At 43.5% G+C, this 288358-nt stretch overlaps 1 protein-coding gene across 2 annotated transcripts; it reads left to right on the top strand.

The window, feature by feature from the left end:
* Positions 1-84753: 84753 nt before the first annotated feature.
* NPFFR2 (neuropeptide FF receptor 2) lies at positions 84754-245988 on the top strand. 2 transcript variants are annotated; one of them, XM_056568046.1, is made up of 5 exons: positions 84754-85106; positions 230130-230352; positions 231560-231888; positions 236711-236810; positions 244830-245988. In XM_056568046.1, exons 3-5 carry the CDS (start codon positions 231567-231569, stop codon positions 245686-245688), a joined length of 1281 nt encoding a protein of 426 aa, XP_056424021.1. In that variant the 5' UTR covers positions 84754-85106; positions 230130-230352; positions 231560-231566; the 3' UTR covers positions 245689-245988. The 2 variants fall into 2 exon arrangements, with proteins under 2 accessions (XP_056424021.1, XP_056424018.1); XM_056568043.1 differs by lacking the exon at positions 230130-230352 and having other exon boundaries at positions 84757-85106.
* The last annotated feature ends 42370 nt before the right edge of the window (positions 245989-288358 follow it).

The raw sequence follows: 288358 nt of genomic DNA, 5'->3' as shown, positions 1-288358 counted from the left end.
TTTCCACAAGCATAATACATTTTATTCTGTACCACAGTGCAGTCCTGACCTGTGTGTCCCTCTCTGCCACATTTACTGCAGGTTACATGCAGGGTCCTCTTTGGAAAACTCTCTTTTCTCTCCTGATGTTCCTATTATCATAGGTAATTTGGAGACTGCATTGACAGATACAGTGTCTTTGATTTCAATATGCAGAGCCTGGAGCTCAGACAGTTCAATGACTCTTGCAATCTCCTGCAGACTAGCAAGTGTGAGACTGGGTTCTCTTATTAATCTCATCCTGAGGTGCATAGATGTGCATTTCTCTATGACCTGATCTTTGATTATCTCCTCAGTTACAGTTCCAAAATCACAAGACTTTGCCAGATATTTAAGCCTAGTCACATAACTGTCTGTGGTTTCTCCCATTTCTTGTACAGCCTGTCTAAACTTATATCTTTCATACGGAATATTTTTCTTTGGCTCAAAGTACTCACTCAGCCTATTCATGGCTGTGTCATAGTCTGAATCTTCCCCTGTTGCTCCCAGGGTTTCAAAAATGTCCTGGACTTGTGGTCCAGCTCAGTCTTCTGAGCAGGTGCAGTTACTCCTGTGGCTGTAACATAGAGCTGAAATCCCTTTTTCCACTTGCCCCAGCGTTGTGAGAGACTAGTGTGGTCTCCAGACAAATCAAATGGTCCAATAGCCGGTAAATCCAGAAATCTAGCCATCCTCGTCGCCAAAATGTAATGTATTAACACAAGCCAGGCTGTATAGGTTGCTTCTTTATTCCATGAATTTCACACAGACCCTACCCCAGCCACTCCCAGCACCCAGACATAAACATAATTGTAACATTTTGCAGCCAGCAACTTAACCCATTGTTTACCATACTACAGGGGTAAAAGAAGAAAACGCCACAAAAAAATTGTAGCGCAATTTCTACCGAGTACGGAGATACCCTATGTGTGGCCCTAAACTGTTGCCTTGAAATACGACAAGGCTCTGAAGTGAGAGAGCGCCATGCGCATTTGAGGCCTAAATTAGGGATTTTCATAGGGGTGTACCCGGATGCAAGCGTTACACTTGCCTCATCCACCAAAAATACTGTACGTCAATTTTCCCCAAACAGAGTGCCTCCAGCTGTTGCAAAACTCCCAACATGCCTGGACAGTCAATGGCTGCCCGGCAATACTGGGAGTTGTTATTTTGCAATGGCTGGAGGCTCCGTTTTGGAAAAACTGACGTACAAGATGTTTTTGTTTTTTTATTGGGGGGGGGGGGGGCGACAGTGTAAGGGTGTAAATTCACACAGGCGGGGGTTTACAGTGAGTTTCCCGCTGCAGCTGAAAATTTGCCGCATCCCAAACTTGAAGCAGGAAACTTGCTGTAAACCCCCGCCCACGTTCACATTGGGGGGGGGGGAACTGCAACTCCCAGCATGTACTGACAGATCGTGCATGCTGGGAGTTGTAGTTATGCAACAGCTAGAGGCACACTGGTTGGGATTGGGAAACACTGAGTTAGGTAACAGACTACCACAGTGTTTCCTTACCACTGTCTGTTTCCTAACTCAGTGTTTACCAACCCATGTGCCTCCAGCTGTTGCAATACTACAACTCCCAGCATGCCCAGACAGCCGAAGGGCATGTTGGGAGTTGTAGTTATGCAACAACTGGAGGAGAACAGTTTGGAGACCACTGTGCAGTGGTCTCCAAACTATAGCCCTCCAGATGTTGCAAAACTTCAACTCCAAGCATGCCCAGACTGCCCAGGCATGCTGGGAGTTGTAGTTCGCCAACATCTGAAGGGCCAGATGTTGCTGAACTACAACTTCCAGTATGCCTGGACAGTCTTGGCATGCTTTGAATTGACATCTGGAGCGTTACAGTTTGGAGACCACTGTATAGTGGTCTCCAAACAGTGCCCTTGCAGATGTTGCAAAACCACAACTCCCTGCATGCTGAGACTGTCCAGGCATGCTGGGAATTGTAGTTCTGCAACATCTGAATGGCCAGATGTTACAGAACAACAACTACCAGCCTGCTTGGACTGTGGGGCATGCTGAGAGTTGTAGTTTTGCAACATCTGGAAGGACAGTGGTCTCCAAACTGTGGCCCTCCAGATGTTTCAAAACTACAAACTCCCAGCATGCCGAGCCAGCCAAAAGCGGTCTGCGCATACTGGGAGTTGTAGTTTTGAAACTCCTAGAAGCAGCAGTGAAGATCACTTTACAGCAATCTTCACTGATGCAGCTGACACTGCCGCCATTGCCTCCCCTTGCCTGCCACCTCCGGTCAGCTGTCTGTCCCTGGTTCCCGCACCGTGATGAAGGTAACTGCCGCCGGTCCTCACTGCATCCACGGTCCCCGCACCATCGCCACCATCGCCATCTTTCCCCCGCTCTGCCACAACATCCAGTCAGTTCTGATCGGCCAATTGCAGGGGATAGGAGGAGGTAGCACCCCTGCCACCTCACTCCTATCCTTTAGGATGATTGGGGCTGTCTCTGACAGCTCTGATCATCCCTATTTTCTGAGCTATCAGGTCATCAGAGACCCGATCAGACTGGAATCGCCGCAAATCGCCGATTTCAGCAGGCATCCCGGTCCGATAACCGTTCAGCTAGTGGCGGGGAGCGAAATTCCCACGGGCGTACAGGTACACACCTAGTCCTTAAAGGGTAGCTCCCACCATCCACTTTTTTTTTCTGTCCCTGCCTATTGCCCATCTCTCCCTAACCCCGTCCCTGCCTTTACATTTTTTTTTTTACTATATTAAAATCCCATTTTGTCTGGCTGGTAGTGTGCTCACTACCAGGCAGAATTCCCCAGCAGGCACCACGTCACTGATGCTGGGGCCGGCACTTCCGCCCTTAGCTCACTATACAGGGTGCCTCCAGCTGTTTCACCACTACAACTCCCAGCTTTCCCTGACATCTACTGGCTGTCAGGGCATTCTGGGAGTTGTAGTGGTGAAACAGCTGGAGGCACCCTGTGGTGAAAACAATATCTTTGTTTAACCAGCGCAGCAGTGCTACTTCGGGAGCAGCAGTGGCGGCGGCGGCGGCGCTCTCCCGAACCCCGCTCACCATGCCCCCACCCCCATGCCTCTAGTGCTGAGCGGCGGCGCTCCCCCGAACCCTGCTTCCCCCACCCCATTCCTCCAGTGGTGAAGACTTACCGGAGGATCAATGAGCTGCCTCCGGACAGGGTAACGGCCTCCGGACAGGGTAACGGGGGCGGGCGGGGCCGCGCGCGAGGCCAGTGGAGCTGGCCAATGCGTGCAGCCCCAGCTATCAGCGTGCTCGCTCTCGCCTGTTTGATTGACAGGCGGGAGCGAGCACCGCAGTGACTGGATTTCGACTCATTGCCAGGCTTAAATGAGTCGAAATCCAGTAGTGACGTCACTGCAGAATGTATTCGGCCACTAGGAGGGCGACCCCTAGTGGCCGAATTTAAAAGTAATTTTAAACTTGTTTAAAATCACTTTTTTTAATTAAAGTATATTAGAGATATGTTGTAGTACCTAAGTACTACAACATATCAATTTTTAGATTTCATGACAGTGCCCATTTAAGTTCCAGGGCACAAGGGCATACCCATACGCCCGTGGTCCCCAACAGATTAAGTGATTATAGATTTTATACAAATGATTCTTAATGAACCAAAATTAAGATCATAATACAGTTCTTTACACTAGTGTTAGTTTTTACATAGTGCACTTTAGCTAAGATGGACGTATGATTTTTATTCTGTTGGTCGATATAATGAAAATGATACCTATGTTTACATGCTTGTCTATTATTGTATTGCTTTTATAAACTTTTTTGACAAAAAAGTACAGTATATTAAAATTGTCATATTCTGAGTCGTATAACTTTTTTTTATTAGGGCTCATTTTTGCGCTGTGATCTAGAGTTTTTACCAATACCATTTTTGTTTTAGTGGAACTTTTTTTCTGACATGTGATGTGACCAAAACGCAGCAATTCTGATGTTTGGTATTTTTTACATTTATGCTGTTCCCCGTGTAGAATAATAAACATTTTATGTAGTGTTTTTTTTATTTTTATTACATTTTATCTTTAACATTTTTAGGGTGCGTTCACACGCTATTTGTTTTTGCGGGTTTTCCGCTGCGTATTTGAAAGTGGGCGGGCTCTCCTCGGCTGTCCATAGCAGATTTTCTGCGGCGGAATTTACGCTGCAGAAAATCTGCCGCAGTCCCTACTGACTTCAATGGGGTTTGCAGCGGATTTTTGCTGCGGACAGCCGAGAAGAGCCCGTCCCCTTTTAAATACGCAGCGGAAAACCCGCAAAAACAAATAGCATGTGAATGCACCCTTAAATGGGAAAAGGAAATTTATATTTTTAATGGGGGGTGGGCTCTTTTTCCATCCGCTGGGATCCCCCCCCGCACATGATCTCCGGCACGGCACCTCAGTCATCCGGTGCATGCAGTGAACTCAGCTGGATGACAGGCGACCACAGCCGTTATGGCTTCGCTATTCATATCTATGGGAGGAGGCGTGACGGCTAAGATCCATGTTTTTAGTTTTAATCCATGTTTTTAGCCGAAACCAGGAGTAAAACTGATATAGAGAAAACTATAATAGAAAGATTTGCAAATTTTTCTTTCCTGGATACACCAAAATACTTGCCAAAATAGTATGTTTAAACATAGCCTAATTATGTAATAATATGTGATCTATTTTATCTATTCAATTTGTATTTTATATGAAGCACTTCTTTGTTGTCTTTTGCATGTACTGTATGTATTCTGTAACCTTTTAAATCTACATGTCTTGTGCATGTTTAAAATATTAATACAACTTGAATGTTAAAATAACTTAACAAGACTATTAAAACTATTTTAGTATACAACTAAAAAAATAACCATAAATTTAACTTTTAGTATGACTAGCAGCTTATTTGTGAATTTCATATTTCAAATGACATTTCTGAGAGTTTTCCTATTATCACTCAGAGGTTGCCATGGTATTTCTCTAATGGCTGAACAAGTGTAAAATACAGTAAGCAGTGAATCCTCCTAGCTTGGCATCTAATATGGTGATTTCATAGGGGAACTAAAAATGTGTAATATTATAAAATACAAAAGCCACGCAAGGATTAACTGGGACATGTCAGGTTTGAAATCATAATGCTTATAATAACAAATCACAAAAAAAGATTAACATGAAAACATATCAGTAGCAATTATTAAGAAATAATAAAACATTATACATACACAAATATACACCAAAAGGCCATAAAATTATCTCTGCATACCTAATATTGTATAGGCCTTGTGCTTCTCTGTGTCTGACCTGTCAAGGCAGCAGATTCTTAAAGGGGTAGTCTGGTTAACCATCATAGCTGTTACTTTTCTAGCAAACAAAAATGTATAATAGTCTTCAATAGGATTGTTTTACCTACTCCCAAGCGTATTCTTGTACTCCTAATGTGAACTTGTAGACGGATGTCTGGTTGCCATAACTGTCAGTGATGACTGCAGGGTCCCGCTGCTGGAAGCAATTTTGGGCCTAGTACGTCAATATTCCCTCCCTCTGTACCCGCATTTGTGCCCGCCCACCAGTGATTGACAGAACACGTTTCATGCCCACCTTCCTGTCTATGCTGGGGCGCCCACAGTGAAGGAAAAATAGAGGCCCTCATTTACTAAGCTAAAACCGACTCGTTTTTGTCTGGTTATTTTGGCTGGTTAGTCTGCTTCATGTCTGCGTCAGTCTGTGCCAGGAAAATCTGACAAACCCAACATTGTATTGTGAAAAGCTAAAAAGAGGTGTGGTCTATCACAATGGGGGTTTACCCATCCCAGAAAGGGGCGTGGTTTCACAACCCAACCTATTTGCTATTGAATTAACTGAAAATCCTGTGAATAAATGGCTGGAAATTTCCACCTAAAATAGCTGGTCAGAAAATGTTCCAAAGTTGTAAATCTGTGATCCCCATAGTAAATAGAGTGGAATCCTGAAAGTCTGAAACAACATTTCCTACTAGAAAAAACCCTACACTCTTAGTAAATAAGGACCAGAATGTGTCAGTAGATACTGGATACTACTAATAGACTTAGGAGAGATCAGCAAGGACTCATTGGATTTTTAGTCTTTGACCCCTGCGCAGGGGGAAAACAGGAAATGATGCATAAACGGAGCTATTCCGGGGCCTATGGACCACGGGAATTTCGCTGCATAAACTTCGGAGGAAAAAGTAAGCCTAATAAAGCTAAAAGGTGATAATTTTTTTTTGTTTTGTTTTTTGAACACTTTGGTACGTGTACAACCTGGAGCATTAAGTGACTTTGAAGAGAGTGCAGGAGCTGCGTTCCCTTCAGAGCAGAGCAGTGAGTGTCGGCTACTGTCAGTAGCCAGACACCCACTGGTAATGACAATTCCGCCACTGCCTGTCATTTAATCTCTAGATGCCGTGATCAATGCTGATTAAGGCATCTAAAGTGAAACTTAAACATGCCGCTTAGCTCACTTCTTCCGGCCTCTTGCTTACGTCACTGCAACCCGTGATTTTTTATGAGATCTGCATCCACGTGATCAAGTGCACATAGAAAAATAAGATCGTGAAAAAATAATCAAAACGGTGTACTAACGATACAATACTTCCAATATATTAAAAACAAACCTCTCAACAAAGGACATTTTACAATAATGGGGATAGATTAACTCTGTCATTCAGGTCAATAGGGCCTTGTGCTGATAAGCGAATTTGAGATTTTCATTGTTCCCATTGTGTTGCTCCTGCATATGCGCTATGAACCTTGGTAATCCATGGCCTGTTTTAATAGAATGGAGGTGCTCCCGGATTCTCACATAAAGCTGACATTTTGTCTTTCCTATGTAAAATCTGCCTCAGCCACACTCCATGTAATAAACAATGTACGTAGTTCTACAGGTAATCAAGTCTTTGATAGTATGTTTATATCCACCTAAGTTGCATATGTTGGAAGAAGAGTTGTAGTTACAAAAAGTTCTCTTGTTTAGTATTAATAATCTGTTTATTCTTTTGTTTAATATAGTCCCCTTTGGTATAATTTTTTTTTTTTTGAAGGTAACAGTAGGATTATTTTTTGCTATCTCAGAGATATCAGAGTCATTTTCAAGAATGAACCAAGTTTTTCTAATCGCTTTATTTATATATTTATAATTTATATATATAAGTATTCATTTGACTATTTGCACAGGAAAAAAAAGATTCAGATTTTTCATCATTTTTAGGTGTATAGTAGGTCTTCTCTGCTGCGGTACTCAATTTTTTTTTACTAGCTTGTCTCATGATCTGAAGAGGATAACCTCTTTTTCTTAATCTGTCTGATAATTCTATGCCTTGCTCCTTGAACCTTTTATTGTCGCTATTAATCTATTTTAATCTTACCATTTGACTATAAGGAATGGCATTTTTTATGTGCTAAGGGTGTGAGCTTTCACAGTGCAAAACCACATTCATAGCAACTGTTTTCCAAAAACTTTCTGTGTAAAGATCATGGATCAACAAGGTTCATAGCGCATATGCAGGAGCAACACAATGGGAACATTAAAAATCTCAAATTTGGTGGTCTAGAAAGGGTCAACTTACCCAAAGAAGGTGGAGACAGAGACCGCACACTACTATGTACAGAAGCCCTGAATGACAGAGTTGATCTATCCCCTTTTTTGTAAAATGTCTTTTGTTGAGAGGTTTCTTTTTAATACATCGGAAGAATGGTATCGTTAGTACACCGTTTTGATTATTTTTTTCATGGTCTTATTTTTCTATGTGCACTTGATCACGTGGATGCAGATCTCCTACAAGATCACGGGTTGCAGTGACATAAGCAAGAGGCCAGAAGAAGTGCATTTGCACGAAACCTAACGATTCGTAGCCTCTGAGCCTCCTGTTCCACTTCGGTCATCCATGGCGGCCTGACACACTTTCCAGCGGTGAGTTGCAGGTTTTTTTTTTTTTTTCTATTGTTTATTTCTAATTCTTATATTATCCTTGCACCACCATAACATGCAGCTTTATAATTGAACTGGCATCTACTATGGGACTATTAACGTGCTCGTGGTTCTGATTGCATTTGTGGTGTTCATGTCAGGTGCCTCCGTTTAATGTTTCTTCTTTTACTTGAGCTGTTCATTAATTTCCTACATCGGAGTCAAGCACTTTCTAGTCACCTATTGCTACCACTGGTTACTACTTTGCATTATGGATTTAGAAGAAACTATGGACAACTTGGTTCTATCCATGGATGCTGGCAGATTAGATGCAGGAGTTTTTTTTATGTTATGCAACATTCAGGATGAATTGCAAATTTTAGGTGTGAAATGACTTGAATATAGGATTATTAATGTTATGGATAGAGAAACCGTACCATCTGGACTATAAATTCACTTAAAGCTTATAAGGAATGTGTCCCAGTTCCGCGAGGGCTTCGATCTTTTAAAGCGCCATCACAATTTTAAAATGGCCCAGTGTTTATAGAAATATGGAAAACCGCACATTTATCACACACTATGAATTTGCTTACTAAAATTTTGGATAAGAATGAACAGGAGTACTTTAAAAAAAGTAGGATCTTTGTAAATCAAAAAAGAGTATAGAACCAGAATTTCCAATAATCAAGTCACAGTTTTCTTTAAAAATCTTTAACGTAAAGCCACTGTGTTACAAGCAGAACTAATGGAACACAAAAGGGATAAATTTTTACAAGGCACGAAAGATTATTATACGAAAAAGGAATTTTCTTGGAAAACACAAAGTAATCCCCGGAGAAATAACAAAGGACAAAGAAAAAACACTAATAGAGATGTTGCGAATTGTTCGCCGGCGAACAGTTCCCGGCAAATTTCGCATGTTCGCGTTCGCATCGCCTGGCGAACATATGTGAAGTTCCATCCGCCCCCTATACTTTAACATTGCAGTAAACTTTGACCCTGTGAGTCAGAGTCAGCAGACACATTACAGCCAATCATCCCTCCCTTCCAGACCCTCCTACCTCTTGCACAGACGCCATTTTAGCCTCATTCAGCATGCTGCAGGCTTAGGAAGTGGAGGGTTAGAGAAGCTGCTCCTGCTGTATAGGGAAAGCTATAGCTAGGTTGCTGCTAGGTGGTGTATTCAGGGTCCAGTTTACTCCTAAAGCACTAGTGTAACATCTGCTTTAAAGACAGCACCCAAAAAAGCCTTTTTTTTAGGGCTGAAAGATATCATTCCTGGTTGGGAGGGAACCGCTGGTTAAAAGGGGTACTCCAGAATCAAACTTAAGTTCCTTCAAGCAACTATCTACTACAGTATTCAAAGGGCTGAAAGATATCAGTCCGTTAGTCTTGCAACAGCTGGAGGCACCCTGGTTGGGAGGGAACCGCTGGTTAAAAGGGGTACTCCAGAATCAAACTTAAGTTCCTTCAAGCAACTAACTACTACAGTATTCAAAGGGCTGAAAGATATCAGTCCGTTAGTCTTGCAACAGCTGGAGGCACCCTGGTTGGGAGGGAACCGCAGGTTAAAAGGGGTACTCCAGAATCAAACTTAAGTTCCTTCAAGCAACTATCTACTACAGTATTCAAAGGGCTGAAAGATATCAGTCCGTGTGTTTTGCAACAGCTGTAGGCACCCTGGTTGGGGACCACTGCATAAAAGGGGAACTCCGCTGGCAAGTTTTTTTGCTCATTGTCACCCTATTGCAAATCACATTAGGTGTGACAGTTGTGCAAATTAAATAAAATTACCTTTTTTGGCTGTTAAATAAAATCAGCCGTCACTGTTAGTTCACGTCACAGTTGCCATTTTTCCTGCCTGCAGGGCAAATTGTGTCACCCTAGTGCAAATCACATTAGGTGTGACAGTTGTGCAAATTAAAAAAAAATACCTTTTTTTGGCTGTTAAATAAAATCAGCAGTCACTGTTAGTTCACGTCACAGTTGCCATTTTTCTTGCCTGCAGGGCAAATTGAGTCACCCTAGTGCAAATCACATTAGGTGTGACACTTGTGCAAATTTACCCCAAAAAATGACAGGCAGAGGAAGGCCACCCCGCAGGGCCATCGTGGTGCTGCGATTCCCTTTGGCCCTAGAATGGCCAGTGTTCAGAGGCCACGTACCCTGATCCCCCAAAGTTCTGAGGACTTAGTTGACTGGCTATCACAAGACACCCAATCTACTACTGAAGCTTCCGCTCGGAACATTGACGCACCGTCCTTCTCCTCCTCTAGCTTAGCTTTGGGCACCTCTCATGCTACCACTTGCCCGCCTGCCGCCACCACCAACACTAGCACCACAGCAGCTTTACTTGATCCGTCAGAGGAGTTAGTTACACATCAGTTTGAAGACATGAGTGATGCACAACCATTATTCGCAGAGGATGTAGTTAACAGGGATATGTCTCAGTCAGGCAGCATTATACACATGGACGTACGGTGTGATGATGATGTTGTACCCGCTGCTGCTTCCTTTCTTGAGGTGTCAGATAGCGGTGAAGGTGTTGATGATGACGATGTGTCCGCGGATGCCACGTGGGTGCCCGCTAGAAGAGGGGAAAGTTCAGATGGGGAGACAAAGAGGAGGAGGAGATGAGTTGGAAGCAGGGGGAGGTCGTCGCAAGGAGCTAGTGGCACAGTCAGACAGCATGCATCGGCACCCGGGGTCAGCCAGATGGGACACCAATCAACGCATGCTGTTGCCACCACCAGAATGCCGCTCAGCAGTGTGGCATTTTTTGTGTGTGTCTACCTCTGACAACAGCGAGGCCTGTGCCAGAAGAAACTGTGCCAGAAGAAACTGAGTCGTGGGAAGTCCAACACCCACCTAGGCACAACTGCTTTGCGAAGGCACATAATGTTACATCACAAACGCCTATGGGATCAACAAGTCAGTACAAGCAGCACACAAAGTCAAAGCCGCCATCCTCCTCCTGGTCCAGCATCTTCAGCCAGGTCAACCACTGCTGCCCTCCTTGCCCCCTCTCAACCATCCGCCTCTCCGTCTCTCGCCTTGAGCAGTTCCTACTCATCTGCCCACAGTCAAGTGTCTGTCAAGGAGATGTTTGAGCGCAAGAAGACAATGTCTCAAAGTCACCCCCTAGCCCGGCGTCTGACAGCTGGCTTGTCGGAACTGCTAGCCCGCCAGCTTTTACCGTACAAGCTGGTGGAGTCTGAGGCCTTTAAAAAAAATTGTAGCCATTGGGACACCGCAGTGGAAGGTACCCGGCCGGAATTTTTTTTTTGCACAAAAGGCAATCCCCAACCTTTACTCCATTGTGCAAAAGGAAATTATGGCATATCTGGCACACAGTGTAGGGGCAAGGGTCCATCTGACCACTGATACTTGGTCTGCAAAGCATGGTCAGGGCAGGTATATCACCTACACTGCGCATTGGGTAAACCTGGTGACGGCTGCCAAGCATGGAATGTGTGGCTATGCAGAGGAGTTGGTGACACCGCCACGACTTGCAGGCAGGCCTGCTGCCACCTCCTCTACTCCTCCTACTCCATCCTCTTCCATAACCTCCTCGGCCGAGTCCTCTTCCACTGCTGCGTCTGCATCACCGGCACCCCCCATTTCCCCAGGTGCTATTCCACATCCCGGATACGGCAGTGTCACACCATCTTGGGGTTGACTTGCCTCAAAGCGTAGAGTCACATTGCACCACCATCCTGCATTATAGAGTCTTCTGGACTTTATGATAATTTAAACTTGAATTTTCAAGTACTAACCATTACACAAAGGAACGCTTGTTGCGTGTGATTTTTTAACTTAAATTTTCAAAAGTAAAATACAGAGAGGGAAGAACTCTATTTCTTTATTTGATGAAAAATTTTATTTAGAAAATAATTTCTTTGTTTCTCCATCCTGCATTATAGAGTCTTCTGGACTCTTGGATATGCGCTTGTTCTTATATTTCAGCAATGTGTACATGCCTAATTTTCCTGGCCTCTGGTGTTGCACTTTTTCTACTGCTGCAATTTTTCTGGCCGCTGCTTTCATCTTGATTTGATGAAAAATTTTATTTTGAAAAGGATTTCTCTGTGATTTCCACCGTCCTGCATCATAGAGTCTTCTGGACTTTCTGAAAATTTAAACTTGAATTTTCCAGAGTACTAACCATTACACCAAGGAACGCTTGTTGCGTGTGATTTTTAAACTTACATTTTCAAAAATATAATACAGAGAGGGATGAACTCTGTTTCTTTATTTGATGAAAAATTTTATTTAGAAAATAATTTCTTTGTCTGTTTCTCCATCCTGCATTATAGAGTCCTCTGGACTCTTGCATATGCGCTTGTTCTTATTTTTCAGCCATGTGTACATGTCTAATTATTCTGGCCTCTGGTGCTGCACTTTTTATGCTGCCGCAATTTTTTTGGGCGCTGCTACAGCTGCGTCTGCAACAATACCAAATTTTTGAGCCATGTGTACATGTCTAATTTTTCTGGTACTCTCTGCTGACATCTCTGTCCATTTTAGCAACCGTGCATATTAGATGTATGGGAAGGGTAGCATGGTGGCTCAGAGGTTAGCACTGCTGACTTGCAGTCCTGGGGCCTTGGGTTCAAATCCCACTATGTGCTGCCTAAAGGGGGGGATCTAAATATGTGCTGTCTAAAGGGGGGAATCTCACTATGTGAATCCTAAAGGGGGCTAATGCACATTATTCCAAACCATTAGGAACAATAGGTGATTTATGCCCTAAAATCAGACTCTGCATCAACTAAGTAATTTTCCAGGGGAGTTCCCACACCGGCACGCCACATTCCAGGTGTAAGTCCCATTGAAAAAACTTTTAAATCACTATTGTGGCCAGAAACCCTGTGGGTTTTAAAATTTGCCTGCCCATTGAAGTGAATGGCAGTTCGCCCGGTTCGCCCGGTTCGCAAACTTTTGCGGAAGGTCGCGTTCGCGGTTCGTGAACCGAAAATTTTATGTTCGCGACATCACTACTGTTAATCTGTCAAGGGCCTACATACTGTGAAAGTCCAGGCAAAAGTAATCACCAGCTGGTGTTTTACTAAAATACGTTTTTTTAAGCATACTGTACCACATTTTTGTGCCCTCATAAGTGCATACCACATAACTACATCTAAGTGGTTAACTATTTTGTGCCTGTTAATCTGTCAAGGGACTGCTTACTGTGAAAGGACAGCCAAAAGTAATCATCGGCTGGTGTTTTACTCAAATAATTTTTGAAGCGTACAGTAGCGCATTTTTCTGCCCTCATAAGTGCATACCACATACCTACATCTAAGTAGTGTACTATTTTGTATCTGTTAATCTGTCAAGGGCCTACATGCTGTGAAAGGATGCCAAAAGTATTCACTGGCTGGTATTTTACTCCAATACATTTATTAAGCGTACTGTAGCGCATTTTCTGCCCTCATAAGTGCATCCCACATACATACCTCTAAGTAGTGCACTATTTTTAACCTGTTAATCTGTCAAGGGCCTAGATACTGTGAAAGTCCAGCCAAAACTACTCACCGGCTTGTGTTTACTCAGATACTTTATTAAATGGGCACTGTCATGAAAACAAAAAATTGATATGTTGTAGTATCTCTAATATAGTTTAATAAAAAAAAAGTGATTTTAAAACAGTTTAAAATCACTTTTAAATTTGGCCACTAGGGGTCGCCCTCCTAGTGGCCGAATGCATTCAGCAGTGATGTCACCACTGAATTTTGACTCGCTGAAGCCTGGCAACGAGTCGAAATTCAATCACTTCCTTCAATCAGCGCTTTGAAGGAAGAAGACGCGCGCAGGCTCGGGGACAAGGTAAAGTATTATGTTCACTGTATTATGTATACTGTTCACCTATGCAGTATGCCTCCAGTTTCCCCACTACAACTCCCAGCATGCCCTGGGAGTTGTAGTGGGGAAGCCTGGAGGGACACTGAATAGGTGAACTGAGGAGGAGTGGGTTGAGCGGAGCGGCGGGGCCGGGGGGGGGGGGGTTTGCGGGCTGCGCGGCGGGGAGGGGGTATTTTTGGAGGAACTAAGGGGGAGGGGGAGTGAGGTGAGTTGAGCGGCGCGACGGGGGCGGGGTGTGTTGCGGGCTGTGCGGCGAGGAGCGGTATGTGCTCCAGTGTTCACCTATACAGGGTGCCTCCAGTTATTTCCCCACTACAATTCCCAGCATGCCCTGACAGGGCAAGCTGGGAGTTGCAGTGGGGAAACAGCTGGAGGCACCCTGTATAGGTGAACTACGGGCGGAAGTGCCGGCCCCAGCAGGCATCAGTGACGTGGTGCCTGCTGGGGAAGTCTGCCTGGTAGTGAGCACGCTACCAGGCAGACAAAAAAGCATTTTTAATATGTAAAAAAAAAATTTAAAGGCAGGGAGGGGGTTAGGGATAGATGGGTAAGGGACAGAAAAAAAAAAGTGATGTTGGGAGCTACCCTTTAAGTGTACTGTAGCGCATTTTTCTGCCCTCATAAGTACATACCACATACCCACATCTAAGTAGTGTACTATTTTGTACCTGCTAATCTGTCAAGGGCCTAGATACTGTGGAAGTCCAGGCAAAAGTACACACCTGCTGCTGTTCTAGACAAGTACTGTTTTAAGCGTAGTGATGCGAATTGTACTCCCTTCATATAAGCACTAAGTATCTCAAGCAGAGAAGTGCCAGGACTTGGACAGAGGATTGTCAGAGGCCTAAATTCATCAGGCAGTGGTCACAGCAGACTAGTGGCGAGTGGCAGCAGGAATCGCAGCAAAAGGTCTGAGCTCCCAGTATCAGCTAGCGGTTGTGTCTCAACCAGCAGCCCATCTGCCATCATCGATTGGTTAACACGTTTATCCACTTAATCACAAGTGACATCTGATACCCACAGTCGGTGGGTTCCTCAGACACAACCCCCAGTTGGCATGGCACGGGTGCAGTCCCTGTCCTCCCATTGCCTCTGTCCTATGCTGTTCCCTCCCCTACTGAAGTATCTTATGCTGTGTGTTCAGCTCCACTACTCACTGAGGATGATCTAATAGAGGACAGTCAGCAGCTACTGCCCAGCCAACAAGTGGAGGAGACATCCGCAGCTTCCTCCACTAGGCGGGCAAGTTGTGATGAGGAGACTGACGTGGGAGGCGTTGTTGCCAGGGTTCAGGGTCCTGAAGCAGAAACTGTTGAGGAACCTGAGGAGGACATCAGTGACATGCAGACACTTGTTGATGATGATGATGATGATGATGAAGCCAATTGCAACTGGGAGCCGGGTGCAGAAGGGGCTTCATCATCATCAGGAGAAGCGAGTTGCAGGTAGCCTGTGAGGCAGCAAGGTGTTAGTATGTTTGGCAGTCAGCATGGTGGCAGAAGTGGAGATTCTGGAGCCAAACGTGCCCGGGGGAGACCACCTGCTTCGTGGCAGCCTACCTTCCCGGGAGGTAGTGGAACAGGGGTTGCTGGAGATGGCGTTAGTAGCAGTCAATTAGTGCAGACTGTTGGTGGGAAAATAAGCTACTTGGCGGTGTGGCAGATTTTCTTCACGCATCTGGAGGAGGTTCACATAGCCACATGCAAGATATGTCGGCAGAAGGTGAAGCATGGCCAGGGTCCCAATGTTAGCACCATGGCCCTGCGTCAACATATGCTTTGCCACCATAAAGCAGCCTGGAAGAACCGTGGCTCTGATGTAGAGGTCCAGCCTGCAGCATTACCCAGTGGCACGCCGCTCCCTCTTTCAGTCAGCCAAGGCTCCACCACCTCAGCCGAAGGTAGCTGTGTGTCATACCCTCCTTCTGTCGCTCCAGATGCTCCTGCTCCGCCTACTTTTAGTCAGCCATTTCACCAACAATCCATCGGCAAAGCCATGTCCAAGAGACAACAGTATGCACCTACTCATCCAATGGCAAAGAAGCTGAATGTTCTCCAGTTAAAGTTGCTGGTGCTGAAGTCCCTCCCTTTTCAAGTGATGGACTCTGCACCTTTCAAAGAACTGATGGCCTGTGCCTAGCCAAGGTGGAGAGTGCCTAGCCATCCTTTCTTTGCGAAGAAGGCAGTTCCAGCCCTGCACAATTTTGTGGAAGAGAAGGTGGGCCAGTCCTTGAGCCTCTCAGTATGTACCAAAGTGCACGGCAGCGCTAACGTCTGGAGCTGTAACTATGGTCAGGGACAATACATGTCCTTTACGGCTCACTGGGTGAATGTGGTTCCTGCACAGCCACAACACCAACTTGGACAGGTAACACTGCTTCCTCCCCCACGCTCTCAGGCCGTTGGTCCTGTGATAGTGTGCGACTCCGCCTCCCCCTCCTCCACCGTATCCTCAGCCTCCACTGCCCAAACAAGTCTCATTGGTCCTTCAGTGTACCAAGTGTGCAGGGTACGGCGGTGTCACGCTGTTCTTCACATGGTTTGCCTTGGCGAAAAGAGTCACACAGGGGAGGAATTGCTAAAAGTCATTCGTAATAAAATCGGAGTATGGCTTACTCCACAAAAACTGGAAATGGGAACCATGGTGACTGACAATAGGAAGAACATCTTGCATGTGCTTAGACTGGGAAGGATGAGCCATGCGCCCTGCATGGCACTCGTGTTCAATCTGAATGTGAATCAGTTCCTGAAGTGTTCCCCCCATTTGCAAGACATCTGTTATGATTCGGCAGGCTGGAGGTGGATCCTCTGTGTCAGAGAGGGATTGGCGTGGACCGTACCGGTGGACCGGTTCTAAGTTGCTACTGGTATACACCAGAGCCCGCCGCAAAGCGGGATGGTCTTGCTGCGGCGGTAGCAACCAGGTCGTATCCACCAGTAACGGCTCAACCTCTCTGACTGCTGAGACAGGCGCAGTACAATAGGACAAGGCAAGAGCAAGGTCGGACGTAGCAGAAGGTCAGGGCAGGCAGCAAGGGTCGTAGTCAGGGGCAACAGCAGAAGGTCTGGAACACAGGCTTTGGACAACACTAAACGCTTTCTCTGGCACAAGGCAACAAGATCCGGCAAGGAAGGGAAGGGGAAGTGAGGTTATATAGACAGGGAGCAGGTGGAAGCTAGTTAGACTGATTGGGCCAGGCACCAATCATTGGTGCACTGGCCCTTTAAATCTTAGAGAGCTGGCGCACGCGCGCCCTAGAGAGCGGAGCCGCGCGCGCCAGAACGTGACAGCCGGGGACCGGGATGGGTAAGTGGCTTGGGATGCGATTCGCGAGCGGGCGCGTCCCGCTATGCAAATCGCATCCCCGTCGTCAATGTCAGTGCAGCGCTCCCGGTCAGCGGGTCTGACCGGGGCGCTGCAGAGAGGAGAACGCAGCGAGCGCTCCGGGGAGGAGCAGGGACCTGGAGCGCTCGGCGTAACAACATCCTAACAATGGGAAGGAAACTTTGCATGCACTTCAGCCACTCGAACACCACAAAGCACACCCTCCTTGAGCTGCAGCATCAGAACGGTATCCCCCAACATAGTTTGTGACGTTGCAACACATTGGAATTCCACCCTCCATATGTTGGACCGATTTTACGAACAGAGAAAAGTCATCACTGATTTCTTGATGATCCAAGTAGATAGGGGGACTCCCCTTTGTAACTTCAATGTGAACCAGTGGCAGCTCATACTTGACACCTGGCGTTTGTTCAGGCCCTTTGAGGAAGCTACATTATTAGTAAGTCGCCAGAATTACAGGATGAACGACTTCATTCCACTGCTTCATTTCTTACAACACGTGTTGGAAATGATGGCTGGTCAGGGCACTGGAGACATGGCGCCTACATCTCACGGCCACAAGTCCTGTGGGGGCTGAACTGGAGGAGGAGAAGGGGGAGGGGCACAGTGGAGCACAGTTTAGGTGTCGCCAAATGGGCGGTTTTTCTAGTAATCTGACAGGAGAGGAGGTGCAGGAGCAGCCAGAGGAGTTAGAGGGTTATGAGGAAGGCAAGACAGAGGACCCAAACACACCGTGGCAGTATGCAGTGGAGATGGAGGCAGGAAGTCATTCCGAGTCACGTGCACAAATGGCACGGCGCATGCTCACTTGCTTGCGTAGTGACAGCCAAATTGTCACCATTCGGCAATGTAATGACTTCTGAATCTCTACCTTGTGGACCCTCGCTACCGCCACAAAATAGGGGCCTTTTTTACACCCACTGAGAAAGGGGACAAAGTGACCTACTACAGAGGCATCCTATGCAGTCAATTGGCATATCGGCACCATCGTCCATCCTCACGCAGGTCTGAATCGGGGGGCACCCTGCGCTCACCTTCCACTGACATGGCTACTTGGAAGAGGTGGGGGTGGCAGGAACACTACCAGCTCCATCAACAGCAAGTCTGCAGTCGCTGATGAGTAGTTTTCTTCACCCGCATAGTGAAGCAACTCAGCAGCAGCAGGTACACCTGGAGAAGACCTGAACCAGCAGATGGTGGCATACCTTGACATGCCCATGCCAACACACCTTGAAGATCCACTGGACTTCTGGGCAGCCAAACTTGTTTTGTGACTGCAACTAGCAGAGTTTGCCCTAGAAAAGCTGTCCTGCCCGGCCAGTAGTGTGCCATCAGAGGGGTGTTTAGTGTGTCGGGGGCCATAATCACCCAAAGGAGAACTCGTCTGTCCACGAAAAATGTGGAGAAACTCACCTTTGTGAAGATGAATCATGCATGGATCAGCCAGGATTTCCAACCACCAATGCCCGATGCATGAGAGTAGATTGACAATGGTGCCACACCAACACTTCACAAATATGGATACTGCCAAACAGATTTAAGGCGCTGCTCCACAGTTACTAACATTCCTCCGCATCGTACCTTTTTTCACCCACCTTCGTCACCGGGTACTGGTATTGCCACCCACCGCACCACTCTGTCACTGGGTCACTTGCAAGACACCTGATGCTGCTGCTGCCCCCTCCAGGCTGTCTCATTCAGTCACTATATCGTCTCCTCTCATGCTTCAGCCACCTCCAGGCTGTGTCATTCATCATATATATGGTTTACTGATGCTTCAGCCAGCTCCAGTCTGTGTCATTCAGCAACTACATGGTTTAGTGATGCTGCTGGGCCTAGGACATTACCTATATATGTTTATGGTAGCACTAGGTACAATACATCTTCAATGGAAATTTCAAAATTCATCTTTTATTCTTAGAGATTAAAAATCTTACATTTCTATTTAAAAATCTTAAATTTCAATGGTCTCCTCGTGTTTCTGCCAATTCCAGGCTGTGCCATTCATACACTATATGGTCTCCTCATGCTTTAGCCACCTCCAGGCTGTGTCATTCAGCCAATATGTGGTCTACATATATTGACTGTATATTGTAGGAAACATGTGGGTATCCTTGAGTTACTCTCCCAGCATTATTGCCATGTTGATACCAGTAATAAAAGGAATATTGCCAAGGACTAGCAGAAACAGGGAACTGTGGATACTGAACACTGGCTGTTGGTATTGACTGACTATCCCAGGTGGTATATTTACCATTTTGAAGTTCTTCAGTTCCAATAGGCTTTAAGTCGTTCATTCTTTGTTGTGGTTCTTCAGTTGCAGAATTAAGTTATATCATGTTTTCCTGTTTCTCCGATGAGCTAATGTCACTGGAACACACAATACTCATATTGTCATCTAATGAAGGATCCTTTTCTTCAGAAAACGTATGTATCATTTTCTTATTTTGAATGTCAGGTGGTATTCTGACATTTTATGATTATAAAGGAATTTTGGAATCTGGGACACAGGTAAAAATAAGTATTTTTAAGCGTACTGTATGTAGCACATTTTTCTGCCCTCATAAGTGCATACCACATGCCCACATCTAAGTAGAGGACTATTTTGTACCTGTTAATCTTTCAAGGGTCTATATACTTTGAAAGGACAGCCAATAGTACACACCTACTGCTGTTCTAGACAAATACTGTTTTAAGCGTAGTGAAGCGTATTGCACTCCCCTCATATACGCAATAAGCATGTCAGGCAGAGTTGTGAAATTTCAGTTTCAAAATCCTTAATTTAAATTTAAAAATCTTAAATTTAAATTAAAAAATCTTAAATTTCAAAGGTCTCCTGATGCTTCTGCCAACTCCAGGCTGTTAGGAGTCACGGCAGGTGGTGGATCATCTTGGCCTGTGTGGATGAAGACATGAGCTGTGCCAGGGAGCGGAGTCACCTCCAGGCTGTGTCATTCACCTAAAATATAGGGTTTACTGATGCTGCTGGGCCTGGGCCTAAACATTTTTTAGGTTAGCACTAGCTACCCTAAATCTTCAATTTAAATTTCAAAATTCGGCTTTATGAAGCCCTTGTGTCTACACATGCTGCTGCCAACTCCAGGCTGTGCCATTCAGACACTATATGGTCTCCTCATGCTTCAGCCAACTCCAGGCTGTGTCATTCAGCCAAGATATGGTTTACTGATGCTGCTGGGCCCCTCATGCTGCCAACACCTCCACACTGTGTCATTCAGCCACTATATGGTCTCCTCATGCTGCCAACACCTCCACACTGTGTCATTCAGCCACTATATGGTCTCCTCATGCTTCAGCCACATCCATGCTGTGTCATTCAGCCACTATATGGTCTCCTCATGCTGCCAACACCTCCAAGCTGTGTAATTTAGCCACCGTATGGTCTTGACATGCTGCCAACACCTCCACGCTGTGTCCTTCAGCCACTATGTGGTCTCCTCATGCTGCCAACACCTCCACGCTGTGTCATTCAGCCACTATATGGTCTCCTCATACTGATGCCACCTCCAGGCTCTGTCATTGTGCTGCTCTGGAGCAGTGATTCTAAAAGTGATGCCGGTACTCTGCATGCCATTCTGAATAATAGTTTTATTTCACTACCCCACCACACTCCATATGATTGTTAGAACAAATCAAAGTGTTCTACACCCCTATTGAGCTCACTGTAGTCCAGAAATAACCGTTAATAATATAGATTCACCGCAAACAAATTTGCATCAAACCAAATTTTTTAGAAAAATTTGGTGAAGCGGCTGAATCAAACTTTTCAAAAGTTCGCTCATCTCCAGTAGACATCACAGAGCTGGTGGATGTTAAAGGGGTACTCAGGTGGAAAACAAATGTTTTCAAATCAACAAAGTTAAACATATTTGTAAATGACTACTAAAAAATCTTAATCCCTCCAGCATTTATCAGCTGCTGTATGCTCCAGAGGAAGTTTTGTAGTTTTTCCAGTCTGACCACAGTGCTCTCTGCTGACACCTCTGTCTGTGTCAGGAACTGTCCAGAGTAGAAGCAAACCCCATAGCAAACCTCTCCTGCCCTAAACATTTCTTGACATGGACAGGGGTGGCAGGAGCACTGTGGTCAGACTGTGAAGAACTATACAACTTCCTTTGTAGTATACCGTAGCTGATGAGTACTGAAAGGCTTAGGATTTTTTATAGAATGAATTTACAAATCTGTTTAACTTTCTGGCACCAGTTGATTTTAAAACATTTGCTTTCCACTGGAGTACCCTTAAAGGGATTATCTAGCAATATAAAAACAGAGCAAATTTCTTTAAAAAACGGTATCACATTTGTCTGCAGGATTTTGCAGCTCAGTTCCATTGAAGTGAATGTAGTTAAATTGTAAAACCACACAAAACCTTAGCAATGGAGTGGTTCTGTTTTTGGAAGAAATTAGCTTTGTTTTTAAATTTTTTGAACTGTCAGGAACTGTTCAGTGAAGGAGCAAATCCCTATGGCAAACTTCTCCTGCTCTAGACAGTTCCTGACATGGACCGAGGTGTCAGCAGAGAGCATTGTGGTCAGACAGAAAAGAACTTTACAACTTCCTCTGTAGTATAGAGCATCTGATAAGTACTGGAAGGATTAAGATGTTTAAATAGAAGTAATTTACAAATCTGTTTGACTTTCTGACACCTGTTGATTAGAAAAAAAAATTCTACCGGTGTACTCCTTTAAGGACCCATGTAATGATAATAATGCATCTGTTGTCTACATCAGGGCATTACTGAAAAATGCACAATTACATATGTGTCTATCCTTATATTTTCTTAACTCATTAAGGACACAGAGCATACATGTACACCCTGCGCCTGCCCCCTTCTAAGACGCAGGGTCAGGAGCAGACCCCACCTTATAGCGAGGTGGTCATAGCATCGGCTCCGTGTCTAATGCCAGACATCAACCATCCACCTATCCCATTAACCCCTTAGATGCCTCAATCAAAGTTGATTGTGAAAGGTGCACAAACATTTTAGGATTGGCATGTGCTTCCAGGTACAATTTGACATTATATAAAGCTCTCTGTTAGGTTGCCCGGCTGATTCACTGTGGCCCTCATTTCTGTCCAGATTTCGAGGCCGCTGTCTTCATGTTTTATTATCTAAGCGGTATCTTGTGAACTTGTTTTCTTCATGTATTGTATCCAATGTTTGGGTTTTACCGCTTTTGTTTATGATTTAGATAGACACCATGGAGCTATGATTGCCATATACAAATATTGGTGTCAGCTGGTATTATTTTTGTTTCTTTTTGTTTATTAATATATAATATAGGATATATTCTAGCAAAACCATCAACTAGCTACAGTTCACATTAAACCACTGTGGGGCCATGCATAGAGAAAAAAAATGAATACATCTAACAAATCAAGTTTTTTTTGTTTTGTTTTGTTTGTGCGACCTGACAAACTAAAAGATTTATGGTGTGCTGTTTAGTCATACAAATCCTGGCATGAGACTGAAGAAAAGAAAATTGACTTTGTGTAATGTAACTGTTCATCTGTTCCACCAAGCATATTGTACCGCTTAAAGAAACTGTTCTGAACGCGGCAGCCGGCGCCGGGAGATTTTGATGTCATAGCCGGTTGAGCTGAGCAGCGGAGTACCCCTTTAAAGTGACTATAACTCCTATGCTCCTGTTCTTTGATGTGAGAAATAAAAATATATTCTTGCTTGCACCAAAAAGAGTCTGCAATGTAGCCATGGGCTCTAATGCTGTTACATGTAATGAGTCCTTTAAAAACAATCATAAGATAATGCTTCATTGGTCATGGAAGCAGGAAACATATAATTACAACCTTAAACTGAGAAAGTATAATTAATAGGTGTTTAATAGTGTGTTAGTGTCACTCCGATACATATATAATGAAAAGCTATAGTAATTGATAAGATCAGTATTCAAAATATCCTCAGCTGCACTCAGATCTTTAAATAAATTCAATGTGACACACTGTTCATTCTAATTATTCTTATAATCTTCTACACCTTTGAGGATTACTAAGTGTAATTTATATCACAGCTTGCCTTTTCATATCTATTACTTGCCTTGTGAGGTTTCTTGCTTTCTATGATTCCCTTGCATCCTTGGTTATATTGTGTTAGGGATGAGCGAATCAAATCGTCCGAATCCGAATTCGTTACGAATTTCAGGAACAATTTGTTTTGCAACGAATGCGAATATCGACGTGATTCGATCGCAGGCTCCAGAGCATCTAAAATGGCGGATCCACATGTGAGGACATGGGGCAAGGAATCCTGGGACAGCAGGAACAAGGGTCAGTGGGATGACCCTGAATCACATTCAGCATGCAGCCTATCAGCAGCCAGACACACCTGTGATGTAACAGCCCTATATAATCCGCAGCCATCTTGTGGCCAGTCACTTCAGCCTTTTATTGCAGAGAGAGAGGGATAAACAGCAGTGTGTGTTGCACAGAAAAGCATTTTTACAGCAGTGAATCACCTCCCAGTCACATCAGCATTCTATTGAAGAGAGGGACAAAGAGCAGTGTGTTGCACAGAAAAGCTTTAATACAGCAGCGATTCACCTCAAGCCAAATCCAGCCTAGGGAGAGGAGTGAGATTGAGATAGAGAGTGCAATTTTGGGTGCAGTACACAGTGACTGTGTGCTGCAGCACCTGTGTGTACAACAACTGAAAATCTAATAGTAGCCAGCCAGTTAGGGTGAGCAGAGCACTAAAAGCATATAGTCCTCTATTAAGTGTAACCTGTGCATACATCTAAGTGGTGTACCATTTTGTTCCTGTTAAAGTTTTAAGGGCTGAGATGCTGTGAAAGGACAAAGTTCACACCTGCTGGTGTTGTAGACAAATACTGTTTTAAGCGTACTGTTGTAAGCATACTGGAGCACATTGTCCTCCCCTCATAAGTGCATACTACATACTATTTTAACCCCTTAATGACCAGGCCATTTTACACCTTAAAGACCAGTGCGTTTTTTGCAAATCTGACCACTGACACTTTAAACATTAATAACTCTGGAATGCTTTACTAATCATTCTGATTCCGAGATTGTTTTTTCGTGACATATTCTACTTTAACATAGTAGTAAAATTTTATGGTAACTTGCATCCTTTCTTGGTGAAAAATCCCAAAATTTGATGAAAAAAATGAAAATGTTGCATTTTTCTAACTTTGAAGCACTCTGCTTGTAAGGAAAATGTATATTCAAAATAAATGTATTTTTGGTTCACATATACAATATGTCTACTTTATGTTTGCATCATAACATTTATGAGTTTTCACTTTTGGAAGACACCAGAGGGCTTCAAAGTTCAGCAGTAATTTTGACATTTTTCACAAAATTTTCAAACTCACTATTTTTCAGTGATTTTTCAGTTTTGAAGTGGATTTGAAGGGTCTTCATCTTAGAAATACCCCACAAATGACCCCATTATAAAAACTGCACCCCCCCAAAGTATTCAAAATGACATTCAGTAAGTCTTTTAACCCTTTAGGTGTTTCACAGGAATAGCAGCAAAGTGAAGGAGAAAATTCAAAATCTTCATTTTTTACACTCGCATGTTGTTGTAGACCAAATTTTTTAATTTTTGCAAGGGTAATAAGGAGAAAATTTTTACTTGTATTTGAAACCCAATTTCTCTCGAGTAAGGACATACCTCATATGTCTATGTTAATTGTTCGGCGGGCGCAGTAGAGGGCTCAGAAGGGAAGGAGCGACAAATGGTTTTTGGGGGGCATGTCACCTTTAGGAAGCCCCTATAATGCCAGAACAGCAAAAAAAAAAAAACACATGGCATACCATTTTGGAAACTAGACCCCTCGGGGAACATAACAAGGGGTAATGTGAACCTTAATACCCTACAGGTGTTTCACGACTTTTGCATATGTAAAAAAAAAAATATTTTTTTTTACCTAAAATGCTTGGTTTCCAAAAATTTTACATTTTAAAAAGGGTAATAGCAGAAAATACCCTACAAAATTTGAAGCCCAATTTCTCCCAATTCAGAAAACACCCCATATGGGGGTGAAAAGTGCTCTGCTGGCGCACTACAGGTCTCAGAAGAGAGTCACATTTGGCTTTTTGAAAGCAAATTTTGCTCTGGGGGCATGCCACATTTAGGAAGCCCCTATGGTGCCAGAACAGAAAAAAAAAACACATGGCATACCATTTTGGAAACTAGACCACTCGGGGAACGTAACAAGGGGTAAAGTGAACCTTAATACCCCACAGGTGTTTCACGACTTTTGCATATGTAAAAAAAAAATGTTTTTACCTAAAATGCTTGGTTTCCCAAAAATTTTACATTTTTAAAAAGGGTAATAGCAGAAAATACCCCCCAAAATTTGTAACACAATTTCTCCCGAGTACGGTGATACCCCATATGTGGCCCTAAACTGTTGCCTTGAAATGCTAAGTTCATCAGGCAGAGGTTGCAGCAGTCTAGGGGCGACTGGTAGCAGGAGTCACAGTGAGAGGCCTGAGCTCCCGTTATCAGCCAACAGTCTTGTCTCAACCAGCAAACCATCTGCTGTCATCGATTAGTTAACACGGTCATCCAAGTGATATCTGACACCCCCAGTCAACAGTTGGTTCCTCAGACACAACCCTCAGTTTGCAATGCCTGGGAGCAGTCCCTGTCCTCCCAATGCCCTATGCTGTTCCCTCCCCCACAGAAGTATCTTATGCTGTGTGTTCAGCTCCATCTATTTAATGAGGACGATCTACTAGAAGACAGTCAGCAGCTACTACCCAGCCAAGAAGTGGAGGAGACATCCGCCGCTTCCTTCGTTAGGCGGGCAAGTAATGATGAGGAGAGTGGCGTTGGAGGTGGTGTTGTGAGCGTTCAGGCTCCTGAAGCAGACACTGTTGAGGAACCTTGGGAGGACATTGGTGAAGTGCAAACATAACTCGATGATTAGAGATGAGCAAATCGAAGCTGAATTTGTTGCGAATTTCCTGAAATATTCGATTCACAATGAATGCAATTATTGCCGCGATTCTATTGCGCAAATCGCTTCATTAAACGCCATGTAGTGCGGTCCAGGCTCCAGGGCATCTAAAATGGCGGATCAGTACATGGGGCAAGGGACGCTGGGAAGGTGGAAAGGCAAGGCGTGAAGGGAAGTAGGCGGGAAGACCCTGAATCACATGCAGGATGTAGACTCAGCAGCCAGTCACCCCTGTGATGTCACCGCCTTATATATTCGGCAGCCATTTTGCGGCTCGTCAAGTCATACATTACACTGCAGAGGGATAGGACGGACATCGCTCTGTGTGTGTGTTAGACAGAAAATCTCATTCCAGCAGTGTTTCACATCCTAGTCACATCAGCGTTCTGGTGGACAGAGAGCAGTGTTTTTTTCACTGAAAATTATTTTTACTGCAGCCATTAACCTCCCAGTCACCTTCTTCTGCATTATATGACAGAGTGGGGCAGAAAGCTGTGTGTTGCCTCATACATTTCAACAAGCTGCCTACCTTAGCAGAGGAGGCAGGAATAATTTCGCAATTATGTGTCTTTGTTCCACAACAAATCATCTGCTTTTAATACCAGTCTGTAGAATGTATAATACCCAGCAGTCCATTCCTGATAATCTTTGACAGAGTGAAATGTTGTGTTTAGTACACAGCTTTTTTGTGCTGCAGCACTGTTGTGTACTGCTGGTGTTGTGCAAAAATTAACTTTTTTTAAGTGTACTGTACCGCATTTCTCTGCCCTCTTAAGTGCATACCACATACGTACATCTAAGTAGTGTACTATTTTGTACCTGTTAATCTGCCAAGGGCCTGCATACTGTGAAAGTCCAGGAAAAAGTAATCATCAGCTGGTGTTTTACAAAAATACTGAGTTTTTTGGCGTACTGTAGCGTATTTTTCTGCCCTCATAAGTGCATACCACACACATACTTCTAAGTAGTGTACTATTTTGTACCTGTTAATCTGTAAAGGGCCTAGATACTGTGAAAGTCGAGGCTAAAGTACTCACCGGCTGGTGCTTTTACTCAGATACCTTTTTAAGTGTACTGTATCGCATTTGTATGCCCTCATAAATGCAAACCACATACCTACATCTAAGTACTGTACTATTGTGTACCTATTAATCTGTCAAGGGCCTAGATACTGTGAAAGTCCAGGCAAAAGTACTCACCGTCTGGTGATTTTACTCAGATACTTTTTTTAAGTGTACTGTATCACATTTTTCTGTCCTCATAAGTGCATACCACATACGAACATCTAAGTAGTGTACTTGTGGTAGCTTGGGGGGTGCAGGGTGAATAGGGTGTAGCTGTGCAGTGATGAAAGGGTGTAGCAATAACCCTTAACTGTCCTAATGCCAGGGTGTGGGTTCCTCTGCATATATATATATCCTACCACCACCCGTCCCAGGATCGATAGGGAGGCTTAAGGGATTGTCCACAACCGGAATCGCAATAAACGGGAAATAACTTTACTGCAGATTTTATGAGGATGCAATCAGCAAACAGTCTTTTCAAGAGGACCGGACTTTAGGCTCCTCACAGGTTGGTTGGGACTTTGTAGGGAATAAGTGTCACGATGCCGGCTGGCAGGTGGTGGATCCTCTGTGCCAGAGAGGGATTGGCGTGGACCGTGCTAGAGGATCGGTTCTAAGTCACTACTGGTTTTCACCAGAGCCCGCCGCAAAGCGGGATGGTCTTGCTGCGGCGGTAGTGACCAGGTCGTATCCCCTAGCAACGGCTCAACCTCTCTGGCTGCTGAAGATAGGCGCGGTACAAGGGAGTAGACAGAAGCAAGGTCGGACGTAGCAGAAGGTCGGGGCAGGCAGCAAGGATCGTAGTCAGGGGCAACGGCAGAAGGTCTGGAATCACAGGCAAGGAACACACAAGGAACGCTTTCACTGGCACTAGGGCAACAAGATCCGGCGAGGGAGTGAAGGGGAAGTGAGGTGATATAGGGAAGTGCACAGGTGTAAACACTAATTGGAACCACTGCACCAATCAGCGGTGCAGTGGCCCTTTAAATCGCAAAGACCCGGCGCGCGCGCGCCCTAGGGAGCGGGGCCGCGCGCGCCGGGACAGAACTGACGGGGAGCGAGTCAGGTACGGGAGCCGGGGTGCGCATCGCGAGCGGGCGCTACCCGCATCGCGAATCGCATCCCGGCCGGAGGTGGTAACGCAGCGCCCCGGGTCCGTGGAACCGACCGGGGCGCTGCAGTGAGGGAAGTGTAGCGAGCGCTCCGGGGAGGAGCGGGGACCCGGAGCGCTCGGCGTAACAGTACCCCCCCCCTTGGGTCTCCCCCTCTTCTTGGGGCCTGAGAACCTGAGGATCAGACTTTTGTCCAGGATATTGTCCTCAGGTTCCCAGGACCTCTCTTCTGGACCACAACCCTCCCAATCCACTAAAAAAAAGTTTTTCCTCTGACTTTTTTAGAGGCCAAGATTTCTTTGACAGAGAAGATGTCCGAGGAGCCGGAAACAGGAGTGGGAGGAACAGATTTAGGAGAAAAACGGTTGAGGATGAGAGGTTTAAGAAGAGAGACGTGAAAGGCATTAGGGATACGAAGAGAAGGAGGAAGAAGAAGTTTGTAAGAGACAGGATTAATTTGAGACAAAACTTTAAAAGGACCAAGATAGCGTGGTCCCAACTTATAGCTCGGGACACGGAAACGGACATATTTAGCGGAGAGCCATACCTTGTCTCCAGGGGAAAAAATGGGAGGAGCTCTTCTTTTCTTATCTGCGAATCTCTTCATGCGAGAAGAAGCCTGTAAGAGAGAATTTTGGGTCTCTTTCCATATGGTGGAAAGATCACGAGAAATTTCATCCACAGCGGGCAGACCAGAGGGCAAGGGGGTAGGGAGGGGGGGAAGAGGGTGACGGCCGTACACCACGAAAAACGGAGATTTGGAGGAAGATTCAGAGATTCTGAAATTATACGAGAATTCGGCCCAAGGTAGAAGATCTGCCCAGTCATCCTGGCGGGAGGAAACAAAATGTCGTAAATAGTCACCCAAGATCTGGTTAATTCTCTCTACTTGTCCATTGGATTGAGGATGGTATGCAGAAGAAAAATTTAATTTAATCTTGAGTTGTTTACAGAGAGCCCTCCAGAATTTAGACACAAATTGGACGCCTCTATCCGAGACGATCTGTGTAGGCAACCCGTGAAGACGAAAAATGTGTACAAAAAATTGTTTAGCCAACTGAGGCGCTGAAGGAAGACCAGGAAGAGGGATGAAATGTGCCATTTTGGAGAATCGATCAACGACCACCCAAATAACAGTGTTGCCATGGGATGGGGGTAAGTCAGTAATAAAATCCATACCAATCAGAGACCAAGGTTGTTCGGGGACAGGTAGAGGATGAAGAAAACCAGCGGGCTTCTGGCGAGGAGTCTTATCCCGGGCACAGATAGTGCAGGCTCGCACAAAGTCCACCACATCAGTCTCTAGAGTCGGCCACCAATAGAAGCGAGAGATGAGTTGCACAGATTTCTTAATGCCCGCATGACCTGCGAGATGGGAGGAGTGACCCCATTTGAGGATCCCAAGGCGTTGGCGTGGAGAAACAAAGGTCTTTCCTGGAGGAGTTTGTCTGATGGAGGCTGGAGAAGTGGAAATCAGGCAGTCAGGAGGAATGATGTGTTGAGGAGAGAGTTCAATTTCAGAGGCATCTGAGGAACGAGAGAGAGCATCGGCCCTAATGTTCTTATCAGCAGGCCGAAAGTGAATTTCAAAATTAAATCGGGCAAAGAACAGAGACCACCTGGCCTGACGAGGATTCAGCCGTTGGGCAGACTGGAGGTAGGAGAGGTTCTTGTGATCGGTGTAAATAATAACTGGAAATCTTGATCCCTCCAGCAGATGCCTCCATTCCTCAAGTGCTAATTTAATGGCTAGAAGCTCTCGATCCCCGATGGAGTAGTTCCTCTCCGCCGGAGAGAAGGTCCTGGAAAAAAAACCACAAGTAACAGCATGCCCGGAAGAGTTTTTTTGTAGAAGGACAGCTCCAGCTCCCACTGAGGAGGCATCAACCTCCAATAGGAAGGGTTTAGATGGGTCAGGTCTGGAGAGCACGGGAGCCGAAGAAAAGGCAGACTTGAGTCGTTTAAAGGCGTCTTCCGCTTGAGGAGGCCAAGACTTGGGATCGGCATTTTTTTTTGTTAAAGCCACAATAGGAGCCACAATGGTAGAAAAATGTGGAATAAATTGCCTGTAATAATTGGCGAACCCCAAAAAACGTTGGATGGCACGGAGTCCGGAGGGGCGTGGCCAATCTAAGACGGCAGAGAGTTTATCTGGGTCCATTTGTAGTCCCTGGCCAGAGACCAAATATCCTAGAAAAGGAAGAGATTGGCATTCAAACAGACATTTCTCTATTTTGGCATAGAGTTGATTATCACGAAGTCTCTGAAGAACCATACGGACATGCTGGCGGTGTTCTTCAAGATTGGCAGAAAAAATCAGGATATCGTCCAGATATACAACAACACAGGAGTATAGGAGATCACGAAAAATTTCATTAACAAAGTCTTGGAAGACGGCAGGGGCGTTGCATAGACCAAAGGGCATGACCAGATACTCAAAGTGTCCATCTCTGGTGTTAAATGCCGTTTTCCATTCATCCCCCTCTCTGATGCGGATGAGATTATAAGCACCTCTTAAGTCCAGTTTGGTAAAAATATGGGCACCTTGGAGACGATCAAAGAGTTCAGAGATGAGGGGTAGGGGGTAGCGGTTCTTAACCGTGATTTTATTAAGACCGCGGTAGTCAATGCAAGGACGTAGAGAGCCATCTTTTTTGGACACAAAGAAAAATCCGGCTCCGGCAGGAGAGGAGGATTTACGGATAAAGCCCTTTTTTAAATTTTCTTGGACGTATTCAGACATGGCAAGAGTCTCTGGGACGGACAGAGGATAGATTCTGCCCCGGGGTGGAGTAGTGCCCGGGAGGAGGTCAATGGGACAATCATAAGGCCTGTGAGGAGGTAGAGTCTCAGCTTGTTTTTTGCAAAAAACGTCCGCAAAGTCCATATAGGCCTTAGGGAGACCGGTTACATGAGGAAGCACAGGGACACGGCAAGGTTTACTGGGAACCGGTTTTAAGCAGTCCTTGGAACAAGAGGGCCCCCAACTCTTGATCTCCCCAGTGGACCAATCCAGGATTGGGGAATGGAGTTGAAGCCAGGGAAGTCCAAGAAGGATTTCAGAAGTGCAATTGGGGAGGACCAACAGTTCAATCCTCTCGTGATGAGATCCGATGCGCATTAGAAGGGGCTCCGTGCGGAAACGTATAGTACAGTCCAATCTTTCATTGTTTACACAATTGATGTAGAGGGGTCTGGCGAGACTGGTCACCGGGATGTTGAACCTGTTGACGAGAGAGGCCAAGATAAAATTTCCTGCAGATCCAGAGTCCAAGAAGGCCACAGCAGAGAAGGAGAAGGCAGAGGCAGACATCCGCACAGGCACAGTAAGACGTGGAGAAGCAGAGTAGACATCAAGGACTGTCTCACCTTTGTGCGGAGTCAGCGGACGTCTTTCCAGGCGGGGAGGACGGATAGGACAATCCTTCAGGAAGTGTTCGGTACTAGCACAGTACAGGCAGAGATTCTCCATGCGGCGTCGTGTCCTCTCTTGGGGTGTCAGGCGAGACCGGTCGACCTGCATAGCCTCCACGGCGGGAGGCACAGGAACAGGTTGCAGGGGACCAGAGGAGAGAGGAGCCGGGGAGAAGAAACGCCTCGTGCGAACAGAGTCCATATCCTGGCGGAGCTCCTGACGCCGTTCGGAAAAACGCATGTCAATGCGAGTGGCAAGATGGATGAGTTCATGTAGGTTAGCAGGGATTTCTCGTGCGGCCAGAACATCTTTAATGTTGCTGGATAGGCCTTTTTTAAAGGTCGCGCAGAGTGCCTCATTATTCCAGGATAATTCTGAAGCAAGGGTACGGAACTGTACGGCATACTCGCCAACGGAAGAATTACCCTGGACCAGGTTCAACAGGGCAGTCTCAGCAGAAGAGGCTCGGGCAGGTTCCTCAAAGACACTTCGAATTTCCGAGAAGAAGGAGTGTACAGAGGCAGTGACGGGGTCATTGCGGTCCCAGAGCGGTGTGGCCCAAGCCAGGGCTTTTCCAGACAGCAGGCTGACTACGAAAGCCACCTTAGACCTTTCAGTGGGGAACTGGTCCGACATCATCTCCAAGTGTAATGAACATTGGGAAAGAAAGCCACGGCAAAACTTAGAGTCCCCATCAAATTTATCCGGCAAGGATAGTCGTATTCCAGAAGCGGCCACTCGCTGCGGAGGAGGTACAGGAGCTGGCGGAGGAGATGATTGCTGGAGCTGTGGTAGTAACTGTTGTAGCATAACAGTCAGTTGAGACAGCTGTTGGCCTTGTTGCGCAATCTGTTGTGACTGCTGGGCGACCACCGTGGTGAGGTCAGCGACAACTGGCAGAGGAACTTCAGCGGGATCCATGGCCGGATCTACTGTCACGATGCCGGCTGGCAGGTGGTGGATCCTCTGTGCCAGAGAGGGATTGGCGTGGACCGTGCTAGAGGATCGGTTCTAAGTCACTACTGGTTTTCACCAGAGCCCGCCGCAAAGCGGGATGGTCTTGCTGCGGCGGTAGTGACCAGGTCGTATCCCCTAGCAACGGCTCAACCTCTCTGGCTGCTGAAGATAGGCGCGGTACAAGGGAGTAGACAGAAGCAAGGTCGGACGTAGCAGAAGGTCGGGGCAGGCAGCAAGGATCGTAGTCAGGGGCAACGGCAGAAGGTCTGGAATCACAGGCAAGGAACACACAAGGAACGCTTTCACTGGCACTAGGGCAACAAGATCCGGCGAGGGAGTGAAGGGGAAGTGAGGTGATATAGGGAAGTGCACAGGTGTAAACACTAATTGGAACCACTGCACCAATCAGCGGTGCAGTGGCCCTTTAAATCGCAAAGACCCGGCGCGCGCGCGCCCTAGGGAGCGGGGCCGCGCGCGCCGGGACAGAACTGACGGGGAGCGAGTCAGGTACGGGAGCCGGGGTGCGCATCGCGAGCGGGCGCTACCCGCATCGCGAATCGCATCCCGGCCGGAGGTGGTAACGCAGCGCCCCGGGTCCGTGGAACCGACCGGGGCGCTGCAGTGAGGGAAGTGTAGCGAGCGCTCCGGGGAGGAGCGGGGACCCGGAGCGCTCGGCGTAACAATAAGCTTTGAGGCTTGCTTTACGCTGTTCCACTGAATTTAGGGGTTTGATTTAGGTTCAGTATTCACGTAGAATTAGCTGAATTGGAGTTAGGTAGACTCACGGTTATCAAGAAGTTGAAGAGAAAGGCTTCAGGCCTAATTAGTCTTGTAGATTTGTACAGAGCTCCGCTCACTGTTATATCCCGTGGTAATAAGAGAGAGAGGAAAGAGAGCGATGACTGGACACAGCGCCCTTATATCTGAAGGGGCAGGCTCAAAGCTTATTGGTTCCCCAAACCTGTCAGTCCTATCACAAAGGATCGTGGTACATCACATGACTAAACCACATGACCTGAAAGGTCCTTAACTTTAGCATAACACATTTACTTTAGATCACATGACCTAAGGTCCTGTAAGTAACCTTTATATTATTAAATATTCTAAATATATACAATGAATTACATTTTGATGAGGTGACTGAGGGTTATCCCACTAAGAGAATCCTAACAGAACAGAGGAACTCTGACTATGGGGACTTATGACACAAGGTACAGGACCATGTCCAGTATGGGACACCACATATTATTTTGTACCTGTTAATCTGTCAAGGGCCTGGATACTGTCAAAGTCTAGGTAAAAGTACTCACCAGCTGGTGTTTTACTAAAATATGTGTTTTTAAGTGTACTGTCCCGCATTTTTCTGCCCTCATAAGTGCATACCACATACCTACATCTAATTGTGTACTATTTTCTACCTGTTAATCTGTCAAGGGCACCGGCTGGTGTTTTACTCCAATAAGTTTTTTAAGCGTACTTTAGTGCATCTTTCTGCCCGCTTTGTTCCACAACAAATGGTCTGTTGGTTATACTAGTCTGTATTTCCAGTAGAACTATAAGAGTATGGATTTGGCACTGGATTCTAATTTGAAAAAAAGGAAGGATCTGAATAATTGTATGGTAAATTGGCACCAAAGGGGCCAGAAATTGAATGCATCTGTGCTTGAATCTGTCCATTGAAATCAGAGAAAGGCTGGATTGTATTATAGGAATTTGGCACTGAAAATGCAGATGACTGATTATAAGGATTGGTTTACTGTGTATTGTAGGAAACATGTAAATATCCTTGAGTTACTCTCCCAGCATTATTTCCATGTTGATACCAGTAATAAAAGTAATATTGTCAAGGACTAGCAGAAAAAGGTAACTGTGGATACTGACCACCGGCTGTTGGAATTGACTGACTACTGATTTACCATTTTGAAGTTCCTCAGTTCCAGTAGGCTTTAAGTCATTCATTCTTTGTTGTGGTTCTTCTGTTGCAGAATTATATATATTTTTCTGCCCTCATAAGTGCATACTACATACCTACATCTAAGTAGTGTACTATTTTGTATCCTTTTAATCTGTCAAGGGTCTATAAACTGTGAAAGGACAGCCAATAGTACACACCTTCTGCTGTTCTAGACAAATACTGTTTTAAGCGTAGTGAAGCATAATGTACTCCCCTCATATACGCAATAAGTATGTCAGGCAGACTAGTGCCAGGACGTGCAAAGTGGAGTAGCAGAGGCCTAAATTCATCAGGCGCAGGCAGAGGTCGCAGCTGAGTAGGGGCGTGTGGCAGCCGGAGTCGCAGCGAGAGGTCTGAGCTCCCTGCGTCAGCTAGCAGTCGTGTCTCGACCAGCAACCCAGCAGCCGCGATTGATCGGTTCACTCAGTCATCCACTTCATCCCAAGTGACATCCGACACCCCCAGTCAACAGTCGGTGGGTTCCTCAGACTCAACCCTCAGTTGGCATGGCCCTCATGCTGCTGCCACCTCAAGGCTCTCTCATTGTGCTGCCATGTGACATGTGATTCCTTGTTAACCCCTTAAGGACCAAACCCATTTTAACCTTAAAGGAAAACTGTCAGCTTTCTCCCCCCGCACTAACCAGCAGTACTGGATGGCAGAGCGGGGGACGCTGATCAGTTTGGTCCTTACCGTGCCCGGATCCGCCGAGCCGTTCGGCCATAATCTTATTTTTTTGGGAATATGCAAATGAGGAGCTAACTGGCACCGGCTGGGCTAATTGGCATTCTGAAGTCAGTAAAGCTGTCCGCAGCGTCGCCCAACTCATCAATATTCCTTTCCTCCCTCCGCCTCTCCTTCTTCTCCCTGCTCTGTAATGAAGAGAGAGGGGAGGAATATTGATGTGCTGAGCGGTGCTGCGGCCAGCAGCACTGACGTCAGAGTGCCACTTAGCCCGGACGGTGCAAATTAGAACCTCATTTGCATATTCTGAAAATAGAAGATTACGGCGGAACGGCGTGGCGGATCCAGGCACGATAAGGACCAAACTGATCAGTGTCCCCCGCACTACCAGTCAGTTCCGCTGGTTAGTGCAGGGGGAGAAAGCTGACAGTTTTCCTTTCAGGACCAGGCTAATTTTATTTTTGCATTTTTATTTTTTCCTCCTCGCCTTTTAAAATCCATAACTCTTTTACATTTCCATCTATAGACCCATACAAGGGCTTGTCTTTTGCGTGACCAATTGTACTTTGTTATGAAAAGCACAATTTTGCACATTTTGGAGGGTTTTGTTTTTACACTGTTAACTTTATGGTTAAAATGACATGTTCTTTATTCTGTGGGTCAATACGATTAAAATGATACCCATGGCTAGATACTTTTATATTTTTGTACCGCTTTAAAAAAATCTAAACCTTTTTGTACAAAATCATTAATCTAAAATCGCCCTATTTTGACCATATATAACATACATTTTTCCACATATAGGGCAGTATGAGGGCTTATATTTTGTGCCATCATCTGTACTTTTTATCCATACAACATTTGCATATATAAAACTTTTATATATTTTTTTATACATTTTTTTGGGGAATAAAATGTGACAAAAAAAGCAGCATTTTTGGACTTTTTTTTATTTTTTACGTTTATGCCGTTAACCGTATGGGATCATTAGCATTATATTTTGAGAGTTCGGACATTTACGCACGCGGCAACACCAAATATGTTATTGGGGCAGGTGATTTTTCGCTTTTTTTTTACTTTTTATTTTTACATTTTTCAACTTTTTTTGACATTTTTTTTTTGTATTCAAAATGCTTTTATTGAATCCAAACAGGTCATAACATACCACATATACAACATAGCCGATGCACTCAAGAAACTCTAAATCGGCAGACAAAATTCAGAATGGCAAGGGACTTGGGCACGAGTCCGATACAGCTGACATATATGTAAATTGCATGTTCAGAGCATCAAATCACTATTTGGCATTAAGTGGTACACATTACCAAATAATATAGATAAAGAAAACTGCGGTAATGGTCAGGTCAAAAAAAGCAAGACAATCAGAAACATCTAACCGTAATAGGGGGAAAAAGGAGAGGTAGAACAACATAAAATGAGGGAGGGAATAGACGGAGCAAGAGAGAGAAAGAGTAGGGAAGGAGGAGCTATCGTACCTTCAACTAACCTGTCCATCGGCGGCCGCCTCCAGGCCACCACGCCCACATAAGGAACATCAGGGGACACTGCAAAGGAACACATCAGGTCAAAATCGTACATGTTAAGGTGAGGGCCGGAGAAGAGGTGCCACATTCAAATACCTAAACTATTGCAAGAGGAAGGACGGGGAGGCTACATAGGATAGCCACGGCAACCAGATCGCTGTATATTTAGCCTGTCGGCCATACGAGTCCGCCATCAATTCCTCCATTCTGCAGATGAACAGGACCTCTTTGTACCAGTCCAAGACAGTGGGTGGAAGCGTGTCTTTCCAATGCCTGGGAATTACTGTTCTCGCTGCCAATAGTAGAAAGTGGGCCAGAATTTTAGAGGGAATGTTCCTGGACATCGGCAGAACGGACAACAAGAGGACTTTAGCTTCATTAGGGTAAGTCACACCAGCAATCGATTGTACGTCAGAAATCACTCGGGTCCAGAAGGGGGCCAGTGACGGGCACGACCACCAGATATGCAGCATGGTGCCCCGAGCCCCCCCCCCCCCAACATCGCCAGCAGGCCTCAGATACTGTGGGGTAGATTCTATGCAAAACCGAGGGCACTCTGTACCACCAGGATAAGATTTTATAATTGGTCTCTCGGGCTCGGCAAGAGACGGACATCTGATGGAGCAAACGTAGTGCATAGTTCCGACTCCCAAGCCCCCATGAATGCCGGGAGATGCTGTTCTGCCTCTTCCAGGAGTAATCCATATATCTAAGAAACAGTTTGTGTGGGCGGGGAGGCGGAAGCACACAACACCTCAAATGGGAGAAGGGGTCTATCCAGTTGAAGTTGCCGGCTCGTAGTGTCTACGAAATGTTTAAGCTGGAGGTACTGCATGTACAGTGCCGGCGTGCAGAGGTGCTCGGGCACCAAAGCTGTGTAGGGACGAAGCATAGAACCCTCAAGAAATCCCCTAATCGGCTGAGTAGGAGGTTCCGAAATGCCCAAAAAAGAGGAGCGGGCAAGACCAGGAGGAAAGCGAGGGTTACCTAGGAGGGGGGTAAGGGGTCCGTCTTGGGAAAAAAATAGACCTATGAGACAGACTTCATTGGAAAAGCGTGAGCAGTTCCCCTATGACCCAAGGAAGAGTAGACCGCCTAACACCCATCAGAGCATGTGGGGGCAACCATGGTAGGGCTCGGAGAGCCCTGGACTCGTCGGTGAGCTCCACCTCCGTCCATCTCCTGGCAGGGGAGCCGTACAGGAAGTCCATGAATCCGGTCAGAGATGCAGCCATATAGTAGGCCCTGCAGTCAGGGACCGCCAGCCCCCCCCCCCCCCCCTCGACTACTTCCGCCTGAGCAAAACCGCCCTAGAAATCCTGGACGGCCTCCCCGCCCAGACAAACAAGCAAAACAGTTTGTCCAGCCTGCGAAAGAAAGCGGATGGGACACATACCGGTACTGTTTGGAAAAGGTAAAGAAGTCTAGGTAACACATTAATTTTCAGTATTCCTATCCTGCCCATCCATGAAAACAACCCAGTCGACCATTTTGTTAAGTCCTCTTCTAAAATACGTATCAGAGGCTGGTAGTTCAGACTGTACCCCTCTTGAGGATCCACTGGAACCTGTATGCCCAAATACTTGATTGAGCCCGTGGCCCAGCGAAACGTATATTCCCTTTTAAGTCGTGACACTTCAGAGGCAGAGAGGGTGAGATTTAGAGAGACACTTTTGGACATGTTAATCCTATGGTTACTGAAGTGCGAGAAACGGTCCAAGACACTCATGACCGCGGGCAAAGAGGTGTGGGGAGAGGAGAGATAGAGGAGCAGGTCATCCGCAAAGGCCGAGCAGAGGTGCACACTACCATCCCGGGAGAACCCCTGGATCAGGGGGTCAGATCTGAGTGCGATCAGTAGATGCTCCATACAAATAACTTATAAAAGCGGGGAGAGCGGACACCCCTGTCTCGTTCCGGTGCGGATGGTGATCGGGGAGGAGAGAGAACCATTTACTCTGATTCTAGCCTGCGGGTCCCTGTATAAGGCCAGTATTCTATCCAACATGTTCGGGCCCATTCCTATCTGTCTCAATGACGCCTCCATGAACCTCCAGTGCCTTCTCGGCATCAAGGGACAAGAGCATCAGTGGTTGTTTGGTTGTCACCGCTCGATGCACAATAGAGTAGGCCCGCACAGTGTTATCCCGTGCATCTCTAGTTCTGATGAAACCTGACTGATCGGGGTGGACCAGAGGGCCAAGGATGGACGCCATACGGTCCGCCAATATCTTTGCGAACAACTTCGTGTCCACATTAAGGAGGGATATAGGCCTATAACTCGAGCAAGAATTAGGGTCCCGCCCTTCCTTGGGGATGACAGTGATAATCGCACCCAAGGACGCCACCGGGAAACCGACCTCGGGGGAGAGGGAATTAAAGGTTCTACATAAGAAAAGGGAGGAGTACATCTTTCAGGGACTTAAAGAAATAGCCATTCGGGCCTGGACTCTTACCCGACTTCAGCTGTGAGATGGCATGAGATATTTCCTCCTCTGTAAAGGGGGCGTCCAAAAAGTCTACATCTCCCTCTGGGAGTCGGGGGAGAGCGGTTTGCTGAATATAGTCAACAAGGGCATCATTCGGGGAGGGTGCAGAGGTACCCTGGGACTGGGTAGGGAGATTATATAACTCAGAGTAATATGTCTCAAAAGCCGTCAGAATCTCATCAGTGAGATGAGTCTTCCTACCATCTCGGGCGGTGAGAGACGGGACGTACAATGACTCCGCTCTCTGAGAGCTCGGGCCAGGTATTTCCCGGGCTTGTTGCCCCACTCATAAAATGCCCTCGAACAGCACTGGCAAAACCGTTTATAGGAATCGTTCAACAAGGGGGAAGAAGGGGGGGAAGAGAAAGGAGCGTGGTTGAAAACGGGAAAAGGGGAAGGAAGGGGCAGGAAAAAGGAAGGAGAGGGAGGGAAGAGGAGGAAAGGGGAGGGTACAGGAGCAAGGGAGGGGGAGAAGAAGAGTGGGGGGAAGAAGAGGAGGGGAAAAAGTTAAGGGGAGAGGAGGGAGGGAGGACGAAGGAAGGGGAAGAGGAAAAGAGGAAGGAGGGGAAGGGGGGGGAGAGGAGGAGGGGGGGGGACTGTTCCCACGAACCACCAATAGACAATGGAAAGGCTTCAGGAAGCAGTAATATACTGTAGTAAGGCACTCTAGTCAACGTCACAATATGTATCAGGGTTCCATTGAGGGTTCGGCGGAGCCACGTCTCAGTCGTCTCTGGCGTTGCGGCCAGGGCGTCTGGCTGTGGTGCGCTGGGAGGCCCTGTGCACAGGTGGGGGCGCAGAAGGGTCCTTCAAGAAATCAGCCCATTCCGGCAGCTGCATAGGTGGGATACCCAGTTCAGCAAGAAAGTGCGGCAGTTCCTCTGGGACATGGAGTGAGGCGGTCAAGTCTCCATTGGTAACATGCAATGCGAAGGGAAAACCCCAGCGATATGGGACATTTCTCTCCTGAAGGACACGGAGCAGGGGTCGGAGCAAAGCACGTTGGCAGAGGGTCCTTCTTGATAGGTCTGGGTACAGGTGCAGGACAGCCCCATCAAAGTCTATTTCACCCCTCTGTCTCGCTTTATGCATAATCTGTTCCTTCAGCACGTATCTATGGACCCTACAGATCACATCGCGTGGTCGGGTCGGGTCAGAACTGGGAGCCCTCAGGGCACGGTGTACTCTGTCCAATTCAATTGAGGTCTCAGGTGGGCGACCAAGCAACATATTAAAGATGCCTGTGACAGTAGGCTGGAGGTCCTGAGGATGGGTTGCTTCAGGCAAGCTGCTAATACATATGTTATTTCTACGGCTGCGGTTCTCAATATCATCAAGATGATCCGCAAGAGCATGGTTAGTCGTTGACTGGGCCGCCGCGGCCATCTAAAGGTCTCTCAGAGAATCCAGGACAGTAGTTTGAAAGTCCTCCAGAGCCCTAACTTTACCCTGCAGCTCAGCAACATCATTTTTCACAGGTTGAAGATCCTGACGCCAAGCATGCTTTAAATCAAGGGCCATCGCAGACATGTCAGACTTGGTTGGCAGAAGTGATAACAGGGCCTGCAATTCGGGGTGACCTTTTAGCAGCGCCACCGCCTGGGCTGGGGGAGGGAGAGATGAGGCGAGAGGGTCACCCTCCATCATCGCCAGGTGGGCTCGGCCGGAGACTGGAATGAGAGCTGCCTTATGCATTGCAGGAGAGGGACTCATAGCAACAGCAGGATTCAGCAGGGCTGTAATGTCACCGTGCAGTCCCAGGGCTGGTCGTTCAGGTGTGTGTGGGGGGTACCATGCGGTATCCGTGGTCAGTCCCGACCCCAACCAGCCCACCACCTACTGCAGAATGTGTACTCTCCTCAGCACTCCTCTCTCCCCACTCCGCGGGCAGTGCTGGAGAAGGGGGCTTGCAGCAGTGATCTCGGTTGGTGCGGCCAGGCGCAGGTAAGGAGCTGCACAGCGGCCTTCCGTGTGAGGGAGCCGCCTCCTCCTCCCGCCTGGCAGCTGTCCGCGGCGGTTCTCTGGCCTCCGGAGTCCGGGTCGGGAGATCCAGAAGGGCCTGTAGCTGCAATCCACGGCCCGAGGTCCCAGACACAGCAGTGCTCCTGCTCATAAATTTAAATGTAAACATCTTAAATTTAAATTGTCTCCTCAAGCTTATGCCAACTCCAGGCTGTGCCATTCAGACACTATATGGTCTCCTCATGCTTCAACCACCTCCAGGCTGTGTCATTCAGCCAATATATGGTTTACTAATGCTGCTGGGCCTGGGCCTAAATTTTTTTTTAATGATAGCACTAGCTACCATAAATCTTCAATTTCAAAATTCATCTTTTAATCTTAGGGATTGGGAAACCCTAGTGTCTACTCCTGCTGCGGCCAGCTCAAGGCTGTGCCATTCAGACACTTTATGGTCCCCTTATGCTTCAGCCAACTCCAGGCAGTGCCATTCAGACACTATATGGTTTCATACTGATACCACCTCCGGGCTCTGTCATTGTGCTGCCATGTGACATGTGACTCCTTGTTAGATTTAGTCCTTTGTACCCACATGCTGGGGACAAGGACACTAAAACTTGGAAGTTAAAATTTCAATTTCAAAATCCTCAATTTCAATTTCAAAATCTTAAATTTCTGTAAAAAAAAATCTTACATTTCAATGGTCTCCTCATGCTTCTGCCAACTCCAGGCTCTGCCATTCAGACACTATATGATCTTCTCATGCTTCTGCCAACTCCAGGCTGTGTCATTCAGCCACTATATGGTCTCCTCATGCTTCAGCCAACTCCAGGCTGTGTCATTCAACCAATATATGGTTTACTGATGCTGCTTAGGGATTGTGAAGCCCTAGTGTCTACTCATGCTGCTGCTAGCTCCAGGCTGTGTCATTCAGCAACTATATGGTCTCTTCATGCTTCAGCCAACACCTCCACGCTGTGTCATTCAGCCACTATATAGTCTCCTCATGCTGCCAACACCTCCACGTTGTGTCATTCAGCCACAATATGATTTCCTCATACTGCGAACACCTCACACTGTCTCATTCAGCAACTATATGGTCTCCTCATGTTGCCTACACCTCCATGCAGTGTCATTCAGCCACTATATGGTCTCATAATACTGATGCCACCTCCAGGCTGTGTCATTCAGCTACTATATGGTCTCCTCATGCTTCAGCCAACTCCATGCTGTGTCATTCAGCCACTATGTGGTCTCCTCATGCTGCCAACACCTCCACGCTGTGTCATTCAGCCACTATATGGTCTTCTCATACTGATGCCACCTTCAGGCTCTCTAATTGTGTCCCTCTGCGGCAGTGAATCCAAAAGCAATGCCTGTAATCTGCATGTCATTCTGAATAACAGTATTATTTCATTAACCCAGCACACTCTATATGGATGTTAGAACAAAGCATAGTGTTCTACACCCCTATTGAGGCTCTCTGTAGTCCAGAAATAACTGTTTTTAATATAGATTTGTCGCAAATAAATTAGAATCAAACCAATTTTTTTTTTTTTTCAAAAGTTCTCTCATCTCAATCAATGATAATGAAGCCGATCTCACTTGAGTGCCGGGTGCCGAAGGGGCTTAATCAGAATCAGGAGAAGAGGGTTGCAGGTTGCCCTTGAGGCAGCAGCTGAGCCAGCAAGGTGGTAGCATGGTTGGCAGTCAGCATGGTGGCAGAAGTGGAAGGTCTGGAGCAAAACGTACCCGGGGTAGACCACCTGCTTTGCGGCAGCCTACCTTACCGGGAGGTAGTGGAACAGGGGTTCCTGCAGTCGGCAGCAATAGCAGTCAATCAATGTGGACTGTTGGTGGGAAAATCAGCTACTCAGCGGGGTGGCAGTTTTTCATCAAGCATCCAGAGGATGTTAACCTACCCAAATGCAAGATGTGTTGACAGAAGGTGAAGCGTGGCCAGGGTTTCAATGTTGGTACCACGGCCCTGCGTCAACATATGCAGCATCATCATGAAGTGGCCTGGGAGAACCGTGGCTCTGATGTGGTGGTCCAGCCTGCAGCATCACCCAGTGGCACATCACTCCCTGTTTCAGTCAGCCAAGGCTCCACCACCTCAGCCGAAGGGAGCTGTGTGTCATACCCATCTTCTTTCGCTCCAGATGCTCCTGCTCCTGATACTTCGAGTCAGTCATTCCGCAAGCAATCCATCGGCAAAGCCATGTCCAAGAGACAACAGAATGCACCCTCTCATCCAACGGCGCAGAAGCTGAATGTGCTCCTGTCCAATTTGCTGTTGCTGCAGTCCCTCCCTTTTCAAGTGGTGGACGCTGCACCTTTCAGAGAACTGATGGCTTGTGCCGAGTCGAGGTGGAGAGTCTCAAACCACTTTTCACATTTCTTTGCGAAGAAGGCAGTACCAGCCCTGCACAATTTTGTGAAATAGAAGGTGGGCCAGTCCTTGAGCCTGTCAGTGTGTACCAAAGTGCACGGCAGCGCCGACGTGTGGAGCTGTAACTACGGTCAGCGACAATTCATGTCCTTTATGGCCCACTGGGTGAATGTGGTTATTGCACAGCCACAACAGCAACTTGGACAGGTCATGCCGCTTTCGCCTCCTCATCCTCCATCGTGTCCTCAGCCTCCACTGCATGGGCAAGTCTCAGTGCCCTTCCAGCATACCATGTGTACAGGGCAAAGCGGTGTCAAGCTGTTCTTCACATGGTTTGCCTTGGCGAACAGAGTCACACAGGGGAAAAACTGCTAAAAGGCATTCACCAAGAAATTGACGAAAACTTACTCCATGTAAAACTGGAACTGACAACGGGAAGAACATCTTTTCTGCGCTGCGACAAGGAAGCATGAGACATGTGCCTGCATGACACACATGTCCCCACATTCCACCCTTCATATGTTGGACCGACTATACGAACAGAGAAAAGCCATCACCAATTTCTTGATGATCCAAGCGGATAGGGGGACTTCCCTGTGTATCTTCAATGTCCACCAGTGGCAGCTCATACGTGACACCTGCCGTTTGCTCAGGCCCTTTGAGGAAGCCACATTATTAGTCAGTCAACAGGATTACAGGATGAACAACGTCATTCCACTGCTTCATCTACTGCAACACGTGTTGGAAACAATGCCTGGTCAGGGCACTGGAGACATGGCGCCTACATCACACGGGCACATGAGCCCTGTGGCGGCTGAACTGGAGGAGGAGGGGAGGAGCACAGTGGAGCACAGTTTAGGTTTTGTGAGATGGGTGGTTTTTCTAGTCATCTGACAGGAGAGGAGGAGCAGGAGCAGCTAGAGGGTTATGAGGAAGGTAAGACAGAGCACTCAGACGTTGCAGTACACAGTGGAGATGGAGGCAGGGAGTCCTTCCGAGTCACTTGCACAAATGGCACAATGCATGCTCACTTGCTTGCATAGTGACTGCCGAATTGTCAGGATTCGGAAGCGGGATTACTTCTAGCTCTCCACTTTATTGGACCCTTGCTACCGGCACAAAATGGGGGCCCTTTTTTACACCCACTGAGAGGGAGGACAAACTGACCCTACAGTGCCATCCTACGTAGTCAGTTGGTCGATGCCTTTCGGTGCCATCGTCCATCCTCTCGCAGGTCTGACTCGTGGGGCCCTCTACGCTCACCTTCCACTGCTATGGCTGCTGGGGAGAGGTGGGGTGGCAGGAGCAGTACCAGCTCCATCAGCAGCCTGAATCTACAGTCGCTGATGAGTAGCTTTCTTCACCTGCATAGTGAAGTAACTCATCACCAGCAGGTAGATCTGGATCAGGACTTGAACCAGCAGGTGGTGGCATACCTTGACATGACCATGCCAACACACCTTGAAGATCCACTGGACTTCTGGGCAGCCAGCACTGTGCCATCAGAGCGGGTGTTTAGTGCGGAGGGGGCCATAGTAACCCAAGGACAACGTGTCTGTCGACGAAAAATGTGGAGAGACTAACCTTTGTGAAGATGAATCAGGCATTGATCAGCGAGGATTTCCACTTATCAATGCCTGATGAATCAGAGTAGTTTGACCATGGTGCCACACCAACAATTCACAAATATGGATAGTGTTTTAAATAGAAGTAATTTACAAATCTTTCTGGCACCAGTTGATTAGAAAAAACTTTGTTTTTAAGCATGCAGACTTTTACCCCAGAAGGTATCATGATTAAAGGCGTGTTTACACCAGAAACATGTTGAGGTCACTGCCCCGAGTGTGTAATGGTCTTAGCATTGTTGGAACAAAATCACCTTGCATTTGACTCTACTATCGGCTGGTTCTTCTCTACTTGTATTGACTTCAGGAGTATTGAATACAGATCCTGTTACATGCCGTCCGGGAGAACAAGTAAAACGGGTGAGCTGGATAAACTTCTTTATACAGGGACATTTATCTGTATCTTTCTCAGCCTCTTTCTCACTCTGCAACTAACTCCTTCTTCGCTTCCCTTTTCCTTAGACCTCCATGGCAGAAGGTAAACAGATTCCTCAGTTTATCTCACATCTATCTTGTCTCTCAAGATAGAAGTTAAAAGGGTACTCCACTGCCTCAGCATTCGGAACATTTTGAAAAAAAAATTTCATCAATTACAAATTACAATATTCTATAAATTATTGCACCAGTATTCATATTTTACAACTATATATCCCCAACCTCTCCCCTCTAAAAAAAAATAAAAAATAAACCTCAATTAAACAACCATTAAAATTTTTGCTCTATTCTCTCCCATATTCGTACTTAATTTTCTAGCACAAAATAGCAGTTTATGAAATCTATCACCCATATCGCTAATTAACTCGGTCCCCACATCATCCACAATATTTCAACCGTTGGAGAGGGAGCAATCTTAATTTTCCATTTTTTCTCAATTGCTAGGTAAACTTGAGTCGAAAATTTTTGTATTTTATCACAAACCCACAGCATGTGAAAGAACTCCACCTCTTCTTGTCCACATTTTGGACAGTTACTGTCCTGTCTCTTACCTATTTTATAGAGGAAAAGTGGTGTATAATATAATCTATAAACTATATTAACCCCTTAAAGGACAACTGCAGCGGTATGACACTTATCCCTATCCACAGGATAGGAGATAAGTGTTTGATGGCGGGGGGTCCGACCGCTGGCACCCTCCGCGATCTCCCTAACGGGACGCCGCCATTAGCGCTCACGGTGAGCGCTAAGGTGCGTAGCGTCGACCTAGAGGTCGATGGTGACGCCCCGTCTCCTCCCCGTCCCCATACAGTTCTATGGGGGAGATGGGGAGGCACGAATGCTGCCTCCCCGCCTCTCCCATAGAGATGTATGGAGGAGGCGTGCCGGCCGCAACATCATGCTGCGGCCCCGTACAGGAGATCACAGGGGGTCCCAGCGGTCGGACCCCCCGCAATCAAACACTTATCCCCTATCCTGTGGATAGGGAATAAGGGTTAATCATGCTGCAGATGTCCTTTAAGGACCAAGCCCATTTTGACCTCAAGGACCAGGCCAATTTTATTTTTGAGTTTTCGTTTTTCCCTCCTCGCTTTCTAAAATCCATAACTCTTTTATATTTTCATGCCCAGACCCATATGAGGGCTTGATTTTTGTGTGACCAATTGTACTTTGTAATGGCACCTCTCATTTTACCATAAAATGTACAGCGAACCCAAACATTTTTTGTTTAGTGATAAAATTTCAATGTAAACCACAATTTTGCAAATTTTGGAGGGTTTCGTTTTTACACTCTACACGTTACACTGTACATGTAAAAATGTTTTCTTTATTCTGTGGGTCAATAAGAGTAAAATTATACCCATCTTTACATACTTTTCTATTGTTGTACTGCTTTTAAAAAAATATTAAACTTTTTTTCTATTTTTCTATTGATATTAAAATCAGTATGTTTAACACCTTTCTGCAAAATGACTTATATAAACGTCATGATGTGCAGGTTGCTCGCGCATCATGATGTTTACATAAGTCATTCAGTTAACCAGGCGATGCGCGGCATCGCATGGGTTAGCTGGCAGAAGTCCCGCTGGTACCAGCGGGGGACAACTTCTGCAGCCCCCCAGGACCATCTGTGGATGGTCCTGGTCAGCGATTAGTGTGATTGGTCCCTGTGGACCAATCACAGTGATCGCTGACTGAGGGGGTTAAACTCCAGATCCCCCGCTCTGCCCACCCCTAGAAGTCGGGCGGGGGGGGGAAGAGGATCCCGGGAGCTGCGGGGGGCCACAGCACATGCCTGTGGGGGGACCGGCAGGGACGGTGCGGGGACCGGCGGCAGGAGCACATGGAGGCGGCAGGCAAGTCTAGAAGGCAGCAGGCAAGTGGAGTTTCAAAACTACAACTCCCAGCATGCCCAAACAGCCTTTGGCTGTCTGGGTATGCTGGGATTTGTACTTTTGCAACATCTGGAAGGCCGCAGTTTTGAGACCACTGTGCAGTGGTCTCCAATCTGTGCTCTTCCAGATGTTGCAAAACTACAACTCTCAGCATGCCCAGACAGTCCAGGCATGCTGGGAGTAGTAGTTCTGTAGCATCTGGCCCTTCAGATGTTGCTGAACTACAACTCCCAGCATGCCTGGGCCTGGGCCTGAGTTGAAGTTTTACAACAGATGGAGGCACGCAGGTTGGGAAACACTGAATTAGGAAACAATGTTTCCCAAAGCAGAAGATACACTGGGAGTTGTAGTTTTGCAACAACTGGAGGAGAACAGTTGGGAGACCGCTAAGTAGTGGTGTCCAAACTGTAGCTCTCCAGATGTTGCAAAACTTCAACTCCAAGCATGCTCAGACTGCCCAGGCATGCTGGGAGTTGTAGTTCGGCAACATCTGAAGGGCGAGATGTTACAGAACTGCAACTCCCAGCATGCCTGGACTGTCTGGGCATGCTGGGAGTTGTAGTTTTGCAACATCTGGAAGATCACAGATTGAAGACCACTGCACAGTGGTCCCCAAACTGCGGCCCTCCAGATGTTGCGTTGCAAAACTACAACTCCCAGCATGCACGGACATCCAAAGGGCATGCTGGGAGTTGTAGTTTTGCAACAGCTCGAGGTTTGCCCCCCCCCCACCGTGAATGTACAGGGTATTACAGGTAGCGAGTTTCACACTGCAAGTTTTAGATGCAGCAAATTTTCTGCTGCAGCTCAAACTCCCAGCGGGAAACTCGCTGTGAACCCGCCCGTGTGAGTGTACCCTAAAAACACTACACTACACAAAATAAAAAATAAAATACTACATATACACACCCCTACACAGTCCCCCCCAAAATAAAAATGAAAAACATAAGGTACGGCACTGTTTCCAAAATGAAGCCTCCAGCTGTTGCAAAACAACAACTCCCAGTATTGCCGGACAGCCATTGACAGCTGGAGGCACCCTGTTTGGGAATCACTGGCGTAGAATACCCCTATATCCATTCCTATGCAAATCCCTAATTTAGGCCTCAAATGTGCATGATGCTCTCACTTCGGAGCCCTGTCGTATTTCAAGGCAACATATGGGGTATTTCCGTACTCAGGAGAAATCGGCTAATACATTTTGGGCGGCTTTTTCTCCTTTTACCTCTTATGAAAAGGTAAAGTTGGGGTCTACTCCAGCATGTTATTGTAAATTTTTTTTATTTTTTACAGTAACTGGCTGGTGTTGCAATTTCTCCTGTGTATGGAAATACCCCATATGTGGATGTAAAATGCTCTGCAAATGCACAACAAAGCTCAGGATTGAGAGAGCGCCATGTACATTTGAGGTAATTTGCACAGAGGTGGCTGATCGTTACGCAAAAAAAAAAAACACCCACATGTGACCCCATTTTGGAAACTACACCCCTCAGGGAATGTAACAAGGGGTATAGTGAGCCTTAACCAGCCACAGGTGTTTAAAGAATTTTTGTTGAAAATGAATTTTTTTTATTTTTTCACTAAAATGCTGGTGTTATCCCAAATTTTTCATTTTCACAAGGGGTAATAGGACAAACGCCCCCCAAAATGTGTAACCTCATTTCTTCTTAGCATATTAATACCCCACATGTGGATGTAAAGTGCTCAGCAGCGCACTACAATGCTCAAAAGAGAAGGTACGCCATTTGGCTTTTGGAGAAAGAATTTGGCTGGAATTGAAGGCCATGTGCATTTAACAAAGCCCCATGGGTCATTTTCTCCTATAACCGCTTGTAAAAATAGTTAATTTGGGAAAAACACAGCATTTTTGTGAATTTTTTATTTTTTTTTTATTTACACATCCGACTTTAACCAAAAGTCGTCAAACACCTGTGGGGTGTTAAGGCTCACTGTACCCCTTGTTACGTGCCTTGAGGGGTGTAGTTTCCAAAATAGTATGCCATGTGGGAATGTTATGCTGTTATGGCACCCCAAGGGCTTCCTAAATACGACATGCCCCCCAGAAACCATTTCAGCAAAATTTACTTTCAAAAAGCCAAATGTGGCTCCTTCTCTTCTAAACATTGTAGTGTGCCAGCAGAGCACTTGACATCCGCATATGGGGTATATCCATACTCAGAGAAAATGGGGTTACAAATTTTTGGGGGCATTTTCTCCTATTACCTCCTGTAAAAAAAAATTGTGAAAAAATGTATTTCATTTACACATCTGAATTTAACAAAAAGTTGTCAAACACCTGTGGGGTGTTAAGGCTAACTGTACTCCTTCTTAGGTGCTTTGGGGGGTGTAGATTCCAAAATAGTATGCCATGTGTATTTTTGCTGTTATGGCACCATAGGGGCTTCCTAAATGCAGCAAACCATTTCAGCAAAATTCACTCTCCAAAATCCCATTGTCGCTCCTTCGCTTCTGAGCCCTCTAGTGCACCCACAGAGCACTTTATGTTCACATATGAGGTACTTCTTTGCTCGAGAGAAATTGGGTTACACATTTTTGGGGGGATTTTCTCCTTTTACCCCTTGTAAAAATTCAAAAACTGGGTCTACAAGAACATGTTAGTGTAAAAAATTTAGATTTTGAAATTTCTCCTTCAATGTGCTGTTATTCCTGTGAAACACCTAAAGGGTTAACAAACATTCTGAATATAATTTTGTATACTTTGATGGGTGCAGTTTTTGATTCTGATTTTTCCTGAACTTGAACTTTGAAGCCCTTTGATGTCTTCCAAAAGTAAAAACATGTCAACTTTATGATGCAAACATAAAGTAGACATATTGTATATGGGATTCAATATATCATTTATTTGGTATGTCTATTTTCCTCACAAGCAGAGAGCTTCAAACTTATGAGAGGAGGAGAATACGCTCTATCAAGTTGATAAAGATGATTCTGACTGCCAATCAATATATATATATATATATATATATATATATATATATATATATATATATCTTAATACTGATTTATTTATATGTAATTTCTAATGCTGAAGGAAAAAGATATTTGTTGAACTATGCACCACTTTCCTGAGCTTGCAATCTAACCGTGACTAAATAACCTTGGAACAACGCCAGACGGCCCAAGATGGAAGTCAAAACATTTGATGAAGATGCAGATTGTAGAAAAAGGGCAAAGAACTGGAATTTTTCCAGTATTAGAGTGAGAGGGCTGCATAAATGAACTTTGGCCAAGAAAGAAATTATTAGACACTAGATATGCTAATATATACGGATACAATATTTAAACAACCAATCAGAATGTAATATGCTAATTGTGATGTCATAATTCACCCTCCTTCTTTGTACAATCTTAAAACCAAATTTACTTCCTGTAATAAACAGAACTCCCTGGGGTACCGAGGAGGGAACTCATACCAACCTGGCCTGGTGTGAATTTTCTTACGTCGGAAATTAGTATAGCGGTAGTCACTCACAGATTAACCCCTTAACCCCTTAAGGACGCAGGATGTACTCAAACGGCCCCTTTTCCGAGTCCTTAAGGACTCAGGACGTTTGAGTATGTCCTGTCAAATCCCGGCCCCCCACCGCTAGCTGGAGGGGAGCCGGTGCCCGATGCCTGCTGAAATCGTTCAGCAGGCATCGGGGCATATCGCCCAGGGGGGTCATTATGCCCCCCCCATGTCGGCGATGGCCGCAGATTCCGGGTCAATCGCGTCTCCAGTGACCCGGTGACCCGGAATTACAGGCTGTTCGGGGCCGTCTCCGACGGCCCCGAACAGCCAGAGCCTGCAGGGGTGAGGTGGCACTGGTGCCACCTCACGATCGCCCTGATTCGTCGGCCGGTTTCCCGGCCGACCAATCAGGGCGCCTGCTGCGGGTGTCACTCCCACAACCCGCTCCGCCCCTCTTCCGGAGGACGTGAGCGGGTGCGGAACGTGCGTCAATGTTGGGATCGGGGCCCCAGGAGCGACGGCCGCGGCGTCGACGACGAGGGACTGACCTGATGTGGCTGGATCGTTGGAGGTGAGTGACAGCCTCCTGCTGTTGCTTAGCAACAGCTCCCAGCATGCAAAAAGGCATGCTGGGAGCTGTAGTTATGCAACAGCAGGAGGCAAACCACCACAACTCCCAGCATGCCCTTATGGGCATGCTGGGACTTGTAGTTTTGCAACAGCTGGAGGCACATTTTTTCTATGTAAAAGTGTACCTTCAGCTGTTGTGTAACTACAACTCGCAGCTTGCACAAACAGCTAAAGTTCATGCTGGGAGTTGTAGTAGTGCATCTGCTGGTTGCATAACTACAACTCCCAGCATGCCCATTGGCTGTCGGTGACTGCTGGGAGTTGTAGTTTTGCAACAGCTGAAGGCACACTGAGTTATGTAGCAAACCAGTGTGTCTCCAGCTGTTGCATAACTACAGTCCCCAGCATCCCCAGCCAAAGTAGTATGCCTCCAGCTGTTGCATAACTACAAGACCCAGCATGCCCTTCCGCTGTCCGTACATGCTGGGGGTTGCAGCTTTTGCAACAGCTGAAGGCACACTGGTTGCAAAACACTGAGTTTGTTACCAAACTCGGTGTTTCACAACCAGTGTGCCTCCAGCTGTTGCAAAACTACAACTCCCAGCATGCACTGATAGACCGTACATGCTGGTAGTTGTAGTTTTGCAACAGCTGGATGTTTCTTCCCCCCCCCCCCAATGTGAACGTACAGGGTACACTCACATGGGCGGAAGATTACAGTAAGTATCCGGCTGTAAGTTTGAGCTGCGGCAAATTTTCTGCCACAGCTCAAACTGCCAGCGAGAAACTACTGTGAACCCCCCGCCCGTGCGACTGTACCCTAAAAACACTACAGTAACACACAATAAAAAGTAAAAAACACTACGTATACACATACCCCTATACAACCCCACTCCCCTCCCCAATAAAAATGAAAAACATCTGGTACGTCACTGTTTCCAAAACGGAGCCTCCAGCGGTTGCAAAACTACAACTCCCAGCATGCACTGATAGACCGTACATGCTGGGAGTTGTAGTTTTGCAACAGCTGGATGTCCCCCCCCCCCCCCCCCAATGTGAACGTACAGGGTACACTCACATGGGCGGAGGATTACAGTAAGTATCCGGCTGCAAGTTTGAGCTGTGGCAAATTGTGGACTTTTTTGCGCGTACGCCATTGACCGAGCGGTTTAATTAACGATATATTTTTATAATTTTCAGACATTTCCGCGATACCATATATGTTTATTTTTAATTTTATTTACACTGTGTTTTTTTTTTTTTTTTATGGGAAAAGGGGGGTGATTCAAACTTTTAATAGGGGAGGGGTTAAATGATCTTTATTCACTTTTTTTTCCACTTTTTTTTTGCAGTGTTATAGCTCCCATAGGGACCTATAACACTGCACACACTGATCTTTATCATTGATCACTGGTTTCTCATAGGAAACCAGTGATCGACGATTCTGCCGCTTGGCTGCTCATGCCTGGATCTCAGCTTACAGGACAGCCAGGAGGCAGGTAGGGACCCTCCCGCCGTCCTGTAAGCTGTTCGGGATGCCGCAATTTCGCCGCGGCTATCCCGAACAGCCCACTGAGCTAACCGGCAGTTTTTACTTTCACTTTTAGCCGCGTGGCTCAGCTCTGAGCGTGCGGCTAAAGGGTTAATAGCGATCGGCGCTGCGAGCTATTAGCGGTGGGTCCCGGCTTCACTATGACGCCGGGCCCGCCGTGATATGATGCAGGGTTACTATGGACCAGTACGTCCTTGGTCCTTAAGGGGTTAAGGCCGCACATTAACAAATCCTTAACAGCTCCACTACGCTTAAAACTGTATTTGGCTACAAAAGCAGGTGTGTGGTTTTGGCTGGCCTTTCAGAGTAACTAGGCCTATATGACTTTAACATGAAGAAAATTGTACACCACTTAGATGTACATTCAGTATACACTTATGAGAGGAGGACAATATGCTCCGCTTAAAACTTTACTAGACTACAGAAACAAGTGTGTAGCTTTGGCTGGCTTTCATAGTAACTAGGCCATAATTAGGATTGCAGTAACACGTTTTGCTATACACATGTTTATTCACTTTGTGTGTATTTGAAGTAAACCAAAAAAAGGAAGGGGAAAAAAGCAAATTGTACATAATGTCACACCAAACTCCAAAAATGGTCTGGACAAAATTATTGGCGCCCTTTCAAAATTGTGGAAAAATAAGATTGTTTCAAGCATGTGATGCTCCTTTAAACTCACCTGGGGCAAGTAACAGGTGTGGGCAATATAAAAATCACACCTGAAAGCAGAACAAAAAGGAGAGAAGTTCACTTAGTCTTTGCATTGTGTGTCTGTGTGCCACACTAAGCATGGACAACAGAAAGAGGAAAAGAGAACAGTCTGAGGACTTAAGAACCAACATTGTGGAAAAATATCAACAATCTCAAGGTTACAAGTCCATCTCCAGAGATCTTTATTTGTCTATGTCTACAGTGCACAACATTATCAAGAAGTTTGCAACCCATGGCACTGTAGCTAATCTCCCTGGGCATAGACGGAAGAGAAAAATTGATGAAAGGTGTCAATGCAGGATAGTCCTGATGGTGGATTAGCAGCCCCAAACAAAGTTCCAAAGATATTCAAGCTGTCCTGCAGGCTCAGGGAGCATCAGTGTCAGCGCAAACTATCTGTCAACATTTAAATGAAATGAAACGCTATGGCAGGAGACCCAAGAGGACCCCACTGCTGACAGAGAGACATAAAAAAGCAAGACTACATTTTTCCAAAATGAACTTGAGTAAGCCAAAATCCTTCTGGGAAAACATCTTGTGGACAGATGAGACCAAGATAGAGCTTTTTGGTAAAGCACATCATTCTACTGTTTACCAAAAATGGAATGAGGGCTACAAAGAAAAAAACACGGTACCTACAGTGAAATATGATGGGGGGTTCAATCATGTTTTGGGGTTGTTTTGCTGCCTCTGGCACTGGGTGCCTTGAATATGTGCAAGGCATCATGAAATCTGAGGATTACCAATGGATTTTGTGTCGCACTGTACAGCCCTATGTTAGAAAGCTGGGTTTGCGTCCGAGATCTTGGGTCTTGCAGGAGGGCAATGATCCTAAACATACGTCAAGAAGCACCCAGAAATGGGTGGCAATAAAACGCTGGAGAGTTCTGAAGTGGCCAGCAATAAGTGCTGATCTAAATCCAATTGAACACTAGTGTTGCTCGCGAATATTCGCAATGCAAATTTTATTCGCGAATATCGCATATTTGCGAATTCGCGAATATTCGCGGATATAGCACTATATATTCGCAATTACGAATATTCTTTTTTATTTAGTTTTTTTTTCACAGTACACATCACAGTGATCATCCCTCTCTGCTTCCATCTTGTGTGGTGTAAAGAAGGCTCTAATACTACTGTGTGAGACTGGCGTACGAATTTTCGCATATGTGAAAATTTGCATATGCTAATTTTCGCACATGCAAATTTTCACTTATGCTAATTTTCGCATATGCGAAAATATAACGCGGATATTACGAATATGCGAATTTAGCGAATATATGATGAATATTCGTCCATATATTCGCGAAATATCGCAAATTCGAATATGGCCTATGCTGCTCAACACTATTGAACACCTGTGGAGAGATCTTAAAATTTCTGTTCCAATAAGAGAGACCTGGTGCAGTTTGCAAAGGAAGAGTGGTCCACCCTTCAGGCTGAGAGGTGTAAGAAGCTTATTGATGCTTATAGGAAGCGACTGATTTCAGTTTTTCTTTCCAAAGGGCGTGCAACCAAATATTAAGTTAAGAGTGCTCACAGTTTTGTCCAACCTATTTTTGGAGTTTGGTGTGAAATTATGTCCAATTTGCTTTTTTCCTCAATTTTTTTGGTTTAGCCAATACGCACAAAGGGAATAAACATGTGTATAGCAAAACATGTGTTACTGCAATCCTTTTTAGTTAGAAAAACATAATTTTCTTTAAAAATTTCACGGGTGCCAACGTTTACGGCCATGACTGTAAATACTTTTTTAAGTGTACTGTAGCACATTTTCTGCCCTCATAAGTGATACCACATACCTACATCTAATTTGTGTACCATTTTGTACCTGTTTAACTCTCACATGCCTAGATACTATGAAAGGCTAGCCAAAAGTACACACCTTCTGCTGTTTTACACAAATACTTTTGCAAGCATAGTGAAGCTTATTGTTCTCCCCTCATATATGCATATGTTAGGCAGAGAAGTGCCAGGACATGCACAGAGGAGTGGCAGAGGTCTAAATTCATCAGGCGCAAGCAGAGATCGCAGCAGAGGCCTAAATTCATCAGGCGCAGGCATGGGTCGCAGCAGAACAGGGTCGTGTGGCAGCAGGAGTCGCAGTGTGAGGTCTAAGATCCCGGTGTCAGCTAGCAGTTGTGTCTCGACCAGCAACCCAGCAGCCGTGATTGATTGGTTCACTCGGTCATTCACTTCATCCCAAGTGACATCCGACAACCCCAGTCAACAGTCGGTGGGTTCTTCAGACTCAACCCTCAGTTGACATGGCCCTCATGCTGCTGCTGCCACTTCCAGGCTCTCTCATTGTGCTGCTCTATGGTCTCCTCATGCTGATGTTACCACTTCCAGGCTCTGTCATTGTGCCGCCATATGGTCTCTTCATGCTGATGCTGCCATCTCCAGGCTCTCTTTGTGCTGCTCTATGGTCTCCTCATGCTGATGTTGTCACCTCCAGGCTCTCTCATTGTGCTGCCATGGATACTGCAAAACATAATTAAGGTGCTGGTCCCCAGTTACAGAAATTAATCTGCATTAGACCTCAAGGAAGTATTGAGAATATGCATTAGCTAAAACTTAACTTTTCTTGGGATAAAATATATGGACCCACATTTTTTTTGAAACCTAACAAAAGCAAAGCTGTGCAAAAAAAAAAAAACATGTGCCACCTACACCACGAAGTATTGATGCAATGCAAAGACCTCTAAAAGGTGGAAGGGAACAACGTATGGTCCATTGTAACAGGTGGGGGTAAAAACTTCCCCCATAGGGCCCTACTCTCGCACTATTATTTCCCTTCTTGGCAAGTGTTACTCATCCTAAAAATGGCAGCCCCACACAGGAACCTCTACCTATTTCCAACTTAAAACCCTGGGAAATGGCAGTGTTTTTAGGTGGAAATAGGGAGAAGTTCCTGTGTGGGGCCGCCCTTTAAAGGACGAGTAATTCTTGCCAATAAGGGAATTAATAGTGCAAGAGTAGGGCCTAACAGGGGAAGCTTTTACCCCCATCGGTTACAATGGACATTACACGGTTCCCTTCCACCTTTTAGAGGTCTTTGCATCGCATCAATACTTGGTGGTGTAGGTGGCACATGGTGTTTTTTGCACAACTTTCCTTTTGTTAGATTTAAAAAAAAATTTGGCTCCATATATTTTATCCTAAGAATAATGTTAAAATTTAAGTTTCACGTAATGCATATCCTCATTACTTACTTGTGCACACCAACACAAAAGACCGTTTTCTTCTGCCTACCTGCCTCAGCTACTATTCTGTTCCTGCCACCCGCCTGATGCCACACATCTGATGCCAAGTTCTCCTTCTTTCACCCAACTTTGTCACCAGGCACTGGTATTAACACCCACCACCCCACTCTACCAAAGTGTACCAAAGTGCATGGCAGCACCGATGTGTGGAGCTGTAACTATGGTCAGGGACAATGCATGTCCTCTACGGCCCACTGGGTTAATGTGGTTACTGCACAGCCACAACAGCAACTTGGACAGGTCACTCATCCTCCATCGTGTCCCATAGTCACCCCAAGGAGAACTCCTCTGTCCATGAAAAATGTGGAGAGACTGACCATTGTGAAGATGAATCAGGCATGGATCAGTCAGGATTCCCACCCTCCAATGACTGATGCATCAGAGTAGATTGATCATGGCTCCACACCAACACTTCACAAATATGGATAGTGCCAAACAGATTTAAGGCACTGCTCCCCAGCTACAAACGTTCCTCCACATGAGACATTTTTTCACCCACCTTCATCACCGGGTACTGGTATTGCCACCCACCACACCACTCTGTCGCTGGGTAACTTTCAGGACTCCTAATGCTGCTGCTGCCACCTCCAGGCTGTCTCATTCAGCCACCATATGTTCTCCTCATGCTGACGCCACCTCCACGCTGTGCCATTCAGCCACTATATGTTCTCCTCATGCTGCCGCCAACTCCAGGCTGTGCAATTCAGCCACTATACAGTCTCCTCATGCTTCTGCCACCTCCAGGCTGTGTCATTCAGCCAATATATGGTTTACTCATGCTACTGGGCCTGGGACATTACCTAAAAAATTTTATGGTAGCACACGCTAACATAAATCTTCAATTTAAATTTGAAAATTCATTTTTTTAATCTTAGGGATTGTGAAGCCCTATTGTCTCCTCATGCTGTCGCCAGCCCCAGGCAGTGTCATTCAGCCACTATATGGTTTACTGATGTTGCTGGGCCTAGGATATTACCTAAAAAATATTTTATGGTAGCACTAGCTATCATAAATCTTCAATTTAAAAAATTAGAAAATTCTTTGTAACGCACCTGGGTGGAGGCTGTCACGGAGCTGGAAGTGGATCCTCCACCTGTGTGGCTGATGACTCGGACCATATCGGGGAGCGGAGTCTAAGGTGCCGCTAGTTTTCACCAGAGCTCGTCGCAGGGCAGGATGGGCTTGCTGCGGCAGGCGACACCCAGGTCGCTACCCCTGACACGACTCGACCACACAGGTAACTGGGCAAGGTGAGGTTCAGAAGGATGAGGCTGTAGCGCAGTCAAATGTAGCAGAAGAGGTCAGGGCAGGCGGCAAAGGTTCATAGTAAAAAAACATAGAAGGAAGGTCTGGATACACGGGAATGGCAAACAGGCAATAGGAATGCTTCCTCTCAGGCTAATGGCACTGAAGATCCGGCAGGGAAGTGTGGGAGGTGCAGGGACTTTATAAGGTAGTGTCAGGTGCAAACAGTAAATATGGGCATAATGGCCCTTTAAATCTCAGAGCTCCGTCGCACGCGAGACACAGGTGCCAAAGCGGCAGCAGTACAGGGTGAGTGATGGGCCGGGATTTGCATGCAGGTGTGTCCCGCAATGCGCATCCCGGCCCCGCTGGGAATAGAGACAATGCGCTCACGGCCGACATGTGCGGCCGGGGCGCAGGCTGTAACATTCATCTTTTAATCTTAGGGATTGTGAAGCCCTGTTGTCTCCTCATGCTGCCACCAGCTCCAGGCTGTGTCATTGAACCACTATATGTTTTACTGATGCAGCTGGGTCTGGGACATTACCAAAAACCTTTTATGGTAGCACTAGCTACCATAAATCTTCAAATTAAATTTTAATCTTAGGGATTGTGAAGCCTTATTGTCTCCTTTTGCCGCCGCCAATTCCAGGCTGTGTCATTCTGCCAGATCATGGTCTCCTCATGCTGCTGCCACCTCTAGGCTCTGTCATTGTGCAGCCATGTGATTCCTTGTTAGATTGGGTTTTGGGGTCATACGGTATTAGTTCAAAGTAAACACCAGGACATTAATTTTGGGAATCTAATGTAAATCTTAAATTAAATTTAAAAAAATCTATGTAATCTTTTCAAGACTGAGGCCCTATGGTTGTAAACGTCTTATTAACTTTGGAATTACCACAAGAATCCAATGAAACAGCTTGGAGCGATAACAATGAACCATAACTGATTAAATGAAACGTTCGCTGAGAGGCAGGGGCTGTAACAGGTGGTATCTCGCCTGGCGGAGGACCGCCAGCTCGATGCTCACCAGAATGGGTGATCAAAAAATAAAATAAATTCAAATTAAATTAAATAAAAATTGCATAAAAAATGTGCCACATCCAGATGCTCTGTGGCAGTGATTCTAATAGCAAACCACATTTTTGGAAAAATTGACGAATCGGACTAATCAAATTTTTCTGAAATTCGCTCATCTCTAGTGAAAATGATTCATGTGTTTAGCATGAACACTCCTGATTGGTTACTAATTTTAACAATTTTTTTTTTTTTTAATCTTTTTTGCTCAAATATTAAATCTTGCAAAATATTACTGCTCATCTATGGAAAAATCCAGTCAAGATTCAGCTATTCTCTGTGCTGTTGAAGAAATTTATTGTAGTCTTTGTAGGTGATCGCTGTGGCCATCAATGACATTTTTTACAGCGCAGTACATTAGTACATGAGGCTCAGTGGGTTGCTTTCTTTGTAACAAATGTCACAGAGCCTGAATGCAAGTAGCTCTATATGCACAAGGTCTCTGCATATATGTGATTGACACACTATATAAGTCAACTTATATGAACAAGAATAATTCTATAGGCAAATATCACACATATACAAAAGGCATTATTTCAACCATTTATCCTGTAATTACTACAAAGAGAATAATATGGTTTTAGCTTGGAGCACATTAGAAAAATTTGAACTATAACCTTCACTCATGTAGACATAGAAACATGTTTCAAAGTACCTTAACCCCTTTCCGACAATAAAAGCATTTTTTTATTATTCTCAATAAAGGCTGTTTTTACATTTCTGAGGTGTTTGGGTTCAGTTGTCATTTTCTTCTTTCTTATGTGATATGCACACACAAATTACTGTATTTATCGGCGTATAACACGCACCCCCATTTTAATAGAGAAATTTCGGTAAAAAATAAATACATATAAGATAAATGACAGACTAAATGCCATATCATCCCTCTAACTTTGATTTTGCCTGAACTTCATTTTGGTCCCCCCTTCCAGTGCCACACCATTCCTCCCCTTTTATCAGCCCCTGTGCCTCATTTACACCCACCCACCCCCTTACCCTCTCATCATTCCTCCACTGTCTTATCATTCCCCCACTGTCTCATCATTCTCCCACTGTCTCATCATGCCCCCCTGTTCATCATGCCCCCCTGCTCATCATGCCCTCCTACTCATCATGCCCCCCTGCTCATCATGCCCCCCTGCTCATCATGCCCCCTGCTCATCATGCCCCCTGCTCATTATGCCCCCCTGCTCATCATGCCCCCTGCTCATCATGCCCCGCTGCTCATCATGCCCCCCCGCTCATCATGCCCCCTGCTCATTATGCCCCCCTGCTCATCATGCCCCCTGCTCATCATGCCCCGCTGCTCATCATGCCCCCTGCTTATCATGCCCCCTGCTCATCATGCCCCCTGCTCATCATGCCCCCTGCTCATCATGCCCCGCTGCTCATCATGCCTCCTGCTCATCATGCCCCCGCTCATCATGCCCCCTGCTCATCATGCCCCCTGATCATCATGTCCCCCTGCTCATCATGCCCCCTGCTCATCATGCCCCCTGCTCATCATGCCCCCCTGCTCATCATGCCCCCGGATCTTCCGGGCTGCAGTCAGTGAAGCAGGATGAGTGACGTCCTCTGCCGGCTGCACAGCATCAGGGACGTCACTCATCATTCGCTGCAGCCGCCACTGGTCAGTGTAGCCGCAGCAACCGCAGCCATTAGAATAGTCACAGCGGCAGCAGCATTGAATGAATGACGTCCCTGATTGTGCAGCGGAGCTAGCAGAGCACTCATCCTGCTTCACTGACCGCAGCCGACACCGGACTTGGCCTGCTGAGCACGGCTAGGTAAGGAAGATAAAAAAAAAGCAGGGGGGAAAGGGAGGAAAAAAACAAAACAAAGTGGGAGCCGTGTGCTGGTCACTGATTTAAAGGGGTATTGCAGGATTTTTTTTTTTTTTTTTGACTATGCTACAGGGGCTGTAAAGTTAGTATAGTTCATAATATAGTGTCTTTACCTGTGTGTGTCGGTTTTCTAACAATTCTTATGTGATTTTCATCCCAATATTTATTTTTATCAGCATACAATATGACTGCTGTCTTGGATTTTTCCCAGCTTGCAATGTGGTCGAGACCTTACTCACTAGTCACCTGATGACAGGGAGCCTGTCTGCTTCAATGGGGGGAGAGAGCAATCTGCAAGTAATGCAACAGCTGGAGGCACTCATTTATGTTTCAATGGGTGGGATGGCTGATGTGTGGGAAGGAGGGAGATGGAATCATGGGATTTGTAGACAAACAAGAAAACTGAAAATAGAAATACAAGTACACAGAAAGCTAGCCACAGTGTTCTGGTAATCTCATAGCATAGCCATTTAGCCCAAGACAAGCGCAGATCCTTCCTAAGCATGTCCGTTACTGTCTGCCAGGTACGTACTAAAATTGCCTTATGCTGGATAACCCCTTTAAAGTGGCCGCGGCCAGGATGCTAATCCTTAACAAGCAGACGCTGCTGTGGCCACTTTAAATCACTGACAAAAAGATTTATCTGCGTATAAAACGCAGGCAGACTTTTTGCCTTGAATTTAAGTTTTAAAAGTGGGTGTTATATGCCAATAAATACGGTATTTATTGTTTTATCATGGCAAGTAGAGTTTTCTTAAAATACCACTATTTTGATTACATCATATAATTTTTTATTAAACAAAATCTAAAAAATTAAGAACAAAAATATATTTTCTGACTTTATGCTGTCTTAATTAAAAAAAAAAAGGCAAATATCTACAGGAACAGGAAAGTTCATCACTGCTTACTTCTGCTCACTAAGGATACACTGTACAGAGTGTTATATATTAGGAAACTGTCTCTTTGTTTCAAGGCGGTGCTCTGAGTGGTGAGTGGCCGACGTTTTCCTTTACCTTTGTTCTACGTTGAGCTACATGTGTACAACAACATCTCCCGAGTATAGTAATACCACCCATGTACATATTTTTTGGATAATTTGCAAGCTAAAAAAAAACTTATTTGGGAGGTGCACAAATCAGTTTTCCAACTTTTTGAAATCTAATCATTATGCATCTATATCCTATTTGGGTCATTTTTTAAATCTGGTCAATGTTATTTATCTCTATCAAACCATATATATATATAAAAAAAAAACACTAGCTACTACACCCACCAGTCAGCTACCCTTGCTGCCATAGCTTCTACCAACCAGGCCTAAACATATACAACCGCTGATCCTCAAAAGAAGAGATAATTTTTTCTACTTTTCATACAAAAGATATTTCGCAAACCAATCTTATTTTAACTCCCAATAACTGATAAATTCATTGCATCTTCTTCATTTGCCAGACTCAAAACCTGTTCCAAAAAAATGGCAAATTTTTGGAACACTTGGAAAAGGTCATTGCATCTTCTGATAGGACTTGAGTCTCCCTTCAGAATGGGGATGCAGGATGCAAAGGCCCGTTGCAGCTTCATTCATTCCTTATGGGGAATGTCACAGATCGTTGAGTACAGTGTTTGGCTACCTCCACGGCTCCCATAGAAAATAAATGGTAAGGTAATATGTATGCATGTCCTACCATTCCATTCCAATGGGAAACTTGGGTTCCTGTTTTCAGGATTGTAGAGAATGCCAGCAGTTGGACCCCCTGCAGTCAGATAGGTATCTCCTATCCTAAGGATAGAGAATAACTATTTATCAAGGAAAAATCCCTTTAAAAGGGTATTTCGGCCCTAAGACATCTCATCCCCTATCCAAAGGATAAGGGATAAGATGCCTGATCGCAGGGGTCCCGCCTCATGCAGCAACCCGCTATCATCAGCCTCCGGATCGAACATCTCACGGGTCTGATGGATCACGGGGCCGGAGTATCGTGATGTCACGGCTCTGTCTCCGTGTGACATCACGCTCTGCCCCCCAAATGCAAGCCTATGGGAGGGGGCATGACAAAGCTGAATTGCCAGTTATGGAGACAGCACATTTCAGAGCAGTCCTAGCGCTGGTGTTGAGTAGCAAACTTTAGATGCCATTCTATGGTGGTAAGCTTTGGCTGGCCTAATATGAAGGGAATAATATGAATAAAACTCTACGCAGATGTGACTGGTACAATATAGCAAGGACCACTGTAAGTGGCACTACTTATTTTGAAGGAGCAGATTGTTGTTACGCCGAGCGCTCCGGGTCCCCGCTCCTCCCCGGAGCGCTCGCTACACTTCCCTCACTGCAGCGCCCCGGTCGGTTCCACGGACCCGGGGCGCTGCGTTACTACCTCCGGCCGGGATGCGATTCGCGATGCGGGTAGCGCCCGCTCGCGATGCGCACCCCGGCTCCCGTACCTTACTCGCTCCCCGTCAGTTCTGTCCCGGCGCGCGCGGCCCCGCTCCCTAGGGCGCGCGCGCGCCGGGTCTTTGCGATTTAAAGGGCCACTGCACCGCTGATTGGTGCAGTGGTTCCAATTAGTGTTTACACCTGTGCACTTCCCTATATCACCTCACTTCCCCTTCACTCCCTCGCCGGATCTTGTTGCCCTAGTGCCAGTGAAAGCGTTCCTTGTGTGTTCCTTGCCTGTGATTCCAGACCTTCTGCCGTTGCCCCTGACTACGATCCTTGCTGCCTGCCCCGACCTTCTGCTACGTCCGACCTTGCTTCTGTCTACTCCCTTGTACCGCGCCTATCTTCAGCAGCCAGAGAGGTTGAGCCGTTGCTAGGGGATACGACCTGGTCACTACCGCCGCAGCAAGACCATCCCGCTTTGCGGCGGGCTCTGGTGAAAACCAGTAGTGACTTAGAACCGATCCTCTAGCACGGTCCACGCCAATCCCTCTCTGGCACAGAGGATCCACTACCTGCCAGCCGGCATCGTGACAGTAGATCCGGCCATGGATCCCGCTGAAGTTCCTCTGCCAGTTGTCGCTGACCTCACCACGGTGGTCGCCCAGCAGTCACAACAGATTGCGCAACAAGGCCAACAGCTGTCTCAACTGACTGTTATGCTACAACAGTTACTACCACAGCTCCAGCAATCATCTCCTCCGCCAGCTCCTGTACCTCCTCCGCAGCGAGTGGCCGCTTCTGGAATACGACTATCCTTGCCGGATAAATTTGATGGGGACTCTAAGTTTTGCCGTGGCTTTCTTTCCCAATGTTCATTACACTTGGAGATGATGTCGGACCAGTTCCCCACTGAAAGGTCTAAGGTGGCTTTCGTAGTCAGCCTGCTGTCTGGAAAAGCCCTGGCTTGGGCCACACCGCTCTGGGACCGCAATGACCCCGTCACTGCCTCTGTACACTCCTTCTTCTCGGAAATTCGAAGTGTCTTTGAGGAACCTGCCCGAGCCTCTTCTGCTGAGACTGCCCTGTTGAACCTGGTCCAGGGTAATTCTTCCGTTGGCGAGTATGCCGTACAGTTCCGTACCCTTGCTTCAGAATTATCCTGGAATAATGAGGCACTCTGCGCGACCTTTAAAAAAGGCCTATCCAGCAACATTAAAGATGTTCTGGCCGCACGAGAAATCCCTGCTAACCTACATGAACTCATCCATCTTGCCACTCGCATTGACATGCGTTTTTCCGAACGGCGTCAGGAGCTCCGCCAGGATATGGACTCTGTTCGCACGAGGCGTTTCTTCTCCCCGGCTCCTCTCTCCTCTGGTCCCCTGCAATCTGTTCCTGTGCCTCCCGCCGTGGAGGCTATGCAGGTCGACCGGTCTCGCCTGACACCCCAAGAGAGGACACGACGCCGCATGGAGAATCTCTGCCTGTACTGTGCTAGTACCGAACACTTCCTGAAGGATTGTCCTATCCGTCCTCCCCGCCTGGAAAGACGTCCGCTGACTCCGCACAAAGGTGAGACAGTCCTTGATGTCTACTCTGCTTCTCCACGTCTTACTGTGCCTGTGCGGATGTCTGCCTCTGCCTTCTCCTTCTCTGCTGTGGCCTTCCTGGACTCTGGATCTGCAGGAAATTTCATCTTAGCCTCTCTCGTCAACAGGTTCAACATCCCGGTGACCAGTCTCGCCAGACCCCTCTACATCAATTGTGTAAACAATGAAAGATTGGACTGTACTATACGTTTCCGCACGGAGCCCCTTCTAATGTGCATCGGATCTCATCACGAGAGGATTGAACTGTTGGTCCTCTCCAATTGCACTTCTGAAATCCTTCTTGGACTTCCCTGGCTTCAACTCCATTCCCCAATCCTGGATTGGTCCACTGGGGAGATCAAGAGTTGGGGGCCCTCTTGTTCCAAGGACTGCTTAAAACCGGTTCCCAGTAAACCTTGCCGTGTCCCTGTGCTTCCTCATGTAACCGGTCTCCCTAAGGCCTATATGGACTTTGCGGACGTTTTTTGCAAAAAACAAGCTGAGACTCTACCTCCTCACAGGCCTTATGATTGTCCCATTGACCTCCTCCCGGGCACTACTCCACCCCGGGGCAGAATCTATCCTCTGTCCGTCCCAGAGACTCTTGCCATGTCTGAATACGTCCAAGAAAATTTAAAAAAGGGCTTTATCCGTAAATCCTCCTCTCCTGCCGGAGCCGGATTTTTCTTTGTGTCCAAAAAAGATGGCTCTCTACGTCCTTGCATTGACTACCGCGGTCTTAATAAAATCACGGTTAAGAACCGCTACCCCCTACCCCTCATCTCTGAACTCTTTGATCGTCTCCAAGGTGCCCATATTTTTACCAAACTGGACTTAAGAGGTGCTTATAATCTCATCCGCATCAGAGAGGGGGATGAATGGAAAACGGCATTTAACACCAGAGATGGACACTTTGAGTATCTGGTCATGCCCTTTGGTCTATGCAACGCCCCTGCCGTCTTCCAAGACTTTGTTAATGAAATTTTTCGTGATCTACTATACTCCTGTGTTGTTGTATATCTGGACGATATCCTGATTTTTTCTGCCAATCTTGAAGAACACCGCCAGCATGTCCGTATGGTTCTTCAGAGACTTCGTGATAATCAACTCTATGCCAAAATAGAGAAATGTCTGTTTGAATGCCAATCTCTTCCGTTTCTAGGATACTTGGTCTCTGGCCAGGGACTACAAATGGACCCAGATAAACTCTCTGCCGTCTTAGATTGGCCACGCCCCTCCGGACTCCGTGCCATCCAACGTTTTTTGGGGTTCGCCAATTATTACAGGCAATTTATTCCACATTTTTCTACCATTGTGGCTCCTATTGTGGCTTTAACAAAAAAAAATGCCGATCCCAAGTCTTGGCCTCCTCAAGCGGAAGACGCCTTTAAACGACTCAAGTCTGCCTTTTCTTCGGCTCCCGTGCTCTCCAGACCTGACCCATCTAAACCCTTCCTATTGGAGGTTGATGCCTCCTCAGTGGGAGCTGGAGCTGTCCTTCTACAAAAAAACTCTTCCGGGCATGCTGTTACTTGTGGTTTTTTTTCCAGGACCTTCTCTCCGGCGGAGAGGAACTACTCCATCGGGGATCGAGAGCTTCTAGCCATTAAATTAGCACTTGAGGAATGGAGGCATCTGCTGGAGGGATCAAGATTTCCAGTTATTATTTACACCGATCACAAGAACCTCTCCTACCTCCAGTCTGCCCAACGGCTGAATCCTCGTCAGGCCAGGTGGTCTCTGTTCTTTGCCCGATTTAATTTTGAAATTCACTTTCGGCCTGCTGATAAAAACATTAGGGCCGATGCTCTCTCTCGTTCCTCAGATGCCTCTGAAATTGAACTCTCTCCTCAACACATCATTCCTCCTGACTGCCTGATTTCCACTTCTCCAGCCTCCATCAGGCAAACTCCTCCAGGAAAGACCTTTGTTTCTCCACGCCAACGCCTTGGGATCCTCAAATGGGGTCACTCCTCCCATCTCGCAGGTCATGCGGGCATCAAGAAATCTGTGCAACTCATCTCTCGCTTCTATTGGTGGCCGACTCTAGAGACTGATGTGGTGGACTTTGTGCGAGCCTGCACTATCTGTGCCCGGGATAAGACTCCTCGCCAGAAGCCCGCTGGTTTTCTTCATCCTCTACCTGTCCCCGAACAACCTTGGTCTCTGATTGGTATGGATTTTATTACTGACTTACCCCCATCCCATGGCAACACTGTTATTTGGGTGGTCGTTGATCGATTCTCCAAAATGGCACATTTCATCCCTCTTCCTGGTCTTCCTTCAGCGCCTCAGTTGGCTAAACAATTTTTTGTACACATTTTTCGTCTTCACGGGTTGCCTACACAGATCGTCTCGGATAGAGGCGTCCAATTTGTGTCTAAATTCTGGAGGGCTCTCTGTAAACAACTCAAGATTAAATTAAATTTTTCTTCTGCATACCATCCTCAATCCAATGGACAAGTAGAGAGAATTAACCAGATCTTGGGTGACTATTTACGACATTTTGTTTCCTCCCGCCAGGATGACTGGGCAGATCTTCTACCTTGGGCCGAATTCTCGTATAATTTCAGAATCTCTGAATCTTCCTCCAAATCTCCGTTTTTCGTGGTGTACGGCCGTCACCCTCTTCCCCCCCTCCCTACCCCCTTGCCCTCTGGTCTGCCCGCTGTGGATGAAATTTCTCGTGATCTTTCCACCATATGGAAAGAGACCCAAAATTCTCTCTTACAGGCTTCTTCTCGCATGAAGAGATTCGCAGATAAGAAAAGAAGAGCTCCTCCCATTTTTTCCCCTGGAGACAAGGTATGGCTCTCCGCTAAATATGTCCGTTTCCGTGTCCCGAGCTATAAGTTGGGACCACGCTATCTTGGTCCTTTTAAAGTTTTGTGTCAAATTAATCCTGTCTCTTACAAACTTCTTCTTCCTCCTTCTCTTCGTATCCCTAATGCCTTTCACGTCTCTCTTCTTAAACCTCTCATCCTCAACCGTTTTTCTCCTAAATCTGTTCCTCCCACTCCTGTTTCCGGCTCCTCGGACATCTTCTCTGTCAAAGAGATTTTGGCCTCTAAAAAGGTCAGGGGAAGAACTTTTTTTTTAGTGGATTGGGAGGGTTGTGGTCCAGAAGAGAGGTCCTGGGAACCTGAGGACAATATCCTGGACAAAAGTCTGATCCTCAGGTTCTCAGGCCCCAAGAAGAGGGGGAGACCCAAGGGGGGGGGGTACTGTTACGCCGAGCGCTCCGGGTCCCCGCTCCTCCCCGGAGCGCTCGCTACACTTCCCTCACTGCAGCGCCCCGGTCGGTTCCACGGACCCGGGGCGCTGCGTTACTACCTCCGGCCGGGATGCGATTCGCGATGCGGGTAGCGCCCGCTCGCGATGCGCACCCCGGCTCCCGTACCTTACTCGCTCCCCGTCAGTTCTGTCCCGGCGCGCGCGGCCCCGCTCCCTAGGGCGCGCGCGCGCCGGGTCTTTGCGATTTAAAGGGCCACTGCACCGCTGATTGGTGCAGTGGTTCCAATTAGTGTTTACACCTGTGCACTTCCCTATATCACCTCACTTCCCCTTCACTCCCTCGCCGGATCTTGTTGCCCTAGTGCCAGTGAAAGCGTTCCTTGTGTGTTCCTTGCCTGTGATTCCAGACCTTCTGCCGTTGCCCCTGACTACGATCCTTGCTGCCTGCCCCGACCTTCTGCTACGTCCGACCTTGCTTCTGTCTACTCCCTTGTACCGCGCCTATCTTCAGCAGCCAGAGAGGTTGAGCCGTTGCTAGGGGATACGACCTGGTCACTACCGCCGCAGCAAGACCATCCCGCTTTGCGGCGGGCTCTGGTGAAAACCAGTAGTGACTTAGAACCGATCCTCTAGCACGGTCCACGCCAATCCCTCTCTGGCACAGAGGATCCACTACCTGCCAGCCGGCATCGTGACAATTGTATTATTTAATCTATGTTGCGGATTATAAAGGATTATAGTTCCCCATCCACCTTTAAGAATATTAGCACTATTTTTGGAGTTCCTTATGAAAGAAAGTACAGCTTTACGATTCTTATAATATATGGTAACAATAAAATAACACATAATAAACCATTGCAGCACATGTCAGCAATATAAATCACTGATATCTTTGTGACATTATAATTATTTATTCTCAATAGTACTACAAAATAAAATAAAAAAACATCCATAGCTTATAGGTATTAACAGGCCAACGGTGATTAATGAAACCACAGGTATAACTTGACATTTCTAGATTGAGAGCTCTGTACCTCATACAGATCCTTACTAACCCCTGAGGATGCCAAAATACAGCAGATTTTGCAATAAAATGTTCTTACCTCAGTACAACTATTTCTGCTTGTACCACTAGAGCAAATTAAACCAAAAACGGTGTGCCCAGAATACCCAAAGCACTACATATAACCATTAAAAAAAAAAAAAACCTGCTGTGCTTCCCTCAGATGTATTCACACATTCAGTGTTTGAATTAAATTCATTTAAAACAAAACCAGAAAAGGATTTGAAAGGATTTGAAGGAGGAGGAGAAGACATAGGGGGGTGATTCATGGAGCCTATTCTACTGCTTTTTTAGGCATAGAAAATAGCAAATTTTTTTAACAAGCTTTTGTTTGCGCAAAATGTGCAATTTTTGATAATTTTTTTTCACCGCTTGCATGTTTTGGGGTTATTGTGGGTGAAGCCTATGGTGAAAGGGGTCATGACCTAAATCTGCATCTAGTTTATCACAATATATGCCAACAAGCTTGAGTATATTGTGGTGGAAATCTACTTGGAGCTGGTGTAGATTTCTGCACACGGTGTGCCGGAAAGGTGCAGTAGCGCCTGATTCATTTAGGAGGCCTTAGCCTCTTAATGAATTGGCCTAATGCTATGGCCGCTGGGACTTTACTTAAACTGGGGTGTTAAACTGTAAATTACCCCATCTCCATTTATGATCTACTCCTGTTTTTTATACAATAATTGTATTTAAGAACCTGACCATGTGGACACAGACTTAACCAAACAATAATGACTAAAATGATGTACATCAATCCTGGTAATTCTACTTGTATTTGGGTTTAAGATGAGATGAATCTAACTTTTATGTATGCCACTACGGTACAGAGTATGTAGAGTATCTACAGCTTACACAATTTTTTATTTATTTTTCTTGCCCGGTGAAGGTGCAATAAATAAAACAAATGTTACTGAGATATATGGACTTCCTGATTAGTCGTATAGACTGAAAAGTAATCCCATATTTGAAGTAGTAAGTAGAAAATAGGTTTATGGTGCAGAACTCAGCATGAAAGGATTTGGAGCCTGAAGTAATCTCTGATAGGTCAGGAAGGGGTCCTATGACCTTAAGTGATAAGAACGATGGATGTGAAATGATCATGCTGTGCTGTTAATATTATAAAATCTCAGTTACTCTGTTACTAGATGTTATGTGTTGTTACATGAATTATGAGAGAAATAACTAAAGGGTCAACATGTCCTAATGTTTCTCTATCCCAAATATTGATTAGGTATTTTAACATTTGTTTTACTATATGTTTGTTAAATGACTTTGTAATGGAATTATGGATGTAAGAACCACTTTATTAAGATATACCGTATTTATCGGCGTATAACACGCACTTTTTAGGCTAAAATTTTTAGCCTAAAGTCTGTGTGCGTGTTATATGCCGATACACCCCCAGGAAAGGCAGGGGGAGAGAGGCCGTCGCTGCCCGCTTCTCTCCCCCTGCCTTTCCTGGGGTCTAGAGCGCTGCTGGGAAACCCCCTGGGAAAGGGAGAGAGAAGCAGCGCCGACAGCCAGGGGGAGAGAAGGGGCAGCAGCACCCATTGCCAGCGCCGCTGCCCCGTTGCCTCCCCCCATCCCCGGTGGCATAATTACCTGAGTCGGGTCCGTGCTGCTCCAGGCCTCCGTCGTGCGTCCCCGGCGTCATTGCTATGCGCTGAACGGCGCGGCGCATGACGTCAGAGCGCCGCGCCGTGCATAGCAACGACGCTGGGGACGCACGACGGAGGCCTGGAGCAGCGCGGACCCGACTCAGGTAATTATGCCACCGGGGATGGGGGGAGGCAACGGGGCAGTGGCGCCGGCAATGGGTGCCGCTGCCCCTTCTCTCCCCCTGGCTCTCGGCGCCGCTTCTCTCTCCCTGGCTATCGGCGCCGGCACCGATAGTCAGGGGGACAGAACGGGCAGCGGCGCCGATAACCAGGGGGTGAAAAGGGCCGGCAGCAGCGCTCTAGACCCCAGGAAAGGCAGGGGGAGAGAAGCGGGCAGCGACAGCCTCTCTCCCCCTGCCTTTCCTGGGGGTATATCAGGGTATACACGCGCACACACACACCCTCATTTTATCATGGATATTTGGGTAAAAAACTTTTTTTACCCAAATATCCTTGGTAAAATGAGGGTGCGTGTTATAGGCCGGTGCGTGGTATACCCCGATAAATACGGTAATAGTATGGTGCATGTCATCTTGCACCCGAAGAACAACAAGGTCAGGCGGTAATAGTATGTGAGATGTCTTGATTAGTGTTCTATAACTTTAAGCTTCACATTTACTGTTCTCCAGTGAGTGTGTTCTTAACTGGAAAGATACTACTGTACTATGTCAAGTCAGTTTGGTTCACAGCAAAACAGATTGAGGAGACACACTAAATTGGTGCTGGTGAGCTGTGGAGATCTGGATGCTGGACTCCTCAAGACACTACAATTCCATGAGGACAGTGTGAACACAAACTGATAAGGGACTTTTCGTGTCTAAATGAAATGGAGTGATAAAATTCTCAAAATGACATGTATTGTTAAAGGGCTATTCCAGGATTTTTTTTTTATTTGCCTATGCTACAGGGGCTGTAAAGTTAGTGTAGTTCATAATTTAGTGTCTGTACCTGTGTGTGATGGTTTTCTCACAATTCTTCTGTGATTTTCACCCCACTATTTATTTTTTACAGCATACATAATGACTGTTGTCTCAGATTTTTCCCAGGTTGCAATGTGGCCGAGACTTGACTCACTAGTCAGCTGATGACAGGGAGCCTGTCAGCTTCAATGGGTGGAGGGATTGCTTGGTGGGAGAGAGATCAATCTGCAACTAATGCAACAGCTGTAGGCACCCTGATTGAAAACCACAGGTCTTTTCAATGGATGCAGCTCATTCCTGTTTCAATGCATGGGGTGGCTGATGTGTGGGAGGGAGGAAAATGGAATTGTGGGATTTGTAGTAAAAAAAAAGTCAAACAGGAAATACCAGTTCACAAAAAGCTAGCCACAGTGTTATGGTAATCTCACAACATAGCCATTTGGCCCAAAGACAAGTGCAGATCCTTCCTAAGCATGTCCATTACTGTCTGCCAGGGACGTACTAAAATCACCTAATGGTGGATAACCCCTTTAATATACTAGTAAGGCACATCTCAATATTCCATGCCTAAGTGCATGCAATGTGCTGCTGCAACTTGTTTTGCATTTGCATAGCAGCCATGACAGTGTGCACCTGTTTATTTATTTTATCTTATAAATGGAGGTGCTGACTTTCTTAGCTTTTTTTTGCATTGCAACAATGTGTAAATACAGTTATGTCCCAGTACATAGATAATAGGTTTGGTGATATCATAAAACAGGAATATTAGGCACAGTGAGGTGATGACAATGCACCTGAATAAGAAAAACACATTTATGGTCTATTCACGCGTACAGTATTCTGTGCAGATTTGATGCGCAGGATTTTCTGCTGCAGATTTCAATGTAAACTGAATGACTGAACACAGCTGGAAATCCTGCGCATAAAATCTGCGCATAAAATCTGTGCAGAATACTGTACGTGTGAATAGACCCTTAAAGGGGTACTCCGCCTGAAAACATTTTCTTTTTAAATCAACTGGTGCCAGAAAGTTAAACAGAGTTGTAAATTACTTCTATTAAAAAAGCTTAATCCTTCCAGTACTTATCAGCTGCTGTATGCTCCACAGGAAGTTCTTTTCTTTTTGAATTTCCTTTCTGTCTGACCACAGTGCTCTCTGCTGACACCTCTGTCCATTTTAGGAAATGTTCACAGTAGAAGCAAATCCCCATAGCAAACCTCCCCTGCTCTGGACAGTTCCTGACATGGACAGAGGTGTCAGCAGAGAGCACTGTGGTCAGACAGAAAGGAAATTAAAAAAGAAAAGAACTGGAACATATAGCAGCTGATTAGGATTACTGGAAGGATTATGATTTTTTAAATAGAAGTAATTTACAAATCTGTTTAACTTTCTGGCACCAGTTGATTTAAAAAAAAAAATTCCAGTGGAATACCCCTTTAAGGGGGTATCTAGGATTGGAAAAACATAGCTACATCAAAGTTTTATTTAGGTTTTTAACACAAAGGAGGGGGTGGATACAAAAATGTTAAGTGTGAAAGAGAAGGGGGGGGGGATATTAAGGGAATATAACAATGAACAAGTGAAATAGAAACACAAACATCTCGGTAACAGCATCATAAGCGAAAAATAAACGTTCATAAAAATGTAGATCTCCTGCAGTAAAGAAAGCATAGAAACAATGGCCCAATAAAAAAAGAATGTCAGCTGTGATCTATATGAGAATAGAGGCATAGGTAGTACAAGGGAGAATAGAGGCAAAGGTAGTATAAGGGATGAGAAGTAAAGAAAGGTTAACATTAGGGAGAGAGAGAAAGAGAACTAGAAAGATGGGACTATCAGGAGGAATCAGTGGCATTATGACTAGAGATGAGCAAATCGAAATTTCAGGATTTATTCGATTTGCAACGAATGTGAATATCGCTGCGATTCTATCACGCAAATTGCTTCATTAAACTCCATTTTACAGAATTTGAGGCTCCAGGACACCTAAGATGGTGGATCCACATGTCGGTACATGGGGCAGGGGATGCTGGGAAGGGGGGAAGGCAAGGTGGGAAGGGAGGTAGGCAGGATGAGCCTGCAGGATGAAGCCTATCATAATTCATTGACCCCTGTGATGTCACAGCCCTATATAATTGGCAGCCATTTTGCAGCTGCTCATTTCCTGCCATACACTGCAGAGGGATAGGACGGACTGCGTGTCTCTGTGTGTTACACAGACACGCTGAATTGATCATACCGCAGTGTTCCATTTCCAACTGCTAGTCACATCAGCGTTGTGGACAGAGAGCAGTGCAGTGCTTTGCTTGTTCTCACTGAGGATTTTTACGCTAGCCATTAACCTCCCAGTCACTTTATTCAGCATGTTATCAGAGAGGGGCAGATAGCTTTTCGTTGCCTCATACATATCAACAAGCTGCTTTAACGTCATGAACCGTATCACAGGAGGCAGGAATGATTTTTCAGTGCAATTCTGTGTATTTTTTCCAGAAGAAATCATCAGCTGCTTATACTAGTCTGCAGACAGTATAATAACCAGCAGTTCACACCATTCTTAATACTCTGTGACAGAGTGCAATAAAAAAAAAATGTTTGTGGTGCTACTGGTGCTGTGCAAAAATAAGTTTTTTCAGCGGACTGTAGGGCATTTTTCTGCCCTCATATGTGCATACCACCTACCTACATCAAATCAGTCTATTATTTTGTATCTGTAAATCTGTAACAAGTCTAGATACTGGGAAAGTCCAGGCAAAAGTAATCACTGGCTGGTGTTTTACGAAAATACGTTTTCCAAGTGTACTGTAGCACATTTTTCTGCCCTCATCAGTGCATACCGCAAACATATATCTAAGTAGTGTACCATTTTGTACCTGTTAATCTGTCAAGGGTCTACATACTGAGAAAGTCCAAGCAAAAGTAATCACCGGCTGGTGTTTAAAGAAAATACGTTTTCCAAGTGTACAGTAGCGCATTTTTTTTGCCCTCATACGTGCATATCACATACCTACATCTAAGTAGTGCACTTTTTTTTACCTGTTAATCTGTAACAAGCCTACATACAGTCAAAGGCTAGGGAAAACTAATCACTGGCTGTTGTTTCATGAAAATACGTTTTCCAAGTGTATCGCATTATTTTGCCGTCATACGTGCATACCACATACCTACATATAAGTAGTGTACCATATTGTACCTGTTAATCTGTCAAGGGCCTACATACTGTGAAAGTCCAAGCAAAAGTACTCACCGGCTGGTGTTTTACAAAAATACAGAGTTTTTAGGCGTATTGTAGCGCATTTTTCTGCCCTCATCAGTGTATACCGCATACATACATCTAAGTAGTGCACCATTTTGTACCCGTTAATTTGTCAAGGGCCTACATACTGTGAAAGTCCAAGCAATAGTACTCACCGGCTGGTGTTTTACAAAAATACAGAGTTTTTAGGCATATTGTAGCGCATTGTGTACTATTTTCTACTTGTTAATCTGTCAAGGACCTAGATACTGTGAAAGGACAGCCAATAATACACACCTGCTGCTGTTCTAGACAAATACTGTTTTAAGTGTAGTGAAGCATATTGTACTCCCCTCATATACTCAATAAGTATGTTAGGAAGAGTTTTGCCAGGTCGTGGACAGAAGAGTGGCAGAGGCCTAAATTCATTAGGCGCAGGCAGAGGTCGCAGCAGAGTGGGGGTGTGTGGCAACCGGCGTTGCAACGAGAGGTCTGAGCTCCCAGTGTAAGCTAGCAGTTGTGTGGCGACCAGCAACCCAGCAGCCATGATTGATTGGTTCACTCGGTCATCCACTTCATCTCAAGTGACATCCGACACCCCCAATCAACATTCCTCACACTCAACCCTCAATTGGAATGGTCATCATGCTGCTGCTGCCACCTCCAGGCTCTATCATTGTGTTGCTCTATGGTCTCCTCATACTAATGCTACCACCTTCACGCTCTGTCATTGTGCCACCATATAGTCTTCTCATGCTGATGCTGCCACCTCCAGGCTCTCTTATTGTGCTGCTTTATGGTCTCCTCATGCTGATGCTGCCACCTCCAGGCTCTATAATTGTGCTGCTCTATGGTCTCCTCATGCTGATGCTACCAGCTCCAGGCTCTCTCATTGTGCTTTCATGAATACTGCAAAACATAATTAAGTTGCTGGTCCCCAGTTTCAGAAATTCCTTGCATTAGGGTAACTTCCAGGACTCCTGATGCCACCTCCAGGCTGTGCCATTCACACAGTATATGGGCTCCTTATTCTTTCCCCACCTCCAGGCTGTGTCATTCAGACAATATATTATTGTCTGTTAGTACTGGGACTGGTATATTAACTCCAAATATGTTCTGGTAGCACTAACTAACATAAATGCTTAATTGAGATTTCAACCTTGATCTTTCAATGTAAGGGGTTATGAAACCCTGTTGGGTACTACTGATGCCTGCTCCTGACTGCTCCTGTGTCTTTCAAGAATTACTTGACTTATTGATGTTTCTGGGCTTGGGCCTTAAATTTTGGATGTTTAGCACGAGCTAAATACATGCTTAATATAAACTTCAACATTGATCTTTTAGTATAAGGGGTTATGAAACCCTCTGGTGTACTGCTGATGCCTGCTCCTGACTGCTTCTGTGTCTTTTAGGAACTATTTGGTTCACTGATGCTTCTGGGCTTGGGCCTTACATTTTTGGATGTTTAGTGTGACGGACTGACTCCGCCAAAAGTGACTTCTCCTTCCGGATAACAAGCCTCAGCATATCACAGGCAAGATCCCCACGCAGAACTAGAGATTATTGTATCCTTGTACCCAAAGAACCAGGCAACACCAGTCTTCAGGTATAAAATCAGAACTGTTTATTGTTGAACAAGTGCCTTGAGGGCAAAAGGTGTATTGTGCACAGAAAGTGTATGAAAACAGTAAATAAAAGTATTTTAACTCTGAGCTTTATGTCACTGGACAACATAAACTGAGGGGTACAAATAGTGATGTCCTTAAGTCCATCCAAGTAGGTAGGGTGACTCTAGGATCCGTCACATTTAGCACAAGCTAAATACATGCTTAATAAAAATTACAACATTGATCTTTCATTGTAAGGGGTTATGAAACCCTCTGGTGTACTGCTGACTGCTCCTGTGTCTTTCAGAAATTACTTGGCCTACTGATGCTTCTGGGCTTGGGCCTTACATTTTTGGATGTTTAGCACTAGCTAAATACATGCTTGATAGAAATTTCATCATTGATCTTTCAATGTAAGGGGTTATGAAACCCTCTGGTGTACTGCTGATGACTTCTCCTGACTGTGTGTTTCAGGAACTACTTGGCTTATTGATGCTTCTGGGCTTGGGCCTTACATTTTAGGATGTGTAGCACGAGCTAAACACATGCTCAATAGAAATTTCAACATTGATCTTCCAGTGTAAGGGGTTATGAAACCCTCTGGTATACTGCTGATGCCTGCTCCTGAATGTATGTTTCAGGAAGTACTTACTTATTGATGCTTTTGGGCTTGGGCCTTACATTTTTTGATGTTTAGCATGAGCTAAATGCATGCTTAATAGAAATGTCAACATTGATCTTTCATTGTAAGGGATTATGAAACCCTCAGGTGTACCGCTGATGCCTGTCCTGTGTCTTTCAAGAACTGCTTGGCTTACTAATGCTTCTTGGCTTGGGCCTTACATTTTTGCATGTTTAGCACTAGCTAAATACAGGCTTAATAGAAATGTCCACATTGATCTTTCAATGTAAGGGGTTATGAAACCCTCTGGTGTACTGCTGATGCTTGCTTCTGACTGTGTGTTTCAGGAACTACTTGGCTTATTGATGCTTCTGGGCTTGGCCTTATATATTTGGATGTTTAGCATGAGCTAAATACAGGCTTAATAGAAATTTCAACATTGATCTTTCCGTGTAAGGGGTTATGAAACCCTCTGGTGTACTGCTGATGCCTGCTCCTGACTGTGTGTTTCAGCAACTACTTGCTTATTGATGCTTCTGTGCTTGGGCCTTACATTTTTGAATGTTTAGCACAACCTAAATACATGCTTAATAGAAATTTCAACATTGATATTTCAATTTAAGGGGTTATGAAACCCTCTGGTGTACTGCTGATGCCTGCTCTTGACTGTGTGTTTAGGGAACTACTTGGCTTACTGATGCTGCTGGGCTTGGGCCTTACATTTTTGGATGGTAGCACTAGCTAACATGCATCTTCAATAGAGATGTCAACATTCACCTTTTAATGTTAGGTGTTGTTAATCCCTCTTGTGTACTCATGCTTCTGCCTGCTCCTGTATGTGTCATAGCAACTACATGGTTTAGTGATGCTGCTAAGTCTAGGACATTACCTATATATGTTTATGGTAGCACTAGGTACCATACATCTTCAATTGAAATTTCAAAATTCATCTTTTATTATAAGAGATTGTGAGGCCCTATTGTCTTCTCATCTGCCGCCAACTCCAGGCTGTGCCATTCAGACACTATGTGGTTTACAGATGCTGCTGGGACTGGGTCTGGGAATAAAAATGTTGTTATGGTAGTACTAGCTACCTAAATTTCAGAATTCATCTTGTAATCTTAGGGATTGTGAAGGCCTAGTGTCTACTCGTCTTGCTGCCAACTCCTGGATGTGCCATTCAGAAACAATATGGTCTCCTCATGCTGCCAACACCTCCCCACTGTGTCATTCAGCCACTATTTGGTCTCCTTGTGCTGCCAACACTTCCACACTGTGTCATTCAGCCACTATATGGTCTCTTCATGCTGCCAACACCTCCACGCTTTGTCATTCAGCCACTATCTGGTCTCCTCATGCTTCAGCCTCATCTAAGCTGTGTCATCCAGCCACTATATGGTCTCCTCATGCTGCCACCACCTCCACACTGCGTCATTCAGCCACTATATGGTCTCCTCTTTCTGTTAACACCTCCACACTGTGTCATTCAGCCACTATATGGTCTCCTCATGCTGCCAACACTTCCACGCTGTGTCATTCCGCCACTATAAGGTCCCCTCATGCTGCCAACACCTCCACACTGTGTCATTCAGCCACTATATGGTCTCCTCATGCTGTCAACACCTCCACGCTTTGTCATTCAGCCACTATCTGGTCTCCTCATGCTTCAGCTTCATCTAAGCTGTGTCATCCAGCCACTATATGGTCTCCTCATGCTGCCACCACCTCCACGCTGTGTCGTTCAGCCACTATATGGTCTCCTCTTTCTGTTAACACCTCCACACTGTGTTAGTCAGCCACTATACAGTCTCCTCTTTCTGTTAACACCTCCACACTGTGTCATTCAGCCACTATATGGTCTCCTCATGCTGCCAACACCTCCACAATGTGTCATTCAGCCACTATATTGTCTCCTCATGCTGCCAACACCTCCACGCTGTGTCATTCAGCCACTATATGGTCTCCTCATGCTGCCAAAACCTCCACGCTGTGTCATTAAGCCACTATATGATCTCCTCATACTGATGCCACCTCCAGGCTCTGTCATTGTGCCGCTAGTGATTCTAAAAGTGATGCCGGTAATCTGAATGTTATTCTGAATAATAGTATTATTTTACTACCACAGCACACTCCATATGCGTGATAGAAGACAGCAAAGTGTTCTACACCCCTATTGAGGCTCTCTGTAGGCCATAAATAGCCATTTTTAATATAGATTCACCACAAATAAATTCTGATCGAAACTATTTTTTTAGAAAAATTCAGCAAATCGGCACCCCGTTTGTAATCAGTCCCCGGAGCGTGTTCACTCCGGGACTGATTACCGGCGACTACAGAGCAGGCGGCGTGTGATGTCACGCCCCCGTGTGATGTCACGCTCCGCCCCTCAATGCAAGCCTACGGGAGGGGGCGTGATAGCTGTGGATAGGGGATAAGATGTCTAAGCACCGGAGTACCCCTTTTATAAAACATCTACTTTTATCTAGAAACTGCTCCACTGTTGTCTTCTGATTGTATGTGGTATTGCAACTTATTTCCAAAGAAGTGAAAAGAGCTGAAATATAATACCACACACAACCTAAGCACAGGTTTGGTGCTATTTTTTTGGGAAGAAAGTAGCTGTTTTACTAATCCTAGATAACTACTTTAATTCTCTGTACATGAGTGCATGAGATGCCACAAAACAGCACTAATAAACAGTAATTGTGAATCATGTAGGTAAAAGTGTCACATCACAAGTATCATAAATATACTGCTGTCACAACACATAGGTAATGAAAACAGTAAAGCAAGGCTGGGTTCACATAGGTCCAGCATTGAAATCTCGCCGCAATTGATGCCGCAACTGATGACAATGTGCATCAGTTGTCATCAGTTGTATGGCATCCGGGGTCCATTGTTTCTGGCACCAGACAAGGGAACACGGAAAGCTGCATTCCCCATTTCACGCGAGTGCCGGAGCTCTTACATTTAAAGGGCTAGTACTCATTTAATTAAGTGCTTACAGCTGCACCCTGTTTATTTAGTATCAGCTCCTCCCTTTGTTTCCTGACGGATCTATATTGACTTTGTGCCCTAGAGAAAGCATACTGTGTTTATGTGTTCCTGATATCTGTGTACCAGATCCCTGTTCCGTTACTTGACCCTGCAACTGTGCCGCCTGCCCTGACCTACTGCCACCTTGACCACGTCTTGCCAGTTTCCTTTTGTGCCATGGCACATCCCAGCAACCATTGTGGACAAGTCGTGCCAGGGGTAGCGACCTGGGTGCCGCCTGCTGCAGCAAGACTATCCCGCTTTGTGGCAGGCTCTGGTGAACCAGCAGCACCTTAGACTCTGCTCCCAGACACGGCTCACATCATCATCCACACAGACCCAGAGTATCCACCACCTACCGTGACCCGTTACAGAAGGATCCGGCCATGGATCCCGCTAGGGTGCCTTTGCCAGATGTCTCGGATCTTTCCACTGTCGTGGCTCAACAGTCGCAGCAGTTAACCTGCCAGGCGCAACAATTGAATCAACTCTCAGCCATAGTGCAACAGCTTTTGGCGCTCAGCAGCAACAACAGCAACAGCAGCAGCCACCTGTTCATGAGCCTCCTCCTGTATCTGCAGCTTCTCATGGGACTAAGCTTAGTTTGTCCTTGCCTTCTTAGTATGACGGAGATCCCAAGCTGTGTAGAGGCTTTGTGACACAGTGTTCTATCCATCTAGAACTCATGGCGGATCTGTTCCCGACAGAGCGTGCTAAAGTGGTGTTTGTGGTCAGCCTACTGTCTGGAAAAGCTTTAGCCTGGGCTACTCCTCTCTGGGATCATAGAGATCTGGTCTCCTTGAACCTGTCAGCCATCCTTGCAGAATTCCACAATGCACTTGAAGAACTCGCATGAGCCTCCTCTTCTGAACCTCTGCCAAGGGAACTCTTCCGTTGGCGACTAAGCGGTTCAGTTCCTTACACTTGCCTCTGAACTTGCCTGGAATGACGAGGCCTTGTGTGCTACCTTTAAAATAGGACTTTCCTCTAGAATCAAGGATGCTCTGCATGAGATTCTCCGACTAATCTGAGCGAACTTATCCATTTAGCCACTCGAATTGATGTGCGTTTTGCCGAGAGGCAGGAAGAACTTCCTTTGGAAAAAGAACTTGCCCGGACACGGCGATTACCTTGTCTGGCACTCATGCTCCAACATCCACCTCTATTGTTTACTTTGCCTCCTGCCGAAGAAGCTATGGAAGTGGACAATTTTCGCTTAATGATCTCGTCGACGCAAAGAGAATGTGTGCCTATACTGTGCCAGCCAGAGCACTTTCTCAAAGACTGTTCTGTACGTCCTCCGCATTTCGGTAGAATGCTCTCATCTTGGACGAGTAGGAGCGGCAACCCTTGATGTGAATATTACCCCTCCTCGCTTGACCACCCCGGTTCAAGTATTTACCTCTGCCAAGACTTCTTTCATCTCTTCTCCTTTTTTTAACTCCTGTTCCGCTGGCAACTTCATTGGTGCCTCCCAGTCCATAAACACTGTCTTCCTGTGAAGCATCTTATTAAGCCCTTCTACATTTCTTCTGTTAATTCACAAAATCTGAACTGTAAGGTGCAATTCTGCACTGAACCCCTACTCATGCAAGTAGGTGATTTGAACAAAGGGAAAAATTGAGTTTTATGTGCTACTACATTGTACTTCGGAGCTTCTTCTTGGTCTTCCTTGGCTTCAACATAATTCTCCACAACTGGACTGGAAATCACATGCGGCGGACAATATTGCCAAGATCACTGTCTTGTGCCTCCTCTTACGCCTTCTAATAAAAGCTTCAGAGCCAATGTTCTTTCCAGATCCTCTGAGGATTCGACTCCACGACAAGGAATAATGTTCCTCCTGTGATATCATCTGTGCCTGTTAAACTCGGACGTAAAGTCTTAAATTGGGGACATACTTCTTTGCCAATTGGTCACCTTAAAAGACAGAAGACTCCACGACAGATGTAAGTCCCATACAGCCTTTGCCCGTTCCAGAAACCCCTTGGTCTCATGTAGTGGGGAACTTTTTTAGTTCCAAAGAAGAGGGGGAGACCAAAGGGAGGGGGTACTGTAACATCTGCGCTCCGGCCAGACACGCTGGCCGTGAGCTCTCTATTGTCATGTCCCCGCTGCCGGTGGGGCTAAGATTCGCATTGCGGGACACGCCCAAATGCGAGTCCCAGCCTGTCACTCACCTCCCTGGTGTTCCTGTCCTCACAGCCTCGGCGCGTGTGCCCCCACCTCCTAGGGCGCGCGTGCGCTGGAGCTCTTACAGTACTCATTTTATTAAGTGTTCACACCTGCACCCTGTCTTTAAGTATCAGTTCCTCCCTTTGTTCCCTGCCGGATCTTTGTTGACTTTGTGCGCTAGAGAAAGCATACTGTGTTTCTGTGTTCCTGATATCTGTATACCAAATCCTTCTTCCGTTACCTGATCCTGCACCTGTTCCACCTGCCCTGAGCTACTGTTACCTTGACCACGTCTTGCCAGTTTCCTTTTGTGCCACGCCACATCCCAGCAACCTGTGTGGATGAGTCGTGCCAGGGGTAGCGACCTGGGTGCCGCCTGCCGCAGCAAGACCATCCCGCTTTGTGGCGGGTTCTGGTGAAAATCAGCGGCACCTTAGACTCCGCTACCTGGCATGGCTCACTTCATCATCAACACAGGCCCAGAGGATCCACCACCTGCCGTGACCGGTTACAATGTCATTAATTATTTCAGACTTTTTTTGATTGTGTTATTATAATACCAATTGAATAACTGCAGAAATGCAGCGGAATTTCTGTTTTCTTAGAACACAGAATTCTGCAAAAAATTCAAGCCCTATTGGTTTCAATGGGATTCTACCATGGAATTCCACATAGTGTAAAATGTGCGGCATGTCTGCCTAAAGAACAGAGAGGACATTCTGCACATTTGCCTGATCCAAGGGATGGTAGGACCACTCAGAAATGTGCTGTGTCATAGACAGCAATGCAGTTTCAAGTGGAATCCGCAGAAAGATTAGACATGTCTATTCCTTCTGTGGATGTCTGACTCAGGATTTTTGCGACTGAAACATCTGCCACTAAAATTGCACCCTTTGAACAGTGCAATAGAATCTCATTGAAAACAATGGGACTCTGTTGCAGCGTAATCTCCATGTGGAATATTCTGGTGAAATTCTGCATGGACATTCTGCGATATGAACATACCCTTAGAGCCTTTACTTGCAGAATTCTTCAGCATAGTCCATTTGAGGTCAACCGGACTCTGAATGTCAGAATCTGTGTGTTGAGTGCAGGAAATTCTGCATAAATTTTACACAAATTCCACATGGAATCTGCAAAACTGCAAAAACATCCACTGTCAGTTTGGCAAAAAAGGAATCTGAGCAGTGGCACAGAAATTCTAGCATGTGAACATAGCCTTAGAAAATACAAGACACTCAATGTTATACCAAAATCTGATAACTGTATGCATAGATTAGTCTTGCCTCCAGTTAATAATGCAGAGACTAAGTAATTTCACTATTAAATCAATGAATTAGATATTGCTATTATTATAAATAAGTTATAAAAGCTGCAGAGATATAAATATAAAAATAGTTGTTTATGTAGCACATATAAAATAATAGCATGTGTATAGAATACATGAGAACACTACTGTCAACCCTATCACCTGCTACTGCACTTATACCTCTTCATACTTCTTTTCATAGCTAGTTATTAGACCGAACTATGGTGTTTGTGGATGTTAGCCTGTGAATGATTAACTCCTTGTGTTTATGTCTTTAGAGTGAACATTTGTGTTGTATAATAAGAACTAATGAAGGGAAGCACAATCCAGTGTTCACTTTAGAGAAAGCAGGCAGTAAAGTAATGTGGCATGATGTGAAGAAAACAGTAGGTGACATTCAGGTGCCTAATGCATCAGTAACCTCATTGCTCCCCATTCACTCTTTGTTATTGTCTTTATCTAAATGAATCTCTTAATTACAAATAATTCTGTGCTGTGATCTAAACAAGCACCCTGGAAGCTGTGACAAATGGAGCTGTCACCGCCTTCACATCCAGGATGCTGGAGCTCTCTGCATCCCACTATTAATGGGAGGTGCAGGGGATAATCACACCCAGCATCCTCACATCTATTCACAAATCTGTGACGTGTACCAGACTCCACTCCCAACAACAATAAGAAGGGAGGTGGAAACATGCTGCTGTGCTTCTTCTGTACTGCCTGCTCATATCTGGGAAAGGCTGACTGCTTTCTTAGAGCAGCTCCTGCACTGGACATAACAGCTATTCCCTCTGCAGTCTGGAGCTGGAAAGTAGCTTCATCCAGGTATCTTCCCAAGAGACATATCAGTAACAGTGTAGGAGACAAGCTTGCTGCTGAAGACCATCTCATACCCCTGAAGCCAGGTCTCTGACTACAGGTATGTGCATGCACCTATTCTGCCATCCTATGGGAGAATACTCTAACAAGTCCAGCTCTAGACAGCGGTTCTTGGGGAAGAGATTTTAAGTACTTGAAGCAATAAATCATCTCCACTTCTTCCCAGGATGTTATTGCTGTACTATCAAGCTTACAGTTAATATATAGAAGGATTTTTTTTTATCATAGTGTATCCATGGTTCAGAATTATGCTGAACTTGGCTGTGCTGGCATTGACTATTCACTTCAGGCTCAAGGGTACAGACGATTCATCTGAAAATCGAACTATAGTTTATAGTGCGGGTAAATGGGCACTTTAGTATATGGACCTGGGGTCATTGGCTGTGTACAATGTTTCATTGGCTTTTGATGTCATAACTGGGTAGAATTCCAATTTCAATAGGAAATAATGCAAAGTGTTATGTTGCAATGGGTTAAGCATCCTTTCTGGGGTGACCTACTATTGTAATAGGTAACTAGATGAAAATATTGTCAGGTATGAATCCAACATGCTGTTAAGTTTATCTAAACCACACAATATAAAACAATGGAGAAGAACTACACCAAAGTTACAGTGTGAAACTGAGAGGTCATGAAACTGTAGACGTTCTTGTACAAGATTTTGGCTGCTAAAAGAAGATTATGTAACACATTTGTAGATGCCTGACAACCTGAGCTAAAGAAGTGTCACCCACTGAACATTTATCTAGCACTTGACACACATAGCTACTCTTATTGAATGAGTCATTTTCTTAGATCTCTAAATTAGAAAATTCTAAGAAAATGTAAGACTATGTTTGAAAATACATGTAGTGTTCACAAAATGGGTCTGAGAGAGATCAAAGTCAACAAACTTTAAATAAACATCTTTCTTTGAAAAAAGGTAACATATATTATAAGATATTTATATTTGCTTAATGGATATGTATATCATTATATATCGATACCCATCTCTCTCACCATTTTCTATCTATAACTCCATATATAAGTCGGTTTCCCATTAACAAGATTCATCACCTATCCACACTTCCCATATATCATGTGATAAAAGCATTATTGATGAAAGTCTGAGCACTGGAACCCCCAACAATCATGAAAACAGTGGTCCTAAATCCTCTTTCTGATTGGAGCTGCAGTCACATGTGCAAACTCCATTCACTGTCTATGGGACTGAGAAAGACAGCAGAGCCTACACTTAAAGGGACTGTGTCATTGTTTAAATCAAATTTTTATGTTAACTATGTTTAAAAAATATATATACTTTATGATAATCCTAAAATAGCTGAGAACCTTTCTTCTCAGGAGAAGAATGAAAGGTGACACTTTAATATAGATAACACCGGATCCACCACCATTCACAACAATGATCAGCATGCCCCTCTCCCTGTAGAATGATCCCTGAAAAGGTCACAGAAAATGCCCAGTAGCATCTCCAATTTATGTGAATGGGACAGCTCCTGTCTATTGTTATCTATGGTCCATTGGTACTGCAGTAAACATATATCTAAATGCTGTTGAAAACAACTCTTATGGCTTCCCCATAATAATGTACAAAAAAGGAAAATAGAAACAGTTCAGGAAAAAAGAACAAGTTTCCGTCTCTAATCCCAAAAATTTTGGATGATACACCCTTTAATCTCTCTCTCTCTTTCCTACCTGTGTATCCATCTACAGAACCCCTATTGTGGTAAAATATAGATCAATCTCCAATACAGATCCTGGTGCACAAAGAATACCAAGTGTATTTGGTCCTCCTGGTCCTCTCTTAAGCTGAACTTGAACAATTCATCACAAATACTAAAAAGCATCATAAATGATAGGTTCCTTCTGAAAGACATGTTGTTCCTAAGCAACAGACTACCAACTGTCACATTGTCAGTAAACATTGTTAAAAAATAATATCTTTAGCCTGTTGCTTAGGAGCAATTGACAGAATTTTAAGTGGTGTGTGGTGAAGCTGAACAAGACTAAATTCATGCCTTAAGCCATCTTTCCATTTAACTTTTATACAGTTCCTTGCTGTTCGTTTTGTTGCATGTTCCATCTATAGTGACACCACCATCGCCGGACATGACTGGTCGTTGAAATCATGTGATGTTGCATTGAACTAAACACACTTTTTATAACGTAGAGTTGCATGGATCACTGGGTGGTACAGGGACCATTGACAAGGAAATCCATTAAAATTTTAAACATCAATAGTTATATATTCCAAATGTCCATATATACTGTAGTTTGAAATATATAGCGTATATCTGGTTAATACCCTTAGTAAATCAGAAATCAATAATTATGTTTCCAAGGTATCTACTGTAAATCACATAGACCGCTGGTTTCTTAGTTGTTAAAATGCGACTAAGTCAGTATAAGCCACATGCAAGTCTTTACAAGGCTTTAAAATCAATATGATTTACCAGCCAAACACACAGAAAATAGCAACAGAGAAATAAATTGTTCTTAGCCAAGGTTGCCACTTGTCTTAATGCACTCAATAAACTCGGAGTACTACCTGTATTACGCTTTACTAGAGTAAGAATAATACATAGGCTGACCCAGTCATTTCTATTTAGTTTTATTGATTTCCTTTTTTTTTTCTTTGCATTTTAGCTTTTGTGCGTGAATTTTATTTCAGCGGTTATTCCAAACTTTTCCAAAGATTTTTTTTTTTTTTTATATATTACATATTCTGCTTATGTAATAGCTTAATAAAGCTAGTATTGGTAATTTATTTTTAGAACTAGCTGAATACCCAGCAGTGCCTAGTTTTGCTGCCACTCAGCTTTCTCAGTCTCCTGAAGCTCCAGCAGTGATAGGCTGCTCATCTTCCCTGTACTCCTCACTGTAGCAATGCTGCCCTGCCCTCTCCCTGTCCCCACACTAATATCTTCCCCCACCCCTTCATTTTTATCTCATCCTGCGATAAATCTTCTCTCCACCACCTGCCCCATCCCCTCTCCCAGCCCCCTCATTAACTATTCTCTGCACCTCCTGCCAGAGAGTTAACACATACTTTACCATGACGTTGGACCAATGTCATGGTAAAGTATGATTTAACTGTCTGGACACTGCTGTTTTACTCTCAGCCTGCAGAGATTGTTGGTATCAGAACATCCCAAAAATGTTCTATTATTTAATTCCACCAATAGGAAACATGTAACAAGTTTAATCAAAATATCTCCTGCTGTTCATAAGTAATGCTGGAACATACATATACACATACATACTGACACACGCTGATACATTACTGGGTAGCATGTCCTTTAGATGTATTTTCTAAGGGTTGCACTGTTGAATGCATTGAAAAACTGGAGCAGGGGAATCATAAATATGATATATACTCCAAATCTCAAAATATGGGCAATGAGCACTTGTCAGTTTGGTGGAGTCAGAGTGGTAGCTCATAAGGGTTTTTATCACTGCTACTGAATGGCGGAAGCATGGTGCTGTATTGTAATCTACAAAAAATGAGTGTACTTCAGGATATAAATAATGTTTTTCCACATTGGAATGCTTTCACCTCATTGTTAGAATCATGTTTTAATGTATTTTAAAATAATGACATCACTAGACTCATAAATTCATCACTTCTTACACCTGTTGACCTTCCAAGAAGAGGGCAATAATGAGCCACAGTATTCCTCTAGGCTTAACACTTTAGTGTTGTTTAATGAGGATGGTAGGTGCTTTCACACCATGTTTTCAGCCTACGGCTGCCGGATCCAGCGCAGAAATCCATTGACTTTAATGAGCCGACCACAGTCGCTACGGTTTTAGGTCCGGTCAGAAAACTGGATACGGGTCGAAAATGAGCCAATCGGAGTCAAACGGTGACTCCGGTGGGCTCATTAAAGTCAATGGATTTAAGCGCTGGTCCGGCTGTGGTACGGGAGTGCACGGTTTTCCCCTTCCCCAGCTGGACCCAGAAGCCATAGGCTGAAAATGTGGTGTGAAAGCACCCTAAAAGTAGCAGAAAGGGCTGTCTATGAGGTCTGAGCCAACTTTTCTGTCATAGCTTAAAATATATTCCTATAGAGAAATGTATTTTTATTTTTAGATCGTTATGTGACTAGCTACAGGTATACTTTAGTTTACCAATAAATCACGTTTGACTGTATTTCCCCCAGTTTCCCAGCCTGTAAAAATGTATTGAGATCTATTGCAAAGTCCGCAGGTATTTCTACACCTATTCACACCGTCAATAATTTGACAATGTATTTTCCTTAAAACGTAATATTTCTGCAAGGTCAATAAAAAAAAAATCTATTTTTGACTCCTTGACCTTGTAGATTCACCAATTACTTAGTCAAGGGTATTCATCCATGATGAACTCACAAAGGGACAGCAAAAGCAGTTCTCAAGTATATGGACTGGAAAATAGTACCAAACAGCTCAGCTTACATGACTTTGACAAGGGTGAAAATGATGAACTACACAATAAGGTCCTGCAGACTTATATTTTATTATGTACTTTAACAGATCAATCTAATATATTTGGCCAGTTTATTAGTAATTCTGGTGTAACAAAATGGTGATACTTTGATCATTACCTGACGGTTAAATGTCATTTTTTTTTAAAGAATAGAACTCTAATTTCATTTCCCACAACTTAAAAAATATTCATTGTGTTATGATGTATTGATATGCTATTTTACAGCAACTGTCCAGTCAGGGATTCATAAATGATATGTAAGAAAGAAAAAACAGTAAAGAAAAGAAAAAAATGAATATAAAGCTAGGATTCATTAAATAAATAAATATTTGCAAAAAGAGTTGTGTCTTGCCTTTTGCTGGTGCAATGTGGTCCCCCTGATTGCTAAAATAATGCTCCCTTTCTCATCACAGCTTTATTTTGATTAAATACCAGCTGAACATTATTAAATAACACCTAAAAGTTGTGGGAGAGGAAAAAGCAACATGAAATATAAATAACACGATCTTGGGGGAGTACTTTGAACCTTGCACTGAGTATTGCTTGCCACCCAGCTTTCCCAGTCTTGTGAAGAAAATATTTGGTAAAGCAGCCATATTGGAACTTTTTTGGAAAAGCTTGGTTGCTCATCCTTCCTGCATTCCTCACTGCAACAGTAAAATAATACCTAACTATGATGTTGTTCAGGCAGCTGGATGTTTAAAAGTCCAGGGCAATCTCTGCAGCCTGAGAGTTACATGATGAGGATACGTAAAAGAAGTCCATAAACTTTGATAGGACTTTTATTACATTTTCTAAATGTGTTATTTTTGGGCTGCAGAAACCTAATTAACTATGTGTGACAAGTCTTCATTTTTTGCATAAAAAGTCACATATGCCTTAAATGGTAAAACATTAACCAAAATTAAACAAGTTAACCAAATTAACCAAGTATACATGGTTCACAAAAAAGGCATACTCCACCAGCAGGATAGTATCGCATTGCTGGATATTGTCCTTGCTTTTAATCGGGCTGAGCTGTACCCACAGTATATAAAGTAAAGTGAATTTAAACATGACACATGTTTTAAATTTTTTATTACAAAAAAACACTCCCCCACAAGCCTTCTTTAACCATTTTATGTAATCCTCTGCATTCTGAAACGAGAAGAAAAATAAATTAAAAAAACACAAAAATGAGTTAGTACATTACGGGCTCTCTTCCATAGAGAAAGATCCCATAAAGTGCATAAAGCAGTGTGTTCCCAAACAGGGAGTCTACAGCTGTTACTTAACTACAACCATCATTCCCAGACAGCCTTTAGCAACAGCTGGAACACACTGCCAGAAAGTGTCTGTTCATATTGTACAAGTCTTTTTCATTAGCCATTTTACAAATTTTTACTATTAAGCACAAATTTTTACAGATTTCTTTCCTGTCCCAAGTGCATAACCTTACATTTATCTGCATTAAAGGGGTACTCCCCTGGAAAAAAACATTTAATCAACTAGTGCCAGAAAGTAAAACAGATTTGTAAATTACTTCTGTTTAAAAATTGTAATCCTTCCAGTACTTATCAGCTGCTATATGCTCCACAGGAAGTTCTTTTCTATTTAAATTTCTTTTCTGTCTGACCATAGTGCTCTCTGCTGACACCTCTGTCCACTTTAATAACTGTCCATAGCAGGAGTAAATCCCCATAGAAAACCTATCCGGCTCCGGACAGTTCCTAAAATGGACAGAGGTGTCAGCAGAGAGCACTGTGGTCAGACAGAAAGGAAATTCAAAAAGAAAAGAACCCCCTTTGCAGTAAACAGCAGCTAATAAGTGCTGGAAGGACTAAGATTTTTAAATAGAAGTAATTTACAAATCTGTTTTACTTTCTGGCACCAGTTGATAAAAAAAAAAAACAAAAAAAAAAACAGTTTTCCAGTGGAGTACCCCTTTAAACTTAATTTGCCATGTCTGTGCTCAAGCGTCTAGCTTCCCCAGATCCCTCTGTATTATTATGTTAATCTACTCATTTGCAAAATAGTAATTCGACACTGTAATCCCTCTACAAGGTCTTTAACCCCTTAAGGACCAGACCCATTTTGGCCTTACGGACCAGAGCGTTTTTTGCAAATCTAACCACTGTCACTTTAAGCATTAATAACTCTGGGATGCTTTTACTTTCATTTTAAATCCAAGAATATTTTTTCGTGACATATTCTACTTTATGTTAGTGGTAAAATTTTGTCAATACTTGCATCAGTTCTTGGTGAAAAATTCCAAAATTTGATGAAAAAATTGAAATTTAGCATTTTTCTAATTTGAAGCTCTCTGGTTGTAAGGGAAATAGACATTCCAAATAAATTATATTTTGATTCACAAATACAATGTGCCTACTTTATTTTTGCACCATAAAGTTTACATGTTTTTACTTTTGGAAGACATTAGAGGGCTTAAAGGGGTTGTGCGCTGCCCTGACTTTCGGAGCTCCGCTCACAGCGTCCGGAAGTTCATTAGACTTCCCATAGACTTTCGTTGATGGGGTGGGCGAGACGACACAAGGGGGCGGACACGACATGAGACACGACATGAGACATGCCCCCCAAAAAACATTTCAGCAAAATTTGCTTTCCAAAAGCCAAATGTGTACATGAAAAAAAAATCTTTACTAAAATGTTGGTTTTTCCCCAAATTTTAAATTTTTACATGGGGTAATAGGAGAAAATGACCCCTAAAATGTATTCTGAGTATGGAAATACCCCATCTGTGGAGGTCAAGTGCTCTTCTGGCACAGTACAATGCTCAGAAGAGGAGGAGCGCCATTGAGCTTTTGGAAAGAGAATTTGTTTGGAATGGAAGTCCGGGGCCATGTGCATTTACAAAGCCCCCCGCAGTGCCAGAACAGTGAACCCCCCACATGTGACCTCATTTTGGAAACTACACCCCTCACAGAATTTAATAAGGGGTGCAGTGTGTATTTACACCCCACTTGTGTTTGACAGATCTTTGGAACAGTGGGCTGTGCAAATGAAAAATTAAATTTTTCATTTTTACAGACCACTGTTCCAAAAATCTGTCAGACACCTGTGGGGCGTAAATGCTCACTGTACCCCTTATTACATTCTGTGAGGGGTGTAGTTTCCAAAATGGGGTCACATGTGGGGGGGTCCATTGTTCTGGCACTATGGGGGCTTTGTAAACACACATGACCTTCAATTCCGAAAAATTTGCCGCAGCTCAAACTTGAACCAGGAAACTCACTGTAAACCTGCCCTTGTGAATGTACCCTGTACATTGACATGTGGGGGTAAACCTCTAGCAGTTGCAAAACTACAACTTCCAGCATGTACTGACAGGCCGTGCATGCAGGGAGTTGTACTTTTGCAACAGCTGGGGGCACACTGGTTGGAAAACCTTCAGTTAGGTTCTGTTACCTAACTCAGTATTTTCCAACCAGTGTGCTTCCAGCTGTTGCAAAACTACAACTCCCAGCATGTACGGTCTATCAGTGCATGCTGGGAGTTGTAGTTTGCCACAGCTGGAGGCACACTGGTTGCAAAACACTGAGTTAGGTAACAAACTTCGCAGTAGTGACAAGCATGCTGGGACTTGTAGTTATGCAACAGCTGGAGGCATACTACCAACACTCCCAGCATGCCCTTTGGCTGCCCGTGCATGCTGGGGGTTGTAGTTATGCAACAGCTGGAGGCACACTGGTTGCAAAACACTGAGAGTTTGTTACTTAACTCAGTGTTTCCCAACCAGTGCGCTTCCAGCTGTTGCAAAGCTACAACTCCCAGCATGCCCACATAGCCGAAGGACATGTTGGGAGTTGTGGTTTTGCACATCTGGAGAGCCACAGTTTGGAGACCACTGTGCAGTGGTGTCCAAACTGTAGCCCTACAGAGGTTGTAAAACTTCAACTCCAAGCATGCCCAGACTGTCCAGGCATGCTGGGAGTTGTAGTTTTGCAACATCTGGAGGGCTACAGCTTGGGCACCACTGTATAGTGGTCTCCAAACTGTGGCCCTCCAGATGTGCAAAACTACAACTCCCAGCATGCCCAGACAGCCTTTGGATGTATGGGCATGCTGGGAGGTGTAGTTTGGCATCCCCTAGAAGGCAGCAGTAATGATCGCTTTACGGTGATCTTTACTGCTACCTTCACAGCCAACATCGCTTACTTACCGCTGATCCCGCCACCGCTGATCCCGCCCATGGTTGCAGGTCCCCGCCGACGGTCCCCAGGTACCAGCCGCCATCTTCTCCACCCGTTCTGCATGACATCCAGGGGCGGGCAGAGTAGGGATTTCCATGGAAATCCCCCCCGCCCCCAAATGCCATTGGTCAGTTGTCATAACTGACTGATGGCAAGGCATAGGAGCGAGGTGGCAACTGCCACCTCGCTCCTATCCCTTAAAATGATCGGGGCTGTCTCTGACAGCTCCAATTATCCCTATTTTCCGGGCACCAGGTCACCAGAGACCCAATCAGGACGGAACCCTGCAAGTCCATGTCATTAGTCAGTCACTAACTGACTGACTAATGACAATGATCAGCAGCAGGGGACCATTCTGATTGGTCCCCAGCTACATAGTGTCATTGGTCAGCTGTTCAGAACAGCTGCGATGACGTTTCTATCACCATGCCACCCGGCATGGTGATAGAAAATGTATTGGACGTTTATGAATGTCCATTTGCGTTAAGTCACAGGAAAAATGGATGTTCATAAACGTCCATTTGCGGGAAGGGGTTAATAAACATATTGAAAAATGTGAACCTAGTACTGACCCCTGCCCTACTAACTGCCACACAACCAGAGTAAGTTCCATTGATTCCCACCCTCTGCTTCCTATCACTGAGCCAGTTGCAAACCCCTTTACATATGTTCTCCCCTAGTTCTAGTATCCTCATTTTATGTGCTAACCTTTAGTGTGGCAAAGTATCAAATGCCTTAGAAAAGTCAAGATATGCAACATCCACAGCTTCACCCTGGTCCAATCTATTACCGATCTCTTCATAGAAGCTTATCAGATTAGTCTGACATTACCGATCCCGCATAAACCCATTTTGGTGCTGTGTAAGAAGGTTATACTCCAGAATAACATCTTTTAGAAAACCCTCAAAACTATTACCCAGGCCTATAGGGGGAATCTTTTGAAGGGTGGTGTAGGTGAACAATTTTTCAACACCTTTGTTTACCAAATTTATTAAATGGCTGTGTGGCATGTGATAAATATAGTGCCGGTACACATTTTTGGAAATTACACTTCAGTGCACCACTTTGTACTCCTCTGCAACTTTTTTTTTGCAATTTTTTAACCCGTTAGGCCAGCATGTGCCACTTTTTTAAAAATGCCGTTGACAACCAGTTTTGTAAGCCTGGTCTGGGTTGGTGTAGATTTGCGACAAAGTGAGAGCTTTGCAAGAAATTGTGCAAGAAATTGTGCATGATAAATTCATGAGCACTGCAAAAAATTTGTTAGATAGCATAGCTGCACAGTTTTAGAAAAAGCTTCAAAAGCAATAAAAAGTCTCTAAACAGAAACTTAGACAAATCATGTGGCAAATCAACACCACAAAAATAGGTTAATGGGGTATTCCGGGGCTTAGACATCTTATCCCCTATCCAAAGGATAGGGGATAAGAAGCCTGATCGCGGGAGTCTCGCCGCTGGGGACCCCCGGGATCATGCACGTGGCACCCCGTTTGTAATCAGTCCCAGGAGCGTGTTCGCTCCGGGTCTGATTACCGGCGACCACAGGGCTGACGGCGTGTGACGTCACGCTTCCGCCCCCGTGTGACGTCACGCTCAGCCCCTCAATGCAAGCCTACGGGAGGGGGCGTGATAGCTGTCATGCCCCCTCCCATAGACTTGCATTGAGGGGTGGAGCGTGAGGTCACACGGGGGCGGAGGTGTGACGCCGCCGTCCCCGTGATCGACAGTAATCAGACCCGGAGCGAACACGCTCCAGGGAATGGTTACAAATGGGGTGCCGCGTGCAAGATCACGGGGGTCCCCAGCGGCGGGACTCCCGTGATCAGGCATCTTATCCCCTAAAATCAATGACAGTTTCCCCCATAGTTTCCAAGAAAAGCAAAGTTGGAAATCTCTTGAAGCTTTATTGTATTGCAATTAAACTTACAAGACACCACACCACAGTGTCTAATTCACTGTTCAATTCACTTTTTTTTTTTTTATTATTTATTTATTTACTTTTTTTTTTATATTGGCACTACATTTTCTATGCAAATCCTGGAACAAATCCTGTTAGGCTTGGTTACCACACAAGTTTTTTTTTTTCTCTTTTCTTTTTTTGGAAAACTGCCACTTCAGTTTTCAAGCCATAGCCAGAAGTGTATTCAAATGAAATAGAAAATAAATAAAGAAATTATACTTCTCCTTCCTGCCAGGTCTACTTCTGGCTTTGTCTCAAAAACTACAGTGGCAGCTTTCCAAAAAATGACAGAAAAAATCTGTGTGGAAACCTAGCCTTACCTCTGATGGTCTGAACAATAGGATATCTGTTTAAAATTTCCAACAAGATTCATAGCCGGAAACTTGCACTAAGATTAAAGGGGTACTCCGGCGCTAAGACATCTTATCCCCTTTCCATTGGAGAGGGGATAAGATGCCTGATCGTGGGGGTACCGCCACTGGGGACCCCCATGATCTTTCACCCAGCACCACAGTACGATCAGTCCCCAGAGCATGTTCGCTCCGGGTCTGATTACTGGTGATCATGGGGCCGGAGCATTGTGACATCATGCTCTGCTCCCTCAATGCAAGCCTATGGGAGGGGGCAGCTGACATTTGGGATGTCCATTTTTCTTATAAGCAGAGATTTTAAAAATAAAAAAAAATGCTACATTTTTCATAAAATTTTGGAATTTTTCACCAAGAAACGATGAAAGTATCGACAAAATTTAACCATTAACATAAAGTAGAATATGTCACAAAAAAACAATCTCAGAATCAGAATGAAAAGTAAAAGCATCTAAGAGTTATCAATGCTTAAAGTGACAGTGGTCAGATGTGCAAAAAATGGCCGAATCCTTAAGGAGAAAATGGGCTGGGTCCTTAAGGGGTAAATACTCAAATACATTTTTTTCATCCGCACCATTATGAGGGCTTGTTTTTTGTGGGACCAACTGCACTTTCTTATGACTTCCTTTATTTTCCCATAACATATGCTCCAAAACCAGAAAGAAAAATATCTGTAAGGTGAAATAAAAAAAAAAAAAAGCAATTTTGCTAATTGGGGGGGGGGGGGGTTGTCTTCTTTTGTTATGCTGTTCACCAAACTAACTTGTTATCTTGATACTTTAGGTCGGTGTGATTACAACAATGCTCACTTTCTTTAGTTTCCGTCATGTATTACTAATCTTCAAAAATTGTAGACTTTTTAGAATTTTTTTTAAAATTGCCATTTTTTTACCCCTATAACTTCTTTTATTTTTTCCAAATATTGGCCCATATGAGAGCTCATTTTTTGTGCCATGATCTGTAGCTTTATCGATACCATTGTGGTATTGCTCTGACTTCTTGATCACTTTTTCTACATTGTGATAAAGAAAACATAATTCTGGGGTTTGGTATTTTTTACATTTACCCAATTCACTGTACAGGATAAATAATGTTATAATTTAAAAGTTTGGACAATGCACAGGGCAATACAAAATATGTTTATAAATATTTTTGTTACATATTTTTTAGATGGAAAATTGCAAAAGGGGTGATTTAAACTGTTATTGAGTAAGAGGAGAATGTATGCATGTTAAACCTTCATAATTTTTTTTTCACAATTTATTTGTCTTCATAGACATCATTAGATTCCTCATTCGGATCAATGCAGTTCTATTTGCCAACACGGAGGGCTACCTGTGCTCCCTTATTTTAGTGTTACAAAAGCATACAAAATTCACTAGTGTAGTGTGGTTCTAACTTTGACATTAATCTTGCCTTAAAAGCACTTTAAAGCTACTGATATACATTCCTATGTTACCCTAGCAGACATATACAAGGCTTTAGAGTGCATAGGCAGTGTTATACATCAGTTTTGACTCATTTTTCATTGCCGATTCACAGAGAACCTGTTAACCACAAACCAATTTTTTCGGACAGTTTGTCAAGCCCACCGAACCGAACTTTACATTTTCGCTCAACTCTACTTAAGAACAATGACCACAGCAGTCGCAAACTTCTTAAAGTGGTTATCCAGTGGGAGGGGGGATAAAACTTTTCCCATTGTACATTATACAGGGTGGGCCATTTATCTGGATACACCTTAATAAAATGGGAATGGTTGGTGATATTAACTTCCTGTTTGTGGCACATTAGTATATGTGAGGGGGGAAACTTTTCAAGATGGGTGGTGACCATGGTGGCCATTTTGAATTTGGCCATTTTGAATCCAATTTTTGTTTTTTCAATAGGAAGAGGGTCATGTGACACATCAAACTTATTGGGAATTTCACAAGAAAAACAATTATGTGCTTGGTTTTAACATAACTTTATTCTTTCATGAGTTATTTACCAGTTTCTGACCACTTATAAAATGTGTTCAATGTGCTGCCCATTGTGTTGGATTGTCAATGCAACCCTCTTCTCCCACTCTTCACACACTGATTGCAACACCGCAGGAGAAATGCTAGCACAGGCTTCCAGTATCCATAGTTTCATGTGCTGCAGAATGGGCAAAACAAAAATTGGAACAGGACCCTCAGTTTATGCAGAAAATTTTGTTCAGTGATGAGGCAAACGTTTATGTGAATGGTGAAGTTAACAAACAAAACCACCGCTATTGGTCTGACACTAACCCACATTGGATAGATTCCTCCAAGAGTTTTGGAACACAAAAATTGATGGTATGGTGTGATATATGGGGTACAAGGATAGTGGGGCCATTCTTCATCAATGGAAACCTCAAGGCCACTGGATATGCGAAATTGCTACATGATTATGTGTTTCCCTCTTTATGCACTGAAGCTGGCACGTTCCCTGAGTTTTTCCAGCAAGATGGTGCACGACCACATTATGAGTGTCCGGTCCAAGCATTCCTAGATGAACAGTTTCCTAGAAAGTGGATTGGTCGTCGTGGGTCAGTTGAATGGCCCCCAAGGTCTCCCGATCTGACCACCGTAGACTTTTATCTTTGGGGTCATCTGAAGGCAATTGTCTATGCTGTGAAGATACGGATACTGGAAGCCCGTACTAGCATTTCTCCTGCGATGTTGCTATCAGTGTGTGAAGAGTGGGAGAAGAGGGTTCCATTGACAATCCAACACAATGGGCAGCACATTGAACACATTTTATAAGTGGTCAGAAACTTGTAAATAACTCATGAAAGAATAAAGATACGTTAAAACCAAGCACATCATTGTTTTTCTTGTGAAATTCCCAATAAGTTTGATGTGTCACATGACCCTCTTCCTATTGAAAAAACTAAAGATGGATTTCAAAATGGCCGACTTCAAAATTGCTGCTATGGCCACCACTCATCTTGAAAAGTTTCCCCCCTCACATATACTAATGTGCCAAAAACAGGAAGTTGATATCACCAACCATTCCCATTTCATTAAGGTGTATCCATATAAATGGCCCACCCTGTATTAAAAAAAAGAACCTTTATTTACCTACAGTGCTTCCGCGGTGCCTGCTCTAGTCCCCAGTTGCAATCCTTTTTTTGTCCAAAATCGTGATGCTTGGGTCTGGAGTTATGTCGGGGCCCAGAGTGTAGTATGACACAATCATTGGCTGCGACAATATCCTGCCTTTTGTCAGTGATAGCTTAGTGGCAGCATGACACTAACAGTGTCATGGTTTTTGTCAGAGAAAGGATCACAGCCGTGGACTAGAGCAGGACAATCAAGGTACCACGGCAGCACTGTAGGTAAGTAAAGGTTCATTTTTTATATATATAATGGGCAATTTTCTAACAACACCCCCTTCTTCTGCCTCTCCTTCTGTTCCATACTGTTTACCATACTAAGAGATAGGTCTCTTCTTTGAAACTATGGAGAGGATAATGGGTGAGAAGTCTAGCAGTATTGGTTGCTGTTTTATTTTATTTTTTTCCTTTTTAAGAAGATAGAAAAAAGTGAACACAGTAAGATGTATTAGTTAAGGAGGCCATGCACATCACACAGGAATAGCTTGATGGCTGAACATTGAATGAATTATTGAATGACGCGTTTTAGTCCATATTGGCCATTACAGTCAAATTGTCCATCAGCCAGAGAATGAATGCTCTTTCACTGTGAAATTCTTTTTGTTCATGAAATGGCCAACTGCACAATATTCTGATGAGTACTAGCATTTATCGAAAGAAGAATTTGTACAGAGAAAACTTCCAGACAATGACTGTTTTTATTGATCGGTTAAAATGATTGTTCATTGATAAATTTTACCTGACAAACAACCCTTTTGCTTGAAATCGTTCCAAACGTATGTGTATCAATGAACTGCTCATAAAACGCATGGCCCAGATTCATCAAACTGTGTGAAAGAAAACATTTTATGATTTACACACAGCAACCAATCACAGCTCAGCTTTCACTTTGCCAGAACTTTGCCATTAGCTGAGCTGTGATTGGTTGCTGTGGGAAAATCACTCCATTTTTTTCTCTCACACAGTTTGATAAATCTTGGCCATTCTGTTTTGGTCTCCACTCTGAGTAATACAGAAAGGTCCTTATTTTATTTTATCTTCCTTAAAGCTGGAAATCTCTCAATCTCTTGTGGTTTCTTAACCAGACAACCCCTTTATCATCATATACATTTCAGATATAGAGATACTGAGATATAGAGAGCATAATATAAAAAATGTAGCATTCTCTTGTGTGTCTTGGTTATTTACTAAAAATAATTGTAATACTAATGGTGTTGCGGTTCTATGGCGATAATCCTGTCTGCAGCTCCACTTATTGTGGAAAATCCTGCATAATACACCAATTGTGATTTTAGAATTAGAGTAAAACAAACATTCCCCTCCCCCGACGATGTGCTTTCTTTGTTAGTCCCCAACATGGCCACCAACTATATGAAAACGGAAGCAGGAAGTTCAGGCTAAAACTATAGGTCGCAAATATGTTTGTACATGCACCCAGAAACACTGATTAAGTTTTGTACAACTATGAAATAATTTCACAAGGTATTTTGGCAGAAATGTCTTGTACCAGCAGTGTATCTGGCCAAATTAACAATCACTCAGTAACCATCAAAGTTGATAACATTTAACAAAAACATTAATTAGCTATACCAAATAAAACATACATACAAGCTTTAATACAATGGTTCGTGCTCTATGTTTAGCAAACTAGCATGAATCTACCCGAGTGATATATGAATATTTAGTGTAGAAATGATACAATCAATATACTTATCCATCCCAGGCTAAGGAGCAGAAGATTGCTCCCCTCTTCAACGAAAATTCCAAAAGCCAAGAGACCGAGGGCCATATGGTTTCCTGTGAAACCCCTTAATGCCCCACCCCTTTGGCCTAAGGTCTGCCTGCTCTCCTCACATAACCTGGAAAAACAGGTTCTTTTGCCCCGTCTATTGTGGCTGTATGTGACTAAGCTTTAGACCGTGGGGGCAGGAAAATTTATTCTAAATGATGAATGTAAAAACACATAATTTTAATGTCCATAACAAATGGTTATCTATTAAAAGGAGGTATTATAGGAATAAACTGGAAAATTATCATTGGCTAGACATTACTTCCATACAGAATTTAAAGGGGTTATCCAGGAAAAAACTTTTTTATATATATCAACTGTCTCCAGAAAGTTAAACTGATTTGTAAATTACTTCTATTAAAAAAATATTAATCCTTTCAGTACTTATGAGCTTCTGAAGTTAAGGTTGTTCTTTTCTGTCTAAATGCTCTCTGATGACACGTTGTCTCGGGAACCGCCCAGTTTAGAAGAGGTTTGCTATGGGGATTTGCTTCTAAACTGGGCGGTTCCCGAGACACGTGTCATCAGAGAGCACTTAGACAGAAAAGAACAACCTTAACTTCAGAAGCTCATAAATACTGAAAGGATTAAGATTTTTTAATAGAAGTAATTTACAAATCTGTTTAACTTTCTGGAGCCAGTTGATATATAAAAAAGATTTTTTTTCCTGGATAACCCCTTTAAAGGGGCTGTCTCATTAAGTCGACCCTTTTTAAAGGTGTATTCCAGGATTATTCTAGGGGCTGTAAAGTTAGGGTAGCTTATTATTTAGTGTCTGTACCTGTGTCTTGCAATTAGTGTGTAATCTTTGCCCCAATGTTTATTTTAAACAGCATACAAAATGAGTGTCGTCTCCCAGGTTTTCACAGGCTGCAGTGCAGCACGAGACATTACATCACTAGTCAAATGTTTAAAGGGAGCCTGTCTGCTTTAAAGGGTAGAGCGACTGCTGGGTGGGAGGGAGATCTTTCTGCAGGGAATTGTAGTTTTGCAATATCTGGAGGCACCCTGGGTAAAAAAAACACTGTTCTATTGTTTACAGCATGGAAGGCAGCTCAGTTAGCCATTTCATAAAAAGAAAGTCACAACATTATAGTGGCTCCAACCCAAGCACCGATCTTTCCTAAGCATGTCAATTACTGTCTCCCAGATAAGTATTAAAATCCCTTTATGGTGGATAACCCCTTTAAGAATAAGCCATTGAAGCATTATGCTGCCCTAGAGATTTCCTGTTTTCCTGTTAGGAGGCTGCATCTAGGTACAGTATATACTTCTTCTATCAAAATAGTCACTTCATGTAATATATGGACAGCCTGTGTCCCTCAGAACCACTTTCTTATCTTGCACTTGGAAATCTATATGCCCCCATAATGTACTGTGATGTAAAATTCATCAGTAATGGTACTTATTGTGCTTGTGAAAAAGGAGTTAGAAGATAATACATACAGTAAATGTATAAAGCACTCTTCACATGTACAATAGTGTGTTTTATTTAAAAAAAACAAACAAACTTTAAGTTCTAATAAAATGTTGTGTCTTTAGGAGCACAACGATATATCCCATCATATTTTATATTGTGCACCTTCAGTTAGAGTTGAGTTTCTTATACATGTGCACACTTGAAACTTTACAAAAACCAAAAATAAATGTATTGACAAACATAAGCCCTTTACACAGTGGACACATCTTTTTTTTATTTTTTTATTTTTGTTTTTCCTTTTTACTCTTCACCTTTTTAATAGCCATAAGTCTTTCGGTATTTCACCTACAGTGCCATCTTTAATGATTTCTTTGTAATGACATCACTCATTTTACCACAAAAGCTACGGTGAAGGCAGAAAAAAATCATTTGTGTGGTAAAATAGAAAAAAAAATACATTGATAAGTGTTATCAGTGCTCTGCTTTTTTAGCCTGCAGAAGAAGCCTGGAAAAACAGATTGACGAGTGGACGGCAGAGAGGCAGGTAGAGGCCTTCTGGCTGCCAAGCAGGCTGATCAGGGCACTACTTATTTTTCCTATTTTAGGTGCCGCAATCAATTTTATTTGCAGCATGTAAAGGGTTAATTCCGGACATCAATGAGTTCACCGAAGCTCTGCATTAGCAGTATGTCCTGGCTGTGAGCTACTGGGTATGAAGCGTGCTCAGCTTGTTAGTGAACTTTATACACTCAGACTGCATCCAGGGCCTACATGTACGGCCTGTGTCATCTAAATAGGCACTGTTATTTCAACAAAATTTACATAGATCAATAGTAAAAAGGATTATGCAAAACTTTGTATTATATACTATATAACATTTTTTTTTTATCAACTGCATTCCCTCCCCCTACACAGGAATCAAATTACAAGCAATACAGGTCTATGGAGGGGAAGGAAGTAGATAAGAGACTGAACATACACAAGATGTAGAGAAGCAGGGAGAGACAGCAAAAAAAAAAAAAAAAAAAAAAAAAACAGGGCAAAGTTTAGATTGCTCACAGCTTCTTTATCATGTCTTCTATGCTCCCCCTGGTGCTGTTTATCCTCTGATTCCCTAACATTCCCCCAAGTTGTCACACTATATAACGAATTATACTCTTTGGTGCTCCTGCAGTCACTGCTTTCACCTTGCTGTGAATTTCCCCTCGGTCAATTCACCTGTCTCTACCATTACAGTCACTCACCATACAATAGAATTCTACTTCTTGTGATCCTCCCCATCAGTAAACATCCCTTTTCACCCACAGTCATTTCGCTTCCTGTGCTCACCCTTTTCCTTTCAACTTAGAATTGGGCAGAGTGGCCTAGAGTTGTGGTTCTCAACCAGTGGTACACGTACCCCTAGGAGTACGCCAAGGGTTAAGCGGGGGTACAGCATTTTGCTGAAAAACACTGATTGGTTGCTATATTGTACTGCGGCCAGAGCTGCGGCCATGGCCACTATAGGTGAGCTACGATGGCTGCCGGGCCTGACATGTGATTTCCCTGATGTTGTGCGGAGGTGCCACACAGCGCAGGAGGGCGTCACCAGTCAGTGCGAACGGGATTGCACCTACCTGGGCCTGAGCCTGCTCAAGACACAGGCCGGGTAATCAGGTTAAAGTTAAAGTGTAACACCACAGTATGGGATGGAGGGTGTTATTGTATCTCATATTTTGGCCCAGGGGGATAGGAGGTGGGGGGCTATAATGGCACTAGGGGATTAAGATGGAGGGGGAGAGGGATTATGGTAAAAGGGGATTAAGATGTGGGGGGGGGGGGAAATGGCAAAAGGGGATCAGAGGGAGGGAGAATAATGGCACATGGGGATTAAGATGGAGGGGGGTGATAATGATTATCCCCCGCCTCCATATTAATCCGTTTGTGCCATTATACCCTCTCCCTTGTGATAAAATAAAATAAAAACAGTTTTCCCCTATAATCCTGAACTCAATATCCCATAATGGACATTTTTATAATTTAGATTTTCTAGCTTTTATCAGGTGATGCAATGAAAGCTGATCTTCTTCCATCCCCACACAGGATCTTTGATGCTCAGAGTGACTATTGGCTTCTTGACCACCTCTCTTAGGAAGGCCCTTCTCTCCCAATTACTTAGTTTGGTGGGGTGGCCAGCTCTAGGAAGAGTCCTGGTTGCCCCAAACTTCTCACGGGAGCTTTCAGCACGGTAGAATTTTTTATGTACCCTTCTCCAGGACTGTCCCTCCACATAATCCATAATCCTTAGCTCTGCAGGCAGTTCTTTCCACCTTATCGCTTGGTTGTGCACTGATATACATTGTTAGCAGTGGGACCTTTTATAGACTGGACTGTCTCTTCCCAAATCCTGTACAATCATCTGATTTCACCCCATGTGACTTCAATCAAGGTGAAGGAACATCTCAGAGATGATCTAAAGAAATGGAAATTAGATTTTTGTATTTTAGCACACAAGACGCCAATATAATGTAAAAATTAAATAAAAGGGTCTGAAGACTTTTGGAATGTATTATATATGAGTATGTTTGACAAAGAAAAAATACTGACACATCACAACTGAACTTTATGTAAATTATTGAACTATGAATTTGCTATATGGTGTCAGCTATATTGCCACAAAAAAGTACCATATTTTTTGGCGTGTAAGACGCACTTTTTCTTCCCCAAAACTGGGGGGAAAAAGTCGGTGCGTCTTATACGGCGAATTCACCCCTATCGTGGTGATGCCCTGTATTAACCCTTCAGACGCGGCAATCAAAGCTGACCGCCGCGTCTGAAGGAAAAGTGACACTAACCCGGCTGTTCAGTCGGGCTGTTCGGGACCGCCGCGATTTCACCGCGGCGGTCCCGAACAGCCCGACTGAATAGCCGGGTTAGTGCTTACAGGACACCTGGAGGGACCTTACCTGCCTCCTCGGTGTCTTCTCCGTTCAGGGATCCCCTCTATGGCCGGCGCTCTCCTTCCTCGTCATCACGTCGTCACGTACGTGCGTCGGCGTGCGTAACGACGTGATGGCGGCGACGGAGAGCGAGGATACCCGGCCGGCAGCAGAGACGTTCCAGGGAGCGACATCCAGGGCAGCGGTGAGGGGTCCAGAGCGGCGGGGACACGTGAGTATTACCTCCTATGTAGTGGTCTTCAATCTGCGGACCTCCAGATGTTGCAAAACTACAACTCCCAGCATGCCCGGACAGCCAACGGCTGTCCGGGCATGCTGGGAGTTGTAGTTTTGCAACATCTGGAGGTCTGCAGGTTGAAGACCACTATTGGGTTCAAAATCTTTATTTTTTTAGATTTTGCACCTATAAATTGGGTGCGTCTTATACGCCGGTGCGTCCTATAGGGCGAAAAATATGGTATATGCCATAATACCTTTCATGATAGTCATTACTGATAAAAAGCTCTGAAAGAATAACAAAAAAATTTTTTATGAGACTTACAGATACAATCCAGCATACAGGATCTGCTACAATGATTATCCTTTATTGCAAACTTCAATGTCTGTCAACAAAATATCCAAACTCTTCTTCAATAGAGAAGGTTACATTTCAAATCGTTCAACAGCAAACTGTGATGTGTTGTTTAGAAAGCATTTTGAAAGCAAATCAAAACTTTTTCAATTAGCAAAATTTGTGAAATTTTGTAATAGTATGTAAGATTATAGAATGTAGATGCATCAAACTTCCAGTAGATATGGTTGGTAAATGCACATTAAGACAATATAAGCATGTCTGGAATAAACATATGTCTATGCTAAGATAAAAATAAAAAAATAAATCACATAAGAGCAGACTTGATGGATCAGTGGTCTTTTTTATTGTCAATATTATGTTTCTATTTTGTATTTCACAAATGAGTGTAGGTTGTCTTGTTGACACAGTTGTTGGATATTGAAGTTAAAAGTCTAAGGCTATGTGCACACATAGGATTGTGGCCCTCATTTTGGTCACATTGGTCAGTATTTTTTTTACCAAAACCAGAGGAAAGGATGAAGGGGCTGGACAGACACACAAAAAACTCTAAAATGAAAATATTTGCAATTTTTTCTGTATTTTTAACCCACTTCTGTATTGGGCAAAACTACTGACTAAATAAGGGCCAAAATACTGTGTGCACATAGCCAAAAGGTTTTGACCATGGATGGCCACTGAGGCTATTGCAACTAGCTTTGAAAGAACATACCCTCAAGCAGTATCGTGCCAAGGCGCATGCTCACTATGCACTGCACCCAGGCAGCAGACATCTGAAGAGTAAAGGAATGCCAACCATGAGCTTTAGTAGTTGTTTACGGTCTGCAACCTGGTATGGAGCCCAGTTTATACACTACAAACTAAGTAAACAGCGTTGCACCGTTTTTCCTTCCTAATCCTTGTTGGTGGAGGAAAATCAACAAAGGAGGAAGTTTTTGATTTCATATCCCAACCCCATATCCTGTCCCCATATACCGTCCTCATATCTCAACCTCACATCCCATCCTCATATCCCGACCTCATATCCCATTCTTCTATCCCATCCTCATATCTAGACCTCATATCCCAACCTCCTATCCCGTCCTCATATCTCGACCTCCTATCCCGTCCTCCTATCTTATCCTCATATCCCGTCCTCATATCCCATCCTCATACCCCGTCCTCATATCCCGTCCTCATATACCGACCTCATATCCCGATCTCATAGCCCGTCCTCATAGCCCGACCCCATATCCTGTCCCCATATCCCGACCCCATATCCCGTCCTCATATCCCGTCCTCATATCTCGACCTCATATACCGTCCTCATATCCCGACCTCCTATCCCGTCCTCCTATCCCGTCCTCCTATCCCGTCCTCATATCCCGTCCTAATATCCCATCCTCATATCCCGACCTCATATCACGACCTAATATCCCAACCTCATGTCCCGTCCTCATGTCCCGACCTCATGTCCCAACCTCATGTCCCGTCCTCATGTCCCGACCTCATGTCCCGACCTCATATGCCATCCTCATGTCCCATCCTCATGTCCTGTACTCATATCCCAACCTCATATGCCGTCCCTATGTCCCATCCTCATATCCTGTCCTCAGGTGGGACTGATTTGTGATGAAGATATTGTAAGCTGAAAATAGAAGAGGACATGGCTTTGTGGGACTGGGCGTGATTTGCAAGCCAGACCGATCCACAAAAAAGAGTAGAGAATAAAATGGTTAGGGCTTAAGCAATGGTCATATCTTTGTGAGATGGGGTGGGGCTTGCAAGCTGGACTGAGATATTCACCAGGAGATGCAGAGCGGAGCTTGTGGAGTAAGGTACTGGAAGTCCCATACGCTTGCATGAGACTTGAAACAAAAACCCATCTTTTATATAAGGGTGTAGGTAAGGGTTAATTTAACTATCATATATTTTAATTTGACATATAAGTAATATGTGTACCAGGTATTACTGAAATATCTGTAGCCGTACGGAAGTTATGTGTGAACATGCATTTCCCATAGATTTGCATGGAACTTTAAACAAAAAACCCGACCCTCACAAATGGAGGTAGTTAAGGGTTAAATTAATTATGCTATATTTTAAGTGGACATATAAGTAACATGTGACCAAGTATTATTCAAATATCTCCAGCCGTTTGGAAGTTATGCAGTAACATATATTTCCCATAGACTTGTATAGGACTTTAAACTAAAACCCTGACCCTGGCAAATGGGGGTGAGCAAGGGTTAAATTACCAATCCAATGTTTGTTGTTAACATATAAGTAACATGTGTGCCAAGTTTCATGTTAATATCTTTAGCCGTTTTGACGTGATGCTGGAACATACACGCACACACACACACACATTGGGGGAGATTTATCATTAGGTGTCTATTGTAGACACAGATCTACCCCTTTACACTGCTTGTCTATTTTACACTCTTGCTCAAGATTTACTAAAGTTGTGCACTCCTTTGATAACTTTTGTGCAAATATAGAAACGCCCCCCCCCCCCTCGCTCTAATGTGCACTGCTTCTCTTCCTCACACTTCACAGAGCTGTGGCATTTTCCCGCTGTACACTGCTCACATAGCTAGAAGTGCCAGAGCAGCAGTGTGTGCTGCACAAAACTCTGCACAATAGTAAAATCATAAATCTTTATGAAGTACACAGAGGGGGAGATTGTCAAAGAATTTTGTGCCCCCAAAAAAATCAATTTTGGCGCAAAAAGTATTGAACACATTTTCATAGAGCTGTGTGCCACGGTTTACACTGTTCACGTCAGTTTTGTAAAAGTGGGCGTGTCCATGTATATTGTCTGCTTTACATGATACTCTCAAAGGGGTGAGAGTCCAGTTTGCATCAAACATTTCATACCAGCTTTGTGTAGAAATCACAGAAATGGTTGTAGTTTTATTGTTTTTGTTTTCTTCTCATTTTAGGTATGTGAATGCGGAGGACCACGTCAGATTCGGTGGATTGCGATGATGAACAGGGTTTTGCTTAAATGTCAATAAAAGGGTTAACGAGGGCTGTGGGGGAGTGTTTTTTTTTTCATAACATTTTTTTTAAAGTATTATGTTTTTTATAATTGAATTTTAAAGCTTAGTAGTGGAAGCCGTCTTGTAGTGGAATCCATTACTAAGCCAGGGCTTAGCGTTAGCCCAAAAATCAGCTAGCGCTAACCCCCAATTATTGCTCCCCGATACCCACCGCCACCGGGGTGCTGGGAAGAGCCGGTACCAACAGGCTTGGAGCGTAAAAAATGGCGCTCCTGGGCCTAGGCGGCAACAGGCTGGCATTATTTAGGCTGGGGAGGGCCAGTAACAATGGTCCTCTCCCACCCTGGTAACGTCAGACTGTTGCTGCTTGGTTGGTATCTAGCTGATAATGAAAAAATGGGGGGACCACACAAGATTTTTAAATTTTTTTATTTAAAGTAATAATAAAAAAAAGCATAGGGTTCCCCCTATTTTCAGCATCAGGCAGATACCAACCAAGCAGCAACTGCCTGACTTTACCAGGGTGGTCGAGGACCATTGTTACTGGCCCTTCCCAGCCTAAATAACACCAGCCTGTTACCACCTAAGTCCAGGAGCGCCATTTTTGATGCTCTGGGCCTGTTGGTACTGGTTTTTCCTGGCACCCCTGTGGCGGTGGGTACCGGGGTAATAATTGCAGGTTAGCATTGGCTGATTTTGGGGCTAACGCTAAGCTCTGGCATAGTAATGGATTCCATCTATAAGATGGCTTCCACTACTAAGCCTAAAAATTTTATTTAAAAAAACACAACACATTGAAAAAAAAATGTATTAAAAAAAAACACTCCCCCACAGCCCTCAGTAACCATTTTATTGAAATTAAAAAAAACTCTGATCATCGTCGCAGTCCGCCGAATCTGACGTAGTCCTCCACATTCAGGTATCTGAAATGAGAAGAAAAGAAAAACAAGAAATATGGATTAGTACATTTTTTGCACTCTCCCCTGGGGAGAGTGCACATAATGCAGCGTGTTCATAAACAGGGAGCCTCCAATTGTTGCTAAACTACAACTCCCATCATAGAGGCTGTAGTTAAGCAACAGCTGGAGTCTCTATGTTTGGGAATACACTGACAGAAAGTATGTCCCATGAGCGGAGTAGTTGTAGTATCGCAGCACTGAGGGATGGCACTTGCACATCCCCCGGCTGCAGGACTTTTATGACTACTACTCCCATCATGGACAGACTCCGTCCATGATGGGAGTTATAGTCAAGTGGCTGAGGTGCAGATCGTAGCAGGTCCTTCTCCAGAGACCTGCGGCGATCTGCATTTATTAAGTTAACAAGTCAGCGGCACATGCGACTACACTGCGCACCCCGCCAGCTCCAGGCTCCTTTATACATATCTCATAAATTCATTTGCATTCGCCGCCACCAGGAGATGGGAGCTCTGATTGGTGAATAGCTTTTTTGGTGAAAAGCGATTGTGAATTGTGAGACATGTATAGAGGAGCCTGGAGCTGGCAGGGAGCCCAGTGTAGCCGCATGTGCTGACGGATTTTACATGTGCAGCGGGTCCTGTATACACTGCTCATAATTCATAATCGCCGCCGTTGGAAGACAGGAGCTCTGATGGGTGAAAAGCTATTCACCAATCAGAGCTCCCTTCTCCCGGTGATAATGAATTATGAGAGATGTATACAAGAGCCTGGAGCAGGCAGGCTGCGCAGTGTAGCCGCATGTGCCGCCGGCTTGTTAACTTAATAAATGCGGATCGCAGTGGGTCTCCAGAGAATGACCTTCTGCGATCTGCACTTCAGCCCCTGGACTATAACTCCCATCATGGACGGAGTCTGTCCATGATGGGAGTAGTAGTCCGAAAAGTCCCACAGCCGAGGGATGTGCAAGTGCCATCCCTCAGCCCTGCAGTACTACAACTACTCCCATCATGGGACAGACTCTGCCCATGATGGGAGTTATAGTCCAGGGGCTGAGGTGCAGATCGCACCGGGTCATTCTCCATGGACCTGCTGCGATTCGCATTTATTAACTGTAAAAGCCGGTGGCACATGCGGCTTCACATCGCTGCCCGACGGCTCCTGTATACACCGCTCATAATTCATAATCGCCGTCGCCGGGAGACAGGAGCTCTCCCGAGCGGGGATTATGAAATGTGGCAGCTGTATACAGGAGCCGGTGGGCAGCGCAGTGTAGCCACATGTGCCGCCAGCTTTTACAGATAATAAATGCGGATCACAGCGGGTCTCTGAAGAATGACCTGGTGCGATCTGCACCTCAGCCCCTGGACTACAACTCCCATCATGGACAGAGTCTGTCCATGATGGGAGTAGTAGTCCTAACTGTCCCAAAATAGTTTATATAATTCTCAGATGCTTTAGAACATTTTAGTAGGTGTCCTCCGAGGTGGTGTATATTTGCGCAAGAAAAGTGCATTTGCAAATTTTTTTGTGTTTAAAAAAAACACCCAGTTAATTAATTTGATTCTACAGTAGGAAGTGCTCTATGGTAAACTTAACCTTAGACATGGCTATGAAGAATTCTATCAGATTTTGTGCAAAAAAAACTAAAAAATAAACTGTTGCGTAATTTTTTGCGTAAAAAATAGACAAAAAAAAAAGCTCTATATTCAATGATAAATTCCCCCCATTGAGTTTTATTTATATAGATTGATGGCCACAGGATGAATATACTTGTCCTGTGCCATCATCAGGTTAACTGTTTATATGTTGCTGCCAAAACTGTCAGTGGAATATTTTTAGCAGTTATATTCCCCATCACTGCTGTTCAGTGGAACTTATTGGCTCCCTGCAATGAGATTGCAGGGGGCTGATCCGTTGTTATGACAGTCTGAGGCCTTCTGAAGGCCTTAACCCAGTTTTGCTTCTACAGCTTGTATATATATATATATATATATATATATATATATATATATGTGTGTGTGTGTATATATATATATATATATATAGAGGGAGAGAGAAAGAGAGAGAGAGAGAGAGAGAGAGAGAGAGAGAGAGAGAGAGAAATCAGTCTCAGTGCTGTTAAATTTATTTAGTTCATTTTAATGCAACATTTCAGTTTTACTATGGAACAATTGTCGTGCATGCCATTTTACGCAAGCAGCGATACCAAATATGTGTATTAATAATTTTTTTATGTTTTTTTGAGGATAAAATAGGAAAAACAGACATTTAGCTTTTTTTATTGGGGGGGGGAATTTTTCAAATTTTTTTACTTTTTTATTTTACATTTCTTTACCTTTTTTTTTTTTTTTTTACACTTTAATAGTCCCCATAGGGGACTATTTATAGCAATCATTTGATTGCTAATACTGTTCAGTGTTATGCATGGGGCATAGCACTGATCAGTATTATTGGCGACCTTCTGCGGTCCTGCTTTAGGGGTCAGATAAGCACCACAAAACTACTGGCACTGGTATTTTTTTCTTTTAGACATCATAATCAGCATTGATCCTGTTGTCTTAAAGGTACATGATGGGGAGCAGCGGGATTTCTGCTGCCGGTCACTAGCAGTGAGGCTCATAGTAGCCCTCAGTCACTGCCTATGAATCCAGCGCCGCTCTCATGCTCACTTCATAAACACTTTACACTCCAGGTTACAGGTACAGACATTAAGTCTCAGACAGCAAGGGCATACATGTTTACCCTACGTCATCTAGTAATTAAATAATAACCCCCCTCCAAAACTGAAACACTAGTTTGGCCCTCCCTAATGGTGGTTTGGGCACTGACGGAAATATTAGTGCTGTGCTGACTACTACATTACAGCATGCTTTGATCATACATTTAGCACTGGCAGAGACTTCATTCGGTGCCTGGTTTCAGTACATGCTGAATCCTGATTGGATTATTAGGGTGGGCTTCTGCATTTGGGCCTGGGCACCAGAGACAGGTTTATTTTCCTCACCCAACATCCCTAATTATGTAACCCTTACTTAAGTATATCCTGCCCTCCATGTTTAACCTTTGAATAAAGTTTGTTCTGCAAAGTCACCATTTTTCCTCATTGATGATTTGTTTGCTTTAAGGACTGCACCTTTTTTATTAGTCTCTTCCTTTACAACATGTGGGTTCCTGCTAAGGTTCCCTTTTTTATTTTTATTTTTTTTACATTTATGAAAGGGGAGAAGGTTATTCGACATTCACACCCACCGGGATATCCAAAGGAAACTGCACCAGGCATCCATGACCCCAGGCTTGGCCCTGCCCTCTAGAATAACAGCTGATTATGAAGTCTTTCAGTAGCATCCCCCCATAAAGATTAGCTTTACTGTGAGACCTAAATACCAAGATGGGTTATTGCAATGTTAAAAAAAAAAAAAAAATTAAATAAAATGAAACTTCTATAGCTGAACAAAAAGCATGCAAATGAGTAAATGTAATTTCTCTACAAGCATGCCAACTAACACACTAACGCTGTTATAGAGCTGATTTAGTAGGTAACAGCTTACACATGGCCAAGAAAGAAAAAAAGTGAAATGCAGAATTATAAGCTTAACTGACATATGTTAAACCAAATCTGAAACAGATGTTTTCTTGACAGTCATATGTAGATCTTAACACCTTAGATTATGAATGTAATGTTTTTTGTATACACTATGTAATTGTATTGTTGTCTGGGGAAACTATCTTTCCAATTTCATTTTCTCTCTGTTTTTGCTGTAAACATGGTCTACAATATACATAAACATTTTCATTAAAGAGTATCTGTCATTAAATAAACTTTTCTAAACTAACTCAGACTATGTTCCCTAGCTGCTCCTCACACCCCTCCCACCCTTAGAAAAAATTTCAGAGCTTAAAAAAAGCTGTGTATCATATCTTTATTCTTGCTCACGTAGTAAAATCTTTCAGCAGAAGAAAGTGGGTGTTTCCCAGCAGGCATGACATCACTGAAGCCTGCTGGTGGACCACTTCCACCCTCACATCGTTGAAGTGCCTTTATGAATAGAAGATCTCAAGCTCTGTGCAGCAGCTTTCAGTCTGTGCTTCTTTCAGTGAGGTTCTGTACAGCTTTTAGTCTGCACAGTTTTGTGTCTGAAGCAGCTTTCAGTCTGTGCCTCTTTCAATGAGGCTCTGTTCAGCTTTTAGTCTGTGCAGCTTAGTCTGTGCAATTGCTTTCAGTGAGGCTCTGTGCAGCTGTCAATCAAGCTCAGTGCAGAGAAACACTTCCTGAGTTTGGTCTCCTTCCATTAAAAGCAGGAGACCAAAATCTCAGATTTTGACCAGACAGAATGTGTTTTGGCCAATAATAGGAGACTCCTGGTGGCCAGAAGTACACAGTCGAAAAACTAACATAAAATGTTTATTTTTATTTTTATGGAAGCCAATCAATTGCAAAAGTTATTTATCTGGCATAAGAAATCAAATATTAAAAATCGTGTTTAATGACAGAGCCACTTTAAGTATCCATATATTTAAAGGAGTAGTATGATATTAGAAAAAAAAATTCTTCCAGAATTAGTGGCACTGTTGTCTTTGGACTTTGTCTGGTTTCTCTGTCCACTCACTTGAATAAAGCTGCTCTGCAATATAAGACAAAGCCTGGGGGCATAAGAAAAAGGTTATCTTTCTGGAAAGAAACAGCTTATCTGTAACCCCAGTAAATTAAACCTATGCTGATAATGCAAAGGACAAAAACAAACTATCTCAGTTTAGGATCCAAGAGTAGATGTAGGGCTGTGTGATGTATCGCATGTCTAAAAGTGTAATATCAACTCAAAGGAAATTAAAGGTCACAAAATAAAATAAAAAAACAACTGCTAACAGCTAATGTATGGTATACGTTTCCATCTGCACTAGTATGTCATACTTTTTCCAGAATTATGTTATTTGGCAGTAGGACAAAGTCTACCTTTACAAATTTTGGAAGGTTGGGGAGTTATGAATTGACCTCTGGTTGAAAGGATGCATCAAAGTAACCTTCTCTAAAAAGAAAAAATTTTCATAACAGATGCATGTAAGAAATAGTTATAGATTCATTTGCATCATATACATAAGCACATATTGCAACCTTTGTTCTGTGAATATGTAACTTGTCGATCTCTTACTTAACCCTTTAACGACAATGGACGTAAATGTACGTCATGGTGTCGTGGTACTTAACGCACCATGATGTATATTTATGCGCCGCCATGATCACGAGCACCGGAGCGGTGCTCGCATCCTGCGCGGAAGGTCCCGGCTGCTATCAGCAACCAGGGACCCGCCGGTAATGGCGGACATCCGCGATCGCGCGCATGTCCGCCATTAACCCCTCAGATAACGTGATCAATACAGATCACGGCATCTGCGGCATTGCGGTACTTTGAATGGGTGATCGGATTGCCCGCAGCGCTGCCACGGGGATTCGATCATCCAGCATGGCAGCCAGAGGTCCCCTCACCTGGCTACGGCGGTCTCCCGGGGTCTTCTGCAGAAGGTCGCCGATAATACTGATCAGTGCTATGCCCTATGCATAGCACTGAACAGTATTAGCAATCAAATGATTGCTATAAGTAGTCCCCTATGGGGACTATTAAAGTGTAAAATAAAAAGTAAAGAAATGTAAAATAAAAAAGGAAAAATTTTGAAAATTTCCCTCCCCCAATAAAAAAAGTTAAATGTCTGTTTTTCCTATTTTACCCCCAAAAAAGCATTAAAAAAAAATGAATACACATATTTGGTATCGCTGCATGCGTAAAAGTCTGAACTATTAAAATATATTGTTAATTATCCAGTATGGGGAATGGCGTAAATGTAAAAAAAAAAAAAAAGTCCAAAATTGCAGTTTTTTTTGTCACATTTTATTCCAAAAAAATTTATAAAAAATAAAACCTAAGCAAAAGTGGTACTGATAAAAACTACAGATCATGGTGCAAAAAAACATATAACATGGGTATCATTTTAATCATATTGGCCCACAGATTAAAGAAAACATGTCATTTTTACCGGAAAGTGTACAGCGTGAACACAAAACCTTCCAAATTTTGCTAAATTGCGGTTTTCTTTTCAATTTTCCCACATAAATAATATTTGTTTGGTTGCACCATACATTTTATGGTAAAATAAGTGATGTAATTATGAAGTACAATTGGTGACGCAAAAAACAAGCCCTCATATGGGTCTGTGGATGGAATGTTATGATTTTTAGAAGGCGAGGAGGAAAAAACGAAAAGGCAAAAATAAAATTGGTCTGGTCCTTAAGGCCAAAATGGGCCTGGTCCTTAAGGGGTTAAAGGATATGTTTCACACAAAAAAGTTATTTTCACTTGAAAGCCACTGCATATCTAGCTTATTGCACAACTGATTTTGTGGGCTGAACGTTCAATTAGTTCAACATTGCCCTTCTTGGGGAGTGTATTATATAGTGGCTATCCAAACAACACTGCGCCCTGACCTATAGAACAGGTTTAGCAAGGGCCTCCCAATATGATGTCAAAAGATAGGTTCATACTGCAATAAGGGCTTCAGCATGGGTACCCGTCAGCATCCCTCCAAATAAGGCATGGTGACATATATTGTGGCAGAGAGCAGTGGATGCTGTATAGTTTGAGCTGTATACACTATTTTAACCAGATCAGACAACACAGAAGCCCACACTTTTAAATCTGCCTAAAATAGCGTATACGGCTTGAACAGAGTAACTAGGTGACTCCGTTTAGACCATTCAAATGAATGGCATCTGCTGCTCTCCGCTACAGTATACATTGGCAGGATGCTGATGGACACCGGTGATGGAGAGGCAAAACACAGTATGAACCTGGCCTTATTAAGGCATATTGGCAAGTGTTCTCTTTAAAAGGGTATACCAGTGGAAAACTTTTTTTTTTTTTTTTTATTAACTGGTGCCAGAAAGTTAAACAGATTTGTAAATTACTTTGATTTAAAAACCTTAACACTTCCAGTACTTATCAGCTGCTGTATGTTCCTGAGGAAGTTCTTTTCTTTTTAGAATTTCTTTTCTGTCTGACCACAGTGCTCTCTACTGACACCTCTGAACTGTCCTGAGCAGGATAGGTTTGCAATGGAGAATTTCTCCTGCTTGGGACAGTTCCTGAAATGGACAGAGGTGTCAGCAGAGAGCACTGTGGTCAGACAGAAAAGAAATTCAAAAAGAAAAGAACTTCCTGATAAATACTGAAAGGATTAAGATTTTTAAATTGAAGTAATTTACAAATCTGTTTAACTTTCTGGCACCAGTCGATTAAAAAAAAAAAAAATTCCACTGGAGTACTCCTTCAAGCGCAATAGTCATCAGGATTTAGCCCCTAAAGCTATATACACTGTGTAAAAGCTGTTTAGCACAGTAGTGCAGCCATACCTTTGTAAACTTTTATCAAAAGCCACAAACCCCTCTCTTGAACAAGGTTAGGCTATGTTCACACGACGGAAGTTCGCATGGAGCATCTCCGTGAGGGCATTGCAGACACTGTGGGGCGTCGGCATATTATGCTAGCGCCAGGACTGCTAGACGGCTATGCATTCCGTGTGGACTCTGCACAAATAATGAACGTGCTCATTCTTTGTGCAGACAGGGAAAATGGAATTCCCGTGTTGGAAACATCTGGCATCGAAATTCCACCATGTACACAGAGCAGCAAAATCATGTTTAATTCAACTGGACTCTGCTGCAGTGGAATCTCTGTGCCGGATTCCAAAACGGAATCCGATATGGAAATTCTGAGGTGTGAACATGGCCTTTAGAGATGTCGCGAATTGTTCGCCGGCGAACAGTTGCCGGCGAATTTAGCATGTTCACGTTCGCATCGCCAGGCGAACATATGTGAAGTTCGATCCGCCCCCTATACTTTAACATTGCAGTAAACTTTGACCCTCTGAGTCAGAGTTAGCAGACACATTACAGCCAATCAGCAGCAGTCCCTCCCTTCCAGACCCTCCTACCTCCTGCTCGGACGCCATTTTAGCCTCATTCAGCATGCTGCAGGCTTAGGAAGTGGAGGGTCAGAGAAGCTGTTCCTGCTGTAGAGGGAAAGCTATAGCTAGGTTGCTGCTAGGTGGTGTATTCAGGGTCCAGTTTACTTCTAAAGCACTAGTGTAACATCTGCTTTAAGGACAGCACCCAAAAAAGCCCTTTTTAGGGCTGAAAGATATCAGTCCTGGTTAAAAGGGGTACTCCAGAATCAAACTTAAGTTCCTTCAAGCAACTAACTACTACAGTATTCAAAGGGCTGAAAGATATCAGTCCGTCAGTCTTGCAACAGCTGGAGGCACTCTGGTTGGGAGTAAACCGCTGGTTAAAAGGGGTACTCCAGTATAAAACTTAAGTTCCTTCAAGCAACTAACTACTACAGTATTCAAAGGGCTGAAATATATCAGTCTGTGTGTTTTGCAACAGCTGGAGGCGACCACTGCATAAAAGGGGAACTCCGCTGGTAAGTTTTTTTCGTTAAAGCAGCTAACTACTACAGTATTCAAAGGGCTGAAATATATCAGTCCGTGTGTTTTGCAACAGCTGGAGGCACCCTAGTTGGGGACCTCTGCTTAAAAGGGGAACTCCGCTGGCAAGCTTCTTTGCTCATTGTCACACTAGTGCAAATCACATTTGGTGTCATAGTTGTGCAAATTTTTTAAAAAATACCTTTTTTGGCTGTTAAATAAAATCAATCGTCACTGTCAGTTCACGTCACAGTTGCCAGTTTCTTTGCCTACAGGGCAAATTGTGTCACCCTAGTGGAAATCACATTATGTGTGTTGTGCAAATAAAAAAAAAATACCTTTTTTGGCTGTTAAATAAAATCAGTCGTCACTGTCAGTTCACGTCACAGTTGCCATTTTTTTTTGCCTGCAGGGCAAATTTTGTCACCCTAGTGCAAATCACATTAGGTGTGACAGTTGTGCAAATGTAAAAAAAAATACCTTTTTTGGCTGTTAAATAAAACCAGTCATCACTGTCAGTTCACGTCACAGTTGCCAGTTTTTTGCCTGCAGGGCAAATTGCGTCACCCTAGTGCAAATCACATTTGGTGTGACACTTGTGCAAATTTAACCAAAAAAATGACAGGCAGAGGAAGGCCACCCCGCAGGGGCCGTCGTGGTACTGGGATTCCTTTGGCCCTAGAATGGCCAGTGTTCAGAGGCCACGTGCCCTGAACCCTCAAAGTTCTGAGGACTTAGTTGACTGGCTATCACAAGACACCTAATCTACTACAGCTTCCGCTCGGAACCTTTACGCACCGTCCTTCTCCTCCTCTAGCTTAGCTTCGGGCACCTCTCATGCTACCACTTGCCCGCCTGTCGCCACCACCAACACTAGCACCACAGCAGCTTTACTTGATCCGTCAGAGGAGTTATTTACACATCAGTTTGAAGAAATGAGTGATGCGCAACCATTATTGCCAGGGATATGTCTCAGTCAGACAGCATTACACACATGGACGTATGGTGTGATGATGATGTTGTACCCGCTGCTGATTCCTTTCTTGAGGTGTCAGATAGCGGTGAAGGTGTTGATGATGACGATGTGTCCGTGGATGCTACGTGGGTGCCCGTTAGAAGAGAAGAAGAGGGGGAAAGTTCAGATGGGGAAACAGAGAGGAGGAGGAGACAAGTTGGAAGCAGGGGGAGGTTGTCGCAAGGAGCTAGTGGCACAGTCAGATAGCATGCATCGGCACCCGGGGTCAGCCAGACGGGACGCCAATCAACGCATGCTGTCTCCACCACCAGAATGCCGTCATCGCAGAGCTCAGCAGTGTGCCATTTGCAACCTGTGCCAGAAGAAACTGAGTCGTGGGAAGTCCAACACCAACCTAGGCACAACTGCTTTGCGAAGGCACATGATGTCACAACACAAACGCCTATGGGATCAACACGTCAGTACAAGCAGCACACAAAGTCAAAGCCGCCATCCTCCTCCTGGTCCAGCATCTTCAGCCAGGTCAACCACTGCTGCCCTCCTTGCCCCCTCTCAACCATCCGCCTCTCCGTCTCTCGCCTTCAGCAGTTCCTGCTCATCTTCCCACAGTCAGGTGTCTGTCAAGGAGATGTTTGAGCGCAAGAAGACAATGTCTCAAAGTCACCCCCTAGCCTGGCATCTGACTGCTGGCTTGTCGGAAATGCTAGCCCGCCAGCTTTTACCATACAAGCTGGTGGAGTCCGAGGCCTTTAAAAAATTTGTAACCATTGGGACATCACAGTGGAAGGTGCCCGGACGAAATTTTTTTTGCACAAATGGCTATCCCCAACCTTTACTCCATTGTGCAAAAGGAAATTATGGCATGACTTAGATTAGAAAAAGCTGGCCGGCACTGCCAAGCTTCCCGTGACTCCTATGTGAACCAGGTCAGTCCCAAAACAGTTAGTGGTGCTCAATTCCTTATGAAAATGAAGAGTATCCAGAATCCCATATACAAAGAAAGGAGGAATGGCACTCACCGCTTACTGTAATTTCTTTCTTTTATTCTCCATAAAGTGCAGGTGCTTTAAAAAGGCATTTCACCCAGCCGGGTGTGGACGCCAGTGCGCGTGCTACAGGTAACAATTGTTTCGCTCTGGCTTGAGCTTCAACAGACCTTCCCTTTCCCATGCTCCTTCATTCCTTATAACACGTCATGAAGGATCCACGGGGCGGGGATTACAAGCACAATAGGTTTAAAAAACAGTGTAAAGTGCAAAAAACACATACAGTTAAAACCAAAAACTAAGTAACTACAAAAATAATCCTAAATCAATCCTGTCATTTAATCCTCCTAATTCTTGTGCACCAGTTTTCAAAATCCACTTTGCTTCGATCTCGCGGAGGATTTTTTCATTATCTTTACCTTGAGTACAAATTAACCTTTTAATGCCCATAAATTTCAGGACGCTTGCATCTCCATTGTGTGCCGAATTAATATGTTCTATTAATCTTGGGGAACCTTTTCCTGATTTTATTGACCAGGTGTGTTCCCGAAAACGTGTATTTAGTGCACGAATAGTGCTTCCTATATAAAATCTCCCGCAGGTGCAAATTAATGCATACACTGCAAAGGAAGTTTTACAACAAATGAATTCGGTAATATTTTTTGTTTGGCCACCAATGGAGATGCATTTTCCTGGTTGGAAATATGCGCACCAATTGCATCGTCCACACTTATGATTCCCGACTACTGCGTTTTTTTCTAGCCATGTTTTGTTACTTTCCTTTTCTTTATATTTGCTACGTACTAATTCATCTTTTAGATTTTTTGTACGTTTAAAAGTAACTATTGGTTTATTTTTTCTAACATTCCCCATAAGCGGGTCTCTCTCAATTAAATGCCAATTAGAAAAAATAGCACTTTTTATTATTTCTGCCACTGGACTATATTTAAAGGAGAAACAAAACCTGTCATTTTCGGGATTTTTAATTTTTCGTTTGTTAGTTTTTTTATGGAGTAGAGTTTTTCTATCTAATTTTCTAGCTCTAATTAATGCTTCAGTTAACACGGTCTGAGGGTATCCCCTTAACAAAAAGCGCTTCGTTAGGGTCTCGGCTTGTTGCTCAAATGTTTCATCCGAGCTGTTAATCCTCCTTAATCGTAAATATTGGCTATATGGGATTGCGTTCCTGGTATGGGATGGGTGATAGCTCTGGTAATGTAAATATGAATTTGACGCTGTTTCCTTTCTATAACCTTCTGTTTCCAGGGTACCATTTTTTGCTATCACACGTACATCCAGGAACTCCAATTCCTCTTTACTCCATTTACATGTGAAGAACATGTTCATGTCATTGTTATTTAACAAGGACATGAACCCTTTGAAATCCTCCACAGACCCGTTCCAAAGTAGGAAAACATCATCTACAAAACGAAAATAACAACGTATAAATTTAAGAAATGGGTTTCTCAAACAAAAAACATATTTTTCCTCAAAATAGGCAAGAAAAAGGTTAGCCAGGGTACATGCTACCGGGGTCCCCATCGCGGTCCCCCGGTTTTGGCTGTACCACTGGCTACCGAACTTAAATACATTATTACCTAAGATGAATGAAAGAGATTCTCCGACAAATTTAATATAGGCTTCACTTTTTCCTGCTTTTCCCAAGATTTCCTCAATGCACTGGACGGCCAGCCCCTGGGGGATCCTGGTGTAGAGACTCTCCACGTCTATGGATACTATTAGGAAATCATCCTGCCAGGGGATGCCATCCAGAGCAGTGAGGAAATCATTGGTGTCTTTTACGAGGGAGGGAACATTCTGTAATAAAGGTCTAAGTAACCAATCCATATATTTCGATAGAGATTCCGTTAGAGACCCCACCCCGGAGACAATCGGTCTCCCGGGTGGGTTCTCCAGTGTTTTATGTATTTTCGGCAAAAAATACCAATTGGCCTCTTTTGGTGTTTCGGGAAATAATCGTTTTGCCAAATTCTCTGAGAGAATTCCCATTTCTACCTGTTTTCGTAAAAAAGACTGTAATTTAGATGTCAGTATTTTCATGGGATTTTTTTCTAATTTTGTATAGGTGATCGGATCATTTAATTGGCGCAATGCCTCTTTTTCATAATAATCTCTAGATAATATCACCGCGTTACCCCCCTTATCTGCCTTCTTTATAATAATTTCGTCATGATTCTTTAGCCATTTCAAGGCATCTAATTCTTCTTTGGCAAGATTAGGGGGGACGCGGGGATAAATTAGAGCTCGTACTTCAGCTAATACTTTTTGTTGGAAAATATCAATGTTCCCTCCAGGAGTCAACTGGGGTGAGAACCTTGACTTATTTCCGCCTCTAAATTCTGCAATCTCAATAGTATCGATCTCTTCTTTATCTAGAATATTTGATTCTTCACCCATTAAATCTAGAAGTGCTCTAAGACCTTCCTTTTCTATATCATTTATCTCTCCCATAATACTAAAGCCCAAAGGGCCTATCACAGTTGGTACCTCTCCCTCCCTCCTTTTTTCCTCTTTTTCTACTTTATTTTTATCTGAAAAAAATCTCTTTAAGTTTAATTTTCGTATACTTCGGAACAGGTCAATTTCAAAATCTTCAAAATCAAATTTTTCTGTCAAACAAAAATTTAAGCCTTTTTTAAGTAGCGATTCAACTCCGGATTTCAATGCAATACCAGACAGATTTATTACGCTTGCAGCGTCCCTTGAGGTAGAATCAGAGTTCTTGTCCATAAGTCCGGGACTTGGATCTCCGTATTCTAATCCTGCTGCCAAGAGACCCACTTCCTTTTGTGTTTCAAGGAGCTTTTTCTTTTTCCTTCCTCCTCTCCGTATCCTTCTTTTTTCTTTTCTATATTTTTCTCTGCTTCCCCGTTTTTTGATGAACCTTGGGGTTTATTCACATTATCTTCTCTCTGTATCCTTTTATTTTCCAAATCTTCTGAGCTACTCGAGTCAGATTCGGTAGTCCAGGTATCAGAGAATTTTTTATTTTTATTTTTATTTCCTTTCTTTTTGTAGAAATTTCTACCTCCTTTTTTTACATTTTCATTTCTTTTTTGAAAAATATTGCCACTTTCGTAATCTTCGCGATCGCGCATAAATTTATCCCTTTTTGTATCCTTTAATATCTTTTGTAGATTTATTAATCTTTTTTCCAATTTTTTCATAAAATCGTTATAGGTTTGTTCAGACACACGTTTCTTGAGTTCCAACTTGGCTGCTTTTAATTCAGCTGTTACTCGATTATATTCTTCAGTGTTTCTTTCTAACACTAGATTTAATATGCCAAGGGAATAAGATTTATGCAGTTCTGTCCATTTCAACATAAAAGTGGGATCATTTGCAAATTGGGACGCTTCCTTATAACCTCTAAGTCCTCTTGGGACCCTTTCGCAAAATACTGACATCTAAATTACAGTCTTTTTTACGAAAACAGGTAGAAATGGGAATTCTCTCAGAGAATTTGGCAAAACGATTATTTCCCGAAACACCAAAAGAGGCCAATTGGTATTTTTTGCCGAAAATACATAAAACACTGGAGAACCCACCCGGGAGACCGATTGTCTCCGGGGTGGGGTCTCTAACGGAATCTCTATCGAAATATATGGATTGGTTACTTAGACCTTTATTACAGAATGTTCCCTCCCTCGTAAAAGACACCAATGATTTCCTCACTGCTCTGGATGGCATCCCCTGGCAGGATGATTTCCTAATAGTATCCATAGACGTGGAGAGTCTCTACACCAGGATCCCCCAGGGGCTGGCCGTCCAGTGCATTGAGGAAATCTTGGGAAAAGCAGGAAAAAGTGAAGCCTATATTAAATTTGTCGGAGAATCTCTTTCATTCATCTTAGGTAATAATGTATTTAAGTTCGGTAGCCAGTGGTACAGCCAAAACCGGGGGACCGCGATGGGGACCCCGGTAGCATGTACCCTGGCTAACCTTTTTCTTGCCTATTTTGAGGAAAAATATGTTTTTTGTTTGAGAAACCCATTTCTTAAATTTATACGTTGTTATTTTCGTTTTGTAGATGATGTTTTCCTACTTTGGAACGGGTCTGTGGAGGATTTCAAAGGGTTCATGTCCTTGTTAAATAACAATGACATGAACATGTTCTTCACATGTAAATGGAGTAAAGAGGAATTGGAGTTCCTGGATGTACGTGTGATAGCAAAAAATGGTACCCTGGAAACAGAAGGTTATAGAAAGGAAACAGCGTCAAATTCATATTTACATTACCAGAGCTATCACCCATCCCATACCAGGAACGCAATCCCATATAGCCAATATTTACGATTAAGGAGGATTAACAGCTCGGATGAAACATTTGAGCAACAAGCCGAGACCCTAACGAAGCGCTTTTTGTTAAGGGGATACCCTCAGACCGTGTTAACTGAAGCATTAATTAGAGCTAGAAAATTAGATAGAAAAACTCTACTCCATAAAAAAACTAACAAACGAAAAATTAAAAATCCCGAAAATGACAGGTTTTGTTTCTCCTTTAAATATAGTCCAGTGGCAGAAATAATAAAAAGTGCTATTTTTTCTAATTGGCATTTAATTGAGAGAGACCCGCTTATGGGGAATGTTAGAAAAAATAAACCAATAGTTACTTTTAAACGTACAAAAAATCTAAAAGATGAATTAGTACGTAGCAAATATAAAGAAAAGGAAAGTAACAAAACATGGCTAGAAAAAAACGCAGTAGTCGGGAATCATAAGTGTGGACGATGCAATTGGTGCGCATATTTCCAACCAGGAAAATGCATCTCCATTGGTGGCCAAACAAAAAATATTACCGAATTCATTTGTTGTAAAACTTCCTTTGCAGTGTATGCATTAATTTGCACCTGCGGGAGATTTTATATAGGAAGCACTATTCGTGCACTAAATACACGTTTTCGGGAACACACCTGGTCAATAAAATCAGGAAAAGGTTCCCCAAGATTAATAGAACATATTAATTCGGCACACAATGGAGATGCAAGCGTCCTGAAATTTATGGGCATTAAAAGGTTAATTTGTACTCAAGGTAAAGATAATGAAAAAATCCTCCGCGAGATCGAAGCAAAGTGGATTTTGAAAACTGGTGCACAAGAATTAGGAGGATTAAATGACAGGATTGATTTAGGATTATTTTTGTAGTTACTTAGTTTTTGGTTTTAACTGTATGTGTTTTTTGCACTTTACACTGTTTTTTAAACCTATTGTGCTTGTAATCCCCGCCCCGTGGATCCTTCATGACGTGTTATAAGGAATGAAGGAGCATGGGAAAGGGAAGGTCTGTTGAAGCTCAAGCCAGAGCGAAACAATTGTTACCTGTAGCACGCGCACTGGCGTCCACACCCGGCTGGGTGAAATGCCTTTTTAAAGCACCTGCACTTTATGGAGAATAAAAGAAAGAAATTACAGTAAGCGGTGAGTGCCATTCCTCCTTTCTTTGTATATGGGAAATTATGGCATGTCTGGCACACAGTGTAGGGGCAAGGGTCCATCTGACCACTGATACCTGGTCTGCAAAGCATGGTCAGGGCAGGTATATCACCTACACTGCGCATTGGGTAAGCCTGGTGACAGCTGCCAAGCATGGAATGCGTGGCTCTGCAGAGGAGTTGGTGACACCGCCATGACTTGCAGGCAGGCCTGATGCCACCTCCTCTACTCCTCCTACTTCATCCTCTTCCATAACATCCTCGGCCGAGTCCTCTTCCACTGCTGCGTCTTGCTTCACATCACCGGCACCCCCCCCAGCTCCCCAGGTGCTATTCCACATCCCGGATACGGCAGTGTCACGCCATCTTGGGGTTGACTTGCCTCAAAGCGGAGAATCACACCGCACCAGCGCTCCTGTCGGCCCTGAACGCACAGATGGACCAGTAGCTGACTCCGCACCAACTGGAGATCGGCAAGGTGGTTTGTGACAACTGAACAAATTTGTTGGCGGCATTGAGGTTGAGCAAGTTGACACATGTGCCGTGCATGGCACATGTGTGTAATCTGATTGTACAACACTTTGTGCTCAAGTACCCAGGCTTACAGAATGTCCTGAAGCAGTCCAGGAAGGCCATTTCAGGCGTTCCTACACGGCCATGGCGCACTTGTCAGATATCCAGCGGCGAAACAACTTGCCAGTGAGGCGCTTGATTTGCGACAGCCCGACACGTTGGATTTCAACACTTCTAATGTTCGACCGCCTGCTCCAACAAGAAAAAGCCGTCAACGAATATTTGCATGACCGGGGTGCTAGAACATCATCTGCGGAGCTGGGAATTTTTTTTGCCACGTTACTGGAGGCTCTTGCGCAATGCCTGTAGGCTCATGCGTCCTTTTGAGGAGGTGACATACCTGGTCAGTCGCACCGAAGGCACCATCAGCGATATCATACCGTTTGTTTTCTTCCTGGAGCATGCCCTGCGAAGAGTGCTGGATCAGGCAGTAGATGAGCGTGAAGAGGAAGAGTTGTGGACACCATCACCACCAGAAATAGCCTTATCAGCATCGCTTGCTGGACCTGCGGCAACGCTGGCAGAGGATTGTGAGGAAGAGGAGTCAGAGGAGGAATGTGGCTTTGAAGAGGAGGAGGAAGACCAACCACAGCAGGCATCCCACGGTGCTCCTTGTCACCCATCTGGTTCCCGTGGTGTTGTACAGGGCTGGGTGGAAGAAGATTAGACCTTCCCTGACATCACTGAGGATGAGGAACGGGACATGAGTAGCTCGGCATCCGTACTTGTGCAAATGGGGTCTTTCATGCTGTCGTGCCTGTTGAGGGACCCTCGTATAAAAAGGATAAAGGAGAACGACCTGTACTGGGGGTCCACGCTACTAGACCCCCGGTATAAACATAAAGTGCCTGACATGTTACTGCATTACAGCAAGGCGGAAAGGATTCAGCAGGTCCAAAATAAATTAAGAAATATGCTGTACACAGCGTATAAGGGTCATGTCCCAGCACAACAGGGATCTAACAGGGGAAAAGGTGAAAGTAATCCTCCTCCTCCTCCCACCAACACGCCGGCAAGGACAGGATGCTGTACAGACATGCTGTTGATGGAGGACATGCAGAGCTTTTTAAGTCCTATGCATCGCCACAGCCCTTCGGGGTCCACCATCAGAGTACGACTTCACCGACAGGTAGCAGACTACATTGCCTTAACCGCAGATATCGACACTCTGAGGAGCGATGAACCCCTTGACTACTGGGTGTGCCGGCTTGACCTGTGGCCTGAGCTATCACAATTTGCGCTCGAAGTTCTGGCCTGTCCTGCTTCAAGTGTCCTGTCAGAAAGGACCTTCAGTGCAGCAGGAGGTATTGTCACTGAGATTAGGAGTCGCCTTGGTCAAAAAAGTCTGGATTACCTCACCTTTCTTAAGATGAATGAGGGATGGATCCCGAAGGGACTGACACTGGGCGATACATTTGACTGAACAAGGTCTGATCAGATGAGCTGCCTTGGGCTAAAAATGGTCCACACGCTGCTGTATTTGAACTCTGAATGCCGGATGACTTGCGTGACTTGTCCGCCACCAACTAGGGTTAAAGCCGCAATGTTTTAGGGCACTTTCTGCCTGGCGAAACAAACAGAAATTTTTCTGGCCGCTGCTACAGCAGTGGCTGCGACAATACCAAATTTTTCATCCATTTGTACATGCCTAATTTTTCGGGCCTCTGCTGCTGCACTTGTTATGGTGCTGCAATTTTTCTGGTCGCTGCTACAGCTGCGGCTGCGACAATACCCAATTTTTCATCCTTGTCTACATGCCTAATTTTTCTGGCCTCTGCTGCTGCACTTGTTATGGTGTTGCAATTTTTCTGGCCGCTGCTACAGAAGCGGCTGCAACAATACCAAATTTTTCAGGCATGTGTACATGCCTAATTTTTCTGGTACTCTCTGCTGACATCTCTGTCCATTTTTGCAACCGTGGATTTTAGATATATGCTAAGGGTAGCATGGTGGCTCAGAGGTTAGCACTGCTGCCTTGCCTTGGGTTCAAATATCACTATGTGCTGCCTCAAGGGGGGCTCTAACTATGTGCTGCCTAATATGGGGGAATCTTATGTGCTGCCTAATATGGGGGAATCTAACTATGTGATGCCTAAATGGGGGCTCTATGTGGGGGCTAAAGCATGTTATTCCAAACCATTTAGGAATAATAGGTGATTTATGCCCTTTATGTATTAAAACCAGACTCTGCATCAACTATGTAATTTTCCATGGGAGTTTTGCCATGGAGCCCACTCCGGCACGCCACAGTCCAGGTGTTAGTCCCCTTGAAACAACTTTTAAATCACTATTGTGGCCAGAAAGAGTCCCTGTGGGTTTTAAAATTCGCCTGCCCATTGAAGTCAATGGCGGTTCGCCCGGTTCGCAGGTTCGCAAACCGAAAATGTTATGTTCGCGGCATCACCAGCCCTGTGAGTGTGACATACAGCTCCTCCGCACATGTAGTCTCCTAGCTTACTACACTCACTGAGAAGTCCTCACTAGAGGCAGGGAGGGAGAGGGCTCTCTGCCTCTATTGGTCAGAGATGGCGCATGTACAGAGGAGCTGTATGTCGCTCGCACAGGGCTGGTGCTTTAACATTGTTCATTAGAGACAAGGCGGCCCTGGGGGAATTCCAGACCCCTGGCCCTGCCTCCGCTGCCGTGCCTTTTGATAAAAGTGTTTATCATCCTAAAACCACCGGATAGAATTAGAAAGGTATGGCTGCATTACTGTGCTAAACAGCTTTTATATACTGCATGTAGCTTTAAGGGTTAAATTCTGTTGACAGTTGCACTTTAATTGTTACATAGGGGGTAATCTATCAAGCTGTCATATAGTGAGGTTCTCTTTGTTGTCCATAGCAACCAATCAGAGCTTTCGTTTTACCAGAGCAATAAAGAGAATCTTACTATAAGATAGTTTGATAAGTCCCCCCTATAGTCTGTAAATGTATAGGGATATAGATATATTTAGAATTGAAGTAATGATATGTGTATAGGTCCTGTGCTTCATAGATAAAAATGTGATATCAAAGTGTGCCTGTTTTTGATTCATCCTGGCATATTGTTATCATATTTCCAGGCTCTTCCTTACACTGAGTAGACTACAATGACTTGACACTTATAAACTCTTAGCAACTGGCATTATGAGGACCCAGTGCCAGGCTCTGTTGGTACATCCTACTGTTTTCATTCTGACTTGCTGCAGCTATCTGGCAAATTCACAAAGCAAACTCATTAACCTTTACAGTGCAAACAAGGTCACTCTCTGATCAACAAACTGCCCGGTGTCTAATGGTACACAAGTATATTATTCTAGTGTATAATGTTCACAAAACCTATTTTAAGGTCTGACAGTAGGCAAACACAAATTGTACTCATAGGGGTCCAAAAAGCAGAGATACTGGCTGTCCACAGTCCTTGAATTGAAGCTCTAGTTCAGTTGTCCTCGTGCCTGGCATTGATGATTTGGTACAACAAAAAAGTATTCAACAATACAAAGCCATTACAATTAGATCAGAATATGCGCTAATAACCCTACGCAGTAAACAATAAATATTGTAATGCAATGTTAAACCAATTATTTGTATCAATCTATATATATATATATATATATATATATATATATATATATATATATATATATAAAACTCAATGGAGATTTATTAAAACCTGTGCAGAGAAAATTTGCCCAGTTGCCCATGGCAACCAGATTTCTACTTTTATTTTTAAAGAAGACCTCTGAAAAATGAAAGAAGCGATCTGATTGGTGGCTATGGGTTACTTTTCCTCTGCACAAATTGTGATCAATCTCCCAATGTGTGTGTGTGTGTGTATGTGTGTGTGTATATTCCAGCAACACTTCCAAACAACTGAAGATATTACCATGAAACTTGGCACACATGTTACTTACATGTCAACAACAAACATAGGATAGGTAATTTAACCCTTACCCACCCCCATTTGCGAGAGTCAAGGTTTTTGTTTAAAGTCTCATACAAGTCTATGGGAAATACGTGTACAGTGGTCCCTCAACACACAATGGTAATCCATTCCAAATGTAACATCGTTTGTTGAAACCATCGTATGTTGAGGGATCCGTGCAATGTAAAGTATAGGACAGTGGTCTACAACCTGCGGACCTCCAGATGTTGCAAAACTGCAACACCCAGCATGCCCGGACAGCCAACAGCTGTCTGGGCATGCTGGGAGTTGTAGTTTTGCAACATCTGGAGGTCCGCAGGTTAAAGACCACTGGTATTGGAGGTTGTACTCATGTGTCCCCGCCGCTCCGGACCATCACCGCTCGTCACCACTGCCCTGGATGTCCCCTTCCATTGCTGTCGCCGCGTCCCTGGTGTGTCCCCGATACTCCGGCAAGGCCTCTGCTTCCCGGGCATCCTCGCTCTCCGTCGCGTCATCACGCCGCTCCTCTTGGATGACGAGAGGGCGTGCCCAGCGATGTTATGATGACGATGGAGAGCCCCAATGATGCAGGGGATCCCGAAGAGGACACCCCGGAGCCCCGAGGACAGGTAAGTGATCGTCAGTGGAATACATGGGGCACCGTAAACGGCTATCTGGTGGCAGCTGAAGCACTCTGCGCTGCCAGATAGACGTTTATGCGATGGCCCCGACATACAAAAGCATTGTATGTTGATGCTGCCTTCAACATGCGATGGCCTCTGAGAGGCCATCGTATGTAGAAATTATCATATGTCGGGGCCATCGTAGGTCAGGAGTCACTGTATATGTTACTGCATAACTTCCTGGAGATAATTCGATAATACTCAGTCACATGTTACTTATATGTCCACAAAAAATATAGGATAGTTAAGTTAACCCTAACCTACCCTTATTTGAGAGGGTCAGGGATTTTGTTTAAAGTCCAGTGCAAATCTATGGGAAATGTATGTTCCAGCATAACTTCCGTATGGCTGGAGATATTTCAATAATACTTGGTCACGTGTTACTTATATGTCAAATAAAAATATATGTAATGGTTAAATTAACCCTAACCTAATCCCTTATGAGAAGGATGGAGTTTTTGTTTTAAGTCCCATGCAAGTATATGGGACTCCTGGCAGAGCCAGATTAAGGCTGCCTGGAAGATGGAGCACTTCAGTATTATTGGACCGCCAAACAATCCCCCCAAGACAGTCCCCCCTCCCCTCTCACTGAGACTTGTTGCTGGCTAGCAGGGATGGACTGACAACCCATGGGGCCCCCCATGTACCCACACCCATATAGATGCCTGCCCACATACAATAAATACATTTTTCAATTCCTAAAGAAAATATAGGAAAATAACACAATTTTTGGGGGTGTGGGTTTGTTTCTACGAAATATATTTTAGTGTTACAATTACACATTATCTTTATCTGTAGGTCCATATGATTAAACGATACCCAATAAATGTAGTTTTTTTTTATATTCTTCTACTTTATGTGAGAAAATTAACATGCACAAAATGTTCCCATTCTGAACCCTATAACACTATTATTGTGCCATGATCTGTAGTTTTTATCAGTATCGTTTTTATTTGGATGGGGATTTTTGATCGCTTTTTATACATTTTTTATGGTATATGATGTGACCAAAAAGCAGCAATTCTAGACTTTGGTATTTTTTATACGTTTACCCCATTCACGGTCGTCTCCTAATCTCACCACTGAGTGCTGCCTGACATTACCCCCCCCCCCCCCCCAACATCCTCACTGAATGCTGCCTGACATCACCCCTTGATATCATCACTGAGTGCTGACTGACATCACTACCTGACTTCACCAGTGACATCACCTCTGATATCACCTTATCATTAGTGTCTTCCAACCAGGGTGCCTCTAGCATGCTGGGAGTTGTAGTTTTGCAACAGCTGAAGGCACCCTGGTTAGGAAACACTGCTGTATACAGTGATTTCACACCAACAGATTGCAGGAACAACTTACTACATACACTCTGCTCTGGGAACTTTAGCTCCGCCCCCACGTCACATGATCATGACATCACCACAGGTCCTAAAGCAATCATCCCCTCCAGCATTCAGAAGGTACAAAGCAGGTTCTGATTGGGCAGTCACTGCCATCATGCTCTGTGTGGAGATCCCTGTTTTTAAGTGACTGCCGACCAGGATCTGCATGATGCAGAAGGAGCGGGCCCCCTTTCTTTCCTGGCCATGTGGGGCCTGGAGCATGAGCTCCAAAAGCTCCAATGATAATCCGGCCCTGACTCCTGGTGCCTTACTCCACAAGCTCCGCTCTGCATCTCCTGGTGAGTGTGTTAGTCCAGCTGGCAAGCCACACTCTCCCTGCATTTCATGCCCCATCTTGCAAAGACACGCCCATCATCGGAACATGACCACTGCAGCCAATCACCAGAATTGACAGTGAGGCTAGCATCAGGTAAAATTTTTTGTTTTTATTTTATAACTTTGCCGCAGCTGGGTTTACTGTACTTTAAAATGTTCTAGAAATCAGTTAGGCCACTTTCACATTGTGTATCTAACTATACCACAGTGGATTACTGACTAGAGCCTGGGTGGTTCCCCTGCATTCAGACTAGGGGCTCCCTATTCCCCAGTAGAAGTCCAGCAATTAACATCATGAATGAAAGCACAACAGACGAGGATTGCATATATCCAATTCTTTTATCCAAAGTTTTCTTCAACTGTTACATAAACAGAAATGAATGAATACAAAAAAGATAACCACCCAGTGATAAAGTAGCAGTAACTGATCGATCAGGCACTTGTATGATTCATCAGCCTCACTGAGGCCTCCTGCTCCTGGCTGCGATCTGTTGCATCTCCAGTGGGCTGGAAGTCTGACTGCTCAGTGGATCCAAGCACCAACCATTGGATTGGCGACGTATCAGGAGATAGAACTTTTTCTCAAACCAGAAAGAGAAAGGCTTGAGAAAGACTCTCATGAAGCGTCACCAATCCAATGGTTGGTGCTTGGATCCATTCGACTTCCAGCCCACTGGAGATGCAACAGATCACGGACAGGATCAGGAGGCCTCAGTGAGGCTGATGAATCCTACAAGTGCCTGATCGATCAGTTACTGCTACTTTATCACTGGGTGATTATCCTTTTTGGTATCCATTAATTTCTATTTCTCTAACAGTTGAAGTAAACTTTGGATAAAAGAATTGGATATATGCAATCCTCGTCTGTTGTGCTTTCATTCATGATGTTAATTGCTGCACTTTCACATTGCAGCATTTTTGATACTATCATTATGTCTAAGTGAAAACCAGTAGAGGATCCTAAGCGTGGGAGTAAAACCTTTCCTTTAAACTTATTTTCTGTGCAGACTCCTCTGTTAGTTTTGCAGAGATACTAGAGGAAAGGAAACAAAGGAGACTCTTCATGTGTAAAAAAAGAAAAAAAAAGATTAGATTATCAGTACTGCTGAGCAAGCTGGATCTGTCGAAAAGTTCATCGCAATGGCGAACTATGATTGATTTGCCTTAAAGGGGTACTCCGGTGGAAAACTTTATTTTTTTTATGAACTGGTGCCAGAAAGTTAAACAGATTTGTAAATTACTTCTATTAAAAAATCTTAATTCTTTCAGTACTTTTTAGCAGCTGTTTGCTACAGAGGAAAATCTTAATTTTTTTTTTTTTTTTTTTTTGTGTTGTCCACAGTGCTCTCTGCTGACATATCTGTCCGTGTCAGGAACTGTCCAGAGCAGGAGAAAATCCCCATAGCAAACCTATGCTACTCTGGACAGTTCCTGACATGGACAGAGGTGTCAGCAGAGAGCACTGTGGACAGCACAAAACAAGAAATGCAAAAAGTAAAGAATTTCCTCTGTAGCATACAGCTGCTAAAAAGTACTAAAAAGATTAAGATTTTTTAATAGAAGTAATTTACAAACCTGTTTTACTTTCTGGCACCAGTTCATTTAATAAAAAAGTTTTCCACCGGAGTACCCCTTTAACTAAACTTAGTACATTAATGTCAGTGCTATGTGAGAATGGAAGGAAAGAGGATCACATGACCATATTCCAAAATACCTTGCAAGTAGGAGGAAGGGTCCGATGATATCAGGTTAACCAATTACATTTCAAGAAGAATGAAGTACCACCTGACCTTAATAACACATTACATACAGATTCCAGCCAATCAAGAAACAGAGACTACATTTTTGGTAAAATTTGGTGACGCCATAGAACCTTACTTCGACAGTTAGATCACTAAGAGTTTCCCAACTACCTTTGAGCTGTTTTGAAGGCTAGGTGTGATGTCCGTATATTTGTGTTTCGTTTTTTCTGCTTTGGGTTCTGTTTAGACTTTAGGTTTGTTTCTGAACAGTTTCTGTGTTAATTCTCCCTGGGATGGGAAGAGTTAACCTTCCTGACTTCAGCACTGGGAGGATATTTAAGGCCTCTTCAGATGCTGTTCTTTGGGGGTTAAAATATTGCACAGTAATAACACAGTCATTTCTTGGAAGGGGTAGGTCTCGCAAAAAGGAAATGCAAGGCTTTTAGAACTCAGTACAGCACCAACATGCAGTGAGGGGAGGGAAGCTAAATTTGCGGGGCTGCTTATCCCCATTACTCATTGGCATGTTTTGGCCTTAAAGGGGTACTCCGGTGGAAAACTTTTTTTTTTTTTTTAAAGAACTGGTGCCAGAAGTTTAAACATATTTGTAAATTACTTCTATTAAAAAAAATCTTAATCCTTTTAGTACTTATCAGCTGCTGTAGTATACTACAGAGGAAATTCTTTATTTTTTTAATTAAATTTTTGTGTTGTCCACAGTGCTCTCTGCTGATATCTCTATCCATGTCAGGAACTGTACAGAACAGCATAGGTTTGCTATGGGGATTTTCTCCTGCTCTGGACAGTTCCTGATTCGGACATCAGGTGTCAGCAGAAAGCACTGTGGACAACACAAAAAAGAAATAAAAAAAATAAACAGTTTCTTCTGTAGCAAACAGCTACTAAAATGTACTGAAATGATTAAGATTTTTTTATTAGAAGTAATTTACAAATCTCTTTGGAGGTGGTGCGGCACTGCGTTAGTGTGTGTACTGGAGTATGGATGGCGAGTGGGAACAGGTGTAGCCGTGTTGCCTTAGGCAGTGCTCAGATACAGTAGACAATATTCATCAAGTCCATGCAGAAGAAAGAAGAAATATCGGCACTCACGGTAGGCGTGTGAAACAGGAGCTCGGTCGCCACCACTTGTCCCCCCACCACCCCTCTCTTCTGTATCCCTACCGTGAGTATGTCTCAATAAAGAAGACTTTACAGCCACACTGGTGAGTGCCGATATTTCTTCTTTCTTCTGCATGGACTTAATTTACAAATCTGTTTAACTTTCTGGCACCAGTTCTTTTAACCCCTTAAGGACTCAGGGTTTTTCCGTTTTTGCACTTTCGTTTTTTCCTCCTTACATTTTAAAAATCATAACCCTTTCAATTTTCCACCTAAAAATCCATATTATGGCTTATTTTTTGCCTCACCAATTCTACTTTGCAGTGACATCAGTCATTTTACCCAAAAATTCACGAAGAAACGGAAAAAAAATCATTGTGCGACAAAATCGAAGAAAAAAACGCTAGTTTGTAAATTTTGGGGTCTTCCGTTTCTACGCAGTGCATATTTCGGTAAAAATTACACCTTGTCATTATTCTGTAGGTCCATACAGTTAAAATGATACCCTACTTATATAGGTTTGATTTTGTCGTACTTCTGTAAAAAATCATAACTACATGCTGGAAAATGTATACGTTTAAAAATGTCCTCTTCTGACCCCTATAACTTTTGTATTTTTCCACATACAGGGCGATATGAGGGCTCATTTTTTGCCGTGATCTAAAGTTTTTTATCGGTATGATTTTTGTTTTGATCGGACTTTTTGATCACTTTTTATTCATTTTTTAATGGTATAAAAAGTGACCAAAATACGCTTTTTTGGACTTTGAAATTTTTTTGCGCATACGCCATTGAATGTGCGGTTTAATTAACAATATATTTTTATAGTTCGGACATTTACCCACGCGGTGATACCACATATGTTTATTTTTATTTTTATTTACACTGTTTTATTTTTTTTATGGGAAAAGGGGGGTGATTCAAACTTTTATTAGGGAAGGGGTTAAATGACCTTTATTAACACTTTTTTTTAACTTTTTTTTGCAGTGTTATAGGTCCCATAGGGACCTATAATACTGCACACACTGATCTCCTATGCTGATTACTGGCATGTATTAACACGCCTGTGATCAGCGTTATCGGCGCTTGACTGCTCCTGCCTGAGTCTCAGGCATGGAGCAGTCATTCGTCGATCGGACACCGAGGAGGCAGGTAAGGGCCCTCCCGGGGTCCTGCAAGCTGTTCGGGACGCCGCGATTTCACCGCGGCGGTCCCGAACAGCCCGACTGACTAGCCGGGATACTTTCACTTTCGCTTTAGAAGCGGCGGTCAGCTTTGACCGCCGCTTCTAAAGGGTTAATACCGCACATTGCTGCGATCGGGGATTTGTGGTATTAGCCGCGGGTCCCGCGGTAAATATAAGTCCTGCGTCGTTAAGGGGTTAAAAAAAAGTTTTCCACTGGAGTACCTCTTTAATGAACAAGCCCCATTTTTCAAATATGACCTGTGTTTCTTTATGAGGTAATAACTTTTAAATGGTTTTACTGACCAAAGTGATTCTCATATTTTTATATTGTACTTTATATTAGTGGCAAATTTTGGTTGATGTATTCAGTGGTTTCTGTGAAAAACTTCAACATTTTGTAAAATAATTTAAAAAATTGCTAAGTTGAAAATTTCTGCAAAAATAGTCATGCTACACTCAATTAATTATTGATTCACATATACAATGGGGGATATTTATCAATGGATTTAGACAGTTTTTTTTCCTGTCTAAATTTTTCACACAAAAAGTTGCAATCTAAATATATGTGACTTTTCTGCTTTAGAGGATTTTTAGAACATGAAGCATTCTAGTCTATTGTATACAGAAAAATACGTATGTGCTGAATTTATCAAAAGCGACTTTTCAGCACCAAGTCGCATCGGCTGAAAGTATGCCGAAACGTCAGACCATACTGAAGCAGGCTTAAATACAGTCTAAAGCATAGATCCCGAAGTCTGTGCGCAGAATTTATCAAGAGCCGTGTGCCTTTTGATAAATTAGGCATATAATAGACCAGCCGAACCCTCTTTAGTTTGGTCTATATTGATGTTGAAATAGACAACTTTGATAAATCTCCCCCAATATGTCTACTTTATGTTCCCATTATTTGGTAAGCACCATTTAACAAGAACATTTGTGATTTTTACAGTTCAGTACTGAAGTGGATTTGAGGGGCTTGTACAGTGATCCCTCAAATTACAAATTACCTCAACATACAATATTTTCAACATACAATGGTCTTTTCTTGAAACCATACTCAACATACAATGCTACTGACAGTCCAGATCTGAAAAAACATGTCTATGGCTGGAAGAACCAACCAATCAAAATGGACATTTTACTGGTATTCCTAAAGTGCATGCACTGACTGTCTGTCTGTTAGCACCCCCTACAATACAGGGAGGTATTACATGTTCTGTACTACTCTTTAACTGTGCCAGAGATAGCTGCTCCAGGTGGGGGCAGCTCCATTTAACTTTTTCTAGGACACTGTGTCTGCTGCACAGGACCCTAAAGAAGCTCCTGTCCTTTTTTTAATTTATTTTTAGCATTGTTTTTCATGCAGTATAAATGGCATGTTAACTTTACTTGTCATGTACAAATACTGTTATACCAAATTTATATCATTTTTTTTAAATTATTATTACAATTATACAATAAGAACCATTTTTGGGAAAAAAAATTGTTTTTTGCAAGTTGCCATATTTTTAGAGCTGTAACTTTTTTTCACTGATGGAGGGGTATGAGGCCTTATTTTTGTGGGATGAGTTGTTGTTGTATACAGTCCCATTTTGGGGTACATATATTTTGATCAATTTTAATTTTATATTTATTGAAGCAGTATTTTGTTTTCACTCGTTATCATTTTTTTCATGGTATTCACTGTGCGGTACATCAAGTTGTCTTCTGTTTTGATCAGAAGACCACTGCATTTAGAGTGCTATTCTTCCTATAAGGTCTGACAGAATTTGTGCAAATGTGAAGAGAGCATAATAATTTAATCATTAGAACTTGCCATCGTGTGATACACGAAATAAAAAAATTTCAGTTCTTAAAACTCACAATATATTGTGTGAGATAAAAGTGAAAGTCTATTTTTAATTAAAAATTGTAAGGATAAATTTTAATAAAAACTCAAATCCTTATTCAATGTGCTACAGTAAGTGATTGAAAAAAAATAATGTGGGAGATTTACCAAAACAAGTGCAGAGGAAATGACCAGTTGCCCATAGCAACCAATCAGATTGCTTCTTTCATTTCTAACAAGACCTCTGAAAAATAAAAGAAGCAGTCTAATTGGTTGCTATGGGCAACAGGTCAACTTTTTTATGCACAGGTTTTGATAAATCTCCCCAATAGATGTCAATATTACATAAGTATTAAAAATATTACATTTTCAACTTATAAAATGTGAAACATTCAATTATATTTGTCTATGGTGAAATGTTTCATGCCTGGTGGTGTTTTTCACAATAAAGTAAGGAAAATCTCTTTTGCCCACAATCTTGATTGCCAATGTATGTTTGCCTTGGAGTCAATTAGAGTCAATTAAAATGAATTAAATACTTTATAAAGCTTATCCATAGATAAAGGAAATATATAACTAAATGTATGTGCAGTAAGTTTTAAGACTTGAAAAAATAAATATTTAATGTCATTTTCATGGTTTGTCTCTGGAAATGACCTTGTTTTCTTTACGCATTTTAAAGCAATTCGTAATAAAGTGAGAAAAAAGTTGCCAAATGCTAAACTTTTATTGTTGGTTCATGGTAAAAATGCACAAAAAAATATGCATTGTCCTTCTAGAACTAGGAAAACAAAAATAACAGTAGCTTGCTGGTTTTGTAGGAAACGAGGTGTCAAATTGGCCAGGGATATATGTAACCATGCGCTGACTTACACTCTTTGTCCCTGCCTTTTGGGGTGACAAACTCCTTAATGGGGTGGCCACAAAGGTGCAGGTTGTAATGATATAACAAACAACACAATACAGAGATCAGGGAATTGGTTAGGACACAAATGGTAAACCAAGAAAGGGCCCTTACCTGCCTCCTTGCCTTTCGATCAATGCTCTGATGCTACAGGAGGCCTCAGCAGCCTGGAGCAATTGAGCACCGATAACACCGATCAATGCTATGCTATGGCATAGCATTGAATAGTTTATGCACTCAAGAATTGCATGCAATAGTCCCCTATGGGGACTATAAAATGGTGTACAAAAAGTAAAAAAAAAAAGTTAATAAATGTAAATTAACCTCTTCACTAATGAAAGTTTGAATCACCCCCTTTTCCAATTTAAAAAAATATGTAAACAAAAATAAACATAATCATATGTGGGATCACTGTGTCTGTAAATGTCCGAACTATAAAAATATAACATTAGTTAGACAGCATGGTCAATGGCGTATACGTAAAAATATACCAAATTCCAAAATTGCTTATTTTTGGTCATTTGGTATACCCTAAAAAAAGTCAAAAAGTCCCATTGAAGAAAAATGATGCCGATAAAAACTTAAGATCACACCACAAAAAAATTTCCCCCTTACACCTCCCCGTATACATAAAAATAAATAAGTTACAGGAGTCAGAAGAGGACAATTTTAACCTCTTAAGGACGTAGGGCGCACCTGTACACCCTACTCCCGGTCCCGGTATTTAAAACGGGGTCACCCCATGACCCCGCATCATACCGGCTCGGTCCCGGCAGCTAATGATAGCCGGGACCCTGGGCTAATAGTGTGCGTCACCGATCGTTGTGCCGCACTCTATTAACCCTTTAGACACGGCGATCAAAGTTGATCGCCGTGTCTAAAATGAAAGTAAAAGCTTCCCGGCAGCTTAGTCGAGCTGATCGGGACTATCGCGATAAAATCGCGATGTCCCCATCAGCTAGAACGGGAGCGGAGGTCCCCTTACCTTGCTCTGTCGCATCCGATCAGCGTTTGATTGCTCCAAGCTTGAGATACAGACTTGAATGCTTATAACACTGATCCATGCAAAGCTATGGCTTTGCAGGGATCATTGTAAAAGGTCAGTGTGTGCAGTGTTATAGCCTCCTATGGGAGCTATAACACTGCAAAAAAAAAGTGAAAAAAAAAGTTAAGAAAGTTCATTTAACCCCTTCCCTAATAAAAGAAAGAAGATGGGACGGCTCACCTCCGCTGCGTCTCCCACACCTCGCATGGACTGGCCGGCAGCGCCACCGGCCTGAGACTTGGAGCAAGAAGCTTCCTGCTTCCCCTTCCCTAATAAAAGTTTGAATCACCCCCCTTTTCCCATAAAAAAACTGTGTAGAAAAAGAAAAATAATCATATGTGGTATCGCCACGTGTGGAAATGTCTGAAATACAAAAATATATTGTTAATTAAACCGCACGGTCAATGGCGTACGAGCAAACAAATTCCAAAGTTCAAAATATTGTATTTTTGTTCACTTTTTATATCATGAAAAAATTTATAAAAAGCGATCAAAAAGTTCGATCAATACAAACATGGTACCAATAAAAACTTCAGATTACGGCACAAAAATGAGCCCAGATCGTATGCGGAAAAATAAAAAAGTTATAGGGGTCACAAGATGAAAATGTTTTACGTATAAATTTTCCTGCATGTAGTTATGACTTTTTTCAGAAGTACGACAAAATCAAACCTTTATAAGTAGGGTATCCTTTTAACCATATGGACCTACAGAATAAAGATAAGGTGTCATTTATACTGAAAAATAAACTGGGTAGAAACAGAAGCCCCCAAAATTTACAAAATGGCATTTTTTTCTTCAATTTTGTCGCACAATTAATTTTTTTTCCGTTTCGCCGTGGATTTTTGGTAAAATGACTAATGTCACTGCAAAGTAGAATTGGTGACACAAAAAATAAGCCATCATATAAAATTTTATGTGCAAAATTGAAAGCGTTATGATTTTTAGAAGGTGATGAGGAAAAAATGAAAATGTAAAAACGGAACAACCCTGTGTCCTTAAGAGGTTAAATGTACAAATTTTTACACACAAAGTTATAATTTTATAACAGAAGTAAAAAAAAAAAATCAAACCTATATAAGTTGGGTATCATTGTAATCGTACTTAACTACAGAATAAAGATAAGGTGTCATTTTTACCGAAGAGTGCACTGCGTGCAAACGGAAGCTGCTTACAATAACAAAATGGCAGTTTTTTTCAATTCTTTCTCAAATAATTTATTGTTTTTTTAGCTGTAGATTTTGGGGTGAAACTACTGATGTCATTACAAAGTGAAATTGGTAGTGCATAAAAGAAGCCCTCATAAAGGTCTGTTGGTAGAAAACTGAAAGCGTTATGATTTTTAAAAGGGGAGGAGGAAAAAACAAAAGCGCAAAAATGGAAAAGCCAAGTCAGAGAATGACGAACAACTCTATGACTTCAAGGGACTCCCTACCTGAGATTGCCACCCAGCTAAGGCACAGAAGACAATGCTGGAGGCCGGACAGGTGAATTTGTTACTTTCGCTTCTGTCCCCACAAAAAATGTTTAAAGGGATATTCCAATTTTTTTATTTGAATATGCTACAGGGGCTGTAAAGTTAGTGTAGTTCATAATATAGTGTCTGTACCTGTGTGTGACGGTTTTCTTACAATTATTCTGTTATTTTCACCCCCATATTTATTTTTACCAGCATACAAAATGACTGTTGTCTCGGATTTTTCCCAGCTTGCAATGTGGCTGAGACCTGACTCACTAGTCAGCTGATGACAGGGAGCCTGTCTGCTTCAATGGGTGGAGGGATCAATCTGCAACTAATGCAACAGCTGTAGGCACCCTGATTGAAAACCACAGGTCTTTTGTTTCAATGGGTGGGGTGGCTGATGTGGGAGAGGGAGGAAAATGGCATTGTGGGATTTGTAGTCAAAAAAACATAAGTCAAACACGAAATACAAGTTCACAAAAAGCTAGCCACAGTGTGATGGTAATCTCATATTTAGCCCCAAAACAAGCGCAGATCCTTCTTAAGCATGTCCATTACTGTCTGCCAGGTACGTACTAAAATCACCTTATGGTGGATAACCCCTTTAATACTTTATGGTCTAATTCAAAAGCAGTGTCTGTTCTCTGGAACCTGTCATACTTGCTGGTTTCATCACAATCTAGCCCAAAGACCAATCTTCATAATGCTATAGTTTTCTAACCACTTGCCCTGTTCTAGAGTATACAGTGGGGAAAAAAGTATTTAGTCAGCCACCAATTGTGCAAGTTCTCCCAATTAAAAAGATGAGAGAGACCTGTAATTTTCATCATAGGTATACCTCAACTATGAGAGACATACTGAGAAAAAAAATCCATAAAATCACAGTCTGATTTTTAAATAATTTATTTGTAAATGATGGTGGAAAATAAGTATTTGGTCAATAACAAAAGTTAATCTCAATACTTTGTCATATCCCCTTTGTTGGCAATGACAGAAGTCAAATATTTTCTGTAAGTCTTCGCAAGGTTTTAACACACTGTTCACACACCACAGTATTTTGGCCCATTCCTCATTGTCATGCTGAAAGACCCAGCCACGTTTCATCTTCAATGCCCTTGCTGAGGGAAGGAGGTTTTCACTCAAAATCTCATGATAAATGGCCCCATTCATTCTTTCCTTTACACTGAGCAGTCGTCCTGGTCCCTTTGCAGAAAAACAGTCCCAACGAATGATGTTTCCACCCCCATGCTTCACAGTAGGTATGGTATTCTTTGGATGCAACTCAGCATTCTTTCTCCTCCAAACATGACGAGTTGAGTTTTTACCAAAAAGTTCTACTTTGGTTTCATCTGACTATATGACATTCTCTCAATCCTCTTCTGGGTCATCCAAATGCTCTCTAGCAAACTTCAGATGGGCCCGGACATGTACTGGCTTAAGCAGGGGGACACGTCTGGCACTGCATGATTTGAGTCCCTGGCGGCGTAGTGTGTTACTGATGGTAGCCTTTGTTACTTCAGTCCCAGCTCTCTGCAGGTCATTCACTTGGTCACCCCATGTGGTTCTGGTATTTTTGCTCACCGTTCTTGTGATCATTTTGACACCACGGGGTGAGATTTTGTGTGGAGCCCCAGATCAAGGAAGATTATCAGTGGTCTTGTATGTCTTCCATTTTCTAATAATTGCTCCCACAGTTGATTTCTTCACACCAAGCTGCTTGTCTATTGCAGATTCAGTCTCTCCAGCCTTTTGCAGGTCTACAGTATTGTTTCTGATGTCCATCGACAGCTCTTTGGTCTTGGTCATAGAGGGGTTTGGAGTGTGACTGTTTGAGGTTGTGGATAGGTGTATTTTATACTGATAACAAGTTCAAACAGGTGCCATTAATACAGGTAACGAGAGGAGGACAGAGGACACTTTTAAAGAAGAAGGTACAGGTCTGTGAGAATCAGAAATCTTGCATGTTTGTAAGTGACCAAATACTTATTTTCCACCATAATTTGCAAACAAATTCTTTAAAAATCAGACAATATGATTTTATGGATTTTTTTTATGTCTCTCATAGTTGAGGTATGCCTATGATGAAAATTACAGGCCTCTCTCATCTTTTTAAGTGGAAGAACTTGCACAATTGGTGTTACAACTAGCGCTCCGGACAGAGTGCTCTCCTGCCCCGTCCTCCTCTTCCGGCAGTGCCACAGTTCGTATAGTTGGATGCGCCTGCATGTGATATCTGGGCCGTTACTCACCTCCTGTTTCCTCCGCTGTCCCAGGTCGCCAGTATTTGTGTACCCGCCCGCTAAGGTGCACACATGCCGGCTTTCTGTGATTTAAAGGGCAAGTACTCCCTTAGTTGGTTACTGTAAGTGTCAGCACTTCCTGTTTCCCCTTGCTGGATCTCTGTGCTCATTAGCCAAGAGAAAGCGTTCCTGTTCTGTATTGCCTTGCTGTGTTCTGACCCCCTTGCTTTGTTCCTGACTATGCTCCTGTGCCGCATGCCCTGCTTTTCCTGACTATGAGTCATGCCAGGGGTGGAGACCTGCTCCCTGGTACGGCCCACGCCATCATCCACACAGGTTTAGCACCATCATCCACACTTCTTCAGTGCCACTTACAATTGGTGGCTGACTAAATACTTTTTTGCCCCACTGTATATAGCACACTTCTGCAGCCAAGTCAATGTGTACAAAAATAAAAATTGTGGAAAATGACTGTATGACTAAGGCCACAGATTGTGGCTGAAATGCGTCACCTATTTGTCATCATGTTGTGTTACCGCTGAAGAAATATTTTCGTATTGCTTGGAACCTGCGCTGGACATCTATTCATTTTCCACATTATTGTATGAGTCATGGTCTGGTCTCGTCCGAGACACAGGAAGAGTGTTCGAGTGAGCTGTGCCTCATATTTGGACTTTGTAAAAATAAAAATTATCTAACTGTAAAAGAAGAACTTAATTTGTAAATAGACACCTTGAATGATTTTAAGAAGAAAAAAATGTGAAAAACTGCTTCCACATAACAAGTTGTCATCATTGTTTGTTCTCCTATAAGGATTATATAAGGATTCTGCTGTCACTTTGACATGGCAATAATTATTTGATAACTACTTAAAGAACAACATCTGACAATTTTCGAGTTTAGCCTGACAATAAAATTACCACTTGTCACAAATATAACACCTTTAAATTTAGCTTGCTTCCCAAATAGTACTGACCAATTAAAAGAAATAGTTGTGGGATTATTTGATTTAAATTTTCTGTCTTCATGTGATTGTGTACATGATAGCTTCTGCTTGGGTTTTCCACCAGCAATACGATTAATATGAAGTTACAATAAACTAAAAAAATTTAAATAATGTTAGGATAATTTTATTTACATTTAGTAAGATATTTACATTTTTAATTACTTGGATTTTTCTTTCTTAATTTAAAATGTGTAATTATATGAGATAGAATTGACTGGGAGACAAAATAAGTAATACATATGAACAGATTTATCAAACTGTGTATAAGAAGAACTATTTTTGTTTCCCATAAAAAGCAATCATAGCACAATGGTCATTTTACTGGAGCAGTTGAAAATAAATATAAGCAGTGAATGGTTGCTAAAAGTATCAAAAAGTCTTCTTTGATATGGTTTTGATCAGCCGGCCTCTTCCTGTTTTGGTGCTGATATTGAAGATAAGATTCCATAGCCCATCCTTTCCCTCTCAATAACCCATTTAATTGTCTAAATATATTTTCTTAGCTACATAGAGCAGTTTCCCCTTTTTGGTTCTCACTTACGTGCATGAAGTAAGGGAATGACACCATCCAGCTATCCACTCTGTCTCTGTCCAAATCCATCTCTGAAAGCAGCCCCCACCCTCCTGAGAGACACAGACCATATGGTTTCTGCCCTGCACTAATGAGTCATGCTCTCTTTAGTGCTGAGAGCTAGGAGGTTTGTGCAGCCTCAGCCAATCAGACACTGAATCTCTCTGCTGCTCAGAGCAGGAGGATGGGGGCTGGCAGAGCAGAGCTGCAATGATTGCTGGGATATGTAGGCAAGGGGAGAGAAGGATGGCAAAGTATATCAAGCAGGCAGAAAAGACAGAGGCCACAGGAGCTATGCATATCAAGCAGGATGGTTTACAGGGAACATTTCCAGGTAGTGTGGTGACTTTGGAGCTTTTTTTATGTATACTTTCCAGGAGTTCCCCTTTAGGGTCTATGCACATGTACAGTATTCTGCGCAGATTTAATGCGCAGATTTGATATTAGAAGTCATTTTCTGGGGTCCACTGTCTGTTAAAAGACTCTAATCTCATTAAGGTCACAGTATATTTTAGGTCTCTTGTACTCCAATTGTATACAATCCTAAACCTTTAGAATGGAGGATTGTTGGGCTACAAACTGCATACTTTATACAAAAAAATACCAGGCTTGTAACCACTTCTTGCCACAACTAATTTTCATGACAGCATTTTCATTTTTTCTCCTACCCTTCTAAGAGCCATGACCTTTTTCTTCTGTCAGAGTCGTACAATTAATTTATTTCCTTTCCATTATTTGTTCTATTTATTGGCACGGTTTATTTTTCCATATAATATATTGCAATAAAAAAAAAAAAACTCTGTGGATATATATATATATATATATATATATATATATATATATATATATATTTATTTATAGATGTGGTCTGGCCTTGTGATGCTGAGGAGCCCGGGGTGTCGTTGTGGGGTGCACATAGAAGATGCTGGGCAACTGGCCTGATCGAATATGCGTCACTAATATCTTGTAAGCCAGCATGGTGCACTACACGCTCTCATGTCACTACCATCCTAGAATGTGCCTTATCTGTGTATAATGTTTAATACTAGGCAACTACCCCCACATGATTAGAAGGCGTGTGTGGTTGTTCATCTGTATTTTGCACCTGTGCTACCTCCCCTTATATAACATTGTGGCTGATCTGCATCAAAATGGGTATAGAGGCCTAGCTTGCCCTTGTATGAGTAATCTTTAACCAGTAAGTGTGGCATTTTTTTTACATTTTTTTTTAATGATTTATGTCTCTTTATTTGTGTTTTTATACTTGTAGTTCCCCAAATGTAATGGGATGTAAACATTCCATTAGTACGCCCTAACTTAAGCAAATCTGAGAAAGGTAATTCAGTGACCTGCTGTCTATCTCTCTTGAAGACACAGTTGCTATTGTGAAATGTATGTGAAATGTTGGTATGAGTTTGAATAAATATTTTAAGACATTTATAGTTAAGACTGCATCAATCTTATGATAAATATGTTGTGTTTTAAAACCTAGAAAAATACAGGAATTGGAGAGGCTCTTCAGCTAATAACCAATAAAGACTGAGCTGACCAAACTGTCACCTATACCCACGGTGACTAAAAATAGGATTTTTGGAGCTCATAGTCATGTATATGGAACGTAGAAGTATATTAATAATCCATTTATTATACAAATACAATAGAATGAAAATCTGCATTGAATTACTGTAATGCTAAAAACATAGAATATGCCATGTGGTCCTGTGTGTCGCTACGGTGAAAATTATAAAACAATCAATGCATACAGTAAAAAATAGTAGAATAATAGTGGTCTGGATAGACATCCACTTACAGGTCACCTGTGGGGGTCCAAATTAAGATGAGCAGTATAAGGGTGCGTTCACACGTCGGAATTCTCGCGAATGAATTCCGCGAGCGGAGCTTCCGCCTGGCGGCCGCCGCCGAAAGTACTTCGGCGCTAGGGCCAAGGAGCACTGAGCCGTCACCATTGATGGCTATTCAGTGCTCGCGGAATCCGCGCAAAGAATGAACATGTTCTTTCTTTGCGCGGAACACTTTCAGCGGCGGAAATTTCCGCCGCTTAAATTCCGCAGTGTGAACGGGTCTCGCACAAACCCGTTCACACTAATGTTAAAGTTCACACTGCGGAATTCCGCCCGCCAAATGAGAAAAGCTACATTGATATATAAACACAGACAAGCTGGTATGAAGACAATAATGCAATAATGTGCTGATCTGTTTATTGAAAATGGCTACCCTCCTTTTATACACTAGATATTTGCATATATTATATTGTTTTAAAACACATACACAGCATTTTCTCACACGATCACAAGAAAACATCCCCATAATCATTGGAGACCATCCCAGATTCAAAAGAAACTAATTGTCTCCTCTTTCAAGGTTGGTTAACCTCTCCTCCCACATGCAACCATATATCATGGTTCTGTTTATTAGGCCGAGTTACTCACTTCTTATACACTGGGTATATACTAAGTGTATGCCACAGGTCATACAATTATACATAGCAATTAACCAGAGGACACCTGATTGCTATCTCAACCCTTGGCTAATCTTTAAGATACTCCTCAGCTACTGTTATCAGATTGGTTATTCCTTCCTGAGAACTCATACAAAAACAAACTAAAACAACTTCTCAGCCTTTCTCAAATTCAGCTTATTTTCTAACAAATTCTGTACTTTAAGAATATTAACTGTTTAGTTTCCATAACAATAATAAAATGAGTGACCACCTAAAAATAAAAATAATATAAAATCTCAATTAAAATGCAGTCCAATGGTAGGAGCAATGATAATTGGAGACGTGGTGTGATCTCATTTGAAGTTATAATGAATCGCAAATATTGATAGAATATATTCCAAATCAGGCCATAAACCTATCCTGTAAAGTTTCACTGTATGGTTCAATACTTAGACAGTCAATAATTTAGTATAGTTCGTTGCGGAGCACCACTCACCAGTCCAGGCGTAGTAGAGATGTTGTCTCCTGTAAGGGAATATTGGTGTAAACACCACTCACCCTTGTTGTCAGTAGTGTTGAGCAGCATAGGCCATGTTCAAATTTGCGATATTTAGCAAATATATGAAAGAATATTGTTCATATATTTGCAAAATTCGCATATTTGCAATATTTGCCGCTTTTTTTTACCATGCGCCATAAAATTTGCATGCGCATTCGACATAAAATTCACATGCACATGCGCAAAATCACGTGAAAAAAGAGCTAAAAGAAGGGAGGGGTCAATATGCGTGAAAATTTGCATATAATTTGCAATTTTCGGACTCCCGCCAATCTGACACAGTAACTAGTATTGGAGCCTTGTTTACACCACAAACTGGAAGCAGGGAGGGATGATCACTGTGATGTGTACTGTGAAAAAAAAGCAAATATTCATAATTGCGAATATATAGTGCTATATTCGCAATATTCGCAAATTCGCGAATATTCGCCCCCCAACACTAGTTGTCAGCACCAGGAATGAAGATCTTACTTCACCTATAAGTGCACTCAGTAGTGGGGAGAGATCGCTGTGGGGGGACACAGCCGTCTCCTCCATTCTGTGCAGTGTATGTTAGAGATCAAGCCGGCTGTAGTGTATTAAAGAAGTACTCCGGTGGAAAACTTTTTTTTTTAAATGAACTGGTGCCAGAAAGTAGTTGAAGCTAAAAGTAATTTACAAATCTGTTTAACTTTCTCGCACCAGTTCATTTAAAAAAAAAAGTTTTCCACTGGAGTATCCCTTTAAAACCTATTAGAAGAAGAAAATAACAGCTAGTACTCTAGTGTGTCAAGTATTAGCTAAAGCGAATATAAATATTTACCATTACTGCCATTAGCAAATGTGTATCTAACCATATACCTGTCATGTATTTACATGGGTTGCAGTTATTATGCTCTGATTATGTTATGTTCATTATTGCCATTAAAAGGAAACAAGAGTGGGTAAAGGAAAAGGGATGTCTATGAGACATGTCATAAACATATAAGCATTGGGAGTTCAACATCTGGTTGAACATGAGAGCAAGCTCTTTATTAAAATGAATAGGACTTTATTGAAAATAACAGATGTTTCATAATACTTTTGTGTATTCTATAGTTTAGTTCAAACAGATTTTCTCATTTGTAAGAGTGAGTGCTTTGGCTTCTTTAAAAGAGAAAAATGTTAATATAAATCTGTCATTGTAACATTTACTGTGTTTCTCTATTTTTACTTTTCTATGCCTCCAATATTAAAAGCAATAAGTCCCAGCTGTGTGCCCCAACTCTTATCACAAATGTCACTGACATCATGCTACACTTCAAACATTCAATATTAAAACACACACATGCATATACTTTAACAGATCTAAGTAGTCTTCAAATATGCATGAAAAGTAGATAAAGAAAATGTTTATCATGAGACTAGATAAGACCTGGTAACAGGTAATAATTTTGCAAGGCTTGGTTGATAAATAGGACTGGGAAATATCGCCAAGTATTAAAACATTACTTTAACTAGTCACTTCAAACAACCAGCATCAGCTTCATTAATGTGGATTTGTAGGTGCAGCATAGTATGGGGACAGGTGAGCTCTTCTATTAATACCCCACTATATTATTGTGCGGTTTGGCTTACAGGTGCATGCAGAAACTGCATTTGACTCATAAGTGTATTCATTAGGTCAATTAAGAATGAGGGGAAAAAACTGGGAATTCAAACTGATTACAATATTGCAGTGAATGACTGAAGGACTGAATATACTATCTTATTTTATGACCCATTACATTAAGACTTGAGATGAGTGAACCTTTGAAAAGTTTGGTTTGCCAGCATGCAGCAGTAGATGACAGACTGGTAGGAGTTGTAGTAACCAGAGTACATTAGAAAGTGTTGAACTGGTGGGTGTTGTAGTATCTAGCATACAACAGAAGGTGGCGGACTGATGGGATTTTTAGCAACCAGAATACATCAGGAGGTGGCAGACTGGTGGGAGTTGTAGTAGTCAGCAGACAACAGGAGATGATGGACTAGTAGGAGTTGAAATAGCCAACAGATAGCAAGAGATGATGGACTGGTAGGAATTGTAGTAGCCAGAGTGCAGTAGGAAATGGCAGACTGGTGGGATTACTAGTATCCAGGGTACAGCAAGAGATGGTGGACGGGTGGGAGTTGTAGTTGCCAGGGTACAGCAGAAGGTGAGAAACTGGTGGGAGTTTTAGTAACTGGAGTAAAGCAGAAGGTGGTGGACTGGTGGGAAAAATAGTAGCTAGCATACAGCAAGAGATGGCAGAACAGTGGGAGTAGTAGTATCCAGCATACAGCAGAAGGTAGTGGAATGGTGGGTGTTGTCCTAGCCAGCAGGCAGGAGGGATGGTGGTTGTACTGTTTAATAAGTGGTATCTGGCATAGGAGGTTTAATTTCCACACTGATCTATACTTGACTCATTTTAACAAATGTGTGTTTTTCCATGTTGCTGGCAGACAATCTTGTTCGCATGGACATAGAAACTAAGGGGGACGGAGAGGACACATCGCCCCAGGAAATCAGGTGGGGGGAGCAATAATGACAGAAATTCCCCCCGTTGTGCCCGCAGTCCCAACTTAAAAAGTGGGGCTGCAGGCAAAGTTTGGATTGCAGGCGCAGTTTAGAATGCGTCTAGTGCCCGACGCTTTGTTTCACTGACTTCTTCATGTAAGTTTATTCTCCATTGCGGGTGACATGTGTAGGGCCACAGAATCATAATTTGAGGATTTGGAGCTCCAGCTCCAGTCCCCGCTCTTCTCTTTTTTTCAGAGGGGCCCTATATACAGTGTGATTGCAGGCTGTCCCTTGCGCTTCACCTGTTACACTAGTTAAGACTGGAGGATGCGCAGGATGTGGATTACCTGCTGTGTGTCTGTCTGGCAAATGGACACAGTGTCCCCTCCCCCCCCCCCTTGAATCAGTCTACAAACCTGCTGGTGTTGTAGACAAATATTGTTTTAAGCATACTGGAGCATATTGTACTCCCTTCATAAGTGCAGAACATGTACGTACATCTAAGTGTTGTACCATTTTGTTCCTGTTAAAGTCTTAAGGGCCTAGATACTGTGAAAGCCAGCCAAAAGTACACACCTGCTGGTGTTGTAGACAAATACTGTTTTAAGCGTGGTGGAGCATATTGTACTCCCCTCATAAGTGCATACCACATACGTACATTTACATGGTGTACCCATTTGTTCCGGTTAAAGTCTTAAGGGCCTAGTAATTGTGAAAGGCCAGTCAAAAGTACACACCTGCTGCTGTTGTAGACAAATACTGTTTTAAGCATAGTGGAACGTATTATACTCCCCTCATATACCCACTAAGTATGTCAGGCAGAGAAGTGGCAGGACGTGCACAGAGGAGTGGCAGAGGACTAAATTCATCAGGTGCAGGCAGAGGCCAAAGCAGACTAGGGGCGAGTGGCAGCAGGAGTTGCAGTGTGAGGCCTGAGCTCCCGGTATCAGCTAATGGTCATGTCTCGACCAGCAACTCATCTGCCGTCATCGATTGGTTAACACGGTCATACACTTCATCACAAGTGACATCTGACACCCCCAGTCAACAGTTGGGGGGGGTTTCTCAGACACAACCCTCAGTTGGCATGGCCCGGGAGCAGTTCCTGTCCTCCCATTGCCTCTATCCTATGCTGTTCCCTCCCCCACAGAAGTATCGTATGCACCACTATTCACTGAGGACGATTTACTAGAGGACAGTCAGCAGCTACTGCCCAGCCAAGAAGTGGAGGAGACATCCGCCGCTTTCTCCGCTAGGCGGGCAAGTAGTGATGAGGAGAGTGGCGTGGGAGGTGGTGTTGTTAGCGTTCAGGCTCTTGAAGCAGACACTGTTGAGGAACCTGAGGAAGACATCAGTGACGTGTTCTCCTAATGCTGATGCCAGCTCCAGGCTGTCTCACACTGCCACCATATGTTCTCCTCATGATGATGCCAGCTCCAGGCTGTCTCACACTGCCACCATATGTTCTCCTCATGCTGATGCCAGCTCCGGGCTGTCTCATTCTGCCACCATATGTTCTTTTCATGCAGATGCCAGCTCCAGGCTGTCTCATACTGCCACCATATGTTCTGCTCATGCTGATGCCAGTTCCAAGCTGTCTCGTACTGCCACCATATGTTCTCCATATGCTGATGCCAGCTTCAAGCTGTCTCATTCTGCCACCATATGTTCTTCTCATGCTGATGCCAGTTCCAAGCTGTCTCATACTGCCACCATATGTTCTCCATATGCTGATGCCAGCTTCAAGCTGTCTCATTCTGCCACCATATGTTCTCATCATGCTGATGCCAGCTCCAAGATGTATCATTCAGACACTATATGGTCTCCTCATGCTTCCACCATCTCTGACTGTCCAGGCATGCTGGGATTTTAGCAACAGCTGGAGGCACCCTGTTTGGTAATCACTGGCGTAGAATACCCCTATGTCCACCCCTATGCAATCCCTAATTTAGTCCTCAAATGCGCATGGTGCTCTCTCATTTCGTAACCCTGTCGTATTTCAAGGCAACAGTTTAGGGCCACATATGGGGTATTTCAGTACTCGGGAGAAATTGTACTACAAATTTTGGGGGGCTTTTTCCCCTTTTACCACTTATGAAAAGGAAAAGTTGGGGGCTACACCAGCCTGTTAGTGTAAAAAAAATAAGAAATCTTACACCAACATGCTGGTGCCCCATACTCTTTATTTTCACAAGCAGTAAAAGGAAAAAAAGACCCCCAAATTTGTAACGCAATTTCTCCTGAGTACGGAAATACCCCATATGTGGGCGTAAAATGCTCTGCGGGCACACAACAAGGCTCAGGAGTGAGAGCGCACCATGTACATTTGATGCCTAAATTGGTGATTTGCACAGGGGTGGCTGATTTTACAGCGGTTCTGATATAAACACAAAAACATAAATACCCACATGTGACCCCATTTTGGAAACTACACCCCTCATGGAACGTGACAAGGGGTATAGTGAGCCTTAGCACCCCACAGGTGTTTGACGAATTTTCTTTAAATTTGGATGGGAAAATGAAAAAGAAAATGTAATTAAAATGCTGGTGTTACCCTAAATTTTTCATATTCACAAGGAAAATAGGGGGAAAAAAACTAAATTTGTAACTTTGCGGGAGAACTACAATGTTCAGAAGAGAAGGAGCACCATTGGGATTTGAAGAGAAAATTTATCCGGAATTGAAGGGCACGTGTGTTTACAAAGCCCCCATAGTGCCAGAACAATGGACCCCCCCACATGTGACCCCATTTTGGAAACTACACCCCTCATGTAATGTAATTAGGGGTACAGTGAGCATTTACGCCCCACAGGTGTCTGACAGATTTTTGGAACAGTGATCCGTGAAAATGAAAAATTAAATTTTTCATTTGCACAGCCCACTGTTCCAAATTTCTGTAAAACCTCAGTGGGATGTAAATGCTCACTGCACCCCTTATTTAATTCTGTGAGGGGTGTCGTTTCCAAAATGGGGTCACATGTGGGGGGGGTTCACTGTTCTGGCACCACATGGCCCCTGGCTTTCATTCCAAACTAATTCTCTTTCCAAAAGCTCATTCTCTTCTGAGCATTGTTGTTAACCCGCAGAGCATTTTACGTCCTAACATGGGGTATTTCCATACAAAGAAGAGATGGGGTTACAAATTTTAGGTGGCATTTTCTCCCATTACCCTTTGTAAAAATGGTACATTTTGGAGAAAAAATGCACTTTAGTGAAAAAATTCTTTTTTTCATTTACATATCCGATTTTTTTATCATTCTGAATTTATTAAGGCAGCAGAATACAGGTCAAAGTCATGAAATGAATATATGAAATGACAGCGACCATCACAAGGCCACATGGAACAAACATTAGTAAACAAGCTATGCTCCTGCATTGGGCATAAACTTATTGCCATTGCTGACATACAAGCGCAAATCAGATAATCAAGGAGACAGTATTAAATTCCACTAAGTACAACGATAACCGGGGAAAGGAGGGTCATCCAGAGGGTGAAATCATCCAGAGGGTGAAGTAGGAAAACCTCTACTCTTAAAGATGCCCTGGTAATTAGTAAGGAATCGGAAGGAGGGCAGAGGAGTGGGTATCAAATATTCCAGGTCAGTAATGTGGGTCAAAAAGCAAGAACGTCAGTGAGAAGAGTGGGGAGATAGATGACTAGGAGAGAGGGGGGGTAAGGGAGGGAGGAGAATGAAGGAGAGGAGGGGTGGGGAGGGTAAGAACAAGGCTCATATGAGTATCAGCTGTACATACCTGTAGGGCCCAGGCACTCACCACCGACCATGCGCAATTAGCGAACTCCACAGCACCATGACCCACTCCACAGCACACAGCAACCGCAGTGGGGCCTGAAAAGAAGGGGTCAGTGTCATGCGTCTAAGTGTTGGCGTTCGTCGTATAGAGGGGGGTTTCTATAAAGGCCAACCAAGGATACCAAATCCGTGAATATCGTTCCTGTCTACCCGAGGAGTCCGCCATTAATTCCTCCATCCTGCACAGGAAAAGGATTTCCTTGTACCATTCGGATATAGATGGGGGCTGGGGGTCCTTCCAGTGTCTAGGAATAACTGTCCTAGCTGCCATGAGTAAAAAATTAGCTAAGATCTTGGGTGGGGTCCTCCTGGAGAACGGGAGAATGGAAAGCAGCAGAACTTTAGGGTCATTTGGGTAGGTGACACCAGAAATGGCAGAGATGCGGGATGTTACCGTCTCCCAGAACTGTGTCATTGTGGGGCAGGACCACCATATATGTGTCATCGTTCCCTGGGGGGTTCCGCAGCGCCAGCATGAGTCGGGCACATTTGGAAACATGCGGTGTAGTACGGCCGGCACCCTGTAGCACCGGGAGAGCAATTTGTAATTGGTCTCCTGTGCCCTGCAAGAAATGGACAAGCGGTGGCACATAGCAAATGCGGCCGACCAATCGGACGGGGCATAAGTGGTGTTTAGTTCCGCCTCCCATGCCCCCACAAAATGAGGAGGGGCCTGGGATGTCTCGTCGAGAAGGAGGCTGTAAATCCTGGAGACTGGTTTAAGTGGAGCGGTGTCAGAGGTACACAACTGTTCCATGGGTGACAGGGGTCTGGCTATGAGCAGGTTCCGTCCCTCAGCTCTAATGAAATGTTCTAGCTGAAGGTATTGCATGTATGTGAGGGGCGTCCGTTGGCTCTCGGGAACCAGGTCAGTATAGGGTCGTAGCGATGTTCCATCAAGGAAGGTAGAAAGCAGCAGGGTCGAGTGGCCCGTCCTGCCCAGGAAAGCTGTCGTCCCCAGTCCTGGTCTAAAAAGAGGGTTACCCAGAACGGGGGTCAAGGGTCCATTAGGTGCTATTAGGTTCCTCCCCCTGATTTGTCGATTGTAAGTCGTGACTAATTCTTTGTATACCCACGGCAGGGTCTGGTGAGACTGCTGCGCAGTCGTCCCTGTTGGTAACCATGGGAAAGACAAGTCCACTCTCCTGTCCGTCAGTTCAGCGCCCACCCATCTTTTAGTGGCTTGACCGTGAAGGAGGTCCAAGAGTCTTGTCAATGTAGCCGCAATGTAGTAAGCTTGGCAGTCCGGAACCGCCAGGCCACCTGCCTGCTTACGTCTCGTCAAGACTCGCTTGGCAATTCTTGCCGGTCTGCCCGCCCATATAAAAGCCTGAAACATCCCGTCTAGTTTCTTGAAAAAAGAGGCTGGGAGTGTAATCGGGACTACCTGGAACATGTAGAGAAGCCTCGGGAGAACATTCATTTTTAGAACGCTCACCCGGCCCAGCCATGAGAAGGTCCCCTTGGTCCAAGTACACAGGTCTTTGTCAATGGCCGTTACCAGGGGCTGGAAGTTAAGTGTGAAGCTATCATCTAGGTTTGTTGGTACATGAACCCCCAGATATTTGAGTGAGGTAGTGTTCCATTTGAAAGGATGAGTCTGTTTGAGACTGTCCACCTCCTCTCCTGGAAGCGTAATATTAAGGGCAACACTTTTAGTGAAGTTGATCTTGTGATTGCTGAAATGGGAGTATAACCTGAGGGCCCGGGTAATGGCAGGAAGGGTGGTGTGGGGAGACGTTACGTACAGGAGGAGATCATCCGCGAACGCCAAACAGACGTGCCTCTCCCTCCCCCCCTCCCCCCCCGCTGAAACCCAACAATAGTTGAGTCCGCTCAGAGAGCGATCATGAGATGCTCCATGCATAAGACATAAAGCAGGGGGGAGAGCGGACACCCCTGCCTCGTACCGTTCCTGATTGGGATAGAAGAGGAGAGGGAGCCGTTGACCCTCACCTTTGCCCCTGGATCCTTGTATAGGGCCATTATGCAGCTCATCATTGACTCGCCCAAACCTATCTGTGAAAGCGTAGCCTTCATGAACCCCCAATCCACCCTATCAAAGGCCTTTTCGGCATCTAAGGACAACAGCATACACATCGATTTTAACTAAAAGTCGTCCAGCACCTGCGGGGTGTTAAGACTCACTGGACCCCTTGTTACGTGCCTTGAGGGGTGTATTTTCCAAAATGGTATGCCATGTGGGGTTTTCTGCGGTTCTGGCACCATAGGGGCTTTCTAAATGTGACATGCCCCCCAAAAACCCTTTCAGCAAAAATTCACTCTCCAAAATTCCATTGTTGCTCCTTCCCTTCTGAGCCCTCTACTGTGCCCGCTGAACACTTCAATACACATGAAGTATTTCCTTACTCGAGAGAAATTGGGTTACAAATTTTGGGGGGATTTTTCTCCTATTACCACAAGAACATGCGCGTGTAAAAAATGAAGATTTTGAATTTTCTCCTTCACTTTGCTGCTATTCCTGTGAAATACCTAAAGGGTTAACAAACTTACTGAATGTCATTTTGAATTTAAATTTGATTTTAATGAATTTGATTTTAATGGAGTCATTTGTGGGGTATTTTTTTTTAATAAGAAAGCCCTTTAAATCCACTTCAAAACTGAACTGGTCCCTAAAAAATTCAGATTTTGAAAATTTTGTGAAAAATTGAAAAATTGCTGCTGAATTTTTAAGCCCTCTGATGTCTTCCAAAAGTAAAAAACATGTCAACTTTATGATGCAAATATAAAGTAGACATATTGTATATGTGAATCAATATATAATTTATTTGAAATGTCTATTTTCCTTACCAGCAGAGAGCTTCAAAGTTAGAAAAATGCAAAATTTTTTATCAAATTTTTTAATTTTTCACCAAGAAATGATGCAAGTATTGACAGAAATTTACCACTACCATAAAGTAGAATATGTCACGAAAAAACAATCTCGGAATCAAATTTATAAGTAATAACATCCCAGAGTTATGAATGCTTAAAGTGACAGTGGTCAGATTCGCAAAAAATGCTCCCGTCCTTAGGGTCTTAGTGGGCTCCGTCCCCAAGGGGTTAAGGTACTGCTGAAAGTACTTTCAAAGGTATCATGATAGGCAAACAATCCCCTAGAAGAACAGTAATGTACAAGCACAGATGACAAAATAATAAAGGAAATGACGTCCCAAGATCATAGGAAAAATACAGATACTTAGACTACTGATGCATTTTGGCCTAAAGCAGCCTTTTTAGGCTGGGTTCGCACCACGTTTTGTTAAATATGGTTCCCGTATACGGCTGGGAGGAGGGGGGGCGGGGCTTAATCGAGGCGCCCGCACTCAGCCGTATTCGGGAACCGTATTTAATGTATGTCTATGAGCCGACCGGAGTGAACCGCAGCCTCCGGTCGGCTTCGTTTTCGGCCGTATGCGGTTTCCCTACCGCAGGCAAAAACGTGGTCGACCGCGTTTCTGCCTACGGTCGGGAAACCGCATACGGCCGAAAACGAAGCCGACCATGGCTGCGGTTCACTCCGGTCGGCTCATAGACATACATTAAATACGGTTCCCGAATACGGCTGAGTGCAGGCGCCGCGATTAAGCCCCGCCCCCTCCTCCCAGCCGTATACGGGAACCGTATTTAACAAAACGTGGTGTGAACCCAGCCTTAGAGGAAAATCAAGGCAATGAGATCCAAGACAGGCCATGCTCTGCACCTGTATTCGAGGGAATCAACAATATTATTACCGTGTATGGTTGCTGAGTTGATATCTTTTCTCAGATGTAGGTGACTCCAAGAAATGGCAATTGATTCACATGCTGTAAAGAGATATAATATTGATTTTACAATATAAAAAATAAAGGTCATATTTTCTGTTTTGTTCCTATCTGTCTTAGTAAAACATTTATTAAACGTTGAGCTTATCTTTCCATCATTTATTTGTAAACTTGCCTTATGAAGAGGCTTCTGTTCACCAATAAAGTCATCACTCCTATAATATGTCATTTAACCTGTTAATGACCAAGGAAGTGTTTACACTTCCTCGTGCTGTTAAAAGTGTATGGTGAGGGCTCCTGACTTGAGCCCGTGTCATACTGGGCAGCCCTCAGCCCTTTCCTGTAGCTGAGGGCTGCCATTAATAGCTGTCATACGGCGACCGCCAAAGCTGATTATTAACCCTTTAGATCGCCCCTGTCAAAGCTGGCAGTGGCGTCTAAAGGGACCTTTAAACAGTCCCTGGTGGTCCAGTGGGGTGGATCGCCCCTCCACACCTGAACGCAGGGGAGTGATCCATTGTTGAGGTAGCCAGAGGGCTTACCTCTCCTCCTGTGGCTGCTGCAGCTCTGTAATTGATAGAGCCTGGCTGGACCAGGCTTTATCAATTGAGCACAGAGCACACAGATCAATGTAGTTCTATATTGATCTATATGAGGAATCTAATGATTCCTCCTAAAAGTCCCATATGGGGACTAATAAAAAAAACAAAAGTTGAGTATAAGTTTAAAAAACACCCATTAACCCCTTCCATATTAAAAGTTTAAATCACCCCTTTTCTCCAATTAAAAAATAAGAAAACATATTCGGTATCGCCACGTGCATAATTGTCCGAACTATTAAAATAAAACATTATTTATCTGTATGGTGAATGGCATAAATGTTAAAAATGTTTTTGTTAATAATGATAATAATAGTAATAATAATGATGATAATAGTAATAATAATGATAGTGATAATAATAAAAAATAGTTTCAAATAAAAAAAAAAATGTTTTTTTTTTTTTTTTTTACCACATTTTTATCACAATAGTTTACCGTATATACTCGAGTATAAGCCGAGTTTTTCAGCACGATTTTTCGTGCTGAAAACACCCCCCTCGGCTTATACTCGAGTGAACTCCCCCACCCGCAGTGGTCTTCAACCTGCGGACTTCCAGAGGTTTCAAAACTACAACTCCCAGCAAGCCAGGGCAGCCATCGGCTGTCCGGGCTTGCTGAGAGTTGTAGTTTTGAAACCTCCGGAGGTCCGCAGGTTGAAGACCACTGCGGCCTTCAACATCATCCAGCCCCCTCTCACCCCCTTTAGTTCTGAGTACTCACCTCCGCTCGGCGCTGGTCCGGTCCTGCAGGGCTGTCCGGTAAGGAGGTGGTCCGGTGAGGAGGTGGTCCGGGCTGCTATCTTCACCGGGGAGGCCTCTTCTAAGCGCTTCGGGCCCGGCCTCAGAATAGTCACGTTGCCTTGACAACGACGCAGATACGTCGTTGTCAAGGCAACGGCTCTATTCCGGGCCGGAAGCGCGGAGAAGAGGCGCCCCCGGTGAAGATAGCAGCCCGGACCACCTCCTCACCGGACCACCTCCTTACCGGACAGCCCTGCAGGACCGGACCAGCGCCGAGCGGAGGTGAGTACTCAGAACTAAAGGGGGTGAGAGGGGGCTGGATGATGTTGAAGGCCGCAGTGGTCTTCAACCTGCGGACCTCCGGAGGTTTCAAAACTACAACTCCCAGCAAGCCCGGACAGCCGATGGCTGCCCGGGCTTGCTGGGAGTTGTAGTTTTGAAACCTCTGGAGGTCCGCATGTTGAAGGCCGCAGTGGTCTTCAACCTGCGGACCTCCGGAGGTTTCAAAACTACAACTCCCAGCAAGCCCGGACAGCCGATGGCTGCCCGGGCTTGCTGGGAGTTGTAGTTTTGAAACCTCTGGAGGTCCGCAGGTTGAAGACCACTGAGGGCGAATGATGAGAAGAGGATGATGAAGGGGGGGGGGTGTGGGGATGATGAAGGGGGGTGGGGATGATGAAGGGGGGGGTGTGGGATGATTACAAGGGGATGATGAAGGGGGGATGTGTGGGATGATAAGGGGATGTGTGGGATGATGACAAGGGGATGATGAAGGGGGGATGTGTGGGATGATGACAAGGGGATGATGAAGGGGGGATGTGTGGGATAAGGGGATGTGTGGGATGATGACAAGGGGATGATGAAGGGGGGATGTGTGGGATAAGGGGATGTGTGGGATGATGACAAGGGGATGATGAAGGGGGGATGTGTGGGATGATGACAAGGGGATGATGAAGGGGGGATGTGTGGGATGATAAGGGGATGTGTGGGATGATGACAAGGGGATGATGAAGGGGGGATGTGTGGGATGATAAGGGGATGTGTGGGATGATGACAAGGGGATGATGAAGGGGGGATGTGTGGGATGATAAGGGGATGTGTGGGATGATGACAAGGGGATGATGAAGGGGGGATGTGTGGGATGATGACAAGGGGATGATGAAGGGGGGATGTGTGGGATAAGGGGATGTGTGGGATGATGACAAGGGGATGATGAAGGGGGGATGTGTGGGATAAGGGGATGTGTGGGATGATGACAAGGGGATGATGAAGGGGGGATGTGTGGGATGATGACAAGGGGATGATGAAGGGGGGATGTGTGGGATGATAAGGGGATGTGTGGGATGATGACAAGGGGATGATGAAGGGGGGATGTGTGGGATGATAAGGGGATGTGTGGGATGATGACAAGGGGATGATGAAGGGGGGATGTGTGGGATGATGACAAGGGGATGATGAGGATGTTAATGACGGGTCTGGATGATGACAGGGGGGGATGAGGTATTTCCCACCCTAGGCTTATACTCGAGTCAATAACTTTTCCTGGGATTTTGGGTTGAAATTAGGGGTCTCGGCTTATACTCGGGTCGGCTTATACTCGAGTATATACGGTAGTTATAGTTTTGATTGTCAGAAAATGACAACTAAAAATAAATAAATGTATCAAAAGTTTAGAATTTTTAAAAATTAGTAAAACATGATGCAAACTAGACAAAATGGATATGGTTTCAATTGAGCCGACGTACAGTATCAAGATTACATTTTAGTTTTACCACATGGTGAATGGTGTAAAAAAGAAAAAAAAATTGCTAAATGACTTTTTTTTTTCTATTTCACCTCACAAATATTTTTTATTCCATTTTGGAGCATATGTTATAAAAAAAATAAATAAATAAATAAATTACAAAGACATTGCAAGGTAAAATTGGTCCCACAAAAAAATAAGCCCTTATATGGATGTGTAGATGAAAAAAAAAATGTATGGCTATTAAAGGGCGAGAATGAAAAAATTAAATTGCAACAACGAAAATTGGCCCAGTCCTTAAGGGGTTAACCTTACAGTGAGGACATGCTGGGGGTTGTAGTTGCAAAAGCTAGCAGGCAGCTGGGAGATGTGTGCAGGTGGCCCGGGGAGCCATTTTAACACGAGGGTGCCTCCAGCTGTTTCTAAATTATAACTCTCATTATGGGATTTGTAGTTTAGGAACAGGGTGCCTCTAGCTGTTGCTAAATTACAACTCCTATCACGGGAGTTGTAGTTTAACCCCTAAAGGACGCATACTTACATCCTCCGCTGGCTCCCGCGATATGCCGCGGGGTCACGCGGTGTCCCCGCGTCATATCGGGTTGGTCCCGGCGGCTATCAACGGCCGGGACCCGCGGCTAATACAGGACATCACCGATCACAGTGATGCCCTGTATTAACCCTTAAGACGCGGCAATCAAAGCTGACCGCCGCGTCTGAAGTGAAAGTGAAAGTAGCCCGGCTGCTCAGTCGGGCTGATCGGGACAGCCGCGGTGAAATCGCGGCGTCCCGAAGAGCTTACAGGACACCGGGAGGGACCTTACCTGCCTCCTCAGTGTCCGATCGACGAATGACTGCTCCGTGCCTGAGATCCAGGCAGGAGCAGTCAAGCGCCGATAACACTGATCACAGGCGTGTTTATACACGCCAGTGATCAGCATGAGAGATCAGTGTGTGCATTGTTATAGGTCCCTATGTGAGCTATAACACTGCAAAAAAAAGTTAAAAAAAAGTGTTAATAAAGGTCATTTAACCCCTTCCCTAATAAAGTTTGAATCACCCCCCTTTTCCGATAAAAAAAATAAAACAGTGTAAATAAAAAAAAAAAAAAAACATATGTGGTATCACAGCGTGCGTAAATGTCCGAACTATAAAAATATATCATTAATTAAACCGCACAGTCAATGGCGTACGCGCCAAAAAATTCCAAAGTCCAAAAAAGCATATTTTTGGTCACTTTTTATACCATTAAAAAATGAATAAAAAGTGATAGAGTCCGATCAAAAAAAAATTGTACCGATAAAAACTTCAGATCACGGCGCAAAAAATTAGTCCTCATACCGCCCTGTACATGGAAAAATAAAAAAGTTATAGGGGTCAGAAGATTACATTTTTAAACGTATAAATTTTCCTGCATGTAGTTATGATTTTTTCCAGAAGTACGACAAAATCAAACCTATATAAGTAGAGTATCATTTTAACCGTATGGACCTACAGAATAATTATAAGGTGTCATTTTTACCGAAATATGCACTGCGTAGAAACGGAAGCCCCCAAAAGTTACAAAATTGTGTTTTTTCCTCGATTTTGTCGCACAATGATTTTCTTTTCCGTTTCGCCGTGAATTTTTGGGTAAAATAACTAAAGTCACTGCAAAGTAGAATTGGTGATGCAAAAAATAAGCCATAATATGGATTTTTAGGTGGAAAATTTAAAGGGTTATGATTTTTAAAAGGTAAGGAGGAAAAACGAAAGTGCAAAAACTGAAAAACCCTGAGTCCTTAAGGGGTTAAGAACAGTGAGACTCCAGATGGTGCTTATTTTAATTACTTTACAATTTTAGTAGTGGAAGCCATCTTATAGACGTAGTCCATTACTAAGCCAGGGCTTAGTGTTAGCCCCAAATACAGCTAGCGCTAACTCCCAAATATTACCCCGATACCCACCTCCACAGGGGTGCCGGTAGCCACAGGCCCGGAGCATCAAAAATAGCGCTCCTGGGCCTAGGCAGTGACAGGCTGGCATTATTTAGACTGGGGAGGGCCAGTAACAATGGTCCGCACCCACCCTGATAATGTCAGGCTGTTGCTGCTATGTTGGTATCTGTCTGAGAATGAAAATACAGGGAACCCTTTAAATTTTTTTTCCATAAATAATTAAAATAATTAAATGATTAAAAAAAAATGTGTGTGTTTCCCTTTATTTTTATTCTCAGCCAGATACCAACCAGACAGCAACAGCCTGACATTACCAGGGTGGGCGTGGACCATTGTTACTTGCCCTCCTTAACAGAAATAATGCCAGCCTGTTACCGCATAGGAAAAGGATCCCCATTTTTGATGCTCTCAGCCTGCTGGTACCAGCTCTTCCCAGCAGCACTGTGGCGGTGGGTACCGTGGTAATAATTGGGGGTTAGCACTACCAGTTTTTGAGCCCCCGGTTATTAATGGACTCCGTTTATAAGACTGCCTTCACTACTAAGCCTGTACAGTAAGTAATTTTTTTTTTAAACACAACACATTTAAAAAACTTTTATTCCAAAAAACACTCCCCTTACAAGCCCTCGTTAACCATTTTATTAACATTAAACAAACAAAAAAATGCTGGTCATCGTAGTCCACCGAATCAGAAGTAATCATCTGCATACACGGATCTGAAATGAGAAGAAAAAAATGGGTTAGTACAATTATGGGGAAAAGTGGTAATAAAATGTAATAAATACATATACACTTTTTTTTTCTGCTTAAATGTGCTAAAAATTGTATTTCAAAGTGATTTATTGTTTTTTGCTTATGTGAGCAAAATTTATCAACCCCCTGTAATAGTATGATAAATATGTCACACGAGCAAAACCAAAGCAAAAAAAAATTAAAAATTCTACATAACTCGCTTACCAAAGCAACAATGATAAATGTCCCTCAATATCTTCACAGTTGGTATGAATTACTAGGTACTCACATATATATAATAAAGGTTTCGATAATCAGGTTGTTCCATTGAGATCTTTACAAAACCTGATTATACATGCAATAATGCGATACAAGTGACAAAGTATCCTTGTGTGCTCCACAAAGGATAAACTGACATGTAGGATTAATTCCTTTCCATTCCCCTTCATGTGAAGATTCAAGGCAATTAAATCTTTTTGACAATTAAAGTGATGCTAAAATAATGTAGGTATTGTAAGAATATAAATAAAAAAATACTGTATACACTCGAGTATAAGCCGACCCGAATGTAAGCCGAGGCCCCTATTTTTACCCCAAAAACCCAGGAAAAGTTATTGACTCGACTATAAGCCTAGGGTGGAAAATACATCATCCCCCCATGTCATCATCCAGACCCCCGTCATCATCCCCCCCTTCATCATCACTGCCTGTCAATCCCTTCATCAGTGGTCTTCAACCTGCGGACCTCCTGATGTTGCAAAACTACAACTCCCAGCATGCCCGGACAGCCATCGGCATGCTGGGTGTTGTAGTCTTGAAACCTCTGGAGGTCCGCAGGTTGAAGACCACTGCACCCTTCGTCATCACCCCCCCCCCCCATTCATCATCACCACCTGTCAATCCCTTCATCAGTGGTCTTCAACCTGTGGACCTCCAGGTGTTGCAAAACTACAATTCCCAGAATGCCCGGACAGCCATCGGCATGCTGGGTGTTGTAGTCTTGAAACTTCTGGAGGTCCGCAGGTTGAAGACAACTGCGGCCTTCGTCATCATCCAGCCCCCCTCTTGTGTTTTGTACTCACCTCCCCTCGGCGGGAAGTTAGGGTGAGCTGGTCCGGGCCATCTATGCTGCAGGGACCGTCCGGTGGGGAGGATTAGTCGTTGCGGGCTGTCCATTTTCGCTAGGGGGCCTCTTCTCCGCTCTTCGGGCCCGGACTAGTGACGTTGCCTTGACGACTACGCACAGGGATGTTGGGCATGAGCATCCCTGTGCATCGTCGTCAAGGCAACGTCACTACGCCGGGCCCGGAGCGCGGACAACAGGCCCCCCTGGTGAAAATGGAGAGCCCGCAACGACTAATCCTCCCCACCGGACAGTCCCTGCAGCATAGATGGCCCGGACCAGCTCACCCTAACTTCCCACCGAGGGTAGGTGAGTACAAAGCAAAAGGGGGGGGGGGGGAGCGGGGGGGGGGGTCTGGATGATGACAAAGGCCGCAGTGGTCTTCAACCTGCGGACCTCCAGAGGTTTCAAAACCGATGGCTGTCTGAGCTTGCTGGGAGTTGTAGTTTTGCAATATCTGGAGGTCCGCAGGTTGAAGACCACTGATGAAGGGATTGACAGGTGGAGGGTTCACTCGAGTATAAGCCGAGGGGAGCGTTTTAGCACGAAAAATCGTGCTGAAAAACTCGTCTTATACTCGAGTATATACGGTACCCTTTAGTGTTTATGAATGTCGGTTTGTAACATGATGCAAAAAAATTGTGATCATTTTATTACATTTAAATGAATGTAACATATTTTATTAATAAAACCTTTATTTATTAAAGTAAAATGATTAAATTTAGTCGTATAAATGTCTAGGATGCTCAGTGCAGATCATTTACTGTATCTGTAAAATCATTTACCCTGACATAATATGAGTACTGTTTGATTATACCTCTTTACCGCTCACTTAGTAGGAATGTATTATGCAGCACTGGGGGGGCAATTACATTACTTTTATTTGACACAGTGCCTGCAATACAACAGAGCTGTTATTAAAGAGGCTTTTCAGCTATAGGAAGTGATAGCATAAGTTTACAATATAATACCATTTCTTCCAGAACCGACTGCCAGGACCTCTTGATTCTCTTAATAAAAGAACCAATTTGGTAGATTTATCAAAACCTTTGTGCCAGAAGACTTTGAAAATAATGAAAGACGCTTTGGGCAACTGCATCATTCTTCCTTCACAAAAATGTTGATAAATCTACCCCAATAGGCTTAAAGGAGTTATCCCAAAATTATAACATATCTGATCTATGGGGGGGGGGGGGGGGGGGGGGAGTCAGTTCAGTGGGATCCACAGCAATCATAAGCACAGTGGCCCCTTGTCTCATGAGAGAATGAAGCAGGAGCACCCACAGTCGGCCATTGTTTAATTCACTGAAGTTAGCTTAGCCCTGTACTTGAATATCCTCGGCAATTCCATAGCGAGGGAATGGAGCAGCAGTTGAGGATTCTCCGTCACTTCATCCACTTATAGGACAAGGGGCCCTTGTCCTTGTGGGAGTGCCAGTAATCCCTGTAAATTAGATGATTATTACCAATCCTGTAAATAGGTGACAAGTTATAATCAGAGATGAGCAAACTTACAGTAAATTCGATTCGTCACGAACTTCTCGGCTCGGCAGTTGCTGACTTATTCTGCATAAATTAGTTCAGCTTTCAGGTGCTCCCGTGGGCTGGAAAAGGTGGATACACTCCTAGGAGACTCTTTCCTAGGACTGTATCCACCTTTTCCAGCCCACCGGAGCACCTGAAAGCTGAACACATTTATGCAGGAAAAGTCATCAACTGCCGAGCCGAGAAGATCGCGACGAATCGAATTTACTGTAAGTTCGCTCATCTCTAGTTATAATCTTAGGATAACCCTTTAACTAGCTACTACATAGATTTTGCTCTTGGTAACCCACAGTGCAGAGAACTACAACAAAGCCCCATTCACTTGAAAACTAGAATTCTTCAAGTTTGTTCATGCAGATAGTAACAAAAACTTAAAGGCTAGGTTCACACTAACAATATTCTGTCTGGAAAATTTCTGGCTGGAGATTCCGAGTGCGGCCAATGCCGATTGGATCAGTCGGTGGTAGGACTGTGCTGACATTGCTGTCCCCACTGACGGCAGTGTCTGCAGAGGGGATTCCACCTAAATAATCAACAAGACTATTCTTTTGGCAGAGGAGTTTCACCGGCGGAATATCCACTGCTAAAATTCCATAGTGTGCACTGTGCAGCAGAATCCCATTGCCAGAAAGAAAAACTTTTGCCCAGTGCAAGAGCATTGCATGACTCCTTTACAGCAACTCTAACCCACTTTTCAAATTACTATAAGGGTCTATGCACCCTGGAATTTCCAAGGGTGGCCAGTGCCCACAATCAGTCTGTGCTAGGACCACACTGCATGTTCATTCTTTTAGAGGAAGAATTACAGTGGTGGAAGAATTTCAGTTGATATCATGCAGCGGTAAGGAATTCATCATATGTGACTTTTCGGTTTGTCACATCTTTTGTCACAACTGCGCTAAATTAGCCGCAAATCTACACCAGCCCTGACTTGGCTTACAAAACTGACTGACAGCATTATTAAAAAGTTGCACATTTTGTCGCAAGAGATAAAAAGTCGCACAAAAAGTTGCAGAGGGGAACCATATAAAGTAGTGTACTGAAGTCAGAAATGTGATCACCAGATTTATCACATGCCCTGCACCATGTTATACATCAGGTGCCGGAACACAGTTTCCCCCACATGAATTAATGGGGTAAATAGACGTTCACCTACAACACTATTGATGAATACCCCCCCCCCCATGTCCTTAGTCATAATCACATAGCCAAATGGTTCCAACCAAATATATAAACCCGTATACACACACATAAGAACCTCCCACACACATGTCGTATTAAAGGGGTAGTCCAGTGGTAAAAAACATATCCCCTATCCTAAGGATAGGGGATAAGTTTCAGATCGCGGGGGTCCGACAGCTGGGGCCCCCCGCAATCTCCTGTACGGGGCCCCGACAGCCTGCGGGAAGGGGGCATGTTGACAAACACACGAAGCGGCGGCTGACATGCCCCCTTCAGCAATCTCCGGCTGCCATAGAGCTAGAGCGGTATTAAGGGGGGGGGGGTGTCAGATGCCGCTTCGTGCGACTGCGATCTGGCCAGGGAATCGGGGCCCCATACAGAGAGATCTCGAGGGGGCCCCAGCGGTCGGACCCCCCGCGATCTGAAACTTATCCCCTATCCTTAGGATAGGAGATAAGTTTTTCCCCACTAGACTACCCTTTTAATTAAAAACATCAAGTGGAAAAACAGGGATCACGTCTATTCTGCTAATACATTCAAAGATACATAGAGTAGAAAAAGAAGAAAAATGCTATTAATGTATTATATGAAAAAAGCATCACATTGAGCCATTGATATAAATATCATCAGATATCAAGAAAACATCCTAAGTGAAGAAACAAGCATATAAATAAATAAAACATCCCTCAGTATTGATAAATTACCGTATATACTCGAGTATAAGCCGACCCGAGTATAAGCCGAGACCCCCTAATTTCAACCCAAAATCCCAGGAAAAGTTATTGACTCGAGTATAAGCCTAGGGTGGGAAATACCTCATCCCCCCCTGTCATCATCCAGACCCGTCATTAACATCCTCATCATCCCCTTGTCATCATCCCACACATCCCCCCTTCATCATCCCCTTGTCATCATCCCACACATCCCCTTATCATCCCACACATCCCCCCTTCATCATCCCCTTGTCATCATCCCACACATCCCCTTATCATCCCACACATCCCCCCTTCATCATCCCCTTGTCATCATCCCACACATCCCCCCTTCATCATCCCCTTGTCATCATCCCACACATCCCCTTATCCCACACATCCCCCCTTCATCATCCCCTTGTCATCATCCCACACATCCCCCCTTCATCATCCCCTTGTCATCATCCCACACATCCCCTTATCATCCCACACATCCCCCCTTCATCATCCCCTTGTAATCATCCCACACCCCCCCCCTTCATCATCCCCACCCCCCTTCATCATCCCCACACCCCCCCCCCTTCATCATCCTCTTCTCATCATTCGCCCTCAGTGGTCTTCAACCTGCGGACCTCCAGAGGTTTCAAAACTACAACTCCCAGCAAGCCCGGGCAGCCATCGGCTGTCCGGGCTTGCTGGGAGTTGTAGTTTTAAAACCTCCGGAGGTCCGCAGGTTGAAGACCACTGCGGCCTTCAACATGCGGACCTCCAGAGGTTTCAAAACTACAACTCCCAGCAAGCCCGGGCAGCCATCGGCTGTCCGGGCTTGCTGGGAGTTGTAGTTTTGAAACCTCCGGAGGTCCGCAGGTTGAAGACCACTGCGGCCTTCAACATCATCCAGCCCCCTCTCACCCCCTTTAGTTCTGAGTACTCACCTCCGCTCGGCGCTGGTCCGGTCCTGCAGGGCTGTCCGGTAAGGAGGTGGTCCGGTGAGGAGGTGGTCCGGGCTGCTATCTTCACCGGGGGCGCCTCTTCTCCGCGCTTCCGGCCCGGAATAGAGCCGTTGCCTTGACAACGACGTATCTGCGTCGTTGTCAAGGCAACGTGACTATTCTGAGGCTGGGCCCGAAGCGCTTAGAAGAGGCCTCCCCGGTGAAGATAGCAGCCCGGACCACCTCCTCACCGGACCACCTCCTTACCGGACAGCCCTGCAGGACCGGACCAGCGCCGAGCGGAGGTGAGTACTCAGAACTAAAGGGGGTGAGAGGGGGCTGGATGATGTTGAAGGCCGCAGTGGTCTTCAACCTGCGGACCTCCGGAGGTTTCAAAACTACAACTCCCAGCAAGCCCGGACAGCCGATGGCTGCCCTGGCTTGCTGGGAGTTGTAGTTTTGAAACCTCTGGAAGTCCGCAGGTTGAAGACCACTGCGGGTGGGGGAGTTCACTCGAGTATAAGCCGAGGGGGGTGTTTTCAGCACGAAAAATCGTGCTGAAAAACTCGGCTTATACTCGAGTATATACGGTAGGTCAAATCTATGATTTAGACAGTTTGGAAATCTCGTTTTCAAGGGGAAGATCCAAAAAGCCTCCTGGCTTAAAAGCATTGATCTTCTATCACCTTCCCCCTTTAGAGGGAAAGACTTGTTCTATACCTTGACATTTGAGGCTGCTGACATCTCCTTGATGACATTCTGCAAAGTGTTTTGATACCGCAGACACATTCACAGCGTGGGAATTACCGCTATCAGAAATGTGCCTGCGGATCCGTCAGGGTCACACCGTATTGTATATACAACATAAGGGGTGTTGCAATTGATAAACTTTTAATTTTTTTTACTTTTTAGGTCTTTTCATAGAACAAAAATTGCTATCCACATGCATATGTTTACAAACCTTACAGATTTTATGACCGCATTTATGGCAACCTGTTATATCAAGCCAGGATCCTCTTTTCTCTATATCAGAAAACAAACTCATGTATAGTAACTCCCCTAGAGTTTTTGCTTTTTTGGTGATGACATACACCCCTTTACTCAAAATCTCATTTATGATCACATCTTGATTAAGAACAGATATATTTTTGTAGAAAATAGATCTAATTTTGCTATACTCCTGGCTGAAAGGTGTGGTAAATGCTACAAAAGATTTATCATGAGCATTATTGTATTCTTTTTTTAGTCACTTTCTTAGATCCAATGTCCTCTAAACCTTTGTCACGCTCACCTATTTTACTCTTTCCTAGTGTGTTCTGTTTGCTTTGAAAGATTAAATACTGCCTGTTTCTCTGTGCCATCTTTTTTACTGCATTATTTATCATCCAATCATGGTATCCACGAGCAGCCAGACACTTACACACGTTTCCTTGTTCTGTTTTCCATATTAAATTGTCAGAGCAATTCCTCTTAGACCTAATTAGTTCACCGACAGGGATAGCCTTTTTTACGTGTAGTGGGTGGCACCAGTGTGCATCCAGGATTGCATTACAGGATGTGGGTTTCCGGTAGGTGACAGATCACACCTTCCCATCATTACCATCCGCAATTTAATGAAGATCCAAAATCATAATTTCATTTTTACCAATACATGACGTGAATTTTAAATTCAGCAGATTCATGTTCAAATATGCAACAAAGTCTGGATGGGAGGTCGGGATAGGAGGTCGAGATAGGAGGTCGAGTTAGGGGTCGAGTTAGGAGGACGGGATATGAGGACAGGATAGGAGGACGGGATAGGAGGTCGGGATAGGAGGTCGAGATAGGAGGTCAAGATAGGAGGACAGGATAGAAGGACGGGATAGGAGGTTGGGATAGGAGGTTAGGATAGGAGGACGGGATATGAGGACAGGATAGGAGGTCGGTATAGAAGGACGGGATAGGAGGATGTGATAGGAGGTCGGGATAGGAGGTCGAGATAGGAGGTCAAGTAAGGAGGACAGGATAGAAGGACGGGATAGGAGGTTGGGATAGGAGGTCAGGATAGGAGGACGGGATATGAGGACAGGATAGGAGGTCGGTATAGAAGGACGGGATAGGAGGATGTGATAGGAGGTCGGGATAGGAGGCCGAGATAGGAGAACAGGATAGGAGGTCAAGATAGGAGGACGGGATAGGAGGTCAGAATAGGAGGTCGAGATAGGAGGTCGAGATAGGAGGGCGAAATAGGAGGGCAGGATAGGAGGACGGGATAGGAGTACGGGATAGGAGGTGGAGATAGGAGGATGGGATAGGAGGTCGGGATAGGAGGTCAGGATAGGAAGTCGGGGTATGAGGACGAGATATGGGGTTGGGATATGACAACAATATATGAGGACAGGATATGAAGTCAAAAGCTTGCTCTGTTGATTTTCCCCCACAACAAGGATTAGGAAGGAAAAACCGGGCAATGCCGGGTATTCAGCTAGTTGAACATAAAAAAAAGTTGTGTGATAAAAAAAACTTTACTGTAACAATAAGGTAAGATTTTAATTCTTCAGAAAAATTGCTGTACTCCTTCAAAAACCACTCTAATGCAGTCAGGTCCAGGTTTTGCGGGATACATGTATAAAGAGCTGCAACAGCACATGTCACCCAATAATATGAAGGGAGCCATGTGATGTAATCCAATAAACTCAAGAAACCACAACGTTTCCAACACTCAATTTATCCCCAAATCTCTGTATGTATGTATGTATGTTTCACAATCACGTCCAAACAGCTAAAGATATTAACATGAAACTTGGCACACATGTTACTTATATGTCAACAACAAACACAGGATAGGTAATTAACCCTTACTCACTCCCATTTGCCAAGGTCTGGGTTTTTATTTAAAGTCCCATACAAGTCTTTGGGAAATATATGTTACTGCATAACTTCCAAACGGCTGGAGATATTTCGATAATACTTGGTCACATGTTACTTATATGTCCACTTAAAATATAGGATAGTTAATTTAACCCTTAACCACCTCCATTTGTGAGGGTTGGGGTTTTTGTTTAAAGTCCAATGCAAATCAATGGGAAATGTATGTTCCCACATAACTTCCGTACAGCTGGAGATATTTCAATACCTGGTACACATATTACAAGTTGGGATATGAGGACTGGATGGGAGGTCGGGATAGGAGGTCGGGATAGGATGTCGGGATAGGAGGATGGGATAGGAGGACGGGATATGAGGACGGGATAGGAGGTAGAGATAGGAGGTCGAGATAGGAGGACGGGATAGGAGGACGGGATAGGAGGTTGGGATAGGAGGTCGGGATATGAGGTCGGGATAAGTGGTCGGGATAGGAGGTCAAGATAGGAGGACGGGATAGGAGGTTGGGATTGGAGGTCGGGATAGGTCGGTATATGAGGACAGGATATGAGGTCGAGATAGGAGGTCAGGATGGGAGGATGAGATAGGTGGTCAGAATAGGAGGTCAAGATAGGAGGTCGAGATAGGAGGGCGGGATATGAGGACGGGATAGGAGGATGGGATAGGAGGTCGGGGTATGAGGACGGGATATGGGGTTGGGATATGACAACAATATATGAGGACGGGATATGAAGTCAAAAGCTTCCTCTGTTGATTTTCCTCCACAACAAGGATTAGGAAGGAAAAACCGGGCAATGCCGGGTACACAGCTAGTTGAACATATAAAAAAGTTGTGTGATAAAAAAAAACTCTACTGTAGCAATAAGGTAAGATTTTAATTCTTAAGAAAAATTACTGTACTCATTCAAAAACCACTCTAATGCAGTCAGGTCCAGGTTTTGCGGGATACATGTATAAAGAGCTGCAACAGCACATGTCACCCAACAATATTAAGGGAGCCATGTGATGCCATCCAATAAACTCAAGAGACCACAACTCTTCCAATAACTCAACTTATTCCCAAATCTCTCCTCTGCAAAACGATGCAGCAGGCCGTGCAATTCTCTCTTTAATAAGCCCAAGGACCAGTTCTGCAAGAACTAACAGATAACAAAGCCGACATGCGCCACATTGGTCATCAAGTGGAACACGTGGAGCAGGTGGTAAGTGATACAATTATATTTTGTGATTTTGCTGCCTTTCAGCTGCACTGCCTCAGACAGTAGCTTAATAAAGCCTTCACCATACTGGAAGATAAAGAAAACCAGAGCTGCCGAGAGGATTTCAGGATATAGGGTTTTTCCAAATCCTACACTTCTGAAGCTTTGCCATCCATTGCCACAAAAATCATTGTATCTTTCCTGGGAGAAGAAAGCATGGCATCCATTACTATTGAGCAGATCCATCGCATGCTGAGGCCTAAACCAAACCCGCGAGATCCCCCGAGGGACATTATATGTGGACAATTACGAGAAAAGTGCACTTCTGCTATTATTACCATTGGGGGTGTCCCTATTGAGTACAATCTACCTTTTGCCTCCATATTGCAAAATGGATACCTGCCCTTTACTTTGTATCTGACTCTAAAAATGTGGCCAAGTTTGCCTTTTTAAGGTTTACAACAGAAATAGACATTCCCCTTTCCTACCCCCTTACATCCCCATTTTTTTTATCAATGTCCTCTGTTTGGACCCTGAACTACATAAAGCTTTAAAGGGGTACTCAACTCCTAGACATCGTATCCCCTATCCAAAGGATGCATGATCATGGGGGTCCAACCGCTGAGCCCCCCAAAGGGCGATCTCTGCTGCAGCACTCCAGTCATCCAATGCATGGAGTGAACTTTGCTCCCTGCCTGATGATTAGTGATGCAGCACCAGAGGCTCATGACGTCACAGCCACGCCCCCCCCCCTTGTGACATCAAGCCCTACCTCTCAATTTTAGTCTATGGGAGGGGCCGCCACGTGATATCATGAGGGGGCATGACATTGCATTGCTTTTTATGAGGCAGGGAGCGAAGTTAGCTACGTGAACCTGAGACTGCGGCAGCAGAGATCACGTGGGGGGGGGGGTCCCAGTGGCGGGACCTCCGTGATCATACATCTTATCAACTATCCTTTGGATAGGGGATAAGATGTCTAAGGGTGGAATACCCTATTAATTTTCTACCTTCGGGCTCATCCCTGCCATTGTTATCTTCTGAAGCCCTTGACTTGTCTTCCTTGAAAATGTGCGTTATGTAAATATTGTTTTGACATTTTGTACGCTGATATGTTTTTTTCACTCTAATCCATATATTCTGTCTACGTATCTATGCTTAATCTATCAACTTCAGCCCTCAAAAGGCTTAGAAGACTTCACAAAATGGGCATTGTAAAGATGTGACACACTCTCTAGACACTCTAGTTAACTCAGAAATCGGCCTAAATACCCCGTTAAACTACTCCCTGGTCCTAAAAACCTTTTGCTTTGCACACCTCTCCAAACACAACTGGACATGGCACCTAAATGACATGCACATGATAACAACATCCACCTGCCTTACTTCTCATGGATGGGTAGGAAAAAGCTATTGCAGACATGCATAGTTCCCTCTGTTCTATATTCTTAGAATGGTAAGTATGGACTAATCACATTCTTATTTCCAAGGAATCTCTTATTATCTAGATTTTTCTAGTCTCATGGCAAACCATACCTTTCGTATTCTACACTTATCCAGATGACATTGGCTTACAGCACACATACACTTGCAGAGATAGACGGAGCTAGTATGCAGTCAAGGGTTGTTAGGGAACAGGAGCTGTAAATCGCACAACTTGGCACAAAGGGACATTTGCTGTGGCTTTCCCCCAATGATATAGTGAAGGGCTTATCAAACTCACTCATGTAAAAAACCTTGCTTGCCGAGGTTGCGTATGATCACTCTCGAACTAACCCCCACACCCCATCATCACCACTAATGCCTGCTCCTTTCTACCACACATACTCTCACACTTCTTACTATAATTGAATATAGAACTGATTCATGGGTGTTAAACTCTCTATTCTTAAATGTAATGAAATACCTAACATAACACTGTCCAGTCTCTGGTGCCCTCCACCACAACTACAAACAACTTCCTGAACCTTCATGCTTGTCGAGTTATATGCCAGTCCTTTTTGCCCTGGGTAGAACACATTTGTAGGGCAATAGAATGCTAGCAGCACACCAATTAAGCCATGACTGGTGAAATCACTGAAAATGCTGCTATTTTCTGCTGCTGTTATGCTGTTTAATTCTGTCCTGTGAGACACACCCATGTGCAATAAGGAATGATGCAATAAAACCAGAAGAATAATTCCAAATAAATCGTGAGTCATGTATTCTATGTATACTCACTTGCCATGTGAAGCTTATTTGGTGTGCTTCTAGCATTCTATTGCCCAACAAATATGTACTACCCAGTGTGCTTTATAGAGTTGAGTGGAGCTCCAATATGGGCTATTCATTTGGATTATAATACCTTACAAGTAACTCAATTGTTGTTGTTTCTAAGAGGACTCTCCTTTTTGCCCTTGCACAATGCCAATCAAGAGCTCACCTTGGTAGGGTGACTGGTCACCCCTGGATCTGTGAAGAAATATTCACTTTTCTCCTTTTACCACCCTCTTTTAAGAGATCTTAGTCATACACATCACATCTGTACAAACAATTATATGTAAGTACAAATAAGATGGGAATGTCGAGCCATCATATCGCTCAGGAAGGAGATGGGTTCTGTGTCTCAGAGATGAACGTGCTTTTGTCCAACATGTGCATATTAACCCAAGAACAAAATCAAAGACCTTGTGAAGATGCTGGTGGAAGCTGGTAAGATTGTGTCATTATCCACTGTGAAACGAGTATCAACATGGGCTGAAAGGCCACTATGCCAGGAAGAAGCCATTACTCAAAAAAAAAAAAAAAAAATATATAATAACCAGATTAATGTGTGCAAATGCACACAGAAACAGACCTACAGTTTTGGAGACATGTCCTGTGGTCTAACGAAACTAAAACTGCTTGGCCATAATGACCATTGTTACGTTTGGAGGAAAAAGGGAGAAGTTTGGAAGCCTAAGAACACCATCCCAACACGGGGGTGGCAGCATCATGTTGTGGGTTTGTTTTGCTGCAGGAGGGACTGGTGAACTTTACAAAATAGATGGCATCATGAGAAAAGAAGATTATGCAGCAATACTAAAGCAACACCTCAAGACATCAGCCAGGAAGTTAAAGCTTGGGCGGAAATTGGTCTTCCAAATGGACAATGACCCGAAGCATACTGCTAAACTGGTTACAAAGTCGCTTAAGGATAACAAAGTCAATGTTTTGGAGTGGCCATCACAAAGCCCTGATCTCAATCCTATTGAAAATTATGGGCAAAGCTGAAAAGGCAGTTGCGAGCAAGGTGACCTACAAACATTGCTCAGTTACACCAGTTCTGTCAGGAGGAATGAGCCAAATTTCCTACCAACTATTGTGAGAAGGTTATCCAAAACGATTGACCCAAGTTATACAGTTTAAGGGCAATGCTACCAAATACTAATGAAATGTATTTAAACTTTTGACTTTGCAGAAAGAAATAAAAATGACATAAAAAATTATCTCTTAAAAAGTCAAACATGCAAACCAGTGCTGGGTACTTGATGGAAATTAGACGGATGCAGGTATGAACAGATCACAACATGTGCCCTCTACAGAGCAATGTGTGTACACAGCCTTAAGGGAGTTGAATATTGCCATAGAGATAGCAGATGGAACTAGGAGGGATGGGGTCTGGGAGTTAGTAGGAGGGCATTTGAAAGGTGATGATGTCATCCTGTAGTCTACAGGATGCTGTGTGTAGTGATGTTAATTGGTGAGTGTGTATGATATGGGCAAAACAAAACCTGAAGTGCTTCTTTAAAGGGGTTATCCTGGAATAAAAAAAGCAGACCTACCGTATTTATCAGGGTATACCACGCACCGGCCTATAACACGCACCCTCATTTTACCAAGGATATTTGGGTAAAAAAAAGTTTTTTACCCAAATATCCATGATAAAATGAGGGTGCGTGTGTGCGCGTGTATACCCCGATATACCCCCAGGAAAGGCAGGGGGAGAGAGGCCGTCGCTGCCCGCTTCTCTCCCCCTGCCTTTCCTGGGGTCTATAGCGCTGCTGTCGGCCCTTTTCACCCCCTGGTTATCGGCGCCGCTGCCCGTTCTGGCCCCCCTGACTATCGGTGCCGGCGCCGATAGCCAGGGGGAGAGAAGCGGCAGCGGCACCCATTGCCGGCGCCGCTGCCCCGTTGCCTCCCCCCATCCCCGGTGGCATAATTACCTGAGTCGGGTCCGCGCTGCTCCAGGCCTCCGTCGTGCGTCCCCAGCATCGTTGCTATGCACGGCGCGGCGCTCTGACGTCATGCGCCGCGCCGTTCAGCGCATAGCAACGACGGAGGCCTGGAGCAGCGGAGTAGCGCGGACCCGACTCAGGTAATTATGCATCCGGGGATGGGGGGAGGCAACGGGGCAGCGGCGCCGGCAATGGGTGCCGCTGCCCCTTCTCTCCCCCTGGCTGTCGGCGCCGCTTCTCTCCCCCTGGCTATCGGCGCCGGCACCGATAGTCAGGGGGACAGAACGGGCAGCGGCGCCGATAACCAGGGGGTGAAAAGGGCCGACAGCAGCGCTCTAGACCCCAGGAAAGGCAGGGGGAGAGAAGCGGGCAGCGACGGCCTCTCTCCCCCTGCCTTTCCTGGGGGGGTATCAGCGTATAACACGCACACAGACTTTAGGCTAAAAATTTTAGCCTAAAAAGTGCGTGTTATACGCCGATAAATACGGTAATTTCTTCCAAAACCAGCACCATGCCTATCCTCAGGTTTTGCGTGATATTACAACTTGACTCCATTCACTTAAATATAATTGAGCTGAATTACCACACACAACCTGAGGACAGGGTTGGTGCTGTTTTTGGAAGAAATCAACTCTGTTTTTCTAACCCTGGATAACCCCTTTAAACTTTTATTGTTCTTCTAGTGGGAGCTTTAGCCAGCAAAAGGTTTTATCAACTTAGGATACGTCCGCAATTTAGCATCTTTTGGAGGATTTTTTTTTTTTTTGTCAGTGCACTAGGCTAGGATTCCATTTGTTTTTTTTTTTCACTGAAAAAAAAACACAAGAAAAAATGCCAGTGTAATATCTTGCGTGTGACGTTTCTTCAGGCTTTTTTTTCTGGCGTTTTTGCATTTGAGTGGAAATTGTATTTTTTGGCCCCTTTGGCGTTTTTTTTCTTCAAAATTTGTTGGGTACCAAAAAAAAAAGATGCAATAGGGATGGGAAAAATGTATTTATTGTATTTAAAAATATATTACTTATAATGACATTTTTATAAATTTTTTAATAAAGTGTGTGTGCGTTTCACTTTTTTTCTCTATTTTTACAATTTTTTAGGTAGTACTACTACTTCCAGCATGGAACAGACTGTTCCATGATGGGTGTAATAGTACCTGTACTTATAGACATATTGCCCTGGGTGTCACTCCTGACACCCAATGCGATCGTCCTATCTATTGCAGAGATGCAGAATGGCTCTATACAGCACTCGCATCTCTGTACTATATTCCGGCTGGCCAGTGATGTGAATAGATATTCCCCTCACTCATTTATATTTTCCGCCCAGAGTGGGGTTTGGCCAGATGGTTGCAGCCAATCCCAGCTCTCAATGGGAAATATGAATCAGTGATGTTCTATTCATATCACTGGCTGGCCAGAGTATAGAGCAGAGATGCGAGCGCTGTATAGAGCTACTCCATCTCTGCAATTGATCGGATGATCGCATTGAGTGTCAGAAGTGACACCCGCTGTGATCTGTCCTTAACTGCAGGTACTACTACTCCCAACATGAAGCACACTCTGCTCCATGCTGGGAGCTGTAGTACCGGCATTAATAGACAGATCGCAGTGAGTGTAACCTCTGACATCTTTTGCGATCTGTCCTTAACTGCAGATACTACAGCTCCCAGCCTGGAGCAGAGTGTGCTCCATGTTGGGAGCAGTAGTACCTGAAGTTAAGGAAAGATCACAGCGGATGTCACTCCTGACACCCGCTGTGATCCTCCTGTATAATGTATAGATGCGGCCGGCTCTTCTATGGTCCCCTGCATTGATGTATATATAAACTCCAGAGCTGTGAGTGGCTGGAACCATCTGGCCAATCACAGCTCACTGCATGAATTATAAATAGGTGTATATATACTTCAGTGCAGGGGACCATAGAAGAGCCGGCCGCATCTATACATTATACAGGAGGATCACAGCGGGTGTCAGGAGTGACATCCGCTGTGATCTTCCCTTAACTGCAGGTACTACTGCTCCCAACATGGAGCACACTCTGCTCAATTCTGGGAGCTGTAGTACCTGCAGTTAAGGACAGATCGCAACAGGTGTTAGAAGTTACACTCGCTGCATTCTGTCTATTAATGCAGGTACTAAAGCTGCATCTATAAATTATACAGAGGGATTGCAATGGACCCAGGGTGATCTGTCAATTAGTACAGGTACTACGACTCCCATAATGGAAAATTGTGTCCCATGCTGGGAGTAGTAGTACTACCTAAAAAAAAAAATAAAGAAAAAAAGTGAAAAACACACACACTACATTGTTATTATTGTCGGCTACATTTTTAGTGCCCTGCCCGCACACATAAATTGATCTCTGTTTAAAAAACAATACAAATTTTGTTGTAAAAAAGAAAAATATCATAAAATAAGAAAAATTCCATCACTACTGTATCTTTTGTATTTTATTTTTTTTAATGGTACCCTACGAAATTTTATTAAAAAAGGTATCTCCATCACATTTTTGGATTGCTAAAGTCCAAAAAAGAATAAACACTGCCTACAAAAACCCACATGGCATTTTTCTTGGCATTTTTTTTACTCCCATAGACCTCTATGGGAGAAAAACGCTGCGATTTCAGGGGAAAAAACCGCCATAGGCTCAACATGCTGGGATTTTGCAAAACTGCCAAGGAGCTGAAAAAGAGTGAAAAAATTGCAAAAGGATAAAAAAAAATACCAAACTGAAAAACGCAAAGTGGAAAAAGAATTTTGTGATTTCTCATTGATTTACAGCTAACCTCTGGCCGCAGCATTTTTTAGATGAAAAAACACCATGCTGCAGGATTGGCATTTTTCTTGGCATTTTTACCAAAAAATAAAACCAAGTGGAATCCTAACCTTAAAGGGTACCTTTCATCAAAAAAACTTTTGATATATTATAGATTAATGTATGCAGAATAACTTTCCAATAGCATGTTATTAAAAAATATGCTTCTTTCTATTTAATTTTCCACTTTGAATAAATGACCACTAGGGGTCTCCCTACCAGTCCTTTTTTATAGATTTTAGACTCATGCAGGAGTCCTAAATCTCAGACAGCAGCCGGAACACAGACAAACTCCCCACTGCTCACTGCCAGGGAGCAGTGTTGAGCTTGTCTGTGTCCCGGCTGCAGTCTGAGATTTAGGACTCCAGCATGAGTCTGAATTCTATAAAAAATATGACTGGTAGGGAGACCCCTAGTGGTCGTTTTTACAAAGTGGAAAATTAAATAGAAAGAAGCATATTTTTTAATACCATGCTATGTGAAAGTTATTCTGCATACATTAATCTATAATATATCAAAAGTTTTTTTGATGAAAGGTACCCTTTAACCCCTAAAGGACTCAGCGTTTCTCCTATTTGCATTTTCGTTTTTTCCTCCTTACCTTTAAAAAATCATAACTCTTTCAATTTTGCACTTAAAAATCCATATGCTGGCTTATTTTTTGTGCCACCAATTCTACTTTGTAATTACATCAGTCATTTTACCCAAAAATCTATGGCGAAACGGAAAGAAAAATCATTGTGAGACAAAATTGAAAAAAAAAAACGCCATTTTGTAACTTTTGGGGGCTTCCGTTCCTACACAGTACATTTTTCGGTAAAAATGACACCTTATCTTTATTCTGTAGGTCTATACGATTAAAATGATACCCTACTTATATAGGTTTGATTTTGTCGTACTTCTGGAAAAAATCATAACTACATGCAGGAAAATTTATACCTTTAAAATTGTCCTCTTCTGACCCCTATAACTTTTTTATTATTCTGCGTATGGGGCGGTATGAGGGCTAATTTTTTGCGCCCTGATCTTAAGTTTTTAGCGGTGCCATTTTTGCATTGATAGGACTTAAAAAGTGACCAAAAATGCACTATTTTGGACTTTGGGATTTTTTTGCACGCACGCCATTGATCGTGCAGTTTGATTAACAATATATTTTTATAATTCGGACATTTCCACATGCGGCGATACCACATATGTTTATTTTTATTTTTATTTACACTTTTTTTTATGGGAAAAGGGGGGTGATTCAGGGAAGGGGTTAAATGATCTTTACTCACTTTTTTTTCCACTTTTTTTTTGCAGTGTTATAGCTCCCATAGGGACCTATAACACTGCACACACTGATCTTTTACATTGATCACTGGTTTCTCATAGGAAACCAGTGATCGATGATTCTACCACTTGACTGCTCATGCCTGGATCTCAGGCATTGAGCAGTTATTCGACGATTGGACAGCAAGGAGGCAGGTAGGGACCCTCCGGCTGTCCTGTAAGCTGTTCGGGATGCCACGATTTCACCGCGGCTATCCCGAACAGCTCCCTGAGCTAACCGGCATGCTTTCACTTTCACTTTAGATGCGGCGTTCAACTTTGAACGCCGCGTCTAAAGGGTTAATAGCGCGCGGCAGCGCGAGCAATGTCGCGCGCTATTAGCCACGGGTCCCCGCCGTGGCCCCGCGTTGTAGATCGGGAGCGGACTCATGACGTACCGATACGTCATGAGTCCTTATGGGGTTAAAGTAAAACTGACAAATAATATTAATTCTGGGCCAATACAATTAAAATAATACCTATGGTTACATGCTTTTCTAACATTGTACTGGTTTAAAAAAAAAATAATCTAATCTTTTTAACAAAATACGTATTTTTAAAATTTCCATATTCTGACCCCTATATCTTTCTTATATGTGGCAGTTTAGCGGCGGCTGTATTAGGGCCCATTTTTGCATTGTGATGTGCTTTTATCGGCACCACTTTTGTGTAAATGTTTCCTTTTTATCATATTAAGACGATATATTAATATGCAGGACACCTTCATATATTTTGGAGTTGTTCAGAGATTGCTGAATATTGGAAAGTAATATTTAGTAAAATTAGAGAAATAACAGTATTCCAAGAATGGAATTTTCCCATAGGATGGCAATTCTGGGAGACGATTCATGGATACAAACTAGTAAAAAAAATTCAAATAAGATGTTAAAAAATTGTTAAAAATTGGATATCCCCCATTTGTCCAAGTAGTATCGAATGGTATAATAATATGCGGAGAATGGAGGGATATATTACGGAGGGAGACGGGGAGAGAGAGGTATAGAATTAGGATTAGAAGGTTAAATAAGAGGTGAGAGAAATTTTCTTTCTTTTTTATTTTTTTTTAGTTGAGATGTGAAGGAGCAGGGACTTAGGGGGTCGGATGTAGCATATAATTAAAGAATTAAAGGATTGAGGATTGGAGGATGGAACTTTGGGGTCATCAGGTAAATGAATGATAAAATATCGCTGATATCGGCCTCCTGGCTCCCTGTCGCCTATGTTGATTATGGATTGTAGGAAGGGGAGGGGGTAGGGTAAGGGTGGTAAATACAATGATGTACATGGACTTGCCTTTGTTTTCTGTCCTGGTGTTTTGTAAAATTGTAAATTAACTGGATTTCAAGAGACAAGAAAAAAATTAAATATTTTAATAAATATTTCTCATTATCATGAATTTAATAGCATTTTTTTTAAACATAATTGCAGATATTCTGTGCTTAAGGTAAAGCCTGGAGCAAATGTTAAATCTGTAAAAAAAGAACTGCATTTCAGTCTATTCATAATGGACTAAATCAAGTCAATCTACAATAATTATTCTGAAGGAAATGTGTGCAGAAATCTTATATACTATTAGTCATTTTGCCAATAAAATATTACGAACTATAACCCATGGCAGTAGTCATTCATTTGCTCATCATGTATTATTCTGTAATAATTATGGTTTCGTTTGCTGCAATCAATCATTGGGAGAAATAATTTGGATTTAAAAACAGTCCTGCTAGGTTAAGGATTTGAAAATAAAAATGGAAAGGGGGAATATGTCCAATACATTAAATTATAATTTATTTAAAATATACTAAGATGTCTTCTGCAGGGCCCATGCATCAGACATAAGTTAATAATAAAAATAAAGTAATAAAAAAGGTGTACAAAAATTATAATATGCAGACTTGTTAAAATTGCTTGCAGAAATGAATTCCCCATTTGGCATCCAGTCTTACTGGGAGGGCTCAGAGACTCTCCACTTGATATTAGTGTATTGTACTGATACAGTAATAGGATGATGATTTTCTCCGCACTATGATGTTATACAGTGATACAGCGTTAATCCAATGTGATGGCTCCGGTGGTGCCTTGCCGTGTTAGGAACTGAAAGTAAAGTTAGTGGGAGCCAGCATGTGCGCTCAGCAGCGCTGCAGTACCTCTATTTCCATCCCACTCTACCCTGACAGTGCAGGGCTATGTGCAGTTGTGTCTTTGAGTGGGATGGGGATTAGGTGCCAGGCAGGGGCGCTATGCACGTTTACCTAATCCCCATCCCACTCAAAGACACAACTGCACATAGCCCTGTACTGTCAGGGTTGAGTGGGACGGAAATAGAGGTAATGCAGCGCTGCTGAGCACACATGGCGGCACCCACTAACTTTACTTTTGGTTCCTAACACGGCACAATGCCGCCCGAGCCATCACATTGGATTAATACCGTATCACTATATAACATCATAGTGCGGAGAAAATCATCATCCTATTACAGTACAATACACTAATATCAAGTGGAGAGTCTTTAAGCCCTCCAGTAAGACTGTATGCAAAATGGGGAATTAATATCTGCAAGCAATTTTAACAAGTCTGCATATTATCATTATCATTATTAGCACACCTTTTTATTACTTTACTAGCTGAGTACCCGGCGTTGCCCGTTTTTTCCTTCCTAATCCTTGTTATTGAGATAAATCAACAGAGGAAGCTTTTGACTTCATATCCCGTCCTCATATATTGTCGTCATATCCCAACCCCATATCTCGTCCTCCTATCCCGACCTCCTATCCCGACCTCCTATCCCGACCTCCTATCCCGACCTCCTATCCCGTACTCCTATCCCGTCCTCCTATCTCGACCTCCTATCTTGACCTCATATCCTGACCTCATATCCCGACCTCCTATCCCGACTCGTGATATGTGTATCAGGATTTGAAATATCTCCAGCCGTACGGAAGTTATGTGGGAACATACATTTCCCATTGATTTGCATGGGACTTTAAACGAAAACCTTGACCCTCACAAATGGGGGTAGTTAAGGGTTAAATTAACTATCCTATATATTTTAAGTGGACATATAAGTAACATGTGACCAAGTATTATCAAAATATCTCCAGCCGTTTAAGATATGCAGTAACATATATTTCCAATAGACCTGTATGGGACTTTAAACAAAAACTCAGACCATGGCAAATGGGGGTGAGTAAGGGTTAAATTACCTATGCTATGTTTGTTGTTGATATATAAGTAACATGTTTGCCAAGTTTCATTTTAATATCTTTAGCTGTTTGGACGTGATGCTGGAACATACACACACACATACACATTGAGTTTTATATATATATATATATATATATATATATATATATAGACTAGCTAAGTACCCAGCGTTGCCCAGTTTTTCCTTCCCAATCCTTGTTGGGGAGGAAAATAAACAAAGGAGGAAGCTTTTGACTTCATATCCTGTCCTCATATATTGTTGTCATATCCCAACCCCATATCCTGTCCTCCTATCCCCACCTCCTATGCCGACCTTCTATCCTGACCTCCTATACCATTCTCCTATCTCGACCTCCTATCCCAACCTCCTATCCCAACCTCCTATCCTGACCTCCTATCCTGTCCTCCTATCCCGTCCTCCTATCTTGACCTCCTATCTCGACCTCCTATCTCGACCTCCTATCTCGACTTCCTATCCCGACCTCCTATCCTGACCTCCAATCCCGTCCTCCTATCTTGACCTCCTATCTTGATCTCCTATCCCGACCTCCTATCCCGACCTTCTATCCCGTCCTCCTATCTCGACCTCCTATCTCGACCTCCTATGCCAACCTCCTATCCCGACCTCCTATCTCGGCCTCTTATCCCTACTTCCTATCCCGACCTTCTATCCCATTCTTGTCCATCTTTCCTATCCTCATATCTCGACCTCCTATCCCGACCTCCTATCCCGACCTTCTATCCCGTCCTCCTATCTCGACCTCCTATCTCGACCTCCTATCCCATCCTCCTATCCCATCCTCATATCTCGACCTCCTATCCCGACCTCCTATCCCGTCCTCCTATCTCGACCTCCTATCTCGACCTCCTATGCCAACCTCCTATCCCGACCTCCTATCTCGACCTCTTACCTCGACCTCCTATCCCGACCTCCCATCCCGACCTCCTATCCCGACTTCCTATCCCGACCTCCTATCTTATCCTCCTATCCCGTTCTCCTATCTCGACCTCCTCTCTCGACCTCCTATCCTGACCTCCTAGTTCAACCTCCTATCCCGACCTCCTATGCCATCCTCCTATCTCGACCTCCTATCTCGACCTCCTATATCGACCTCCTATCCCGACCACCTATCCCAACCTTCTATACCGTCCTCCTATCCCAACCTCTTATCCCGACCTCATATCCCGACCCGTAATATGTGTACAAGGTATTAAATATCTCCAGCCGTACGGAAGTTATGTGGGAACATACATTTCCCATTGATTTGCATGGGACTTTTAACAAAAAACCCGACCCTCACAAATGGGGGTAGTTAAGGGTTAAATTACCTATCCTATATTTTAAGTGGACATATAAGTAACATGTGACCAAGTATTATCGAAATATCTCAAGCCCTTTGGAAGTTATGCAGTAACATATAATTCCCATACATTTGTATGGGACTTTAAACAAAAACCCCAACCCTGGCAAATGGGGGTGAATAAGGGTTAAATGACCTATCCTATGTTTGTTGTTGACATATGTAACATGTGTGCCAAGTTTCATGTTAATATCTTTAGCCGTTTGGACGTGATGCTGGAACATACATACATACACACATACACACACACACACATACATACATACACACACACACACACATACACACATTGAATTTTATATATATATATATATATATATATATATATATATATATATATATATATATATATATAGATTTGTATTATTAACTTATGTCTGATGCATGGGCCCTGCAGAAGACATCTTAGTATATTTTAAATAAATTGTAATTTCATCAATTGGACATATTCCCCTTTGTCTTTTCTTTCTTTTCTTCCATTTTCATTTTCATATCCTTAACCCCTTAAGGACCAATGCAAATAAACCTGTACGCCCCTGAAAGACCAGGCCTGTTTTTTCAAATCGGGGATGTCTGTCTTTCTTAGAGAATAACTCTGGTAATGTTTTGCCAATCACGATAATTCTGACATTGTTTTTTTGTCACAAGTTGTCCTTCATGTACATAGTAAAAGTAAGCCGATATCATTTGTAGTTTTTTTTTACAATGCAAAAAATCATGAAATTTTTACAAAAAATTACGATTTTTTGCTATTTTAACACTAATAGGTTGCATATTTAACTTGAAATTTTGAAAATTTTGAAAATTTGAAAAGTACATCTTTTTTTGTGTGCTATGCAAGGTTTGCAGAAATTAAAAAGTAGTAGAACATAGGAACACCCCCCCCCCAAATGACCCCATTTTAAAAACTAGACCCCTCAATGTATTCGCTAGGGGATACAGTGAGTATTTTAACACCATAGTTTTTTGGCAGGAATTATTACAAAGTCAGTGTTAAAAGTTCGAAATTTGCAATTTTTCACAAATGCATCATTTGGGGGGGCATACTTTTTGTACATCACTTCTGATATTGAAAGAAATGCACCCTATATTTTATTTAGCTGCTTGTCCCATGTTCGGAAATACCCCCGCTTTGGCCATATATGGTTCCTTGGCCACGTGGTAGGACTCAGAAGGAGAGGAGCGCCATTTGGCTTTCAGGGCAGAACAGTACCCCCACCCCCACAAGTGACCCCATTTATATACTGCACCCCTACAAGTTATTGGCTGGACCAGGGACCTCTCTGATTGGTCCTTGGTCGGCTGGCAGTATAACGCGTCTGTTTGTGACAGTTAAGGCTCCTGATGGATATATCCACCATGTTGTGGGAATAAGCACCCGCTCATGACGAATATATCCATCACTACTGCGGCTGGGTAGCTCAGTGTGTCCGCTCATGACTGCTGACGGGAAATCCGCCGCTATGAGTGGACACACAAAGCTACCCAGCCGCAGCAGGGAGCTCATTACCGTGACTGCTGCATAATGTGTAGGATCACATGGTGGACATCCGCAGCATATTACATGCTGCGGATGTCCGCCAATGCGATCCTACACATTATGCATTTTTTTTAATTAGATTCATTTAATAAATGTATTTTTAATATATATATATATATATATATATAATATATATATTTTTTTTCTTTATTTATTTATTTATTTATTTTTTTTACACTTTTATTACATTTTTATTTTTTTTTACACTTTTATTTTATTTATTTATTCACTTTTTAATGCTTTGGAATACTTAGTATTCCAAAGCATTGCAGTTATATGCTGCCTGCCAGTTTTCACTAGCAGGCAGCATATTAGGACGTGCCTCTGGCACGTCCTTTCAGGCAATACCCAGGGCAGACCTGGGGGTCTTTGTAGGACCCCCGGCTGCCCAGGTATGCAGCAGCACCCCGCGATCGCGCTGCGGGGTGCTGCAGAGGAGACAGAGGGAGCCCCCTCCCTCTGTCAGAACTCCTTACAGCCGCAGTCACTTCTGACCGCGGCTGTAAGGGTTAAACTGCCGGGAGTGAAGTGAACTTCACTCCCGGCAGTGCTGCAGGTCCCGGCCAGCCGCGGCCACACACAGCACCCCGCGATCGCGCTGTGGGGTGCTGCAGGAGTGACAGAGGGAGCTCCCTCCCTCTGTCATAACACTTACAGCCCGCGGTCACTTCCGACCGCGGCTGTAAGGGTTAAAACTGCCGGGACCGAAGTTTACTTCGGTCCTGGCAGTGCAGCAGGGTCCCGGCTGTGTGATACAGCCGAGTCCCTGCCGCGATCTCGTGGGTGCACTGGGCAGCACCCACGAGAAGAATGGACGAGTATAGACGTCCAGGTGCGGGAACGCCCGCCAACCTGGACGTCTATACTCGTCCATGGTCGTTATCGGGTTAACCTAGCAGGACTGTTTTTTTATCTAAAATGTTCTCTTTTGTCCTGGGCACATAGGGTAATGTGTATCACAGTATTCTTGGTTTAGGATTCTGTTTTATGTAGAGCTTCCAATCCATTTTTTCTTTGGGAGAAATAATAGACTGATAACTGGTAATGTCTTAATGACACAGGACAGAACTACTTGAACTCCTAATTATATATTAGGAGCTGCATATAATTGTCTGGCTCTGACTTCAGACATTGCTTTAGTCCAACATTAACATTTTTTATATTCTTCCAATAATTGTGTGACTCTGGTTTTCTTCAGGCACATATATTAGGTTATAGATTAATCCATAGCGAGCTCCTGTTTTTTCTTTTTGACATTTCCAAAGTATATATTGTAGAGAGGCGAAGGATCAACTTACAGCGTACACATGTTTTTCTATTCATATGACTACTATCCTACACACTAGGGAGAATAAAACAATGCATGTCAACCATACAGTGGGGAATAGCTGTTGGATGCTATATCTGAGCTGAGGGTTATCACACTTGTGTAGGCATATGTTTTAAATATGTGTTCTCTCTTTGTTTGTGTGGTTATTATCCCACTATATATATATATATATATATATATATATATATATATATACAGTCCAGTATAGGGGAATCAGCACAAGATGGCCTCTAGTGCTGTGCACGGTATCCACCAGCTTGCCAATGCTGGATTCAAATGCAACTCCATTCCAGGAAACAGCAACAGTCACAAGGTCTGGTTAAATGCAGGCTAAAAGTCTGAACTGCATCAGAGCATACAAATGCCATACAAAATATTTGTATGCTCTGGTTCAATAAAGACTTTTAGCCTGCATTTAACCGGACCTTGTGACTGGTGCTGTTACCTGAAATGGAGATATATATATATATATATATATATATATATATATATATATATATATATATATCTGTAGCAAAATGTGAGCCGCTCACCACTAGCACGCCCTTCTCACCACCTGTGCCGTAGACCGGCTGGTACCGCCTCCAGCTTACTAATGGATAAGAACAAAGACGAGGTCCGGCACCAGGATGGTTGCAGATAAAAGCTTGCGTTACTTTATTGAAGATATCGCAGTACAAGGTAGGACATCTGACGCGTTTCGCACATAAATGTGCTTAATCGTAGATGCAGTCTACGATTAAGCACATTTATGTGCGAAACGCGTCAGATGTCCTACCTTGTACTGCAATATCTTCAATAAAGTAACGCAAGCTTTTATCTGCAACCATCCTGGTGCCGGACCTAGTCTTTGTTCATATATATAATATACTGTACGATAATTGTGAATTTACGTTGTAAGCTCCAGGACTGAAGTCCATTGACAATTGTTGTGTTGACAATTTCTGCTCTGCACAATCCTTTAGCTGGGGAAATTCCTCTGACAGGTGCCATATTCACAGTTTAATTAATTGTGATTCTGCTCACAATAGGTGGAGTATAGGTGAAGCTGGAAGTAGTAGGCCCTTGGGCAAAGCCTCCAGTATGATCACAGATAGCTAGATGATTCTTCTTCTTGGAGGAACAAGATATTAGAGATGAATGTGCTTTCAGCGTGGACTGGAGACAGTTTAGGGTAAAACCTTCTAAAATCCCACATACCGTGACCGACCCAAAGCTGACTCAGGTTAGGCTTTATCTACTGGAACTGGATGTAAATTCTCTGGCAGAGCCGGGGTCAAGTTAGCTTGCTTTACAGCAGAAAATTAACTAACCAAGCTTGGCTATTCCAGCTTGGCTGGCTCTATCCAGGGTGTACAGCAGAGCCGACTGTATATAACAGCGTGTACAGCAAAGCAGACTTTCCGCTCTTCTATATTCACTGCTCTATACAGTCAGCTCTGCTCTCCTCAACTTATTTAAAAGAGTTCTCCACTGGAAAGCACTTTTTTTTTTTTTTAAATCAACGGGTGCCAGAAAATTACCTCTCTATTTAAAAATCTTAATCCTTCTAGGAGTTATCAGCTGCTGTATACTACAGAGGAAGTTCTTTTCTTTTTGAATTTCCTTCTGTCTGACCACAGTGATCTCTGCTGACAACTCTGTTCATTTTAGAAACTGTCCATAGTAAATCCCTATAGCAAACCTCTCCTGCTTTTGAGATATATATATATATATATATATATATATATATATATATATATATATATATATATATAGTACAATCACACAAATTCAATATACCCTTACAGCGATATACAATTATTTAGAAAGTTCAACACTATAGGACGCAAGACAAATGCAACAAGAAAGATATTATTACTATTGAGAATCTACAGCAACATTTAAACTTTTGCTGAGACAAAATCTCATCAAAGAGGAGACTGTTCTAGCATGTTGTACATGTATGTCAATATTTATTGCAAACAGCCATCCTGATTTGATATGTTTGTTGCAACATTACCGCATTAACATTACGAATTTCAGTTCTCTACTATGATTTTTTGAAATAATTGTTTGGCACCTATTGTAAGCTGTTTTATTGTTGCAGATATGTGACTTGCCCTAAAGGTAAAATAACGATCATAGATGTTTCCGCTTTCCACGGAAGGTTGATTTTCTGGTATCTCTGTTGCTTGTCAGATGTGACTTAGTTTTGGTATAAAAAAGGGGCCAAAATTTGATGTTTCGGAAGTTTTATATGAGAAAAATGATAGAAACTGACTAATGGTTCCAGATATTTCTGGTTATGTACAAGTGTAAATTGTAACTTTGTAAGGAACAACATGTCAAATTGGAGTAACACACATTCATTTGGGGAGATTTATCAAAACCTGTACATAGGAAAAGTTGCTGAGTTGCCCATAGCAACCAATCAGATCGCTTGTTTCATTATTGAAAAGGCCTCTGAAAAATTAAAGAAACAATCTGATTGGTTGCTATGGGCAACTCAGCAACTTTTCCTATGGACAGGTTTTGATAAATCTCCACCATTGTGTGTAAATCAATTATTGCATGAGCATGTGACACTCAATTGAATATTCATCCATATCAAATAACATCATTTATTGCCAGTATAATGAGGTGTAATGTGTGTGTGTTTTTCTCTACTGTTTCAATATTAGACAAAGTAGTAAAAGCATAATACTCTTTTGAAATTATGATTTTAACTATTGAATAAAAAAAAAGGCTGTACAGCCCTACCTGTGTCCTCAGCGACTGAATCAACTGTTAAAATTCAATTGACAGTTGAGTTCCATTTCACTAGTCACAGCTGGGCACGATTCCTGCCAGCCCTATTCAATCTGAACATCACTTACATAAAACATGACTGCCAATATGCAGCAGACTTGAAGGTTTCAAAAAGCAGCATGTGATGCTATCTTCTAAAGAGATTCATATACAAATGCCAAAGTCATTGATATCTACCAGTTGGTAGTTGGTATAGGGTTACAAAATGGTTGCTAAGGCATTGGGCCTCCAAAGAATAACAGCGACAGTAATACGCTGAAAGCCAGAGTAAATACCTTCTTGATCTCTTAGCTGGTCCACACCAAGATCTTTTAACTGATCCACACTAAATATAACTTACTTAGGTATTTGTCAGGAACCACAAAACCAGATAGAGAGGATAGTGCAGTACAAGTCACAGCTTGTACGAAAAAAAAAGTATAAATACAACAAACAATAACACAATCCAGGAACTTGGTCAGACACACAGTCGGGGGAGGGTGTCAGGAGTCAAAGCAAGGACTTAAAGCCGAGGTCAGGATATCGGAAAGCAGCAAGGAATGACCAGGATCAGGAAGTAGAGTGGATATCAGCCAGGCCAGGGTCATACATGGAATCACAGATAGGAACACAAACCAGATCAGAAACCATGCAAGGGCCAAGGCAATGGGTAATGCTGCAGCTAAAATATTCAGGACCCAATGGGAAGGGGCTGGCTGATCTGCAGATAAGGGAAATAAGGACTGCGCATATAATGGTGTGACACAGTATGGTCCGGGGGGGGGGGGGTTAAACTTTTCTAGTTTCTGGTTTTGTTTGTAGTTGCTGTGTCTAGTATTACTGTAGTTGGTAACTGGTATTATGCTGAGGGATTGGTGCAAGGCGAATGTGGTGCCAATCTTCAAAAAGGGCTCTAGGTCTTCCCCAGGTAATTATAGACCGGTAAACTTAACGTGCATTGTGGGAAAATTGTTTGAAGGACTCTTAAGGGACTACATACAGGAATATTTAGGGGATAATAGTATTGTAAGTGATAGCCAGCATGGGTTTACTAAGGATAGAAGTTGGTATTCCATTTCAGATATATAGGATTTACTCAACCCTGCTGCTTCCAAGACTCCTGGGTATCATTAATGAATCCTGGAGGGGGGGCGTTCTCCCTAAATCAATGTGTGAGGCTAATATCAGGCTTATTAGGAAAAAAATTTTTGGGATTTGGGCTCATATCGCCCTATCTCCTTGCTCAATACGGATATAAAGATAATAGCGAAGGTATTGGCAAGGAGACTAGATAAAGTGGTGGAGGTAGTGGTGGGGAGAGACCAGGGGGGACTCAGGGCAGGAAGAACGGTCCACGACAATATCCACCAGGTATATGAGGCAATCCAGAGTGGATCCCGGGGCCCCCGCTCCATTCTGTCATTGGATGCTACTAAAGCCTTTGACAGGGTGGAGTGGGGATACCTTTGGGAAGTTTTGAAGAGGGTGGGGGTGGGCCCGAGATTTCTGAGTTATATTCAGTTATTGTATACTAATCCGGAGGCAAGTGTAGTGGTAGATGGAATTCCCTCCTACCCATTTAAACTTAGTAGAGGAACAAGACAGGGTTGCCCCCTCTCACCCTCTTTATTTTTAATTTATATTGAACCCCTAGCGGCTTGGATAAGAGATAATAATTTCTATGAGGGATTTGGAGTAAACGGAGAAGCAAATAAGATCTTGTTATTCGCAGATGATATCCTCCTTTTTGTAACTAATCCACAAGAAAAAATACACCGGATTATGAAATTGTTCGATATATTTGCCCCTTTATCCGGGTTGGAGATAAATTGGAGTAAATCTACTATGCTCCCCCTAGATGAAGATATGGGGGAGATGGTGGAAAGATTATCCGTGTTAAAAAAAAAAGCGAATGTTTCCCCTATTTGGGAGTAAAAATAGCAGCCATTAACAATAGATTTGTGACTAATAATTTACGCCCCTTATTAAATAGTCTAGGGAAGAGAGTAGAAGTATGGATTAAAATGCCTTTCTCGATGTCAGAAAGGATGGCGATAGTAAAGATGGTGGTCCTTCCAAAGATCCTGTTTTTCCTTAGTGCCTCGCCAATGTGGATTGGCAAGGGTTGGTTCCGGAAGATAGAAGTAATACTGGGTAGATTTCTGTGGGGAAGAAAAAGGGTCCGTTTGAAGTACAGATATTTTATGGCCCCCGGAGATAGGGGGGGACTGGATATGCCCAACTTTTCTGTTTACTATTTGGCTGCGCAGTTGGTACGAATTGTGAACTTGTCACGATTCGGCTGGCAGGAGGTGGATCCTCTGTGCCAGAGAGGGATTGGCGTGGACCGTGCTAGTGGACCGGTTCTAAGCTACTACTGGTATTCACCAGAGCCCGCCGCAAAGCGGGATGGTCTTGCAGCGGCGGTAGTAACCAGGTCGTATCCACTAGCAACGGCTCAACCTCTCTGACTGCTGAAGATAGGCGCGGTACAAGGGAGTAGACAAGAGCAAGGTCGGACGTAGCAGAAGGTCGGGGCAGGCAGCAAGGATCGTAGTCAGGGGCAACGGCAGGAGGTCTGGAACACAGGCTAGGAACACACTAGGAAACGCTTTCACTGGCACAATGGCAACAAGATCCGGTGAGGGAGTGCAGGGGAAGTGAGGTATACATAGGGAGTGCACAGGTGAACACACTAATTAGACCAACTGCGCCAATCAGTGGCGCAGTGGCCCTTTAAATCGCAGAGACCCGGCGCGCACGTGCCCTAGGGAGCGGGGCCGCGCGCGCCGGGACATGACCGACGGAGAGCGAGTCAGGTACGGGAGCCGGGGTGCGCATCGCGAGCGGGCGCCACCCGCATCGCGAATCGCATCCCGGCTGGGGGCGGTATCGCAGCGCACCCGGTCACTAGATCTGACCGGGGCGCTGCAGTAGCGAGGATGTTGCGAGCGCTCCGGGGAGGAGCGGGGACCCGGAGCGCTCGGCGTAACAGTACCCCCCCCCCTTGGGTCTCCCCCTCTTCTTGGAGCCTGAGAACCTGAGGACCAGACTTTTGTCTAGGATGTTGTCCTCAGGTTCCCAGGATCTCTCTTCAGGACCACAGCCCTCCCAATCAACCCAAAATTTTTTTTTCCCTCTGACCGTCTTGGAGGCCAGTATCTCCTTCACGGAGAAGATGTCAGAAGAACCGGAAACAGGAGTGGGAGAAACAAGTTTGGGAGAGAAACGGTTGATGATGAGTGGTTTAAGGAGAGAGACATGAAAGGCATTGGGAATACGAAGAGAAGGAGGAAGAAGAAGTTTGTAAGAGACAGGATTAATTTGGCACAAGATCTTGAAAGGACCAAGATAGCGTGGTCCCAGTTTGTAACTGGGGACACGGAAGCGGACATATTTAGCGGAGAGCCATACCTTGTCTCCGGGAGCAAAAATGGGGGAAGCTCTTCTTTTCTTATCGGCAAACTTTTTCATGCGAGATGAAGCCTGTAAAAGAGAATTTTGGGTCTCTTTCCATATGGTGGAAAGATCACGAGTCACTTCATCCACAGCGGGCAAACCAGAGGGCAAGGGAGTAGGGAGGGGGGGAAGAGGGTGACGGCCGTACACCACGAAAAATGGGGATTTAGCAGAAGATTCAGAGACTCTGAAGTTGTACGAGAATTTGGCCCATGGTAGAAGATCTGCCCAGTCATCCTGGCGGGAGGAAACAAAATGCCGTAAATAGTCACCCAGGACCTGGTTAATTCTTTCTACTTGCCCATTGGATTGAGGATGATAAGCAGAAGAGAAGTTTAATTTAATCTTGAGTTGTTTACAGAGAGCCCTCCAGAATTTTGACACGAATTGGACGCCTCTATCCGAGACGATCTGCGTGGCCAAACCGTGAAGACGAAAAATGTGTACAAAAAATTGTTTTGCCAACTGAGGCGCTGAAGGAAGACCAGGAAGAGGAATAAAATGTGCCATCTTGGAAAATCGATCAACGACCACCCAAACAACAGTGTTGCCACGGGATGGGGGTAAGTCTGTAATAAAGTCCATACCAATCAGAGACCAAGGCTGTTCGGGGACAGGCAGAGGATGAAGGAGACCAGCAGGCTTCTGGCGAGGAGTCTTATCCCGGGCACAGACAATACAGGCCCGGACAAAATCAACAACATCCGTCTCCAGAGTCGGCCACCAATAGAAACGAGAGATGAGTTGCAAGGACTTTTTGATGCCCGCATGGCCTGCGAGGTGGGAGGAGTGACCCCATTTGAGAATCCCGAGACGTTGGCGTGGAGAAACGAAGGTCTTCCCTGGAGGAGTTTGCCTGATGGAGACTGGAGAAGTGGAGATCAGACAGTCAGGAGGAATGATGTGTTGCGGAGAGAGCTCTACTTCCGAGGCATCCGAGGAACGAGAGAGAGCATCGGCCCTAATGTTCTTGTCGGCAGGGCGAAAATGAATTTTAAAGTTAAAACGGGCAAAGAACAACGACCACCTGGCCTGGCGAGGATTCAGCCGTTGGGCAGACTGGAGATAGGAGAGATTCTTGTGATCGGTGTAAATGATAACTGGAAATTTTGATCCCTCCAGCAGATGCCTCCATTCCTCAAGTGCCAATTTAATGGCCAGTAGTTCTCGATCCCCGATGGAGTAGTTCCTCTCCGCCGGAGAGAAGGTCCTAGAAACAAAACCACAAGTAACAGCATGCCCGGAAGAATTTTTTTGTAGAAGGACCGCTCCAGCTCCCACAGAGGAGGCATCAACCTCCAATAGGAAGGGTTTAGATGGGTCAGGTCTGGAGAGCACGGGAGCAGAAGAAAACGCAGACTTGAGCCGTTTAAATGCGTCTTCCGCTTGGGGAGACCAGGACTTAGGATTGGCATTCTTCTTGGTTAAAGCCACGACAGGAGCCACAATAGTGGAAAAATGTGGAATAAATTGTCTGTAATAATTGGCGAACCCCAAAAAACGTTGGATAGCACGGAGTCCGGAGGGGCGTGGCCAATCTAAGATGGCAGAGAGTTTATCTGGGTCCATTTGAAGTCCCTGGCCAGAGACCAAGTATCCTAGGAAAGGAAGAGATTGACATTCAAACAGACATTTCTCCATTTTGGCATAAAGTTGATTGTCTCGAAGTCTCTGAAGAACCATGCGGACATGCTGGCGATGTTCTTCTAAGTTGGCAGAAAAAATCAGAATATCGTCCAGATACACAACAACACAGGAATATAAGAGATCACGAAAAATTTCATTAACAAAGTCTTGGAAGACGGCAGGGGCGTTGCACAGGCCAAAGGGCATGACTAGATACTCAAAGTGTCCATCTCTGGTGTTAAATGCAGTTTTCCATTCGTCCCCCTCCCTGATGCGGATGAGATTATAAGCACCTCTTAAGTCCAGTTTGGTAAAGATGTGGGCACCTTGAAGGCGATCAAAGAGTTCTGAGATAAGAGGTAGGGGGTAGCGGTTCTTTACCGTGATTTTATTAAGTCCGCGGTAATCAATGCAAGGACATAGGGAGCCATCTTTTTTGGACACAAAGAAAAATCCAGCTCCGGCAGGAGAGGAGGATTTGCGGATAAACCCCTTTTTTAAATTTTCCTGGATGTATTCAGACATAGCAAGAGTCTCTGGGGCGGACAGAGGATAAATTCTGCCCCGGGGTGGAGTAGTGCCCGGGAGGAGGTCAATAGGACAGTCATAAGGCCTGTGAGGAGGTAAAGTCTCAGCTTGTTTTTTGCAAAATACGTCAGCATAGTCCATATAAGCCTTAGGGAGACCGGTTACAGGGGGACCCACAGGGTCACGGCAGGGAGTACTGGGAACCGGTTTAAGACAGTCCTTGAAACAAGAAGTACCCCAGCTCTTGATCTCTCCTGTGGACCAATCAAGGGTTGGGGAATGGCGTTGAAGCCACGGTAGTCCAAGGAGAATTTCGGAAGTGCAATTGGAGAGGACCAAAAACTCGATTTTTTCGTGATGAGGTCCGATGCACATTAGGAGGGGCTCCGTGCGGTAACGCACGGTACAGTCCAATCTTTCATTGTTAACACAATTGATGTAGAGGGGTCTGGCGAGACTGGTCACCGGGATGTTGAACCTGTTGATGAGAGAGGCCAAAATAAAATTTCCTGCAGATCCGGAATCCAAGAAGGCCATAGTAGAGAAGGAGAAGGTAGAGGCAGATATCCGCACAGGCACAGTAAGGCGTGGAGAAGCAGAGTTGACATCAAGAACTGTCTCACCCTTGTGCGGAGTCAGCGTACGTCTTTCCAGGCGGGGAGGACGGATAGGACAATCCTTCAGGAAGTGTTCGGTACCGGCACAGTACAGGCAAAGATTCTTCATGCGGCGTCGTGTCCTCTCTTGAGGTGTCAAGCGAGACCGGTCAACTTGCATAGCCTCCACGGCGGGAGGCACAGGAACGGATTGCAGAGGACCAGAGGAGAGAGGAGCCGGGGAGAAAAAACGCCTCGTGCGAACAAAGTCCATATCCTGGCGGAGCTCCTGACGCCTTTCGGAAAAACGCATGTCAATGCGAGTGGCTAGATGAATGAGTTCATGCAGGTTAGCAGGAATTTCTCGTGCGGCCAGAACATCTTTAATGTTGCTGGATAGGCCTTTTTTAAAGGTCGCGCAGAGGGCCTCATTATTCCAGGATAATTCGGAAGCAAGAGTACGGAATTGGATGGCGTACTCGCCAACGGAAGAATTACCCTGGACCAGGTTCAGCAGGGCAGTCTCAGCAGAAGAGGCTCGGGCAGGTTCCTCAAAGACACTTCGAATTTCCGAGAAGAAGGAGTGTACAGAGGCAGTGACGGGGTCATTGCGGTCCCAGAGCGGTGTGGCCCATGACAGAGCTTTCCCAAACAGAAGGCTGACTACGAAAGCCACCTTAGACCTTTCAGTAGGAAACTGGTCCGACATCATCTCCAAGTGCAGGGAACATTGCGAAAGAAAGCCACGGCAAAACTTAGAGTCCCCATCAAATTTATCCGGCAAGGATAGTCGTAGGCCGGAAGCGGCCACTCGCTGCGGAGGAGGTGCAGGAGCTGGCGGAGGAGATGATTGCTGAAGCTGTGGTAGTAGCTGTTGTAGCATCACGGTCAGTTGAGACAGCTGGTGGCCTTGTTGCGCTATCTGTTGCGACTGCTGGGCGACCACCGTGGTGAGGTCGGCGACAACTGGCAGTGGAACTTCAGCGGGATCCATGGCCGGATCTACTGTCACGATTCGGCTGGCAGGAGGTGGATCCTCTGTGCCAGAGAGGGATTGGCGTGGACCGTGCTAGTGGACCGGTTCTAAGCTACTACTGGTATTCACCAGAGCCCGCCGCAAAGCGGGATGGTCTTGCAGCGGCGGTAGTAACCAGGTCGTATCCACTAGCAACGGCTCAACCTCTCTGACTGCTGAAGATAGGCGCGGTACAAGGGAGTAGACAAGAGCAAGGTCGGACGTAGCAGAAGGTCGGGGCAGGCAGCAAGGATCGTAGTCAGGGGCAACGGCAGGAGGTCTGGAACACAGGCTAGGAACACACTAGGAAACGCTTTCACTGGCACAATGGCAACAAGATCCGGCGAGGGAGTGCAGGGGAAGTGAGGTATACATAGGGAGTGCACAGGTGAACACACTAATTAGACCAACTGCGCCAATCAGTGGCGCAGTGGCCCTTTAAATCGCAGAGACCCGGCGCGCGCGCGCCCTAGGGAGCGGGGCCGCGCGCGCCGGGACATGACCGACGGAGAGCGAGTCAGGTACGGGAGCCGGGGTGCGCATCGCGAGCGGGCGCCACCCGCATCGCGAATCGCATCCCGGCTGGGGGCGGTATCGCAGCGCACCCGGTCAGTAGATCTGACCGGGGCGCTGCAGTAGCGAGGATGTTGCGAGCGCTCCGGGGAGGAGCGGGGACCCGGAGCGCTCGGCGTAACAGAACTGGAGGAATTCTAGATATCTGGAGAAGATTGTAGCAGATAAGGAGAAGGAGAACATAAATGAAGTGTTGGAATTGGATGAGTATAATGAGAAGGGTTTAGATAACATGCTGTTATTGCACAAATTTAAAAAAGTACGGGAAAGATTAAAAGAAGAATTACATATAGAATATAGTTTTGGGTTCACACCTTTATGGACTAATAATAAATTTAAAGAATTGGGTGATTGTGAGTCAACTTTTTGGGATAGTAAGGGTATAAAACGACTGGAACAAATATTCGATAACGGACAACTATTTTCATTTGATCACATAAAAAGGGTGTATGATATTAATGATAATGACTGGCTGTATTATTGGCAGGTTAGCCATGCAGTCCAAAAAACACAAGCTTTCACTTGGATACCTATTAGAGGTGTCTATAAGACAAAGGTATCTTCTTACACGTTTGGAGGGCTTGTCCAAAGGCTCAATAATTGTGGTCTGACATCTTTTCACAATGCAATGCTATACGTCATTTCTCCATTTCATGTACTCCTGTAGTTCTGTAGTTTCATGTAGTTCTATTATTTGTCTGCACTTCCTCTCCTAAATTGCACATCTTGCTCTTATTTCACCTTCTTTCAGTCGCTAGATTTATTTTCCCCAGTGGTTATCCACTCATCCTCCAGGCATGATGAAATTGGTAGCTAGAGTGAATCAAATACATCCATATATATTTTCTTATATTGCTTTATGATGTACTATGTAGCTTTATAAGCCTATGTTGCCATTGAAACGCAAACGTGTTGGTGACAGATTTATGTCTTTATATGTTTGATCCTAAGATTTTCTGGAGAGATGAATTATTTCAGGAACTGTAATTGTTCTAGCTATCTTTTTATCGATCTACTATAATTTACTTGTCATCATATTTTATTATAGATCTCCTTTTGTCAATATGCTCTTGGTCATCATATAAATATATATAGTAGATTTATTTTTGTTTCCTGTTATATTTTTGAAACACTTATTTAAAATAAATATGTATCTTCCCCCTACAAAATAATTATTTATATAACATAACATAAAAAACATAAAAACTACTCACATTTGCTTTCTATACTGACCAGAACTATTCAATTATATAATTATTAATCCTGCACAATAAATAATGTAATAAGCAATACCCAAACTACTGTTCAATGTTAATTGGTTCCAGGATGAAAATTACCCAATAGAAAAATGTCAGTCCAACATTTTAACCCCTTCCTGCTATAGGACGTATGCATACGTGCAAACATCCGACACATTCGCGCATTTGGACGTATGCAGCGCAGGAGATCATCAACAGGACCCGGCTGTTAATCACAGCCAGAGTCCCGCCGCAGCTGCCGGAGCTGTGATTGCGCCGGTCCCAGCAGAATTAACCCCGTAGATGTCGTGATCAATCCTGTTCACGGCATCTATGGTGTTGACAGGGGGAGTGCTTTCCCCCTGTTCACTGATGGCGGCGCCGCAATTGGGTCGCCGTTGGTTGCCATGGCAGCAGGAGGTCAGATCATGACCTCCTGTCTGCCTGCCACAGGCTGGATCGTACAGGCTGTAGTGTGTGCAGCTCATTATGTCATACTGTGCTGCAGTATAAATGCAGCATAGTATAACCTGTAAAAAGTGTAAAAAATGAAATACAAAGTCCTTCAATAAAAGTATGAAGTGTAAAAAAAAAAAAAAAGCCCCTTTCCCAATAAAAGCCCTGTATCATCATCAAAAAGATCAAAAACACAAATCATATATATATACATGTACTATAAAACTATAATGTAAATTATCCCGCACGGTTAACGCCATAACATTTTTTTTAAAAAGCGCAAAATTCGCCAATTTTGGTACAAATAGCGGAATAAAAAAGATCAAAAGATAGCACATATCACAAAAATGATGCCAATAAAAAGTACAGCTCATCCGGCAAAAAATAAGCCCTTACTCAATGGCGTCGGACGAAAAAATAAAAAAGTTACGGCTGTTGGAAAATGAATGGCAGAAAAAGAGTTTTGCTCAGAAAAGGAAAAAGAACATAGAAAGCCAAAATGGGTATCGCCATAATCATACTGACCCACAGAATAAATATAACATCACTTTTACAGCACAGTGTACACCATAAAAAAAATTTAAAGCCAGAAATGTTCCAGTTTTTCACAATATTTTTAAGTTTTTCACAAAAAATGCTGCATGTGTCAACAAAAATGCACCACTTATATAAAGTAAAATATGTCACGAAAAAACTATCTCAGAATCGCTCTGCTCAGAAAAAGCATTCTAAATTTATTACCATTTAAAGAAATTCATGTCAAATAAATTTAAAAAAAAGAGCCTGGTCGTTGAGGTAAAAAAATGGGTCCGTCCTTAAGGGTTTAAAAATTAAAGATTTAAGTAAAATGACAAGATAACTATTAGAGATAAAGCAAGTCCTTACTTATAAAAGTCAGGAGTAGCTGAGTCTCCAAAAACTTTTATTCCAATAGTCACACAGCATCAGGACAATGACCCATGCATTCAATGGTTTGATTTTAACCAATGGGAGGAAAAGTCACGTGACACCAAAAGCTCCTATGGTCTGCCACGCGTTCTAAGGACATCTGGACTTCATTAGCATTAAGGCGCATAATTCAAAGAGAGAACATATTTTAGGGACTTAGAGAATGGGGGAGGGACGGCACACAGAGGGGCCAGAAACAATGCAAAGAATGTACTTGGAAGAGGAAGTGAATTATGATTACGAATAATACAGCCATGGCTTACCAATATAAGTTGTGCAAAGGCCAGCACAACTTGGAAAAGGGCATATATGTGCATCTCTCTGCTGCCACTCCACAATAAAATGCAATAAAACCAACGACCTCCAAACCAGTGGAAAATAAGGCGCTGAGGGACCAGGCGACGGATAGAGCAATCAGTTTATTCCCAACATGTAACGTGTTTAGCGTGTTTGGCAAATAAAAATTTTCAGTTTTTCCTATTTTACCCCCAAAAAGCGTAATTTTTTAAATAAACATATTTGGTATCACCGCGTGCGTAAATGTCCGAAATATCAAAATGTAATGCTGAACGTCGTAAATGTAAAAAATAAAAAAAAGTCAAAAAATGCTGCTTTTTTGTCACATTTTATTCCAAAAAAATTAATAAAAAATTATCTAAAAGTTTTATATATGCAAATGTGGTATTGATACAATGTATAGATGAAAGCGCAAAAAGTGACCCCTAATACCTCCCTATATACGAAAAAATGAAAACGTTAAAGGTGGTCAAAATAGGGCAATTTTAGATTACTGATTGTGTACAAAAAGTTTTAGTTTTTTTTAAGCGGTACAAAAATATAACAGTATCTAGCCATGGGTATAATTTTAATAACATTGACCCATAAAAAAAAGAATACATGTCATTTTTACCATAAAGTATACATTGTGAAAACAAAACTCTCCAAAATGTGCAAAATTGTGGTTTTCATTTAAATTTCCTCCCTATAAAAATATTTGTTTGGGTTTGCCGTACATTTTATGGCAAAATGAGAGGTTTCATTACAAAGAACAATTGGTCACACAAAAAACAAGCCCTTATATGGGTCTGTAGATGGAAATATAAAAGAGTTATGGATTTTAGAAGGCGAGGAGGAAAAAACAAAAACGTAAAAATAAAATTGGCCTGGTCCTTAAGGTTAAAATGGGCTTGGTCCTTAAGGTATTAATATTTGGTTGTGCACCCTTTGGAAAAAAATAACTGAAATCAGTCGCTTCCTATAACCATCAATAATCTTCTTACACCTCTCAGCTGGAATGTTGGACCACTCTTCCTTTGCAAACTGCTCCAGGTCTCTCTTATTGGAAGGGCGCCTTCAGAATTCTCCAGCGCTTTGTTGCCATCCATTTCTGGGTGCTTTTTGACGTATGTTTGGGGTCATTGTCCTGCTGCAAGACCCAAGATCTCAGACGCAAACCCAGCTTTCTGACACTGGGCTGTACATTGGTAATCCTCAGATTTCATGATGCCTTGCACACATTCAAGGCACCCAGTGCCAGAGGCATCAAAAAAATAAAATAAAAAAATAAAAAAAACTAAACAATATTGAACCTCCACCATATTTCACTGTAGATACTGTGTCCTTAACTTTGTAGGCCTCATTCCATCTTCGGTAAACATTAGAATGATGTGCTTTACCAAAAAGCTCCATCTTGGTCTCATCTGTCCACAAGACCTTTTCCCCAGAAGGATTTTTTTTTACTCAAGTTCATTTTGGCAAAATGTTGCCATGCTTTTTTATGTCTCTGTATCAGCAGTGGGGTCCTCCTGGGTCTCCTGCCATAGCATTTAATTTCATTTAAATGTCAATGGTTAGTTTGCGCTGACACTGATGCTCCCTGAGCCTGCAGGACAGCTTGAATATCTTTGGAACTTGTTTGGGGCTGCTTATCCACCATGTGGACTATCATGCATTGACACCTTTCATCAATTGTTCTCTTCTGTCCACACCCAGGGAGATTAGCTACAGTGGGGATCAAAAGTTTGGGCACCCCAGGTACAACATTTTATTAATGTGCATAAAGAAGCCAAGGAAAGATGGAAAAATCTCCAAAAGGCATCAAATTACAGATTACAAAAATGACAAAGAGGAGCGCTCCATGGTGCAAATAAATGATGATAAAAGAAATGTGCAAAGGCCAGCACAACATGGAGAAGGGCATATATGTGGATCTCTCTGCTGCCACTCCACAATAAAATGCAATAAAACCAACGACCTCCAAACCAGTGGAAAATAAGGCGCTGAGGGACCAGGCGATGGATAGAGCAATCAGTTTATTCCCAACATGCAACGTGTTTAGCGCAAGAGCGCTTCATCAGGCATATGGACAGGGGGAACAGGAAGCAGTATATATACACACTCCAAGTTAATAGGTTAACCCCTTGGTGTCAGAACAATCATTCACCAAGGGAGTCACGAGATGCAAAACGCACAATGGGTATTAACCCCTAAAGTGCCTAAAGAACAACATCACAATAGTATATCTATAAAAGACATACTAATGGGCAAACAGCGCATAAATATAATAGCACTCACTAAAAAGTGCATGATGCATAAGAATAAATACATGTAGACGTGCAAAACAAGGGGATAATATAAAAAACAAATAGATATAAAAATACAAATATACAAAAATACAAAACTACAAAAAATCGATAAATAATAAAAAATAATAATCATACATAATAATGACAGTCAGCGAGTGCTTTCAATAGTTTTGTTGAGTCAACGTAACTATTGAAAGCACTCGCTGACTGTCATTATTATGTATGATATTTTTCCACAATTTTAGATCTCAAGTCCTCAGACAGTTCTATACTCCTCTTTCTGTTGTCCATGCTTAATGTTGCACACAAAGACAAACAATGCAAAGACTAAGTGAACTTCTCTCCTTTTTATCTGCTTTCAGGGGTGATTTTTATATTGCCCACACCTGTTACTTGCCCCAGGTGAGTTTAAAGGCGCATCACATGCTTGAATCAATCTTATTTTTCCACAATTTTGAACGGGTGCCAATAATTTTGTCCACACCATTTTTGGAGTTTGGTGTGACATTATGTCTAATTTGCTTTTTTCCTCCCTTTTTTGGTTTAGTTCCAATACACAAAAAGGAAATAAACATGTGTATAGCAAAACATATGTTATTGCAATCCTTTTCTGTGAGAAATACTTAATTTTCTAGAAAAAGTTCAGGGGTGCCAACAATTACGGCTGTGACTGTATACACATATATAAAATAACCATATCACCATGCAGGAATTCAGTGAGCACTTTAGAATGACCTTTCACAAATGTTTGTAAAGGCGACTGCATTGGTAAATGCTGGATTTTATACACTGATGTTAATGGTACTAAATAAAACACCTGAATTTAATTATTAAAGGGGTACTCCCGTGGAAAACTTTTTTTTTTTAAATCAACTGGTGCCAGAAAGTTAAACAGATTTGTAAATTACTTCTATTAAAAAATCTTAATCCTTCCAGTACTTATTAGCTGCTGAATACTACAGAAGAAATGCTTTTCTTTTTGCATTTCTCTGATGTCACGACCACAGTGCTCTCTGCTGACCTCTGCTGTGCATTCTTGGAACTGTCCAGAGCAGGAGAAAATCCCCATAGCAAACATATGCTACTCTGGACAGTTCCTAAAATAGACAGCAGAGGTCAGCAGAGAGCGCTGCGGTCGTGACATCAGAGAAATCCAAAAAGAAAAGCATTTCCTCTGTAGTATGCAGCCCATAAAATGTATTGTAATGATTAAGATTTTTTCATAAAAGTAATTTACAAATCTGTTTAACTTTCTGGCACCAGTTGATTTAAAAAAAAATAAAATTCCACGGGAGTACCCCTTTAACCCCTTAAGGACACATGACGTTCTCATACGTCTCCATTTCCGAGTCCTTAAGGACACATGACGTATGAGAACGTCATGTGTTTTACCGGCCCCCCGCAACCATCTGGAGCGGAGCCGGTCTCCGATGCCTGCTGAAATCGTTCAGCAGGCATCGGGGCATAACGCCCAGGGGGGTCATTATGACCCCCCATGTCGGCGATGGCCGCAGATCGCTGGACAATTCAGTCCAGCGATCTGCGGCGGATTCCGGGTCAATCGGGTCTCCAGTGACCCGGTGACCCGGAATTATTGGCTGATCGGGGCCGTCAGAGACGGCCCCGAACAGCCAGAGCCAGCAGGGGTGAGGTGGCACTGGTGCCACCTCACGATCGCCCTGATTCGTCGGCCGGATTACCGGCCGACCAATCAGGGTGCCTGCTGGAGGACGTGAGCGGGTGTGGGACGTGCACCCCGGGTGCTGGGGACCCCGATCCCCGGCGTCCCTGTTGGGATCGGGGCCCCAGGAGCAGCGGCGGCGGCGGAGACGACGAGGGACTGACCTGGTGCAGCGAGGATCGTTGGAGGTGAGTGACAGCCTCCTGCTGTTGCTTAGCAACAGCTCCCAGCATGCAAAAAGGGCATGCTGGGAGCTGTAGTTATGCAACAGCAGGAGGCAGACCACCACAACTCCCAGCATGCCCTTATGGGCATGCTGGGACTTGTAGTTTTGCAACAGCTGGAGGCACATTCTTTCTATGGAAAAGTGTACCTTCAGCTGTTGTGTAACTACAACTCCCAGCTTGCACAATCAGCTAAAGTGCATGCTGGGAGTTGTAGTGGTGCATCTGGTGGTTGCATAACTACAACTCCCAGCATGCACGTTGGCTGTCGGTGACTGCTGAGAGTTGTAGTTTTGCAACAGCTGAAGGCACACTGAGTTAAGTAGCAAACCAGTGTGTCTCCAGCTGTTGCATAACTACAATCCCCAGCATCCCCAGCCAAAGTAGTATGCCTCCAGCTGTTGCATAACTACAACACCCAGCATGCCCTTCCGCTGTCCGTACATGCTGGGGGTTGTAGCTTTTGCAACAGCTGAAGGCACACTGGTTGCAAAACACTGAGTTTGTTACCAAACTCGGTGTTTCACAACCAGTGTGCCTCCAGCTGTTGCAAAACTACAACTCCCAGCATGCACTAATAGACCGTACATGCTGGGAGTTGTAGTTTTGCAACAGCTGGATGTTCCCCCCCCCCCCAATGTGAACGTACAGGGTACACTCACATGGGCGGAGGATTACAGTAAGTATCCGGCTGCAAGTTTGAGGTGCGGCAAAATTTCTGCCGCAGCTCAAACTGCCAGCGAGAAACTACTGTGAACCCCCGCCCGTGCGACTGTACCCTAAAAACACTACACTACACTAACACACAATAAAATAAAAAGTAAAAACACTACATATACACATACCCCTACACAGCCCCCCTCCCCTCCCCAATAAAAATGAAAAACGTCTGGTACGCCACTGTTTCCAAAACGGAGCCTCCAGCGGTTGCAAAACTACAACTCCCAGCATGCACTGATAGACCGTACATGCTGGGAGTTGTAGTTTTGCAACAGCTGGATTTCCCCCCCCCCCCCCCCAATGTGAACGTACAGGGTACACTCACATGGGCGGAGGATTACAGTAAGTATCCGGCTGCAAGTTTGAGCTGCGTCAAATTTTCTGCCGTAGCTCAAACTGCCAGCGAGAAACTACTGTGAACCCCCGCCCGTGCGACTGTACCCTAAAAACACTACACTACACTAACACAAAATAAAATAAAAAGTAAAAAACACTACATATACACATACCCCTATACAACCCCCCTCCCCTCCCCAATAAAAATGAAAAACGTCTGGTACGCCACTGTTTCCAAAACGGAGCCTCCAGCTGTTGCAAAACAACTACTCCCAGTATTGCCAGATAGCCGTTGACTGTCCAGGCATGCTGGGAGTTTTACAACAGCTGGAGGCACCCTGTTTGGGAATCACTGGCGTAGAATACCCCTATGTCCAACCCTATGCAAGTCCCTAATTTAGGCCTCAAATGCGCATGGCGCTCTCACTTTGGAGCCCTGTCGTATTTCAAGGCAACAGTTTAGGGTCACATATGGGGTATCGCCGTACTCGGGAGAAATTGGGCTTCAAATTTTGGGGGGTATTTTCTGCTATTACCCTTTTAAAAAATGTAAAATTTTTGGGAAAACAAGCATTTTAGGTAAAAAAAATATATATTTTTTTACATATGCAAAAGTCGTGAAACACCTGTAGGGTATTAAGGTTCAAATTACCCCTTGTTACGTTCCCCGAGGGGTCTAGTTTCCAAAATGGTATGCCATGTGTTTTTTTTTGCTATCCTGGCACCATAGGGGCTTCCTAAATGTGGCATGCCCCCAGAGCAAAATTCGCTTTCAAAAAGCCAAATGTGACTCCTTCTCTTCTGAGACCTGTAGTGCGCCAGCAGAGCACTTTTCACACCCATATGGGGTGTTTTCTGAATCGGGAGAAATTGGGCTTCAAATTTTGGGGGGTATTTTCTGCTATTACCCTTTTTAAAATTGTAAAAATTTTGGGAAAACAAGCATTTTAGGTAAAAAAATATATATTTTTTTACATATGCAAAAGTCGTGAAACACCTGTAGGGTATTAAGGTTCACATTACCCCTTGTTACGTTCCCCGAGGGGTCTAGTTTCCAAAATGGTATGCCATGTGTTTTTTTTTGCTGTTCTGGCACCATAGGGGCTTCCTAAATGTGGCATGCCCCCAGAGCAAAATTCGCTTTCAAAAAGCCAAATGTGACTCCTTCTCTTCTGAGACCTGTAGTGCGCCAGCAGAGCACTTTTCACACCCATATGGGGTGTTTTCTGAATCGGGAGAAATTGGGCTTCAAATTTTGGGGGGTATTTTCTGCTATTACCCTTTTTAAAATTGTAAAAATTTTGGGAAAACAAGCATTTTAGGTAAAAAAATATATATTTTTTTACATATGCAAAAGTCGTGAAACACCTGTAGGGTATTAAGGTTCACATTACCCCTTGTTACGTTCCCCGAGGGGTCTAGTTTCCAAAATGGTATGCCATGTGTTTTTTTTTGCTGTTCTGGCACCATAGGGGCTTCCTAAATGCGGCATGCCCCCAGAGCAAAATTTGCTTTCAAAAAGCCAAATGTTACTCCTTCTCTTCTGAGACCTGTAGTGCGCCAGCAGAGCACTTTTCACCCCCATATGGGGTGTTTTCTGAATCGGGAGAAATTGGGCTTCAAATTTTGGGGGGTATTTTCCGCTATTACCCTTTTTAAAAATGTAAACATTTTGGGAAAACAAGCATTTTAGTTAAAATTTTTTTTTTTTTTACATATGCAAAAGTCGTGAAACACCTGTAGGGCATTAAGGTTCACGTTACCCCTTGTTACGTTCCCCGAGGGGTCTAGTTTCCAAAATGGTATGCCATGTGTTTTTTTTTTGCTGTTCTGGCACCATAGGGGCTTCCTAAATGCGGCATGCCCCCAGAGCAAAATTTGCTTTCAAAAAGCCAAATGTGACTCCTTCTCTTCTGAGACCTGTAGTGCACCAGCAGAGCACTTTCCACCCCCATGCGAGGTGTTTTCTGTATCGGGAGAAATTGGGCTTCAAATTTTGGGGGGTATTTTCTGCTATTACCCTTTTTAAAAATGTAAAATTTTTGGGAAACCAAGCATTTTAGGTAAAAAAATATATATTTTTTTTACATATGCAAAAGTCGTGAATCACCTGTAGGGTATTAAGGTTCACTTTACCCCTTGTTACGTTCCCTGAGGGGTCTAGTTTCCAAAATGGTATGCCATGTGTTTTTTTTTGCTGTCCTGACACCATAGGGGCTTCCTAAATGCGGCATGCCCCCCAAAAACCATTTGTCGCTCCTTCCCTTCTCAGCCCTCTACTGCGCCCGCCGAACAATTAACATAGACATATGAGGTATGTGCTTACTCGAGAGAAATTGGGTTTCAAATACAAGTAAAAATTTTCTCCTTTTTATCCCTTGCAAAAAGAACATGCGAGTGTAAAAAATGAAGATTTTGAATTTTCTCCTTCACTTTGCTGCTATTCCTGTGAAACACCTAAAGGGTTAATACACTTACTGAATGTTTTTTTGAATACTTTAGCGGGTGTAGTTTTTATAATGGGGTCTTTTATGGGGTATTTCTAATATGAAGACCCTTCAAATCCACTTCAAAACTGAACTGGTCCCTGAAAAATAGTGAGTTTGAAAATTTTGTGAAAAATTTCAAAATTGCTACTGAACTTTGAAGCCCTCTGGTGTCTTCCAAAAGTAAAAACTCATAAATTTTATGATGCAAACATAAAGAAGACATATTGTATATGTGAACCCAAAAAAAATATAATTTGAATATCCATTTTCCTTACAAGCAGAGAGCTTCAAAGTTAGAAAAATGCAAAATTTTCATTTTTTTCATCAAATTTTGGGATTTTTCACCAAGAAAGGATGCAAGTTACCATAAAATTTTACCACTAAGTTAGAGTAGAATATGTCACGAAAAAACAATCTCGGAATCAGAATGATAACTAAAAGCATTCCAGAGTTATTAATGTTTAAAGTGACAGTGGTCAGAATTGCAAAAAACGCTCCGGTCCTTAAGGTATAAAATGGCCTGGTCCTTAAGGGGTTAAGTGAAGTAGTGTTAATAGTTTTGTTTCCTTGGTCCAAAACATACTAAAGTTAATTTAAAATAACATTTTACAATAAATAAAACAATTTAATCATTTACTATGACTCAAATTGATGCTTATAGCTTTACATTACTCTCAGTTGTCTTTCCTTGAGCTCATGTGCTCCAATGTGCTGTAAATTCAGAGCGGTTGCTAAGTAGGCAATTAGAGTGCATCATGGTCATGAGTCACGACACTTATGTACAATGCTTCAGGATTGTGCGGTAGAGTATACAAGGCATGCTCTATTATTTTCTACATGGAAAGAAGTCCCTTGGCAACAGCTCAACATTTCTGTGGTAAACTGGAAGCACATCACAAAATGAGAATCTATTGCTACATATTTTCCCTTTCATTACTTATTTTATTTTTTGAGGTAATTACAAAATCACTTTTATTGCCTGGTTATTACAACATGATCATTTTTGCTAGATTTTAGCAATGTTTATAGATTTGTTTTTATTTCTGTTATTGTTGCTACAAAATATACTGATGTTGTTATTGTTTCTTGGAATAAAAACAACATTCTCAGGGCTTCAACAACTGGTTTGGTGCCTTTGGCAGGGTTCACACGGCCGTAAATATGCAGACATTCTGTACATTTGCACAATCCGGCAAGGGCTATGACTGCTCGGAAATGTCCTGCAGAAATTCCATTGTGTGCAGAGTGCAGCAAAATCCTATTGAAATCAATGAGACTCTGCTGCAGCGGAATGTCTGTATATTTCAGTGGAATTCCGCACAGACATTCCGCCATGTGAAAATACCCTTAGGGCTGCAACTAGTTTAATGGAGGATAGTATCTAGGATATGGTGCAGAAAAGTTTTTGGGGTCCCCAGCTACCCCGGACCCCCCCCCTTTCTGGCACCAGTTGATTACATTTTTTTTCCATCGGAGTACCCCTTTAGGATGAAGCCCATTTTAACCTTAAAGGGGTACTCTGCCCCTAGATATCTTATCCCCTATCCAAATGATAGGGGATAAGATGTCTGATCACGGGGGTCCCGCCGCTTGGAAACCCTGCGACCTCTCCTGCAGCACCCCATGTCATCTGCTGCATGGAGCAAAGTTCGCTCCGTGCCTGATGACGAGCAATACAGGGGCCGGAGTATTGTGATGTCACACCCCACCCCCTCAATGCAAGTCATGCCCAGTCCCATAGACTTGTATTGAGGGGGCAAGTGTGATGTTATGAGGGGTGGGGCCATGACATCACGATACTCTGTCAAAATTGGGGACCTATGGATGGAGGGTTAATTTCAAGACTTTATTTACAATTGATCACTCACGTGATCACTAATACCCTATTTGTCCCATCCATTAACTAAGTATTAAAATGTAACTTTTATTTTAATTGCCTATAAGTGAATTAAAAACTCAACATGCGGTCACTATGTGACTTTATAATAATTCCTTCTGCATGTGTCTACATGCTTATATGATGCCCTATTGCTTGCGGCTGCAGTCCGCTATTAGGCAGTCTTGATATTCAAGGACCGCACTGTTATTATTTTAAAACCAATTACACATCGCCCTCCCCAACGTTTCACCACCAGCCGGTGGCTTTCTCAAGGGTTTAGGACAAATGGCGTGTGCAAGAGCCAAATCGAGGGTTTTATAACCTCCCATAGATGATGTCACCAGACAGGATATTGCTGTGTTTGTACATTTTACCAAAGGCCATTGATGATTCAGTGATTGATATATATTTCCACCAATAAGAAATCGCTCACCACAGTCTCATCAGATGTTTTAATTTACTCATTAATTGTATTGACAGCTCCTTTAGCCAATCATGCTGCGTCCAGTCGCAGCTCCGTCCTCCATTGGCTGTATGAATCGCTTCCGCTCCTGCGCACTCTCTTTAATGGAGCCCCGGCGTGTAGAGAGTGCGCAGGAGCGGAAGCGATTCATACAGCCAATGGAGGACGGAGCTGTGACTGGACGCAGCATGATTGGCTAAAGGAGCTGTCAATACAATTAATGAGTAAATTAAAACATCTGATGAGACTGTGGTGAGCGATTTCTTATTGGTGGAAATATATATCAATCACTGAATCACCAATGGCCTTTGGTAAAATGTACAAACACAGCAATATCCTGTCTGGTGACATCATCTATGGGAGGTTATAAAACCCCGATTTGGCTCTTGCACACGCCATTTGTCCTAAACCCTTGAGAAAGCCACCGGCTGGTGGTGAAACGTTGGGGATGGAGATGTGTAATTGGTTTTAAAATAACAACAGTGCGGTCCTTGAATATCAAGACTGCCTAATAGCGGACTGCAGACGCAAGCAATAGGGCATCATATAAGCATGTAGACACATGCAGAAGGGATTATTATAAAGTGACATAGTGACCACATGTTGAGTTTTTAATTCACTTATAGGCAATTAAAATAAAAGTTACATTTTAATACTTAGTTAATGGATGGGAAAAATAGGGTATTAGTGATCACGTGAGTGATCAATTTTAAATAAAATCACGATACTCTGGTCCCTGTAGCGCTCATCATCAGGCATGGAGCGAACTTCGCTCCGTGCAGCAGATGACATGGGGTGCTGCAGGAGAGATCTCTGGGGTTCCTAGTGGCGGGATCCCCGCGATCAGACATCTCATCCCCTATCCTTTTGATAGGGGATAAGATGTCTAGGGGCGGAGTACCCCTTTACGAACCAAAGCATTTTTTTTTTGCAAATCTGACCACTGTTACTTTATGCATTAATAACTCTGGGATGCTTGTACGTATGAATTTGATTCCGAGACTGTTTTTTCGTGACATATTCTACATTATGTTAGTGGTAAATTTTCATCGATACTAAAGTAAAAAATGTCATGAAAAATAAAAAAAATCTAGCATTTTTTCTTAATGTGAAACTCTCAGCTGTTTCAAAATTACAACTCCCAGCATGCACGGTCTGTCAGTGCATGCTGGGAGTTGTAGTTATGCAACAGCTGGAGGCACACTGGCTGGGAAACATTGAGTTAGGTAGCAGACTAACTTAGTGTTTACACACCAGTGTGCCTCCAGCTGTTGCAAAACTACCACTCCCAGCATACACAGTCTGTCAGTGAATGTTGGGAATTGTAGTTTTGCAACAGCTGAAGGCACACTGGTGCGGAAACACTGAGTTAGGTAACAGACCCTCACTCAGTGTTTCCCAACCAGTGTGCCTCCAGCTTTTGCATAACTACAGCTCCAGCATGCACTGTCAGCCGAAGAGCATGCTGAGAGTTGTAGTTATGCAAAAGCTGGAGGCACACTGGTTGGGAAGCACTGAGTTAGATAACAGACTATCTCAGTGTTTCTGCACCAGTGAGCCCCTAGCTGTTTCAAAACTACAACTCCCAGCATGTACATGCATGCTGGGAGTTGTAGTTTCTCAACAGCTGAACGCACACTGGTGCAGAAACATTGAGTTTGGTAACAGACCAACTCAGTGTTTCCCAACCAGTGTTCCTCCAGCTGTTGCAAAACTACAACTCCCAACATGCACTGACTGCCAAAGGGCATGCCGAGAGTTGTAGTTATTCACCAGCTGGAGGCACACCACTACAACTCCCAGCATGCCCTTTTGTTGTCCGTGCATGCTGGGAGTTGTAGTTATGCAACAGTAGCTGTTGCATAACTACAACTCTAAGCATGCACAGACAGCCAAAGTGCATGCTGGGAGTTGTAGTGGTGTGCCTCCTGCTGTTGCATAACTACAACTTCTAGCATGCCCTTTTGTACATACTGGGAATTGTAGTAATGGAACAGCAGGAGGCCCAGCCCTTACCTCCTGCTGTCCTCTGCTCCTCTGCCAGTGTACACTACCGGCACCCGATCTCGCCCTCCAGACTAGGGGCGGAGTGAGTGCCATTAGTGACACCACCCAGCAGAAGTCCTGATTCAGGATGATCGTGAGGTGGCATCAGTGCCACCTCACTCCTGCTTGTCAAGGGTGATTAGGGCTGTCTTGGACAGCACCAATCAACCTTTATTTCCGGGTCACCGGAGACCCGATTGACCTGGAAAATACGGTTCAAAAACATTTACGGGTTCTTTTTAAGCACACGGTTTTGAAAAAAAAAAAAAACTGATAGAAAACCGTGGGGACAAACCGTGGTGTGAATCCACCCTAAGATGTGCAGGTCTTAGTTTCCCTGTGGCTTATTACTATCATGCTGTGATAATTGAAAAATACTTTCTTGTTCGCTCCTGCTATGGGTGCAAATGTGGGGACGAAAGCTAGGAATGAGATGCCTTCCAACACATACTTCCATAATAAGAGTTGGATTGCACTCTCTGACCAAAGATAAGATAAAAAAAAATAAAGTCTCTTACCATTTTTTTTACAGAATATGGCCATACCTCTAGTTACTAGTGTTGCTCGTGAATATTCGCAATGCGAATTTTATTCGCAAATATCGCATATTCGCAAACTCACGAATATAGCACTATATATTTGTAATTACGAATATTTTTTTTTTTCACAGTACACATCACAGTGATGCCCCCTCTCTGCTTCCAGCTTGTGCGGTGTAAAGAAGGCTTTAATACTACTGTGTGAGACTGGCGTGCGAATTTTCGCATGTGCGAAAATTTGCATATGCTAGTTTATGCATATGCGAATTTTCGCTTATCCTAATTTTGTATACGCTAATTTTCGCATATGCAAATTTTCGCGAATATTACGAATATGCGAATTTAGCGAATATATGACGAATATTCGTCCATATATTCGCGAAATATCGCGAATTCGAATATGACCTATGCCGCTCAACACTACTAGTTACATGTTTTATACCAGATATTGTTTTTCACTTTTGGATTGCATGTATAGTTGTGGTCTTTTTTAGGTATTTCCTGCACTTTCCGGGTTCCTTGCTTTGACATCTTTAGGCATTTGAGGTTATGACTGTTACGGCGAGCACTCCGGCCAGTCACACTGACCGTGAGCGCTCTCTCCCTCTGTCCTCTGGTGGGCCTGAGATTCGCATCGCGGGATGTGCCTGAATGCGAATCTCGGGCTGTCACTCACCTCCTCTTTCTTCTGTTTCCTCCATGTTCTCACACCACCAGCACGCGTCCCCGCCTCCTAGGGCGTGTGTGCGCCGGAGCTCTGAGATTTAATGGGCCAGTGCGCCCTTAACCTCTTTAGGACATAGGACGTTCTCTAACGTCCCCGCTACCTGGGCTTTAATGCCCAAGGATGTTAGAGAACGTCCTGTTGTATTTCCGGTCTCTGCCGCGCGCCGTGCAGAGATCGGAACGGCATGTCTGCTGAAATCTTTTTCCCGCATGTCGGCGATCGCAGAAAATCGCATGTCAATTCAGACATGCGATTTTCTCCTATTCCGGGCTGATCGGGTCTCTGGTGACCCGATCAACCGGAAAATAGGGATGCTCGGACCAGTGAGTGACAGGCCCCAGCATCCTGCAGGGTAGGAGGGAGGTCGCAATGCTGCGATCTCCTCCCATCCCCTGCCATTGGTCAGAACTGATTCTGACCAATGGCAGAGCAGGACGGTGGGTTGCCATGGAAACCCCCCGTTCTGCCCACCCCTGGATGTCAGGCAGAACGGGGGGAGAACATGGAGGCCAGTACCTGGAGGAGAAGACTCGTGAGGCCCGGCAATCATCGCAGATATTCACCGGAGATCCCGGCTAAGGTAGGGAATCAATGGTGGGGGGGAGAAATGAAACTGAAAGTAAAGTGATTTTTCCTGTGGCAACCACTAGGAAGGCCGAACTGCAACTCCCAGCATGCCCAGACAGCCAAAGGCTGTCTGGGCATGCTGGGAGTTGTAGTTTTGCAACATCTGGAGGATCACAGTTTGGGGACCACTGTTACAGTGGTGCCCAAACTGTAGCCCTCCAGATGTTGCCAAACTACAACTCTCAGCATGCCTAGACTGCCCAGACATGCTGGGAGTTGTAGTTCTGTAACATGCCCCTTCAGATTTTGCACTTTTCATGACATTTTTGAAAATTGCTGCTCTACTTTGAAGCCCTCTAATTTTTTCAAAAAGTAAAAATATGTCCATTTTAGGATGCCAACATAAAGTGGACATATTGTATTTGTGAATAAAAATAAAATTTATTTGGGATATCCATTTTCCTTACAAGCAGAGAGCTTCAAAGTTAGAAAATGCAAAATTTTCAAAATTTTCATGACATTTTGGAATTTTTCACAAAAAAAGGATGCAAGTAACGCCGAAAATTTACCACCAAAATAAAGTAGAATATGTCACGAAAAAAACTATCTCAGAATCCGAATATTCAGTAAGAGCATCTTAGAGTTATTAATACTTAAAGTGACGGTGGTCAGATGTGCAAAAAATGCTCTGGTCCTAAGGTGTAAAATGGCCTGGTCCTTAAATGGGCACTGTCACCAACTTTATTTTTTGATATGTTGTAGTACTACAACATATCTCTAATATACTTTTATTATTATTATTTTTTTTCATTAAAAAGGTTTAATTTACATTTAAAAAACGGCCACTGAAAAAGGACTGATTTTGGAATGGCAATCAGTCCTTTTTCAGTTAGGCTGCACTCGCTCCCTGCCTGTCAATCAGACAGGCGGGAGCGAGCGCATTGGCTCCCCGGCCACTGGCTGGGAGGCCACTCCTCCCCCATATTGCCGCCACCGCCTCGTTGCCGCCGCTGTCCCTGCACACCCGCTGCCGGACTCTGCAGTAACTGCAAGTGTAATGAGGGAATGGGGTGTGCGGGGCGGGGGGTTGGGGGGGAGGAGTGAACGGGCTAGTGCCGTAGCAGGAGCGGGGGTGGGGGGGGGGGGGGAACGGGCTAGCAAAAAAAAAATATAGGATGGTGGGAGCTACCCTTTAAGGGGTTAAAGGGGTACTCCGTTGAAAAACTTTTTTTTTTAAATCAACTGGTGCCAGAAAGTTAAACAGCTTTGTGAATTACTTCTATTAAAAAATCTTAATCCTTCCTGTACTTATTAGCTACTGAATACTACAGTGGGAATTCTTTTCCGTTTGAAACACAGAGCTGTCTGCTGAATCACGAGCACAGTGCTCTCTGCTAACACCTCTGTCCATTTTTAGGAACTGTCCAGGGTAAAAGGAAATCCCCATAGCAAACATGTGCTGTTCTGGACAGTTCATAAAAAGGACAGAGATGTCAGCAGAGAGCACTGTGCTCGTGATGTCAGCAGACAGTTCTGTGTTTCAAAAAGAAAAGAATTTCCACTGTAGTATTCAGCAGCTAATAAGCACAGGAAGGATTACGATTTTTTAATAGAAGTAATTTACAAATCAACTTTCTGGCACCAGTTGATTTAAAAAAAAATGTTTTTCACCGGAGTACCCCTTTAATTAGTGTTTGCACATGTCCCTTCTCTATAAGTATGTGCACCTCCCTCTACATCTTTCCGGATCTTTGTGTTCCCAGTGCCCTAGTGAAAGTGTTTATTGTGTCTTGCCATACTGTTTCGTGACCTGACCTTGCTCCTGTGCCACCTGCCTACTGACCTCTTGCTACGTCCTTGTTCTCGCTACCGTGCTGCTAGCCCTGACCTTCTTCTATCCTGACTACAAGTTGCCATATTCCTCTTATGCCACGTTTTCTCCTCAGCAGCCTGTGTGGACGAGTCATGTCAGGGGTAGCGACCTGGGTGCTGCCTGCCGCAGCAAGTCCATCCAGCTTTGCGGCAGGCTCTGGTGAAAACCAGCGGCACATTAGACTCCGCTCCCTGACACGGCCCAATCAATAATTCACACAGGCTCAGCGGATCTACTACCTCCTTGCCTCTAACAGCAGCCTGCGAAAATGAATAGAATACTGTAATATCGTATTACAGTAAAGGTTAGAATAGACAAATAATATTCTTAGACTGGTGCCGCACTGAATAGTGGTCTTCCACTTCTTGTTAGAGTGTTGCTCCTACATTCATTTACATAAAATGCTAGATAAATAGGATATAAAACTCAACTTTTCGTTTCAATAATTTTTATTAAGGTTTTATCAAACATACAAGTATCAAACCAAAAGAAAGGTTACAAACAGTTTCCAAGAATATTGAACATTAAACATGTGGAACTCAGGCACATTATCTCGTTGCTGAGATGGTTATATATGCAAAGCATATACGATATATATGACATAGATGACATAATTGACACATGTATCTCCCATGTCTCCTAGAACTTCTCTTTAACATCGAAATAGCATTAAATCAGTCCATAGGACATTAGGTAGATGTCAAAGAACGTAGCGACCACAATTTCCATATATCTATAGTACGTGTATCTAAATCACCTCCATGTTGTACAAGTAGTGTTTCGTACCTACACGCCAAGTCCACTGCCGCCACCATCTCTTTTATATCTGGAGGTTCTATCTCCTTCCAATGTCTTGTAATTATCAATTTAGCTATTGTTAGGACCTTGCAAGTTAATGCTCGCATCTCCAGCTGTATCTCATGTACTCCTATCAGGAGCAAGGCTAATTTGGGAGAGAGATTAGGAAACAATGGATATACGTTTTTAAGGATCAACTCAACATTATTCCAATATGTATGTATCTTCGGGCAGAACCACAAAATATGTGACAATGTCCCCCTCTGTCCACAATTCCTCCAACACAGTGGTGATGCATCATGGTACATGGCGTGTAGGCGTACAGGGGGAAAATACCAGCATAATCGCGTTTTAGTCACTGCTTCAATTTGTGATACGCTTTTTAACGACTTATAGATCCAATTAGATGACTGTTCCCAGTCTACCTGTGAAATATTGCATGCAAGTTCTCTAGACCACCTAAGGTATGGCTTATCTTGAAACGGTTCAATAACAGAATCTAATAATTTGTAGATTGGTTTAAGTCCTTTATATTGTAATTGGAACAGTCTAAATAAGTCAGTGGAGTATTTCCAACCAGATTTGTTGTGTGATTGAAGCAAATGTCTGACCTGTAAGTATTTATAGAAGTCCGATTTGGGCAAATTATATGTGGAGCTTAGGTATCTAAATTGATGTAAATGATCATCATGGAGTATAGAGGATATTGCTACTAAACCATTATCTACCCAATTTAGGAGATATAAGTCAGGTATGACATAAGAAACAATGTGAATTGGGGAATGTGGGGGTGGGGAGGTGTGCGTTTGGGACGACTTCTTATGAGCCATCTGCCAGCATTCTAGCCCTGCGAACGTTAACGGAGACGCCCCCTGGGTCAGTTTTTGGTCCCATATGTGTAGATAAAGGAGAGTTTTCACTTCCACCAGGCCACTGAGGATCAATTCTATGTTGACCCAAGGTGTTTCCACAGCTCCCGCCCAGTAAAATTTTAATTGAGATATAAGTGTAGCCACATAGTATCTGTGTAGGTCAGGAAGGTCCAGTCCTCCCCTCTGTCTATCCCTCATTAATAGTTTATTAGAAATTCTAGGTTTCTTATGTTTCCAGATGTAAGTGGAAAGTGAAGATTGTGCTTGTTGAAAAAATGATCTTGGAAGTTGTATGGGCAATGTTCTATATAAATACAACAGTTTCGGAAGTAAGAGCATCTTAAATGCTGCAATTCGTCCCATCCATGATGCTTCATATCTCCCTATTTTCTCTAGCTCATTTTTCAGGGAATGTAAAAATGGCGCATAGTTACAAGAATATAGCTTTGAAAAGGAGGTAGGTATTTTAAGTCCTAGGTACGTAATATTGTCTGTTTGCCAGTCAAGGGGGTGTGTTCTAGCTAGATGGTCTCGCAATTGTTGGGTCATGTGAATAGGCAACACCTGTGATTTTTGTACATTCAGTTTATAATACGAGAGTGATCCAAACTGCTGAATTAAGTATAAGATTCTTGGTAAAGAGGTCTCTGGGTCTGTTATGGTGAGGATTACATCATCCGCATATAAAGAAATCAAGTGTTCACTATTTCCAATTTTAATACCTCTAATCTCTCCATCTTCCCTCAAGGCCTGTGCTAGGGGCTCCATACATAGAACGAAAATTAGCGGGGACAGCGGACATCCCTGACGGGTTCCGTTGGTTATTAAGAATTCCCGAGAAAGAGACCCATTAGTGAATACTCTCGCATTCGGGAGAGTGTACAATGCTTTAATAGCCTGAAATATCGTCCCCACCACACCCACTCTCTCCAGTACCGAGAAGGCGAACGACCAGTTAATTCGGTCGAACGCCTTCTCGGCATCAAGCGACAGGAAGAGCGCTGGCTCTCCCCTGTTTTCGGTTATATGAAGAAGGTTTAATACCCTCCGAGTGTTGTCGCATGCCTGACGTTTTTGCACAAAACCTACTTGGTCTACATTTACTATTGAGGGCAAAATAGGGGCCAGTCTAGAGGCCAATAATTTGGCGTATAGCTTTACATCCACGTTTAATAGAGAGATAGGTCTAAAATTTTTAGGGGAGTCTGGGCTTTTCCCAGGTTTAGGCAACGTGACTATTATAGCCGCTTGGTTCTCCTTAGGAAGGCAGCCAGTTAGGAAAACCTCCTTTATAAAGTTATGTAAGTGTAGTAGTAGAATATGGGAAAAGCGTTTGTAATAGGAAGTCGACAGGCCATCTGGTCCCGGGGATTTACCCAACGGGAGGGAGGTAATAAGCTTTTTAATTTCTAGAGGGGTTACTTCAGCATTTAGTAAGGATAAGTGAGAGTCTGAGATTTTTGGTAAATTTATGTGTTGAAGAAATCTATTTATATCTATATCTGTGGGCGGAGAAGTCTCTGGGTCTTGATCTAGATTATATAAAGATTCATAATACCGCATAAATTGATTTGCAATATCATATGGGTTATACAGCTTAGAGTGTTCAGAGTCCCCCAAGAGGAATGGAATTCTGGATTTAATATGTTTATCTTTCATTTTTGCAGCTAATAATTTACCTGATTTATTATCAAAGGCGTAATATTTAGCTTTAGATTTAACTGACATTTTGAGATACGAGTCTAGCATTAGGTCCCTGATCTGCGTTTTAATCAGTTTTAATTCTTGCGCCAGTTGAGGTGTTTTTCCTATTTTGTTTTCTGTATCTAGTTGTTTTTGTCTAAGCAGGAGATTATTTAGACATTCTTCCCTTTTCTTTTTATATGTATGCCCTACTCTAATAAAGGATCCCCTAATGTATGCTTTGTGAGCATTCCAAATCGTGGTAGCAGACACATCATCCGTTACATTGCTAGCAAAATATTCCTTCAGATCTCCCCCATATTGAACATGCTGCATAAGAAAGTTGTTGCATCTCCATAGGTAAGTCGGAGGGGGAGAGTTGCGTTCCTCCAGTTCTATCAGTATGGGAGAATGGTCTGACCATGACGGTTCTAAAATGGAAGACGACTTTAATATGTCTAAAGTATTGCGATCTATGCCAAAAATGTCAATACGTGAATACGTGTTATGCGTCGGAGAATAACAGGTATAATCACGTTCAGAAGAGTGTAAAATTCTCCATGCATCAAAAATATCTTCCCTATGAAAGAGAGAGGAGAGGGACACTGGAGCATGTCTACTGGTGGAGGAAGAATCCATGTCTGGGTCTAAGACCGCATTCCAATCACCGCACATAACCAAGTGACCTTGTTTATGTTTGTTAACCAATTTAAATAATCTGTTAAAGAATCTAAGCTGTCTTGTGTTAGGTGCGTACACCGAAACAATTGTATAAAGCACGTTATTGCAAGAACAGACCAAAATGATATATCTACCATTAGCATCAGTTATTATATTAATTTGTTGGAAGGCTACTGTACTATTTATCGCCACCATCACTCCTCTAGATTTAGTGACATAGTGAGCTTGATATACGTTGGGAAAGGCAGAATTATAAACTCTAAATGCATCTTTCTGTAAAAGATGTGTTTCCTGCACACATAAGATGTCGCACCCAGCTTTTTTAGCCTCTGACCACAAGTAAGTACGTTTCTGGGGCACATTCAACCCATTAGTATTCAAAGATAAAACCTTTAAGACCATTCCAAAAGTCTGTATGTAGGGAAGTCGCAATCCATTTTCTTCATCCTAGCAGTGGAGATGGGATGCCATAGGACAGCAGCTGTTGGGAGCGAGATAAGAGGTACCTGAAAGAGAACAGAAACAAACAAGAACAAACAAACACAGAACAGATAAGCTGGCATCGTCAGCAGTAGGTTTCCTCGCAACACCAGGTGTTGGAAAGAGAAAATGACGTCTTTGATAGACGCCGCAGTTGGAGGGGGGTTCAACAGTTCCTTGTAAGCCAATCGTATGAAACGGGGGTTTAATGGACAGTCACAGAGTATAGAGCCTCGTACACCGTGGGTCAACGGCGACTTTTAGAGACAGAGTCCACCCTCCGCCAATCCGGGGGAACATGAGATGTGGACGTGCGAGGTTTTGAAGCCGGGGTCACAATTTGTATTCCCCATTTATGAAGTAAAGTAGTCCCATCTTTGAAGGTGCGAATAACATGGGTTCCTTCTCGGTAAGAGATGAGCAGGCGTGTCGGATAACCCCACTTGTACATAATCTGTTTTTCTCTAAGAGCTTGGGTAATAGGGTTTAGCTCTCTACGCAGTTGAAGCGTGGCTGCTGACAGGTCCGCATAGATAGCAACCCCAGAAAACTTTGCGGGCAACGTATCTTTGTTCCTGGAGCGTATCATCAAAGCATCCTTTATATGATAAAAGTGAATGCGGGCGAGTACATCACGGGGTATATTGTCTGCAAGAAATTGAGGCTTCGGGATCCTATGTGCTCTATCAATTAGTAAGTCCCGGGGAGAGCAGTCAGGGATCACTGATTTAATGAGATCTTGAATAAATGGGACCAGGTCTTTCGTGGCGATTTCCTCAGGTACCCCTCGCAGTTTTATGTTATTGCGCCTGGATCGGTCTTCGATATCTGCAATTTTAGATCTCAGTGTGCACACCTCACTTTCTAAGTCATAGTGTTCATCAATAAGAGAGTTATGAGAGCCCACCATTTCTGCCATTTTTTCCTCTATATGACCAACTCTATTTTCTAATGCTATCACTGAGGACTGTAATGGCTTCAGGGCCATTGAGAAGTTACTCTGTATGGATGAATTTAGCAACTGCAGCATTTGCTTAAGAGTGTTTTCAGTCACTGTAGCTTCAGAGGTGGATAGCGAAGCGAAAATATCGGGGTGGTCCTGTATTATACCAGCGTCTGCTGGCTTGGATAGAGCCTCTCCAGATAAGGACATGCGAGGCCTTTGTTTTGCTGGGCTGCCCGCTGTGGAGGAGGCCGGTGACACCGGAGCCGAAGTAAAGACAGGCCGTTCCCCTTCAATATCCAGGGCCCCTTCCGCCACCCCATCCGGACCCTCTGGTAAGGTTGCTGCGTACCTCAGTCCCGGTGAAGGTAGTGAGCTGCTCCGGGCTCGGGGTTCCTCATGTTCCGCCTCCCGTGGTGACTGTGGTGTCCGTTGTTGCGCTTGGCGCGAAGCGAAGCTCTGCTGTGTAGTGACGGCAGCGCCATCTTGGAACGCCGCGGTCTGGGGGGAGCTGTAGAAGTCTGTTAACTTCTTCGTTCTGCCGTGGTTTCTGCCCCTTCTTCTGGATGCCATCTCGTGCCCGATAGTTTCCCCCCGCTTATGGGTGTAAGTTCAGAGGGTTGGCTGGTCTCTGTGCGCCGTTTGTCGCTTATAGGATATCGCTGGCTCTGGAGCTGTGCAGCTATGCGTCCATACCAGTCGGCTGCCAAGCCACGCCCCCATAAAACTCAACTTTTAATGGTACTATTAAAATACATAACCAAAAGTTTCCAAGAGAAAACAAAAATAATTATAATAACACTAGACAGTAGTACCTAGAATCATAAACTGGCCGCCATCTTAATATTATCGCCCAGATGGATAATTAATTAGTGATAGGTAATACAAAAGAGGAAGTGTCCATTCCAATAAATATCATGCAGCTATTATTGTTTATCTCCTGCTGGTGCAGGTAAATTATTTAACGTAGTATATTATACACTGGCAGAATATACACACTAATGCATAGTATGGGGAGGTCCTCAATATCTCATATGATGTCCCATATTATGAACATTGAGCATAGGTCTACATCCATACGGCGTATTTTTCAGAGGACAATGTCACTGTTATCACCTATAGACCTAATTATGCCATATACATGATCATTGTCCTTATATGTATATAACGTAGTATCAGTGTATCAATCCAAACATCTTCTAGCCATATGTTATAATAGATGCTATGAGTTGCAAAATTCTTATCCACAATAGCCAACTAATCCTTTTATTGCACATATTTTGTATATATTGTACAATTACGTAGATTGCACTAATACTTTGATTGCACATATATTATTTTGTATTTATTGCATATATCCCAGGATTGCACACTGCATGGTAAATTTTTTGTTGTCCTCACTCCGGAATGAGTTTTAATCTTATTTACAGTCACTCAAATATTCAAAGTGCATCAATGTTAAAATATATAAGTGCAGACTGTATATGGCTAAGGGCTATTAACCAGTGCCATTTATTTTATGTGCAGCATATTCTCTGTAATTTGGTTAAAAACCCGTATGTCAGAATTTGCTCCAACGTCTTGCTGGACATCTCCTTCTTAGATGCAGTTCACATTTGTGGATTTAACACATTTCCTGCTGTAGACATTCGTCAGGAATCTATATTGAGCAGCATGGTCTTGTTGAAAGCATACGCTTAGATGGTGTGTATCATGGGCACAACACTGATATAATGTATAGATGCCGGCGGCCGGCCGCTCTTCTCTGGTCCCACTGTAGTATGAGTATATGCTGTGTATATATACCTATTATTCATATTTCCCGCAGAGAGCTAAGAGTGACTGGAACCTTCTAGCCAATCACAGCTCTCTGCGGGAAATATGAATAAGTAATGTGAATTCTGTTCATATCACTGGCCGCCTGGAATATAGTGCAGAGATGCGAGCACAGGAGAAAGCCGCTCCATCTCTGCAATAGAAAGGACAATCGCATTGGGTGTCAGGAGTGACATCTGCTGTGATCTGTCTATTAGTACAGGTACTACAGCTCCCATCATGGAATAGTCTGTTCCATGCTGGGAGTAGTAGCACTACCTAAAAAATGTAAAAATAGAGGAAAAAAAGTGAAACACACATACACACACTTTATAAAACACAATATTGAAATACATTACTAATAAAATAGAAATATAAAAAATATATTATTTTTGCATTTAAATGGCCTCTTTCTACATTTTTATTATTGTCGGCTACATTTTTAGGTCCCTGCCCACCCACATAAATTGATCCCTGTTTAAAAATGAACATTAACATTTTTTTTAATTTTTTTTTGTCTCTCAACTTTCGGGAGCAGGCAGGGACCAGAAAATTCAGCACTAAAAGAAGTTAAGTCAAATAAAAAAAAATTATGATTTAGAATGAAAACTAAAAAAAAAAAATATGAATTGCACTTCTCATTCATTTTTAATATTGAGCACTGAATTTTCTGATTCCCTGCCTGCTACCGAAAATTGAAAGACACAAAAAGAAATGTTAATGCTAATTCGTAAACAGGGATCAATTTATATGGGTGGGCAGGGACCTAAAAATGTAGCCGACAATAATAAAAATTCAGAAAGGAGCTATTTAATTGTAAAAATAATATATTTTTTATAATTAATTTATTAAATTTTTTATTAGTAATGTATTTTAATAGTGTGCCGTGGTGTCGTGTCTGCGGGGAGGTGCGACCCATGGACTGGTTTGAGTGGCGTTGGGGCCGCTCTGCCAGTGGGTCGTTCCCCCTGTGGGCACTGGTGTCACGGCGGTGGTGGTCGCCGTCCAGTGCTAAGCCATTTTATGCTAGGGACGTTAGGGACCCACTCTAAATAGGTGGCCTTGACGTGGCGAGTGGGCTTTGTACTTTTTGATCAAAACATATATGCTAACAACCTGTTAGTTTTTGAAATTATGCTGAGAAGCAATTGGATCATTGTGCAAGATTATAGATGTGCACCATGTCTGCTTTCTACTTGAGTACATATTTTAATAGTGTGTTTAATAATTGTGTGTATGAGTGTTTCCCTTTTTTTTCCTAAATTTTTTACATTTTTCAGGTAGCACTACTACTCCCAGCATGCGATTGCCCTTTCTATTGCAGAGATGGAGCAGCTTCTGCACTCGCATCTCAGCACTATACTCTGGCCGACCAGTGATTTGAATAGAATTCACATCACTTATTCATATTTCCCGCAGAGAGCTGTGATTGGCCAGATGGTTCCAGCCAATCACAACTCTCTGTGGGAAATATGAATAATAGGTATATACAGGACATATACTCATACTACAGTGGGACCAGAGAAGAGCGTCCGGCAGCATCTATACATAATACAGGACGATTGCATCGGGTGTCAGAAGTAATGCCCGCTGTGATCTTTCTATTAATGCAGGTACAACAGCTCCCAGCATGGAGCAGGGTGTGCTCCATATTGGGAGCAGTGGTACCTGCAGCTGAGGACAGATCACAGCAAGTGTGACTCCTGACACCCACTGTGATTCTCTTATCTATTGCAGAGATGCAAGCGCAGGAGAAACCCGCTTGCATCTATACATTATACAGGACGATTGCAGGGGTGTCGCTAATGAAGAAATTCGTTATTTAGAATTGAGTCGAAGTTCGGATTTGGTCCGAATCAAATTTTTCATGAAATTCAGAACGAATTCTACTTCGTCAGATTCGATTTGCTCATCTCTAATCACTGCTCTAGAGGAGATCTGCATGGAGGAATGGGCAAAAATACCAGCAACAGTGTGTGAAAACCTTGTGAAGACTTACAGAAAATGATTGTATTGAGATGAACTTTTGTTAATGATAGAAATGAGCGAACTTTTGAAAAATTTGATTTGAACGGCTCGCCAAATTTTTCGCCGAATTTCGCAGATTTCATCAATATTAAACACGTCTATTTCTGGCCTACAGAGAGCCTTAATAGTGGTGTAGAACACTTTGCTATGTTCTAACACGCATATTGAGTGTGCTGGGGTAGGGAAATAATACTGTTATTCAACATGACATGCAGATTAGAGGCATCGCTTTTAGAATCACTGCCACGGAACAGCACAATAACAGAGCCTGGAGGTGGTATTAGTATGAGGAGATTATATAGTGGCTGAATGGCACAGCGTGGAGGTATTGGCAGCATGAGGAGATCATATAGTAGCTGAATGGCACAGCCTGGAGTTGGCTGAAGCAGGAGTAGACCATAAAGTGGCTGAATGGCATAGCCTGGAGTTGGCTGGAGCATGAGGAGACATATAGTGGCTTAATGGCACAGCCTGCAGTTGGCTGAAGCATGAGGAGACCATATAGTATCTGAATGGCACAGCCTGGAGTTGGCTGAAGCATGAGGAGACCACATAGTGTCTGAATGGCACAGCCTGGAGTTGGCTGAAGCATGAGGAGACCATTTAGTGTCTGAATGGCACAGCCTGGAGGTAGCTGAAGCATGAGGAGACCATATAGTGGCTGAATGGCACAGCCTGGAGTTGTCTGAAGCATGAGGAGACCATATAGTGGCCGAATGGCACAGCCTGGAGTTGGCTGAAGCATGATGAGTCCATATAGTGGCTGAATGGCACAGCCTGGAGTTGGCTGAAGCATGGAGACCATATAGTGGCTGAATGAGGCAGCCTGGAGGTGGCAGCGGCTGCATCAGGAGTCCTGAAAGTGACCGGGTGACAGAGTGGTTCGGCATCAGATGTGTCGCATCAGGTGGGTGGAAGGATCAGAATAGTAGCTGAAGCAGAAGAAAACAGTCTTTTTTGTCAAAGTATTGGTGTGCACAAGTAAGTATTGAGGATATGCATTATGTAAAACTTAACTATTCTTAGGATAAATATTTGGCATCAATCTTTTTTTAAATCTAACAATAGGAAAGGTGTGCAAAAAAACCCATGTGCCACCAATACCACCAAGTATTTATGTGATGCAAAGACCTCTAGAAGGGCGAAGGGAACAACGTATGGGCCATTGTAACAGGTGTGGGTAAAAACTTCCCCTGTAAGGTCCTACTCTCACACTATTAATTCCCTTATTAGCAAGTGTTACTTGTCCTAAAAAGGATGGCCCCACACAGGAAACTCTCCCTATTTCCACCTAAAAACACTGCCATTTCCCATGGTTTTTAGTTGGAAATAGGGAGAGGTTCCTGTGTGGGGCTGCCCTTTTTAGGACAAGTAACACTTGCCAAGAAGGGAATTAATAGTGCGAGTGTAGGGCCTTGCAGGGGGAAGATTTTACCCACACCTGTTACAATGGACCATACATTGTACCCTTCCACCTTCTAGAGGTCTTTGCATCGCATAAAAACTTGGTGGTATTGGTGGCATATGGTGTTTTTTGCACACTTTTCCTTTTGTTAGATTTAAAAAAAAAATTGAGTCCATATTTTTACCCTAAGACAAGTTACGTTTTATGTAATGCATATCCTCAATACTTACTTGTGGTCTAATGCAGAGGAATTTCTGAAACTGTGGACCAGCACCTTCATTATGTTTTGCAGTATCCATGGCAACACAATGAGAGATCCTGGAGGTCATATCATCACCATGAGGAGACCAGAGAGCAGCACAATGACAGAGCCTGGAGGTGGCAGCATCAGCATTTAAAGACCATATGGTGGCATAATGACAAAAGGTGGCAGCAGCAGCATGAGGGCCATGCCAACTGAGGGTTGAGTCTGAGGAACCCACCGACTGTTGACTGGGGTGTCGGATTTAATAGAAGTAATTTACAAATCTGTTTAACTTTCTGGCACCAGTTGATAAAAATAATAATAATAATTTCCACCGGAGTACCCCTTTAATAGAAATAACTTATATCATTTGTGTTGATTTAATTCCTCCTGGTTACATGTTTCTACCTTCTCACATGATAAATGTGGTTTAGTTTACTGTCTAAGAGATAATACCATGACAATGCAACTTTAATTGTTCCATTGGTATCTACATTGGAGATATGTCTGTTTTTCTATTTCCTATATTATTTTCTGTTACTCAATGTTTATAAAATGTTCTAAAAATTTCAAAAATAAACAGCTATAAAAAAAATTTGCTGTGTCTTTAAAGGGGTCCAACTATAATATAAAAGAAAAAAAAACATCCAGGTAGAATGTTACCTTTAACATGCCACCTTCACTCTCTTCTGCCAGATCTCATTGTTTCCTGTTCCTCTCCCAGAGACTACAATTTTTCGGTAGTCAGTACGACTCTTTTCTCATTGCTGGTGTTTTCCTATGGCTAGGTTTCCACATAGGTTTTTTTCTGGCATTTTTTGGAAAGCTGCCACTGCAGTTTTTGAGCCAATGTCAGAAGTGGATCCAATAGAAAGGAGAAGTATAAGTCCTTCCTTTATATTTCCAATTCCTTTTAAATACACTTCTGGCATTGGCTCAAAAAATGCAGTGGCAGTTTTCCAAAAGACTCTAGAAAAAACCTATGTGGAAACCTAGCCTATTGGTAATTAAAAAAAAATGACAAGGCTGAGGGGCCTGGGTTATAATGGTTACAGAGCAGAAAGCCAGGCCCCCATACAGTAACTGAACCACGTGGTCTCTATCTTAGCTGGGGGAAAGGGGGACAAAGAGGGCATAAGAGCAAGTGTGCGGCTAAATAGAAGATCTGGAGAGCAACGCTCATTTTTGTTAACGTGTATTACAAGTAATACACTTCGCAGTAGGGTACAGAATAAGTAAAATGTTATTTAACCGGACAACCCCATTAAGGCCACAATGGGCTGTGTCCTTAGGGGGGTACATTAGATAGTTTGTACTGTCTTGCAGTTTTAATGCTCTCACAGTTCTATAAGTGTGAATTATACTGAATTATACGTGTTGTAGTATTTAAGTTCTTAGAAATTCTGCACAGTGAAAAATACATACAGTACAATTGGAGGATTTGGTTTCTAATGGATTACCTTCTGTTTATCTTTAAGGTTTACCATGAATGAAATGATGGACATGAACGTGTCTGTGAAATGGATTCCTGAGAAACCCATCTACAAAAATCAGACTGATCAAGAAGGGAACATATCCTATGTAGACTTTTATCTTCATCGACCCTCGGTGGCAGCAGTGTTCATCATCTCATACTTGCTCATCTTTATCTCATGCATGATAGGCAATGGAATAGTGTGCTTTATTGTTCTCAGTAGCAAGCATATGAGAACAATTACCAATCTTTTCATCTTGAATCTCGCTGTCAGTGATTTGTTAGTTGGGATCTTCTGCATGCCGACTACCTTAATAGACAACATCATTGCAGGTATTTTTTTTAATTATATTTAATATATGTTTGTTTATTATTGTACTGGAAAATAAAGCATAACTGTATTGAGTTTAAACCATGGCAGAATTACTCAGCTTTCCCTTATGAATCTATTCTGCACTCTCTTATAAAAGATATTGCATAGATTATCAAAAATGAATGTATCATCAGAAAAAAAAAATTGTATTGAAATTAAAAATATTACATTATTGATTTGAAAAAAATATATAACATAAAAAATATTTAAATATAAATTATTTTTCAAGTAAAACCTGAAATATTTAAGTTTTACATTGGTAGCAAATAGGCAGCAGCAACTCCATAAAGTGCAAAAAAGTGAATTTTATTCACACAACGTGAGGCGACGTTTCGGTTTGCTCACCAAACCATTTCACCAAATGGTTTGGTGAGCAAACCGAAACGTCGCCTCACGTTGTGTGAATAAAATTCACTTTTTTGCACTTTATGGAGTTGCTGCTGCCTATTTGCTACTATTCTATGGATCCCTGAACCTGGGCTCTACGCTGACAGCACCCGTGCACTTTATACTGGGGATGTGCTGTTCTCCTTTTGCTTTTGTTTTAAGTTTTACATTGGATACTAGAGCACAAACAGTTCCTCCTATCTGTAGCTCACTTGTCAGCTTTGCTGTATGAAATGGGGCAGGTTAAGCAGAGGCCTGGGAGTTTAATGACAGATAACCACTGCTTTGCATTGCTAAAAAAAACCTAGTTAGTCAGGATAGCAACTCTATAAACACAGATAAGAATATTCATTAATCTCCCTTTCATCCCCTGTCTCTGGATAAGGAGTCTGTAGACAGTCTTTTTTATTGGAGGCTGTGATAGTGTGATTTTATGATATTAATTTCAATTAATTTCAGTTGTTCTAGAGCACACACTGGCTGAAAAGGCATAAAAAAGGCACAAGCAGGGTTTATTTGCGCCTTTTGGTTTACACATTTCTGATAATTTTGAGTTGCAATCCACTGATTTTGGCAATACACCTGATATGGAAGGGTTTTATGCACTGTGCCTTTTTTACAAAAAGGCACAAAGCCACTGAAAAGTCTCTAAAACTACACCAGCCCAGACTTAGCTTAGCTTTTTGGTGGATGTGAAAAGAGAAATTTCAGAAAATGTCACCTACACAAAATGTATCAAATGCTACGTGACCATTTAATAAATGTGGCGCTCCTACACATTACCAGTACACAAAAAAAAAAAAATAATTGGAGAAAAAATGCTTTACTTACACCTACAATGATAAATGCCGGCCACTGTCTCTGCAGACAATACAAGAATGGTCTGGCCCAAGAATGTATTGTTGTTTTTTGTTAATCTAGTGATAACTTCCTTTTAACATGAAGTTCCCATACAGCAGTCAATGAATTAATCATTAATGTGATTCTTTATTGCTATGATAGAGTAAAAAAGGGTATAGCAAAGATCTAATATGGACTCATTTTAATCCAATTTAGATGTCACTAAAGAATTCTTATGTGTTATAGAAATGAAACCTTCAGACTTTCACGGGTTAATCTTGGTAGTGAGGATGAGGCAGCTGGATACAGCTAATGTTGTTAGTCAAAAAGAGAGGGTGATAAAATTGGTGTAGTCAACATAAAGATGGTAATTAAATCCAACCTGCTGATTGAAAGAAGTATAAATTTAGAATATAAAGTGATGAAACAGGAAATAAACAGATCTGCTTGTTGCGTGAAAATAAGTGTGGGACAACAAAATCCGAATAAGAATTCCTTTGCATCTAGGAGAATTGAATACTTGAATAGATTACAATAGATTACCGTATTTTTTTTTTTTACAGTTACATTTTTGCAAATGAATCCAACTTTAAACACCTACAAAAATAGTAAGCCACATATCCTTTGTGCAAGGTATGAACTTCTTTTTAAGTACAGTGATCCCTAAAAATACAATGGTAATTAATTCCAAATGAACCATCGTTACTTGAATTTATCGTATGTTGAGGGATCCGTGCAATAATAATATGCAAAGTGATACTCACGTGTCTCCACCGCTCCGGACCACTGCCCTAGATCATTGCTCTCCATCGCCGTCATCACGTCGCTGGACACGCCGCTCCTAATGGATGACGGGACGACGTGCGCAATGATGTGATGACAATGAAGGAGAACAGTGGCTATGCAGCGGAGCATGAAGAGGATGAACACTCACCGGAGCACACGGGGCACATTAAACGGCTATCCGGCAGCAGCTAAAGCAGTCTGCGTTGCCGGATAGCCGTTTATGCGATGGCCCCGACATACAAAAGCATTGTATGTTGATGCTGCCTTCAACAAAGTTGGCCTCTGTGAGGCCATTGTATGTTGAAATGATCGTATGTCGGTGCCATTGTAGGTCGGGGGATCACTGTATTTGGGCTTATAGTCCTAAAGGTCTATCACCTTTCTCAACCCAGAGGCCACAAGGGCCTTTAGACTGCATATTTAGGAGGAGCTAGAGTAAGGCATACCAGGCAGGGGGGTAGCTATAGGGAGTGCAGAGGTAGCAGTCGCACTGTGGCCCTGGTGCCTAAGGGTGCCCCAAAGCACATCTGCCCTATAATAGTCCAGTATTACAAATGAAACGTTGGACCCTGTTGTAGATTTTTCATTGGGCCCAGGAGCTTATGCCTCTGATGCCAGGGGCTGTCAGCAAGTCCCTTGGCTAGGATATTTAGACACAGGTATGAGCTTAGAACTAAATTGTTTCTTATGGTAAATGAAGATCTGTATAATTCTATTGTTTGACAAGAAGGTTGGGGTCCATACACCATGAGCATTTTGTCTTGTCCGCAGTTTGTAAGTCAAATTTTTTTATTTAATTAAATTAAAATATGCAATAATGGTCCATATGCTAATGTCAATGAAATTGGAAAATACTTAGAAGTAGATGTTTTGCAGAATGTATTTTTTTTTCTTTTTCAATATACCCCATTTAAAACTGCTTACCATTCCAACAAATCCAATAGTGCTGAGGTGTCAGTTTGTACAGACAACATACATATCATCACTGATGATGTCATGTTCATCGGCTGAATCTAGTGTTGCATCTCCTCAGGAAATGTATGCTAAATACAGACGCAAATTTACAGTTTGAGACACAGTTTTAGGCAACCCAAGTACTGTACATGACAAATGGCATCAAAGAGGTGCACTGAATGGGTGGAATTGTAGAAAATATAGTTTGGGGCTCGCTGCTGGACTTCCAACATGCCCACAATAAGAAATGGTGCATGCCAAGTGGATCAAATCATTATGAAATAAGATATTGTAGGGTTTTCGGGTTAGCTCTGGGATCGTCCTTGACAAATCCACAGGACACGTTTCTAGACAGGTTGCAGGATAAACAAAAATATAACACAGGAACAAACAAAATCCTAGGCCATCTAGCCACTGACTACACAACACATCATGCCCTATCAACTGGAGGGTTTTTCCCAGCCAGTTAAAACATGTGTCCTGCAACCTTTTAGTCACTGTTCACACACAGCATTTGCGGTCTCTTACATCAGACCCTTGTCTGTCTCATACTGGAGAACGAACACTTCACCTGTGTTACCACAAGTGGTCACAATCCATTTCACTGGTGGGGGTCACTCACAGTGTCTTGCTGTGTGCTCACCGCAAGGACCCTTGTCTCTCCCACACAGCCACCTTGCTGTCTTCTGGGGAGAGTGACCAGACTACACTTGCTAGACTCTTAAATATCTATAGCTACCAAAACACTGGGATATATGTAATATTGAAATAAATAAAACATAACCTTTATTAAATATGTAATAAAAGATAGATAAGTTTCTTAAAGGAGTATTCCAGGCCAAAACTTTTTTTTATATATCAACTGGCTCCGGAAAGATAAACAGATTTGTAAATTACTTCTATTAAAAAATCTTAATCCTTCCAATAGTTATTAGCTTCTGAAGTTGAGTTGTTGTTTTCTGTCTAACTGCTCTCTGATGACTCACATCCCGGGAGCTGTGCAGTTCCTATGGGGATATTCTCCCATCATGCACAGCTCCGGGGATGTGACATCATCATTGAGCAGTTAGACAGAAAAATTCAGAAGCTAATAACTATTGGAAGGATTAAGATTTTTTTAATAGAAATAATTTACAAATCTGTTTAACTTTCCAGAGCCAGTTGATAGATAGAAAAAAAGGTTTTGCCTGGAATACCCCTTTAAATATCTGCCCTTCCTGCTGTTTATTGTTGATTAGGCACCCGATGAGCATCTCTGCTAGCTCACCTAGGATAAAGGACTGGGAAAAACACCCTTTCATTGCCCTCAATCCTGCCTCAATGCCACAATAGCTTTATATTTATTTTTTACATGATACCCTTGCTTTCTCATGCTTGTAAAAAATGCTGAATACCTGAAAAACCCCTTTAACGGTACGTTCACACATACACAGATTTGATGCACAGGATTTTCTGCTGCAGATTTCAATGTAAACTAAATGACTGAGCCCAGCTTCTAATCGACAGTTACAAATCCTGCAAATCAAATCTGCATAGGATCCTGTATGTGTGAACGTACCCTTATAAGGTTTATTAATTGATATTGCTTGGCAGTGTTTGCACGACATTCAATGCATATGGAAACCAATATACAATGTTTGATTTAATTTAATGGAATTTCAAAGCTTTGGTGTATTAGGCTTCACATTTGTGTTCAGAATGTTTATCATAAAAGAATCCTTAATCCTATAATGCATTTGTGACTGCTCTGTATAATGGATAATTGAATCTGTAGTCATAGCAGAAAATATTTCTGTCATTTATTTTCAATTATAGGTTGGCCTTTTGGAAATACAGTATGTAAAATGAATGGAATGGTTCAGGGAATTTCTGTTTCTGCCTCAGTCTTTACATTGGTGGCAATAGCTGTGGACAGGTGAGTTATGTTTTAAACAATATTTTCCTTGACGTTATAAAATGAGCTTGTGGTAAGTGTCATACTTATCACTATATTTATAGTTAAAGTTATCAAGGGCTAGTTAAATGCACAAAATACAGTTTTATAATATCATTTGGTTTTGCATTATAATAAGTTGAATATTGATCTATATTTACTTAGATTCTAAAGATTGTTGGTCAGTTAGAGAGGTTGGATGTTACGGAAGTGATGGATTACATTATGCCATCTTAGTGCAATAGTTGTTTTCAGAGCAAACATTAAGATACTGTATATCTGGGAAAGGAATATGTAAAGCAGCTCAATCACACGACATACACAAGTAGCATTCCCTAAACATCATCTTGGAGCTAAAAGCTAACATTTAGGGAATGCTACCTGTGAGAGTGGTGTGATTGAGCTGCTTAACATATTCATTTTCATAAGCTGCTTAATATATATATATATATATATATATATATATATATATATATATATATGTATATACAAAACTGCAGCGCAACTTAGACCAGTCCATATGAAAAATGGATCCCAGTGTCCCTGATCCGGTCACGATCCACTCAGACACTTAGATTAACAAACAGCAGCGCAGTACTCCAAAAATCAGATTATTCTAATGGAGAGTTGCAACGTTGGTGCTGAGACATGTGTTAAATAAATCATGCTTTGATTTTTACGTTACCTGGAGTGTACTGCTTATAGTGCATGGTCAGGAATGTTATGACCCCTTTTACAATAAATTATTTGCATTCATACCATTAAATGCCACTTTCATCTTTGAAAGCAGCATGTTAACAGTTAATAGCTGGCAGTTGAGATTGCTCTGTATCCATTCATAGAGGCTGCTGTATGCTGGAATGGAACAGGCCAAGATTCTGAGCCCACTCTATATACCCTTAAGGGCACATGTCATCATGGGTAATTACAGGGTTAAATCTTAGATGCAATTATACATATTTTCAAGTCAAAATAGGGGAGGGGGCATTTGCAAAAAAGGAATAGAAAGAACTCAAAAGTAAGGTTACATCTGTTTAGTATAAACGTTTTAATATTTATTATGTAACTTAATAGGGATTGCAATAGTAGCATGATTGGCATAAGAATTTATTACAATAGAGTGATTAATAGACAGGGATTAATAGTATGATAGATGAATATATAATACGTTTATACAGTGTTGAGTCATGCAATATTTAACATATCTTTTGTAGAGAAATGCCCATCTTCTGGTATTATTTCTAAACCTGTTAAGGATACAGGACATAAATTTATGTCCTTGACGTCTGGTAAGTAAAGCACCGGGGTGTAACTATGTGCCCTGGAGTGATCTTGAAGCGAGCACAGGAGCTGTGTTCACATCATAGCAGTAAGTGTTGGCTACTAGCCCTTCATTAGCCCATCATTAGTCATTTAGAAACCATGATCAGTGACGGCATCTTAACTATCAGATCTTACATCTCGGCTAGCTCAGATGGCTCATTGGATACCTGAAACGTGGTAATGGGGGTCCAGTGAGCTATAATGGCTGAATTACATTGACCTACAAAATAAATATAACAAGTCACTTTTACCATGAAGTGCACTGCGTTAAAGCAAAACACCCCAAAAGTTGTGAAATTGTTGTTTTTTTGTTTCGTAGTACATTTAATTGTATAATCAAAAGGTGGAACAATATAAAAAATAATGCCATTTAATGGTCCATTAAAAGTATATGGCCAAAACGGAGCAATATGTAACCATTTGATTAACTTGTCATTTTTATTTTGATATTTATATGTTGTCCCAATAGGGACTAGGTATTTTTTGGTTGTGAGCTTAAAGTAGTCATCCTGTTTGTATCATATTTTATTAAAGTGTTACTGTCATTTGGAAAAAAAAAAAAAACTTTTGACACTTTGTCCAGACATGTCAAAAGTTTAGATCGCACCAGGCCTCTCCTGAGACATGAATCATATACCAGTGAAGTATATGGCAGTGCCCTTTACTCCCTGGTCAGCAGCTCTATCCAGCTCATCCACCATATTAGAGTCTATGGGGAATGAGTCGAGTTTGAGTGATAGCCAGGAAGTAAGACGCACACTATTGCACACTTTACCCGGCTGTTACTAATGATCACAAAGGGTCTCAGGATTTAGATCCTTCACGATCAGAACTTTTTCAACATGTCTGGTAAACATGGCCAATGTGTTTCCAAACACTAACACTTTAACACCTTAGGTAGGTAGCTTTTAGCGTTCAGTGTCCAACATTTTTCAGTCAGTGAGTAGTTAAGAAGAAACACAATTTAGATGTTCTTTATGTTATCATACAGTTGCATACCTTGCTGTAGGACTAATGGTTTCTAGTGTCATAATCCTCACAGGATTAAAATGTTTACTGCGGTTTGAATCAATTAAAAGAAAATGCTAAACTGCATTAGAAAACCGAGGATTTAAAAGTTCATTTAGTTTTATATTTAGGAGATTAGACAGTTAATGCAAGTCTTAATGGAAAAAATACAGTAGTCATGTTATGAGAAGAACAACATACTGCACATTATAAAACAAGAAAACAACTCCAGATGTAAAGTAGAAAAGTGGTTAAAGGGCCTCTGTCATTTAAAAAAAAAAAAAAGGTTGACACGTAAGGCTAGGTTCACATTGACGTTGTCTTCCATCCCTGAATCGGCTTGGAACATTGCCGAGTCCCGACGGACCCCATTCACTGATGTTCTTTTCCTCTACTGAGAATGAACTTTTATACATCTGTATTGCCTGCAACATTGTTGAGCGCCGAGGCCTTGTTTAAGTGCGGAGGGTTGATCTGTTTCTATGTGTTGCTGCTCTATAGGGTTTAGTAAAACCTAAACTGTAGCGCTGTGCTAGGTGAACTGTATCTATTGTACTATATATTACAAGGATGTTTGTGTCTAAGCCATTCTAATTACATCTTCTCAAACCTCACCAAACCAAAATGCGATTACTTTGCACCATACTTTTTGACTCACCCTATATTATCAGAGAACTTTTCCTATTATAGTCACTGCTGCTTAGTTATTTCAGACATTGCATATTTGATATGGTGTATGGTCTATTTGACAAGTAAAGTTCTAGCAAATCATGTGCTCTAGTTTACATTCGCAGTGACATCGTTTTATTGTATTTAGCTTTAATTTTACTGTTTTAAAGGGGTATTCCAGGCAAACACTTTTTTATATATATCAACTGGCTCCGGAAAGTTAAACAGATTTGTAAATTACTTCTATTAAAAAATCTTAATCCTTCCAATAGTTATTAGCTTCTGAAGTTTTCTGTCTAACTGCCCAATGATGATGTCACGTCCCGAGACGTTAGTCATCAGAGAGCAGTTAGACAGAAAACAACAACTCAACTTCAGAAGCTATAACTATTGGAAGGATTAAGATTTTTTAATCAAAGTAATTTACAAATCTGTTTAACTTTCCGGAGCCAGTTGATATATAAAAAAAAGTTTTGGCCTGGAATACCCCTTTAAGCATTATCGCTTTCTATGGGCCAATACATTTCAGGATTTAAAATGATAGAATTCTACAGCAGCTTTGATGGTTTGCACATTGGTTTGTTATTCTGTAGCCAAATAAAGTTTTCTATTGTATGCTATGGACTTGCAAATCTGTTGAAGTAATTGTCTTAACAACACTCAGCATATTAAAGGAAATGTGCATCAAAATATTACTTAGTGTTTAAATGGGGTTTTAAGCTACAAATATTTTTCATTTTACATTTAACTATCTATATTTTACAATAATCCTGAAATCTTGCAGTTTCCATTCTAGCTACTAGGCCTAAAACTAGGCTTGCTGATGTCCCCTGCTTCTTTTATATTCTGCCCATGGCCCGCCCTCAGTTTCATTATTCAAATTCTTCACTCTCACATCACAAGGACATAAGAGCCGGCAGGGGGAGGTGAACGATCTGCATTGTGAGCAGAGCGCAGGTGCCACAGGCTCAATACACCCAATTTCAGTGGCATGTAGAGATGCGCTCACCTCCACCCCTCGGCTCGCACGTCCTGGTAACGTGAGAGTGAAGAATTAGAAAAGTCAAGCCGGGGGTGGGCCGCGAGAAGAAAATAGATGAGGTAGGGGAGCTCGGCCAACCGGCTCCCCCCTCCAATGCACGCTAGAGCGCATAAGGAATAAAATTATTTACAACCATAACTCTGGACATAACCATTAGATTTAAACAAGCGACCCCCTCATTTTACAGGTTTTTAACCACACTATAACTCAGTATACTGGGTTTAGTGGGGGTGAATTAGCTGTCATTTTCTCTTTAAACCATATTACAACTGATATAAGCCCTAGACTGCAATTATTCTAAAAATAAATAAAAAAAATTAAAAATTATAATAATAATTTAAGTCATCATTATATATTAATAAAAACAATAGGAGTAAAGGAGTACTGCAGTTAAAGACAAATTATCCTCTATCCGTTGGGACCCCCTGCGATCTATCGTACGGGGTCCCGGAACTGCCGCAGCTCTGCACGGCTAATGCTTGCTCACTAAGAGGACGACAGACAAGCCCCCTCCATTCAGCTCTATGAGAGAGGCGGAGATGCACAAACCCTGCATCTCCACCTCTTCCATAGAGATACATGGAAGGCAGTTCCAGGTCACTGTACAGGAGATTTCTGACGCCCTGCAATCAGACACTTTTCCCCTATCCTATATATCCCTAGGAGATAATTTGCATATTATTACCATGTATATTGATTCTATAAATTCCATAATTCCATCATTTTCCTTCTTTTGGGTATTGCAATTTTAGTGTAAAGGAGTGTAGAAGAGCAGGCAAGAGCAGCACAGATCTTAGTTAATCTGAGTTAAACTGCTCACTGTTAAAGAGTTGGTTCAGCCACAGAAAAAAATGGCTCAGGATGGCATAGGGTTAAGATTTCTAGGGGCGAAGTACCCTTTAAAGCAATTCCTCCTATGAATATTTTTTTTGTTTTTTTGTTTTTTTTGTTCTTGTTAGCTATTTGGCCAATTCTGCTTAACACCTTAACGACCAAGGACACAAATGTACGTCTTGGCGCGGAGGTACTTCGCGCACCAGGACGTACATTTACATCCTGTACATGACTGCGAGGATCAGAGCGATGCTAGCGTCATGCACTGCAGGTCCTGGCTGCTATCAGCAGCCGGGGACCCACCAGTAATGACGGACATCAGCGATCGTGCTGATGTCCGCAATTAACCCCTGTCCACCAATACAGATCACGGCATCTGCAGCAATGCGCATGTTTAAATGGATGATTGGATCGCCCGCTGCGCTTCTGCGGGGATCCGATCATCTAAAATGGCAGACGGTGGTCCCCTCACCTGCATCTGTTCTTCTCCTGGGGTCTTTTGCTCTGGTCTGAGATCGAGCAGACCAGAGCAGAAGATCACTGATAATACTGATCAGTGCTATGTCTTATGCATAGCACTGAACAGTATTAGCAATCAAATGATTGCTATAAATAGTCCCATATGGGGACAATTAAAGTGTAAAAAAAAAAGTAAATAAAATGTGAAAAATCCTCTCCCCCAATAAAAATGTAAATCGTCTCTTTTTCCCATTTTACCCCCAATAAGCCTAAAAAAATAAATGAATAAACATATTTGGTATCGCCGCATGTGTACATGTCCAAACTATAAAAATATACTGTTAATTATCCCATACTGTGAATGGCATAAATGGGGGGGGAAAAAAAAAAGCCAACATTTTATTTTTTTTGTCACATCATATTCCCAAAAAATGTAATAAAAAATTTATTAAAAGTTTTATATGTGCAAATGTGGTATCTATAAAATATCAAATCACAGCGCAAAAAATGAGCCCTCATTCCAACGCGTATATGGAAAAATTTAAAAGTTATAGGTCGTCAAAATATAGGGGGTAAATGTACTAATTTGGTTAAAAAGTTTGAGATTTTTTTAAAGCGGTACAATAATAGAAAAGTATGTAATCATGGGTATCATTTTATTCGCATTGACCCACAGAATAAAGAAAACATGTCATTTTTACCGTAAAGTGTACAGTATAAAAAAACTAAACCCTAAAAAATTTGCTAAATTGTTGTTTCCATTTAAATCTCCTCATCAAATAAATTTTCTTTGGGGTTCGCCGTACATTTAATTGTAAAATGAGAGGTGTCATTACAAAGTACAATTGGTCACGCAAAAAACAAGCCCTTATATGGGTCTGTTGAGGAAAAAAAGAGTTAAGGATTTTAGAAGATGAGGAGGAAAAAATGAAAACAAAAAAATTACATTGGCCTGGCCCTTAAAGAGTACCACTCCTTAACTTGATTAATGTTATAATCCTCCCAGTTCACTGCCCCCATCATGATTAACCGCCCTTTTTTTTTATTGCACTATTTTTTATTTTTTAGTTTTCTACCTTGATATTGCTCAGGTTCAAGTTTACAGACTGGGAAGGGGCATTACCCAGCAGGCGTGACATTATCTGAAGCCATACAGGGGAGAACTTTCTCACTTACTCTGCAACCAACAGCAAATGGCAGTTAAGTGTGAGAGGAGCTACTGGACACACACCTCAGCACTGCAGACTGCATTTTATGTGTTAGGACTTCTACCAAGCCAGCAGGAGTCCTAAGTCTGTGCAGGAGATGAGCGGGAAATGTGCTCTGGACTAGTAGGGAGACACCTAGTGGCAGCTTTTTAAACACAAATAAAACATAGAAAACTTTTTTTTTTTTAAAACAAAGTATATTAGAAAGTTTTTTTTATTTACCATAAGAGCAATAGCAAAAAATGTTTTAATGAGAGTGCCCAATTAAGGTCAACATTTTGTGTACATTTTTGGCAAACGTTATTATAGAATTAGTTCTGAATTGTGGGCTAGTAAAATATGAATTTAAAATTTCAATCTAATGTTACTATCCCAACTCAACTGCATGCTGGGTTGGTTGTACAGTTGCAAAGACAACCATAGGATGCACAGCATTTATAGATAGAATAGAACCTGCTGCCTCAGCAACTGTACCACACAGCATTCAGTTGTGTAACATTAGATTGACACTTAGTATTATTACTATTAGTTTTAGAAATAGTAGTAGTTTTAGTAGTTATAGTAGTAAGTAGCCAAAATAGTACAATGGGGATTTGATTTATAATAATATTATAGTTGTTGTAGCAGTAATGTGATGATTGTTAATATTCTTACTGTTTTAAGCTAATTGTGTTAGTCATGTCATGTACTAGATACTGTTTTACAGAATGCTTAATAGTTACAAAGTAATTTGTGAATTTGTAAATTAACTATATTTTAAAAAGGGGGTATTCTAGTTATAGCTTAATACGTTTATTCATTCCATAAAAAAAGTTTATTCAAATTTGTAATATGCTTTATGAATTTATCAAAATTTAAAAGATTTCCACTTGTCTTTGAATGTGGACTTTCATTGTTTGCATTAAAAGGATGTAAACCTGTGCTGGTCATGTGATGGATCCATATTTAAAGTACTTAGTAGGATATAGTACAGCTATGATTTACCTCTTCTAATAAGTCGGGCATCTGTGTGTTTATCACAGAACCTTGACAGACTTTTGACACTGACCTGACTTTTGACCTGTGTAAAGAAAAAGTTGCCCGGTTGCCCATAGCAACCAATCAGATTGACTCTTTCATTTTGCAGAGGCCTTGTTAAAAATGAAAGAAGTGAGCTGATTGGTTGCTATGAGATACTTAGCAACTTGATAAATCCCCCTTACCCTCCCCCTGCCCCCAGTCACAAGCAAGGAAACTGAAAACCATGAGAGAACAGAATCAAAAAATATATTTGTATTCTTATATTGTATACAATAAATTTGCCTTAAATCAGAAAACACCTGAAGATACAAATAATATCCTAATAAAGCTAAGCTAAAATTAGAATATTCATTTGGCCCACCTGTTTCTCCATCTGTTTCTGTGTATACTTTACACATCAGAACTTTTTATACATGTATATATTTTTTGTCATTGCAGATTCCGTTGCATTGTTTATCCTTTCAAGCAGAAGCTGACCACATCCACAGCTGTTGTTATCATCGCAGTCATCTGGGTGCTGGCGATTGCTATCATGTTTCCATCTGCAGTTATGTCTCATGCAGTAGAAGCTAGACAATTTCGAGTAATACTTGGCATTAACAATCAAACAGGACCCATATATTGGTGTCAAGAAAACTGGCCTAATCCACAGATGAGAAAAATCTACACAACAGTTCTGTTTTCTAACATTTACCTTGCTCCTCTCTCTCTCATCGTAATAATGTATGCCAGAATAGGTATTACTCTGTTTAAGAGTGAACTAAATATTGAAAATAAGAATCACCAACAGCAAAGGCATGCCATCTCCAGACGGAAGCAGAAAGTCATTAAAATGCTTATTATCATTGCTTTGCTTTTTATATTGTCTTGGCTGCCTTTGTGGACCCTGATGATGCTCTCTGACTATGCCAACTTGACAGAAAATCAGAAACGAATCATACATATTTATATCTATCCATTTGCACACTGGTTGGCTTTTTCTAATAGCAGTATCAATCCCATCATATATGGTTTCTTCAATGAGAACTTCAGACGTGGTTTCCAAGCAGCCTTCAAACTTCAGCTGTGCACAGAAGAAATAGAAAGGAGAACAATGTATTCACATAGGGCACAGGGAAACGCCATATTACCAACAACTTCCCAAAATCCCGGGCGACAAGAATCAGCATTCGAAAAGCAAAGCAGCGACGATAAGGAATCTGATAAAAGAAAACCATTGACAAGTGACCAAGACTTGATTATGGAAGACTTAGAAAAAATGTCTAATAACAATGGGATTCAGAAAGATATGTTGTGAGAAATGATAAGGAGCCTCTCCAGAATTGACGCATGAATTGCATTTGTAAAATGTCCATTTTTAATATGTATTTCTCAAATCCGGAATGTATGTACACGATGTACATTTTTTTGCTCACCAATAGACATGTTTTTTGTACGGCGCTTTGTACAACCATCACATTGAATGCCTCTATATGATGTGAGTTTTTATGCAATAACTCTTCTCAAGCTAATGTAAATACATCTGTCAGTATTTTTGTTAAAGTATGACATGCACTATATTATGTAAAATGTAACTGGGTATATTAAAATTTTATACAACTGAGTGTCACGATGCCGGCTGGCAGGTAGTGGATCCTCTGTGCCAGAGAGGGATTGGCGTGGACCGTGCTAGAGGATCGGTTCTAAGTCACTACTGGTTTTCACCAGAGCCCGCCGCAAAGCGGGATGGTCTTGCTGCGGCGGTAGTGACCAGGTCGTATCCCCTAGCAACGGCTCAACCTCTCTGGCTGCTGAAGATAGGCGCGGTACAAGGGAGTAGACAGAAGCAAGGTCGGACGTAGCAGAAGGTCGGGGCAGGCAGCAAGGATCGTAGTCAGGGGCAACGGCAGAAGGTCTGGAATCACAGGCAAGGAACACACAAGGAACGCTTTCACTGGCACTAGGGCAACAAGATCCGGCGAGGGAGTGAAGGGGAAGTGAGGTGATATAGGGAAGTGCACAGGTGTAAACACTAATTGGAACCACTGCACCAATCAGCGGTGCAGTGGCCCTTTAAATCGCAAAGACCCGGCGCGCGCGCGCCCTAGGGAGCGGGGCCGCGCGCGCCGGGACAGAACTGACGGGGAGCGAGTAAGGTACGGGAGCCGGGGTGCGCATCGCGAGCGGGCGCTACCCGCATCGCGAATCGCATCCCGGCCGGAGGTGGTAACGCAGCGCCCCGGGTCCGTGGAACCGACCGGGGCGCTGCAGTGAGGGAAGTGTAGCGAGCGCTCCGGGGAGGAGCGGGGACCCGGAGCGCTCGGCGTAACAGTACCCCCCCCCTTGGGTCTCCCCCTCTTCTTGGGGCCTGAGAACCTGAGGATCAGACTTTTGTCCAGGATATTGTCCTCAGGTTCCCAGGACCTCTCTTCTGGACCACAACCCTCCCAATCCACTAAAAAAAAAGTTCTTCCCCTGACCTTTTTAGAGGCCAAAATCTCTTTGACAGAGAAGATGTCCGAGGAGCCGGAAACAGGAGTGGGAGGAACAGATTTAGGAGAAAAACGGTTGAGGATGAGAGGTTTAAGAAGAGAGACGTGAAAGGCATTAGGGATACGAAGAGAAGGAGGAAGAAGAAGTTTGTAAGAGACAGGATTAATTTGACACAAAACTTTAAAAGGACCAAGATAGCGTGGTCCCAACTTATAGCTCGGGACACGGAAACGGACATATTTAGCGGAGAGCCATACCTTGTCTCCAGGGGAAAAAATGGGAGGAGCTCTTCTTTTCTTATCTGCGAATCTCTTCATGCGAGAAGAAGCCTGTAAGAGAGAATTTTGGGTCTCTTTCCATATGGTGGAAAGATCACGAGAAATTTCATCCACAGCGGGCAGACCAGAGGGCAAGGGGGTAGGGAGGGGGGGAAGAGGGTGACGGCCGTACACCACGAAAAACGGAGATTTGGAGGAAGATTCAGAGATTCTGAAATTATACGAGAATTCGGCCCAAGGTAGAAGATCTGCCCAGTCATCCTGGCGGGAGGAAACAAAATGTCGTAAATAGTCACCCAAGATCTGGTTAATTCTCTCTACTTGTCCATTGGATTGAGGATGGTATGCAGAAGAAAAATTTAATTTAATCTTGAGTTGTTTACAGAGAGCCCTCCAGAATTTAGACACAAATTGGACGCCTCTATCCGAGACGATCTGTGTAGGCAACCCGTGAAGACGAAAAATGTGTACAAAAAATTGTTTAGCCAACTGAGGCGCTGAAGGAAGACCAGGAAGAGGGATGAAATGTGCCATTTTGGAGAATCGATCAACGACCACCCAAATAACAGTGTTGCCATGGGATGGGGGTAAGTCAGTAATAAAATCCATACCAATCAGAGACCAAGGTTGTTCGGGGACAGGTAGAGGATGAAGAAAACCAGCGGGCTTCTGGCGAGGAGTCTTATCCCGGGCACAGATAGTGCAGGCTCGCACAAAGTCCACCACATCAGTCTCTAGAGTCGGCCACCAATAGAAGCGAGAGATGAGTTGCACAGATTTCTTGATGCCCGCATGACCTGCGAGATGGGAGGAGTGACCCCATTTGAGGATCCCAAGGCGTTGGCGTGGAGAAACAAAGGTCTTTCCTGGAGGAGTTTGCCTGATGGAGGCTGGAGAAGTGGAAATCAGGCAGTCAGGAGGAATGATGTGTTGAGGAGAGAGTTCAATTTCAGAGGCATCTGAGGAACGAGAGAGAGCATCGGCCCTAATGTTTTTATCAGCAGGCCGAAAGTGAATTTCAAAATTAAATCGGGCAAAGAACAGAGACCACCTGGCCTGACGAGGATTCAGCCGTTGGGCAGACTGGAGGTAGGAGAGGTTCTTGTGATCGGTGTAAATAATAACTGGAAATCTTGATCCCTCCAGCAGATGCCTCCATTCCTCAAGTGCTAATTTAATGGCTAGAAGCTCTCGATCCCCGATGGAGTAGTTCCTCTCCGCCGGAGAGAAGGTCCTGGAAAAAAAACCACAAGTAACAGCATGCCCGGAAGAGTTTTTTTGTAGAAGGACAGCTCCAGCTCCCACTGAGGAGGCATCAACCTCCAATAGGAAGGGTTTAGATGGGTCAGGTCTGGAGAGCACGGGAGCCGAAGAAAAGGCAGACTTGAGTCGTTTAAAGGCGTCTTCCGCTTGAGGAGGCCAAGACTTGGGATCGGCATTTTTTTTTGTTAAAGCCACAATAGGAGCCACAATGGTAGAAAAATGTGGAATAAATTGCCTGTAATAATTGGCGAACCCCAAAAAACGTTGGATGGCACGGAGTCCGGAGGGGCGTGGCCAATCTAAGACGGCAGAGAGTTTATCTGGGTCCATTTGTAGTCCCTGGCCAGAGACCAAGTATCCTAGAAAAGGAAGAGATTGGCATTCAAACAGACATTTCTCTATTTTGGCATAGAGTTGATTATCACGAAGTCTCTGAAGAACCATACGGACATGCTGGCGGTGTTCTTCAAGATTGGCAGAAAAAATCAGGATATCGTCCAGATATACAACAACACAGGAGTATAGTAGATCACGAAAAATTTCATTAACAAAGTCTTGGAAGACGGCAGGGGCGTTGCATAGACCAAAGGGCATGACCAGATACTCAAAGTGTCCATCTCTGGTGTTAAATGCCGTTTTCCATTCATCCCCCTCTCTGATGCGGATGAGATTATAAGCACCTCTTAAGTCCAGTTTGGTAAAAATATGGGCACCTTGGAGACGATCAAAGAGTTCAGAGATGAGGGGTAGGGGGTAGCGGTTCTTAACCGTGATTTTATTAAGACCGCGGTAGTCAATGCAAGGACGTAGAGAGCCATCTTTTTTGGACACAAAGAAAAATCCGGCTCCGGCAGGAGAGGAGGATTTACGGATAAAGCCCTTTTTTAAATTTTCTTGGACGTATTCAGACATGGCAAGAGTCTCTGGGACGGACAGAGGATAGATTCTGCCCCGGGGTGGAGTAGTGCCCGGGAGGAGGTCAATGGGACAATCATAAGGCCTGTGAGGAGGTAGAGTCTCAGCTTGTTTTTTGCAAAAAACGTCCGCAAAGTCCATATAGGCCTTAGGGAGACCGGTTACATGAGGAAGCACAGGGACACGGCAAGGTTTACTGGGAACCGGTTTTAAGCAGTCCTTGGAACAAGAGGGCCCCCAACTCTTGATCTCCCCAGTGGACCAATCCAGGATTGGGGAATGGAGTTGAAGCCAGGGAAGTCCAAGAAGGATTTCAGAAGTGCAATTGGGGAGGACCAACAGTTCAATCCTCTCGTGATGAGATCCGATGCACATTAGAAGGGGCTCCGTGCGGAAACGTATAGTACAGTCCAATCTTTCATTGTTTACACAATTGATGTAGAGGGGTCTGGCGAGACTGGTCACCGGGATGTTGAACCTGTTGACGAGAGAGGCTAAGATGAAATTTCCTGCAGATCCAGAGTCCAAGAAGGCCACAGCAGAGAAGGAGAAGGCAGAGGCAGACATCCGCACAGGCACAGTAAGACGTGGAGAAGCAGAGTAGACATCAAGGACTGTCTCACCTTTGTGCGGAGTCAGCGGACGTCTTTCCGGGCGGGGAGGACGGATAGGACAATCCTTCAGGAAGTGTTCGGTACTAGCACAGTACAGGCAGAGATTCTCCATGCGGCGTCGTGTCCTCTCTTGGGGTGTCAGGCGAGACCGGTCGACCTGCATAGCCTCCACGGCGGGAGGCACAGGAACAGATTGCAGGGGACCAGAGGAGAGAGGAGCCGGGGAGAAGAAACGCCTCGTGCGAACAGAGTCCATATCCTGGCGGAGCTCCTGACGCCGTTCGGAAAAACGCATGTCAATGCGAGTGGCAAGATGGATGAGTTCATGTAGGTTAGCAGGGATTTCTCGTGCGGCCAGAACATCTTTAATGTTGCTGGATAGGCCTTTTTTAAAGGTCGCGCAGAGTGCCTCATTATTCCAGGATAATTCTGAAGCAAGGGTACGGAACTGTACGGCATACTCGCCAACGGAAGAATTACCCTGGACCAGGTTCAACAGGGCAGTCTCAGCAGAAGAGGCTCGGGCAGGTTCCTCAAAGACACTTCGAATTTCCGAGAAGAAGGAGTGTACAGAGGCAGTGACGGGGTCATTGCGGTCCCAGAGCGGTGTGGCCCAAGCCAGGGCTTTTCCAGACAGCAGGCTGACTACGAAAGCCACCTTAGACCTTTCAGTGGGGAACTGGTCCGACATCATCTCCAAGTGTAATGAACATTGGGAAAGAAAGCCACGGCAAAACTTAGAGTCCCCATCAAATTTATCCGGCAAGGATAGTCGTATTCCAGAAGCGGCCACTCGCTGCGGAGGAGGTACAGGAGCTGGCGGAGGAGATGATTGCTGGAGCTGTGGTAGTAACTGTTGTAGCATAACAGTCAGTTGAGACAGCTGTTGGCCTTGTTGCGCAATCTGTTGTGACTGCTGGGCGACCACCGTGGTGAGGTCAGCGACAACTGGCAGAGGAACTTCAGCGGGATCCATGGCCGGATCTACTGTCACGATGCCGGCTGGCAGGTAGTGGATCCTCTGTGCCAGAGAGGGATTGGCGTGGACCGTGCTAGAGGATCGGTTCTAAGTCACTACTGGTTTTCACCAGAGCCCGCCGCAAAGCGGGATGGTCTTGCTGCGGCGGTAGTGACCAGGTCGTATCCCCTAGCAACGGCTCAACCTCTCTGGCTGCTGAAGATAGGCGCGGTACAAGGGAGTAGACAGAAGCAAGGTCGGACGTAGCAGAAGGTCGGGGCAGGCAGCAAGGATCGTAGTCAGGGGCAACGGCAGAAGGTCTGGAATCACAGGCAAGGAACACACAAGGAACGCTTTCACTGGCACTAGGGCAACAAGATCCGGCGAGGGAGTGAAGGGGAAGTGAGGTGATATAGGGAAGTGCACAGGTGTAAACACTAATTGGAACCACTGCACCAATCAGCGGTGCAGTGGCCCTTTAAATCGCAAAGACCCGGCGCGCGCGCGCCCTAGGGAGCGGGGCCGCGCGCGCCGGGACAGAACTGACGGGGAGCGAGTAAGGTACGGGAGCCGGGGTGCGCATCGCGAGCGGGCGCTACCCGCATCGCGAATCGCATCCCGGCCGGAGGTGGTAACGCAGCGCCCCGGGTCCGTGGAACCGACCGGGGCGCTGCAGTGAGGGAAGTGTAGCGAGCGCTCCGGGGAGGAGCGGGGACCCGGAGCGCTCGGCGTAACACTGAGCATTTTCAAAATCTTCACTGACATGTTTCAGTTCAAGCTTATTTGTAAATCTTCATAGGACTATATCAAACCACAAAACTCAGTAAAAACTTATGCAACAGAAGTATAGGGATATATACAATCCCATTAAATTTGTAAAAGTAAAGACTATAAAAGTGAGCTACACAATAGAGGAGATGGTAGATGGTACCCCTGTGTAATGTCCTGCCTAATAGTGTCCCTGATGTTGTTGCAAGCCAGACACTGAAGTCGTGAAGAGTCAAAAACATCTTTAGGCTTGTTTCACACTCCGAAATTACTCAGTTTTAAAGATCAGTACGAAGTTCTGTCTGAAAATCAGCTGAAAACGGCAGTTACAAAATCCTATACGTTAGAAAATCCCATTATAGTCTATGGGATTTTTCTAATAGCCGTTTTAACCCGTTATAGCCCGTTATTAATAATGGCTGTTATTTTGTGACGCAAGATAGTAACGAGAGAAATAATGCATGCTTTATTATTATTATTATTATTATTATTATTATTATTATTATTATTAAGTCAATTATTTAGTTTGGTTCCGTAAAATTGTCTAAAAATTGTTTCTGGTCATATTTTTTGTTCCAGCTTTAAAATGTAGATAAGTCGTGAAGAAAGATGCGGAGGCACTCGGGTATGCTGCAGTGAGTTTATTCAGGTATAGGTCATACAACTGCCTCGTCAATGACCAGGCAGTTGTATGACCTATACCTGAATAAACTCACCGCAGCATACCCGAGTGCCTCCGCATCTTTCTTCACGAGTTGGCTCTGTATTTTCTGGATGAGCACCAGGGGCAAGCGGAGGATCCATGAGTAGCGTGGGTGATTGCTCCATAACTACAGAGACTGTTTGCGTCCCAGCGGCAGTGCCAACATTTACTGTTTCTTCCTTATTGGAGAAATGTATATAAGGTCTTTTTATGGACACACAATGCTTAAGTCATATCTCCAACTTGGAAATTACAGAGAATGTGTTTATTGGTGCCTCAATACCACTCCGATAATAAAGGCAATCACAGTAGTATAGTCATTCATGCTTGAAGAGTCTACTTGGTTTCTGTGCCCTTATTGAATGGAACTTTCTGCCAGAGGAGGTGGTTATGGTGAACTCTGTAAAAGAGTTCAAAAGGGGTTTGGATGCATTTTTGGAGAGTAACATTGCTGGCTATGGATACCAGAATTATAGGGACAGAACATTGATCCAGGGATTTATTCTGACTGCCATATTTGGAGTTGGAAAGGAATTTTTACCTCTAGTATGAGTTTTTTTTTTGCCTTCCTCTGAATCAACTCAGTAGAGACTAATTAGGGTTATAGGTTGAACTTGATGGACTCTGGTCTTTTTTCAACCTTATGAGCTATGTTACTATGTTACTATTGGAATACATGTCTTTTCTAACATGTTATAAAATGTCAAATGGGTATTCCAGCTTTATACATCTTATCCCCTATCCAAAGGATAGGGAATAAGATGCTTGATTGCAGGGGTCCCGCTGCTGGGGACCCCCATGATCTCTATGCAGCCCCTGGCATTCTGTGCCGGGTGCTGCCTCTGAGACATGGATGTGCTGTCATGCCATGCCCCCTCCATTCATGTCTGTGGGAGGGGGCGTGTGTATACAGCCAGAAAACCCCTTTAATATAGTGAAGACATTCCCGAACACCACCTCTTTGAGAAGACAATCCCTATCAGCACCAGATTTTTCTTATTTTTTCCTTATCTTTTTGTTCTTAAGGAGGACACCCCCCCCCACCAGTTGCTACTACAATTTTGAAAGGCATTCTTAAAGAGAGTTTGTACTTTTTTGTTGCATCACAACTTGTTTTTGTTCTCTTTTTTTTTTTTTTTATAATACAGGAGAAATAAGTGTATATGTGGTAATAAGTCTGTGTACTTTATTTTATCAAAATGTGTCACTCATCTACCACACAGAGGTGTCCTCACTTCAGATGGGACCCTAACACGTTCATTTTACTTGCCTCTGCTGGGCATGTAGCCTCTGGTGGATGGGGGGACACGTTTTGATCAAAACCAGCACAGAGTCAAAAAATTTTTGACCAAGAGCAATTTTCTTTTAGTATACTTTGTGTTTGCCCCAGCAGTGTGCACCCACATATGAGGTAGTTGTGCTAGTTACTTTCTCTGTCTATATATATATATATATATATATATATATATATATATATATAGATGTTAGCTGAGTAACCGGCATTGCCCGTTTATTTCTACCTAATCCTTGTAGGGTAGGGGAAGCAACACAGGAGAGAGAAAGCTTTTGTCCTCATCCCATTTTCATGGCGCTGAGTTGTAATGAAGATATTATAAGCCAAAAATAGAAGAGGCGGGGCTTTATGGGAGACGCAGAACGGAGCTTGTGGTGTAAGGTATTGGAAGTCCCATATACTTGCAAGGGCCATGAAACAAAAAAACCCTCCTTCACTTAAGGGGGTAGGTACCCATGACAACATACCCATGATACCCATGACAACATACTTTTCTATACTATATAAAAAAAAAAATCAAACTTTTTAACCAAATTAGTATGCTTAAAATCACTTTTGTCAACCTATAACTTTCTCATTTTTCCATATATGTGACTGAATCAGGGCAAATTTTTTGCACTGTGATATGTACTTTTGCATATATGAAACTTTTCAATAAGCAGCAATTTTTGACTTTATTTTTTTTTACATTTATGCCGTTCACCGTACGGAATCATTAACATTATATTTTGATAGTTTGGACATTTACGCATGCAGTGATACCAAATATGCCGGTGCATAGGCATAGCACTGATCAGTGTTATCGGCAATCTTCTGCTCTGGTCTGCTCGACCTCAGACCATAGAAAAAGACCCCAGGAGATGGACGGAGGCAGGTGAGGGGACCTCCATCCGCTAAGATGATTGGATTACCGCGGCAGCGCTGCTGGGGGTTCCGATGATCCATTTCAACATGCACATTGCTGCAAATGCCGTGATCTGTATGGATCACGGAATCTGAGGGGTTAATCGCGGACATCAGTGTGATCGCTGTTGTCCACCACCATCACTGATAGCAGCTGGGACCTCCCGTGCATGATGGACCAGTGCTCGCGTCATGTACATGATGTAAATGTACATCTTGGTGTGTTAAGTAAGGCCGCAACATGACATACATTTATGTCATGTGTAATTAAGGGGTTAAACAAAAATCCTCGCAAATGGGAGTGGGTAAGGGTTAATTTACCCATCCTATGTTTGCAGTTAATCTAAAATAAAGGAGAGACAGCGCTCCATTGTATAATATCCTTTGAGACCCATGTAGGTTAGTAAAGACAACGCTTACCCAATTAAGTTACACTCCACCAAGTGTAATGATGAAAACAGCATGAGAGTATAAGTGCCTGCAGCCGCTCCACGTCTGATCCAAACAATAAATGATATGTACAGTCCTCCAAAACAGTGACGAGAGTGAAAGCACGCTGGACACACAACCTGTTCATACCATTTTATGTTTGCAGTTGACATATTAGTAACATGTGTACCAGGTTTCATATTAATATCTTTAGCTGTTTGGGAGTGATGCTGGAACATACACACATACATACATACATACATAGAGTTATATATTTATATATATATATATATATATATATATATATATATATATATATATATTACTTCTTTAATTTAAGAAATGAAATAAGTAATATTTAAATAGTGCTAAAATTTCAAGACAGGGCCAAACATATATAACAATGTTATTTCCCACATTGCCGATGTATGTACATAGCTTTGCTTTATTATTCACTTTTTGAACAAATATTATAATCAAACTGCTGTCCTCTCATGGGATAAGTAGTGTCTAGAGAGCTACTGTACTTCTGTTACTGTTCATTAGCATTCATACTGAAGTTGGTTCCAATGAAATTAAAAGCAGTCAAGGATGTTGCTTTGACAGCGTTGCTATCTGCAAACATACTAATTATTTATTTACTAATTAATATACAAATGTTCACCGAATAAGGTCAAATATCATTAGACAAATATCTTCTATTCACTCAAGCCAATGATGATGATGGTTTTAAAGCATACAATAATAGCAAAATCCATACAGTAATCAACACCTAAACATAAAACCTAGTAAGGGAAATTTACCAATGCTTTCATCAGAAAACTGTGTTAAAAAAAAAAGTTGCTAATTTATGCGCAATGCTCTAAATGTGTATGCAAAACAATAAAAAGGTCACAAATGTTTGTGTAATTTAACCTGTTAAGGACCAAGGGTGTAAACTTACGCCCCTAGTCCCGCTCCTGTGATATAACGCGGGGTTACACGAAAACCCCGCATCATATCGCGGCGGGCCCGGCATCATAGTGAAGCCGGGACCCGCCTCTAATAGCACGCGGCACTGATCGCGGTGCCGCACGCTATTAACCCTTTAGCTGCGTGCTCAAAGCTGAGCCGCGCGGCTAAAAGCGAAAGTAAAAGTGCCCAGCTAGCTCAGGGAGCTGTTCGGGACCGTGGCATCCCGAACAGCTGTAGCACAGGAGGAGGTCTTCTTACCTTCTCCTGTGCTGTCCGATTGCCGAATGAATGCTTCAAGCCTGAGATCCAGGCTTGAGCATTCAATCGCCGAAAACACTGATTGATCCATTCCTATGGAGATGGGTCAATTAGTGTAAAATATCAGTTAATGCAATGTTATAGCCCCTCATGGGAGCTATAATATTGCATAAGAAAAGTGTAAAAAAATCATTAACCCTTTCAATGATCCCTTCCCCTTATAAAAGTTTGAATCACCTGGCATTTCCAAGAATAAAAAAAAAACTGTGTAAATAAAAATAAACATATGTGGTATCGCCGCATGCGGAAATGTCGGAATTATAAAAATATACCGCTTTTTAAACTGCACGTTCAATGGCGTACGCGCAAAAAAATTCCAAAGTCCAAAATAGCGTATTTTTGGTCACTTTTGATATCATGAAAAGATGAATAAAAAGCGATCAAAAAGTCTGAAATCATACCGACAAAAACTTCAGATCACGGCGCAAAAAATAAGCCCTCATAGACCCCTGAACATAGAAAAATAAAAAGTTATAGGGCTCAGAAAATGACAATTTTAAACGTATAAATTTTCATGCATGTATTTATGATTTTTTTTCAGTAGTAAAACAAAATCAAACCTATACAAGTAGGGTATCATTTTAATCATATGGAACTAGAGAATAAAGAAAAGGTGTCATTTGTAATGAAAAATGTACTACGTAGAAACGGAAGCCCCAAAAGTTACAAAATGGCATTTTTTATTCAATTTTGTCGCACAATGATTTTTTTTTCCATTTCACCGTAGATTTTTGGGTAAAATGACTAATGTCACTACAAAGTAGAATTAGTGGTGCAAAAAATACGCCATAATACAGATTTTAGGTGCAAAATTGAAAGAGTTATGATTTTTTAAAAGTAAGGAGGAAAAAACAAAAGTGTAAAAAACTAAAAACGCCTGGTCTTTAAGGGGTTAATTATTGCTCATATCTTTGTCACAAATGTTTACCAACACTATACCTAAACCAGTCATGTATTCCCCCAATTTGTTTGATTATTGATTATATTATTGATTATCATTTGAGAGAGCTAAATATACATGAACAGTTTTCAAACATAGATCTATGTATGCAGGTGGACAGTAATAGGGAGATTTATTATAAGAAGAATGTAGGAAACACAAAAAGCCTCAATAACTTCATAGACAGTTGAAAAAAGATTGTATTTGTTAGACATAGTAAAAACAGAAATGTTGGAGCTCAACTGCATTTTAGGTCTTCATAAATGTACTATACTTGTTAATGTTTGCTATGTAGGAGGGCTTTCCCTGGGATAAGCCAATCACATGTCTCCAATTGCTGTTGCCCCTCCTGTACTGCATCTAAGCATGGCACTCTGACAGCAACACTCTGCAGCTGCATGACCTCCTACCCCTTTTTGGCCTTCACCATAAAAAAGATTTGGTTCAATGACTAAGGAGGCTTCTTAACATTTGCAGATAAGGAAATGAGAACTATGAATTGCTGGAAGTTAGGAAGGTTAAAGAAAATGTCCAGCAAAACAAAATTTATAGGGGTTGGGGATACGTGTCTGATCTTGGGGGGTTCGACCACTGGGACCCCTGAAATCTCCCGTATGAGGCCCTGGCTCGGCCCTGGCTCTGCTCCAGGAAATGGTGTTTCACACCCAGCATATCAGCTCGTCGAAGCACGCCCCCTCCATTCATCTCTATGGGAGAGGTGGAGACACAGTGCCTCTCCCATAGAGATGAATGGAGGGGGCATGTTTCAACCAGCTGATGTGCTGGGTACAAAACACACATTAACACAGCAGTGTTGGGGCACCGTACAAAAGATTGCGGGGGGTCCCTGCGGTCAGACCATTATCCCCTATCCTGCTAATAGGGTTTACATTTTGTTTCGCTGGACATCTTATTTAACCCCTTAAGGACCGGAGGTTTTTCCGTTTTTGCATTTTCGTTTTTTGCTCCTTGCCTTTAAAAAATCATAACTCTTTCAAATTTACACCTAAAAATCCATATGATGGCTTATTTTTTGCGCCACCAATTCTACTTTGTAATGACGTCAGTCATTTTGCCCAAAAATCTATGGTGAAGCGGGAAAAAAAATCATTGTGCGACAAAATTGAAAAAAAAAACGCTGTTTTGTAACTTTTGGGGGCTTCCGTTTCTACGTAGTACATTTTTCGGTAAAAATGACACCTGATATGTATTCTGTAGGTCCATACGATTAAAATGATACCCTACTTATATAGGTTTGATTTTGTCGGACTTCTGGAAAAAATCATAACTACATGCAGGAAAATTAATACGTTTAAAATTGTCATCTTCTGACCCCTATAACTTTTTTATTTTTCCGTGTATCGGGCGGTATGAGGGCTCATTTTTTGCGCCGTGATCTGAAGTTTTTAACGGTACCATTTTTGCATTGATAGGACTTATTGATCACTTTTTATTCATTTATAAATGATATAAAAAGTGACCAAAAATGCACTATTTTGGACTTTGGAATTTTTTTGCGCGCACGCCATTGACCGAGCGGTTTAATTAATGATATATTTTTATAATTCGGACATTTCCGCACGCGGTGATACCACATATGTTTATTTTTATTTTTATTTACACTGTGTTTTTTTTTTTTATTGGAAAAGGGGGGTGATTCAAACTTTTAATAGGGGAGGAGTTAAATGATCTTTATTCACTTTTTTTTTTCACTTTTTTTTTGCAGTGTTATAGGTCCCATAGGGACCTATAACACTGCACACACTGATCTTCTATGTTGATCACTGGTTTCTCATAAGAAACCAGTGATCAACGATTCTGCCGGATGACTGCTCATGCCTGGATCTCAGGCACTGAGCAGTCATTCGGCGATCGGACAGCGAGGAGGCAGGAAGGGGCCCTCCCGCTGTCCTGTCAGCTGTTCGGGATGCCGCGATTTCACCGCGGCTATCCCGAACAGCCCACTGAGCTAGCCGGGATGCTTTCGGTTTCACTTTAGACGCGGCGTTCAACTTTGAACGCCGCGTCTAAAGGGTTAATAGCGCGCGGCACAGCGATCAATGCCGCGCGCTATTAGCCACGGGTCCCGGCCGTTGTTAGAGGCCGGGCCCGACCCGCTATGACGCGGGGCCACGCCGTGGCCCCGCGTTATAGATCGGGAGTGGACACATGACGTTCCAGTACGTCATGTGTCCTTAAGGGGTTAAAGGGGTACTCTGGTGAAAAACTTTTTTCTTTTAAATCAACTGGTGTCAGAAAGTTAAACATATTTGTAAATTACTTCTATTAAAACATCTTAATCCTTCCTGTACTTATTAGCTGCTGAATACTACAGAGGAAATTCTTTTCTTTTTGGAATGCTCTCTGATGACATCACGAGCACAGTTCTCTCTGCTGATGTTATTATAATAACGCTTCATTTATTGTTGTCCTTAGTGGGATTTGAACCCAAGTCCCCAGCACTGCAAGGCAGCAGTGCTAACCACTGAGCCACCATGCTGCCCTTAGCATACGTTTGCTATGCATTTGCTATGCATGGTTGCTAAATTGGACAGAGATGTCCGCAGAGAGCAATGTGCTAGTGATGTCATCAGTGTACCAAAAAGAAAGGAATTTCCTCTGTAGCATTCAGCAGCTAATAAGTACTGGAAGGATTAAGATTATTTTAATAGAAGTAATTTACAAATATGTTTAACTTTCTGCCCCCAGTTGATTTAAAAGAAAAAAGGTTTTCACCGGAGTACTCCTTTAAGTTCAAGATCTTCCACAAAGCATTACTGCAAAAATTAATGATAGGTTCATATTGTTACGCCAAGCGCTCCGGGCCCCCGCTCCTCCCCGGAGTGCTCGCGGCGTTCACCTTCTCGCAGCGCCCCGGTCAGACCCGCTGACCGGGAGCGCTGCATTAATGTCATCAGTGGGGATGCGACCCGCGTAGCGGGACGCGCCCGCTCGCGGCTCGCATCGCAGTCTCCTTACCCGTCCTGTCCTCCAACGGCTTAGTCCCGGCGCGAGCGGCGGCTCTTTGCGATTTAAAGGCCGTTCTATTTAAACTTACTTCCCCTTCCCAGCATTGCCGGATCTTGTTGCCCTTGTGCCAGTGAAAGCGTTCCTTCTATGTGCCAAGCCAGTATTCCAGACCCTCTGCCGTTGCCCCTGACTACGATCCTTGCTGCCAGCCCTGACCTTCTGCTACGTCCGACCTTGCTCTTGCCTAATCCCTTGTACCGCACCTATCTCAGCCGTCAGTTGGGGTTGAGTCACTATCGAGTGGAACGACCTGGGGGTTACCTGCCGCTGCAAGTCCATCCCGCTTTGCGGCGGGCTCTGGTGAAAACCAGTAACCCCTTAGACTCCGTTCCCCTGGTACGGCCCACGTCATCACCCCACTGACACAGAGGATCCACCACCAGTATCCTCACAGTATCCGGATCCTGACACACACACATATATATATATATATATATATATATATATGTGTATATATATATATATGTATACATGTATTGCTCAAGTGGTAGTTTGCAGTCACTTTCATTCCTGTGGCTAAGTAAAGACTACAGCAGTGAGCACAGTAAGACATTAAGACTTCAATTGTAAATGGGAGAATACACATTATCTAGTGTGAAAACTAACTGAATTTTGGTTCTCTAAAGGCATTTCATGTGCCCTTGTGCCTCCAGGTGAATTTGATATAAAGAGGTACAGCTCCAAAGACAATTATCTTGCTGTATGACAGCTAAATATGTCTTGAACCTTATGTAGTGCCAAAATGGAGCTGTGTGCATATTTACAGAATACTGAAGATACAAAATATATATTCAATTAAACACAGGTAACTACAATAGTAAGCGTTTTTTGCTGAATTATTATTTACAATGAGCACATTACACTTATTAACCCGTACAGGACCTAGGGCATATGGATATGCCTTCTGTACATGGGTCTTAAGGACCCAGGGCGTACCTGTATGCCCGTGGGAATTTCGGTCCCCGCTGCGCGCCGGGCGGGGACCGGGCCAGGGTGACAGCTGATATCGATCAGCAGGCACCCCGAGCAAATGCCCAGGGGGGTCATCAGACCCCCCCATGTCGGCGAATTCACACTTGCGATTTGCGCCGAATCCGGTTCATACGGGTCTATGTGACCCAGTGACCCGGAATATAAGGGGATCGCAGTTGTCTAAGACACCTACGATCCCCCTCTAGCGATAGGAGTGAGGTGGCAGAGGTGCCACCCCTCCTATCTCTGCTATTGGTGGTCTAGACGTGACCACCAATAGCAGATCAGGGGTGGGGGGGTTCACTTTTGTTTTCCCCTTTTTGCCCACCCACAATAGGCGGGGCAGGATGGGGAAACTAACAGGGACCGGCGCCGAAGATCCACTTACCCGACGGGATCGGCGGTGGTGATCGGCGCGGGCTGCGATGTCGTGCAGCAGAAGAGGACGGCTCCCTGGATCCTACGGAAGCCGGTAAGTTGCATAGCAACATCTAGAGGGTTACAGTCTGAGACTGTAGCCCTCCAGATGTTGCAAAACTACAACTCCCAGCATGCCCAGACAGCTGCTGGGCATGGTGGGAGATGCAGTTTTGCAACAGCTGGAGGTCTACAGTTTAGAGACCACTGCACAGTGATCTCTATACTGTAGCAATCTAGACCTTGCAAAACTACAACTCCTAGCATGCCCACATAGCAGTTTGCTGTCTGGGCATGCTGGAATTTGTAGTTTTGCAACATCTGGAGGTCCACAGTTTGGAGATCACAGTGCAGTGGTCTCTATCTGTAGCCCTCCAGATGTTGCAAAACTTAAAATTCCAGCATGCCGAAACAGCTGTCTCGGCATGCTGGGAGTTGTAGTTGCGATCCCTCCAGCTGTTGCATAACTAGATCTATACATGCTGGGAGTTGTAGTTTTGCAACAGCTATAGGCACACTGGTTGGAAAATACTGAGTTAGGTAACAGAACCTAACTGAAGGTTTTCCAACCAGTGTGCCTCCAGCTGTTGCAAAGCTACAACTCCCAGCATGCACGATCTGTCAGTACATGCTGGGAGTTGTAGTTTTGAAACAGGTTTGCCCCCCATGTGAACGTACAGGGTACATTCACACGGGCGGGTTTATAGTAAGTTTCCTGCTTCAAATATGAGCTGCGGCAAATTTTTCGCCGCAGCGCAAATTTCTAGCGGGAAGCTCACTGTAAACCTCCGCCAGTGTGAATGTACCCTAAAAACACTACACTACACTACACTAACACATAATAAAGGGTAAAACACTACATAAACGCGCCCTTACACTGTCCCCCCAATAAAAATGAAAAATTTATTGTACGGCAGGGTTTCCAAAACGGAGCCTCCAGCTGTTGCAGCTGCCACTGACTGTCCAGGCATGCACCCTGGAGACACCCTGTTTGGGAATCACTGGTGTAGAATACCCCTATGTCCACCCCTATGCAATCCCTAATTTAGTCCTCAAATGCGCATAGAGCTCTCTCACTTCAGAGCCCTGTCGTATTTCAAGGAAACAGTTTAGGGCCACATATGGGGTATCTCTGTAATCGGGAGAAATTGCGTTACAAATTGCGTTTTACCCCTTATGAAAAGGAAAAGTTGGGGGCTACACCAGCCTGTCAGTGTAAAAAAATGTAAAATTTTACAGTAACATGCTGGTGTTGTCCTTTACTTTTTATTTTCACAAGTGTTAAAAGGAAAAAAAGCCCCCCAAAATTTGTAACGCAATTTCTCCTGAGTACAGAAATACCCCATATGTAGGCGTAAAATGCTCTGCGGGCGCATAACAAGGCTCAGGAGTGAGAGCGCACTATGTACATTTGAGGCCTAAATTGGTGATTTGCACAGGGGTGGCTGATTTTACAGCGGTTCTGACAAAAACGCAAAAAAATAAATACCCACATGTGACCCCATTTTGGAAACTACACCCCTCACGGAAAGTAACAAAGGGTATAGTGAGCCTTAACACCCCACAGGTGTTTGACGAATTTTCATTAAAGTTGGATGGAAAAATGAAAAAAAAAATATCCCATATGTGGATGTAAAGTGCTCTGCGGGCGAACTACAATGCTCAGAAGAGAAGGAGCGCCATTGGGATTTTGAAGATAAAATTTGTCCGGAATTGAAGGCTACGTGTGTTTACAAAGCCCCCAAATAGCCAGAACAATGGACCCCCCCCCCCCCCACATATGACCCAATTATGGAAACTACACCCCTCACGTAATGGAATAAGGGGTACAGTGAGCATTTACGCCCCACAGGTGTCTGACAGATTTTTGGAACAGTGGTCCGTGAAAATGAAAAATTTAATTTAATATGTTGATCACGCACCTGTGTGAGCAGCACCCTGCACGGGCACTTTATGTACTATATTTTCTTTCACCCTCTTTGTACCTGATCTTAAATATGATCCTTTTTTATACTGTTTATATATGCTAACGATGGAAATCACATGTTGTACACTTCCTGTATAAATACTGTGTTGTTATCACTGGTGGTTGAGCTTGAGAAAGGCTGCAATCGGGCAGCTGAAACGTCGCTTCTGATGTCAGGTCAATAAATTCTTTTTTCACTGTACCTTTGGAGTGCCGCAGCATTTCTATTTTGGTGTGGATTTTTGTACATCCCTTCACTGGGGTGTTTTTTCTGCTGGCACCCACTGCTTTGCATAATTTGGTTGAGCTGCTCCATTGTTTCTATTTTTTGGACCGTTGGGTTTTGGAGCCTGCACCCTGTTTTTTTTTTTTTTTTTTCCCTTGACTTCACTATGGAAACACATGAAGTCACTAATGGACTGGAAACCAGACCTGACGTCTATACCTATGGACGTCTATACCATATTGATGGTGATGCCTCATTTTTACACGCTCCCTCCAAATTGGAGGTTCAGAGACATTTTGAGACCGAGACTAAAAGATTGCTCTCTTTGAATTAGCACTCTACCACTATGGGGGAATATTTCAAGGAACGAAAAATTCCCAGAGGCATGCGAATCCAACCTCGGGAGAATGCGTTCGCTAATGATGTTGAATTCTGTCAGCGATATGAAGCTATCTCCAACAAGTATTCCTTTGACTTATTCCTCCTGAATTTGGAATTTCTACAAAGGGACATTTTGGCAACCAAAGCTAAGGTGGCCTCATTGGAGTCTGCCCTTAGAGATCTGCTGACTGAAAATGAATGTGAGACTTTTATCTCCAAACAGGCTGCTTATCTACAGAAACTTAAAACTGACCAAGAAAATATAAAGAGACAGAAATGGTCTCGAGATATCCAAGATTACGCTTCGGGTCGTGTCTACACATGGAATGAAGCTATACCCAATTCTAAAAGATTCAAGCGTTCCAGAGATGATAAAACTGCTACCAATTCAGCATCTGATAATCCTTCTTTTACTTCCACAGCAGAGAATGCCACTTTTTTAGAACCAAGTTCACGCATTCCAAGAGAACCCCCCGGCGCGGAGGAAAACGACACAAGCGAACACGTAAAGACAAGGGGACAGCGAACAGCGAAAGCTCCTCCACAATCTCATCTGAAACATCAAAAAAAGAAGTGGTAAATATTTCTTCTACTATATTATCTTATGAACAGTTACAATTGTTGTCCAATGGACTTAATTTTTGTCCGGTCAATACACCTGACTGGTTCCAAATTGAACTTGACTTTGCTCAGTTTTTTAGACGCATAAAATTGAAAGTGTGGTTTCACTCCCATACAGGCACGGAGACTGTTACTCCAAATACTGATGTAGAACCTTTTAGAGCATCTGATTTTGCATTAAGGAACCCTAGCAATTTCCAGCCGCCAGTGGCTTCCAGTGCGATTGATACTTTTTAATCCCTGGTCAAAGGCGAGCTTGAAAAAATGAGAACAGCTTACATTCCCAAACCTCATAATTTATCTCATGCACAACATCTGGCATTACAGGAACTGATCCATGACCACAATCTCATTATCAAACCCTCCGACAAAGGCGGGGCGATTGTGGTCATGGATCGGTCCAAATATATGATGGAAGTTCATAGACAACTGAAAGACACGTTGACATACCGTGCATTACAACAGGATCCTAGACCCAACATAGAAACCAAAATCAAAACAATACTACAGGAGGCTCGGTCGTCTGGTATTATTGATGACTCACTACAACAGTACCTTCTTGTCACATATCCAAAAATCCAACCTCCTGAGAACATTATCTTGGCTACATTGGACATCGCCAGCTTATATACATCAATACCCCATGATCAAGGTATACAGGCTGTTCACAACACCATTAGACAGGATTTTACAGTAGACAAAACTAATTTTGTGATCACACTTCTAACTATTGTTTTGGAAAACAACAATTTTTCTTTCATTGACCAACTGTACGCCCAGATAGCGGGAACAGCTATGGGCACAAAAGTGGCGCCCACGTATGCAAACATATACGTGGGCGCTATGGAGGAGTCCGCCATCTATGTATCGCCCCACTTTCGGCATGTGCTGAAGTGGCGGCGATACATAGATGATGTGTTCCTCATTTGGACCAGTAGTGCATCTGATTTACTTGATTTTCATCTTTTCTTAAACAGCATCAATCCCTGCATGAAATTTACTTTGAATTGGTCCTATTCTGCAGTAGATTTTCTGGACACAACAGTTTCTTACTCTAACAACCAATTACATCCAGATCTATACACTAAAAGTACGGATTGCAATTCCATTTTGAAATTTGACAGCCATCATCCAAGACACATTGTTCGCTCCCTGCCGGCTAGTCAGATGATGCGGGCACGCCGCATAGTCAGTAGGGAGTCAAAGGTCATACCAGCATTGGATTCCATGGCAAGGAATTTCTCAGCCCGTGGTTACCCAACAGTACTGGTAGAAGCTAGTAAACAAAGGGTACTCAATATGGATAGGGATCAGCTCCTCTCCTCTACAAAAACATCTAAAACTTTGTCACGTATACCCTTTGTCACTACTTACAGTCCAAACACTAACAAGCTCACTAACACCATCAGGAAATACTGGCACATTATTCGGAATAGCTTCCCAGACATCATGGAATTCCAGACACCACCTCTCATGTCCCACCGTAGACCCCCCAGTCTCCGTAATAAATTGGTAAAAGCTGATATTTCTCGTGGTACTAGCAGCCTATAATCCTACATCACTGTACAGAACAAAGGGTCATATCCTTGCAGAAATTGCGTGAATTGTACATATATGATTAAGGGCCCCAATTTTGTGCACCCAAGGACGGGCCAAGTGTACAAGATTGGTGCTTATTTAACATGTACTATGGACCACATTATCTATGTTCTTAGTTGCCCATGCAACCTTATTTATGTTGGAAAGACTACCCTCATGTTCAAACATTGGATAAATCAGCACCGCTATTCAATAAGGAAACAATGCACTGATTTACCAGTTTCCAATCATTTTTTGGAAGCTGGACACATTGAGAAAGATCTTAGGTTCACCTTAATAGACCATATTCCCCCTCTGAAATATGGTGGAGATCGTACTAGTATATTGAAAAAAAGAGAATTACGATGGATCCATACCCTTAACTCCCTGCGGCCTAACGGGCTAAATGTTGAATTTTTGGTTACGCCAGGGATATTAAATGTGTCATAATCACCATTATGAGGTTTCCGTACTATTAATTGCCAGTTACAACCACATGTGATACTTTTGATATGAGACAATTATGTAATATTTATTCTCTTGCATTGAAATTTGATTCTGTTTTTATGTAATTTTAGATCACCAATTTGAGGAGGCAACATACTACAGCTCTGAAGAACCGGGTCAAGCGACGAAAACTATTTTTCTGGTCTCCATATTTCCAGTCACTGTGCTCCATCATCTATACCCCGAACAAAGAGGTCAGACGGCATCTGGAGGTGGGTACCGTCTGGTGGATTATGGTATCCCCGCACCCACGGGTTCCACGTCCGCCTAGGTTACTGCCTTGTGTCTCCAACATAGGGCCAGGACCTACGATGCCCACCTATGTGCCGCCGACTCATTAAACGCACACTTTCATTCATCCAGCAACTGGAGGAGGTTTGCCAACTTCCACCAGGGAGAACACAGACTCACTTTACTTGTCTGCGCACGCGCAGAAGTGAGCGGAGACCAGTTTCCATAGTAGCAAGAACGCTTGCCAGTGATAGGCTCTCTGTTTCAGTGTGTTCCCTCTGCGCTTGCGCATGGACACATAGAACGGCGCGAAGCGCCGGGAGCCGAGGCAGTGTCTCACACCATCTTGGCGTCCTCCGTTTCCACGTCCTTACCCGGTAACACACCATGCTGTATGTATGTTTCCGCCCCTCTCTTAAAGTATACCTGCACTTATGAACTGTCAATATTGCTAGAAGTGATCTTTTAATATATTGATGTTGATCACGCACCTGTGTGAGCAGTACCCTGCACGGGCACTTTATGTACTATATTTTCTTTCACCCACTTTGTACCTGATCTTAAATATGATCCTTTTTTATACTGTTTATATATGCTAATGATGGAAATCACATGTTGTACACTTCCTGTATAAATACTGTGTTGTTATCACTGGTGGTTGAGCTTGAGAAAGGCTGCAATCGGGCAGCTGAAACGTCGCTTCTGATGTCAGGTCAATAAATTCTTTTTTCACTGTACCTTTGGAGTGCTGCAGCATTTCTATTTTGGTGTGGATTTTTGTACATCCCTTCACCTGGGGTGTTTTTTCTGCTGGCACCCACTGCTTTGCATAATTTGGTTGAGCTGCTCCATTGTTTCTATTTATATATATATATATATATATATATATATATATATATATATATATATACACTACAGAGAACTCCATATCCTGGTCACAGCATTAAAACAAACATAAATTATGATTTAAAACAGGTAAATATGTTAATGACATGCATAATAAAAAAATATATATTGTAAAAATATAATTATAAAGTGTGAGAAGATAGTAAATATGTATGTGTATATATCCCTATAAAAATAAATAAACAAGGGATAAGGTATGTGTGCAAAATAAGTGCTACTGGAAAATATGATAATTAAGGGACCAATATGCTCCAAAAAGTGTAAAAGAAAAAAACAAGTCTAAAAAATGTATACCACAGGGGTGTGGGATGAGGGGTCAATTCAACCCACACTCCAATGGATGTGAATATGGGAAGGGAGTGAGAATGAAGTAAACATGCATATAAACAATGTGACAAACAGGGAGGGAGTGCCACACGTGAAAGTGCTGGTGAGGGACAGTGAAACATGTGAGAACAATACATTACCTGCGATAATGGTAGACCAAAAATTACCCATTGGTACAGATATAGTGTCAAAGTACTAAAGAGATTCGCCTAAGTAAAAATATACATCAAAAGTACAAAAGGGTTATAACAAAGGAGAATCACATATACCCAAATTTACTAAAATCGATACGACATAGATGCTCAAAATAACATATTTGTATTAAATACAGGTGGTGAAAAACGCAAACCCTATAAAATGACTAAAGAACTTACTGAAAAGGACATTGTGGTCACATCTACCATAGTAGATAATATTAAAATAACCCAGACACCTATGAATAGGAGCAGAGGTAGTAACATTAAGGAGAGGTCGGAGACATCTTAATATTCGATCGCCGAGGGAGGGACATAATAGTGGGGCTAAAAAAAGAAAAGAAATAGAGACAGTATGGATAAGAGTGAATACACGTTAAAAACTATTTAAAAAAAATAGTAAAACAACCTAAATCCGAAAAGAAGACATCTAATTGATGAAAAACCTAACTCCAAAAAATCAAATGTACAAGAATGGTGTATAACTATTGACCTCATTGAGTCCCTGAGGTGTCATTGTTCCAAGTTAAAAAATCCAATGTGTCTTACTTTGGGCAAGAGCTCAATTCCACAAAATCGAATGAGAGATGTATCGCAATTATGTTTCAATTTGAAATGGCGGGGGATGGTCTTTAGCCTCTGTATATCCACTTTCTCAGTTGCTGACTGAATATCACAGACATGTTCACGGATACGACGTCTCAGTTCTCGAGTTGTCATACCTATGTAGGTGAGATCACAAGGACATGTGGAAGCATAAATGACACCTCTAGTAGTGCAATTGATTGTGTGCCTAATCTCATAGCGTCTAGTCCTTGAGACATCCAAAAACTGGGTCACTATATCCATATTGCAACATGCTACACAGTGGCCACAAGCCGAGCTTCCCCATTTTAAATATGGGGGTCTCCTCTTTCGGTGCATAGTAGCTATGCACTAAAATGTCTTTCAAATTTTTTGCCCGACGGTAAGTAATCGCTGGTCTAGGCAATATGCACCAAGATAGTATTGAAGTAGTAAGACGTAAATACCAATGTTGTTTCCCAATATCTGCAACTTGAAAGTTGTTAGATAAAAAGTCGAGAATCCATCTCACCTGTTCAAGTTTCAGTACAACTTCTCTACTTGGATGCAGCAAGGAAATCCGTTCTTTACTCTTCGCTCTGAGGTAGGTCCGCTTAATACATCTATTACTGTATCCCCTTTCTTGGAACCTCTTCTTTAAAGGGGTACTCCACTGGAAAACATTTTCTTTAAAATCAACTGGTATCAGAAAGTTAAACAGATTTGTAAATTTATTTTATTAAAAAATCCCAATCCTTCCAGTTCTTATCAGCTGCTATATAATCCACAGGAAATTATTTTCTTTTTGAATTTCCTTTCTGCCTGACCACGAGCGCTCTCTGCTGACACCTCTGTCCATATTAGGAACTGTTCAGCCCAAGAGAGGTTTGCTATGGGGATTTGCCCCTAGTCTGGACAGTTCCTAAAATGGACAGAGGTGTCAGCAGATAGCACTTGTGGTCAGGCAGAAAGGAAATTCAAAAAGAAAAGAACTTCCTGTGGAACATACAGCAGCGGATAAGTACTGGAAAGATTGGGATTTATTAATAGAAGTAATTTACAAATAAGTAATTTCAAATAAGTAATTTAGAATAAAGTATAATCACTCCTCAAATATATATTTTTTTATCCCTACTGAAGAAAGGGTCGAGCTAATACTGGCTATAGCACCCTGAAACGCGTCTAGGCTATTGATTTTAATCCTATAAGGCACTATAGCATCACTTGGACTTAAACCTAATGTGAACACGGCACAGCAGTATTTGCTGATTCAGACAAATTAACTTGGATACCTGTCTCTTGCACCATTGGTCCGATCCGAGTCTTTGAACTGCCTCGCTGACCTGCTGAGAGCGAACTATCCCCGCCAGGATTTTATCCACCACGAGGGACGCCCCGATATACCAACACTGCACCTGCTTGTTCACCGCAGAGGGGGAGTACGGCTGGTACACAAACGCGCTATGCCAAGCGCACCTGTTACGCCGAGCGCTCCGGGTCCCCGCTCCTCCCCGGAGCGCTCGCTACACTCTCGCTACTGCAGCGCTCCGGTCAGATCCACTGACCCGGTGCGCTGCGATACCGCCTCCAGCCGGGATGCGATTCGCGATGCGGGTGGCGCCCGCTCGCGATGCGCACCCCGGCTCCCGTACCTGACTCGCTCTCCGTCGGTCCTGTCCCGGCGCGCGCGGCCCCGCTCCCTAGTGCGCGCGCGCGCCGGGTCTCTGCGATTTAAAGGGCCACTGCGCCGCTGATTGGCGCAGTGGTTCTAATTAGTGTGTTCAGCTGTGCACTCCCTATTTATACCTCACTTCCCCTGCACTCCCTCGCCGGATCTTGTTGCCATTGTGCCAGTGAAAGCGTTTCCTTGTGTGTTCCTAGCCTGTGTTCCAGACCTCCTGCCGTTGCCCCTGACTACGATCCTTGCTGCCTGCCCTGACCTTCTGCTACGTCCGACCTTGCTTCTGTCTACTCCCTTGTACCGCGCCTATCTTCAGCAGTCAGAGAGGTTGAGCCGTTGCTAGTGGATACGACCTGGTCACTACCGCCGCAGCAAGTCCATCCCGCTTTGCGGCGGGCTCTGGTGAAAACCAGTAGTGACTTAGAACCGGTCCACTAGCACGGTCCACGCCAATCCCTCTCTGGCACAGAGGATCCACCTCCTGCCAGCCGGCATCGTGACAGTAGATCCGGCCATGGATCCCGCTGAAGTTCCTCTGCCAGTTGTCGCTGACCTCACCACGGTGGTCGCCCAGCAGTCACAACAGATAGCGCAACAAGGCCACCAGCTGTCTCAACTGACCGTGATGCTACAGCAGCTACTACCACAGCTTCAGCAATCATCTCCTCCGCCAGCTCCTGCACCTCCTCCGCAGCGAGTGGCCGCTTCAGGCCTACGACTATCCTTGCCGGATAAATTTGATGGGGACTCTAAATTTTGCCGTGGCTTTCTTTCTCAATGTTCCCTGCACTTGGAGATGATGTCGGACCAGTTTCCTACTGAAAGGTCTAAGGTGGCTTTCGTAGTCAGCCTTCTGTCTGGAAAAGCTCTGTCATGGGCCACACCGCTCTGGGACCGCAATGACCCCGTCACTGCCTCTGTACACTCCTTCTTCTCGGAAATTCGAAGTGTCTTTGAGGAACCTGCCCGAGCCTCTTCTGCTGAGACTGCCCTGTTGAACCTGGTCCAGGGTAATTCTTCCGTTGGCGAGTACGCCGTACAATTCCGTACTCTTGCTTCAGAACTATCCTGGAATAATGAGGCCCTCTGCGCGACCTTTAAAAAAGGCCTATCCAGCAACATTAAAGATGTTCTGGCCGCACGAGAAATCCCTGCTAACCTACATGAACTCATTCATCTAGCCACTCGCATTGACATGCGTTTTTCCGAAAGGCGTCAGGAGCTCCGCCAGGATATGGACTTTGTTCGCACGAGGCGTTTTTTCTCCCCGGCTCCTCTCTCCTCTGGTCCCCTGCAATCCGTTCCTGTGCCTCCCGCCGTGGAGGCTATGCAGGTCGACCGGTCTCGCCTGACACCTCAAGAGAGGACACGACGCCGCATGGAGAATCTCTGCCTGTACTGTGCCGGTACCGAACACTTCTTGAAGGATTGTCCTATCCGTCCTCCCCGCCTGGAAAGACGTACGCTGACTCCGCACAAAGGTGAGACAGTCCTTGATGTCAACTCTGCTTCTCCACGTCTTACTGTGCCTGTGCGGATATCTGCCTCTACCTTCTCCTTCTCTACTATGGCTTTCCTGGATTCTGGATCTGCAGGAAATTTTATTTTGGCCTCTCTCGTCAACAGGTTCAACATCCCGGTGACCAGTCTCGCCAGACCCCTCTACATCAATTGTGTTAACAATGAAAGATTGGACTGTACCATACGTTTCCGCACGGAGCCCCTCCTAATGTGCATCGGACCTCATCACGAGAAAATTGAGTTTTTGGTCCTCCCCAATTGCACTTCCGAAATTCTCCTTGGACTACCCCGGCTTCAACACCATTCCCCAACCCTGGATTGGTCCACTGGGGAGATCAAGAGTTGGGGCCCCTCTTGTTTCAAGGACTGCCTTAAACCGGTTCCCAGTACTCCTTGCCGTGACTCTGTGGTTCCCCCTGTAACCGGTCTCCCTAAGGCCTATATGGACTTTGCGGATGTTTTTTGCAAAAAACAAGCTGAGACTCTACCTCCTCACAGGCCTTATGACTGTCCTATTGACCTCCTCCCGGGCACTACTCCACCCCGGGGCAGAATTTATCCTCTCTCTGCCCCAGAGACTCTTGCTATGTCTGAGTACATCCAGGAAAATTTAAAAAAGGGCTTTATCCGCAAATCCTCCTCTCCTGCCGGAGCCGGATTTTTCTTTGTGTCCAAAAAAGATGGCTCCCTACGTCCTTGCATTGACTACCGCGGTCTTAATAAAATCACGGTAAAGAACCGCTACCCCCTACCTCTCATCTCTGAACTCTTTGATCGCCTCCAAGGTGCCCACATCTTTACCAAACTGGACTTAAGAGGTGCTTATAATCTCATCCGCATCAGAGAGGGGGATGAATGGAAAACGGCATTTAACACTAGAGATGGACACTTTGAGTATCTGGTCATGCCCTTTGGCCTGTGCAACGCCCCTGCCGTCTTCCAAGACTTTGTTAATGAAATTTTTCGTGATCTCTTATATTCCTGTGTTGTTGTATATCTGGACGATATCCTGATTTTTTCTGCCAATCTAGAAGAACACCGCCAGCATGTCCGCATGGTTCTTCAGAGACTTCGTGACAATCAACTTTATGCCAAAATGGAGAAATGTCTGTTTGAATGCCAATCTCTTCCTTTCCTAGGATACTTGGTCTCTGGCCAGGGACTACAAATGGATCCAGACAAACTCTCTGCCGTCTTAGATTGGCCACGCCCCTCCGGACTCCGTGCTATCCAACGTTTTTTGGGGTTCGCCAATTATTACAGACAATTTATTCCACATTTTTCCACCATTGTGGCTCCTATCGTGGCTTTAACCAAAAAGAATGCCAATCCTAAGTCATGGCCTCCTCAAGCGGAAGACGCCTTTAAACAGCTCAAGTCTGCCTTTTCTTCGGCTCCAGTGCTCTCCAGACCTGACCCATCTAAACCCTTCCTATTGGAGGTTGATGCCTCCTCAGTAGGAGCTGGAGCGGTCCTTCTACAAAAAAATTCTTCCGGGCATGCTGTTACTTGTGGGTTTTTTTCTAGGACCTTCTCTCCGGCGGAGAGGAACTACTCCATCGGGGATCGAGAGCTTCTAGCCATTAAATTAGCACTTGAGGAATGGAGGCATCTGCTGGAGGGATCAAGATTTCCAGTTATTATTTACACCGATCACAAGAACCTCTCCTATCTCCAGTCTGCCCAACGGCTGAATCCTCGCCAGGCCAGGTGGTCTCTGTTCTTTGCCCGATTTAATTTTGAAATTCACTTTCGGCCTGCCGATAAGAACATTAGGGCCGATGCTCTCTCTCGTTCCTCGGATGCCTCGGAAGTAGAGCTCTCTCCGCAACACATCATTCCTCCTGACTGCCTGATCTCCACTTCTCCAGCCTCCATCAGGCAAACTCCTCCAGGGAAGACCTTCGTCTCTCCACGCCAACGCCTCGGAATCCTCAAATGGGGTCACTCCTCCCATCTCGCAGGTCATGCGGGCATCAAGAAATCCGTGCAACTCATCTCTCGTTTCTATTGGTGGCCGACTCTGGAGACGGATGTTGTGGATTTTGTGCGAGCCTGCACTGTCTGTGCCCGGGATAAGACTCCTCGCCAGAAGCCCGCTGGTCTTCTTCATCCTCTGCCTGTCCCCGAACAGCCTTGGTCTCTGATTGGTATGGACTTTATTACAGACTTACCCCCATCCCGTGGCAACACTGTTGTTTGGGTGGTCGTTGATCGATTCTCCAAGATGGCACATTTCATCCCTCTTCCTGGTCTTCCTTCAGCGCCTCAGTTGGCTAAACAATTTTTTGTACACATTTTTCGTCTTCACGGGTTGCCCACGCAGATCGTCTCGGATAGAGGCATCCAATTCGTGTCAAAATTCTGGAGGGCTCTCTGTAAACAACTCAAGATTAAATTAAACTTTTCTTCTGCATATCATCCTCAATCCAATGGGCAAGTAGAAAGAATTAACCAGGTCCTGGGTGATTATTTACGGCATTTTGTTTCCTCCCGCCAGGATGACTGGGCAGATCTTCTACCATGGGCCGAATTCTCGTATAACTTCAGAGTCTCTGAATCTTCCTCCAAATCCCCATTTTTCGTGGTGTACGGCCGTCACCCTCTTCCCCCCCTCCCTACTCCCTTGCCCTCTGGTTTGCCCGCTGTGGATGAAATATCTCGTGATCTTTCCACCATATGGAAAAAGACCCAAAATTCTCTCTTACAGGCTTCATCACGCATGAAGAAGTTTGCTGATAAGAAAAGAAGAGCTCCCCCCATTTTTTCTCCTGGAGACAAGGTATGGCTCTCCGCTAAATATGTCCGCTTCCGTGTCCCTAGCTACAAATTGGGACCACGCTATCTTGGTCCTTTCAAAATTTTGTGCCAGATTAATCCTGTCTCTTACAAACTTCTTCTTCCTCCTTCTCTTCGTATTCCTAATGCCTTTCACGTTTCTCTTCTTAAACCACTCATCATCAACCGTTTCTCTCCCAAACTTGTTTCTCCCACTCCTGTTTCCGGCTCCTCGGACATCTTCTCCGTAAAGGAGATACTGGCCTCCAAGAAGGTCAGAGGGAAAACTTTTTTTTTGGTCGATTGGGAGGGTTGTGGTCCTGAAGAGAGATCCTGGGAACCTGAGGACAATATCCTAGACAAAAGTCTGCTCCTCAGGTTCTCAGGCTCTAAGAAGAGGGGGAGACCCAAGGGGGGGGGGTACTGTTACGCCGAGCGCTCCGGGTCCCCGCTCCTCCCCGGAGCGCTCGCTACACTCTCGCTACTGCAGCGCTCCGGTCAGATCCACTGACCCGGTGCGCTGCGATACCGCCTCCAGCCGGGATGCGATTCGCGATGCGGGTGGCGCCCGCTCGCGATGCGCACCCCGGCTCCCGTACCTGACTCGCTCTCCGTCGGTCCTGTCCCGGCGCGCGCGGCCCGCTCCCTAGGGCGCGCGCGCGCCGGGTCTCTGCGATTTAAAGGGCCACTGCGCCGCTGATTGGCGCAGTGGTTCTAATTAGTGTGTTCACCTGTTCACTCCCTATTTATACCTCACTTCCCCTGCACTCCCTCGCCGGATCTTGTTGCCATTGTGCCAGTGAAAGCGTTTCCTTGTGTGTTCCTAGCCTGTGTTCCAGACCTCCTGCCGTTGCCCCTGACTACGATCCTTGCTGCCTGCCCTGACCTTCTGCTACGTCCGACCTTGCTTCTGTCTACTCCCTTGTACCGTGCCTATCTTCAGCAGTCAGAGAGGTTGAGCCATTGCTAGTGGATACGACCTGGTCACTACCGCCGCAGCAAGTCCATCCCGCTTTGCGGCGGGCTCTGGTGAAAACCAGTAGTGACTTAGAACCGGTCCACTAGCACGGTCCACGCCAATCCCTCTCTGGCACAGAGGATCCACCTCCTGCCAGCCGGCATCGTGACAGCACCCCTGAAATAGTGACAGCCCTAACATCGCTGCCCGCACTATTACAGCAAACCATTACAGCAGCATTCATCTGGCAGTCCCAGGACTTGGTGAGATCGCAACATTAACGTCAGTGATACATTTGTTTAAATCAGTGACAGTTTGATACACAGACTGATATTTTGTTATGTATTGGAATTACAGCAGTCCTTTGATTTCAGCTGAGACAGTACCACATATACATCTATACTAAATTTCTTTTGGACATACCACCTATTGTTTGCAGGTACATTGAACTGTCAGTTGCTGAACCACTAGGTTGCGGAGTATTGGATTGATGCTATTTTTGTAATTTTTATAGGGCCCAGTGGTGGTATTTTCCTATATTTAGTGCCAGGGTATTTTATACTGTTATTTTATGTAAAATAAATTTACAAATATAAAAAACTTTTCTGAAATTCTTGAAGTGTCATTAGGTGAAATCTTTGAGGAGTTATTACACTTTATTCTATTTTGATACTGTTTCGGCCGGTGGGTTTCCGGTAGATTTTTGGTTGTTTTTTAATTTACAAATCTGTTTAACTTTCTGGCACCAGTTGATTTGAAAGAAAATGTTTTCCAATGGAGTACCCCTTTAAATCCATAGCCAGGGCCTCGAAATTCTCATCTGTGGAGCACAAACATTGTCAGAATCCGGGCTGGTAGCAGGAAGGGCACTGGAGTGGATCCTCTGTGTAAGAGAGGCAATGGAGTGGGCCGTACCAGGGGAATGGAATCTAAGAGGTTACTGGTTTTCACCAGAGCCCATCGCAAAGCGGGATGGACTTGCTGCGGCAGGTAACCCCCAGGTCGTTCCAACCGATAGCGACTCAACCTCAATGACAGCTGAGACAGGCGCGGTACACAAGGACAAGGCAAGGCAAGGTCAGACATAGCAGAAGGTCAAGGCAGGCGGCAATGTTTGTAGTCGGGGCAACGGCAAGGGGTCTGGATACACAGGCTAGGGAACACACGAAAACGCTTTCTCAGGGCACAAGGCAACAAAATCCGGCAAGGACAGGAAGGGGAAGTGGGATTCTATAGTATGGGGAGTGATTGGAACTGATTGGGCCAGGCACCAATTAATGGTGCACTGGCCCTTTAAATCTGAGAGACCGCTCTCTAGGGCGCGCACGCGCTGGGACTGAGCAGGAGGACGGGGCAGGTGAGAGGAACGGGATGCGACCCACGGGCATCCCCGCCGGGGGACACAGAGCAGCGCTCCCGGTCAGCGAGTCTGACCGGGGCACTGCAAGCAAGATCAGAAGGCCGCGCCCCCTCTTTTTAGAACCCAAAAATTTATAAATGAGTTCCTTGTCCAGGATATTGGCTTCTGGTTCCCAAGACCTCTCTTCGGGGCCACAATTCTCCCGATCAACAAGAATTTTTTTTTTTTACCTCGGATGACCTTGGAGGAGAGGATCTCTTTCACCGAGAAGACATCAGTGGACCCAGTGACAGGAAAAGGAGCGGTGACCTTGGAGGAATAACGGTTAAGTATGAGGGGTTTGAGAAGGGAGCCATGACAAGAGTTAGGAATACGAAGAGAGGGAGGAAGATGGAGCTTGTAGGAGACGGAATTAATTTGATTTTTGATTTTAAAAGGCCCGAGGTAACGAGGGCCCAGCTTGTAGCTAGGGACCCGGAACCCAATGTATTTGGCAGAGAGCCACACTTTGTCACCAGGGGCAAAGAAAGGATGAGTTTTTCTCTTTTTATCCACATGTCTCTTCATGCGAGATGAGGCCAGTGAGAGCGACTTTTGAGTCTCCTTCCAGATAGATGAGAAGTCCTGAGTTAATTCATCCACGGCAGGAGCTCCAGATAAAATGGGAAGGGGGGGCAGCGAGTGACGGCCGTACACCACAAAAAATGGAGATTTGGCGGAAGACTCAGAATTCTTGAAATTGTACGAAAATTCGGCCCAGGGCAGCTGATCAACCCAATCATCTTGACGGGAGGAGACAAAATGTCGCAGGTAGTCACCAAGAATTTGATTCACCCTCTCCACTTGTCCATTGGATTGGGGGTGATAGGCGGACGATATGTGTGGGAAGCCCGTGGAGGCGAAAAATCTGCAGAAAAAAATGCTTTGCCAACTGTGGTGCAGAAGGAAGGCCAGGAAGCGGGACAAAATGAGCCATTTTGGAAAAACATCAACGACCACCCAAATGAGTGTTGCCATGAGATGAAGGAAGGTCCGTGATGAAGTCCATGGCTATGTGGGACCATGGCTGTTCAGGCACCGGCAGGGGGTAGAGAAGACCTGCAGGCTTTTTTATTTAGAGTTTTATCACATGCACATACTGTACAGGCCTGTACGAAATCAGTCACATCTTTTTCCAGGGAAGACCACCAGTATTGTCTGGAAATCAACTATATGGATTTTTTAATTCCAGCGTGAAAATTGAAGCTGGCAAAGAACAATGACCCCCTGGAATGGCGAGGATTTAAACGCTGGGCGTACTGAAGATAGGACAAATTTTTATGGTCAGTGTAGATGGTGATAGGGTGAAGGGACCCTTCCAGGAGATGTCTCCACTCTTCAAGTGCCAACTTCATGGCCAACAGTTCACGGTCTCCTATGGTATAGTTCTTTTCAGGAGGAGAAAAAGTTTTGGAGAAAAAAACGCAAGTGACGTTTTTTCCTTTAGCGGTTCTTTGAAGAAGGACGGCCCCGGCTCCTATCGAGGAGGTGTCAACCTCAAGGAAGAAAGGCTTCAGTGGATCTGGCCTAGATAAGACTGGTGCAGAAGCGAAGGCGGCCTTAAGGCAAGTAAAAGCTTCATCCGCTTGGGAAGGCCAGGACTTCAGATTTGCGCTTTTCTTCGTCAGTGCCACAATAGGGGCAACGATGGTGGAGAAGTGGGGAATGAACTGACGATAGTAGTTGGCGAATCCGAGGAAGCGCTGGATAGCACGAAGTCCAGAGGGGTGTGGCCAATCCAAGACCGTGGAAAGCTTGTCAGGATCCATTTGAAGACCCTGTCCAGAGACCAGGTATCCCAGGAAAGGAAGACAACTACGTTCAAAAAGGCATTTTTCTAATTTGGCGTAAAGATGGTTTACACGAAGGCGCTGGAGTACTTGACGGACATGGAGCCGGTGTTCCTCAAGGTTGGAGGAAAAAATTAGGATGCCATCTAGATAGACCACTACGCAGGTATACAGTAAGTCCCGAAAGATTTCGTTGACAAAATCTTGAAAAACTGCAGGGGCATTGCAAAGTCCGAATGGCATGACGAGATATTCGAAGTGGCCATCTCTGGTATTAAAAGCGGTTTTCTACTCATCTCCTTCACAAATTCTGATGAGGTTATAGGCGCCCCTGAGGTCAAGCTTTGTAAAAACTTTTGCTCCGCGCAGACAGTCAAAGAGCTCAGAGATGAGAGGCAGAGGGTAGCGGTTCTTTACTGTAATTTTATTGAGGCCGCTATAGTCTATGCAGGGGCGTAGTGATCCATCCTTCTTGGCAACGTAGAAGAACCCTGCTCCGGCTGGTGAAGAAGACTTCCTAATGAAACCTCTCTTAAGATTTTCCTGAATGTATTCAGACATGGCCCTGGTTTCAGGAGCGGAGAGAGGATAGATTCTGCCATGGGGCGGAGTGGTGCCTGGAAGCAAGTCAATAGGACAGTCGTAGGGAATGTGGAGGCAAGACCTCCGCTTGCTTTATACCAAAGACATCAGCAAAGTCCTGGTAGACCTTAGGAAGGCCAGGAAATGGAGTAGCGATGGGAACTTGGCTGATGGGTACAGACTTAAGGCAAAGTTTGTGGCAGGAAGCGCCCCAGGACTTAATGTCCCCAGTGGTCCAATCAAGGGTAGGAGTGTGACGCTGGGCAAACCAAGCAGGTACAATTTGGCAAAACAAAGAATTCAATCTTTTCTTGGTGGAGAATTCCAACGGTCATGAGCAAGGGTTCAGTAACGCACGGTGCAGTCCAGATTCTCTCCGTTTACTGATGAGATGTAGAAGGGTTTGATGAGACGAGTAACAGGAATGTTAAATCTGTTGATGAACGAGGCTTCAATAAAATTTCCTGCAGAACCAGAGTCCAGGAAGGCCACCGCAGAGAAGGAGGAGTTAGTGGATCGAGGAATCTGCACTGGAATAGTCAGGGGTGGAGAGGAGGAATTCACACCTAGTAATGCCTCTCCCACGTTAACTAGGTGCGAGCGTTTCCTTGACGCGGAGGGCGAATAGGGCAGTCTTTAAGGAAATGTTCAGTACTGGCACAGTACAAGCAGAGATTTCCATTTCTGTGGCGAGTCCTCTCTTCTTGGGTCAGGTGAGACCGGTCCACTTGCATAGCCTCCTCGGCGGGAGGCACAGGGGTAGGTTGCAGAGGACTCTGGAAGAGAGGTGCCAAGCGAGAAAACCGCCTGGTGTAAACAAGATCCTTTTCCTGGCGAAGCTCCTGGCGTCTTTCAGAGAAACGCATATCGATGCGAGTGGCCAAATGGATGAGTTCAGACAGGGTAGCAGGAATTTCTTGTGTGGCCAGAACATCTTTGATGTGGCTGGATAAACCTTTCTTGAAGGTCGCGCAGAGGGCCTCATTGTTCGAAGCTAGCTCAGAGGCGAGGGTGCGGAACTGGATGGCATATTCGCCCACTGAAGAGCTCCCTTGGACGAGATTCAGAAGAGCTGTCTTGGCAGAGGAAGCCCGGGCTGGCTCCTCGAAGACGCGTATTGCGTCTTCAGAGAAGAAGGACTGGACAGAAGCAGTGGCAGGATTGTTGCGGTCCCACAGCGGTGTGGCCCAGGACAATGCCTTTCCAGATAACAAACTGCCCATGAAAGCCACCTTAGACCGTTCTGTGGGGAGCTGGTCCCACATCATTTCGAGGTGCAGGGAACATTGGGACAGGAATCACCGGCACAACTTAGAGTCCCCATCAAATTTCTCCGGGAGAGACAAGCGGACTCTAGAGGTAGTTGCAGCAACTCAGAGTGGAGGAGATGCTGGAGCTGGCGGAGGAGATGGTTGACGCTGGGCTAGTAGAAGCTGCTGGAGCATGGCGGTCAACTGCATCAGCTGTTGTCCTTGTTGGGCGATCTACTGGGACTGCTGGGCAACAACGGTAGTGAGATCAGCAAGACTTGGCAGCGGCACCTCAGCGGGATCCATGGCCGGATCTACTGTCAGGATCCGGGCTGGTAGCAGGAAGGGCACTGGAGTGGATCCTCTGTGTCAGTGAGGCGATGGCGTGGGCCGTACCAGGGGAACAGAATCTAAGAGGTTACTGGTTTTCACCAGAGCCCGCCGCAAAGCGGGATGGACTTGCTGCGGCAGGTAACCCCCAGGTCGTTCCACCCGATAGTGACTCAACCTCACTGACAGCTGAGACAGGCGCGGTACACAAGGACAAGGCAAGCGAGGTCAGACGTAGCAGAAGGTCAAGGAAGGCGGCAAGGTTCCTAGTCAGGGGCAATGGCAAGGGGTCTGGATACACAGGCTAGGGAACACACAGAAACGCTTTCTCAGATCACAAGGCAACAAGATCCAGCAAGGACAGGAAGGGGAAGTGGGATTATATAGTGTGAGGAGTGATTGGAACTGATTGGGCCAGGCGCCAATTAATGGTGCACTGGCCCTTTAAAACAGAGAGACCCGGCGCGTGCGCGCCCTACAGGGCGGGGCCGCGTGCGCCGGGACTGAACAGGAGGACGGGGCAGGTGAGAGGAGCGGGATGCGACCCACGGGCAGGCACGTCCCGCCACGCGGATTGCATCCCCGCCAGGGGACACAGAGCAGCGCTCCCGGTCAGCGAATCTGACTGGGGCGCTGCAAGCAAGATCAGAACCCCGCGAGCACTCCAGGGGAGGAGCGGGACCCGGAGCGCTCGGCATTACAAATGTCTAGCTCTCAAAAACGAACCCATCAGGATATCTTTAATTAGATGAGATGGATGAGCTGATGATGTGTGCAGGACAGTATTTGCTGAGGTGCTTTTGCAATACAAATCTGTCTGGATATGCCCATGAATGTCAACCTGAATTTGTATATCTAAGAAGTCAATGACAGATTGTCTAGTTTTATATGTGAGACATATATTCTGATTATTGGCATTAAGACACCTCATGAACTCATCCAATTCTATCAGGGTCCTCTGCCAGATGAGCAACACATCCTCTATATACTGCCCCCATGAAATCACCTTGAGGAATAGCATCCAATGAAAAAAGGGTCCTTTCCTACAGCCCCAGGAAGAGATTGGCGTATGAGAGCGTGCAAGCCGCCCCCATTGTGGTCCCCTGGAGCTGAATGTAGAGGACCTCCTTAAAAATAAAGAAGTTATGCATCAGAGAAAAGGTAAGTACTTCCACCAATAGGAAACACCTTTCCTGATTCAAGCCACTCATTTCTAAAAATAATTTCATGGCTGATATCCCATCATTATGTTTTATGGACATATACAATGACTCTACGTCACATGTGACCAATAGCATATTTTGCTCAAAATGTACACCTTCCAATCATTTGAGGTCATCATTGGAATCTTTAATATAGGAGGGTAACTCCTCTACAAGTGGATTTAAATAAAAGTCAATTAACTTACAAATGGGTTCAGTAATGGAATTAGATCCAGGCACAATCAGAGGATGGGACTTTGAATTCTTGTGGATTTTCGGGAGTTAATAAATTGTTAGTACCCTGAGATGCTGACTCACCAAACCATTCATCTGGTTCTGTGATATAATTCCATTCTCTCTTGCTGATTCTAAAATTTGCAGTAATTCTGCCCTGTATTAGGTTAAAGGGTTAAAGGTAAGACACTGATAGCAAGTAGTGTCTCGCAGTTGCCTATACATTTCCCTATCGTACATAATAGATGGCCAAATTACTACATTCCCCCCGTTGTCCGATGACTTGATTACAACATATTTCCTTTCTTGGAATTCACGTGAAGCCGTGCATTGTAATCTAGTCAGATTGTCTTTGCCCCTCCTTTCTGTCAGGCACTTCAAATCCCTCGTCACATCTTTCACAAACAGCTCTATCTCGGGATATAGTGCTAGGGGTGGGGATTTTGTACTTTTGGGTAATAAATGCATCGGCTACCTGCCTGTTGGTTGTTCCTGTTCAGTAAGTAGTGCTTCCAAATCTTGTCATGTATTCCTCTCCATCTCAGTACTTAATTCTTGAGTAACATCATTATCAGCTATAGTTCCACCGCATCTGGCAAACAGTTTCTTCATAACCAGTTTGCGGGCAAATAACTGGATGTCCTTTACTGTAGTAAAAAGATCAAAATTAGATTGTGGACAGTAGTGTTGAGCGGCATAGGCCATATTCGAATTCGCAAATATATGGACGAATATTTGTCATAAATTCGCTAAATTAGCATATTCGTAATATTCTTGTTTTATTTTCGCATATGCGAAAATTAACATATGCGAAAAAAAGCATATACAAAAATTAGCATATGCGAAAATTTGCACGCCAGTCTCACACAGTAGTATTAGAGCCTTCTTTACACCACACAAGCTGGAAGCAGAGAGGGATGATCACTGTGATGTGTACTGTGAAAAAAAATAAACGAATATTCATAATTACGAATATATAGTGCTATATTCGCAAATAAAATTTCCATTGCGAATATTCGCGAGCAACACTAGTGGACAGAACAACAGGCTTAAATAAATCATCATTGATAGGGAAGGAAACAAATACTTGTACCCTTCCTTCCCTATCAATGATGATTTATTTAAGCAGCAGTGGGAACTAGCTTGTTCTTTGTGCTCCAAGACATTTTTGGAATTGTTGATTGGACTGAATGCTCAATCTCTGATATCCTTGGAGAAGGAAATAGATGAAATATCACAGAAATTACGTACTATATTAGGGGCAGATAAAATGGGACCCAAAAGATTAAGAAATTTCAGAGGAACCTGACAGATGTACAGCAAAATCGCGTATTTCGGTGGCATCAGAATCGGCGGATGTCTTCTCCACTTCTTGGCTGGGCAGTAGCTGCTGATTGTCCTCTATTAGATTGTCCTCAGTAAATTGTGGAGCTGAACCCACAGCATAAGATACTTCTGTGGGGGAGGGAAAAGCATAGGACAGAGGTAAAAGGAGGACAGGGACTTCTCCTGGGCCATGCCAACTGAGGGTTGTGTCTGAGGAATCCTCCAACTGTTGACTGGGGGCATCAGATGTCACTTGTGATTAAGTGGATGACCGTGTTAACCAATCGATGATGGCAGATGGGTTGCTGGTCGAGACATGGCCACTAGCTGATACCGGGAGCGCAGGCCTCTCGCTGCGACTCCTGCTGCCACTCCCCCCTAGTCTGCTATGACCTCTGCCTGCGCCTGATGAATTTAGGCCTCTGCCACTCCTCTGAGCACGTCCTGGAACTTTTCTGTCTGACATACTTAGTGCTTATATGAGGGGAGTACAATATGCTTCACTACGCATAAAACAGTATTTGTCTAGAACAGCAGCAGGTGAGTACTTTTGCCTGGACTTTCACAGTATGTTGGCCCTTGACAGATTAACAGGTACAAAATAATACACTATTTAGATGTAGGTATGTGGTATGCATTTATGAGGGCAGAAAAATATGCTACAGTACACTTTAAAAAAAACATATTGGAGTAAAACAACAGCTGGTGATCACTTTTGCCTGGACTTTCACAGTATCTAGGCCCTTGACAGATTAACAAGTACAGTATTGTACACTTCTTAGATGTACGTATGTGGTGTGCCCTTATGAGGGCAGAAAAATGCGCTACTGTACGCTTTAAAAAAACAACATATTGGAGTAAAACACCAGCTGGTGATTACTTTTGCCTGGATTTTCACAGTATGTACACCCTTGACAGATTAACAGGTACAAAATTGTACACTACTTAGATGTGCGTATGTGTTATGCACATATGAGGGCAGAAAAATGCGCTGCAGTACGCTTTAAAAAAAAAAAAACGTATTGGAGTAAAACACCAGCTGGTAATTACTTTTGCCTGGACTTTCACAGTATGTAGGCCCTTGACATATTAACAGGTACAAAATTGTACACTACTTAGATGATTACTTTTGCCTGGACTTTCACAGTATGTAGGTCCTTGACAGATTAACAGGTACAAAATTGTACACAACTTAGATGTACATATGTGGTATGCACTTATGAGGGCAGAACAATGCGCTACAGTACGCTTTAAAAAAAAACTTATTGCAGTAAAACACTAGCCAGTGATTACTTTTGCCTGGACTTTCACAGTATCTAGGCCCTTGACAGATTAACAGGTCCATAATAGTACACTACTTAGATGTATGTATGTGGTATGCACTTATGAGGGCAGAAAAATGCGCTACAGTATGCTTTAAAAAATTTTTTTTGCACAACACCAACACAGTCGCTGTGTACTAAACCCAAAATTGCACAAAGACTATTAGGAAAGAACTGTTGGGTATTATACCATCTACAGATTAGTATAACCTGTGGAAAAAAAGACACAGAATTGCACAGAAAAATTATTCCTGCCTCCTCTGCTAAGGTTTGAAGTAGCTTGTTGAAATGTATGAGGCAACACACAGCTATCTGCCCCTCTCTGTAAAACAATGCTGTAGAAAGTGACTTGGAGGTTAATGGCTGCTTTAAAAAATCTTTTCTGTGCAAAAATGCACTGCTCTCTGTCCACCAGAATGCTGATGTGACTAGGAGGTGAAATGCTGCTGGAAAAATCTTTTCTCTGTGACAAACACACACACAGGACATCCGTCTTATCTCTATGCAGTATAATCAATGAAGTGACGAGCTGCAATATGGCTTCCGATTATATAGGGCTGGGACATCACAGGTGTGACTGGCTGGTGATAGGCTGCATCCTGCATGTGATTCAGGGTCATCCCCACCTACCCTTGTTCCCGCCTTCCCAGCATTCCTTGCCCCATGTTCTGACATGTGGATCTGCCATTTTAGATGCCCTGGAGCCTGGACCGCATTAAATGGAGTTTAATTAAGCGATTTGCGCAATAGAATTGCTGCGATATTCGCATTCCTTGCAAATCAAATTTTAATGAAATTCGTAACGAATTCGCATTAGGCAGCTTCGATTCACTCATCATCTCTAGTGACAGATACTCTTTAAAAATGCCTTGTACTATGCACACTGCTGATGAAAAAATGACTGGAAAAATACTCCACTTTTCCGCTGTTTAGGCATGCAGGGCAGCTATAATTTTTTAATGAGTGGAAACACTAAAAAAAAGCTTTTTACCATTCATAATCTTACAAAAAAAAGCCTTTTTATGTCCATAAGATTTATAACTGTAACTGTAAAATAAATTTGTGTGTGCACGGCTGTTTTACTATTAAGTTCAATAGAATTCAAAAGTTTAAAAAACTGCAGATTTTGGTCTGCTGTTCGAGTTGTAAAATGTCATTTTATGACCCAAAAATGGGCAAAGCAACACTGTGTCAACATAATCTCATAGTGTTAATTGGGGCCCTGACATGCAAAGGCATAAAATTCCATTCCATGTCTACCATCTGTCAATATCACTTTTGGAGTTTTATTGTAACAGAAACTTTTATTAATGATATCTACAACATGACTACATTGTTATACAGAAAAGATCAGTATGTTTACACCCTAAAGAAAAATAAAGCTTTGCCTGACAATATGGAACTGCAAATTCATCTGGATGCAAAACCATATGCAAATGTCTTCAAGCTGTTCATTTGGCTCTTCTTGTCAAGACATCAATACAATTAATAAAATTATCATTTGTCTGTATATACTTATAGTTGACATTTGTAAAAAAAAAAAAAAAAAAAAAAAAAGATAGATTTTTTTGTGCATTTTTGAACAATTGCTTGTGACTTTGTAACATATCCTGCAATTCTTTTCTAAAAGTCAATTTTCCTAATTGCATGAATACTGTATACATTAGTGACATATAAATCAGACTTGGGGTTCACAGTTATCTGTATGATTTGTCACATTTTACAAAAAACTGTGATTTTACATCACTTTTAAATTTTGCTTGCAGGCTATCTAGGTAGTTGTGTTGTGTGAAACAACCCCTAGATCTTAATGAAAATAGATCCAAACAAAAACCACTTGGAGAATCCAGAATCTTGTGAGGTGCTGTCTCATATATCTGGCGATCAGGTTGAGCCGGGTTATTGGTCACAACTGATGGTAAAGTTCATCAGTTGTGGCATGGCTTGGCAAACCAGTTTTTTTTGCAGGCTGGACACCCTCCTCCATCCTGATGTGTACACGGATCCAGCATCCCAATTGTGACAATTAGAGATGAGCGAACTTCCAGTAAATTCGATTCGTCACAAACTTCTCGGCTCGGCGGTTGCTGACTTTTCCTGCATAAATTAGTTCAGCTTTCAGGTGCTCCCGTGGGCTGGAAAAGGTCTATACAGTCCTAGGAGACTCTTTCCTAGGACTGTATCCACCTTTTCCAGCCCACCGGAGCACCGGAAAGCTGAACTAATTTATGCAGGAAAAGTCAGCAACCGCCGAGCTGAGAAGTTCGTGACGAATCGAATTTACTGTAAGTTCGCTCATCTCTAGCGACAATGAACAGCTTAGCTGTTTTCCCTAATGATGTCGTCCCATATGCCTGGCTCAGTTTCCCTCCATCGCTATAGAAAAGCACTGAAGGGAAATTAAGCCAGACATATGAGACGGCACTGTTAGAGAAAGCAACTAAGCTTTCTATTTGGCACAGCTTAGGTGGGGACCAATACCACTGTTAACATGAAAACTGTACTATCATTGAGCCAGTTCCTGTAAATTACAGGATGATATCATTACTAGTGTTGAGCGGCATAGGCCATATTCGAATTCGCGAATATTCGCGAATATATGGACGAATATTCGTCATATATTCGCGAATATTCACATATTCGTAATATTCTCGTTTTATTCGTAATATTTCACGTATGCGAAAATTAACATATGCAAAATTAACATATACAAAATTAGCATACGTGAAAATTCGCGTATGCGAAACTTTGCATATGCTAATTTTCGCATATGCAAATTTTTGCATGCCAATCTCACACAGTAGTATTAGAGCCTTCTTTACATCACACAAGCTGGAAGCAGAGAGGGATGATCACTGTGATGTG

Source organism: Hyla sarda, chromosome 1, assembly GCF_029499605.1.
Source record: "Hyla sarda isolate aHylSar1 chromosome 1, aHylSar1.hap1, whole genome shotgun sequence".
Lineage (NCBI taxonomy): Eukaryota > Metazoa > Chordata > Amphibia > Anura > Hylidae > Hyla > Hyla sarda.
The sequence above is the reverse complement of the archived record's forward strand: the minus strand, read 5'-3'. Positions and strand labels throughout refer to the sequence as shown.

Coding starts and splice junctions, on each gene's coding strand:
- NPFFR2 (XM_056568046.1), top strand. CDS start 231,567: ATGAATGAAATGATGGACATGAACGTGTCTGTGAAATGGATTCCTGAG. Junction 231,889..236,710: donor AATAGACAACATCATTGCAG/GTATTTTTTTTA, acceptor TTTCAATTATAG/GTTGGCCTTTTGGAAATACA. Junction 236,811..244,829: donor GTGGCAATAGCTGTGGACAG/GTGAGTTATGTT, acceptor TTGTCATTGCAG/ATTCCGTTGCATTGTTTATC.